Raw genomic sequence first — 286795 nt, forward strand, 5'->3', positions numbered from 1 at the left:
CAGCTTTGTTTGGATATATATTCTATATATTATCTTTATTAGCGGTCCCCTCAATTCTTTTTTTTTTTTTTTTTTGGTGAGGAACATTAGCCCTGAGCTAACGTCTGTCAACAATCTTCCTCTTTTTGCTGAGGAAGACTGGCCTTGGACTAATATCTGTGCCCATCTTCCTCTACTCTATACATGGGACACTGCCACAGCACGGCTTGATAAGCAGTGCATAGGTCCAAGCCCGGGATCCAAACCTGCGAACCCCGGGCCACTGAAGTGGAGCGTGCAAACTTAACAACTATGCCACCAGGCTGGCACCTCCATTCTTTGGTATGAGCAGTTGACCTTTTCTCAGTCTTACATAAAAGACTATGAAAAATTATAGCAATCCTGTCCCATTTTCTGACCAGATTATTACCCTCAGCCTGTTATGAAAATTCTAGAGGTGCCATCAAGTACACGCAATTTTGTATGTTGCTTTTTGTTGCTTAACATTATAATAGCTATTGCTTAGTTGATGTGTTTTATTCCATTGTTTGTACCATATTTGCCAGATCACTACTCTATGGCTGTATAAATATTGCAATTGTTTCTCTTTTTTTCTTCTAGTAATTCTCAAATTAGTCGGTTATTTCTGAAGTTAGGGTTGGAGAGGGGGGAGTTTGAAAGAAAGGCTATTAATGCATATTGATTAGTACAAGAAATAGTGTTCTCTCTGATTTACCATATATCCTTTTCTTCCAAAATCTTATTTCTGCTAACTTCTGGAAGGATGTTAACTGATAAAAAAAAATGTGGAAACATGAACTACCATGTATTGAGAGTATATGGAAAATATGTTCATTTATGGTTCTTACCTATAAACACATACATATGCTCTTTACGTTTTTTCATTTAAATCAGTCTATGCAACTAAATAACATAATGTAAATACCGATTTCAGTAGATACAATTTTTAAAGCACTGTTATTTATTACCAGACCCTTGATTTTTCAAAGTGGCAAATAAATTTGGATTTGGAATTTGTATTTTCACTCTTTTCAAAATCCAATCTACATTGTCTTCACACCTTTGGATGATGCTCACAGAACTATCTCATTATCCTCACAGGTATTGTTTCGGAAACTGTCAAGGAAGTGCTCATGCCTTCATCACCAACAGACCTCTCTGAGATCTCCTTGAGATCGCCAGTTCCTTGTCATCTTCGTTTCTCCGAGACCATCTGCTTCTCATTAACAGAGCTCTTTCCCCCACCAATGGGTCACATGGTGGACTTAGAAGTGGAATTGATAGGTCAATAATTGATAGGTATTAATAAAATTTTCTTCCATCGATCAAAGTGCACTCTAGCAATTTTAAGTAGAAAGGCTTTAATAAAGGGAATTATGTGCTTAAAAATCATTAAAAGGATTGGAGAAGCAGACAAGAGTTGCCAGACTTCCTCTCAGATCAACTCAGATCAATTCGGCCACAACCGGAAACTAGGGAATAAGAAAGCCCGAGTCTCAGCTGCAGGCTGTGGCATTGTCCCACCTCAACTGCAATCCAAGTATCGGAAAGCTGTTGGCTTGCCTCCAGAACACACTGCAGCTGCTGGATTCACACCAGCACCATGAATGCCTCACACTGCCGTGTCTCTCCCGACTCAACCAGGTTCCACCCTCAAACATAGCATGCACACATCAGATTAGCAGAACCTAAATCACATCTCAGTCTCTGGCTACAGATTAGTTAGAAAAATGTAGTTTTTCACCTTCCAGCCTCTGCCACCCAGGAAGGTGCATCAGAAAAAAAAAATGTTGGAATAGATGTTGAGCAAACCAATCAGAATCTTATCACATATATCTAACACCCCTTGACCATTTTTCCCGATATCCTCCTCTAACTCCTACCTTAATACTACAGTCCTATTCCTGGAAAGAGCTGTCTGTTCCCACTGCCTCCACTTCCTAACCTCCCACTCGTTGCTTACTCACCAAGTACTGACTGCATCCCTCTCATATCCTCTCTTATCCCGTGACCTTTCCAATCTCCTTGCTTTGCTTTCTCCCCTCTCTTCCCCTTCCACCTCTGTCTAGTGTTCTCCAAGGTCTGCACTTGGCACCTCACCCCTCAGCCTGTACACTCTGCCTGGGTGATCCTGTCCACCATGTGCCATATCTACCATGTGCAGAAAATCCCCCAAAACATAACTCCGGCCATAAAATCTCTCCCAAGGAACAGACCCAGGTTTCCACCTGCATCCTGAAAGTGCCACCTGAATATCCCAAGCACCTCAAATTCAACATGTCCAATACGTATTCATCATCTTACTTCCGAAATCTGTTCTCCCCCACATTCCATGTGTGTGTAAATTGCACAACTATTCACCCACTTGCCGAAGCTAGAACCCTGGAAATCGATTGATTCTTCTCTTTCTCTTTCTGTTCCTACATCCAAACTGTCTCTAAGGCCCATCAATTCAGTGGAATCCTTTTACCTGAGTTCTTGAGCTTAACAGGTGCTCTTTAAAGAAAGACCTCAGACACGATCATTCTAGCACTTTATTGGAAATTGGTTGTGTACATCAATGAAATCAGATCAAAGTAAAAGCATCATTTTTACACAATAAGATCTTGATATGTGTGCTATCTTCTTACATAATTTAATAAATCCCAGGATGCTCCTGATTTTGGTCAAAGAGCTTGGGTGGTCCAGAAATCTCTCTATATAAATATAAATCATAGCATCTAAAATAACCCATCATTGTTTTGAGTTAGTTCCAAAAGTCCTGGGAGCATGTCTCAAAATATAAGTCTGTACCTTGGATTGGTTGCAGTGCTGGTGGGAGGGAGTGAAGAGAGGACATTTTACCACGGAGCTAATTATAGCAGGAGCTGGGGCAGACTGCAGAGCTCCTCTACGTGGGGCACACAGGGGGATGGGGGCTGGAGATCCTGAAAACTGCCCAGGGAACTCAGCCACCTGCATTTTCCAACATTGCTTGAATGTCAAAGCTATGAGACTCCAGTGCAGAAAGAAGCCCATTGCCCCATCTTCCTTGGCATTGCCAAAAAACGGCAGAGCCCTCCTCCAGATTGCATAGGAGCAGAGATTCTAGCACAGAGAAGGTCCCAGGAAGTTCCATTCATCTCCCTTCCCCTGCCATGTTCAATTCCTTCCCATTTTAGAAAACTTGAGGGAGTGACACCTCAAAGAAAACCACTTTTGAGCCAATGTGCTGCTGGACCCTTGGAACGAGGACGGGGTGGCTTTGCTTGCTTTGACCTGAGGGGCACTGGCAAAGGCTGCTCTGCCCCCGGGGCCTCCCTCACTACCTTCAAGGCCTTCATCAGCAATTAGGTTCTTCGGTTCTTCAGAGCTTCTCAGCATTCAGCAATAACACCTGCATATCGGTGGTGATTACTGCTCACAAATAGCTTTAACCTCCACTAAGTCAACGGTTCTCACAACCCTATGAGGTAGGAAGGGGAGGGATCATAATCCCCATGTGAAAGATAAGGAACCTGGAACTCACAGAACTAGGTCCCTTGACCAAACTCACACAGCTGGCCAGTGGCAGAATCAAAACCAGAACTCAGGTCTCCTCTCACGTTTCAAGCTCCAGAGTCCACACACCAAAGTCCCTCCTGCTGCCTTTCTGAGACAGGGGAAGAGGCCAGGGGAGGGGACGCTGTCCTCATCCCTCACCTGTTCCTCTTGGGAGGTTCTCAGACAGCCCCATTGAGCACAGGATGAGTCCGCATGCGATAGATGATGACCACAGTGGCCGGGCACAGCAACAAGGAGGTCATGACGACAATGGTGGCCAGGATGATGAGGACAATGACCCAGATATCCAGGATGTGCTTGGGGACCTGGCTGACGGAATCCATGCTGCTTCACTCTGCAACAGACAGCAAAGAGGAAATCACTGTTTTTGTACCCTCTCCCTGCCTCCTAGCTGGATGGAAACCCGCTCCAGGAGTCAGAAGCTTGGGTCACTTACCAGCTGTGTGCTTGTTAAGGTTGCTTGATCAATAATAATAATGGCCTCATTTACTGAGGACTGCACTAGGCAATTAATATGTATTGACTCACTTCATCCTCCCTTCAACCACCAACCCTATGAGTTAGGGACGATTACTGTCATCCTTTTTTATTTCTTGGCCTTTATTTTCAGTTATTCCCATTTTACAGATGAGGACTCTAACGCCCTGAAAGATGTAGATGTAGTTAATTTGCCCAAAGAAGTAAAGTCAGATCGGTGGGACTCCAGAGCCTCCATGTTTAACTATTAAACTATCATCTTATCTGTCTGTCCCGTCATCTGTCTAATGGGAAATTCATAGTTTTTGGTCCTTACCGCTTCTCCCATTCTCCTGGTAACAGAACCTCCTCTTTTCTGTGGAGAACCTACCTGTCCCATGTAGTTTGGTTGGGCCACTTGCCTGAGCATAGGGATGGATAGATGACCCAGGCTTGGCCATTACCAATCTCCATAGCCTCAATTCAGGGACAGGCAAGTGACCCAGGCAAGGTCAACCAAAGTCCTCCCAGGATTTTTATGCACAAGCTATTGGGAGAGATGATTCTTTCTGCTGAGACTGCTAAACTGAAAGGAAGTGAGTCTGAAAAGGATGGGCGTGGGGCTATCTCGCCCACATGTGGAAAGCCTGTCCTCCAGGTAGAAAGAGAAATGGAGCCTTGATGACCTCACTCGAGCCCCTGAACCCAGCCCAATCTGACACCATCCGCCACCCCGGACATTCCAGATATATGAGGCAATAATTCCCTGTTTTTGCTTAAGACAGTGTCAGTTTGATTTCTCTCACTTGCAGCTAAAAGAATTCCAATGGATAAAGATGTAAATCAGTTGTTCCCAAACTCTTTCAATTCATGGTGCCCTTAGTGTCTTAATAATTTTCTCACAGCACCCCAGGCCAAAAGAAATACCCGGCAGTTCTGCTGATTAAGTAGTTAGGTTCAAACAACTTAATAAGCATTTATGTCCCAACAAATTAGTAGCTGTTTGAAAAAAATAATACACACAAATTGAAAGAAAAAGATATTTTTATTTCATTCTTAATCAGTTACTAATGGGATATTTGCAACGGTTGGGCACTGCACAACTTCTGAAACTTTGGAATCAGGTTGGACAATGCCATCCTCACTCTCTATTTGACATTCATTTGTGCAGTATTTGCTGTATCACGGTGACTGCCAAAAACTCAGCTTCACCAAATATAACATGACCAAAAGGAATGTAGTAAGATTAATGTTAAACTTGTAAGCTGTCCTGAGCTAGTAGTTTGCACAATGTCTGACAGAAGTCAAATATCAATATTCCTGTCAAAAATTTTAAAGATCCTGCAGCACCCACCCACCCCGCCCCCACCTTTCCAGTGAGTTCACTGTGGTTCCCCAGGGCTAAGTGCACAACCTGGGAACCACAGATGTAACACGTTCCCTGCCCAGACAGCACAAGGCTGGAACAGACAGTTTCCTATGTTTCCTATGGTTCCTTCTAGATCTAAGATTTGTAATTCTGTGATTCTAGGTCCCAGGCAAAATTCCCAATTCCACTACTATTTCCTGCTTTATCTAATCAGAAACTTCTCCTTTCTAATGCCTTTGGTTTCATGCCTACTGTTGCCACTCTAAGCAAAACAGCGATTACCACACCCAAAGTAGAGTCCCCAAGATGTACATACAAGGATGTTCCTTTCTACATTGTTTGTTACAGCAGCTGCCACAACAAAAGTGTCCATAAATAGTAAAATAAAGTAGGGTATATCCATATAATGGCATACCATGCAGCAATTTTCATTCATTTGTTTAACAAATATACAGTCTTGCTACACACCAAGCATTGTTTCAAGTGTGTTCCAAATATTAACTTATTTAATAGTTATTAAAAAAATGATGACCTCTGGCGAGCTCCAAAATATTTTAACTGGAACAAAATAAACAAAGTGCAGGATAATGTGTATAAGATGATTCCTTTGGTTCAGATTTAGTAAAATTAAGTAGACACATAGGTGAGGGTATATGAATGAAAAATCTTTTATGAGCACAATCTCAGGAAAGTGTTAGTAGTGATTACCTTTGGGGAGTTGGACTAGGAGCCAGAGAAGTTTTCGCTTTTCATTCTTCATGTTTTCATGCTGTTTGAATTTTCTAAACATTAGCATGTATTGCTTTTAATTTTTTTACATTGACTGGGTTGAGGGAAAAATGGGATTGAGGGTTTTTTTCCTTTATAATTCTCTGTATTGAAAAGAGTAAATACATACATATACTATTTTCAAGTCAAATAAAATTAAGATATGAGACTAGATCAGAGGTCAGCAAATGCCATAAATAGTGCTACGTGAGAACCACCTTAGGACTGTATAAAAAACACTGACTTCTAGGTCCCATCCAGACTTTCTGAATTAGACTCAAGAGGAGATGGGAGGGGGACTTTTTTCCCATTTCCCAGGTGATTTGAATGTGTAGCCAGGTTTGGGAACCCCTGGATGCAACAATTTCTAAAGCCTCTCCAACTTTTTCCAGCACTATGATTTGGGAATTGATTCCTGGGTGCTCTGTAGCCAGTCTGGTCAGATCTGGGCAAGTTCCGGGATGAAAGAGAAGACTCCAGCAAGGCTCCTGAGGGCCGCAGGATGATCAGGCTGGGGCCTGCAGAGGAGGGAGAGGCACAGGCTGGCCCTGCCTCAGCTTTGGAAACGTGGTCACTTTCTCCAAGGTCTAAGGCAGAGACATATGAGTCACAGGAGACACAAACTGTTAAGGAGGGATGGGGGCGGGAGAAATCATTCTCTGTGGTCTCCAGATTACATCAACAGCTAGCTTGCCTTATGCCAAAGGAACTCCACAAAAGCCCTTCCCGGTAAACCCATTAACATCAAACAGTCTCTGTGACTCCAAATGCCAGGAATACATAATCCCCCTGGCTGACTTTCATAAGCAAAACCTGTCATTTCCAGGAACTCAGACTCCAGGGCTCATCCACAACCAAGAGTCATGGAACACTGAAGCTTAGAACCAGCCTTATTTCAAAGATGGCAAAACTGAGGCCCGGAGGTCTTCCCCCACCTTCAACTCCACCTCCTTCCAGAAGAATCATTCAAAAACATAAATCTGATCAAGTCACTGCCCCTAACTAAAACAAAACAGAACAGACAAGTATACAAATACATGAAATTTTTTCTGTAACCTGTCTAGATTGTACCAATATTACTCTTTTGCACAGGAAATTATTTAAAACCCCCATCAGACCTGCTCTGATAAATAAAATAAAATAAAATAAAATAAAATAAATAATAAATAAAATAAAATAAAAGCAGACCTGCTCGGAATGCCCAGGAGGGGCCCAGGGAGGGGGGTTTGGAGTCCTACTCAGTCAGTGGGCTGGGTAGATACCCTTAGAGGCACAAGCACTAGAGATTAGGGGGCCCACTCCTTTCACATACACAAATCAAACTGAAAGCAATACTAAACCAGAACACAAAAACGTACATGTTATGATGAAATTAAAGTTGTTTTTTCTTCTAACTGAAAAAATCTGAGAAAATAACTTTTCCCGGTAATTTTTTTGGTGTCCCTGCTTAGCACAGCCTGCTCACTCGGTACAGCACAGCTGTCTGGCTTCTCCTTGACCTCTTGGGCTCCTCAGAACAGTTTGAAAACCACAGGTTGTGATGTTCTCCAAGGGCCCCGCCAGAGCTACTGTTCCAGGGCTCTAAGGCCGGCCATACATGTGGCCCGGCGTCGGCGGGCACAGGGAGCTCTGTCTCCCTGTTTCAACCTTCTCAATCTTCAAACATGTGTCCTCCAGTTGGCTGTTCCTTCCCATGTGATGGGGGTTCCAGTCACTTCCACCTCTCCCCACTGTGAAAGAAAAATTTTGTCCCCAAAACAAGCACTATGCAAACCACATGTTCAGCATCTTCAATAGCAGGCTGGAAAAATTTGCTTGAGAAAAAGCAGGACTCTAAGTTACTGCTAGCTGACTCCTGTCTGACCTCTGTTTGGCATCCGGGTGCACTGGCTCCTTGCGAGTGCATAAAACCCTGTTTCTCGTTACATCCAATTAATAACCATAGATCAATCTGCTTATCATTTGCTTTGCAGATATATTACTTGTTATTTCTGATTAATGGGTCATGTGAGAATACGGCCCAAACCATTCATGTCTCAAATTTAACCTTATCACTGGTAAAAATATGATGTTTTTATGACCACGGAAGGTAAAACCGCAGTTAAGCCTAAACTCCTGTCTTTTTAAACTGGCATACTTTATCTGCTATTTACTTCACTAATGAATAATAAATTTTGACATATGTTCAATATAAGTTTGTCTAAGAAGCTGTGTTAACACCACCCTAAGCTGACAAAAAGGCCAGTGGTATCAGTAGCCACTGATGCCATCCGTGCCTCTGAGCTGGCACATCACAGCTCCTCTTTAGACCAGACAGTTTAAGCAATTTAGGCAATTCAACAGAAAAGTTAATAATCCCAAAAAGACTATTTGTATCCATTAACAAGACTAAGTGTAAGGGTCAAAAACTGTAGTTCCTCCAAAGGAGGAAAACATTGTACCTTCTCCAAAGGTGGAAAATTCATCCCATCTATCAAGTACTCCACTTGGTCCAAACTAGGAAGGAAAGGGGGGTGCCCTGCTGCCTGCTTGGAAAACATCAACTTTTACTGCTGGGACCATTTTTCTTAAGCAATTGAAAGTCCTTTTGTGAAAAAAAAAAAAAAAAAAAGAATCATTGTTCCAGCCAATCCCATCATATGGCAAATTTTCTAGTTCCAACAAAAAACATACAGATTTCATAAATTAAAATTTCCTAAAAGTCAGTAGTGTTAGAATAACTGAATTCAGGTAACTATTCTGTGCTATTTATCTACCTTTCCATCATGAGACTCACTCCCCAGCAAGCAACTTTTACCTCTGACAGAGCAATATTGTTTTTGGTTCAGCACTATCAGGACAAGTAACCCTGTCCAAGATATTCATTCATTCATTCATTCATCAAGTACTCACTACATACAAAGTACTCTCTTAGGAATTACTATTATTTACTCGGAAGATATAACTCTTTTACTTCCAAGAAGCACAGAGAAGTTAAGTACCCCTCCCCTTATTTCCTCAAACACAGAATCACACAAGCCGGCCTTTGTTTAACAAATACCAAGTACTGTGCTAGGCCTTGTCCCATACATTAACTTATCTAGCCTTCACAATAAGTCTATGCAGGATACATTATTTTATAGATGTGGAAACCAAAACTGAGAGAGGTTAACTGGTTAGTGATCATAAAGCTAAGTAAATGGGACTCAAACTCAGGCCTCCTGACCCTGTACTCACCACCCCACACAGCCCCCCCAAAGCATCCACACAGACCCAGGAGTGTGAGCATGGAGTGTGCCGACCCACAGCTCTCTTCTAAGCTCAGGTCAGACTCTTACTGCTTTTCGCCAAAGGCCATTCTAGATTTAGAGAAGTAAGAAGAGATATGCAAACTACAAAGATCAGGACTTTCACTTCTGGTAATGGCAAACTAGACAATTTTGAACAATCCTCTCACTGAGGACAATTAGAAAAATTGGACCCCCCCAAAAAAGCTGCTTGAAGGCACTAAGAACAACAAGATAATGAAGAGTTACCAGGCTAAGATCTGGAAGAAGACAGAAATCCAGGGAGGTGAGCCTGGCATTTGAAGCAGCATTTCCCCAGGTGAAGGATGGAGACTAAGCAGTGTTTCTGACACACTCAGGAGGCCAAGACTGCAAAGATAGGGAGAATAAAATCCCTGCATTTTGAGGCTGGACTTCAAAGAGTGCTCTTAGTACTAAGAGTGAACTAGAAGTATACCAATCCCAGAGACTGCAACAAACTTTGAATCATCACAGGCCCTGAAATTGAAATAAGGTTGTTTCAGATCACTAGTACCTCCAGATGCCTGGCAGAAGAAAACCTACATCCTCTCCAGAGGAGATAACATCACAATAGACTTCAAATTTTTTTATTCAACTATAATGTCCAATACATAACCAAAAATAAGCAGGAATGAGAAAAGGCAAGACGGGCCGGCACTGTGGCTTAGCAGTTAAGTGCTCACGCTCTGCTGCTGGCGGCCGGGGTTCAGATCCCAGGCCTGCACCGACGCACCGCTTCTCTGGCCATGCTGAGGCTGCATCCCACATACAACAACTAGAAGGATGTGCAGCTATGACATACAACTATCTACTGGGGCTTTGGGGAAAAAAGATAAATAAATAAATACAAATTAAAAAAAAAAAAAGAAAAGGCAAGATGACAAGAACAGAATCATCAGAAACAACATACAACAGAAAAAGATTTACCGGGGCTCCAGATACTGGAGTTGTCAGACAGACACACATGTTAAATGACCTTCTCACTCTGGTCAAGGAGAAAAAAGAATCCAATTGAGAATTGTGACAGAAAACTGGAAACTATAAGAAAGTTACAGTTTTTTAAAAGAACTAAATAGAATTTTTTAAAGATTTTTTTAAAGAACTAAATAGAAATTCTAGAACTGAAAAATACAATAATAGAAATTAAAAATTCAATGGATTGGCTTAACAGATGAGACATAGTTGAAAAACGAATTAGTGAACTGGAGGATATATCAGAAAGAAAAAACTTAGAATGAAGCAGAGAGAAATAAAAGAATGGAAAATACGAAAAACCAGGTAAGAGGCCTAGAGGAAACAGTGACATGGTACAACATGCATGTAACTGGAGTCCTAGAAAGAGAGAAGAGAGAAAGAGGCAGAAACAATATGAGAATAAGTAACAACTGGGAATTTTCCAAAGCTGATGAAAGACATCAATTCACAAACTAAAGAGCCCTATGAAATCCTAGCAGGATAAATCAAACGAAATTCATCATTAGGCACCTTATAGTAAATCTGCTGAAAACTAAAAGAGAAAAAAATACAGATTACCTTCAAATGAAAACCAATTAGACTGACAGCTTAACTTCTCAACAGAAACAATGGAATCTAGAAAACAGCAGAAGGATATCTTTGAAGTGTTGAACAAAAATAACTGCCAAGAATTAAGATGAAATAAGACATTTTCAGACAAAAATACGGAATTAAAAATTTCAATAATAATAGCAAATAAATAGTATAAGAAATAGAATTCAAGTGTTCTGATTTTCTTGCATTGTCTGGAAAAGGACAAAAGCACCAAATAACATTAGACTGTGTTAAATCAAGGATGTATATTGTAATTTCTAGGGCAGCCATTTAAAAGTAGTAAAAGAGACTTTTTTTCATAACTTCCAGAGAAAATAAGGAAAGGAGGGGAAAAAATAGAACAGGTGGGACAAATAGGAAGCACGTGGAAAGATAGTAGATTTAAACCTAAACTAACAAAAACTATCAAAGTATATAGAAACATAAAAACAAAATATAAATATATATATATTTTACAAGCAACACATGGGGATTCAGAACGGTCGAAAGTAAAAGTATACAAAGGAATTACCATCTAATCATGAACTGTATAAGCTAATAGAGCTATCTTACTATCAGATAAAGTAGACTTTTAGGCAAAAAGTATAACCAGAGATACTAGAAGATAAAATGGTTTTTCATTTTTATGACCTAATTTCAGAACAATAAAGAGAAATAGAAAAATCCACAATTATAGTGGGGGAGTTCAACACATCTCCCTCAAATACTCATAGAACAAAAGATTTTTAAAGTCAGCTAGGGACACAGAAGATTTCTTACATTAATAGTTTTCTATAATATATGATTTTGAATAGAAAAGTACCAAAACTAATTAAATATAAAAATTTAACATTTAAATTATTTCCTCTGAGAATAACTATATACTCATTTAATGGTACTGGAAGAAAATAACTTTGAGGATAATTACGTTAGAATAAAGGGAAGCAGAATATATTGCACTTAAAATTAAAACACATTCAAAGCAGAATAGTTTTAGTGTAGGAACAGGTGACTTTTAGAACTGATTTGACATACTAAGTCATTTGACCTGACTCAGATAATAGAGAGCTGGCTCCAGTGTGCTCCAGCTATAACTGTAAATAGGATATTATCATAAAGCAATTGCAGTAAGCAGAATTCTAAGATTGCCCCATAACCTCTGTTCCCTGGTGTTATTCCTGTGACTAGGTTAGGTCACATAACAAGGGTGAAGGGATTTTGCAGATGTAATTAAGGTTCCAGATCCACAGACTTTAAAGTAACCAACAAGAAGATCATCCTGGGTGGGCCTGACTTAATCAGGTGGAAGTCCTTTAAAAGAAGGCTGAAGCTTTCCCTGAGGTCAAAGACACTCTTCTGCTAGCCCTGAGTTGCAAGAAACAAATCTGCCAACAACCTGAATGAGCTTGCAGACAGATTCTTCCCTAATGGATCCTCCAGGTAAGAATGTGGCCTGGCTGACACCTTGATTGCAGCTTTGTAAGGACCCAGCTAAGTTGTGCTTGAACTCCAGACCCACGGAAACTACATCCTATGGCGTTTGTTCTATGGAGGTGAAACTTCTACAAATTAATGGTATTCTAGATATCTACACAGAATGTAGACACTATCTAGACACTATCTAGTTTAAGCCATGTAACCAACCTTCCATTTTACAGATTGAAGGAAATGACTTGCCCAAGGTCACACAGCAAGTTACTGGCAGGACTGACGGGAGCACTCAGGCCTCCTGATCTGGAGTGCTCTTTTCAATTCCATCATTATCCTGTTTGAGATGGGAGCTGGGAGGAGAAAATGGGGAGGCAGGCTGGAGAAAGCAGTGGCAGAGAATAAACTGATATAAAGAATGAGAGCCAGCCAGGCTTCTCGAATATACCTTCCTACTGTGTAAAAGCCTACGGGGGTCCTTGAGGCCCAGAGCCCTGAGCAACTTCACAATAGGTGAGGCAGGTGAGATGGTTTTCCAGGACCAAACACACACACACACACACACACACACACACACACACAAAAGCAAAGCAAAGCAAAGCAATGTCCTATAAGAACCACTGATGTGTGCAGTTCCATCCTTTGTATTTCATCCCTTTGATTTAAGGTCCAAATGCAAATAAATCTGGTGAAGAAGGTAATGGCTAAGGCTTGTAACTTATTTATTCTTCGCCATGGGTAAGAACATCAGAGAAGAGAGGGAGAAACACCGGAATCCTACTTGTAGTAGGAGATTCCACCAAATTGGGACAAAACCCAGAAGCATATGGGATGAAGGACAGGGAGAGGACTGGATGACTCTGTCTAGGTTACAGCTCTGCCCCAGCACTGATTTTACCCAACGCAGCTCACTTCTCACAGAATGCCTTCCCTCTCTACTCAGTGGTATAGACACCAAATAAACATTTCTTAAATCAACAAATCCCCAAGCTCCTGTATTCTGGTAGGGCGATGGAAGCTCTTCTGAGTGGAGGGAATACCAGAAAACAGCAAGGAATTCTTTCCTTTACACGCACACCACAGAGTAGTGTTCAAAGCCCAGGCTCGGAGGCCACTTGGCTTGGATATAAACGTGGCTCCGCCACTTGCTAGCTGACCTATCTTGAATACGTTACTTAAACTTCCTAACGCTTCCACCTACTCAGCTGAAAACAAAAACAAAAATGGGGAAATAACGGCATCTGCCTTATAGGATTAGCAGAATTCCGTGAGACAACCACACACAGTACTCAGCAGTGTTCTGACACACAGTATGCACTCTACAAATGTTCGTTCTGGCACGCACCGATGCACTGCTTGTCAGGCCATGCTGTGGTGGCATCCCATATAAAGTGGAGTAAGATGGGCACGGATGTTAGCCCACGGGCGGTCTTCCTCAGCAAAAAGAGGAGGATCAGCATGGATGTTAGCTCAGGGCTGATCTTCCTCACCAAAAAAAAAAAAAAAAAAAAGACAAATGTTCGTTCTGTGATTAATAATTCCTCACTGACCTAGGCAAATATCCTGCCTTCCTTAGTTAGAGTTAGCATCTCTAACTTGGATCATGTCTTCACTTTATCAATGATAGACACTTAATCCATTTCTTTTAAATCAACCAGCTGCATGGTTGATTAACTAGACCTATTCTTCTAGTCCAAGTATGAGACTAGTAGAGTAACAATTCAATCTAATTCAATAAACACTTATGGCACTGTAATTAACCCTGGGGATCGAAGAGTGGGCGTAGAGAGAGAGATAAATAAATACTATGTTTGCCCTTAAGAAGTTCACTCTCTTCTGGAGGAAAAAGACGTGAATTACAAGCGCTAATTGCAATACAAGGCAGAGAAGCGCTCCACTGAAGGTACAAACAGCATGCTGCTGGAGAAGAGGACACAAGCAGAAAGAGTGTGGACTCTGCAGTTAAGAGGATCTTGATTTGAATCCCACTTTCCACCTTTATTAGAAGCGTGACTTTGGGCAAGTTATTTAAAATCTCTAAACCTCAGTCTTCTCATCTTTAAAGCAGGGACACTAAAAGCACTATACTGCAACATCCTATTGGGAGGATAAAGTGAGACAATATGTATAAAGTCCCGGAACATAACAGATGCTCAAAAAAATATTAATCCTCATTCCCTTGTTTTTGTTTAAGTAAAACAGAAAACTTTACCAAGAAGGGGGCCTTTGATATGGGCTTTGAAGATAAGGACGTATTCAAAAGGAAGAAATGAGGGGAAAGGCAGGATGAGCAGAACAGACTCCATAACAAAGCCCAGAGGTGATGAGATACGTGGTGTGTTGGGAACATATGCAGTCCTTGTGGCTTTGGCAAGAGGCTTAACCTCTTTAAGCTTCAGTTTCACTTGTAAAATGGGAATAATAATAACTAATAATAGTAACTACTTCATTGGGATACAGTGGAAGTTACATGAGCTAATGCACATACAGCACTTACTTAGGACAATGCCTGGTACACAGTAAGGACTTCACAAACATTAAACTGAACTAGTGAACACAATATAGCTCCTCAACTCAAAAAGATTCATTTTACAGACTGAAGGAAACCTCCATTAGTTTGGGCACCTGATCTAGGAAACCGCAGTAATAGTTTCACAATCAAATAGCCTTTGATAGTCTGTCCCAGCTTTGACCTTCCACCGGAAATGTACACCCTCCACATCTGAACTGCAGCTCACAGTTAACTTTTGAGAGACTGCCAATGGTTATCCAACCGGTTTTATGGCCAAGGAGTTTACTGAGGAAGAAGGCAATAAAAGAAATGACTTCCTGCTGGCACCAAGCTTAATTATCCCAAAGTGGGAGAAAAGGCAGAGAGAGGCAGGTGGCTTCCTGCAGGTGTGGCCTTAGTCTAGCCCTGCAGAGCCCTAAGCACACAGTGCTGCTGATGTTTCCGTTCCACCAGACCCGGAGGCCAGAGAGGAGGCAGCTAGAACCAGCTCTGAGTCACTGATGCTGGGGGCATCTCTGCAGGCATCTTCCAGAATGTGAACAGTGAGGCTGATGGTTTCCAGAGCAGTAGACTTGAGGGTTTACCAGCATTGCCCAGATTATAGGACCCCTTCCTAAGGCTCTACCATCATAAGAGCTGGCGAGATTGTCAGAGAAGAATGGAGCATTGAGCCCAGACAGAGAGGGCAACTCAAGTACTGAGAAGGGGGCCTACTGGCCACCTAGTAGCGTGAGGCATCTAATGACCTATATCTCAAGTGCTGATACCATTTCAAGACCTTTGTACTTGCCGTTCCCTCCTCTTAGGATGCTCTTCCCCCCAGATCTTCCTTTCCAACATCCAGTGTCTCAATGTCCATGATCTCAACTAAAATGTCACCTCTTTGGAAAAGCCTTTTCAGACCCACCCTGTTAAGTTACCACCATCATCCACTAACCATCCTCTGTCTCATACCTTGTTTTATTTTCTTCATATACTTTCACAATTTAAAATTAGCTTGCTTGTTTGTTTCTAATTGGCCATCTTTGACCACCCGAATGCAAGTACAAGGAGAGCAGAAGTCTTGTCTCTTGTTCACTGTGGTACCCTCAGCATCTATCACAGGCCCCGGCACATAGTAAGTGCCCAATAAATGTAAGGCCAATGAAGAAATGAATATGGACAGCCCCGGCACATAGTAAGTGCCCAATAAATGTAAGACCAATGAAGAAATGAATATGGACAGACTGAGGAACTTCAGACTTGAGCTTGCCTCCTAGAACTTAACTGGCAGAGGTTCAGAAAGGATCCTTATCCCTGCAGAAGTCCCAATGACCCTAAAAGTCAGAACCTTATCTCTAAAATAAAATGACACCCTCTGGCTTGCTCATTTTTGGGGCTCTCTGTACATTCTGGAAGGATCGAGGGATACATAATCTTTCTTTCCCAGCCCACCCTATATGTACCCAGCAGAGGAGGACTGGCTTTTCAGAATAAACGACTCTAGGACTCCCTCTTGCTGACTTGCTTGGGCTGGTGAGCTCAAATTCAAAGTTTTGATACCCTGTGCTCAGGAGCTGGGCACTGAGGTGGGTGTAGGGGTGGGGCAGTTGCTGCCTGAGTATGAACCTTTCTTTCTCTGTTCTCAGAAGAGAACAGGGAAGCTGATAAAAGGGGAGGGGATTTCCCATGCCACGTCCAGTGTGAAAAGGCCATCTCAGCCTCACATTTACTCTTGGAAATAGTTCTCCTCCCATTATGTAACGGTTAGCCTCAAGCATTTACCAACCCAGCAAAGAGTCCATTCCAGCAGGGACATTTGTCCCAAAGAAAGGGGCCAGAGGAAGGAATGGGCAGGACACACAACTATCAAAAATGCAAAATGAATCAAATCGGAGGCCTTTCTCAGATGACCCAAAGTCCCTAAGGAGTGCTCTGTTCTCATTTTACCCCAATTGGCTTCTGTCTCCTCCAAAATTCTTAACAGTGTAAAGAGTTGTTCCCTGCCTGAGTTTCTATCTGCTCCTCTGTGGCTGGAAAAATGGAAAAACACTAGGATATTTCAAAGAGATCAGAAAGCAGCCAGAGCTGTTCAAGACTGCACATACCATCTGACCCAGCCAATCACAGAGTCTTCAAAATGAATAGGGAGCCAGCAGAGGAGAAACCCAGGCCAAATCCACAGCATCCTGTTTAAGCCTCTCCCATCCATCACTGTTATTTGCTGGTGACTAAGTGCCTGCTGTGTGCTGGGCTGTCCATAAGGTGGGCTGTCACGGGGGCTCAATGACCAAGCTGCAAGGCACGGGAGTGGTGTGAATCCCCACCTCACTGTGTGATCTGGAACAAATCACTCTCCCAAAGTGGGCCTGACTGTGTGTGGTGGGCAGAATAACAGCCCCTCAATGATGTCCATGTCCTGGGCCCTGGAACCTTGCTTATGAAAAAGGAAGCATGACTCAGAGGGCGGAGCCATGAGAACAGAGGCAAAAGGGACTTTGCAGATATGATTAAAGTTAAGGACTTTAAGATGGGGAGAGTAGCCTGGATCATCCAGGTGAGCCCAATCTAATCACATGAGTCCTTAAAAGCGAAGAGGACGGCAGAAGACTGGGTCAGAGAGATGTGACATGATGAGAACCCGACTCATCACTGCTTACTTTGATGATAGAGGAAGGGGGCTATGAGCCAAGGAATGCAGTGGTCTGTAGAAGCAGGGAATGGCTCTCAGCTTACAGCCAGCAAGAAAACTGTGATCCTGGACTACAACCACAGGAACTGAATTCTGCCAACAACTCAGATAAGAAGGGAACCAATTCTCCCCTAAAGATCCAGAAAGAAACACAGACTAATGATGCCTTGATTCTATGCTAGGAAGACCATACCAGACTTCTGACCTACAGAACTGTAATATAATAAATTTAAGTTCTTTAAGCCACTAAATTTGTAGTAATTTGTTATAGCATTAGAAAATGAAAACACTGTGTGATCCTGAGCATGCCCCTCTTTCAAAGTGGGCCTCAGTTTACTGTCAGTCAATTGTTAAGGATGGTCTCTACGAGTCTCCAAGGGTCCGGCCAGCTCTCAAAGATTGACTCTGCTCTCCTGACATTCTACCTCCCCTAGAGCCCTGCCCCAGGTCCAGGACGGTCTTGGGTTGAAGACCATTAAAGAAAAAATAGAAAGGAGTGAGGAGAAGAGAAGATAATCTTTCAAAAAACTCCAAGGGTGTTTCTAAGAGGCCACCCAGGGCACTCCTGGATGTACACCATTCTCTCTTGACGTTCATCTTCTATTTCTCTAGTGAGTTAGAAAGGTACTAGGGTCCCTAGTGACTCACTAGTCCAGTGGCTGTCAAATTCTCACTTAACTTCCCCTAGGTCACCCAGCAAGTAAGTGACAGAGGCAAGATCTGAACCCAGATCTCCCCACTTCCAATGGGCCCTGGAGCCACACTGCCTGGGTTCAAATGGCAGCTCTGCCACTTACCTCCTGTGTGATCATGGATGAGTTACTCTCTCTGGACCTCAGTGTCCTCATCTATAAAATGGATGTAATGATGGTCCCTACCTCATAGGATTGTGGTAAAAACTAAATGTGTTAATACACGTAAGATGCTTAGAATAATGCCTGGCTCATAGTAAGCACTCAGTAAATGTCAAGTATGATTATTGCATCATTCAGCTCACCTGGCAGTCAGGCGGGCATCTGCAGTGTGTGATGATACATTTACTCCTATAAACTATGAGTGTGAGTACATGTGTCTATTTTTGATACCACTGCCAATGGTGGTAGCGTAAGAGTAGCCAAGACCAAGATCCTCTTTTCTTGGAGACATTTTTTTTGTTTGTATATTTTAATTCATGGAGAAGAAACAGAAGTATGTTTTTTAAAGAAAGATAAGAATAGTGCTGGGAAAGCATCTGAGGCTGTGACCGCTTCTTTACCCCTTGGTCTGTCACCCCTGGGCCCAGTATGTGACCCAACCACATCAGGCCACCGAGTACCGAACTGGTTTTTTCCTTGATCATCTGACCACAGCTCAGTGAGTCTCGTGCTGGGGGAATCCCCAGACCTTTTCCGCAATGGAGCCCACTGTTCTGACGCCCTGAGAGGTCAGTGTTTGGAAGGTCTGATGGAGCACGATTTGTAACCTCCAAGGGATGATTCATACAGGACAGCTGGAAACAGGAGGTCCCTGCTGGAGTGGAGAAGCGCTTCTTCTCGACTTTTTGGTTGTTAGTACCGAAGTACGAGATGTCCTGAAGCTCAGCTGGGCTCTCCCGTATGTGCTCAGAGGATTGCCCATTGGCCTGCATAACCCAAAGGGCATATCAACTCAACCACAGACACCCATCTGGTCTTCCCTCACTTCCTTGTTTTACAGATGGTGAAGGTGACGTCCAGACAGGGGAAAAGCCTCATCAAAGTAACTCCGAGTGTCTCCTGACTCCGAGAACCGTTCTTCCCACCCGCTCCGCCACCCTCCTCCGGCATTCACAGCCCTTCCTATTTCCCCACTGCAGCGGTAGCACAGATCACGGCAGACGCTCAAGGAATCTCTGGTCCCTGAATGACTGAGCAGCTTTCCCCACTACAGCCGAGAGCTTCGAGGAGCCTACAGACAAACGGGAGACTCGTGAGTCCCCAGGTGCCAACAGGCCTAGTGCCAGTCAGGAGGGAACAAGCGGCGCTGCACAATAACAGCCCAGCCCCCACTCAATCTGCTGTGCAGGTTTTCACGGTTTACATCTCTCATTCTCTCGGTAAACAGCATTGAGCGCCTATTTGCCAGGCCCTGCGCCAAGTGCTGAGGATGCCTCAGAGATGAGCACAGAGAGAGAGTCCCTTCCCTCAAGGAATTTGTGGAGGGGGGACAGGGGTGCAAAATAACCGGCGACTGGAACAGCCAAGTCCTAAGAGGCAGAAGGAGGAGAAGGAGGAAGTTCGGAAGGAAGGCTTCACTCCAGGATACTCTTCACACCCCCTTTCTCATTTGATTTCTCTATGCAAAGGATGTTTTCTCCATTTCACAGATGGAGAAAGAAGCTCGGAGATAGGATAGTGAAACTGCTAGGGACAGACCAGGGCTGGAAACAACCACCCCTGCCTCCAAACTGGCGCCTTCTACGCGGAGCTTTGAGGAAAGCAGGGCAGACAAGCCGCTGCTCTGAGTGGTTGCAAAGACCCAAACCGCCAGCGCAGCGCCCAGGGCGGGTGCTCAGGCCCCGGAGCTGAACTCTGGCGCCGCGCCTGGAGAGCGAAGGGGCGGCAGAGCCTCCTCGAGGAAGGGGCGCTTCCCGAGAAGGCAGCAGCAGGGGAAGCGGAGACGAGCCCGTCTCCTGTGAGGCCGGGGCTCACTCATCCAAGCTCCGGCCTCCCCGGAGACCCAAGATCGTGTGCAGAAGGTGGCTGGAACTTAGGGGCTGAGAGAAGGAGAAAGGAGAAACGCAAAAGTGATCTAGGGAGAGAAATGAAGGAGAAGAGTGTATAAAAGAAGAGAGTTGGGAGGGCACTGGGGTAGAGGGCAGCACGAGAGCCGGAGCCCCACGCACGACACCCGATGGCTCCACTCACCTCGGAGTCGCAGAACTGCTTTTGAAACCTGCGGCCCCCACCGCAGACGGATCGCGCCGAGTCTGCGGCAAGTTCCTGGGGCGGAGACGGCTCGAGCGCTTCTCCAGGTCGCCAGGGATCGCACGGGCTCCGGCAGCGGGCAGCAGCCCTCAGCCCTAGAATCTCCGTCCGTAACGTGCCCCGGCTCCTCGGAGCCCGGGGGAGGCGGGAGCGCGCAGGAGAGGCCGGGACGCGCGGCTCGGCACCCGGCGCGCTCCCCTCCGAGGGCTCTGGAATGAGCGGCCGCCAGGGACCGCCCCCGAAAGCCCCGGCCCCCGGCCGCCGCGGCAATTCTGCTCAGCTCCTCCTCCAGCCTCCCACGCGGAGTGCGGGTGAGGAAAAAGTCAGCCAGGGAAAGGAAAAACCGAGGAGTCTCGGTTCCCTTCGCAGCCTTGTCACGCACTCGCCGCGTGCCCCTTGGCAAATCACTTCGCCTGCCGGGGGTCTTCGCTCTCTGTATTGTAAACCGAGAGGGTGGATCTAAAATGTGTCCTCCAAGAGCCTTTCCAGCTGTAGTCTACACGTGGGAAAGTCCCGCCACTGGGTTTGGATGGAGGAGCCGGGAGGTCCTGCTTTGCAATGTACTGAGTGTGGGATCCTTAACAAGAGGCTTCACCACACTGATCCTGTTTCATTCTCTGTAAAGTGAGGGTAATAACAGCTCTCTCCCGGCCCTGTTATGAGGGTTGACTTAGAGGACCACTGTGAAGCTGGTTGGTTGTCTGCTGTAACATGCCTCTGAGCATCCTGTTTATTTTGTGATAACAGTGAAATGGCCCAGTCCAAGGTGATCAACAGCACAGCATGTGAGAGGCTTCCCATGCCATGTCTGTTCCAGCTTCCACACAGGACAACGCCAACTCTGCAACCTCCTGCCCGCTTCTGTGATCCACGGAGTGAGGACTACAGGTCCCATCTTGGCACCCACAATTTTTAATTCAGTAGTAGAGCTTTCTTCACTTTTACTCTTCTTAAAAAAGAGTGCAGGTCTTGAGCATCAGTGAGACCTTGAGGAGTCTTGGAGCCCGGTTGTGTTTCAGTTTCTTCTTTTGCCCAATAAATATGGTAAGAACCATACTGCCTTACCCAGGCCTAACTGTGATATGGTGTAGGCTCTGAACTTACCCGCTAATGTTTTCTCTGAATCAAGGATGAGGTCAGCAGAAATGACATCTAAATCACTACCAGGGGCCAGCCCGCTGGCGCAAGCGGTTAAGTGTGTGCGCTCCGCTGCAGCGGCCAGGGTTCGCTGGTTCCCGCCAGTTCGGATCCCTGTCGCACACCACCGCACCGCTTGGCAAGCCATGCTGTGGCGGCCTCCCATATAAAGTGGAGGAAGATGGGGACAGAAGTTAGCCCAGGGCCAGTCTTCCTCAGCAAAAAGAGGAGGATTAGCAGATGTTAGCTCAGGGCTGATCTCACTCACAAAAAATCAATCAATCAATCAATCAATCATCACTACCAGATGCTGGTTTTTCAGAGGGAAGACAATGAGGATGAAAGGGATTGCCATGAGAAGTGATCTGACAAAAATTCTAGGAATTGTCATCCAAGAACATGTTTTAATCAGAAGAGAAGTGTGCGATCCTAAAAATAAGTACCAGGCAATTCTGACTAGTTGACTACAAAACCCTTAACAGGGGAAAAAAGTTAAAGGAGGACAAGCTCAATTTAATACAAAATGTTCCCTGGTTGGTGGAAGAGGATGGGGGTTCCTTTGGGTGGGCAACTGGTCATTCCATGTGCCATGTGTGATTGCTGGCTTCCCTCTGAGAGAATGCAGAAGCCCAGGACTGGAGCCAGCACCAGCCGAGGTTTAGTCTGCCTTTCCCAGTTAGCATCTCTCTAATAGTGATTTGTCTTGGCACTCAAAAAGCAAGCCAAAAGAGAACGTTTGAATACCCTATGGGAAGCATACTATGTCTGATGTCTCAAGAGGGCTTTGGAAGGGAAGAATAAGAAGGAGAGGGGGCGAATAGCCAATTTCAGGAACAAGCTTTTGTTCCAGCAAAAACCAGGGAACAATTCACATTTCGTTTCCTTGGTCCTCAATGACACGTAATCCAAAGGGAAAACGATTAGAAGCTCAAAGAAATAAGTAATACTGACTGAGAGTAAGTGGTAGCAGGGGGAATTTGGCTAAAAGAAGTAGACTAAAGACATTGGCTTCTATCAAAACACTGCCTATCGGGGGTCCCACTAGGTGCAATCCATCTCAGGTACCCTCTCTGTGAATCACATCTGTGCAAGAATTTTCTTCTTTCAGATATTTTTCACTTGCACATGTATATATCAAGTTGTAGGAAATAATGTGGTGTATTGGATTGGAAATCAGGAAACCAAAATTCTGAGTCTGTCACTCAGTAGCTAAACGATCATTGATACCTCAGGTTCCTCCCTTGTAAAATGGTAAAATGAGAACTATTCCTCCTGTCTGAAATGATTATTATGAGTAAGGATTTCATTCATGTATCCCTTTATTCAAAACTATTCATTGGAAGTCTCCTATATGTTCTAGGCACCAAGGAAGACAAATTCTCTTTCTTTATTGTGTTTACATCTAGTGGGAAAATGTTCACAATAAATAAGTAAACAAATAAATAAGCAAGATGATATCAGTTTTCAAAACCATGAAGAATATAAAACAAGATGAAATGCTAGAGTGATGGAGCGTGTTTTATCATGGAGATTGTAGTTAATCTGAATTTCCTAAATCGTTTATATCATCAATGATTATGTTACTCTGTAATATATCAGCTTAGATATAATTTCCAAGGTCTTTAATTAGCTTTAAGAATTTAGACTGATATTAAATCAAGTAAATTGGTGAATAATCTTTAGATGCCTGGATAATTTCTAAGGAAGATAAACTACAAAAACATTGGTCACCGTAGTATGTACACGCACACACATACACACACCCCTTTGCTTCTTATTTTTATGTTTGAGAGTGGATAAACCTTTGGGTTATATTAATGTATATGTTCAATTTTGCAGACTTTAAGAAATGTAAAAGGGATGTGTGGGGCCATAAGAAGTTTTATAATGCTTGCTTAGCTGGTCTGCTAAATATTTGTATATTTCAAACCATACTCAGTTACTTGCCGCCAGTTATTTCTGTGAGGAAATAGAAGGTAGTTACATTGGTTAAAAGCTGTAATTTATATGCTAAAAGAGTAGTAGATCTTAAATGTTCTCACCACAGAAAAGAAATGGTAACTATGTGATAAAGACGGAGGTGGTAGCTAATACTATGGTGGTATCATTTTTGCAATTTATAAATGGATCAAATCAATACATCGTACACCTTAAACTTACACTATATTATATGTCAATTATATCTCAATGAAGCTGGGGGGAAAAAGAAATGGGTAGGATTTCATTTTATTCAATATGATGAAAACTAGAAAAATATTTTTGAGATACACAAAATAAGATATGGACAAATGTATGAACATATTTTTCTAGAAGAAAAATCTAAAGTTTGTGATAATGTCAATTCTCTTCAAATAAATGTATAAACTTAAGAAAAAAGTAGTAATTTATGTGGGCCGTTGAGGCTATATTAAGAATTGAAGTAACAAAGAAATATGAATGTGTATGTAAGATTATGAGTGTGGTTTTGTTTATCAAGAGAAAAAGAGAGCAACTTGTCTTGAAGTAAAATAAATGACTAATTGTGCTAGAATGTGCAAGATTAGTAAAAGACAAAATTTGAATGTGTAAGTTGTAGAAGTTTGAGGAAAACAAAACTACTTTTTCCTTGCTTTATAATACCTGCAAATAATGAGTCTAGAAAAAACCAATGATATATGTTAAAATTTTGACAAAATTGGCTCTGCTCTAATGGGCTTACTCCTAAGATTTTTAAAAAGATCTTTGCTGCCAATTGTTATATTAATCCAAGAGTAGAATTTGGCTTTGTTTTTCTCCATATTAAAATGAGAAATTAGTCTTGGAATATTCAACTGGTTCTTGACAGGAGACAGTAAAAGTTATTTATTTATTTTTTTTTGGCGAGGAAGATCAGCCCTTAGCTAACATCCGATGTCAATCCTCCTCTTTTTTTTGCTGAGGAAGATTGGCCCTGAGCTAACATCTGTGCCCATCTTCCTCTACTTTATATGGGACACCGCCACAGCATAGCTTGACAAGCGGTGCATCGTCCAGGATCCGAATCTGCAAACCCCGGGCCACCAAAGGAGAGCACACACACTTAACCGCTGCACCACCCGGCTGGCCCCAGTAAAAGTTATTTTTAACTTTTGTGTAATCTGCCCAAATAGCAGATATTATATATCTGACTAGAATAATTTTCTGTGCTTTGTGCTGACTTTGTCATGCCCTTGATTATTTAAAAACAAAACAACAGCAAAAGTTCCTCCTTTCTTAAATAGCTGAAGCTCCTTATTATTACACCTACAGTTATGTTTATCTAGTACTAGTGTATTGTCACGGTTCGTGGTTCCCAGGCATCTATGCTTCTGTCTTAAGCTAGTGATGATTCCTCTTTGAAAATTCTTTTTAATATTACCTTCCAAGATCAAGCCTAGGGTTTATAAAAATGTAACTGTTAATATGTTTTTACATGTCAACTATCTTGGGTGCTTCCTAAATGGCTAAAATACCAAAGGTTTGGTCTCTCACCTTATAACCCTTGATGGGTCATTCATAAGCAGGAGAGATAGTAGAATTAATTAGGTATGTTTAATAAGCTATATATTTATTAATTGGCTTAATACTATTGTATTAAGTATAATACAATATATACAATAATTATTGTGTATATAATAATGTACAATAATTATTGTATATATTGTACATATATTACAGTATAATACAATAATACTATTGTATTATATATTAGGCCTACAAAATGGGATAAGCTGTCCAATCAAAAAAAGTTTTATCTTCCCTATGTTCATTTTTTAAAGTAGATTTGTCAGTGTCCCCATGTCCACAATATATTCTAACTCTAGAGGAAACACTGACAAAATCCATAACCCAATAGGATTTTACTCTCTTCTATTCTAATATAGTTGTCTACTGTAGTAAATTAATAGAGCCTTCAGTCTAATCAAGTGGTTTTGCTTTCTTTACATGCTTACCTGAAGACCTCTGCTATACACTAAAGATTCTTCAACAAAGGACAGTCCCAGCAACTTGGTGGAAAAGATTGTATGAGGTACTCTTAACTGGAATAGACTTACAGGGCCAGGTTTCTCAGCATAAGCTGACATTGCGACCACAAGTAGATAGCTGTAGACTGCACCACAGCTCTGAATCGGGATTGCTAGGACTCTTTTTAGTCCAGAAGCAAACAACTTCATGGAAGTACACTGTTGACCCAAGACTTGTGAGTCTAGAATAAGTCACAGGAGCCTAATAAGTTGATGAGGGGAATATAATTGTGCTTATTTGTTTTAGAATATTGTTGGATTGTTTTTAATGTTTTGTATTTGATGTGCCTATAAGGAAGTCCTTGTTTTGTTTGTTTTGTTTTTTTATTTTTTGCTTTCTTCTTGATCTATCACTAACCCTCAATTTAGCAAGCTATGCTTATACAAACTAAAAGAAAATATTTCTTAATGGTATCTTGTTCCCAGTGACCCCTCAGTATTCAAGAGTGAATACTTTTACTGAGTTCCTAGCAATATAATTATTTCCAAAGATTCCAAGAATCTGCTCTCCTCTTTACCAGGATGTAATTGATTAAATCTATTACACAAACAAAGCCATCCAAAGAGTTTTATATTTGAGAGAAAAATTTCATTTAATCTACTATGATCATGTAACCATTAACGAACAAGAGTTATACTTCTTGTGTGGAAGCAAGGCTACAAAGCCCTTCCAGGAGATTGGTCTGGTAAACTGATTCTCTGGCTTACCGGGTTCCAGCATTATGCTAGTAAGATAGTAAGGAAGTTCACTTGCTGGCAGGTTAGCAAACTTAGCAAATGTTGGGGATCTTGAGAAAAGACAATGTCACTTACTTTTAGGGACTGCAAGTGAAGCCTGATAAGAGATTAATTTCTTGGCTTTGGTTTTCTGGTACTGGAATAGGTGAGCAAAGAAGAGCAATTTTAAAATATCAGTCATTAAATAATTAAAATGCTAACACTAGAAAATATTCACTTGATGCAGAAGAAAGCAGTAAAGGAAGAATAAAAGGATGAAAATATATATGAGATATAAAAAACAAAAAATGAAATGGCAGATGTAAATCAACTATATTAGTAACAAATTAAGTGTGAATGGATGAATCACTCCAATCAAAAGGCAGAAATTTTCATATTGGATAAAATAAAAATAGGATCCAACTATATGCTATCACCAAGAGGCACACTTTAGATTCAGAGACACAAATAGATTGAAAGCAAAAAGATGGAAAAAGACATATGATGCAAACAGCAAATATAAGAAAGCTGGAGTGGCTACATGAATAACAGAAAAAAGTAGTCTTTTAGACAAAATGTTTCTAGAAATAAAGAGGTACATTTTACAATGATTATAGGGTCAATTCAGCAGGAAATTATAAACTATATGCACCTAATAACAGGGCCACAAAAATACAAAAAGCAAAGGTTGATAGAATTGAGGGGAGAAATACACAATATAACAATAATTGTCAGACTCTAATACCTTACTTTCAATATTGGATGGAACAACTAGGCAGAAGATCAACAAGGAAACAGAAGAATTGAGCAGTACTACATACAAGCTAAATCTAACAGATATCTATATAACATGCTACCCAATAAGAGAAGAATATACTTCTCATGCGCACATGGAATGTCATCCAAGATAGACCATATGTCAGGCCATAAAATAAGTCTCAATAAATTTAAATCGACTGGAATTTTATGTTCTCCAATCATGATGGTGTGAGATTGAAAATTAATAACAGAACAAAAATTTGTGATATTAACAAATATGTGGAAATTAAACAATACACTACTAAATAACTAGTGTATCAAAGAAGAAATCACACCCAAAAAATCAGAAAATACTTAAGATAAATGAAAATGAAGACATAACATACAAAAGCCTATGAGATGCAACTAAAGCAGAGCATAGAGGAAAATTAATAGGTATAAATGCCTACATTAAAAATGGAGAAAGATCTCACATCAACAATCTAACCTACCACCTAATCACTGGAAAAAGAAGAGCAAACTAAACCAAAAGCAAGAAAAAGGAAGGAAATGATAAAGATTAGAATGGATATTAATGAAGAGAATAGAAAAACAATTAAGAAAATCAATGAAACCAAAAGTTGGTTCTTTGAAAAGATTAACAAAATTGACAAACTTTTAGCTAACCTGAAAAACAACAACAAAAAAACCCAAGACTCAAGTGACTAAAGTCAAAAATAGCAGAGGGGACATTACTACTGGTCTTTCAGAAATAAAAAGAATTACAAGGAAATACTATGAACAACTCTTTGCCAACAAGTTAGACAACTTAGAAGAAATGACAAATTCCCAGAAAGACACAAACTACCAAAACTGACTCAAGAAGAAATAGAAAATCTGAATAGACCCATAATAAGTAAAGAGATTGAATGGGTAAAAACAAAACAAAACAAAACAAAAACTCCACAAAGAAAAGCCCAGGACCAGATGACTTCACCAGTGAATTCTACTAAATATTTAAAGAAGAATTAACACCAATTCTTCACAAACTCTTCCAAAGAACAGAAGAGGAGTGAACACTTCCCAACTCATTCTATGAGGCCAATATTACCCTGACACCAAAACAAGACAAAGACATTACAAGAAAACTACAGACCAATGTCTCTTATGAATATAGCCACAAAAATCCTCAATAAAATACTAACAAATCAAATCCAGAAATATATAAAAAAAAGATTACACACCATGACCAAGTGGGATTTATCCCAGGAATACAAGGTTGGTTTAACATCCAAAAATCAAGTAATGTAATACATCACATCAATAGAATAAAGGACAAAAATAACATGATCATCTCACTAGACACAGATTTGATACAATTTTTATCAAAACCCCAACTATCTTTTTTGCAGAAATAGACAAGCTTATAAATTAAATTCATATGAAAATGCAAGACACTCCAAGTAGCCAAAACAATCTTAAAAAAGAAGAACAAAGTTGGAAGATTCCCACTTTCCAATTTCAAAACTTACTACAAAGCTAGAGTCATCAAAACAGTGTAGTACTGGAATAATGATAGGTATATAGATCAATGGAATAGAATTGAGAGTCCAGAAATAAACCATCACATTTCTGGTCAATTGATTTTCAACAAGGGTGCCAAAACAATTAAGTGGGGGAAAGAACAGTCTCTTCAACAAACGGTACTGGGAAAACTGGATATCTAAATGCAAAAGAATACAGTTGGACCCTTACCTCACACTATATACAAAAATTAACTCCAAATGGATCAAAGACCTAAATGAAAGAGTTAAACTATAAAACTCTTAGAAGAAAACATAGGAGTAAATCTTCATCACCATACAATGGAATATTACTCAGCTATTAAAAAAAAATGAAGTACTGGTGCAGGCTTCAACATGAACCTTGAAAACATTATGCTAAGTGGAAGAAGGCAGCCATAAAGGACCACATATTATGATTCCATTTATATGAAATATCTAAAACAGGCAAATCAATAGAGATAGAAATAAGATTAGTGGTTTCCTAGGGCTGGGGGTAGTGAGGGGAATGGTGAGTGGTGACATCTAAAATGTGTGGGATTTATTTCTAGGGTAATGAAAATCTTCTAAAATTGATTGTGATGATAGTTGTGCAACTCTGTGAACACATTAAAAGCCCATGAATTATTAACAACACAGGAAATAACAAGTGTTGGAGAGGATGTGGAGAGAAGGGAACTCGCATACACTGCTGGTGGGAGTGCAACCTGGTGCAGCCACTATGGAGAACAGTATACATATTCCTCAAAAAATTAAGAATAGAACTACCATACAATCTAGCTATTCCCCTGCTGGGTGTTTATCCAAAGAACATGAATACACGAATGCATAAAGATACATGCACCCCTGTGTTCACTGCAGCATTATTCACAATAGCCAAGACTTGGAAGTAACCTAAGTGCCCATCAAGGGACAAATGGATGAAGAAGATGTAGTATATATACACAATGGAATACTACTCAGCCATAAGAAATGATGAAATCCAGCCACTTGTGACAACATGGATGGACACTGTCTGGGTATTATGCTAAGCGAAATAAGTCAGAGGGAGGTGGTCAAATACTGTATGATCTCACTCTTAAGTAGAAGATAAAAACAACAAAAGACAAACACATAGACACAGATTGAATTGGTGGTTACCAGAGAGGAAAGGGGGAGGGAGGAGGGCAAAAGAGATGATTAGGCACACGTGTGTGGTGATGGATTGTAATTAGTCTTTGGATGGTGAACATGAGGTAATCTATGCAGAAATAGAAGTATCGTGATGTGAAACTGAAATTTATACAATGCTATAAACCAATGTTACCATAATAAAAAAAAGGGAAAAAAAACCCAGTGAATTGTATACTTCAAATCAATGAATTGTACGATATGTGAATTATATCTCAATCAAGTTGAGATCTTTGGAATTCTTTGGAATGATAGTGGGTACTGAAAATTCAATCCTACTTCCTTGTGAAATCTCCAAATGGAAGTTAATTCTCTGGCTGTAGTAGTTGGTCAGTACCATATGCTCTAGATTTGCTGACCATACAACACCTCAAAGAGGTGGACTGATTAAAAAAATTATCCAGAACTTGGAAATAATCCCAAAGGATGACTAGATGTCTTGTCAATGTGATACAAGAGCATGGCCTAAGAAGCCTGTCTAAAGATCATCTGACTCTCTAGGATACGTACCTTCGTTTGATTTACTAGGGTCCAGACATTTTACAACTCTGTAAAGTAGATGCTAACTTGTAAAAAGCTTGATAAGGTACAAAAAAATTTTTTTGGTTTGGTTTGTTTTGCTAGTAGAGATGCAAATGATTGCTATCTGATAGAAAAGATAATCCCCAAAGTTGTATTTTTATTGCCCTATGGGGCATTAACCAATTTTGCATCTAACTTACCTATCTTATTTCAGCGTTCTTTGTCTTCCTACTGGTTCCTTCATTAAAAATCTAAATAAAACTTTGATACATGCTCACTATATGTACATATACAAATTATATTTTTAATATTTGCAAAATTATACTTTGATAAACTGTTTGGAGAGAACGCAGTGTTGGAAACAGATCCCGGATTTCTTGAACTCATGCCATTCTTCCCAAATGCCAAAAATCTTCAGGCAAAAGGAGGTGCATGAATTTGTAAAAACTGAATTTGAATCCTGGTTCTGGAACTTACTAACTGTGCGACCTTGGGCAAAGTATTTAATGTCTATGAGCCTCAGTTTTCCCTTCTACAAAATGTGAATGCTAATGCCTACCTCAAGGGGTTTTAGTGAAGACGAAATAGGATCAAGTGAAATCACAAACATGAGAGAGAGCTTGTGACTGGTCAACACTGCTTATTTGTATATATAGTATATATGAATTATAGATTCATCTACAGCTTTTTTTCTGGGCCTGAAGTAGGTATTTTTATTGCCCTATAGAGCATTAACCGCTTTCCCATCTAATTTATCAGTCTTATTTTAGCATTCTTTGTCATCCTACTGGTTGACTGATACTATTTACAATTCTTCCCTGAATTTTCACTAAATTGAAACACTGCATGTCCAAAATTAAAGGGAAAATTAAAGACCATCTAATCTAAACCCCTCCTTTTACGGATGGGGAAAGTCAATTGAGGCTCAGGGAGGTTGAGTAACTTCCCAAGGTCACTAGCTGGTAGATGTCAAAGCCAAATATGAACTCAAGACTGTCTGACTACAGAGCCTAAATTCTATGCCACACTAAATTCTATGCACTAATGATTTTGGGCAGGGTCAGATTTTATCAAGGCCCTAAGTTCAGAACTCTGGTTACAATATTTTCCTTTCTATCACCAGCACTAGGTGCAGAACATATGCTCCATGTGTTGAATGGTAGGATGCCGAGAGGAAGATGAGAGGTCAACCAAGACTTCTCTTTCCAGTGCTGAGGTTGTGCTTAAAGGCAAAGTTGTATGCTTGAAAACATTGTATTAGTCAGGGTTCTCCAAAGAAACGGAACCGACTGTGTGTGTGTGTGTGTGTGTGTGAAGAGAGATTGAGAGAGAGAGAAAGAAAAACTGATTTTAAGGAATTGGCTGACATGATTGTGGAAGGTGACAACTTCAAAATCTGTAGGGTAGGCCAGCAGGCTGGAGACCCAGGGAAGAGTTGATGTTGCAGCTCAAGGCCAAAGGCCCATCTACTGGCAGAATTCCTCTTCCCCTGAGGTGGATAGTCTTTATCTTAAGGCCTTCAACTGATTGGAGGAGCTCCACTCACACTACGGAGGATAATCTGCTTTACTCAAAGTCTACTTATTAAAAAGTTAATCTTGGGGCCGGCCTGGTGGCATAGTGGTTAAGTTTGCATGCTCTGCTTCAGTGGCCTGGGGTTCACAGGTTTGGATCCCAGGCACAGACCTATGCACTGTTTATGAAGCCATGAGTGGTGGCGTCCCACATATAAAGTAGAGGAAGATAGGCACGGATGTTAGCCCAGGGCCAATCTTCCTCAGCAAAACGAGGAGGATTAGCAATGGATGTTAGCTCAGGGCTTCACCAAAAAAAAAAAAAAAAGTCAATCTTACCTAAAAAATACCTTCACAGCAACACCAAGACGTGTTTGACCAAGTGTCAGGGTACTGTGGCCCAGCCAAGTTGACATATAAAATTGTGTGACACATAGGTTGACACATAAAAATCACATTTGTGTTCCCTTCTGGCCACCACAGTCTGAAGGAAACATTAACTAGGTAATTGTGTGTATAAAATTCCTCTCAGCTTCTAAAATAGGCCCCAAAAAGACCAAATTGCAAGAAACCAGGATGTTTGGTCCAGAGATGGGAGGACTCGTGCAGGCTGTGGGGACTCTGAGCAAACCTCTGAGGTCTGGTAGGGTAGGGAGAGCCAACTTGAGGGCTGACCCAGAACCAAACAGTGTCAGTTGAGAAGAGGCAGATCTTAGTTCACTCTAAGAAAAATTTTTCAAGAGAACCGCCTGAAAATGGAACAGTGTGAGCTTTCGTGGGATGTCACAAGCTCCCTCACAGTGGAGGTATGCAAGCAGAGAGACACTGCAGAAGGATTCCATTGGAATGGCGGAGTTTGGGGAGACAGAGGGAAGTGGGTGCACCATGGGCACAAATCGAAGGGCACTAAACTGGCACTAAGCAGTACTAAACCTTGGCTTCTTGTGCTGGCTCTATTGCTAGTTTGCCACATGACCTTCAATCAGTCCCCTGCCCTCTCTAGGTCTTTTAACTCCAAAAGTGGAAAGAAGGGACCTGAATTAGATAGTCTTTGAAGTCACTTGCGCATCCAAAATCCTTTCAAAGCTAAGGCTCAAAGATCTTAAGATTACCACAGTTTTGAGTTAAAAGCATATCCATGCAGGGTGATCAGTCTTGTTCCACTGATGGACATGTCTGGCTCAGACACCAGCTCCCTCCTTACAGGCCCCTAAACAGCTCAGTTCTTCTCGAGAAGTCAGGCACTGGACACCAGGACTCCTGAGATTCTCATTTCTCTCTCCGGCTCTTCCCCTCTCCCCCTGGGAAACTTCCCAAGGTTCTTTTTACTCTACAGCTCCTCAGGTACAATGCCTTTTTTTGCTCTTTGGGGAAGCCCCACTTGCTTGCTAATTTTCAAAAGAAATATGCTTTTAGTCTGAAAACTAGATTCAGGAATTCCTATTTTAATTTTTTAATTACAGTGGAAAGACCTCCCTGAACTAATGATTAGGCAAAAAGGGAAAATGATGGAATTTTCCAAACCTGTGGAATTTGAGATAAAACAAGTTGCTGGGCAGACAGGAAGAAAGAAAAGGAAATGGAAGGCTTCCATTATATAGCTTTGAAGTGGAGTGATGGTCACACAGTCTCATTAGTGTGGTTATAACCATTTGAATCAATTCTCGTGGCTATTCCAAAGTGCTCAATTATCATCCAGTCACGTAGCTGAGAGAGAAAAGAATGCCTATTACTGGCAGATATTTCAATCCAGTCCATTAGTAAAAGTTATTAATTTTTTAAGTAAATGTAGTCTCAAGAAAAAATATATAATAAAATCCTTTGCCTTTATTTTTTTCAAAAAAGATTATTTACTTAAAAAACACTTCTTTAGCACTTATTTAGCATGTATCAAGGGTTTTATGTGCATCATATCACTTAGTCCTTACAACAATTCTGTGGTAAAAATGTTATTAACCCCATTTTGCACATGAGAAAACAGAGGTTCAAAGAGGATAAGTTAACTTATCTAAGATTACCCAGCCAGTAAGTGGCAGAACTGATTCTAAGGTCCTACACCTAACTGACTCTTACTGAATTACATCCTCTCTATGCTTCCGTTTTCTGCTCCAGGAAATGGAGTAATTCCTGCCTTAGCTAACGCACAAGCACAATCAGACCATTAGAGGACAGTAATTGTGAGAATCAAAAGGAAAAATTGTTTTGAAACCTAAACAGTGCTATTACATTTTAGAGAATACTGGTTAATATTACTTACTTACTTTAAATATACATGCAAATTTGATTTGTTTCTCCAGATTCACCCTCCACACACTTCTCCATCCTGTGTTGAGCATTGGGAGGTGCGTCTGTACCACAGCTAGCCCACATCAACGGGCTCTGGAGCAGGCACTGTCAGTGCCCTGCCCAAATCCCCCGGGCCTCACCCAATTCAGTTCTCCACAGACTTCCAACTGCCGGCATCTGCTTCTTTGCGTCTGAGGGCTTTTCCCAGAACCACACAAGGCCAGTCTGCCAGCCTGGCAATCCAAAACTACCCAGGAATTAACACCCATCCCCAGAAGCAGCTCTCAACCACTTTAGAGGCATAAATACCCCAACTTCCTCATCTTTTGGAGAAATCATTTTGAGGCATGTGTTTACACTGTTTCCCAGAATTTCTCTGTGGGACTAAGCTCCAGTCACCCACTCTGATAGCTGGTTTAAAAACACAATCTCATTGGCCACCTTCTCTTCCTTGTATCACTTCCTCACTCCTCTACTAGTGTACCCCGAATCTCTCAAATAAATTTCACTTACACCCTTATCACCTAGTCTGCTCCTGAGGGAACCCAAACTGAGATAGTTTGATGTCTGGCTTTCTGTTGGGTTCAGCTAAGAGGGAAGCACCAGCAGGAGCTGAGGTGTTTTGCATTCTCCCCTCCACCCAGGGGATGCCAATGTCTGGCTCTGTCCTGGACCCAAAGCTCCCAACTCCTGTCAGAGGGCCCTCTTCACACAGCTCTCTCTGTCTCCAGGTTCAGTAAGTGCTCCCATCCCTTACCCCTTCAGGCCTCTGGCCATAAACAGCACCCCACCTTTACTAGTTCTGGGGTACTGCAGTATTCCTTGCGACTACCCTCCACCCCACTCACACTTTTGCAAATAGTCCCTTTATTAAACTTTTCTCAAATTCCATTTTAGCTCACCATCTGCTTCCTCTTGGTACCACGAATGATTCAGCAGGTGATGACTCCTGGGTTTGGCCTCAGAGAAGATAGTTGGTGTTGAGGATACATGGGGAGTGCACAAGGTAATGACAAGGATGCAGGAGGGGGCAGAGATGAAAAGAGAAGTGTACCGGGCAACAAAGGCTAATTGTTATGGTGCTGGGAAAGGAAGGTGGTTGTATTAGTTATCTATTGCTGTATAACAAATATCTCAAAATTTAGCAGCTTAAAACAAACATTAATTATCTCACCGTTTCTAAGGGTCAGGAGTCCAGGAGCTGCTTAGCTAGGGGGTTCTAGCTCAGAGTGTCTCATGAGATTGCAGTCAGGCTGCCAGCTGGGTCTGCAGTCATCTCAGTACTTGTCTGTAGCTGGAGAATCCACTTCCAAGCTCACATACTAGTTGTTGGCGGGCCTCAGTCTTCACCAACTGTTAGCCAAGCCTTCAGTTCCCCACCACATGGGCCTCTCCATAGGGCTGCTCACAAAATGGCAAATGGCTTCTCCCAAACAAGTGATCCAAGAATAAGTGTGTGTGTGCGTGTGCACACATGCCAGCAAGAGAGCACCGAACACAGAAACCACAGACTTTGATAACCTAATCTCAGAAGTGTCATACCACCACTTCTGTTGTATGCTATTGGTCACACAGGCCAACCCTGGTACAACACGGAAGGGGAGTACACAGGTTATGAATACCATTGAGGGGCAATTTGGAGGCTGGCTTCCACAGGTGCTCCAGACTAACAAAACATCCAAACCACAGGTGCTCAAGAGTAACAGAACGTCCCATCCACAGGTGCTCAAGAGTAACAGAGCATCCCATCCACAGGTGCTCAAGAGTAATGGAACATCCCATCCACAGGTGCTCAAGAGTAACGGAACATCCCATCCACAGGTGCTCAAGAGTTAAAAAAACATCCCAACCACAGGTGCTCAAGACTAACAGAGCATCCCATCCACAGGTACTCAAGAGTAACAAAACATCCCATCCACAGGTGCTCAAGAGTAACAGAACATCCGAACCACAGGTACTCAACAGTAATAGAACATCCCATCCACAGTGTACTCAAGAGTAACAGAACGTTTCTGTGAGGGCAGATTCTCAGATGAGTAAGAAGGCAGCCAAGAGGCACAGATGGGAATGTGGGCAAGAATGGAAATCCCAATCCTCCCCACATAATAAAAGAAATCAATTTAGTGCTCATTACGTAAGCTGGAGATCCACGGTAACTTCAGACAAACCACTTCCTCTCTCTGAACCTGTTTTCCCACTTGTAAATGAGGGGATGGACTAAACTCTGTGGCTGAATAACAAATACTTACATAGCAACTTATGTTCTAAGCTCTACCCAATTGAACTGTTATTAACTCATTTTACCTTGAAAGCAACAGGCAAAGCTTGTTTGGAATAGCCCTTGGCACCATTCCAAATGGGCTGGGCTCTCCCACACCACCTTATTCTTCTCAGCCAGAGCTGGAGTGCTGAAAATCTGATTAATGTGTTTAGCAACGACTGGATCTTTCTCTGGGCCTCTTGTGAAATATGCTTTCCGGTGTGGTAATCATCCTGCTTTGTGATTTGGAACAAAGTAAACTAGAGACTCAACAAGTTAGCTTCCTCTCCTTCTTTGAAACATAAAAGTGTTTGATCCTTTCTGTGATGTTTTTATTTTGATCTCAGAGAGAAGAAAAAGATAGCCTTGATAATTTCTGAGAAAATAAACTCAGTGGCTGAATTCGGCCAAACCATGAAATGGATTATCCCCTGGCCCAACAAGGGCCTCCCTGATGTGTGACTCCAAGCTATCCTTCACACAGCAATCTATATACATGACTTCCCAGCACTGGGCATCAGGAAATCCCATAGGCTCTTCCTTCAAAACATAGTTAGAATCCCTGCTCCATGGCACTGTCACTCTTGCCAGGATCACTGTAGCAATCTCCAAACTGACCCTTTTCTATTCCTGTCTTTCTACAGTCCATTCCCAGAGTGACCCTTGTTAAATGTACTTTAGATCATGTCACTGCTCTGTGTGAAATCCTGCAATGGCTCTCCACTTCCTTCAGAGCAAAATGTAACATCATTAAGATGCCTTTCAAGATCCTACATGAGCTGCACGCCCCCTCCCTGTTACCGTTGGGACTTCATCTCCTATACCTCTCCCCCTTGCTCATTCCTTAACAGCCGCACTGCCTCCTTGCTCTTCCTCAATTAAGCCTTAGAGACTTTGCTCAGCCTCTCCTTGGAAGGCTCTTCTCCCAGATATCCACTCGGCCCACTCCCCACATCCTTCAAATCTGACCTTCTCACAAGGCCTACCCTGACCACCCTATTTAAAATTGTGATCTGCCTCCCTTCCCTTGTTTCTTCCTTGACCTTCTAAAAGAAGGACCTGTTTGAAGATCAAAAAGAAAAAAAAATTTTGTTACCACCTTTCATCTGCCAGCAAGTTCCAGATATTTGAAGATAGTATTCATCCATCCAGCAAATACTTATTGAGTGCCTGCTCTGGGTCAGGCACTGAGTTAGGCAGGAATTCAATCTTCAATTCTATTTTATTCAATTCAACAAGCAATACACTAGTGTCTCCTAGAAACAAGTCTTGAGATTGGGTGGTGAATTGTGTAGAGATCGAGGTCCAGCCAAGTGTAGTGAAGGCAATAAACTCCGAACCAAGACTTGTGTTCAAACCCTAGCTTCACTTCTAACTTCCTCTGCGGCCTTGGGCAAGTCCCTTTCCTTTTCTGGACTTCAGTTCTCCAACTTTAAAATAAGTGGAGTGGGGCCAGCCCCGTGGCTTAGCGGTTAAGTGCGTGCGCTCTGCTGCTGGCGGCCCCGGGTTCGGATCCCGGGCGCGCATGGATGCACTGCTTCTCCGGCCATGCTGAGGCCGCGTCCCACATACAGCAACTAGAAGGATGTGCAACTATGACATACAACTATCTACTGGGGCTTTGGGGGAAAAAAAAAGGAGGAGGATTGGCAATAGATATTAGCTCAGCACTGGTCTTCCTCAGCAAAAAAAAAAAAAAAAAAAGAGGAGGATTAGCATGGATGTTAGCTCAGGGCTGATCTTCCTCACAAAAAAATAAAATAAAATAAAATGTTAAAAAAAATTTGTCGGGGCCGGCCCCGTGGCTTAGTGGTTAAGTGAGCGCGCTCCACTGCTGGCGACGCGGGTTCGGATCCCGGGCGCGCACCGACGCGCTGCTTCTCCGGCCATGCTGAGGCCGCGTCCCACATACAGCAACTAGAAGGATGTGCAGCTATGACACACAACTATCTACTGGGGCTTTGGGGGGAAAAAATAAATAAATAAAATCTTTAAAAAAAAAAAATTTGTTGATGCCTTTTACATCTGTGAATATTTATGACATCACAGATTGCTAAATTTGCTAACATTACCTGATAGGTATTATTCACAAGTTATGTTACATACATACAACAATACTATGAGGCAGGTCCTATAACTATTAACCCAATTTTATAGACGAGGAAACAGGTTCAGAGAGATTAAGTATTTGCCCAAGGTCACACCAATAGGAAGTGGATGAACCCAGGTCATCTAACTCCATACCCTACTGTCTTACAGATTATGCTATAGCCCATGGGTTGGCAAACTTTTTCTGTAAAGGGCCAGATAGCAAATAAGGCTTTGCAGGCCAAGAGGCAAAATCAAGGATATTATGTAGCTATATAACAAGAGAGAAAATTTTGGTTCCATCCCTCTGGATTGCTCGTTGCTGGATGGTGGGCCCACTTTGCCCCAGTTGGAAACCTTCTCCCAGCCAAGAGGGAGAAAGGCCAGTGGCAAGGGGGTGAGGAAAAGTGGGAAAGGAGAGAGAGGCTGCCACTATGGTCAGTTTAACTTTCTTCCTCAATGACTCAGATCCAGGTGCCCTCCTCTCCTCCAGAAGAGCCTGGCCATCTCAGCTGGTGCAGACTGAAATTCCACTGCTCGGTGACCAGCAGTCACCAGTAGCACAGTCCTTGGTGTGTAGGAAGTGACCAGCATGGGCCCTGGGCAGCAGCAAGGTGCAGGCACTGGCATGGGAGACAGGCACTGGGAGCAGAGAGAAAAAGGCACAGGAGGACACCCTGGCTTGGTTTCTGAGGCTCACAGCACCAACCTGCTTCAGTGGTGCATGGCGGTTTCACAAAAACAGGCAGCAGCCATGGGTTGGAATTTGCTGACACCTGCTATAGCCTCCTGGTGTAGACGGATGCCTTAGAATCATTATGTACTAGAAAGATCTTAGTTCAATTTCTGTATTTTTCAGATGGAGAAAATGAGGTCCACAGAGTCAAAGGAACATGCCCCTAGTTTTTCTCACTCCTGGTACAGTATTCTGTTTTCTATTTCCATAAATGCAGTTGCCTGCTGCACTGCACGTCAGTTAATTCATATCCACAGCTGAGTAAGAAACCAGTTGCTCTTCCAACAACACTTAAAAAGAAAAGAAAGCAAATGCAAGGGAAAACAGGATAGCCTATTCTATTTTGCCCTGGAAGTTTGCCAGAATTGCATCATTCCCATTTTGGGCACATGAGTTTCACATCTCTAGAATGCTCTCCCCATGGATTCAACGGGAATTTCCCAAGTGCACCTCAAGCCTGACTAAAGCTCATCCCCCTCACTCTCCCTTTTCTGTGCTTAGTAGACTAACTGGAAGCTTATACCAATTCTGTGGCACATGGAACACTTCCTCTGTGCTCTGCTGACTACGCAGAGATGTGAGCTGTGCATCTTTTTTCTGCTGGAGGAGGCACAGGGTGACCTCGGGTTAACCACTGCAGCTGTTACCCAATTACTGCTAGTGCTTCAGGCAGACCTCTGGCCCCTGAAGTGCTAGCTCGTAAGAGACAGCTCATAGCCATGCACTCTCTATTCCACTCATTTCTTCCTCCCACATGTTTGCCCACTCACCCCTGGGAACACAGCTGACTCAAGAGACCAGACCTTTCAGTGAAATCAGGGTAAAATCATGGAACAGTAGAGCCGGAAGTGACTTTAGAGATTAACTTGTCCACTCCACTTATTTTATTTATTTATTAATTTTTTTTAACTTTTATTTTACTTCTTTTTTTATTTATTTTATTTTTTCCCCCCAAAGCCCCAGTAGATAGTTATATGTCATAGTTGCACATCCTTCTAGTTGCTGTATGTGGGACGCGGCCTCAGCATGGCCGGAGAAGCGGTGCGTCGATGCACGCCCAGATCCAAACTCGGGCCACCAGTAGCGGAGCGCGCGCACTTAACTGCTAAGCCACGGGGCCGGCCCCGCATCAACAAAATTTATTGAGTAGATATTTTGGGCCAGGCCCTTTGCCAGACCATGGTCTGGAAGGGAAGACAGATTGGTTAAAAACTGAAGACAATGCAGTGTGCAAGTTGCTCTAATAGGACACACTTGTGGGACAAAGGGGAGCATGGTCAATTTCCTCTTTGTAGGGACAGACAAGGTTTCACAGAGGAAGTTAACCTTCAGCTGGCAAGCAGATAAAGGTTATTTCTGTCTAAGGGAACTGCATGTACAGGGGCAAGAAGACATAAAAAGACATTGCATATTCTTGTTGGTTGATCAGCAAGAGTTAGATAGGCCTTGAACACAAGCGAGAGGGGTTTGGAAGATGGGGCTGAAGAGGTAGACAGGTGCCAGATCCTGGAGGGCCTTATACACTGTCCCAAGAGTTTGTAGCTGAATGAGGCTGAACAACAACAAAAATGGATCAAGATTAAAACATGGTTTTTAGAAATATCACTGTGGCTCAACATGGAGAGCAAATTGAGTAGCAGTCAGGAGGCTGTAGTAAGGCCAAGAGAAAAACTGTAAAACTCTGAATTAAGGCAGTGGTTGTAAGAATGAAGACAGGCAGATGTTAGAGCTATTCAGGAAGCATAATTGAAAGGAAAGAGCCACTCAGGAAGTCCCCAGGTTTTTGGCTGGGGCAGCTGGGTGAGGGTTAGGGTATAGCTACAATAGGAGAGGCAGTTATATGGGAAAAGATAAGAAGCTCTGTAAAAAACAATTCAAAGTTGAGTCCATGGACAGGTTTCCCAGAATGCCATGTTTATACTTGGGAAATAAGCTGTAGGCAGCACTTCCACCACATTTCCTGGGCAGGGCTCCTCAGAGAGGTCAGGGTGAGTGTTGATGAAACACTGGCTTTTTTTCTTTCTCCTCTGTTCACTTACTACAGTTTTCGGTGAGTCTGCAGATTCAATGCAGGAAAATCTGTGATTAATGCAGTTTTCAAGCAAAAAACCAAAATGAGGAGGGCAGCCCTGGCCAGCACTAGTCAAAGTAGTGCTCCAAGATTCCTAGGCTATAGAGGACTCTGAGCCTTTGACGTGGGAGCCCAAATTCAGGCCCTCTCCACAAGACCTCATTTGACCAAAGTCTGGCTAACTCCAATTTTTTTAGTTGTTATTGTAAACTTACTCTGAAAGATTCTTCAGAGAAATGAAACCCCTTTGGGTTTTTCATCCCTGGGATAATTAGGGACCATTTCTTACATGTACCTAGTACTTCATAGCTTACAAAGTGCTTTCACAGCCATGATGATTTTTTATTTTCACCAAGACAGGGATTATTCTTCCCATTCTATGTGTTACAAAACAAGACTTGGAGGTAAAAATGGCTTTTTCAAGATCACACAGCTAGAAAGTGCAAAACTATTAATCCAGATTCGATAACATTCCATGTTGGCAAAACAATGGGGAAATGGAAGTCTCATACACTTATAGTGAGAGTATAAATTGGTCTGGCTTTTCACAAGGGCTCATTGCCAATTAAATGCCCTTATTAGATGTGGTTACCAGTTGATGTGGGAGTTCAACTTTTGGGTCTCTATCTTAGCCTCTCCTCCCCCTAGAAAGCAGAGTCCAAAATGAGAGCTTGCAGGCAGGGACCTGGAAGAGTCAAAGAGTTGGAAGGAAAGTCAACAAAAGGATACATTAATAACTTGGTCACCATTGTATGCAACTAGGGCTTGATCCTGCTGTAACCCTCTAAAGACCCATGGAGAACGTCCGGGAGAAGGAAGAGGGGGACATTTATTTAGAGGTTTCTATCCCACATTGGTCAAAGATCGTCCCATAGAATGTTAACTCTTTGACACTTTCAGGTTTGCCAAATGGATTTCTAAAGGTAGCCCAAGAATGTATTCAGGTATTAATCATAATTAAAAGTAAAAAGATTTGGGGAGATCCTGGGCCTGGGGACTGCGGTTGGCACTAGAACAGATCTCCAAAGTCAAGTCTAATTTTCAGAGTCTGACAGGTCAGGCTCCATTGAACTGGAATTATGGAAAACAGAATCAAGCCCCCTGAAGGTGGGAAGAAGGGGCTGGCTAGAGATGGGCAGGGTGTTTTAGTTTTCTGCCACAGGAGACTTTCCATATTCCACAGCTCGATGGGCAGAGAACATCTGATATCCTGGTAGGCAGTGCTACCAGTGGTCAGACGGCAGCAGAGACAAGGCCCATCACCAATCTCAGTCCTGGGGTTGAAGACAGAAAGTTAAACAAGTGATGTCAAAAAACAGTGGTTCTCCAATTTTGTGGACATGAGATTTACCTGGGAGTTTGCTACAGATTTAGATTTCTGGGCCCCACCCCCAAAATTTCAATTCAGGTCTTGATAAGGACCTAGAATCTACATTTATAATAAGCCCTTCAGGTAATTCTAATATAGGGGCCACATCTGGGAATCACTACCCCAGGGCCTAGCCTCTGAGCCCTTTGAGGGAAGGAACTATCTCATTTATCTCTGGTTCCCTCCCCAACACCTGGCACATAGCAGGGACCAAATAATTGTCTATTGAATTGAATTGTTCAAAACCAGTCCTCCAAAGAGTGTCTGCTTCATATGGGGTCAGCTCAAGTCTGCAGCCTCTCTGCACCTGCAGGCTCTGGGACTTGATTCTACCAGGGCAGATTAGTCCAGTAAAAGTGATTAAAACTCAGAAGAGACTAGGTTATAGGTCATAAGGCCAAGGAATTCATCAACATGAAGAAATAACTACAAACCAGTTGGCTGTTAATACATTTTCTTCTAAGAGTAGAGCCCACCTATGAAACTAAATTAGTTTTAGTTTAACTAAAACTGTTCCTTGGTGAATAAGAAGTCAAAGTAAATGGAATTTAGTGACTTTTAGGTTTAAATTGTTAAAGGGTGACATAACTTGTGAGATAATATATATTAAAGCACTGTATAAATAAAAAAGTACTATATTAAATGTGTGATATTACTAATATCTTCATATTAGAAAATATGCTGGGCAGAGCACCTAAATATATAAAGCAAACACTGACAGATCTGAAGGCAGACATTGACAGCAGTACAATAATATTATGGGACTTCAATACCCCACTTACAATAATGGACAGAATATACAGACAGAAAATCAATAAAGAAACAGTTGACTTGAACAACACTATAGGCCAAATGGAGATAACAGGTATTAACAGAACATTCCACCCAACAGCAGCAGAATGAACATTCTCCTCAAGCACACATGAATCTTCCTCCAGAACACATCACGTGTTAGGCCACGAAATATGTCTTAACAAATTTAAAAACATCAAACTCATTCCAAGTATCTTCTCCAACCACAATGGAATGAAACTACAAATCAGTAGTAACAGCAAGAAAACGGGAAAAATCAGAAATACATGGAAACTAAACAATATACTCTTGAACAACCATTGCATCAAAGAGGAGATCAAAAGAAAATTTAAAAAGTATCTTGAGACAAATGAAAATGAAAACACAACATATCGAAATTTATGAGATGCAGAAAGAGCAGTACTAAGAGGAAAGTTCATAGCAATAAATGCCTAAATTAAAAAAGAAGAAGGATCTCAAACAATCTAACTTTACACCTCAAGGAACTAAAAAAAGAAGAAGAAACTAAGCCCAAAGTTAGCAGAAGGAAGGAAACAATAAAAATTAAAGTGGAAATAAATCAAATAGAGAATAAAATAATAGAAAAAAATCAACAAAACTAAGGCTTGGGTTTTTGTGGGTTTTTTTTTTTTTTTTGGTGAGGAAGATTGTTGTTGAGCTAACAAATGTGCCAATCTTCCTCTATATTGTATGTGGGATGCTGCCACAGCATGGCTTGATGAGGGGTGTGTAGGCTCGTGCCCAGGATCTGAACAGGTAAACCCCGGGCCGCCGAAGCAGAGAATGCAAACTTAACCACTACGCCACCGGGCTGGCTCCGAGAGTTGATTTTTTGAAAAAATAAATAACATTGACAAACCCTTGGCTAGACTAAGAAAAAAAGAGAGAAGACTCAAACAAGTAAACTCAGAAATGAAAGAGGAGACATTACAACAGATGCCTTAGGAATAAAAAGGATCATATAGAATTACAGTCATGTGCTGCATAACAATGTTTCGGTCAATGATGGACCACATATATGACAGCGGTCCCATAAGATTGGTACCATATAGCCTAGGTGTGTAGTAGGTCTAGGTTTGTGTAAGTACACTCTATGATCGCACAACAACAAAATCACCTAACAACGCATTTCTCAGAACATATTTCTGTCATTGACACATGACTGTATTATGAACAATTATATGCCAACAAACTAAATAACCTAGAAGAAATGGATAAATTCCTAGAAACATACAACCCACCAAAACTGAATCAAGAAGAAATAGAAAGCCTGAACAGACCAATAACAAATAAGGAGGTTGAATCAGTAATCAAAGCTTCCCAAAAAAGAAAAGCCCAGGACAAGATGGCTTCACAGGTGAATTCTACCAAACATTCAATGAAAAATTAATACCAATCCTTCTCAAATTCTTTTATTTTTTTTATTTTTATTTTTTAAAGAGATGGAATCTCATTATATTCTTTTTTTTTCCCCCCAAAGCCCCAGTAGATAGTTGTATGTCATAGCTGCACATCCTTCTAGTTGCTGTATGTGGGACACGGCCTCAGTGTGGCCGGAGAAGCGGTGCGTCGGTGCGCGCCCGGGATCCGAACCCGGGCCGCCAGCAGCAGAGCGCGCGCACTTAACTACTAAGCCATGGGGCCGGCCCCTCAAATTCTTTTAAAAATAGAAGAGGGACCACTTCTAAACTCATTTTATGAGGCCAGGATCACTCACACAAAGACATCATAAGCATAGAAAACTATAGGCCAATATCCCTGATGAACATAGATATAAAAATCCTCAATAACAACTATGACATACAACTATCTACTGGGGCTTTGAGGATAAAAAAGGAAAAAAGGAGGACAATTAGCAACAGATGTTAGCTCAGGGCCAATCTTCCTCAAAAAAAAAAAAATCCTCAATAAATTACTGACAAACTGAATTCAACAGCACATTAAAAGGATCACACACCATGCCCAACTGGGATTTATCGCCAGGACGCAAGGATGGTTGAACATATGCAAATCAATCAATATGATACAATACATTAACAAAATGAAAGAAAAAAATCACATGATCATCTCAATAGACACAGAAAAGTATCTGACAAAGCTAAACATCCATTCTTGATTAAAACTCTCAACAAAATGGGTATAGAAGAAACTTACCTCAACACAATAAAGGCCATATTTGAAAAGCCCACAGCTAATATGATAATTAGTGGGGAAAAACTAAAAGCCTTCCTTCTAAGATCTGGTACAAGGCAAGGACGCCCACTCTCATAACTTCTAGTCACCATAGTACTGGGAGTCCTAGCCAGAGTAATTTGACAGGAAAAATAAATAAAAGTTATCCAAATCAGAAGAGAAGATGTAAAATTATCTCTGTTTGCAGATGACATTATCATATAAGTAGAAAATTCTGAAAACTCAACAAAAAACCTGTTGGAACTAAGAAACAAATTCAGTAAAGTTGCTGGATACAAAATTAACATAAAAAAATCCGTGGTGTTTCTATGTGTACACTAACAATGAGCTATCTGAAAAGAAAATTAAGAAAACAATCCCATTTACAATAGCAAAAAAAAATAAAATAAAATACTTGGGAATAAACTTAAAGAGGTGAAAGAATTGTACACTGAAAATTATAAAACATTGATGAAGGAAATTAAAGAAGACAGATAAATGGAAAGACATCCTGTGCTCGTGGATTGGAAGAATTAATATTGTTAAAATGTGCATACTACCCAAAGTGATCTACAGATTCAACGCAATCTCTTATCAAAATCCCAATGGCATTCTTTACAGAAATAGAAAAAACAATCCTAAAATTCATATGGAACCACAAAAGACTCCTGAATAGCCAAAGCAATCTTGAGCAAAAAGAACAAAGCTGGAGGCATCACACTTCCTGACTTCAAAATATATTACAAGCTACAGTAATCAAACCAGGCATAAAAACAGTTATAGACCAATGGAACAGAATAGAGATCCCCAAAATAAATCCATATATCAACAGTTAACTTATCTTCAACAAGGGTGCCAAGAACACACAACGGGGAAAGGATAGTCTTTTCAATAAATGGTGTTGGCAAAATTGGATATCCACATGCAAAAGAATGAAACTGGACCCTTATCTCACATCATATTTAAAAAAAGAAAAACTCAAAGTGGATTAAAGACTTAAAAGTAAGACCTGAAACCATAAAACTATCAGAAGTACACATATGAAAAATCTTTTTGATATTGGTCTGGGCAATGATTTCTTGGATATGACCCCAAAACACAGGCAACAAAAGCAAAAATAGACAAGTGGATTCCATCAAACTGAAAGCCTTCTGCACAGCAAAGGGAACAATCAACAGAATGAAAAGGCAACCCATAGAATTGGAGAAAATATTTTTAAATGACATATTTGATAAGGGGTTAATATCCAAAACACATAAGGAAGTCTTATCTCAATAGCAAAATAAATAAATAAATAACCCAATTAAAAAATGGGCAAAGGACCTGAAGAGATATTTCTCAAAAAAAAAAACATACAAATGGCCACCAGATATATGAAAAGGTGCTCAACTTCACTAATCATCAGGGAAATGCAAATCAAAACTACAATGAGATATCACTTCACACTGTTAGAATGGCTATTATCAGAAAGACAAATGATAACAAGTGTTGGCAAGGATGTGGAGAAAAGGAGTCCTTGTAGACTATTGGTGGGAATGTAAGCTGGTACAGCTACTATGGAAAACAGTATGGAGGTTCCTCAAAAAATTAAAAATAGAACTACCATATGATCCAGCAATCCCACTTCTGGGTATATATCCAAAGGAAATGGAATCAGGATCTTGAAGAAATACCTGCACTTCCACGGGTCATTTCAGCATTATTCACAATCACCAAGATATGGAAATAACCTAAATGTACACAGATGAATAGATAAAGATGAAAACCTAAATGTAGACAGATGAATAGACAAATTTTCATATGTATACCCACACAATGAAATATTATACAGCCTTAAAAAAGAAGGAAATCCTTCCATTTGCAGCAATATGGATGAACCTGGAGGACACTATACTAAGTGAAATAAGCCAGACCTAGAAAGACAAATACTGCATGATATTGTTACCAAACCAGCTTCCTTTTTGCCTGTGCCCAGAAATCCAAATGCCAAGACGATGAGATTGCAGCAGAGAGAAGGTTTAATCACAAGGCAGCCAAGTGAGGAAACGGGAGAATGAGTCCCAAATCTGCTTCCCCAAAAATGGGGACTCAGGAATATTTAAGGGATGGGGGGCAAGGTGGTCTGAAATGTGAGATACATGATTGGAGGTGAGGAAAGGTGAGGTAATTGATGATCTGCACAAGCGTAGTCAGACTTTGTGGCTCTTCATAGGACGCATGTTCACAAAATGGTGGCATTAGCATGATCTGAGGGTGGAGTTTTTAGTCTCTTGACATCAAAATGCCACTTATCAGATATCCGTGCAGGCCCAGTTGGTGGGTTGGTCTCAACCAGCCTAAAGTGGACAAGGGGTTCTAATTCCTGAAAAACAACTCAAACACCCATTACCATTGATAAGTAAATGGTAAGCAATAGGATATATTAGAGCATATGAGGAAGCCATTTAGTGTAAAACTAAGTTGGCCTGAGCTTGTTTTTCCAAAAGGGCCTGTGGCCTTTGAACTTGCATTGTATATCTGCTTTAAGCAATTAACGTGTCCCAAAGACAAGAACAAATGCCCTTAAGATAAGAATGCAACTTCCCCCACATTGGCATTTCCTTAAGGATAAGCATTTCTCCCTAGGCTAAGATTTGATTGCTGCGCTCATCCTGTGACCACCCAACTTGAGACAACAGGCCTGCTACCTGCCACGCCCATCGAGACAGCAGACCTGCTACCTGCTTCGTCCATCAATTGCTGTGCCAACAGGGCAATCTGACAGGGCAATCTCGTGACTACTGTAAAAGGGACATTGCAATCATATGTGATACATGCTCTTTGATGGTATATAACCACGCTGTACACCCCACTTCCTTCCTTGGGGAAGGAAGCCCCCAGGCTATATGGTCTTCAAATTTGGCTCATAATAAACTCACCCCAATTTTGATTTATAGATTGATTATGGATTATTTGCGTCAACAGCATGGTGATCCAGGCTCCAGGGAGATGTTATCTATAGGAACCTAGTGGGAGTCAGATAGCATATTGCCCAAACAGCACAGTTAACAATGGGTAGGTAAACAGCTAAAAGCTATAATCAGTAATTGCAAACAGGAAAAAAAAACTTTAGTTGCTAGCTAGTTAATCATCAATGGCTAACTGTTTGCCGGTTTCAATCTCACTTATATATGGAATCTAAAATAGTCAAACTCATAGAAGCAGACAGAATGGTGGTAGCCAAAGGCTGGGGGAGGAGGAAATAGGTGTTAGTCAAGAGGTCCAAAGTTTCAGTTATGCAAGATGAATAAGTTCTGGAAATCTAAAGTACAACAATGTGACTATAGTTAACAATGCTGTATTATATATTTGAAATTTGCTAAGAGGGTATCTCTTAAGTGTTCTCACCATAAAAAAAAAAAGAAAGAAAATGGTAACTATGTGAGGCGATGGATATGTTAATCAGCTTGATTATGTTCATTATTTCACAATGTATATCAAATCATCAAGGTGTACAGCTTAAATATATACAATTTTTAATTGTCAATTATACCTCAACAAAGCTGGAAAAAAGAAAATAAGAAAATATGCTGGAGGCAGTATGCACTGGGGTAAAGCATGCAAGCTGTGGAGTCAGAACAGGGTTCTACGGCTACTTAGGAAACCTTAGACAAACCAATGCAATGCTCTAATCCTCAGTTCCCTGCGCTGTAAAAGAGAGATAATGATAGAACCCGCCCTTTGGAGTTTTTGTGAAAATTAAATGAGACAATGTAAAGTTTTGACCCAGTGTCCTGCACTCAAAAAGTGCTCAGTAAATGTTAGCTCACATTATTCAGTTCCATTTCTCTTCAATCACCAACTCCAATGTCAGACAGGTAATAATACAACACTAGTCCAATGAGAAAAGCACAGAGCTGGCGGCAGGTAACATGGGCTCCAGTCTTTGCTAGGCCAGTTCTAAGTGATCATCTTACATACCTAAGCCTTAGTTTATGCATTAGAAAAATGTAAACACACCTAACAACATCGCTCATTCATTGATTTCATTCCCTCACTAATCGATACTTATTGAACGCCCACAATATAGACTTAGTCCTACTGCTAAGTACTCGAAACCTGGAAATGAATGAGATACGGCCTCCTCGGTGGAGGGGCTCACAGTCTAAGAAATCTGAAACGACATAATGTCAGCAGAGAGTGCTGGTGTGACTCTCAGCTTTCCACTGAGACCCTCCATCTACCCCCTGGAGGTTTGCCTGGAAGGCTAGGGCGGGAGAGGCAGCTGTAAATAAAACAAAAGAGCAGCCTTCGTTTCTGGAAGAAACAAAGAAAAAGAGAGCACTGAGCCTGTCTGGATTGATCCGCGACGCGGTACTTAACGATAGAAAGCTCTGAGCTCCGCCCAGGCGGCTGAAGCTCACTAAAATACTAGGGGGCGGGCCCAGGGGGCTGCCGAAACCCGGGAAGCCAGCTACGCACGCGCACTTTGACCCCCCTACATCGGAAACCTTACGTCAAAGTTTACGTTGAAATACGTGAGGTAGGCGGCGAGGAAAACGCTGGCTCGGGTCACGTGATGCGGTGGGAGCGTCGTTGGCTCCTCCCCCCCCCAAGATGGCGTCTTTGCTGCAATCGGAGCGGGTTCTCTACCTAGTCCAGGGAGAAAAGAAGGTTCGGGCCCCGCTGTCGCAGCTTTACTTCTGCCGCTATTGTAGCGAGCTGCGGTCGCTGGAATGTGTGTCTCACGAGGTAACGCCGTCGTCCCATGAAGAGTGTGTGTGTTGGGGGAGGGGGGGCGTTCACCCTAGTCACCGCGACCGGCGGGGAAGTTCCGCCGGTTGGAGGCGGGGAGTCATTTTCCTAGCTTGCTGATTGGCTATGTCTTCCGTCACTCAGATTTGCCTGCGATTTAATTTGCTTATAATTTGTCTCTTGGAAAGGAGGAGCGGCCTTGGGTGGGGCTGAGCAGATCTCCTGGTTGTAGAGCGCCCTCTGATTGGACAGACTTGACTTTGGGGACCCTGGCCTGGGGGGGTTGGGTGGGTTGGGGAGAAAAAGGTGTGGGGGTGCTTAGTTCAGGACGCTTGAGGGGCGAGATACTGTCTTTCCAGTATTGATTGGGGCGGGGGTGCAGGCATTGTCATTCATGCCCCTCCCATCCTGGAAGTTCTGCCTCTACTTTAACCGGAAACGGGGCCCTCATCAGACTGCCTTGCTGTGTTTCCTGGCTCAGGCGAAGGCCTGCAGCAGGGAAGAGGTTAGGATGGGGTGAGCTGAGTGAAAAGCGCTTAGAATACGGTCTGTCATGTAAGAAGTTCGAAGTGTTACCTTCCTGGCGCTTCTCCTGAGGGTACGGTGCTGTCTTCACAGTCACAAGTGGGCGTTCGAAGTGGGATCGCTCAGAACGTGAAAGACGACATCCCGTAAAAAATCACCAAATAACAAAACCCCAGAACTTCTGCGGCGCTTGGCACATCTTGTTTCTTCAGTAACCTTTGGGGATTAAAAGATGAGTAAGACATAAATGCTGCTGTTGAGTAACTCAGTCTAGTGAAGGAAAAGCTGATTGTAATAATAGTTAGGCTTATTCAGTATTCCATATGCCATGCGCTTTACGTTATCCCTTTTATCATCCTACAAAACAATAGAATGGATACCTTTTTTAAAAAACCATTTTACAGTTAAAGAAACAAACACACAATGCCTGCTCTAGGTCATACAGCCAAAAATTGGGGGTTGGGAGGGAGGACCAGTAATTGAAACCTAGCAGCCTGACTCAAGAGAACTTCACTGAAGATCCTTGTTAAAAACACATATGAAAACATGTGCTATGCTGTAAGCCATTTTACACATTATTAATAATTATTATTGGGGATATTTTTCATAATATTAAAAATAGAGAAAGCAGTTAATAGAAGAGAAAAATCAATACCATATTATATACATGATATTTCTTGTACTTTTTCCTCTGTTAGAGCTGTGTGTGTATCTCTTTGGCAGGTCCTTTCTCTTTTAAATGCTGCCTTGTTCCAGCTCCACCTCCAGAATTTATTGGATTAGATTCTCATTTGGTGGTCATTATGGAGCTCAGTCTGCTTGATCTCTAAGGGTCTCTTCAACTAAGACATTCAGTCTGTGACTGCATCTTTTACAGACTGATGTGTCCCTGTGAAGTGGAAGCCATTAGGGTTTGGAGAAGGATGAGGCTAGTGAGGGCTGGAGCAGTCCAGAAAGTTCTAATGGAGAACCTGGGATTGGAGCTACACGTGAAGGGACAAGCATAATTTGGAAAGGGGACAAGAAGGAATAAATTATTTTTTGCCTTTTTTAATGAGTAAGTGCAAATATTAGTTAGCAGTACTATATTTTATTTTCCTGAAGATTATTTGAGCAGCAACTTTATTTTTTCAAAGATGCTCCTGTTTATAGCAGATGATGAAAGAAGCCGGTTTCCATCATAGTGTTTATGTTCAAGTGACTGTCTTTCCATCTGCGCTTGACTAGAGTTCTAGAATTGTCAAATAGGATCCAGCTGCATTAAAGAAAATAATTATTCATTAAAAAATACAATGAATTTAATTTTTATACTGTGGTTTTGGGTTAAATACAGTAAGACTATCTTATTAGCTTAGTAGTTTAATTTGCCATTTAAAATCTCTAATTGGTTGGCTGTAGCTGACTTTGTAAATGTTAATTGATGCTTTTCTTCAGTGAACATGTATTACCTCAATAAGGAGAAAACTTTTTTAATCTCCCTTAACAGTTTAAGTGTGGTCAAGTTATTGTAGTCCAATGACGCCAAACTGTATAGAAGAATATTTGATCACAGCTTCACGAATAGGGTTTTTTATTTATTAATCTATTCTTTAGATTATCATAGAATTCTTCTTTTACATAGACAACTCTTAACACATCTAATACATAAAACCCTGATGAAAGGGAAGAAGAAAGATCAGAAGGGAAAAATAGAAGAGTTTTGGGAAATCCAGAGGGTAAGAAAAAACGTGATTGAAGAATAAACCCTGAGCTGAAAACGGTCTGGGTTCTTTGCCAGGTCAGTGATTTCTCACCTTCTGCTGCTGCAAATTCACTATTTGGGGGGCCGACCCTGTGGCTTAGTGGTTAAGTTCAGCACATTCCTCTTCAGCGGCCCCGGTTCGCCAGTTTGGATCCCAAGCGTGGACCTACCCACTCGTCAGCCACGCTGTGGCAGCGACCTACATGTGAAGTAGGGGAAGATTGGCACAGATGGTAGCTCAAGGCTGATCTTCCTCAGCAAAAAAAAAAAAACAACAAACACTATTTGGTATAGATGTATACATGAGCCAAACTGAGTTTCTTTTCCTCTGATTTTTTAATTTCTTATTTCTTTCTAGGTGGACTCCCATTATTGTCCCAGTTGCTTAGAAAATATGCCATCGGCTGAAGCCAAACTAAAAAAGAATAGGTAAGATCAAGATCCGTTTTTTCTCTTTTCCTCAGCTTTTTTTTTTTAATAGTGTGCACGTGCACACACACAGGTGCAGCCATGTCAGTGCACCTGGTGCTCTCTCCTTCCTTTGTGTGCCCTTGCAGAGCCATTTTTTAATTTTTTTTTTTTTAATTTTTTGGTGAGGAAGATCGGCTCTGAGCTAACATCGCTTCTCAATCTTCCTCTTTTTGCTGAGACAGATTAGCCCTGAGCTAACATCCATACCCATCTTCTTCCATTTTGTATACGGGATGCTGCCACAGCATGGCTTGATGAGCGATGCGTGTGTCTGCGCCCGGGATTCGAACCTGCAAACCCTGGGCCGCTGAAGCGGAGCGAGAGAACTTAACCACTACGCCACTCTGCGGCCCCTCAACTGTTTTTTTAATAGCTGGTTAGAAAGAGATTCACTTTCTTTTTTCTTTTTCTAACTTTCTTTTTCATGAGATTAACTCTCTTTTTTAATTAGCTGTTTTTCATTTTTTAGCATTAACTTTGCCAAAAATGAAAGGTCCTTTGATTTTTTAAAATAAACTTTCTATTTTAGAACAGTTTTAGACTTAAGAATTATTGTGAAGATGGTACAGAGAATTCCATTTGCCCCATACCCAGTCTCCTCTATTGTTAAGATCTTACATTATTACAGTATATTTGTCTCAATTAATGAACAATATTGCTATATTATTATTAATGAACTCCACAATTTATTTAGATTTCCTTAGTTTTTCCCTAATCTCCTTTGTCTAGGTTCCAAGATCCTATTCAGGATACCCACATTATATGTAATAGTCTTGTCTCCTTAGGCTCCTCTTGCTGTGACATTTTTTTAGACTTTCCTTGGTTTTGATGACCTTAAAAGTTTTGAGGAGTACTGGTAAGGTATTTTGTAGAGTGCCCCTCAATTGGAATTTGTCTAATGTTTTTCTTGTCAGCTGGGGGAATGTGTTTTGGGGAGGAGGACCACAGAAGTAAAGTGCATCTCTCATCACATTATATCAAGGGTACATACTATCAATATGACTTATCACTGTTGATGTTAACCTTGATTACCTGGCTTGAGCTAGTGTTTGTCAGGTTTCTCTAATGTAAAGTTACTCTTTGTTTTTTCTCCTTCTCCATAATGTTCTCTTTGGAAGGAAAAGTACTGTTACAGCCCACACTTAAATAGTGGGGAGTTATGCTCCCCCTTCGTGAGGGCTGTCTACATACATTATTTGCAATTCTTTTGCATGGAAGATTTTTCTCTTCTTTCCTATTTATTTATGTTCTTAAAGCAGTATGGGCTCATGAATATTTATTTAGGTAATAATCCAGTACTAGTTTATTTTTTTTTTGCTCAAATTGTTCCAGCTTTGGCCACTGGGAGATCTTTCGGTAGGTTCCTGTATCCCTTTGACATACCCCCATCATTGTATGGGGGAAGGAAGGGAGTTGTTCTTTCACTGGAGCACTTTCTTACTTTCTGTTACTGCAAGATACTCCAGGCTTATCCTGTATGTTTTCTGCCTCAGTCCTAGAATTAGCCATTTCTCCAGGGAGCCCTGGTTCCTTTTGTTGGAGAATGGTAGTAGGTGTGCTCATTACTGGGTGCCATTTGGTTTTTAGCTTGTTGTGAAAGGCCTTTGCTACTAGTCACACCCCTATACCTCCATGGAGGTGAACCACTGTTATTTGTCTTTCCTGTCCCCGAGAAATAGTTCCTGATAAGCTAGACACCGTTTGGTATGCTGTCCACACATTAATTTTATCATTTAATCCTCAAAATATTGCTGTGAGGTGGGTACTATTACTATTCTCATTTGAGGATATTATCCAGATGGCAAAATGTCGCAGATAATTGGAGTTATGGGACGGAGCTTCAGGGCAAGTCCAGGACTGGAGGGGAAATCTTGATAATCTCGGGTGCTGGGAAAGTTAAAAGCATTAAGGCCCAGGGACCCCTAGCGGGGAGATGTTGGCTGAGCGCTGGGAAGAGTGGTGCCTAAGGAGAGAACTGAAAGCCCCAAAAATGCTCTACTCCTGAACCGGTCCAGTGTGACAGCATTGCGTGGTGTCTGTTTCAGCTCTCTGGCACAGAAAACAAGCAGTTATTTTCCAAACCCAGTTTCACGGCTTATTGTATTGTTGCCTCTCAGTTTTCCATTGTGCAATTGGTCTGTCCTCTCTAAAGGCATAAGCTGTGACATTTCTCTTTTCCTCAGAAATCTTTGTGATCTGTACAATAAAGAGTCTGGAATAGTTAGCTCCAGACTGTTAACAGTGATTCCCTCTGTGGAGTAGGATTGGGTCAGGCTCTAATTCTTCAGGAACTTTGGTGATGATTGCCCTTTTTTAAAAAAAAAATAATAATAATGAATGTTTAATACTTTTGAAATTTTAAAACAAAATTCATAAGAGTCTCAGGAATACTTGATTTCTTTTTGCTTGAGAGACACCCTCCCCTTATAGTTCTCTCTTGAATTCCTAACACCTAGAACGATGTCTGGCACATAGTAGGTTCTCGATACTATTTGTTGAATAAAGGAATTGTTGTATTTTTTGTGTCATAGATGTGCCAACTGCTTTGACTGTCCCGGCTGCATGCACACCCTCTCCACCCGGGCAACAAGCATCTCCACACAGCTTCCAGATGACCCAGCCAAGACCGCCATGAAGAAAGCCTATTACCTGGCCTGTGGATTTTGTCGCTGGACATCTAGAGATGTGGGCATGGCAGACAAGTCTGTGGGTGAGTGAGATAGACTTCAACATGAGATTTTGTGAAATTGGCAGTGCTATAATTTCCCACAGATTATTATTTCTGTTACTTGTTGGGTGGTAGGAGCTAAATGCAGAGTATTTTGTCATTAAATCTTCTGTGTTTCCATATTCTCACATTTATGGACCATAATGTTTCATCTGAGACTGGGTAAACTATTTAGGTTTCTTAGAGTTGGTAAAGTAGTGCTTCTAAATCTGACACTGTTAGAATCAAAATATTGCTCTTCATAAAAAATAAACTCTCCTGATGACAAAGCACACCATGAACAAAACTAAAAGATTAAAGTGACAAGCTAAGAAAAATATTTGGATCATATATAACAGACTAAAGATAAATAACCAAAAATGAGGAACTGTTATAAATCAATAGGAAAGAGACCCAATAGAAAAATAGGCAATGGATATGAACATTTCTCAGAAATGGAAATAAATATTGTGAGTAACCAAAATGTGCACACTGAAGGGGCCACAGTAGGGTTAAAACAATCTCTATCTTTACCCCAAACTCCTCAGTAACTTTGCAGATTCCATGGAAAGACCCTAATCTTTCATGAAGTCACAACTCAAGTCACAGCCCTTCAGGTTTCTCTCCTCTGAAAGTTTATAGACCTTTGTTTTTATTTTTACTCTTTCTTTGGGTATCATAAACTGCCTTAGATTAATACTCTTTACATGTGAATTTTTCAAGTGTTTTAAACTCGAATATGAATTCCTTGGGAACAAAGACCTCATTTTGGATGTCTGAATTCATTTAGGTTTTGTTGTCCAGTGGATTGGATTTTTTGTGTTCACACACAACTTGGTCTGGTAATATATTTTTTTAAAGTCAATAAATATGCAAAAAGATGTGTTCAACTTTACTGGTAATCAGGGAAATGCAAATTAAAACTTCATCCATTGATTTGGCAAAAAATTTTTAAATCTGTTAATATGAAGTATTGGCAAGAATATAGGAAAACAGGTCTTTCATATAATACCACCTTGGAAAGCAGTTAGACAACATCTGTTAACTTTCTTTTTGGTGAGGAAGATCGGCCCTGAGCTAACATCTGCCAATCCTCCTCTTTTTCCTGAGGAAGACTGGCCCTGGGCTAACATCCATGCCTATCTTCCTCTGCTTTATATGGGACACCACCACAGCATGGCTTGACAAGCGGTGCGTCGGTGTACGTACGCCCGGGATCCGAACCTGCGAATCCCGGGTCTCCACAGCGCGCACTTAACCGCTTGCGCCACCGGGCGGGCCCCATCTATTAGCATTTTTAATTGCTTTTGTCCTTCTGCCCAGCAGTTCTATGTCCAGCTATCTCCTGGAGCATTCAAATGCATGCTCAAATTTACATGTATATATATAAAATGTTCATCAGTGAAACAGGAAACTTCTGTGTGTTTGGACATAAAGACCACCTAAGGCATTTACCTCTCCATCATTTGAGTGTTTCAGAGTGGAGATTGTGCTTATGTTTATCAGGAAAATTGCTGTATTTTTACATTTCCTGTAATCCATGGTTAACCTCAGAGAGTGGAAACACTCTTTACACAGTCAGTTCAAAACCTTCAGTTGCTATTTATTTTTTATATAAACAGTAGCATTGATAACTCCTTATAGTCTTTTTTTTTCTTACTTTCTGAAATTTCATTTGTTTAATTTTCTGAAAACTTTTTAGACTTGTTAAAAATTCCCATTTTTTGGATTTTCATTAAAAATTTCAACTTACTGACTAATATGTGAGGAAGCCCATAACATATATATTATGTCATTTGACATAAGTAAAATGAAGATAGACTTTAGCTAAAAACCTTCCATAGATTCTTACACAATTTGGAAGTAAATATGGGTGAAGTTTCTTTAGAGTCAGCTCTGCTCTTAAAGTTTTCATTGTTCATTCTGTTCTTTGCCATTTGATTTAATTTTATTTATTTATTTTTTTTCCCCCAAAGTCCCAGTAGATAGTTGTACATCATAGTTGCACATCCTTCTAGTTGCTGTATGTGGGACGCGGCCTCAGCATGGCTGGAGAAACGGTGCGTTGGTGCGTGCCCGGGGTCCGAACCAGGGCCGCTAGCAGCGGAGCACGCACACTTAACCGCTAAGCCACAGGGCCGGCCCTGCCATTTGATTTAGACTGCTTTGAGCTCTTGATTGTTTTTCTGACTTTGTACATTAAGTTGCTAAAATACTTTTCAAAGACAAGACGTTAACCAAACAAATGTATCTTTAGTTCCTTAAAAATGCTTGTTGGGGGCTGGCCCCGTGGCGTAGCGGTTAAGTGCGCGAGCCCTGCTGCTGGCGGCCCGGGTTCAGAACCCCGGACTCGCACCGATGCACTGCTTGTCCAGCTGTGCTGTGGCAGCGTCCCATATAAAGTGGAGGAAGATGGGCACAGATGTTAGCCCAGGGCAGTCTTCCTCAGCAAAAAGAGGAGGATTGGCATGGATGTTAGCTCAGGGCTGATCTTCCTCACAAAAAAAAAAAAAAAATGCTTGTTGGTGTGTATATAGGTACCTGAAATGTGATTTATGTTATAAAGATTCTATGGCATCTTTTTAGATTGTCAGTAAATACTTGTGTGTTTATGTTTTAATGTCAATGTGGCAAATAAGTTGTTTCAATTTGTTTAAGAATTTAAGTTAAATGTTACAAACAACCTCAAAGTGTCACAGTGTATGCCTCGGTAAGTTAAAGTGTAGTTTTCTGTGTTTTTATTTTGTCTTTATCAAGTTAAAGAAACAAAGCCCAGAAATCCAAATAGATGTCTCAGTTTGTTACTTTGTAAGTGAATGTTTTATGCTTTTTGAATTATAAGCCATTAGGATTGGAGAATTTAGACTTCAGAACTTAAAATCTGTGCCTACTTCTAGAAACCTATCTTCTCTAGGGTATCTTGACAGTGATAATTGACTACTAGGAGCTCTTAAAGAGTACAGGTAATTTGATTTCTTCCGTGATGTCGTCGGTGTCTGAGAAGCCCTGAAACCACTTTAGTGAGAACTAGTTGTTTATATAGTAAGCCATTGTGTCAGTAATGTGCGGAGAAAAACTTATAGTGAGATTGTTATGTCTCCCAAATTTCTACTTAGAGTAAATTACCATTTCAAGCAATTGGGTAAAACATTTAGATTTTTAAAAATACTACAGCTAAAACATTTCTTTCACATAATTATTTTACATGATTGCCGTTAAGTAAGGCATCCTTTAAAATATAGAATATTGTACTAAAGGATGTTATTGCTGCCATTTCTTGCACGGGGATATAGTGTCACCTTGAACAAGAAGGTGTTTAATTTAATTATTAATTATAAATGTAATACATTTTTTATAATTATATATTATATATTTTTATAATTACTATATATATAAATAATTTTTAATTATACAAATAATATAGATTCATGTACTTATTACCCAGCTCAAGGAATTAAACAATCAAAGCAGTTTAGGCCCCTTGTGTAGCCTTTCCCCTCTGCATTCCCCTTCCTCTGCCTCCTAGAGAGAGGTAATCATCACAGTCCTAAATGCAGAGTTTATCAAGGTCGGTGCACGTCTTCAGACTTCTCTACATATGTATGTAGCCACTAACAAAATAATGTTTTTCAATTTGAAACAAATGGAAACATATACTTTCGTCTGTCAGCATATGTTTGTAATACTTGGTTGATTCATGCATGATTTACCACAGTTTACTCCTCTTGCTGGACATTTAGGTTGCTTTCAATTTTTTGCTTTTGACAGCACTGCTGTTAGAAACATGTGTTTCCTAACTTGCAAGAGTAAGGACTTTTCTGCATAACTGAAAATAAAATCACTGGTTTTAGGTTGTGTACATCTTTAGCTCTCCAAAATGGTTCACCAGTTTTTGCCCCCACAGTAACGTAGTAGTAGACTACTGATTGCTCCAGGTCCTTGGCAGCTCTCGGTATTGTTGGACTTCTTTCAAGTTTTTCCAAACTGATGGTTGTGAACTGGTATACCATTGTAGTTTATTTTTTCCCTTTTTTGGTTAGCTTTATTGAGATATAATTTATGTATAATGAAACTCACTGGTTTTAAGTGTAGAATTCTATGATTTTTGACAAATGTGTATAGTCATGTAGCCATCACCACAATCAAGATATAGAACATTTCCATCACCCCAAAAAGTTTCCTCATGCCCCTTTGCAATCAGTTTCTTCCCACTACCTCCTGGCCCCTCAGAACCACTAATATACTTTCTATCACTGTAATTTTGCCTTTTCTAGAAGTTTATGTAATTGGAGTCTTGTAACACATCTTTTGTATCTGTCTTCTTTCACTTAATGTAATGCTTTTGAGGTTCATCCATGTTTTTGCTTTTTATTGTTGAATAGTATTGTATCATATGGATATACCATAATTTGTTTATTCATTCTCCAGTTGATGGACATTTGGGTTTTTTCCCATTTGGGGCTCATATGAATAAAGCTGCTGTGAACATTTGCCTACAAGTATTAGTGTGGATATATGTTTTCATTTTTCTTGAGTAAATACCTAGGAGTGGAATTGCTGGGTCGTAGAGTAAGTGTATGTTTAACTTGACTAGAAACTGCCAAACTATTTTCCAGAGTGGCCATACCATTTTAGATCCTCACCAGCAATGTAGGAGAGTTCTAGTTCCTCAACAACCTTTAATGTTGTCAGTCTTCTTCATTTTAGCCATTCTAGTGAGTGTGTAGTGATACCTCGTTATAGTTTTTATTTACATATTCTTAATATGCTTATTTACTATCCATATATTTTCTTTAATTAAGTGTTTGTATAAATCTTTTGCCCATTTTTTAACTGAGTTTTTTGTCTTTTTATTGAGTTTATGTAAGAGTTCTGTATTCTGGATAGAGTCATGTGCCACATAACAACATAGTCAACAATGGACCGCATATACGACAGTGGTCCTGTAAGATTAGTACCATATAGCCTAAGTGTGTAATAGGGTATACTTTCTAGGTTTGTGTAAGTACAATCTATGGTGTTTGCACAACAATGAAATTGCCTAACGACACATTTCTTAGACTGTATCCCTGTTATTAAGCAGCACATGACTATATATGTTTTGCAAATATTTTCTCCCAGTTTGTGGCTTGCCTTTTCATTTTCTCAACAGTGTCTTTTGTAGAACACGAGTTTCTAATTTTGATGAACTCCAGTGTATCAATTTTTTATTTTATAGTTTGTGCCTTTTGTGTCCTAGTGAAGAAACTTTAGCCTAACCCAAGGTCACTACGATTTTCACTTATATTTTCTTCTAGAAATATTATAGTTTTAGCTCTTACATATAAGTCTGTTGTCCATTTCGGGGTAAGTTTTGTGTATGTCGTGAAGTAAGGGTCGAAGTTCATTTTTTTTGTATGTGGGTATCCAATTGTTACAGCACCATTTGTTGAAAGTATTCATTATGGTTTTACTTTCAGCTTTCTGGAGTAATCTTTTACTTTATGATTTGTGCTGTTTCTTTTGTAAGAAATTCTCTAAACCAAGGTCTTAGAACATAGAGTTGCAGTGTTGCAGATAAGAGCAGAGTCTCTGGAGTCAGACTGCTTAAGTTTGAATCTTGGCTTTACCACTCACTTTCTGTGTGACTTTGGGCAAGTTATTTAACATCTCTGAGCCTCAATTTCCTCATTTGTAAAATGAGACTAATAATAAGAGTCCCTACCTCAGAGAGTTATTAGGAGAATCAAGTGAAATGTAATATATTTCAAATGCCTGGCGCAGAAGCTATACGTGTCAGTTGTGGTGGTTATCATTGTCATCTTTTTTTTGGCGGGGGGTGGGTGGTGAGGAAGATTGGCCCTGAGCTAAAATCTGTGCCAGTCTTCCTCTATTTTGTATGTGGGACACTGCCACAGCATGGGTTGATAAGCGGTGCATAGATCCATGCCCGGGATCTGAACCAATGAACCCTGGGCTGCTGAAGCGGAGCATGCAATCTTAACCACTACGCCACTAGGCCAGCCCCATCATTATTATATTTAAAGAAAATTTTTCAATCTGAAAATTCTGGTCTATATAATTTCTAGGACTCTTTCTTGTAAGTTCTGTGATTTTATGTTTTTAAATTTCATTTTGTAGCCTGCAGATGGCCTGTTTTTATGAAAATAAAGTTTATCAAATTATGAAAGTCTTGTTTAATGTTCCTTTATTTTGCAGCTAGTGGTGGTTGGCAGGAACCTGAAAACCCTCACACACAACGGGTAAGTATAAAGGGTCATCAGAGAGAGGATGAAATAAGATGGAGAAAAAGACTGAAGATCTTCCAGTTTATCAATGGACGTGGCCTGTGCTTAGAAATCCATGATGTGTATTTTGGTATCTCTTACACAAAGAAAGAGCTTCTTATTGTCAGATATTAAATCACAGTGACAAGTTGTTTCCAGTCTGATAATAGAGAAACCTAGGTATGGTTTTAGTTCTGTGTTCAAGTTATGAATCAGAAAAAGGAAATGATATGTTTTTGTTTTTCATATACCCACCAACTGAGTTAAAGTTCCATTTGTTCTCAAATTCTCTTAGGAATATCATCAATATATAGATATCTTAAGTCCTGAAAACACTACTAATTTAGAAGATGCTCTGGGACTCAGTAGTGGTGCTTATAGAATCATGACTTGAGTATCCTTTAGGAGTTTGTAGGGAATTGGTCTCTGTGGTATGTATTAGAGCTGATTTTTTTTGCCTCTGGAACTAGAATAGTGGGAAGATGATGAAATGCTATTGAAATGAAGTATCTATGATCAAACTGCAGATTAAACTGTAATTTATAATTATTCACTGTTGAGATCAGCAAAAATTACAAATACTGAAGGTATCCTAGAGTGTAGGGAATTGGACTTTCTCACATATACTGTTGTTAGTGTAAATTAGTACAGATTTCTTGAGCTCTCAGCAGTATCTACTTCCTAGACTCTGACCTACAGGAATACTTGTACTTATGCATATATATATATATTTTCATTCATCAAACATTTATTGAGCATTTACTATTTACCAGGGACTGTGCTGAACGATAGGGATACATGGTTCCTATCCTCATAGAGCTTAAGTCTAATGGGAAAACAAAAATCAAATAATCCCCAGATAAAGGAAAAACTGTGATAAGTAATGTGAAAGAGGTAAATTGCGCCATGTGAACATTTATTAGGGGGAATTTCAACTAGTTAGGTCCACATCTGAGGATTATGCTAAGATCTAAGGACAGCACACAGAAGGAAAAGAATTCAAGGCAGAGGAACAGCATATGCAAAGAGCTTGTAAGTGGAAGAAAAAAGCAAGTTGTAGACAAGAAGGTGAGTGTGACTAGAGTGGAACATAGTATTACAGATGGAGAGAAGTCCTTGGGGTCAGACTGTGCAGGGCCATGTAGGCCGCGTTAAGGAATTTGAAAAGCCTTTAAATGTTTTTAAGCAAAGAGATGACAGGATCAGATTGGCGTTTCCAAAAATAATTGCTGAATTGAGAGGACAGGACTGGGTACCAGGGGACCATTTAAGTCATATCATAGGAAATGCTTAAATACCTTATAGGACATCTGTGCTATGCAGTAAGGTTCAGCCTTTAAAAACAGTGAGGTAGGTCTGATTTTACTGGATGGAAAGATGTACTTGATGTATTTGTACTGGATCGCAAGTTCATGATATTTTCAGTAAAAAAGAAAGTTATAAAATAGGTTTTTTCCCTTATATGAAAAATAAAAAGGCCTATATTTATTTTTATACGTATCAAAGTTATATGTCTACATGCAGGATTTTAAAAATGTATGCAAAATATAATATTATCATACCTGTGTCTGTAAGTGTGTAAGAAAGATATCTGAACTGGGGGAAGCGTGGGCTTGGGCACAAGAGTTAAAAAAGAAATTTCACTTTTATTCTTTATGTTTGTGTATTGTTTGAACTTTTCACAATTAACATATGACTTTTATGATTAAAATATATTTTAAAAATGAAAATGTGCATGGAATGGGGGAGAAAATAGAATATGAAATGTCACATTCTTAGAAGTAGATGGTCATGTGGCCATGCTGAAAAAGTAGGAGCGGTTGTGAGGGAAAATAAGTAATGAAGTAAAAGCAGTGAAAAGAGAGCATGAAATTTCCATGCCTTTTCATTGCCTGTTCCTTCCTGTTGTTTAACTTAAAGGCTCCATTTCAATTCCAAAAGAAGATCATGTAGTGAAGAGAAATTCTCTTTGAAGAAAAGGGCAAACTTGCCCACCTTAAGAATTCATCTTCTCTATTGTTTATGTATTTAGTCAGTATAGTTGATTAATTTTGTATTTTTCCTATTAGCTTTTTTGTGAAACAGATACTGAGTCTCTGATTTCTTGCAGATGAACAAGCTGATTGAATATTACCAGCAGCTTGCTCAGAAAGAGAAGGTTGAACGAGATCGCAAGAAACTGGCACGGCGTAGAAACTATATGCCTTTGGCTTTTTCGGTGAGGACTTGGTACAAGAAGGATTTTGCAGCTCACTGAACAAGACCTGTGTGGCATAAGAACAGTGACCATTTCAGAAAGTGGCCATTGTCCCTAGACTCCTGAATGATGAGTAGCAAAGAAAAGTTCCTCTGATGATAGGTGTTTAAGTCCAGCAGTCATGCTTTTGCCATATCGTTAGTTCTGAGTTCTTTGAGTTTTAAGAACATTAGTGTTTCTTTCTCCCTCACTCCCCTTTCTCTTCTGATTATTCCCCAAAGAGGCTACTATTTAATTTTGTAGGCACCACAGAACTCTTAGAGCTTTTGGGTATCAGAGAAGGTCAGAAGAAGGTGGGCAAGTGGTAGATTTTGTTCATATTACCCATGCAGCCCCGCTTTGACATCCTGGTGGTAGTGGTTTCCCAGCTCTAGTTGTCATAATTTTTGGCACCCTCCCACATTTCTCCAGTTTGAAAAACACTGACTTTAGCATGGCGCATTTGCATGGCTAAATAAGTAGTAATAAATGCAAGTGAAGTTTTTAATAGGAATTATTTATGGAAGTCATCCTCTCCTGGTTTATATGCTGCCAATCAGAAGCAAGAGATTAGGATTTGGTGCTTTTGTTATTGTCCCCTCAAGTTTTATTTGCTTTCACAGAACAATTTGTTTTCTGTATGTTTGCTTGGAGCTAAGCAGGTTGGCATTTAATGAATAACATTTATTGAATGGCAGTGATGTGTCAAGCACTGTGCTAAGTACTTTACACATATTATTTTATTTAATCCTCACAGCAATCCTGTGTAGTAGACAGTGTATCCTCATTGTACAGTTGAGGAAATGAGACCTTCAAGAGTTAAATAACTTGTCATACTGCTTCCACATGAGAATTAGTTGTCATTAAAACCATAAAGATTGCTAAGGTCCATGTAAAAATATCTAGTTTAGAATTTAATAAAACATTGAAACTTGCAAAGCATCTGCATTTGCCAAAGACTTCAGTGAAGTCTTAATGAATTTTTTTGAATTGTTCATTGGTATAATCAGCATATGCACTAGTGTATTTAGGAGAGGAATTTGAATTAAATGCATTATTCTTCTTACTTTGCCGTATAACCTGCCTGCTTTGCTTCTATCTTATGCTGCATTTTTTTGTCTCTGTTGCAACCTGCTGCTATTTTGGGGCCAACAGCAACACACTATTCATGTAGTGGTAAGTTCTCTTTTATGATTCTTGCTAACCCTGAAGAAGTTAGCAGATGATCTCTGGTGTTCCAAGAAGACAGTCGTCGTGTGTCTTAGACACTCCACATAGTTCTGGTCTAAGCCATAGCTTAGATATTTTTAGATTAATAGTAAAAAAGAAAAAAAAAAGTCACATTTCGTTCAGTTTTACTGTATTAATGTAGTTTCGATCTCCATGTTTGGTGCTTTTATTATTATTTTAAGAATAAGGTGATGTGGGGCTACAAATTACCTCTTTAAAGGAAGCTTTCAAATTAGCTTTTTTTTTTTTTTTTTTTTGCTTGTTTCCCTGAGCTTCTCATGCTGTCCCACCCAAATTCTTTCTTTTGATAGATAGGATATATAAAGGTAGAATTTCTAATAGGAATTTCTGAACTCTCTTTAGGACAAATATGGTCTTGGAACCAGGCTTCAGCGACCACGAGCTGGTGCAACCATCAGTACCCTTGCCGGACTTTCGTAAGTTTGGACATTAAATGGCTTTGAGGAGAAAAGCAGGTATCAAAATGAATATTGAAGGAATATGATTTAAAAATAAATAACAGTTGCCAATGAGGTGGAAGATTCTCATACTTAGAAAAGACCTAAACAGAAAGAATATCTACAATAGAATACTTCAGTTATTGATATCGTAGACTTTGAAGAGAACCAGGTGGACCCTTGAGAAAGTACCACTTTTTATCTTTTAGCCTTAAAGAAGGAGAGGACCAGAAAGAGATCAAGATTGAGCCAGCTCAGGCTGTGGATGAAGTGGAACCTCTACCTGAAGACTATTATACAAGACCAGTAAATTTAACAGAGGGTAATGTTATACATGATTCTACTTTGTTTCTATTTCACATTTAATTCTGCTTTTGATACTTATAGGCCTTGTGATCTGAGATTTTTAATGGCATAGTTGTTAGTAGTAAAATGAATCATAGAAAATAAAATAGCTGTAATTGAAGAACTTTAAAATGTCTATCAAATTTCTATATTACTGGTTTTTGAAGAACACTATTCACAAAGGTGGTGGTGTTTCCTGTGTTTATTTCATATAAGTCTGATTTTGAGCAAGTCGCTGTAAACTAAGCCTGGTTTCTGCCTTGCATGCTAGTGACCACCCTTCAGCAGCGCCTCTTACAGCCTGACTTCCAGCCAATCTGTGCTTCACAGCTGTATCCTCGTCACAAACATCTTCTGATCAAACGGTCCCTGCGCTGCCGGGTAAGTATTCCGCTGTGTAGAGTTGCCATTTGTACAAGAGAAAAGCAAAAATAAAGTAAACATGATTGGTATCTGGCCAATATCAAAAACTCTGGAATATAGTAAATATAGAAGGTGCTTATAGAGAATGTACTAGGTGTCCAGGCACTATTTTAAATGTTTTCAAGATAAACTTAATCCTCACAACTCTGTGAGGTAGGTACGGTTGTTACCCATGTATTATAGATGTGGAAATTGAGGTATCTGAAGGTTAAGTTATAGTGCTACCCCTAAAAGAATAGTGAGAGAATATATAGCTTTTAGGCTAGTAGAGAGGAAACAAAATGAGTAATAAAAAATAATCAACTTAAGAGAAAGAAGAAAAATCAGAATCTAGGCTCTGGGAATCTATAGAACAAACAACAGTTCCTTCAATAAATAAATTGTAAAACAAAACAAGAAAAGGAGGAGAAAGGAGGAAACCTTTTAGATGGGTACTCTCCAGCAGAACTTTCTGTGATGATGGAAATGTTCTGTATCTGCACAGTCCAGCATAGTAACCACTAGTCACATGTGGCTATTGAGCACTTGAAATGTGATAAATGTGACTGAGGTACTGAATCTTTCATCTTAAATCATTTATTTATTTATTTATTTATTTATTTATTTAGTGAGGAAGATCAGCCCTGAGCTAACATCTGCCAATCCTCCTCTTTTTGCTGAGGAAGACTGGCCCTGGGCTAATATCCACGCCCATCTTCCTCCAATTTATATGGGACACAGCCACAGCATGGCTTGACAAGCTGTGCATCGGTGCGCGCCTGGGATCCAAACCGGCGAACCCTGGGCTGCTGCAGCGGAGCGTGCGCACTTAACCGCTTACACCACCTGGCCGGCCCCCTCACCTTAAATCATTTAAATGACCACATGTGACTGGTGGCTGCTATTGTCACATAATGCAGCCCTAGATTAGAAGAAACTTAAGAGGCATATCAACCAAACACAGTGTGTAGGCTTTATTTAATTCCTGATTCAAACAAAACATAGAAGGAAAGAAGAGGGCCAGGGGAAGAGGGAGGAATGGAAGAAGGGTAAGGGAAAGAGTGAGGAAAGAAATAAAAATTCATGAAACTTTCAGGGAAATTTAAACACGGGCTGAATTTTTTATGCTATTAAAAGAATTGTTCATTTTTTTAGGGATAATAGTAATATTGTTATCTTTTTTTAAATATCTTTATCTTTTAGAGATACATACCAAAGTATTTATGGATGAAGTGATATGATGTCTAATATTTGTTTCAAAATACTCATGGGGGTGGGTGAGAGTGTAGATGAAACAAGATTGGCCGTTCCTGCTAACAAGTTGGTAATTGTTGAAGCTGAGTGATGGGCACCTAGGGATTTATAATACTATTCTGTATTTTTGCATGTGTTAGAAAATTTCTATAATGAAAAATCTTTTGAAAAAGAAAAGAAAAGCCCACTTTAAATCTAGTGAGACATATAGATTAAAAAGTAAATGGATGGCTGGGGGTGGGCACAAGGGGTGAAGGGGCACATTTATATGGTGACTGACAAATAATAATGTACAACTGGAAACTCACAACGTTATAAACTATTATGACATCAATAAAAAAAAAAGTAAATGGATGGAGAAAAATTGACCAATCAAAAGAAAACGAGTAGCCGTATTAATTTCAGACACAGCAGACATCAGAGTAAGGATACTTATCAGTGATAAAGAAAGGCATTACATTATGGTGAAGGGGTCAGTTCTCCAAGAAGATAAAACAATTCTTAACATGTATGCACCTAACAACAGTGTGTCAAACTACGTGAGGCAAAAACTGATAGAACTGTAAGGAGAAATGGATGAATCCACTATCATAGTTGGAGACTTCAACACCCATCTCTCAGAAATGGACAGATCCAGCAGGCAGAAAATCAGTAAAAACATAGTTGAACTCAATTATGTCCATCAATCACTGGATATAATTGACATTTATAGACTACTTCGTCCAACAATAGCAGAATACACTTTTTTCTCAAGCCCACATGGAACATTCACTGAGATAGACTACATTCTGGGCCATAAAAAACACCTTAACAAATTTAAAGGAATAGAAGCCATAAAATATCTGCTGTCAGATCACAGTGAAATTAAACTAGAAATCAATAATAGACAACTGGAAAAATCTCCAAATATGTGGAGATTAAACATCACAGTTCTAAGTAACGTGGATCAAAAAAGAAATCTCAAGAGAAATTTAGAAATATTTGGAACTAAATGAAAATGAAAACACAACTTATTAAAATTTGGGAATGCAGCAAAAGCAGCGCTTAAAGGGAAATTTATAGCATTGAATGCATATATTAGAAAAGAAGAAAGATCTAAAATCAATAATCTAAGTTTCCATGTTAGGAAATGAGAAAAAGAAGAGCAAATTAAATCCAAAGTAAACAGAAGAAAAGAAATAAGAATTAGAACAGAAATCAATGACATCAGTAGAGAAAAACAATGAAATCAAAAGCTGGTTCTTTGAAAATATCAATAAAATCAGTAAGCATCTAGACAGGCTAACTAAGAAAAACAGAGAGGACATGAATCACTAATATCAGAAATGAAAGAGGGGACATCACTACAGATCCATGGAAATAAAAAGGATAATAAAAGAATACTATGAACGACTCTATGCCCCAAAATTTGATAAGCTAGAAAAATGGACCAATTCCTTAAAAGACACAATCTGCCAAAATTCACACAAGAAGAAATAGACTATCTGAATAGTCCTATATCTACTTAAGAAATTGAATCAATAACCTTCCAAAACAGAAAGCACCAGGCCAAGGTATATTAACTGTTGAATTCTCCCAAACATTTAAGGAAGAAATTATACCAATTCTCTATAATGTCTTTCAGAAGATAGAAGTAGAGGGAATACTTCCTGACTTGTTGTTTGAGGCCAGCATTATGGTAATATTAAAACTAGACAAAGACATTAAAAGAAAATTACAGACCAATATCTCTCATGAACATAGATGCAGAAATCCTCAACAAAATATTAGCAACTCAAATCCAAAAATGTATTTAAAAAATTATACACCACAACCAAGTGGCATTTATCCTAGGGATGCAAGACTGGTTCAACATTCAAAAATCAATTAGTGCAATCCATCTCATCAACAGACTGAAAAAGGAAAATCACATGATCATATCAATAGATGCAGGAAAAGCATTTAACAAAATCCGGTACACATTCATGATAAAAAAAAAATTTTTTCTCAGTAAACTAGGAATAGAGGGGAACTTTCTCAACTTGATAAAGTCTATCTACAGAAAGAAAGAAAGTGAGAGGAAAGGAACATAGAACCAGTGATTCAAATAGAAAACATGCAGTAAGTTAGTAGATTTAAAGCCAGATATATCAGTATTTACATTAACTACCAATGAACTAAATGCTTCCATTAAAAGACAGATTATCAGACTAAATTTGAAAATGAACAAAATGCAACTCGCCATCTATATGCTGATTACAAGAAACACAAACATGAGAATTCAGAAAGATTGAAAGTAAAGATAGATGGGAAAAGATACATTGTGCAAACACTAATTTTTTAAAGAAGAGAGAATTCAAAAAGGAAAAAAGATTTAATTCACAGAGGATATAATGGTTCTAAAATTGTATACACTAAATAACATAGACTCAAAATATATAAAGCAGCATTTGAGAAAATGACATTAATATATGGAAAATTTAACATACTTCTCTCAGTAACTGAGAAAACAAACAGATGAAAATCAATAAGGATGTAGAACATTTGAACAGTGCAACTAGCAAACTTGACCTAATGGCATACGTGGAACACTGTACACCATATCTGCAGAATAGACATTCTTTGCAAGTATACACAGACACTTATAAAAATTATATACTGTGTTATAAAGTATAACTCAACATTTTTCAAAAGATGACATTATTAAAATATTTTATCACAATGCAATTAAGTTAGAAATCAGTGATTTCTCTATAGCAAAACTTGTAGGATGAAACTAAGCCATTCTTAGATATATATATTATAAAAGAAGAAATGTTAGGGCTGGCCCCGTGGCTTAGTGGTTGGGTGCGTGCGCTCCGCTGCTGGCGGCCCGGGTTCGGATCCCGGGCACGCACCCACATGCTGCTGCTCCGGCCATGCTGGGGCCGCGTCCCACATGCAGCAACTGGAAGGATGTGCAACTATGACATACAACTATCTACTGGGGCTTTGGGGGAAAAAATAAATAAATAAAATTATAAAAAATTAAAAAAAAAAAGAAGAAATGTTAAAAGATCGGTGATCTCAGCACCCATTTCAAGAAGTTAGAGGGGCCGGCCCCGTGGCTTAGTGGTTAAGTGCACACACTCTGCTAGCGGCAGCCCGGGTTCAGATCCCGGGCGCGCATCGACACACCGTTTCTCCGGCCATGCTGAGGCCGTGTCCCACATACAGCAACTAGAAGGATGTACAACTATGACATACAACTATCTACTGGGGCTGTGGGTTAAAAAAGGAGGAGGATTGGCAATAGATGTTAGCTCAGAGCCGGTCTTCCTCAGCAGAAAGGAGGATTAGCATGGATGTTAGCTCAGGGCTAATCTTCCTCACACACAAAAAAAAAAAAGAAGTTAGAAAAAGAACAACAAAGTCCAAAGAAACTAGAAGGAAGAGTAAGTATTAACAAACTAAGAAACCAATATAAACTACAAAAGAATAACAAAACCAAAAATTGATTCCTTTAAAAAGATTAATGATAGTAAATAAATATTAATATATAAATTAAATTAATAAAAATTTGTAGTGCTATCTACCAAGAGTAAATAAACAGTGTCCTATTGACCCATCGACCTCACTTCTAGGAGTGTACCCTAAATATAGAGGTATACCTCTACAAATACAAACCAAAATATGCAGAGATTAGGGTACATCCACACAATGAGTTTTATAAATCTATGAAAAATAATGTACTGATATGGGATATGTTTTTAAATACAAAAAGCAGGGTGCCTGGCAAGTACACAACTTTTTGTGTAAGAAAGGAGGGAAAATCATGTATATATAACCATAAACAATATATGCATATGTTAGATTAATAGACTATTGGAACAGAATAGAGAAAGCAAAATAGGCTCATGCGTGTGAAGAAACTTGATTTTACTAAATATGGCATTGCAGATCATTGGGGAAAGAAGGTCATATTAAATTTTGCTAGGTCAAGTGATTATATGAAAAAAAAAATAAAATTGAGTCTCTACCTCACACCGTACGCAAAAGTCAATTTCAGGAACATTGGAAACTTTAAAGAGTAAATATGAAGAGCAAAACTTCTAGAAAGAAATATAGGAGAATATCTTTGTGACTTCTGGGTAGAGGAGTATTCCATAAGGCAAATAAGCACAAACTATAAAGGAAAAGTTATGTATTTGATAAGTACATTGAAAGTAAAACTTGTACCCCCACTTCAAAGAAAACTCATAAAGAAATGAAAAGATAGGCCATAGACTGAGAAAAGTAATTTGTAAGGTATATAATTAACAAAGGATTAGTATCCAGGATATTTAAAGAACTTTAGCAAATTAGTAAGGAAAAGATATCCTAGTTAAAAATAACCAGTAGATACTAGGGTACAAGTCATGGCAGAGGAAATCTCAATACCCAATAGATAGCAAAGATACTCAAAATTGTACAGTTATCAGGGAAATGTACTTTAAAACTACAGTGAGATACCATTTCATAATCATCAGATTGGCAAAGGTTAATAGTATCTGTCAAAATAACAAATGCATGCACCCCGTGATCTACTTTTAGGAAATTATCTTACAGATACATTTACACATGTGCAAAATGATTCATATACAGGAATACTCATCGCTGCGTTATTTGTAGTAGCAAAATCATGGAAACATCCATCAATTTAGGTCTAGTTAGATAAGTTAAAGAAATTGTTGCAGTAGGATACAGAGGTACCTCTGTGTGTGCTGGTATGGAATTCCAAGATAGATTAAGTGAAAAAAGCAAAGGGCAGAAGATCATATAAATTTTTCCTTTTGTGTTGTGAAAAAGCAAGGTGATGTATGCATATGCTTGTATGTGCATAGGCTATCTATGGGAAAACACGTGAGAAGCTGGTTGGCTCTGGGGAGGAACGAGGGGACAAGTTACGGGGGGTATATTTATGCTGTCTGTTCTTGGTACTCTTTAAAAAATTTTTTTAACTGGGTGCATGTAGTACCCATTCAAGAAATAAGTAAATAATTATTACTGTATTTTAGAGCATGAGATCTGGAATCACACTTCTTGGATTTAAATCCCAGCTCCAATTATTGGCTCTGTGAAGTTGCACAGAATACTTACCCTTCTTGTGCCCTATTTTCATCATCTGTGAAATGGGGACAGTAATAGTTATAGTACCCACACCTACTTCATAAAGTCTCTGATGTTTAAACCCACTTAAACCAAGAATGTATACCTTTTAGGCTAGTAGAGAGGAAAGAAAAAGATCAATTTTAAAAGAAAACAAAGAAGAAAAATCAGCAAAATCCACATTGTTCAGCACACATAGTAAGTACACTCAGTATGTGTTAGTTTTATTATTTCGGTAGTTTTAAAGCACTGCAAAGGTATAATATTTGATAGTGTGGTTGCTTATGTCCAGAAGTCCAAAACATCTTCTTTTATATATTTTGGTTATCAGTAGCATACATTCTATTTCAAAACATATGTGGTCTAGCAGCAAAATAAAACTCTAGTAAATGCCATCCGTCTGAATTTCACAGCTCTATGGATCAGCAGAGTACTTGTTTTCCTCTGATATGTATTTTTTTCTTTTTAGAAATGTGAACATAATTTGAGCAAGCCAGAATTTAATCCAACATCTATCAAATTCAAAATCCAGCTGGTTGCTGTGTAAGTATTTTGGGATTGGTGTGTTTGGTTACTGTTTTATTGGTTTTGTTTTTTTTTTGGTTTTGTTTGTTTTTGTGTTTTGTTTTTCTGTTTTTTTTTTGCGATGAAGATCAGCCCTGAGCTAACATCCATGCCAATCCTCCTCTTTTTGCCGAGGAAGACTGGCCCTGAGCTAACATCCGTGCCCATCTTCCTCTACTTTATGTGGGACACCGCCACAGCCTGGCCTGACAAGCAGTGCGTCAGTGTGCGCCCGGGATCCAAACCCGGGCTGCCAGCAGCGGAGCGCACACACCTAACCACTACTCCACGGGGCCGGCCCCTTGGTTTTGTTTTTTCCGATGTGAAATGTGCTTACTCTTGGCTTAAAAAAGAAAAAAACTACATCAGAATAATCTTGCTATTCTCTTCCTGTTAAGGTTTTGAATTACATACCATGAATTTTAAGGCAAATCTATAGACAATCTGGGGTGCGTGTTTGTATCAGGGACACATGATAGTATGGTATGTGGCAATGTGGTATTGGATGGAGAGTCACTAGTCATTCATGACAAATTATAAAATTCATTACAAATTATAAATTACAAATTCATTACAAATTATAAAATATACCCAAGTTTGGAATGATCTTTTAAAAAATTAAAGTAAAAAATAATAAACACAGTATAGCAGATTGAAGAGTATTCCTGTAACAAGGCTCATTTTATTTGACTGTTTCTAATAACACTTCATTGAGTGGGATAGAAGTGATTTAGTGTTAACTCATTGGGACTCGTCAGTAGAAGAAAATTTTGTGTATGAAAATTACCTATCAAACAAGAAAAATATTTTGAAAAATTAGGAAAATATTCTCTTGACTTGAGAGTGAGAGCCCTTCACAAGCAAGGCAGGAAGCCCAGAAGCCACTAACGAAAATAGACAGCTTTGACCTTAGCAAAAAAAAACGTGAGTTGTAGAAAAAAAACATTGACAACAAAGTCCTGAGACAGACGGTTGAGCAGGAAAGAATGTTTGCCACTGCATGACAAATAAAAGTTTAATATCCCTGGAATGCAAAATTCCCACAAATCAGAAAGATAAAAACGGAGGGGAGATGAGGTGAGGCAAAGGATTTGAACAGGCAGCTCACAGAAGAGGAATTCCAAATGGCTGGGAAATATATGGAAAGATGCTGAGACCTGATAGGAAAAGTTGTAAAAAATAAATAGCATCTAGTGCTCGTGAGAGTGTGGGTAAACATATTTGCATATATTGTTGGTAGGCTTGTGAATTGCTAGAGTCTTTTTGGAGAGTGGTCTGGAATACCAAGACAAAATTACATAGACCTTTTAACCCAGCAGTACTGTTTCAAGAATCTGTTCTGTAGAAACAAAAGCACCGGTATGTAAAGATACATTTATAAGGATGCATATTGCAACATTTTAATGGCAAAAAGCTGGAAACAATTTCAATGTCAAGCTGGTTAACCATTAATAAAGAAATAGTTCTTTAAATTGAGATACACTAGTGCTGTAGAATATTATGCAGCAATTAAAAAAAGAAATTACTGGTAGGCAAAAGGTTGAGAAGCTCTGGTCTGGTGAGTTAGGAGGAAGGAACTAGAAGGGCCAGGTATGAGGTCTGTCACTCTGTTTGTCTAAACTTATTTCCCTTATATCTGAAATGGGAATAATATCAGTCCTGCCTCCCTCTCAGTTGTTGAGAAAAATCAAATGAGCTATTATGTTTGCAAATGCTTTATAACTGTAAATCGCCATAAAATATGTTCTGTTTACCCAACTACTCTTATTTAATATGTAGCTGGTTAGGAAGGAACAGAACTACAAAAATGATACATGTGAAGTGTGGTATGAATGCCTTTCTTACTTAAGAATTATACTCATTACAGAAACCCTGAATGACAGGATGTGCTTAGCATTAATTTCTGAAGCTTGCTTTGAGAAAAAGTACTTTTTTCTGACATGATGGCAGAATTGCCTGGGAATCTTGATACAGATGGTCTGGCCACACATCACACCTGCTAAATCCAAATCCTTGATAGTAGGGCCCTTGAATTGGTGTTAAGTTACTCAGGTATTGCTGATGACGAGCATGAAAATTACCTAGTCTGAAGTTAAAGTACCTTATTGCCTCAGTTCTGAGGTGCACTCCCCGCCCTGCCCTTTCAGTGTTTCTGCAATAGACTTTGTCTTATGTTAATATATGCTTAGTAACTAACATTTATGCCTGCTTTGTTCTGAGCACTTTTTTGCATGTATTATTTAAGTATTCTTCACAATAACTTAAAGATATAGATACTCTTACTGTCCTTGTTTTATAATTGAGAAAACCAAGGCACAAAGAGGTAAATATCTTGTGCTGGTCTTTACAAAGAAATATGTTGGTATATAAACATTAAAACCTGGGATTTCAACCTGGGAAGTTTTGAGTCCAGAACAAGCACACATAAGTACAACACTCAGTTTTGTTTAGAGAGGCAGCATAACGTAATGGTTAAGAGCAGGGACCCTGGAGCCACGCTGCCTGAGTTTGAATCCTGGCCACTTAGCAGTAAGTTACTTCTCCTCCCGAGCCTAGTTCCTTCATCTTTATGATGGGGATGATAATAATATCTGTTTCATGCAGTTGCAGTGAAAATTAAATGAGGTAATATTTGTAAAGTGCTTAAAACATTGCCTGGCGTATAGTAAGTGCTGTATAGAAGTGTTTGGTAAATATGTGGTAGTGTTTTTACACCCCTACAATGTATTATTAAATCAGTCTTGGATCTTATAACCAGTTGCCTTTTAGATTTACAGAAATTAATAAAATCTCAAAAATATATCTAATAAGTATATAAGGAAGATATCTGCCATGATACACACACATATATAGGCTCTAAACTAAAAGTATATGTAAGATTTCAGAAAGAACTCATTACCAGTTTGGTTTCATGTCTTGTCTTAAGTTCTTATTGTGGTGATAATATGATTCTTTAAAATTCATTTTCTCTGACATGTTCTAATTAACATGAAGAAATCTTTGCTGCACTAGCTAAAAAAAAAAAAAAAGTAATAATTTTTAAGAGACTCCAGTGAACGTTAATGCATTTTTTTATTCTTGCATAGCAATTATATCCCAGAAGTGAGAATCATGTCAATTCCCAACCTTCGCTACATGAAGGTTAGTACTTTGCTTATCAGCAGGAAGAGAAAGAATTCATTGATCCAGAGATGTATGCATACGTGTATGTGGGTGGCTTTGTGTGTTTGGCATGGGATGCAATGAGCGAGGGATAGAAAAGAAGAAAGTTCGGAATAATAAAGGGATTGAGATTTTAAATTTCTTTAAACTGGGATTCTTGACAACAGCATCTTTGTAATATATACAGAAGGAGCAGTATGCACGTTATATAGAGATGGAATCATGGGTGGGGAAAAGGAAGGAGAAGATGTTGGACCCCACAGGCATCTTTAGCTCTTCTCCTGCCAGGAGATTCTCCACCATCTCGTGTGTATATGTATCAGATATCAGGAATCAGCTAGATTTCTTCTTTACCATAGCCCCTCTCTTTTGAGGTTCTTGTCTGTGCCCCTTCCTCCCATACACACCCCCTAATGAATTGTAGAATATTCTACAGCAGCCTCTTTAGTTCTATCCTTTCATGCTGCTCATGAAGACATTTATACAGTCCCTGTTCATTTAAAGGTTTTTTTGCTAATCTCAAGAGAGTACCAAACAAGGGCAAATTATGATTCAAGAAATCTTAAAAAGTCTTTTACAGTCTTATGTACCGTTTTTCCTATGTTACTACATCTGGCTAGCCTGTGGCTCCCATATTTTATTTATGAGGGCTTCCTGCTTTTCAGTTCTTAAGTGGAGGACTGGGTGGAGCAAGAGTGGTAAACTTTAAGTAATTGCTTAGATAATGTACATTCCTCAGAATTTCTGGATCTCGTAACTGGCCCTTTCTGTGGGATCCGTCCCATTTCCTCAATGAAATAGCAACTCCAGAGAATATGTGGCCTAACATATAAATAACAGGCTAGGAATCAGTGAGCACTTTGAGAATGGATGTGGAGGTATGGGTGGGTGTTATTGCTCAGGAGTAACTGGGCGTTGGGTGGGTGATGATCTTGTGAAATATTTGATACAGCAACTAAGAAAGTGGACCTCGGTGGCAGTAGTGGAACATGTCTGAGAGGTGCTTTTCCTGTTCAACAGGAGAGCCAGGTCCTCCTGACTCTTACGAATCCAGTGGAGAACCTCACCCACGTGACACTGTTGGAGTGCGAGGAGGGGGACCCTGATAACATCAACAGCACTGCAAAGGTAGGAGCATTTTGCCTCATCCTGACTGACCCTGACTTTTCCTGGAGTGACCTCATTTGAGGCTTAAAGGACTCCACACTGTCTCTCATTTCCACATCCAAGCAGTCATCAAGTTCTTTTGATTCCACCTCCTAAGTTTTTTACTTTATCCACAAACACACTGCCACTGCCCTGTTTGAAGGTTCATTTTTCACCTGGACTGTCACAGTAACTTCCTGACTGACTTCACTGTTTTTAGTCCACCGCTGCTTCCATTCCAGTCTTGCCACCAGGGTGACCTTTCTAATCTAACTTTGATCATGGCATGCGGATCATTTGCCGTCTCTCTGACTTTGGGATGAAATCCAAATTCCTTGGCCTAGCATAAGAGCCCCTTAATGCTCTCACCTCTATTTGTTCTTCCGGGATGATCTTCCCCCAGACCCCCAAATCTAGCATTCTCTGAATCGTACATATTAATGGTTGTATCCAAGGAGATCCAATGGGTTGTGAACTTTCATGCTGGAGAATTGCATATGCTATTTGTTTTACCTAGAATGCTCCTTCCTATCCCACTCCCCTGACATACATGTCCACAGCTCTCTTTCAGTCTAATGCCTTCTCATTTTTCAAGACTCATAGGAAATAACCTCTCCTTTTAAAAGCGGTATGCCTCCTCTACATGCCCTCTGCTTACATAGAGTATACATAGCACTAACTAAATATTAAAAAAGGAGATTTTGATTCTCAGTTTTAGTTGAATGAAATGTGGCCTTTCTACATTTGGCTACTTGGTGATTCATCTAGTCCTTGAAATTTCAGATCAAGAACTTTTCTCTATAGACCATCTATTACTAACTCATAATTCAGCATGATACAGCAGAAATTGGTAGAAAGGATGCCTATATCTTTAATTAGCCATTATTCAAATACATAGTAGTAGAGAATTGCTTTATCCCTTTTTTCTTTTTTCCTTCTGCTGTTCAATGATTTCATTTACTAACATCACTTCCAAAGAGAGATGACACTCATCTGTCTGTGCTCCTTTTTTAATAACACTAATAAGCTGTTCCAGTGAGGATAGAGAAATAAGTGTGTAATGTATATAATGTATATACCCAGCTTGTGGATTTGCTGTCTTTCTCTCTCTTGATAGCTCCCCAGCCACATTTGTATCCATAATGAGAAATGTGGTTTACATTGTTATCTGTTAAACTCTAACATGGCAAAGTTGAGGCCTAGTTGCAACATAAGGATAAGTCTGAAGAATGTTTGTTTTCCATGACCATAAACATACTCAGCATCCCCATTTCAGAAAAGATTATGTTGGAACCAGTGTTTTTCCTTTCTGTTTTTCTTTTTTGAAAAAATGATGAACTGTTTCAGATATACCACAGAGTATGAAAGAATAATATAGCAAACACCCATGTACCCAATCCCCTTAAGAAATAAAACATTAAAGACACAATTGAAGCCCCCATGTCCTCCCCACTTGAATTCCCCAGTGCAGCCCCAATGAAGTAAGCACTCACTTCACTTTATCATTACCTTAAATTTCATTGTTCTTATATTTTTGCTAGAAATGTCTGTATTCCTGCACAATGTGTTTTTAAACCTAATGTAAGTGATATAATACTGCATCTTGAAACTTGCTGCTTACTTCTGTGTCTAGATCAATGTAATACTTTACTGTATTCTGTTGAATGAGTGTCCTACAACACACCGATCCCTTCTGAGGCAGGCATCTCTGTGTTGCTCTCCAGGTGGTGGTGCCTCCCAAAGAGCTCGTTTTAGCTGGCAAGGATGCAGCAGCTGAGTATGACGAGTTGGCAGAACCCCAGGACTTTCAGGACGACCCTGAGTGAGTGATTTTTTTGTGACCCTCTCATACCACAGTTGGCTGATACAGGAGGCCCATTTATAGATTCCAATTTTCTTATCTGGGTTTTTAAAAACTTTTTTTTGCCTTTTTATAAAAACAATTACTAATTGGCCGGCCCCGTGGCTTAGCGGTAAGGTGCGCACACTCCGCTGCTGGTGGCCCGGGTTTGGATCCCGGGCGTGCGCCGACGCACCGCTTTTCCGGCCATGCTGGGGCCGCGTCCCACGTACAGTGGCTGGAGGGATGTGAAACTATGATGTACAACTGTCTACTGGGGCTTTGGGGGAAATAAATAAATAAAATAAAATAAAATAAAAAATAATTACTATATGGGCCAGCCCAGTGGTGTAGTGGTTAAGTTCAGTGTGCTCCACTTCGGTGGCCTGGGTTCTCACATTTGGATCCCAGGCATGGAGCTACACCACTCATCAGCCATGCTGTGGTGGCAACCCACATACAAAAACTAGAGGAAGATTGGCACAGATGTTAGTTCAGGGCTAATCTTCCTCAAGCGAGAAAAGAGGAAGACTGGCAACAGATGGTAGCTCAGGGCAAATCTTCCTCAGCAAAAAAAAAAAAAAAAAAAAATACTATAGAAATTTGGGAAATATAATATAAAACCATGAAGAAGAAAATAAAATAAAATCCCACCACCAGACATGAGCACCAGTAACATTTTAGTGTTTATCCTTCCATGTATTTCTTTCATCCTTGGTGTCATTCTGTAAGCAGTTTTTAACCTTTGTTCTTCATGTAAATATATTTTCCCATGTTAATAAAAAATTTTTCATGTGCATGATTTTTTTTTTTTTGTGAGGAAGATCAGCCCTGAGCTAACATCCATGCTAATCATCCTCTTTTTGCTGAGGAAGACCGGCTCTGAGCTAACATCTATTTCCAATCCTCCTCCTTTTTTTTCCCCAAAGCCCCAGTAGATAGTTGTATGTCATAGTTGCACATCCTTATGTCATAGTTGCACATCCTTCTAGTTGCTATATGTGGGACGCGGCCTCAGCATGGCCGGAGAAGCGGTGCCTCAGTGCGTGCCCAGGATCTGAACCCGGGCTGCCAAGAGCGGAGCACGCGCTAAGCCACAGGGCCGGCCCACATGCATGATTTTTAATGGTTGTGGGCAGGATACAATATTCTATCCCCATAGATTTATCTTTGAATCTGTCCACCCCTTCCCTCATCCTCTTAGAGTAATTAATAGATTTTACTCTCTTAAACCTATAACTGAAAAGGAAAAAACCAGACCTTTCCCTGGATGGGGAATGCATCAGTCAGGATCCAGTCTAAAGATAGAAATCACTTCAGTTATCTGAACAGAGAGAATTTAATATGAAGAATTAGTAACTGGGTAACTTCAGAAATGAAAAAGAACTCTGAAGGATCCCAGAGATGGCAGTTTCATGAAGCAGCGACCACTCCTAGGGGGAGGGACAGAGGGAGATGGTTAGAATTGTCAGGGTTTAGAAGCTTGCTGGAGGAGCCCCGTGGAGCTGAAACTCAGACCTCTTGGGAGGTGAGAGAGGGGACACTGCTTGACTGGTGCTGGCTTCTCAGGGTGGCATTGGAGGGGGGCATGATGAAGCTGGTTTGCAAGAGTTAGAAAACTGAACTGGATCCGGTCACTTTCTGAGCGAAGAAGCATTGCTGGAGTGGTGCCCACAGGAACCACCCAGAAACAGGAAGTTCAGAGGGAGGAGCAAGCCCTTCCTCCTGCCGGCTTCTAGTCTCCCTTAGAGCCCCCTACAGGGACCTGACAGGGAGCCAGCCTACAAAGCAGAAACGTGGTTAGCAGAATCCTGTCACGGGCAAGCTATAGACGGTGGGCTTGGAGCTGAAAAGCATAGCTTAATATACTGGCACAGGGAACATTTAAGGTTTTTTAACAGAATGATCAAGAGCTCCCTCAGGAAGACAATGGAAAGAAGAGAGAATGTGGGATGAGTGGGAAAAACAGAGTGAGGGCACCGGTGAGCTGAGTGTAGTGGTGAGCTGAGCGTAGCGTCGGGTTCACGTCAGATGCCCCGGGGCGGGGGTTGTATTGTGTTTATTCTGTAGAGTCCAGGCCCCACCCCAGAGAGTCTCATTAGCAGGTTTAGGTGGGTACCAGAAATCTGAAATTTTTTTTAAAAGCTTCCCAGATGGCAGTGGTTGTCTAGGAAATTCAGGCTAAGAAGACAGACAGACTTTTTTGTTTTTACTATTTTTAACTGAATTTTTTTTTAAATGAATCTGATACAGATCAAGGGTTTAGTTAGTTAACAATACAAAATGGGTTCTCTGTAATCTCTGCTTTATGTGGGTCCTTAAATTACATTAATTAGGTATAGAAATTTGTTAAGCCAAGGTAAACTTCTGGAAAGATCAGAGATATTAAATTCCAATCAGATTGCATGACAGATTAATAAAAAATTGGATTAATTATATTTCATATTATCCTTTATAAGACTTTTAGATATCTGGAAATTAATATTATATAATACTGTATAAATATGTGAATGTTTAATTCCAGTAACTTTTCTTAGAGTAACAGAGTATCATTTGGATAGTAGATAAAATTCTTTTCATCTCATGGCTCTTTTACTTGTTAAAGCTAAGCTATTGAAGCACAAACTTCAAGCGCATGTCAGAGAAAACTGAAATAGAAATCTCAACTAAAGAAATTTTTTTTCTATTCTAAAAATTCCTAATTTACAGAGGTTACTTACAAAAACACACTGATTTATGGTGTTCCAGAAATTCCTTTAAAGCTCTGAGTTAGTATCCATCTGTATGCTATAGAAATGTTCCCACATGTGCACAAAGGTAAACATGGAGGGACGTTCGCAGCACCATTGTTTATAACAGAGGAAAACTGGCAACAACCTCAGTGTATAGCAATTATGGTAAATATAGAATACCGTGCAACCAGCAAGTAGAAGGGAGAAGATCTAGAAATACCAACATGGAAAGATGTTTGTGATAAACAGGGAAAAAAGCAACTTACACAATAATGTGTCTCTTTTCAGTTGGTTACAAAAGCAGAAAAGTGTAAACTCACAGAAAAATATGTTAGTTTAAGAACCAAAGTGTTTCCAGTTTTTCTCTGTGTGCTGAAGAGGAAAATAAGGGAAAAGACTTGTACTTTTTCCCATTTGAAATTTTTATGACTATATTTTACTTTTGTAGTGTTAAAAATATAAGGAGATCAACATTTTGCTGAAGAAACCCTTCATTGCTGATAAACGGAATGGTGGTTGTATCTTATCAGAGATATCCTGTTGGGCCATAATATGACTGTGTGTCTTAGTGGCTTGGCGGACTTGTGACCTGCCTAATACTGTGCTTATTTCCTTCCATAGCATTATAGCCTTCAGAAAGGCCAACAAAGTGGGTATTTTCATCAAAGTGACTCCACAACGTGAGGAGGGCGAAGTGACCGTGTGCTTTAAGATGAAGCATGATTTTAAAAACCTGGCAGCCCCCATTCGTCCCATTGAAGAAAGTGACCAGGGCACAGAAGTCATCTGGCTCACCCAGCATGTGGAACTCAGCTTGGGCCCGCTTCTTCCTTAAAAGGAAGAATCTTCCACTGGCGGGCAGATCCCAAAGGACACTGTCACCCCAAACCCGCGTTAAAATGTGGAAGCTGCTGCTTCGTTAGGCCTTGTTTATAACGATGTACCCATGCACTACTGAATCCTGTTCCTAGGAGGGTGGGGCACAAGCAAGGCGTTAGGAACACAGGATAACCGCTGTTCCCCTTGTTATTTCTTTCAACACCAGTAAATCCGTGTATCCCTCACCGAACCCTGCATGTTGAATAACAACAGCATAGTTCCATCCCAAGAAAGGGGGTGGCTGTTCCTTGGAGTGGCATTAGATTGACCACCTGAGAAACTCTGACCACGCTTTCTCCTGATCTGATTTCACAGAGGATCACAATCTCACAGATGAAACTTAATGGAAAGGTAGACGTGCTATTAATGACCCAGCAGTAGTCTCAGTGTACCAACTGCTTTCTGCATTCCACTGGATAGATATAGCAGTCTAAACATCCCTTCACTTGCCATCTTGGCTCCTATCTTGCCATAGATTTCCATTTGACAGAAAAATAGAATTGTCATATTGTCTTTAGTTTTGTGATGATTGGAAAAACCTGTGAAACTCTTAAGGCACCCTCATTTGCCCTCCTCTAAGTGAATATAGGATACTTATTTATTAGTTGCTCTTAAAATTTGTTCCCAGTAGAATTTGGAACTTTTAAGAAGAATTTGAGAAGCAAGCAATTACATGTCAAGAGGGTGGCAAATTCCATTCATTTTAAATGTTGCCACAATATCCAGGGATTAATGCTGCCACAGGGAGGCAATCTGTCTCCCGACCCCTTCTCCCCTGCTCCCCCTCTTTAACTCAGTCAATTGTTCTGAATATTTGGGACCTGGAAAAAGCCCAAAGAAAACTTGGTGGACAAGTTCACTTCTGGAATACAGAAAATATTTTAAAGGTTAGATTTTTAGCATGATACGAACTACTGTTCTTTCCATTGATTTGAAGGGGAAATTAACATTTATAATGTCTTGAATCCAAAACTGGATATTAAGAAAAAGAACCTTTCCTTTTCCTGAGTTTAAGACTTTTATCATCTGTTATGTCAAATAAGACCATTTTGATTGTAAACCATAAAATAGTTCAGCAAGTAGCCCAGAATACTTGCCTAACAGCACACATGCTGTTTTCACTTGGTATCCTGGAGTTGGGTTGCTAACCTTAATTTCTGTGATGTTTTCTAAAATGAAAAACTTTGCTTGACAAAGTAGACCACCAGCTGCACCACATGTTTGTAAATGTATTGTTAGCAAGTGGCCAACAGACTTTTGGGGAAAAGAGACATTTCCTGTTTATCCTGGTTTTGTGTTTAAGTTCAAGCCTTTAGTTTAGAAAAAAGATATATAGTAATATAGAATACAGACAGAACATGGTAATTTGACAGCTCCCCTTAGAAGATAAAAATACTTAGGAAGCCTTTGAAAGACACTAAATTGTACTCTTAAGGTCAAGCCAGTTTTATGAAACAATATTCCACAGAGTAATATATATGCTACAATGTAAGAAAAAAACACTCTTACCTCTAATATTATGACAATAATAAGTAAGGTTTACTCTTAGGAGTTGAGGTGGGGGTTGTATAATGACAAACTTGCAGACTACAGAAATAGTTTAATTTTTTGTGACCCCAAAGAGTGTCAAATTAATTTTTATTTCACTACCTGCTTCACAGAGCCTGCTGTGAAGCTGCCGCTCCCTATTTGCCAGTGGAGGAAATGGGCATCAGAGTGGAGAACAGCTTCCTGTTTACACACTGGCATAGACTACACACGGTTGTATGTCGTGCGTTGATGGCATACAGCTGGTATTTGTTCCCAGCAGTAATAATGCTGAAGTAATGGGTCTCGTCACCCCCTTGTGACACAGAAACACAAAACACTTTTGATCATAGAATTTTTTTTTCTCGGAAGCCAAATTAACTTGCAGAATAATACAGCCATTAGTTTAACATTTCCTCAAGATAGTTTTCAGTGCAAGCCTGTATTCTGTGTGTTAGTAGAAATGGTTCAACAACTGCAGCTGGTGAATTAGGAATTTTACTGTTTTTTTATATTAGATCAAGTGCAAGATTTTTAATGCATAGTCAGTGTGCATCGTTGCAGGCAAATTAGATGTCATTAGCACTAGAAAGTACAATTTTGAAAACTTAAGGCTAAGTTAATTTGGATTTGTGATTTGAGAAACCCACCAAACTTTTCTTCAAAGTACTTATAGGCGTAATGAGCTAAATGTCACGCATATTTATGAAGAAACATCCTTGTGGGAATGAGAGGCACTCCTTGATCTTTATGAATGACAAGTTACTGTTTTGCCTTATTGCTTAAGTTAATGTAGTGAAATAAAGCAATCAAAGCTTGAGTGTGTCTTTTGTTTGGTTTCTTGAAGACTGATTGGAATAGCATGGCTCAGTGTCCGAAGACAGGTGCAGTCAGGAGAGTTGGTATGAGAGTCCGTGGGGCATGCTCCCTTCCATTTCTTTAAATGAACTAAGCTAAAACCTCATATCAAGTTAGTTCACTATAACATTATATAGGTAGATGTTGCTTGAGCTCCTTATAAACCAGTTCTCAGAACTATTATGTGGTAACAACATTATGTTATGTTGTTAGGCCTCTACCAGCTTTTATCCTGGGTCATTGCTCCCAAAGATATCCTTTCACATATACAAAATGGCCCAACCTGGACAAGTAGCCCCTCATCCACCTTCATCTGTACTCGGCTCTTCCCTCGTTACTGTAGATGAATTGTTCGTGCTCCTCCTGTCTAGTGACAGCCCCACCACTTCATGCACTCAATCTCATCCTCTCACCTATGCAGGGACATCTCTTCAGCAATTTCTCCCCCTCCCTCTTCTGCATCGATTCCATCAGCATGCTATGATTTCTCTTAAAAGAGAAATTGACCCTACACCCCTTTTTAAAAGGCTGCCACCCCATTTCTCTACTTCCTTTACAGCAAAACTCGTAACTCTACCTTCCAGTTCCCCCTCCTCTCCATTCTCACCTGAACCTATTCTATTTAGGCTGCCATCCCCACCACATCACCAAAACTGTTCTTGTCAAGGTCCCCAACAATCCACATCACTAACTGGTCAATTCTCAGTCCTTACTTCCTTAATCTTTCAGGAGCATCTGACAGTTGATCTCTCCCTCCTTGAAAGACTTTCTTCACTTGGTTTCCAGAACACAGTGCTCCTGATTTTCCTTCTACCTTACTGGCAACTTTTCTTCTGTATCATTTGCTAGTTCCTTCCCATCTCCCCAACCTTGGAGTTCCAGGTCTCATTTCTTAGACTTCTTTTCTCTCGACACTCATTCTTAGTGATCTCACCCAGTTTATGGCCATCTCCCAAATTTACATACCAACTCTAGAAGAGTCTCTGAAAGTCCAAAACCACAGTCTGGATTTTCTCTCACCACATCTGCCTCTCCTACATTTGTCCCTAACTAAAAAGCAACTGTATCCTTTCAGTTGCTCACAACAAAAACCTGAGCATCACCCTTGACTCGTCTTACATGCCACATCCAGTAAGTCAGCAAATGCTGTCAGCTGTCTTCAAACTGACCACTTCACACCCTCTCCAACATGACTCTCCCGGGCCCAATCACCATCATCTATATAGACCCCGAGATTATTATTACAGTAGCATCCAAACTAGTCGAAACCACCCTGGTCCCTACCCCACCCTTTAGTAATTTTCAACACAGCAGCCAGAGTGATTTAAGTCATAGTTCTCTGCTTAAAACCGTAGGCTTCTTACCTTTCTCAAGAGCAAAACAAAGTCCTTAAAACAGCTTAGGAGGTCCCACATGACCTGAAACCCACCCCCACCTCTACCTCCCGGAATTCATCTACTACTTCCCCACAGTCACTCCACTCTAGCTGTTCCTGAGTCACCCAGGCAAGTGCCCTCTTGGGGCCTTTGCACTGGCTGTGCACTCTGCCTGGAAAGCTCTTCTCCTGGCTATCTGTATACCTGCCAGAGTCAGGCCTTTGCTCAAATGTTTCTTTCTTAGTGCAGCTTTCCCTGACATTTAAGTAATGTCAACTGCTCTCCCTTAAACACGTTCCCTATCCCCCTTCGTTGCTGCTTTTTTTTTTTTCCATAGCACTAACACCGTCCAGCATGCCACTATATACTTTACCATTTCTTTTCTGACTCGTCATACTAGAATATCAGCTCCATAGTGCAGGGATTTTTGTCTTTTTTTTTTAAAGTGATGTATCTGCAGAGCCTAGAACGATGCCTGGCAAATAGCAGGCATCCAAGATTTGTTGAATTAATACTACCTTTTCCTTATTTTTATAGCTGTTATCTTTTATCTTTATTTCTTTTTAATATACATATGCCTCTTTTTGTCATAAGCCAATATCTTACTTGCCTTGAGCTTTCTTGTTCTGGTGTTTTCTCTATCTGGAATACTCTTCCCTCTCTGCACCTTCTCCAGAATTACTTTCCTGCTCCCACCTCTCCCTTACTCCCATCTAGATGTGATCTTAATCCATAGCACGGTACCTCTCCAGGGCCTTTACCTCCTCCTTGTATCATGGGGTTTTGCATATGTGTAGCTCCTTTACTGGATTGCAAACTCCTTCAGAGCCAAATCCAAGCCCCTCTGTCATCTGTTTCTCCTATATGCTATTCAAAGGGCAGCCTGGAGCAAACTCAAAAACTCAGAGCTAAGTCGCTCAATTGCAATACTTAACTATTTATCGTCATTTTCTGGTGGTCAGCGACATCGACAGGGAAATAGATTTCACAGTGTGAGACACCTACACGAGATAATGACTTTGTTAAGTGAAAGTAACATTAAATAATATGGAATCAATCAGTGAGAAAGGTGTATCCTTCTCATTTCCCCCCTTCCCCCATCCTTCTGGTTAAATCAAGGAAAAAGTATCAATACTCTTACGTTGTAACATCTAACACTTCCTCATTTTTTTTTAAACATAGGCTTCTGGCTCAGAGCCTTTGGCAGACAACAGTAGCTACTTACTAAAAAATATTGTTTCATTTTCATTGTATTTGCTTTTAAGGCTACATCTAAACACGACAATTTTCCATTTACAGGATAAAAATTTTCCTCTTAAAACATATTTAAGTAAAATGAGGTGACTCAGGAGCTCCACTCCTGCCTATGAGGTAGACATCTGGAAAGAGTGTCACCCCACTCAAAAATATAAGGCAGATAGAGGACAAAATCATAAACTTTATTGGACCTATCAGAGAGCTGATGTGGCAGGGCAGTCAAATAGCCTGACTTTCAAGGAGGGACAGACCCCTGCAAGGAGAGATCAGACATGCAGACTGGCTCACCTGCAGAAGAGCAGGGGAGGAAGAAGTGTTGACCACCATGAGAGCAGGTAAGAGGAAACCAACTAGAATATGCAAGAAGTGCTCAAGGCCAAATTTGGGCTGACGTGACAGCATAAAACCCCTGGGAGCCTAAGACACCGCATGCATACACAAGCTCTTTCCAAAACCCCCACCAGGTGGGGGTTCTCATGAACACCAGGTGTTCATGAGAAAGACCTGCGGGGAGGACTGGGGGTGCTGGAGCGCTACAGAGCCTCCCTTGGTTTGAATGCATGCAGGAGGGATCTGCGGCCACTGGAGGAAAGGCAGGAAAGCTTGCCTCCCCCTGCCCAGGCCCTTCTCTCATAAGGAGCAAAAAGGCTAAGCCACTGAGGGTGGAACAGAAAATCCTGTCTCCCCAGGGCACAGGTAAAGACCCACTGCTGCTGGGAGGGACAAGAGTCAGTGCTGAGCCCCAGAATTTTATACCAATACCACTAAAGCTCTCCTAGAACTGCAGGAAGGGCAGGAAACTCCCCCACAAGGCCAGCCACAGATACAAGTCAGGATTTGGCTGCCACAGAGAAGACGGGCGAGAATGCTGAGAAAAGACCCATTCCCAAGGCCTGGCCACAAAGGACCTACTAAAGACTGAGGCTGAAGTAGAACAAAGAAACCCTGGCCCCTCCCCTACTACTGACCTAGCAAGCAGCTAGTAACCAATCTTAGCGGCTGGGGGATGGGCAAGGGCATAGAGACTTACCACATGGTGCCAGGTATGCAGGACAGCTGAAAGCTAAGGGTGAAAGATGAACACTTGAGAAAAGTTCTTCAGCCCCAACCTAAAGCACAAAATAATGCTAGAGGATGTGAAATCTGCTGAAGGCAGCCATAGCAACAACAAAACCCAAACCCAGCTCAGTTCCTAACTAGATTCACCAAACCCCACAGGAATGGCCTGACAGAAGAAGCTTGCCCATTTCCAAGCATTACTACTACTTACCTCAGTCTCTACTGTTGTATAAGCAATGACTGGCATTCAATAAAAAATTCGAGATACACAAAGAAGCTAGAAAACCAACCCATTTTTCACAGACAAAACAATCAAGACCATATATAGATATGACTCAGATGTTGGTATTATTGGACAGGGACTCAAAATCTGACTACCATGTTGAAGAATCTGTTGAAAATACGGATAATATGTATGAACAGATTTCAGCAGAGAGGTAGAAACTATAACAAAGAGACAAACTGAAATAAAAAACCCAGGATCAGAGATGAAGAATATCTTCTCTGGACTCCTCAGTAGACTTGTCATAGCTGAGGAAATAAACAGGGAACTTGGAGATAGGTCAACAGAGATTATCCAAACTGAAAACCCAAAAAGACTGAAACGACAACAGAGTACTCAAGATCTATGGGACAATATCAAATGGCCTAACGTGTGTAAGTGGAGTCCCAGAAGAATTTTCAAAATATAACGAAAGACAACAAACCACAGATCCAAGAAGCTCAGATAAACTCAAGCACTTTCTCATACAGGAAGATATGTACTTACTATATGATCAAGTAATCCCACTACCAGGTATTTACAAATGAAAACCCATGTCCATACGACAACCCATATGTGAATCTTTATAATGCCTTTGTTTATCTTCACCAAAATCTGGAACAACTCAAATGTCCATCAATTGGCAAATGGATTTTTTTTTTCTGGTGACGAAGATTAGCCCTGAGCTAACATCCATTGCCAATCCTCCTCTTTTTGCTGAGGAAGATTGGCCCTGGGCTAACATCCATGCCCATCTTTACATGTGGGACGCCTGCCACAGTATGGCTTGAGAAGCAGTGCGTAAGTCCGTGCCCGGTGTTCTGAATCTGCGAACCCTGGGACGCCAAAGCAGAGCACATGAACTCAACCACTACGCCACCAGGCTGGCCCCGCAAATAGATTTTTTTTAACCTCCTGGTATATCCATACAGCGGATTATTTTAACCTTCTGGTATATCCATACAATGGAATTCTCAGCAATAAAAAGGAACAAATTACTGATATGTATAACAATATGGATGAATCTCAAATACAATATGTTAAGAAAAAGAAGTCAGACCCAAAAGGCTATATAGGATTCCATTTATGACATTCTGGAAAAGGCAAAACTATAGGGTCAGAACACATCAGTGGTTGCCATGGAATATGTGTGGGGGGAAGTGGATTGACTCAGGCACAAGGGGACTTTTTGGGATGATGGAACTATTCTGTATTTGTGGTGAATATATGTAAAAACTCATAACTGTACAACTAAAAGAGGTAAATTTTTACCAGACATAAATTATACTTTAAATAAACCTGATTTTTAAAAAATAAGGTGACAAACGTATTAGGTAGTTTGATGATACGATATGAAAGTGGTACCAGAATGCTTGAAATTTCATAAAATATTGCCAGAGTGGTTATTCCAAAAATGACATAACAATACGTATGTTGATCCATAAGACCCTTTTCACTGCAGAAGTTGTAAAAACAATACTGCTTTTGGATTTGCAGCTTCACCATTTATTAGCTACACGACCAGAAGCCAGTTACTTAATCTCTCTAAACGTCAGTTTCCTTTTCTATAAAGGGGGACAATCATACTTGTCTAGAGGGTAGTGGTTGCCACATAAAATACAGGACATCCAGCTAAATTTGACTTTCAGATAAATGAGTCATTTTTTGTATATGTTTGGGACATATTTATACTAATATACGGTTCACTGTTTATCTGAAAGTCAAACTTAACTAGCCGTTCTGTGTTTTTGCTTGCTAAATCTGGCAACCCTACAGAGGAGTTTTTGTGAGAGTTAAATAAGACACTGGCACCGCAAGGCGTTCGCCCAGCGTTTGGCATAATAGGCGCTCAGTGGGAGCTAAGGCCGTCTTAATCCCAGCCCCTCATTCATTACTTGTTCCTTTATTCTTTCACTCAACTTTTAAATAAATCAATTGTACTTGTGGCTCTTCATCCCAAGTAGACACTAACTCGAAAGAAGCACCAGAGTGTAATATACCAGGATCCAATTGTGAAGAAAAGAAATTCCGAGCGGGCGACGTCATGACGCACGAGACCCCGCCCCCGAGGGCGCGCAAGACGCGTAAATAAGACGTCGAGGGCCGGCAGCCAGCCTCGGGGTCTGACGGGATTGTGGCGGTCCTCCCTCCCAACTCGGAAGCGGCTGCTGCCTCCAGACGCTCACAAGATGGCGACCTCTCTGGGCTCCAACACTTACAACAGGCAGAACTGGGAGGATGCGGTGAGTGCGCCGGGCGAAGGAGGACGGGAAGAGGCGGCGAAGCCGGGCCTCCTGCGGGCGGGCAGGGCCGGGGGTGCGGCGCGACCGAGGGAATTCCGGGGAGAAGCCAGCGCCGCGGCCTTGCTCAGCCGGAGCAGGAGGCTGGAGGGCGGCCCTCCCGCTGGTTTGGAGGGAGAGGGATTAGCCAGGGTCCGGGACCCTTTCCATCGCTGCCCCCTGCACTCGTTTGGAGCTGGTCTTTCCTCCTGCCGCCTGCCGGAAGTGCAGTCAGCGCCTCCTCCCGCGCCCCGGCCGGTGCTGGACCTCGGATCCCTGCCCTGTTCCCCACCCTCGCTCCTCCCCGCATCTACCCCGGTCCCCACGAGTGTGGCTGAGGTGGCAGGGTCTTCGGAGCCTGGCCCTCAAGCAGATTTCCGATTTTCACCAGGACTTCCCCATTCTGTGCCAGACTTGTCTTGGAGAAAACCCATATATCCGAATGGTGAGTGATTGCGTGTGAAACGGGGGTTATCCATGTTCTGTCCATGTCGTGGTACTTGCACACTGTCCGTGAAGTGCTTCTCTTAGCCAAGCAAAAGTAATGATTCTCCTTTACTAACCCAAAGCATAGGACGATTTGCAAAGGACTGTCATGCTTATCCTCTCACTTTGGAACTCAGCGACAGTCCTATGATATAGGAGTCATAATACTAGCTAATATTGTTGAGCATTTACTTAGGGGGTAGATGTATTAACCAGAGGCTGAGAGAGTTTATGTCCTTTCATATATCGAGTAAGAAGTGGAGCTGGGATTTAAATTCAGATATTCTGTCTCTGGGACCTCAGCAAGTTAGGCGCAGAACCAGGACTAGAAACTAGGTTTCCTGACTCCTAATCAAATGCCTTTTAGCCACTACACCTTGTAATCTCTTTAGTGTAAGGTACCCCCTAGCCTTATATATAAGCATAAAATTAGAGGCAGTTAACATTTAATGATTAGGTTAGGGCTGTGTTATTGTGATCAGTCTCAGAGGTGTTGATACCTTCGGGATGTTTGAATAGCTTATGGGAACAGAACATTTGCTGTATGCAGGATATCAGCACAGGATGAGTCTATGGTAGTTACCTTATGACTAAACTTGGTAAAATGGGCTGGCCATGGCTTCATCCTCCCTGATTTGGGGACTGTGGAAACTGTTAGGAATTTTAGTTCTTGGGAGAGATCTTGGGAGCCAGAAGTGAACCTAAGAGTTGTGGCTGTGGAAAGACACGTGCTTACCTGGTGTTAGATCTATAAGATTCTTAAGAGATTATAACTCATAGGTGGTAGGTGGTTAGAATATATACCCTCCTCCTCTTCCCCCCGAAAAGGTGTCATCCCTTCCCCCCATTTAGGATGCCAGAGATCTCCAGACACATTTCTTGTTTTTTCTATTTCAGACCAAAGAAAAGTATGGGAAGGAGTGCAAAGTAAGTGTGCTTGTTAAAAAATGTTGATTTCCTTTCATTTGCTTTTTCTCTACCAAAGTAGCCTTCAACTGGCTGAACTTGAGGTTCTCCAGTAAGTCAGTGCTACGCAACTTTCATATATCATTTATATACTCATTGGCTGTTAACTGTTTAGTGTGGGGGGTAAGAAAATGAGCCCTTTACGGTTGGGGTTCTTAACCTGGTGTCTGTGGACGGGCTTTGAACTCACTGAGATATTACACCAAGTGTTGTGTGACTATGCACATGAGCATTTTAGCTGAGGAGGAAGGTCATAGCTGTCATAAGATTCTCATAGGAGTATATGACATTCCCCACTCTCCCTAAAAAAGATAAAGGGTCAGATTATTAATGGTGGGGAGTCCTCACCCTCTAGGGTAGGGAGGACTTTGACTTTTGAGTATTTCATTTCTGTATTATGTGACTTTTTTAACTACTGGGGAAGGGTGTTGTAAATGGGATTGAAACATCAAGTGGCATTTAGACTAGATGATTGCTAGGGTCCCCTCTAAACCCTAGATTTGGAGATCCTTTCTTTGAATCCTCCTTGTTATTAAGTCTCCTGGATTGATTGTCCAGGTCAGGACCATTAACACACTGTGGCTCTTATTTTCTGTTAAAGATCTGTGCCAGGCCGTTCACAGTGTTTCGCTGGTGCCCTGGGGTCCGCATGCGTTTCAAGAAGACTGAAGTGTGCCAGACCTGCAGTAAATTGAAGAATGTCTGTCAGACTTGCCTCTTGGACCTAGAGTATGGTATGTTTGCCCCATCCAGTAGATCTGAAAGTGTGCAGGTGCCCTAGACAAACACACCAGTCTTTTTGTCTCCCATTTCTCACCCTGTCTCTGGTTCTCCCCCACTTTGGAATGTCTGCTGTGGTCTGCTTTTCCTAGAAAGAGGAGAACTTTGCTAGGCCATTCTAGAGTCCTCCTGAACAACAGTAGGAACTGTTTAAGGAAAAGTTGGGAATTAATCAGAACTGGCCTTAACCCCCCTCATGTACATCCCTGTAGCCAAGGTGAGGTAAAGGCATTGTTCCTATGATAGGTAATTTCTTTGCCTTGGGCTTGCTTCTAGATCCAAGGCTTTTTTCTACAATCCATCCCAGAGTTCATAGGCTGATTTTGCTTTAGGTTTTTGTCTCAACTGTGTTGTTAGGACTGATATATTGCTGCTGCCTCAGAGTATCTGCTTTTGGGAATGATTTTTTTTTTTAACTGCAGATGACTTTTTGTTTATGAGAAAAATACTTTTTCGACAAGACTTTCTATTATGCAATAAAATGAAAACATGAGTTTATGTATGTTAAGTTCAGAAAGTTACTCTACTAATCAGAGTTCTGGTCCTGTGTTATTTAATATTATTTATATGTTTGTTAAGGAGGTGTTCTGGAATACAGTGACCCTTATATGACTGTGACTATCCAAAGGATCTGTAGGACCAGCCTAAAAATAAACTACTTGTTGCATTTATTTTAAATAAATTGTGTTATAAGAAAAGCTAGATACATTATTTTATTTTATTTTTTTTTGTGGGGAAGATCAGCCCTGAGCTAACATCCGTGCTAATCCTCTTTTTTTGCTGAGGAGGACTGGCTCTGGGCTAACAGCTAGATACATTATTAATTTATAGGTCAAATCTGACTGTAACCAAAGTTTGTTTATCTGAAAGATTTTCTAAAATATTCATTTCATCAAATTTCCTGACAGCTCAGGAATTTGAACAATTTCTTAGAATACTCTGTAGCAGTATTTGCCTGATGGTGCTAAAGATTTTGAATAAAAATATAGTAAAGCCTCTGGTAGCAAATAAGTGGAGAAGGGAAGGATGATATTATATTCCCTGTGCATATTCAGCATGGGTATGTTTAAAATATATCTGAATTTTTTTCCTCCTTTTCCTTGTACCAGGCCTGCCCATCCAGGTTCGTGATGCAGGGTTGTCTTTTAAGGATGACATGCCAAAGTCAGATGTCAACAAAGAGTACTACACACAGAATATGGAGAGGGAGGTATGCTGCCACTTTCTTGATGTGGTTTTATATTTGATAAAAGAATCCTAGTGAATCGACACAATCTATATAATTTATTTTTTAAATTTGTCATCCTGTGTAGATTTCTAACTCTGATGGAACACGGCCAGTTGGCATGCTGGGGAAAGCCACATCCACCAGTGACATGCTGCTCAAACTGGCCCGGACGACACCCTACTACAAAAGGAATCGACCCCACATTTGCTCCTTCTGGGTGAAAGGAGAATGTAAGAGAGGAGAGGAGTGTCCATACAGGCAAGAGCTGAGCTGCATTTTCAGGATTTGCTTCAGATGATTAGTTATCTAAGAAATAGGAGATGCTAGCTTAAACTATTTGTGCTTTAAAATCTAAAAGTTTATACAGCTAGTGTGGGATATCTCATGTCTTAAGACTATTAAATTTAGAAGAGCTTGATTAAATTGTTGTTTTTACTTGTAATCAAGCCTTGGGAAACTAAATTGTTGTGCCATATAATACGGATAGTGACTCTAAAAGTTTCTACCTGAGATGTAAGTCTTCATCGTCATGGTATAACTGGCTTGAATCTCAGTGTGTAGTTGAAGTCAACTTAAGGCCAGGCTTTTGAGGGGGTGTGAGTATGTTTCAGTCAAGACTGCCAAGCATCTGGATTAGGGGCTCTTAACTTGGGGTTGGTTGATGCCACTCCCACCAAAAAAAGTTATCTATGCCTTTCTCTAGGGCTGGGTGCATAGCTTTCATCAGACTCTCAGTGGAATGCAAGACCTCAGATATGTTAAGAACCACTGACCTAGAGAGGGATAACCATGTTTTGGTTACCTTTTGTTTTGGGGTGGATCTGCCAAAAGCATTTCTTTATAAGGAAACTCTGCCACCCTACATGACCATTTAAATGGCTTTTAGGAGGTTGGCAAGTCCTCATGTGATACAGTAAATCACTTAATATTAGCTCTATTTTGATAATTATGTTTTGGTATGGCCAAGGTTTCTGGTTCAAAAGGCATTTCATGGTGTGTATTTGTAGTTACTATTGGGTGATACCTATAAATTTTTTTTCCTTTGTTTCACCTTTCTGCATTGTTTTTTCTTGAACCATAGACATGAGAAGCCTACAGATCCAGATGACCCCCTTGCTGATCAGAACATTAAAGACCGATATTATGGAATCAATGACCCTGTGGCAGATAAGCTTCTAAAGCGGGCTTCAACAATGCCTCGTCTGGACCCGCCAGAGGACAAGACTATCACCACACTGTATGTTGGTGGTCTGGGCGATACCATTACTGAGACAGATCTAAGGTTTGTGGATATAATTTTATGAGCTTTTTTTGCTTTTAGCTGCCCTGGAATAATTTTTTGGCAAAAACACAGGCAAGAATGATAATTCCCTACAAAGCACATTTTTCTTTAGCCACTCTACAGTTAATAAGTATCATGCTGACTATAATCTTTAGAAAATTGTCTTTTATGATGTCAAAGTAATAATGTTCATCTCTAGTGCTTATTCCATCCTTGCATATGGTAATAAATTACATGAGATTCTATTTGATCTAATAGCCAATTAGAATTTTTTAAAGATGGCACGTATCCAGATATGATTAATTATGTAGGGCACGGAGAGCTTTGCAATTATAAAACTCTTGGTGTAAGTGGTTGGCTTTTTCAAGAGATTGGTATTTGGTAAATTTGTGTTATTCTTGGCTTGTATTTTGCTTGGCTTGGTGAGATATCTGGGCAGATAGTGATGGAAATTATCCCTTCCAAAGAGAAAAGGTGGAGAAGAAACTCCTATAAGTTTATCACCTGCCCTTGGTAGTCTGTCTCCATTAAACCCTGTCTAAGTGAGCTGGACAATCCTCAGGGGTTGACAGACGTTTTTTGCTCCTCCTCCTCCTCTTCTTTTTTACGACCTTAAAAGTTTTTTTAACATTCTTGGTTCATGGGCCAGGGAGGGCTGTAGTTTGCCAACTCCTTATCCAGGGTTTAGGGCCCTTAAGGAACCTGCTGGAGCCCCCTTTCCTCCATGAGAAGAACTCTAAGATGTTCGATAACCTTTATTTACTCACTGTTTTTCTTGCCCTCTCAATATGCAGCACCCACATAGGATGAGCTACTGGGGAACTACCTGCAGGTAGTTAGGCAGATGACCGTGGGACCACCTGCCTTGTAGCAAGTCAGTGAAAGAGTTAATCATTTTCAATCTGCTGGAATGCCTGTGTGTTGTTAACTCTTGTTTTCCTCTGCCCGTATCCCTTCAGAAATCATTTCTACCAGTTTGGAGAGATCCGGACAATCACCGTTGTGCAGAGACAGCAATGTGCTTTCATCCAGTTTGCCACAAGGCAGGCTGCAGAAGTGGCTGCTGAGAAGTCCTTTAATAAGTTGATTGTCAATGGCCGAAGACTCAACGTGAAATGGGGAAGGTGAAAATTAGACTATTTTAAAATGTCTTTATTGAGATTTTCGAGAAACTGTGTCATTATCTGGGAACTAGTAAGCTTTTGGTGAATAGGCTTAAATCAATAGGACCTTTAAAAAGAATTTTTCCTTCTCTATCTGATACTTCATTCCTGTGGCTGTTGGGAGGATCCTGCTTTGGCAATTTATTCAGGGTACTGTTGTAGTAGTCTACGTCTTTGAAGGTTCATGTTTTTTGTGATCAGCTATTACAGGCCAAGTATAAATGCCTGGGTATGAGAGGTAGATTTGAGAGTTTACTAATGAATTAGCCCTAGCTTCTGTTCTCTACAGGCTGATTGTCTAGTAGAGGAAAATAGCTAATTTAAGTTTGAAAGTGATGATTGCACAAGAGAGACACAGGTAAAATGCCCTGAAAGTGCAGAGGCAGAATGTGTTTCCAGCTTAGGATGAGGGAGGAGATGGCTGATAGCAGCAGCAACCCTCATGGAGTGCTTCCTGTGTGCTAGGTAAGCACTGTGCTAAACACATGTATGTGCCTCTTCTAGTGCTTACAACAGTGCTAGCAGATTTTGAACCCAGGTCTTTCTGGCTTCAAAACCTTTGCTCTTATCCACTCTGTGCTGTGACATTTATGGGAAAAGAGTGTGTGCTGAAGAGGAGGCAAGGAGGGAAGGAACTCGACGTCACTAGGAAACATGAGAAGCAGAAGTCTGAGGGAAGGTGGGACAAAGTGGTGATGTCGTGTATGTCTGTGTCTGCCAGGTCCCAAGCAGCCAGAGGAAAGGAAAAAGAGAAGGATGGAACCACAGACTCTGGAATCAAGCTAGAGCCCGTTCCAGGACTGCCAGGAGGTGAGTGCAGACTTTTTGTCTACCAAGTAGCTTGGTATCTTCAGATGCTCAAACTGCCCTGATGTTCTTCAGATGTTAGAGACCTAGGTCTCTGGCTCCTGCAGGAGCTCTGCTCTGGCAGCAGGACCTCCCAGGATTTAAAGGCGGTGGAAACAATGTTGCACAGTTGTCTTCCCCTCTAACTATTGGCTATTGTCTCTTCTCCAGCTCTTCCTCCTCCTCCTGCAGCAGAGGAAGAAGCCTCTGCCAACTACTTCAACCTGCCCCCAAGTGGTCCTCCAGCAGTGGTGAACATTGCCCTGCCACCACCGCCTGGTATCGCCCCACCCCCACCCCCAGGTAACTTTCATCTTCCTTCTAGTAAGTAGGTCTGACTTAGCCCAGAAAAATCTTTGTGAAAGTCCTTTCTTCACACCTCACCATCATGTCTAACACATCTAAATCCTTTGAGTTTGCCCGTAGAAATCTACAAGTAAACCTGATTTGTTAGCCTTCCTGATATTTCTTTTTTTCCCTGGCCTGCCAAGGAGGGGAAAGTCTACAGTTTTCTAAAGGTCTGAGTATATGTATGATCAGAAGTGGAGTTATTGGATTATGGTGATCTGTCACCAGTTTGTTCCCTGTTCTTTTTTTTTTTTTTTTAAAGATTTTATTTTATTTATTTTTTTCCCCCCCAAAGCCCCAGCAGATTGTTGTATGTCATAGCTGCACCTCATTCTAGTTGCTTGTATGTGGGACGTGGCCCCAGCATGGCTGGAGAAGCGGTGCATCGGCGTGCGCCCGGGATCCGAACCCGGGCCGCCAGCAGCGGAGCATGTGCACTTAACCACTAAGCCACGGGGCCGGCCCTGTTCCCTGTTCTAAACTAAATCCTAACTGACCGAGCACCGGGGCTTAGTGTAAGCTGTGCACGTGAGTCACTTCACAAAGCGTTTATTACCTGTCTGCAACAAAATGAGGAGCTGGTGCAGAATGTAAATTCAGTAAGGTAGTCTTGTTACAAAAAAACTGTCAGAAGAACAGTATGCCTGGTCATATCATTGTTACATTTTGGCTCAGGCTCTTTGTCTTGTCGGTGGCCCATGATAAACAGTTCGAGGACCGGCACTGTGTATAGCATCTAGAAAATGTCAGTGCCGGTGTGAACAGTGTAGGTAGGTCACAAGTAGCCAGTTCTCCTGTGGCAGGGTCCCCATGCTCTTTGAGGAAAGTCCTGGTTTCTGAACACCCTCCCTTCTAGTATCAAGTGTTGAGGTTAACGTTCACCAAGTCTTGCCATCAGCCTGCTTTCTTCCTCACCTTTCAAATCCTGATGGAATCTCCTCTGGTAGGAGTGGCATGTTTGATAGATGGCAGAGGCTCCAATGACATCCTAGCAGATACCTTGAGTCTGTGGAGTTTTCTTTTTAACCTGGACTGAGAGGAAAGCTTTCTAAAACCAAGGAAGTAGTAAGGTAGACATTTCTAAGCAAGTCTCGTGAACTGACATTTTCTGAAGCCCCTCATCAGTTTGATTTAGGTGTAGCTGGTTTCGACCTGAAAAAGATTCAGAGGCTTCAGAGGTTGTCAAGGGAACTACAGGCCTAACAAATCTGTCCTCTCCCATCTGCAGGTTTTGGGCCACACATGTTCCACCCAATGGGACCACCCCCTCCTTTCATGAGGGCTCCAGGACCAATCCACTATCCTTCTCAGGACCCTCAGAGGATGGGAGCTCATGCCGGGAAACACAGCAGTCCCTAGCACATCATCACCGCTCTAGGGCTCTACAGAAGAAAGGGCGCTTAAAAATCCCAGTAAATGAATCTTGGAATAAATCTATTTTTCCTTCCTTTGTAGTTTCCATGGTAGCTGAATGTGTTCAGATGTGGGCAGTCAGAGAACGACAGCCATGCCTTCCTACACATATTCAAAGGATTGATGGACCTCAAATAAGCTGCCATTAACACATCTGGTTACTACTATAACATTACTAATAAAACTTAGTGCCTGTTCCCTTTACTTCTGTGGGGAACAAGCAGCTGGCTGAATTGGAATGTCTAGCGGAATTACCATCCCCATTCTTTGTTCATTTTGTATCTTTTTTTGGGAAAAAAAATTGACCTGCAGTGAAAAAACTTTTGACCATTTTTATGTCCATTGGGTATTTTCCTTTTTATCATCTAAAAAAAGATTATTAGTACTAATCATCGTAGTGGCATGAGTGTGATATAACGCTTCTGAAGTCACACCCTCAGAAAGACAAGTCGAAACCAGCACCCAGCACAGCCCGGAATCTTTTCTTACCTCGCCTTTCCTCATTTATTACTAAAGGCATCTGGCGATAGTTGTACTTCTCTGTGCTACCAAAAAAGACAAAAATTACAATTACTTCTTATTCCTTTCGGATGGAAACAAATGTCATGGAGCTGTGTATGGTTGAAGAAACCTGGTGTCTGGGATGAAAGTATCTTAAAGAACTTCCTGTAAAACACTTAAACTGTGAAACAAAAAGCATCGGAGTGTGTTTGAAAGGAAGACTTGTGACCTGCTGCTGGAACTTGGATCTTCAGCGTTCACCTTCATGTGTCTTCAGCGTCTCGTTCAATTCCCTGCTTCTGGGCAGGGGGCTGTGTTTGGTCTTAGAATGTTTGGATATAACTGAATTGTAGATGGTAAAAATAATTTGATGTTGTGTTGTTTTTTGTTTTTAAAAAATTAAAACGGGTCAATTTTCAAAATGTTGTTATAGGCTTATTCCTAGATTTCTGTTTTCTGTATCCTTTGGTAGCTGAACTTGAGGTCAGTGGAAGTCAGAAACAAGTTGTGTATAGATGTAAATTTTTGCTTTAGACTGTTTTGATTTTTCTCTGTGTATCCATTCTATGGTGGTAAAAAGGCCCAGGCCTTTTTTTTTTTTTTAATTAAGATTTTTTTTTTTTATTTATTCATTTTTTTCCCCCCAAAGCCCCAGTAGATAGCCGTATGTCATAGGTTCACATCCTTCTAGTTGCTGTACGCGGGACTCGGCCTCGGGTTGGACGGAGAAGTGGTGCCTTGGGGCGTGCCCGGGATCCGAACCCGGGCCGCCAGCATCAGAGCGCGCGCACTTAACTGCTAAGCCACGGAGCCAGCCCAGGCCCAGGCCTTTTTAGTACTTCGTGTCAAGGGTTAGTAGTGCATAGAAGGCACTCAGCACAGAGCCTGCCATGTGCTGGTTGATAAATGGTAGCTTTAAAGTCATGTTCATATTATGTAAGTCATTTTAAAAGGAAACAGGCAAAGTTTATCTACAAATCCATTTTTCCTGAAGCTAATTCCATGTCACTTTTATCTAAAATATATGCTTATAGGATGGACATACCCCATATAACACCCATTTTTTTTTTTTTGATGTTTTAATGGTTTTTAACATTGTGAAATTTTGGGTTGTACATTTTTGTCCATCACCATATATGACTCCCTTCACCCCTTGTGCCCACCCCCTACCCCCCTTGCCCCTGGTAACCACAGTACAGTTTTCTCTTGTCCATGTGTTGGTTTATATTCCACATATGAGTGTAGATCATACAGTGTTTGTCTTTCTCTTTCTGGCTTATTTCACTTAACATAATACGCTCCAGGCCCATCCATGTTGTTGCAAATGGGACGATTTTGTCTTTTTTTTTGGCTGAGTAGTATTCCACTGTGTGTATGTATATATATATATATATACGTATATATATATATATATATACATACACACCACATTTTCTTAATCCAGTCGTCAGTCGAGGGACACTTAGATTGCTTCCACGTCTTGGCTATGGTGAATAATGCTGCAATGAACATAGGGGTGCATAAGCCTCTTTGGATTGTTGATTTCAGGTTCGTTGGATAGATTCCCAGTAGTGGGATGGCTGGATCATAGGGCATCTCTATTTTTAATTCTTTGAGGATTCTCCATACCGTTTTCCATAGAGGCTGCACCAGTTTGCATTCCCACCAGCTGTGTATGAGGGTTCCTGTTTCTCCACATCCTCTCCAACACTTGTTGTTTTTTGTCTTGGTGATTATAGCCATTCTAATGGGCGTGAGGTGATATCTTAGTGTTGTTTTGATTTGCTGTTCCCTGATGATTATATAACACTCTTTTTTAACTTCTCTGGAGAATTTTTGTTTTTCTCTAGAGGGTTTCATCTTGCCTTTTTTATTTTAAGATTTAAAAATTAATCTAGAAGCACTTAGAAAATTTGGTTTTATTTCTAGAAATAGCAAATGTGAAGCAATGTAGGGTACTTCTGGTATTTTGATACCATTTTGGGTGGGATTTTTTTTCTTCTTGTTTTTTTTCTTTTGGCCTACTTTTGAGCATGTAAAATATTTTTAGCCAATTTGTGAATAAGATGTGAATCATGTAGTGTTTTAATAATTGCCACATTTGATTATTTACATCTATACATATGTATACATATGTAAATATATGACTATCTAATTGTATATTCTTGCGTTTTTGAGAAGGAGGAGATTCTAAATTTTGTGCACTGTCTGAGTATGGATATATTTTTTTCAAAAGCATAAGCCAAAAGCATAAGCATAAGGAAACTTCATTTCCTTTTCCTCTAGGGCACACAGCTGGCGGTACACTTGGTGAAAAGTAACCTTTGTCATTCCCAGACCTGGTCTGTAAAATCATCTCACCCAATCCTATGGGCTCTTTCCCCACCTGCTGGCTGAGTGCACAAGAGGATGATCCTGGGAAGATGGAGAGTCACACAGTACAAGGAGGCTGGGTTCCTCTATCACTGCTTTAGGGAGAGCATTGTGATATGAGGAATTTTTGTTACAGTAAGCCATTGAGACCTGGGAATGAATCTGTTGCAGCATCCAGTGTTACTCTAATAATATAGATGTAGTCAAATCTGATCATAAAAAAAAATTAAAAAACCATTTTTGTTTATACTGAGTAATGGTGGTTTAAACAGACTCGAGCCAGATGACCTGAGTTCAAATCCTTATTTCAGCACCTCCCAGCTGTGTGAGCTTGGGCACCTTACCTAACCCCTGTCTGGGTGTTGTAATGCCTCACCTCCTAACCCTTCTCGCTGCCTGTAGTATTTTGAGCTCCTCCCCTCATTGAGAAGACTCAGAAGGTATAGCATCACGACGACTGGAGAAAGGCAGTGACTGCCCATGGGGCACAGTGAGACCAAACCAGTGAGACATTGTAACCCAAAATAAATGGAGGTGAAAGAGGAGGAGTCCAGGGTGACCTTCTGCTAGGTCTCAGGCTCGGTCAGTGGGGTGGAAGGACGCCTTTTCCTGAAATAGAGAATGCTGGGGGACGAGAGTGAGATTGGGAAGTAGGGGTAGGAAAATATGCGTCCAATATGGGATCTGGTGAGTTTAAGTGACCTGTGAGACAGACCCACGGAAATTCCCAGCCCAAAGGGGATCAGGGCTTAAGCGAGATCAAGATGTGGGAGTTGGCAGTGGAGTGGTGGCATTTGAAGCCCTGAGTATGGAATGAAATCCCCCAGGATAGGGATATACAACATGAGTTCTTAAACTTCAGTGGGTTTAAGTTCCTAGGTATTTTATAAATTGGTGAGGCAAAGACTACCCTTGGAAAAACACTAGTATTAAAAATGAGATCACTTCCAAAGTTGGAAAATGCTATCGTCCCCAGAAATCCTGTGGTCTTTGTGTTTCTCCCTAACATTTATTATAGAAATTTTCTAACATACAGAAAAGTTAAGAATTTTACCGTGAACAATCATATACCCACTAACTAGATCTACAATTAACATTTTCCCCTATTTGCTTCGTCACATATCTATCCATTCCTTGATGCATCCATCAATCTATTTTTTATGCATTTCAGAGTAAATTGAAGACATCAGTACACTTCACCTTTAAACAATTATTTATATAATTAATTAGAGGTTAAAATATTTGTTTATAAGTTTTCTAGCTAAAATTTACATAGATTGAGATGCACAGATCTTGAATATGCCACTCGTGAGTTTTGACAGTGTACACATCTATGCGACCCAAACCCCTGTCAAGAGGTAGAACATTGCCATCGCTCCAGAAAATTTCCCCCGATCTTCCCGGCTCATACCCACCCGCACCAATCTCCAGAGGCAACTACTATTCTGATTTTTTTCAGATTAGTTTTTCTTACTTTAGTACATCATATAAATGGAATCATGCAGTATGAACTCTGTGTGTTTGGCTTCTTTTGAACAGCACATTTTTGAGAATCATCTGTGACGTGTTCAATTCCTTCCTTTTTATTGTTGAGTAGCAGTCCACTGTATACTACACCATCGCTTATCTATCAATTTTCAACTATTATGAATTAAAACTGCTATGAATATCCTTGTACAAATTTTTTGGTGAATATATGTCTTTATTTCTCTTGAATAAATATTTTGGAGTGGAATTACTGGATCATAGGGCAGGTACATGTTTAGTTTTAAAAGAAACTGTTGGACCTTTTTCCAAAGTGGCTGTACCATTTTACATTCCCACCAACAATGTATGAGAATTCCATTTGCTCTGCAACATCACCAAAATTTGATTTAAACGGTCTTTTGAATTTTAGCCATTCTGGTGGGTGTATAGCAGTATTTCATTGTGGTTTGCATTTCCATTATGACAAGTAAATTGAGCACCTTTTCAAGTACTTATTGGTCACTTATACATCTTTTGTGAAGTATCTGTTCAGATATTTTGGCCGTTCTTATTGGGCGTCAGTCTTTTTATTAACTAGTTATAGGAGTTTTTAAAAAACATATCCTAGATATTAGTCCCTTGTCAGGTATATGTTTGCGGGTATTTTCTCCCAGTCTGTGGCTTGCCTATTAACTTTCCCAGTGATGTCTCTTGATGAGCAGAGGTTTTTCGTTTTAATGAAGTTTAATTTATTGTCTAGTATACCAAAATCTGTATTAGTTTGCCAGGGCTGCCATAACAAAGTGTCATAAACTGGGTGGCTTAAACAACAGAAATTTATTGTCTCACTTTTCTGGAGGTTAGATGTCCAAGATTAAGGTGTTGGCAGGGTCGATTCTTTCTGAGGCTGTGAGAAGCTTTTCCAGGCCTCTCTCCTAGCTTCTGGTGTTTGCTGGCAATCTTTTTGTTTCTTGGCTTGTAGAACTATCACCTCAATCTCTGCCCTCATCTTCACGCGGCCTTCTCCCTGTGTGCATGTCTCTGTGTCCAAATTTCCCCTTTCTATAAGGACACCAGTCACATTGGATTAGGACCCACCCTAATGAGTTCATTTATTGTTCATTGAAAAGATTTTCCTTTTCAGCTCTTTTGCATTTCCATATAAATTTTAAAATAAATTTGTCAATTTCTACAAAACCGTAGGACTATGATTGGGATTGTGCTGAATCTATAGATCAATTTGGGAAGAATTCTCATCTTGACAATATTGAGCCTTCCAATCTGTGAGCGTGGTGTATGTCTCCATTTAATTTAATCTTCTTTAATTTCTCTCAGCAGTATCTGTACTTCCAGTGTACAGATCTGTACTTCCAGTGTACAGGTCTTGCACGTCCTTTGTTACTACGAATTTTGTGATTTATTGCCATTGTAAATGGAATTTTTTCAAATTTGTTTTCCAGTTTCTGCAGCTAATATATAAAAATACAATTGATTTTTGGATATCAACCCTGTGTCCTGTGAACTTGGTGACCTCACTCAGTACTTCTAGTAGTTGTTTTGTAGATTCCTGTGATGATCTACATAGACAATAACATCATCTGCGAATAGAGAGCATTTTACTATTTATTTCTAATCTTGATGCCTTTCCTTTCTTTTTCTTGCCTTACTGGACTGACTAGGACCTTGACTAATATATTAAACAGAACTAGTGAGAGTAGAGATCTTTGTCTTTTTCCCCATCTTAGGGGGCTAGCATTCAGTATTTCACCATTAAGTATGATATTAGTCATAGATTTTTTTGTAGCTGCCTTTTATCAGAATGAAGAAGTTACCTTCCAAATTTTCTGAGAATTTTCACCACAAATTGGTGTTGAATTTTTTCAGTGCTTTTTCTGCATCATACGGTTTTCTCTTTTACTATGTTAATGTGGTAAATTACATTGATTTTTAAATGTTAAACTGAGCTTGTATTCCTGGTATAAACCTTAGTCATAATGTATTTTATTTTTATTTATTTTTAAATTTTTATTTTTTTCCCAATTTGATTGAGATATAGTTGACATATAACATTGTATTAAAGTGTACAACATGAGCAAATATACATTTGATATATGTATATATTGAGAAGTGATTACCAAAATAAGCTTAGTTAACATCCATCACTTCACACAGCTACAAATTTTTTTCTTGTGATGAGAACTTTTAAGATCTACTCTCCTAGCAACTTTCAAATATGCAACACAGTATTGTTAACTATAGTCACCCTGCTGTACGTTACATCCCATGACTTGTTTATCTTATAGCTAGAAGTTTGTGCCTTTTGACCCCTTCACCCATTTCAAGCCATATGACCCAATAAGTCATACTGTATTTCATATATTTATACATCATATGTTGATGTATTTATAAATCTATATATATAACCTGTTTTTTGTGTCTATGTTCACGAGAGATATTGGTCTTAAATTTTCTCTTCTGTAACATCTTTGTCAGGCTTCTTCTGGCCTTAGAAAATATGTTGGAAATGTTACCTCTTCCTCTATATTTTGAAAGAGTTTGTGTAACATTGCTATTATTTTTTCCTTAAATGTTTGATACAATTCACCCGTGAAGCCATCTGGGCCTGGAGTTTTCTTTGTGGGATTTTTTTTTTCTTTACTTTTGAAACTTTAAAAAATAATAACTAGATTTATAGAAAAGTTGCAAAGATAATACAAAGGGTTCTTTACTCTTTCTCCAGCTTCCCATAATGTTGACATTTTACACGGCCATGGCGGAGTTGTGAAAATTAAGAAATTAACATTGGTACAATACTATTAACTAAACTAAGTCTTTATTTGGATTTCACCATTTTTTCCCTGTTCCAGAATCCAATCCAGACTACCACACTACATTTAATCGTAACGTCTTCTTAGTCTCCTCCAATCTGTGACAGTTCCTCAGTCTTTTCCTTGTTTTTCATGACCTAGATAGGTTTAAAGGGTACTGGTCAGATATTTTCTAGAATATCTCTCAATTTGGGTTTGTCTGATGCTTTCTCGTGATTAGACTGTGGTTATGGATTTGGGGGAAAATATCACAAGAGGGATTGTCCTTCTCATCACCTCATATCAGGAATTTGAATATCACTGATGATGTTAACCTTCATCACTTGGTTAAGGTGGTACCCTCCAGATTTCTTCTTTGTAAAGTTACTATATCCCTTTCGTATGCTCTATTCTTTGGAAGCAAGTCAGTAAGTCCAATTTATAATCAATAGGAGGGGAATTAAGCTCCACCTCCTGAAGGGGGTTATCCACATATATTATTTGGAAGTCTTCTGTAAGGAAGGAAGGAAGGTTTGTCTCTTTTCCCTTATTTATTTATGTATTCAATCATTTATTTATATTATTACGGATTCAGGGATATTTGCTTTATTCTTTGAGTTATAATCTCCTATTCCATGGGTTGTCTTTTCACTCTCTTCATAGTGTCCTTTGATGCACAAAAGTTTTTAATCTCATGTGTTCATTTTTTAATGTGTCATAGATAGTTGAAAATAGTGAGTATTCTCTGATTTGGTGGTGCAGGATTCTACATTTTCATTTTATTGTTCACATTTTCTATATACTTGTTCATCATTTGTCTGTCAACTGTTGAAAGACTTGTGTTAAATCTTCCACTATGATTATGGGTTTATCACTACGTAAGGATCTTTATCACAATAATGCTTTTTGCCAGATGTTAATATAGCTAGAACCCATTTCTTTGAGATAGTCTTCAACTGGTTTATCTTTTTCCACTTCTTTATTTTACTTCTGTATCATACTTTTAGGAGTGCTGCTTGTGAACAGCATAGAGCTGGAATTACTTTTTATCCAATCTGTGAGTCTCTATCTTTAAACTGGTGAATCTTATTCATTTACATTTATTGTGATAACTGACACACATATATATATATATATTTTTTTAATGATTTCTCACTTTTTTTTTTTTTGAGGAAGACTGGCCCTGCACTAACATCTGCTGCCAATCTTCCTCTTTTTTTTCCTCCTCAAAGCCCCAGTACATAGTTATATAACATAGCTGTAGAGTTGTAGCTCTTCTATGTGGGACATTGCCTCAGCATGGCTTGATGAGCAGTGAGTAGGTCCACGCCCAGGATCCAAACCGGCGAACACTGGGCCACTGAAGCAGAACACATGAACTTAACCACTATGCCACTGGGCCAGCCCCAGGTAACTGATATATTTAAATGTACTTATACCACTTTATTTTATGTGCCTTTTCTTTGCTTCTTTTTCATCCTTCCTGCCATGTATTGAATTATTTCTCTGCTCACCATTGCTTCTTAGAGTCTACACTTTCTTTCTGGATCCTTCCCAAAACATGTTATTATGTAATTCTTTCAGGGGTTAGTAGAAAACTCTCTTAATATTTGATTGTGTGAAAATTAATTTTCCTCTAACTTCTTGAAGATTTTTTTTTATTATTGCTGTCATTCTAAGTATTGTTCTTTTATAGATAATCTAACTTTTTTGTCTGGGTGCCTTTGAAATTTCTCTGTGACTTTGGAGTTCTGCAATTTCACTACAATGGTTTTTAAGTGTGGATTTAATTTATCCTTCTCATGATAGGGTGAAGATTATAGGAAATTATGTCTTTTATCAAATCTGGAAAATCCCTAGTCATTTTTAAACTCCTTCTGGAACTCCTATTAGTACTGTTGGACGTTTTCATTTTATTCTCCATCTCTTTTCATTTCTCTCTCATATTTTCCATCTCTTTACCTCTTTGTGATACCTTATGGGCATTTTAGTTCACTAATTCTTTCTTCAGGTACATCTGACCTACTATTAATCTGTCCTTTAACTTTTTTAAAAGGAGGGATTGTTTTGGTAAAATATAACACACATAGATAAAAAGTTCATAAAACACAGATGTACAACTAAATTAAATATTTGTAACAATCACTCAGATCTAGAAATAGAACATTTCCAGCTTTCCTCAGAAGCATTTTATGTGTCCCTTCACAATCACAAACTTTTCTTTCCTCCCAAAGTTACCACTATCTCGACTTTTATATTAAACACTCCCTTGCAGTAAACATATGTTTGTATCTGCCTTCCTTTGCTTACCATTTTGTTTCTGAGATGCGTCTGTATTGTTGCCTGTAACTGTAGTTCATTTATATTCACTGCTGCTATATCTAATGTCAACTTTCCCAATGTCTTAGCTATTCTCAGTCTTCTTCATTTCCATGTCACTGTATTTGATTTATATAAAGAACGAAAACAGGCAAAAGTATAGAGTTTTACATGAAGGGCTTGTTAGGCCCCCAAATTACATGAAAGGTTAATGCCCTGCTTTTTCAGGACCCAAATTTTACTTGTTGAATAAAGAAGCAAAATACAGAATAATACATATAGTATGATCCCATTAAAACAAAGACATATCTTTATACCCATGCATCTATACACATGTACATATTTATATATTCAAATAATTCTAGAATTCTAGAAGGACCAAACTGTTACCAGTGGTTACCTCAGGTATGTGGGAATGGGGCAGAATGCAGGAGGGTGGGAAGGTCTATGTATGTGCATGGGAGGAGCTATGTAGGCAGATACTTTCACATTTTGTCTTCCTTTATTTATTTAATTTTTTGTTTATTTATGTATTTTTACAATAAGCAATCTTTTTTTTTTTTTTTTTTTTACAACATCAGCAAAAGTCACATTATCAGAAGAAAGGAAGAGGATTTGCTTTGGGGTGCAGCAGGCTCCCCAGCAGGCTCTCTTCATCTGTACCTGGCAGCTGCCATGACCCTCCAGAGCACAGCAGAGCCAACCCAAGGCAGACCGAGTCCTCTCTTCTATGTTTCAGACAGTTTCATGGTTGGTTTTCAGCTCATGAAAGCATGGCTTTAAACAGCAGCTCCCAAATTCAAGACAATACATTGATCGCAAGCAATTCTAAGCTGCTGGCCCCTTGAGGCTGTGTGGGGCACAGTGAAACCCCAGAGCAAAAGGAAAATGCAACTACTATCCATGCACCCTGGGAACCAGCTGGATTCCTCACCTTCTCATCTTCCCAAGAGAAGGAGTCAGGCAGGAGGCAGAGGGAGGCAGGGGAAGGAGGTAATTCGTATCCAAAGGGAGCCCTCCAGTGATCAGAGGCTTTTCTTCGTGTTTCAGCTTGACTGACCCCCAGTGACATCCTGGCGGCCTGATTCTCAGGCTGCATCCACTGCAAGAACATCTTTTCCAGTCAAGAGCAGCAGTTGCATGAACTCTAACAGTGACTGAGCGCTTACTATGCATGTGTCCGTCCCTGTGCTCACAACTCTATACAGGGCTTCCACTCTTGTTCTCATCTCACAGGTGGAGAAACAGGCCCACCGACAAGAAACAACTTGCTCAAGTTCACACGGCTAGCAGTTAGAACCCATCCCATCCAGTCTGACTCCCCAGCCTGCACTCTTAACATCTAAACTCTAAGGCAGGGCACCATGGCAAGGAGATTCCAGAGTGAGTGGGCACCGGTGTGGCCAGTCAGTAAAGTGAAAAGAGACATCCACTGGAATCGGGCAGATTCCCATTTGGCTCTGTCCCTGGACAAGTCACTTTCCCCTTTTGAGCCTGGATATCCACATCTGTAAAATGGGACAACACTTTTCTCTCAGGTTTGCACTGAAAATTAGAAATAGGATATGTAGAGAACCTACTACCAGCCCTAGCACTGAGGCACCCAATAAAAAGCAGCCATCATCACCATCATCGTGATCGTCATCACCATCATCATCACCACCACCATCACCATCATCATCATCACCATCACCATCACCATCACCATCACCATCACCATCAACATCATCACCATCACCATCACCATCACCACCATCACCATCACCATCACCATCACTTGAACTAAGAGGCATTCCTTTCTCTCCTCTTCCTAGTGAGCCGGAGTAGAGCCCCGAGCTACTCCTGCAGGGACCAGGACAAGATCTACCCTGGGGCCTGCTCAGAATGGTGAGCGGAAGGAGGTGGAAAGAAGGAGTCCTTAGAAGCGCCCCACTTTGCACCTGTCCTGTAAGGTGCCCACAGGGGTGCCCCTTCTTCCCGTCCCCATGGCCACCTCCCTAGTCCAGGCCTTGTTCCTTGAAGGCTTCCTGGCTCCTGGCCTTATTCCTTTCCAATCTGTGCCTCACATGGCAACCTCCCTCCCCAGCTGAAGAACCTCCCCCATTTCCTTAGTACAGCCCCGCCCCACTTGTGCCCTCTGAGGAGTCGCTGGCTCCTCTAACATTGCCCTCTCCCTTCTCCAGAACACCCTGCACCTATGACAGTTCTGCACCTTTGCATGGGCTGGTCCGCTCGCCAGCAATGCCCTCCCCATCACACCCTCTTCCCTTGATGGACTCACTCCTCCCCTGAGGTCCCACTCAAGTCCTCTGGGAAGCTTCCCAGAATCCCACCCCACACCCAGGGTGAGAGGCCCCCTCCTCTGCCTCGTGGGGCTTTGTTCCTCAATTGTCAGTTAGCATGCTTTAGGGAAAAATTAAGATCTCCTGCTTTACAAATCTGTCTTCTCCTCCTCTAGGCCAGGGCCTGGGCTTATTCACCACACACTCTTCCTGGGGCTGGCACAGCATCTAGCACACAGTAGGTGCTTTGTAAATGTTTACAGCATGAGTAGATAAAGACCAACTGCAGCTCAGAAAAACGAAAACCTTTCTCATGATCAGAGTTATTCACAGGCAGATGGGCAGCCAGTGAGCTCGCAGTCACTGGGGATTGTAAGCTGGAGCGCAGGAGCAGGGCGGAGTGGAGGCAGGATGTGATTCAGCGGTGCTTGGGCTTCCTAAAGACACAGACCAGGACACTGGAATCACCTGGGAGTACTGGTGCTCCTCAGAGCCTCCCCAGCTCAGGGCTTTCTGACACTGCATGTCTGGGGCGGGACAGAGATTTGTGTTAAAAATAACATCCCCAGGTAATTTTGAAGCACACCACGTTTGGGGACTACTGAACTTTGCGGCCTTTGAGGCCATTTGCAGTGGGTTTTGTATGTGAAGTGCCGTCCGTAAGTCTTGCCTCCAGATGTTACCCGAACTCTGAGACTGGGGAATTGAAGATTCAGGCTGGGGCTACAGCTCCTCGGACTCCGGGAGGTTGCGGACCCAGCCCCGGGCCACTCTGTTGAAGCTGGGTCTCAGGCTGAGGAGTTCCAGGCCACTGGCGAGCTCCGGGATGAAGGGAGTGCCCGCCCTGGGAACGGCCTCCCCCACCAGGGGCCCTCCGAAGGGCACCGGGGTCCTGGGGAAAGAAGAGCAGCAGGAGAGGTGGGCTGTGTGGGAAAGGGGTGACAGAACACTGACATGCGGGTCACCAAGCAGGGCCCCCTCCCTGCCTCTCTCTGGGCCTCAGTTTCCCCTTCTATACAGCAAGGTTTTGTACTATCTTGGGCAGTTTTATGCAGTCTGCCCATTCCCAAGTCTGCCCCTAGTTGGGGTGGCGTGTTGCTGGGGAATAGGAGTGAAGTTTTCAGAGTTAGACGTGGCTTGTCATAGGCGAAACTCTAGGCTCCCCTTAAGTAAGCTCCAGAAGGGAGTAGAGCTGGGATAGGGTTTTCATCCCCCTTTTTATCTCCCCTTAGAACAATATACCCACAAACTGGGGAGAGAAAGGAGGATTAGAAAGAGCACTGAGAATCAGGGAAATGCAGATTACAACAGAGACACACCATTTCTCACCCATAAGACTGGCAAGAAGAAATAATTTGATAATGGGGCAAAGTTGGTGAGGTGGTAGGGGCAAATTTCACTCATATACTGCTGTTTGGAGGGTAAGTTGGTGCTGCTACCTGGGAGGACAATTTGGCAAGATCTTTTCAACTTAAAAATGTGCAAACTCTGTCAACCAGCAACTCCACCTTAAGCATATGGCTTAGGGAAACAAGTGCATGGGTGACGAGGGAGTAGAGAGAAGCAGTGACTAGTGACAAACCAGAAGCAACCCATCTGCCCATCGGCAGAGGATTGGACAAGACAAACGTAGTGTCTTCACATGATGGAATAGTATACAGCAACTTAAAAGGAATGACAGGGTCTATACGTATAAAGTAGGGTAGATTTCAAAAGCATAATGTTGAGTGAAAAGAGAAAACAAGTTACATAATGAAATACAAAGTACTAAAGTGCGCACACACACACACTAAACAATGCCACATGCGCTCTAGGTATGTAGCTGCCTGTCGACAATGTTCTGAGAACATACACAACAGCCGGACAACCGTGTCACCTTTGGAAAGGGAACCAGGATTGGAGGATGGTGAATGAAGGAGCCCTACTTTATTTGCAGTTGCCTAGTTTTTTTAAAAAAAGAGACTATAGGGATGTGATTTTTTTTCTTTTTGGTGAGGAAGATTAGCCCCGAGCTAACATTTGTGCCCATCTTCCTCTACTTTATATGTGGGACGCCTGCCACAGCATGGCTTGATAAGTGGTGCATAGGTCTGCACCCAGGATCCAAACCCACAAACCCCGGGCCACCGAAACGGAGCATGTGAACTTAACCACTATGCCACTGGACTGGCCCAGGGATGTGATTTGTAAAGTATTTTTTAATTTTAAGAAAAATAAAAAGGGGCCAGCCCCATGGCATAGCGGTTAAGTGCGTGTGCTCCGCTGCTGGCAGCCCAGGTTCAGATCCCCATCCCGCACCGAGGCACCGCTTGGCAGGCCATGCTGTGGCAGCGTCCCATATACAGTAGAGGAAGATGGGCACAGATTTTAGCCCAGGGCCAGTCTTCTTCAGCAAAAAGAGGAGGATTGGCATGGATGTTAGCTCAGGGCTGATCTTCCTCACAAAAAAAAAAAAAAAGAAAGAAAGAAAAATAAAAAGCATTGCTCCTGTTGTGTTTTCCCCGCAGCCAGGGATCAATGGGAGGAGGGGAGTGCTTGCCCCCAGGGGTGGAAAGGCAGACCTTGGGCCAGGGCCTGGGTTCCAGCCAGAACAGTGTTTCTGCCTGGACCACCCTAGCTGTGGCGGCAACAGCCAGGCCTCACGGGAAGAGGCTGGGCGGTTTCCAAGCCGAGCAGGCCTCACAGTCGGGCCTGACTGAGAGCCCGGAGCCCTGGATTCTGAGCACAGTTTGGCCACCTCACTGCTGCTCCTCCTCGCTATGCCTCATTTGGCCCTTCTGTCCCGGAAGGGGTCTGGGCTCAGGGCTCCCCAGGACCCTCCTTCTGCTGGTGGGAATGCGCCTCGGCCTGTCCTACCTGCTGCATGACATGGATGGGGCTGCGACCTGAGCTGCCCAGCCTGGAAGCTGGCTGCCAGGACTGAATGTCTGCTGAGGGTTTTAAATAGCTGGGCAGGCAGGGGCTGAGGGCCCCAGGAGGAGAGCGAGGACAGTCCTGCCTGGCGGGAAACCCCAAAACGGCTGCCAACGGCTCGTGGCTCACACAGTGCCTGCTGGGCCCAACCTTCCTGTCCTGGCCCTCCCTGACTGTTCAGCTGTTCGAGGGCAGACACATCCCTCCTGAGCGGTCTCTTCTCAAGGCCGATCACCCCCAGTTCCCTCAGCCCTTCCTCACAGGCCTGGTCTCCAGGCCCTGGTGACCATTCATCTGTCTCTGTCAGACACAGTCTCCACGTGTGGTCTGAGCAGGTGCCAGACGAGCTGGACTGTGGCCTCCTCTCTGCGGACCCTCCTCTCTCTCAGTTAATGAAGCCCAGGCCAGAGGAGCATTCTTCAGAAATAGCATCAGACTGAGGAAGCCAACTGCAGCTGAAATGCATCCCTCAGCCCAAGACTTCCTCCAGTGCCAAGCTCCTGTCTTGACTCCTGTGATTTGTTTTCAGGTTGTGTTTCAGGCCCCCAGGGCAGAATGTTCAATTTATCCCTTTCAACTTCTCCCCTGTTAGCTTTTCCAACCACCATGTCAGCCTGTAAATAATAATAATAACAATCATAATAATAATGTTTATTGAGAGCTTATTACTTGCCAGAAACTTTGCCTACGGCTTCTCAGGCCATCCTCACAATAATCTTATGAAGTAGGCACTGTAATAATCTCATTTGACAGATGGAGACATGGAGGCTCAGCGAGGTTAATTCACCTGCCCAAGGTCACAGAGCCAGGTGTCTGTATTTAAGCCCACATTGAGGCTCTAAACAGTACAAGCCACTCCTCTGTGGCTCTCATCTCCACATCTAACGTTTCACCGCCACTCCCCACTGTGGGAAAGCCTCAAAGCCACTTTCTAGGCCTCTTCCAGACCATCGCTGAAAGCGAGGAAAAGGCTGAGCTGGTCTAGGACTGGTGAGATCTGGGGCCCTCTCCCAGGGAAGAACACGCACCTGGATGTCCATCAAAGAGGTGGCACACAGCAGTGATGGAGAACAAGAAACTGGGCTCCAGAGACAAACCCAGACCTGGACCCCAGACCTGCCGCTGCTTCCTTGCTTTGTGCCTTTGGGCAGGTTGTTGATAGTCCTGAGCCAGTCTCTTCACTGGCAGAATAGGAAACATTGTAGCACCTGCCCGACCCAGTTGTGGGGAGGATCCAACAAGATGTGCGACAGGTTCACCCACTCATGCCCTGTACATTTAGTGAGCGCCTACCCCGTGCTGAGGCAGAAGGTCTACTGAGTTCTAGCAGGAGCTCCGTCAATGTATGTGAGGTGTTAGACAGCCCGCGTGCAGAAAGTGCTCAGGAAATCAGTTCCCGCTGTGGTTGTGATTGGCTCCCGCTCACCCTCCAGGTCCCTCCCCAAGCTGCCCGCCGCCTTACTTGTTGAAATTCCGATACTCGGCCGGGCTGGGGGTGTGACGTGGGCCGTCGCTCTGGTAGTCCCGGTAGCTGATGAACTCTTGCCACGGGCAGCGGTAGCCCTTGGGGATGGCCGTGCGGTTGAACTTCTCCGGCGGGACGCCCTTCAGTGGCTCCGCGTAGCCTGGGGGTGGAGCAGGGCGCGGGGGAGGCGGGCGGGAGTGGACCTTGGGTTCCTTCCTCCCTCGGCCCCCACTCCCACTCTGCGGATACAGTTAGGGGAGGGAAGACCCGAGCTGGGGAAGGGTTGTGGGGGGATGTGACGCTAAAGTTGCCCCAGCAAAGGGGACCCTTCCCCATCCCTGGAAACAGGACTGGAGCAGGGGAATCTCGAGTTGGGGCGCAGATTCTAGTCTTGGCTCTGACTCTGGCTCGCTGTGTGAACTTGGGCTCTTTGCTGCGCTTCTCTGGGCTTGTGTTGGGTCTGTGGAGGGTGTGTGTGTGTCGGGAAGCAGATGGACTAGACGCTCTTCCTACCCTACGGCGGAGCACGCTCCTGTCTCGCAGCCCTGGTCCCGGGACCCGGGAGCCACTCACCTGGCGCCAGGGCGCTGGGGCTGCGGGCGGTCTCCGCCCGGGAGGCTGCGGGCTGGGCGTCCTTGGGACCCCCGGACGAGGCCGGGAGGATGTGGAGCTCCGAGCGGTAGTTCTGCCCTTCGGGGCCGTTGGCAACCTGGGCACAGGGACGGGCGCTCAGAGGCGGCGAGCCGCGGCGTCCCAGCTGGGCCCCTGCCCGCGAGCCTCCCGTCCTGTGGGGTCCCCTCCACGCTCACCGTCCCGGGCTCTGCCGCTCCAGTCACCTTCCCCTTGGCGCTTCCAGCCACGATCTGTGGGGGCAAATAAAGCCAGGGAGGCTCAGCGGGGCAAGGGGGCCGGGGATCTCTCTCCACCTACAAAAGGGAGGGGGAGGAGGGGCACAATCCAAGCGCCCACCTCCCGGGGACGGTGGGGGGATGGGTTAACAGCGCAGAGCGCTAAACCCAGGGCCTGCGACAGAGAAATGCTCTACATGTTAGTTGCTGTCGTAATACTGACCCTGGACCTCAGTTTCCTTCTCTGTAAAATGGAGATGGTGACGATAGTGTCACTCTGTGAGCATTAAATGAGATGACACTGTAAAGGCTGTAGCAAGCACTGTCTTGCTCGCATAGAGAAGGTAGGTGTTTTGTCATCTTTATTATTCAGCCACATCACTCCCTCTCACTGGCTTCCTGTCTAGCCCAGAAACTGAGCGGCTGTTGGGGGAATGCCCCTGAGTTTATGAGAAGTACCTGAAACTGCCTGCGGCCTTTTTGAAGGCTGAGGATAAACTGCTCTTGCCTCCTTTCTCTACCAGCAGACTGTTCTGTGGTCTTTTCCTTCTCCCAGCAGGAAGCAGAGAAAAAGGCATTCTGTGTTTTCCATCTTAGATCAAGCTCAAGTCTAATCTAAATTCCGCTCGCTGCAAATTCAGCCCGGAGCATGTGACTATTCTTCAGCACTTTTTGTGGAGCCAGAGTGCCTTCACTCCACAGCTCCTCCTGCTGGATCCACTTCATGCTTTATATCTGGGGAGAGATGCCTAAAGGGGTAACCCTTCTACGATCACGCAGCAAGGCGGGGCTCGGTGTGATGGGAACGTCACAGCCTCCCCCAGCTGGAGCGTGAGGGACTCCCCAGAGGCCAGAGGTCCTCACCTGGCCCACTGTTGGGCTTTAGGCTAACCACTGGCCATCTCTGGGCCTCAGGTTCTGTGTAAACACAAGGGGGGCTTACTCACCGCCCGCTGGCCGGCTGCAAACTCAAAGGTGAATTTCTGCACACGGCGCTGCCTCTTCTGGAAGAGGAGGGACCCTCGGTTGTTGCGGAGCGAGAGCTCCTCCATCATCAGGTCCTGGGGCACGCTCAGCTTCTTGCCCAGGTCCAGCAGAGGGACTGCCGGGAGAGGCCAAAGGGAGCTTACTGCCAAACCCTCAGGGCACCTAGGCTGCCACCTTTAGGGGGCCTCCTCACCGCACTGTCCATTGTGTATGAGAATGCTGGTTTCTCCCCACACTTGCCGACACTGGGTATCATCATTCTGTGGAATCTTTGCCCATCTGATGGGCAGAAATAACACCTCAGAGTTTAATTTGCATGTGTTTGACACTCAGTGAAATTGAGCACCATTTCAGATGTTCTTTAGCCGTTTGTATTTATTCCATGAATTTCCTGTGCAGCTCTTCGCCCGTAGTGGTGGAAGTTGTGAGAAATGATCAGATCCTAGATATCTTTTAAAGGGCAGCCATGGGTATGGGCTAGGAGAGAGAGAGGCATGGAGGACAACTGAAGGTTTCTGGCCTGAGCCACTGGAAGGATGGAACAGCCACTCCCTGAGATGAGGAAGGCTGGAGAAGGAGGTGTGGGAAAGATCAGGAGTTCAGTTTTAGACTTGTGTTCCTTTCATTTCAAAATAGCCTTTTATTATTATAAAAATAGAACATGTGCATTGAAGAAAGTTAGAAAATGCAGATATCAGAGAAAAAGAAAAGAATTGTCTACCACCCAGAGATTGCCACTATTAACACCTTAGTGTATATCCTTTCATATCTTTTTCAATGACCATATATTCATATATGAGTTTTTTTTTTAATTTTATTTATTTATTTATTTTCCCCCCAAAGCCCCAGTAGATAGTTGTATGTCATAGCTGCACATCTTTCTAGTTGCTGTATGTGGGATGCGGCCTCAGCATGGCTGGAGAAGCGGTGCGTAGGTGCGCGCCCAGGATCCGAACCCAGGTCGCCAGCAGCAGAGCGCGAGCACCTAACCGCTAAGCCACGGGGCCAGCCCCATATATGAGTTTTTAACCAAAATGAAATCATGGTATACATGCTTTGTAACTTGCTTTTATCCATGAAAGATCTCCACTCTTCCAAATGAACAAATTTTTGTTTTATATAATGCCTAGTCCATATTCAACTCCCCTGATTGTTTCCAAAATTGGGCATATAAGCTTTGAAGAGCCTTCAAAAGAGCCTTGTAGACATCCAGGTAGAGAGGCGAGGAGGGAGCTGGACGTGCGAGTCTAGTGTTTGTGGGAGAAAACTGACCTGGGGATAAAAATTGGGGCAGTGTGAGTTTACAAATGGTATTTGTTGTTACTGTTTTTCAGTAAAGACCATTACGTTTATTTCTTTTCTCATAGTTAGGACTAGTCATCACAGCCATATAGAGGGTTTCCAGGGCTGATGGCTGACCTTCGTAGGTTCGAGGCCCATCCATATCCTTTTTGCTTTCCCCGCTGGCAAAATGCACACATTTACATCTGCCCAAAAAGGGAAGCCTTTTGGAGGAAAGGAGTGACAGAATGGTGAGGAGGTTGGTAGGAAAGGGATATGTAGGGACAGCACAACCAGAGTGGTTCATCTCTAAAGTCAGATATATGTAAGTTCATGTTCCAGCTCTAAAAATGGTGTTTTGAGCGGGAGGCTGGATGAGATCACCAAGGATACAAGAATGGATAAGGAGATCCGAAGACTGAGTCCTGGGGCCTCTAACATTTAGATGAGGAGCCAGCCCTGGAGCCTGGGGAGGGGCATACAGTGAGGCAGGAGGAAATCTAGAGGCTGCTGTCCTAGAAACCAAATGCTGAAAGCGGTTCAGGGAGGATGGAGTGATGAGCGAGTCAACTGCGCTGATACGTCAAGTAAGATGAGGGCTGAAAATTGGCCATGATATTTAGTAACATGGGGTTACTATCGGTAATCTCACAAAGGCAGTTTCTGTGGAGCACTTGGGTGTGAAAGCCTTGCTGGAAAGGGCTCAAGAGAAATGGACAGAGGAACAGTTTAACCACACCATGAGGAAGCAATGAGCCAAATCCAGGATATGGGACATTCTGCAGGCCAACTGACCTGGGTCCCTCAAAGGAGTGAATGACATGGAGAAAAAAGGGGGAAGGGGCATGTTTAGATTAGAGGAGATTTAAGAGACATAGCCACCAAAAAAAGACCAATGGCCCTTTTTTGGATCCTCATTAAAACAAACTAGAAAATTGAAGAAGGTTGACTATGGGACTAGTTATTAGACAGTAATAAATCAATATTGCTAATTTCATTCAGCATGCTAATATCTTTGTGGCATGTAGGACATGTCCTTTTTATTATTTTTGATGCATTCTGAAATATTTGGGGGATGAAATGACATGCTCTTTGGGGTTTGCTTTGGACTCCAAGAATAAAAGGGGGGGCCATGGGGATTTGCACTCTCTACTTTTGTGTGGGTTTGGGAATTGGTTTAATAAAATGTTAAAAAGACAGAGAGAGAGAGGAAGAAAGTATAGACAACTGCTTTGAGGAGTTATGCTCTAAAGGACCATGGCTGGAGGCAGCTGTGGAATCAAGAGGGGTTTGTTTGTTTTTAAAGAGGGAGAAATAACATGCATGTTTGTTAGCTGATGGGAAAATTTGACAATGCAATAGAGAGCGGGGAGAATTACTGAAGGAATGCCCTTGAGCAGGAAAGAGGGGAGGAGAGGGTGTCCGGCGCCCAGCTAGAAGGGTTGGCTTCAGACAGGCACAAGGGAGTTCATCTACCACGTCAGGAAGGAGACCTGAGGACAAGGACACAGAAGCAAGCAGGTGGACAGAGGAGGGAGCTGCTGAAGGTCTCTTTTGGTTATTTCACTTCTCTCGGTGAAATAAGAAGCGAGGTCATTAGCTGAGAACGACAGTGGGGGAGGAGGTAGTGGAGGTGTGAGGAGACATGTTGCCAAAGTTGTGTAAAGAGCGGGATGGGGGAGTGAATGGGTCAGGGAGGCAGACCTGGCTTCCAGGCAGCACTGAGGGCCATTCAGGGGCTGTGATTCACTCCGTTCAATGGAATCCTAAACAACCTTTTCAAAAAGGAGGTTGATATTTTTTTTCATTCTTTTCATTCTTTCAGCAAATGTAGATCTCGTACCTTTTACATGTTAGGAACACAAAGAAACCCACTGTAGGTTAAGAGGGGGAAAAAGTAAGTTTCAGAAGAGTCTGTATTCTAAGATCCAACTCACATATTAAAAAAGATAAGTATGTGTTTATGCATGCACTGAAAAATCTGCAAGGAGACATGCCAAGTGTTAGAAGTGACTACTTATGGGACATAGGAAGGAAGAGGGCTGGAAATTGTTTACAGTGTTGTTCTTTTTTAACAAGAAAATGTACTGCATACTTAAAAATATGAAAGACTATACTTAAATACATAATAAAAAGTCCCCTGGCATCATATTCTCGAATACTATCCAGATGAACTGATCTCAATATTAAAAAAAAAAAAAGCTATAGATAAAACCTGTTTAACAAGGCAATTCTATTTCTAGGCATTCGTTCTCGGGGAGAAAAGTTGAATAAGCATGCCCGAAGATACATGTACAAGGATGTTTCTTGCAGTGAGGTTTCAAACTGTGAAACTGGGGATCGGTCTTGTGGTGGATGCTGCCCTGATGCCCTTTATCAGTAGCTAACTGTTCTCAACTGCCACCTTCTGCAGAGAACTGCCCAGGCCAATGGAAGCCACCACGGTCCCCTTGCTGAAGATGGGATGAATTCTGTGGAGCAATTCACGCTCTGCAACCCCACACAGGGTCAGACTGAACCTGGGCTATGCAGCTGAGCCCACATCCTTGCTTAGCAATTCTGCCCTATCCTGCTCCATCTCTTCCCTTCTGCTGAGAGCGCGACCTCAGTAAGTCACTTGCTTGGGAATCCTCAGGCTCTACTCCTAAGGGTCCCAGCCCGAGATGAGCCTTCATGACCACCATTAGGGGGTGTGTGCGTGTATATAAATATATATAGTATATTATATGCTGGGGGAGCTGGGGGAGGGGAGGCGGTGAGATAAATCATTCTAGGGTGGAAAGAAGTCTGTGGTATGCTGCGAACAGAAAAAAAACTTAAGCTGAATAACACAGTGTATAGTATTTAGCCCATATGTGTATGTGTTTATATAAATATGTCTATACATGAACAGAAGAAGGATTTACACAAATACGTTAACAGCGGTTATTTTCAGATGGTTCCATTGTGAGGAACTTTCACTTTCAAAGTCATTCATGTCTGTTTTGTCTGAATGTTTTATAAAATGGCTGTATTATTTGTACAGCCGTATAGTAAAGAAGTGGCTCTGGAGTCAAATCTCAGCTCTGCCACCTACTGGATGTGTGACTGCCTAACGCCTCTGAGCCTCAGTTTTCTCATCTGCAAAGTGTGGATAATAATCTCTAATGTACGGAGTTGTCGTGAGGGTTATATAACATAAAGCATAAAAGCTCTTAGCGCAGTATCTGACGCATAGTAAGCACACGATAATGGCAGGTGTTTTTATTATTATTACTTTACAATGGCTGTCTTTTGGTGGTGAGACCACGAGATTTTTTTTCTACTTTTCTTTAGTTTCAAAATTGTCTTTAATTAATACTCTAGCAATAGTCCACTATAAATTTCCAGTCTGGCATAAATGATGTGTGTCAATATTTGGGGGTCTGTAATTAATTAATTACTCAGACAAGAGAAAAGAGAATGCATTGCCTGAGTCTTCTAGTTAGAGCATCAATGCCTCACAAAGCTTGCATATTTCAGCACGGAACATCATGGAATAAGAAAAGAAACCTGACACCAACAAAAGGAGCCAAGAACACACAAAATGCATTAAAAGGACCAGTCACATCTAAAGTCATACAATGTGATTAAACACTTCTAGAACTCTGAAGGAGGTAAAACTGCAGCAGATCCCTTCGACGAGGGTTTATCAGAGCTGGTTCACCGTCCACCTGCATTGGAATCATCTCTCACACGTCTAAAAGGCTGGGAATATGGATTTTTAACCAACACCATCAGTCACATGATCAACCCTAAAGTTTGAGAGCCCTGAGTTGGTTGAATTCGTCTTTAAAATACTTGAAATGCTCTAATGTAGGCCAAATAAACAGACTCCAAAATTATGCCAAGAGTTCCGGAAGAGGTCTTACAAAGTTGATAAACATGTTTTTTTAGATGATTTATTCATTGGATGAGTCAGCTTTTAAGTGAAATGGTTGGAGACAGATTGGGTAGCCTCCTTTTGCCACCCTGCCCACCCCCCCCACCCCTGTTTCTAGCCATGGGGCTGGGCTGCCCTGGGCGTCCTGAGGCCTGGGGGAGACCCACAGCTGCAATAAGCGAGGGCAAGTGCATGGGGAGCTGGGGGCCACAATTAGGGCTGGATCCAGGACCAGAGCCCTGAGAGCTCAATCTGGGGCCCAGGCCCTAATCTAGGGCACTCAACCTCAGCTCCTGGGTGTGCAGACATCAGGGCAAGGCCCCTCCCATTGCTTTAGGAAGCTTCCCAGCCCAGGCAGCAGATTCCACCGGCACTCTCTCAGGGCTGGCCTGAAACTCACACCTGTTTGCCCAGGCCTGGGGCCAGCACGCCTGAGTGGCTGCAGTCTAGGACAGAGAAAGGATGGGGTCTGAGGAACGGACAAGAGCTGGGTCCACCTTACCTGGTCCAGCGAGGTCCCCCGTGGCAGCCATCACGGGCCCCTTCTGCTCCTTGGGGATCATCCTGTGGAGGAGAGACTCCTGCAAATGGGCCAGGCTGCCTCCATCCCTCCCCAGACCTCCTTCCAGGCCCTGGTCCACCCAGCCCAGCCCTGAACAGCCTTGGCCCACCCCAAAGTCTCAAGCAAGGGCAGTCTGAGCTGGAAAGGCTGTTGGGGTCTCTTTGTACAGAGGAGGAGACTGAGGTCCAGGGAGGGCGAGGGAGATGCTCAAGGTCGCACAGATCTGCTTCCATGTTGATGGGGAAGCACTCTCTCATGAGGGGGTGGTCTCTGGGACATTAGGGGTGGGGGAGGTGGGGGTCTCAAACTACTGTCATTCGCTGACTCAGGTGAGCTCTGATCAGAGGCTAAAAGAAGTTGGAGGTTTAAGTCAGGAGGAGAGGGGTATGGGTGGTTAGGCTGGGGCTACACTGGCATCTGCAAGGCTGATCCTCCCCTCTGTCTCCAGTACTTGGCCCTGAGGCTTGAGGGCACAGGCTGGTCCAAGGAAGCTGAGAGAACATCACCCCTCTTCTCTCATCCCTATCCCTTGGCTAACTTGCATGGTGCTCTCTTCTCTCTCACCCCTTCTCTCCCTCCTGCTCCATCCCTGCATTTGCCTCTCACGGCACTCTCCAGGAATCTTGGAGGAGATTTATAAATAAAATGAGGTCCAGAGCCCCGGAGAACCCCAGTAGGTCCCAGGTCCAGATCCCCTAACTTGCCCTCAGGAGAGAAGGCAGAGCCCTTGAGCCCCTGACAGGCTACCCACCCCTGTGCCCCTCTGCTTTGCTTCCAGGCTTCTCTATACACCTTCCTTTAGAAACACAATCAGTCTCCCTCTGTACCCCCCACACCCACACCCGGCCTAGGTCAGTGGGCACTGCGCTGGGTGACGTGGAGTCCAGTGAGTGTCCCTGACTTCCTCTGTAACCGCGGGCAATAGGTCCCCAGCTCTGTGCCTCAATCCCCTCTGTAACATAAGGAGGTTGCGCTGGATTGTGGGGATCCATGGGTGGGCTTCAAGGAAGCCACGAGTCCCCTAAAACTGTACATAAACATGAGCATGCTCGCGTGCATTTGGGGTGAGGAGCAGAGATGACTGAGAGTGCTCCAACCGTGACCACTTAGGATTCCACAGTCCACGGGTCTTTTCTTGATTAAACACTCCCCTTACAGAAATTCACAGGCATTGGGAAGGTCCCCTCATTTTACAAACAGGGACCCTGCTTCCCCCTACTGCCTAAAGATCTGGGAGTCCTGAGCAGGGCCATTCCCTAGCCCCCACCTTGAATCCTAGCCACCCCCTCCCCATTTAACCTAGAGTAACCTGGAGCTTAGAATCCCTCCCTTCTCAGCTCAGGGCCCAGGCTTCCATGAAGCCCCACGCTCCCCACACCCTCTGCAGGGCCTTTCCTCTGCTTGAGGGGGAAGGAGCTTTGGGAATTAGCTCATCTCCTCTGCCCACTCCCCACAGCTCCTTGAGCTCTCCTAGGATCCCGGTACCTGAAAGATAGGACCGCAGTGGGCAGGAGGCGGTATCAGACCCTCAGGATTAACACCTCTGTCAGGAAGCTTAGGGTTGCGTTGTCGGTGTCCCCGCCGGTGGTCGGCGGTCAGTGAGCAGGGTGTGCCCTGCAGCCAGCTCTGGCCTCAGCTGACGAAAATCATTTCTGCCTTGTCGTGGCTCACAGCCTTATTTCAGGCTGCAACAGGATCCAGGGACAGATGCTAAAAGCACCAGGCCCCAGGAAAGACAGGTGCCCCGGCAGCAGGCCCTTTCAGACAGAAGGTCTTGCACACACATGCACACACATGTACACATGCACACACCAAAGTCACCTGGAAATGCTGAGAGTCAGTCACCAGTCACTTGAGCTTGCTAATTGTGTCCTTAATGCCTGGAATGGGACCTGACGGGAACTCGAGAGTTGTTTGTTGAATTAATGAATGGATGGATAGATAAATGAATTGACCTCCAATATCTTTGCTTGACTTATTCATTCCTTCTTTCCTGCCTTCCTTTCTTCCTTCTGCCTCATTCCTTCCTCCTTCTCTCCCTCCCTCCCTCCACCTTCTCGCATTCTCTGAGCCTCTCTCTATGGACTGAAAATAAATAAGACAGGGCTCTGCCCTCAAGGAGCTCAGCCAGGCCGAGTCAGACCTGTAAACAAGCCTTTGCAACGCATCATGGGAAATGTTCTGGGAGCACCCACGGGAGGGTGCCACCAGCTTGGCCTGGGGGGTGTGGGGAAGGCTTCCCAGAGGAGGAGATGTTTGGGCTGGGCCTCGAAGGCTGAGTGAGAGTTCACTGGACATTGCAGGCAGAGGCCGCGTCATGTATAAGGATGTTAGGGGGTTGAAATTAGAGCCAGAACTGGGAGAGTGGGGTGGTGCTGAGAGATGAGGACAGACAGATGGGCAGGGGCCAGATCATAGCAGGCTTTTCAAAAGGAAAGTGTGCTTTATAAAGGACTGTTGAAGAGTTTAAAGCAGGGGAACGGAGTGGTCAGATTGGCATTGTCCAGAGATATCTCTGGCTGCCGCGGGGAAAATGGGCTGAGGGAGCCAGATTGGAGCGGAAGATTTCACTGTGATCAGGTAAGACATGGGGTGGCTGTACTGGGGCAGTGACAGAGGGCATGGAGAGGAGGGAAGGGCCTCGAGAGGTATTGGGCTGTCACCAGGTCCTGGTGAGAGACTGGATGCGGGAAGTGAGGAAAGGGCCGCTCCTGTTTCTGCTTGGGGTAGGTAACAGGGGAGGAGCAGATTGGGGAGAGGGGGCAAATATTGAGTTCAGTTTGGGGTGAACTTGGTTTGAGGTGTCCAGGGACTGGGATCACAGTGGGCCGGGGGACACTGCGCTCAGGAGAGGTTCTGGCTGAAGATAAAGATTGGGTCAGAGGCGCACCAACCGCTCCCAGGGAAAGGTGGGACCTGCAAGGATGTGCTGGGTCCAGGGTGGGGAGCACCTGTACCTGCGTGCCGAGACACACTGTCCAAGGGTGTATTTCTGACACCCTCTTAGGAAGAAGCCTGGACCCTGCTGTGGCCCATCTGAGCTCGGCTTCCTGCCCCTCAGCTTCCTCTGTCCAGCCTCTGCTGGGCCTGAGCTTCTAGAGAGGAAGGTGAGGGATGTTCCCAGGGCAGGCTTGGCCTCACCTGGGAGTGGGGCCACAATCCCCTTCTCTGGGCAAAGGATGCCCCCATCAAGAGAGGAGCATTCCTGATGGTCTGGGTCCTGAGCTCACCAGAGTTGCCTAGACTCAGATGCAACCTCTTGTAGGGGCTCTTCCTCCTGCCTGGAGCCCGGATCTGCCATGAGGAAGCAGCCCCAGAGCACTAGGCCCTGCCCCAGCTTGGCCCTGCCCACTGCCGTGACAATGGGCACTACCACCCTGAGACATCACCTCGCCCAGCTCACTCATTACACAGATGAGAGGAAAGCTGAGGCCTGGAGGAGTAGGCTTACCCAGGGTCACCCAGCTAGTAGACGACCAGGACTTCAACCCAGGAACTTCTTCTATGGCCCAGAGTTTTCCCTTTGTTCCCAAGCTTCCATTCCACATGTATCAAACATTCTCATCCACCCAGAATGGCATGGACTGTTCCACCGTTGGGGAGAAGGAAGGGGCTTTAGACACAGCTGAAAATAACACAGGAGGCAGAAGGATGCAGGAAGCATTTATTGAGGGCCAGAGCTGAATTCTACAGGAGGCAAGAGGCAGGACACAGCGTTAGAGAAGAGGATGGGGGGAGAAGGCAGTGACAGGGAGAGAACAGCCAGACAGAACTGCAGATTCCCAAGGCTGCCTCCTGCTGGCTCTTTGGGGAAATGCAGGTATAAATGGATTTTTCTATGCCACTACATCAGCCAATGGCCTGATAGTGTCTCTTCTCTGAAAGAGGCCCTCAGCCCCAGCCTCCCGTGCTACAAAGGATACTGACTCAGATGGGGACTTAGGTAAAGGTGGTCACTCATCATTGACCAAGCAGGAGCACCCTCTCATCTTTTCAACAGTGTTCCCAATTCTTAGGCCCCAGGAACCCTCTGGGATCACTCCTTTATTCCAAAGCACCCCATCCCCACCCTGACTCTCTCCCATCCTGACCCTGGCTTTCCCTAGCCTCACTTAGGGGTTCCAGGTCTAACATCACCCTGATGGGTGGGTAAGTCTATCCCTAACCCCAAATTACACTCCTCACCTTTAGCAACATCCTGGTATCCTTCCCCCTACATACCTTTGATCCTCAGCCAATTCCTTCCCCTCCCCACCCCCTCCCTCATTCCCCTGTAGTGATTATTCTGAAGCTGATATTCTGAACCTCTAGAGGGCACCACCAACCAACTCTGGAAATTATAGAACTCAGCCCCATTCCTCCGGGTGTCCCACCTGGGGATTAGAATCAGAGCCAATGAGGTTTAAGGGACAGGCTAGGGCCTGCAGCCAGGCTCCCCAATGTCACTGGGCACCAGGCACTAGCTAGGCCAGAGCACGATGGGGAAGCACAGTGCCCACTCATCTGGGCATGATATAGATGCTAGGGCCTGAAACGGAAGAGTGGGGTACTTCCTCAAGAACCAGAGACACAGGCAGACTCTGGTCTAACCCCTCACTCACCCACCCAAGCTCATCTGCCCCTGAATTCTGCCCAGCCATTCCTCCACCACTACTCTCCCTCTCTTTCTAATACCGTGGAATGTATTTCAGGACTGGAAGAGCCCTCAGAGGTCATCTGAGCCAATCCATTCCCTACTAGAATCTCCTCTATGCATCCTGGCCACTGCTGCATACCTCCCATAACAAGGAACTCTGCCTCTCTCTTTCCAAACAGGCGACCTCAAGCTCAGGGCCTCAGGTAAAGCCACAGGATGGCAGATAGCTCCTTATCAACTCTTCTCTCCCCTTCAGCTTTGAGCCCGGAACCTGCCATGAAAGGGCCCAGAAGGGATAGATGGGTTGGAGGCACCTATAGCATTCCTGGAGGTCCAAGTCCTGGGCATGGGAGAAATATCGCTTTACAGCTCTCTTCTCTGGCCGCAGATAAGACACCCCAGGCAGTCCGAGCTGGGGTGCACAAAAGCATGAGAGGGATCTGGGAGGAGGAATCTTCCTGCCTCTCCTCTCCAGAGGGCCCAGTGGGGCACCTTGAGCTGGCCTGGGAGACCTCTCTAAAGGTCACTGTGGTAAAAATAGAGCTTGTCTGGGAAGGGATGGAAAACAGCTGCTCCTGCTTGGGACTTGGTGCCAGGGAGGCAAATGGTCAAGCCGGGGCCTGGACAGGGAACTTAGACCTAGGATCTTCTGAACACATGGCTCATTTGCCAGACTCCTCAGAGAGCAGAGCCAGGAAGGGAGGGAGGAGCATGGTGCCCCGGAAGGCAGCAAGTCTAGGGGTCCATATACACAACACCCTCTTCCAAGCCACCTAGTATATTGATGGGAAGGGGAGCTTAGGTATTTGAAGATTGCCTTGGCCACAGCCCCATTAAACAGACGGGAAAGCTGAGGGTTAGACAGAGGAAGGGTCTTGCCCAGGGTCACAAAACGACTGAAGGATAGAGGCTAGAACCCAAGCCTGAATCACCACCCCACCTCCAAGCCCAGAGCTCTCCTCCCCTGACCCCCTGTCTCTGGGGCTGTCCAAAGAGGCCAGACCCCCTGGGGACGTGGCGCTGGGATCTACCAAGCCTGATGACTCTTCTTCGGGCCCGGCCCTCCCGGGGTGGAGAGGGGGTAGGGACGGGGGAGGCTTTAGGTGGTGCAGGAGGCCTCGGCGGGGAGGCTGCCACGCTTGAGCCTTAGGCTGCCGTTCCACCCGCGGGGACAGATGTTGTAGCCAAGGATGCCGGGCGACTTAGCCCCGGAGTCCTCGGAGTCTAGGGACACGTCGGAGTCCGTGGGCGAGCGGCGGTAGGGGAAGGGCCTGGGCGGCGCGGGCAGCGGGCTCCGGGGGCTGGCGCAGGGCGAGGGCCCCGCGGGCAGCGGGCTCCGCGGGATCGGGGCGAACGTGGTCCCCGGTGCCGCGGCTGGGCCGGGGCGGGCGGGCTGCGGCGAGCGCATGCGCGGCGGCGGCGGCGGCGCCCTCGGCGGAGAGAAGGGCCGCAGGCTCTCGGTGCCCGCCGGCCGCGGGGAGGCGCTTTTGCGCCGGGCCGCGTTGATGATGTTTCGCGCCAGGAGCGCCTGCAGCTGGCGGCTGGGGGGCCGCACCTCGATCTCGGGTCGCAGCGGGGATACCGAGCGCTCGCTCCACGAGGGGGACATGGGCGGCGGCGGCGGCAGCGGCGGGGGGCTGCTTATGCTGCTCCCGCGGCTGGGCTCCCACGGCCCCGGGCTCACCCAGCCGTCCAGGCTGCTGGGGGGCCGGGACGCGCCAGGCGTCCAGGGCGGGGAGGTGGGCAGGCTCTCCTGGCGGTCCTGGGGAGAGAGCAGAAAGGGTGGGGGCAGGCGTTAGTGCTGGGGTCCTCTACACCGGGTTTCGGAAGGGAGCGAGCCTGATTTGTCCATTGTACAGAGTCGGGAAGCCAGCGACCCAAGTCAGATCGTGCCTGTGCCCCAACTCTCAGCCCGGATGCTCAGAAAACCCCGCGCCGCCTGCCCCTGCGCTTAACAGGGAGGCAGATAGGACACCAGTGGTTAAGAACGCTCGCTTTGGACACAGACCCCTTTACTTACTGAACTTGGGCAAGTTGCTTCAGCAACGGAAGCAACTAGAAGTCTCTGGGCTTCAGTTTCCTCTGTAAAATGGGCGGATAATATCAGCACGTGCCCTAGAGGGTTGTTGTGAGGATTAAATGAGATAACTCATGTAAAGGATTGTTACATGTATTAGAAGATTCCCTGGAAGAGAGTAAGTATTCAATAGATGTTAGTTACCATAAAGAAATACTGGAAGGATACACATAAAACTAACCAAAGTTGTTCCCTGTTAGGAAATGGGGTGAACAGGGCAGGGTACACGGCCAGAGAGGTGGGAATAAGGCTTTTAATTTATTTTTATATAAAGTTTTTGAACTGTATGGATGTATTATCTATTCAAAAATTTAAAACTAAAATATTGATCACTATTATTAAGGTTGGACTTAGGGAAAGGCCCTCTCAGCCCCAACCCCCTTGCCATGTTGCCATGGTCACTTCCTAATTTTTCCTTGGATGCCTTGGGCAGGGAGGAAGTTCCCACTGAGAGATGGAAACACAAAAGGAAGTGGGGTCATACTTCCCTAGGCAGCACACTCGGCTCGCTGGACTTCTTGCCAGCATGGGGTGGGGAGTGTGGATTCGGTGAGGCCAAATTGGTGAACCTCTTGGAGGTTATAGAGCACTGTTCTGCTGTATACCATCATACCTGTTTCCTACCTATTTAGGGACTTTCCAGTCTCTCAATCCTTTATCTCTCAAGGGTAGCTGACATTATCACCCCCATTTTACAATGATGAAAATGAAGTTCAGAGGTGTAAATAACTATCTGGCCTGTGCTGCCCCACCAGGAAATGTGTGTGTGTGACTATGGTGTGACTAAGGCTACACCAGGCTTAAGCAGTTAGACCTGGTTGGAGGGTGCAAGGCTGGCGAACCCCTGCCCAGCATGTATCTGCTAAACCATCCAATCAGATTCCAGCAACAAACCAGTCCACTCAGCCTTCCATCCAATCCAAATTCACCAGCAGTCATCCCTCAGAGTCCACATAGGCAATCCGTTCAGTGTCTCCTACCCAATCAAGATCTAGAACCATTCATAAGATCCATTCTCTCATCCAATCAGTAATCAGCCACAGCCAAGCCAGGCAGCCTCTCACCCAATCAGAATCTAATTTCTCCCAATCAAAAGAAAGCAATAAAGTATATATTTCCTCCAAACAATGCAGCAGCTACTAGATGAGCCTGGACTCTGAAATGGATCCCTTTAACCTAACGAGGACTGTTGTTCAGCAGTCTGAACAGGAGAATTTCCATAGGATGGCAATGCTGGAGTGACCCTTAGGGACCTCCTGGGGACATCCAAGGCCCCTGTTAGGAAATAGGGTGAACCATTTCAAGTAGGAAAGTTAAAGCTCAGCATAGGATCCACCCTTTTACTCCTAGCGTCCGAGTTGTGTGTACAGGAGCCAGAGACACTGGGAGCTGCTCTGTGAGACATCCCAGGAAGCTGTCAGTCAGCCCGGCTACTGGAAGTGGGGCCAAGAGTTCATGATCCAAGCCCATCAACAAGCACTGGGGCAGAGGAACCGGGGCTCTGCAGCCCGGAGAAGAGCGGGCTGGGGCAGGAGGAGCTGATAACCATCTGAAATCTCTAACGGTCACCTCCATCTTTGATGGCCACAGGGGAAGGCTAGGGTCTGCACGTGGAAGGAGTAACAGAATTGACTTCTCAGCCCGGGTAGGAATGCTGAGGTCAGTGGTGAGCAGCTCCTCATCATTTGGAGGAGGGCCAGAGCCTGACCTCACCGGAACTGCCATGTCTGGGTCCTGACTCCGGGTATGCAGGGTGGGAGGGGGTGTGCACGATACAGAAAGGCTGTGGGAAATTAGATCTGTTCCCTTTCTGACAAAGATCTCAAAGCACCATATACACAAGAACTCCTTGGAAATGCACTTGGGTGAAAATTCAGAAAGCGGCACCCACTGAACCCAGCACCAGCCCCAAAGCAGGGCACGTGTGTGGGGTGAAGGCATGCATAGAGTAGAGTCAGAAAGGAACCATCAGTGACCAAACAGGGCTAGCTCCCGGACGGCCTTCTGCAATCCTTTCATTGCACAGAAGGGGAAACTGAGGCCCAGAGGTGGGAAGGGGTTGTCTAAGGTCGCACAAGGAGTCACGTGCAGATCTGGGACTAGAACCTAGTTCTTCTGACTCTCCATGGCAGTTGGTTCCTCTCCACCAGGGGCAGAAACTCAGTGTTTTCAGGAGTCAGGCGGTAACTGACGAATGTGGGAAACGGCTAGATTTAGATAACAGGGAAGGGAGGAGGGGACCTGAGGGAACTGGAAAGTGTATGCTCTGGCTCAAGGCATTTTGGTTCCACTTTTAAAGAAATCAAACAAACCTGGACCGTGAGGGGCTGTGGGTTTTCCCCATGCTCTACAGCCTTTTTGGCCAAACTCCGAAGGAAGGAGAAAACAGAAGAATGTGGTTTCCACAGGATTCTGGTTCCGCAAGTGCTGACCCGAGGAAGAGAGAGGGCCACCCTCACTTCCAAGCCAGCACATGTCTGTCGCCACGGCAGACACACAGCAGATGCAGGCGGCACTGGAGACACACCACACATTCTCACACAGTAACGGGGCAGTCCCATCCGACCTCCCAGGCCAGAATCAGGGAGGAGGGAGAGAGCCCTGACCACCAGCCAGTGAGCGCGGAAGAAAGAAAGAAGCAAGACAGATTTGAGGCAGAGTATATTGAGAACAGGAGAGGAAACAAAGTTGGGGAAGAGCTTGGCCAGCCTGGCCGCAGGAGCCGCAGGATGGAGCGGGGGGCTCTTCCATTGCTGGCCCTCAGGGGTGGAAGGGAGCAGGGGTCTGGGCAGGGGCTTCCCTCTGTCCTGGGAGGGGCCTGGCATGAAGGAGCTGAGCTCCCTCGCGGCTCCCCCACGCATGCCCCCGCGTTCTGGGCAGGATGAACTCACTGGGAAGGCACCCCCTGTTCCCATGGAGACGAGCCCAGAGCTCACGAAAACAGCAGGCTCGGCCCAGCGCGGGCACCGCCTCCACCACCCCTAGCCCCGCTGGGGAGCCCAGAAATAGGGCTGGGAAAGAAAAGGTGGGTGGTACTCGGCCCCCAGCCTTGGGAAGCTTCCATTGGAATTCTGCCTCTTGCGTCTGTATTCTCTCACCCCCCAACAAAGCCTGGTTTTGGGGGCTGCATCCCATCAAAGGTGTCAGAGGTGGTAAGGATCTCAGACTCTGACTCAATGCCCTCCCTGTACAAATGGGGAACTGACCCAAGGATACACATGGAGTCAGTCTGTTAGAAGCCAGATCTCTAAGTCTCAACCTTTTCCTCAAAACCCTAATGTCTCTTCCACCCCGTCCCACTGAGCTGCTGTGCTCCTGCCCCAGCCCTTGCGACACTCCCCGATCCCCGGGCAATCCTGAGCCTGGGCCATCCCAGCCTAGGCTTCTGATCCCCGAGCCTCCTGTAGCAGCTCATTCCAGCCACACCCTCCCCAGGACACCCTTGCAGACATCTAACTCCATCTGTCTTATGGCAACTGCCCATGTCCTTCCCCTCTCTTCCCAGGGGACTGTCTTATCACTTACAAGGCCTTTCTCCCAAAGCACTAGCCTATCCTCTCGATCCTCACAGACTGTCACAGCTACAAGGGCCCTCCTTGTATAAATGAGAAAACTGAGGCCCAGAAAGGGAAAGTGACTTGGCCAAACTCACACAGCAAATGGGAGGCTGAGATGGGACCAGAACTCTCCTCTCCTGCCTCTCTCCCTGTGGCCCCTTCCACTGCACATAGATGGCTGCTTTTAGTCGGAAAGATCTTGGTTGAGGTTGAAGCCAAAAGAGCCAATGGATACATGGCTAGGGGCCTCTCTCCCAGCTGCACACCCCCATCTGCACGTCCTTCTACAGGGCTCTCCTTCTCTCAGGGATAACCTAGGACCTCCACACCCCAGAACAGTGAGGGCAAGCCAGGTGGAACTAGGACTGAGGTCTGGGACGAACTGCTTTAGCTGTCCCTAAAGCGGAGCCAGATGTCTGGAGAGGGCATGGAGGCAGCTGAGCAGGCGGCAGGAAGAAAAGCATCAGGCAGCAGTGGCGGGCGAAGTCCTCATCCAGCAGAGGAACCCAGGAGAGGAGAGAATGTGGAGGCCGAGGCAAAGCTCTCTGAAGCAGCGGAGAGGAAACGGTGTCCAGAAGGCAGAGGTGGAAGAGACAGACCCGTGGAGGTGAGAATCCAGCAACAGGCAGAAATATGCCAGGAGCTGGGGCCACAGTGAGGGAGGCCCCACCGGAGCAGCTGAGGAGGCAGACCCTTGGCTGGCTGGTTCCACAGGCAGGCTGTTTGCTCCAGAAGTCCCTGTTAGGGTCTCCTTCTAGGCCATTCCCCAGCAAGACGCTGGCATCCGTACAGCTCACAGAGGCCAGAGGAAGCCGCCCAGCCTCATTAGGGCCTGCCAAGGGAGTTCTCTCTCCATGACCCTCCTCCCCACCCACAGCCGACTTCAGATCCCTCAGACATGCAGTCCGTCCACCCTTGTGGTAAGAAAGGGGCAGCTGCAGCTCAAAGAGGGGAGGTGACTTGCCCAATGTCACAAAGCTAGCTGGTGGCAGCGTCAGCCCTTGAGCCCCGAGTCCCCATACTCCTGACTCGCAGCCCTGTGCCACTTCCTGCTACCTCTGCTCTCCATCAGGCCCTCGGAGAGGGTGCCCTGACAGGCAGTGGGATCCCTGTGGGGTCTGTTACTTGAAGCAGAAGGAAGGCTTCCACACCTGAGCCTCGATCCCGGCATTCCGGGTGGAGAAGGAGGGCCTGGGGGCCTGCTTGGCTCGGGGAGACCACGCCCTGGAGGGGGACACCGGGGAGACATCACTGCTGTAGGTAGGACTCACGGCCGCGGGCTGGAGGCCATCCTGGCCGGGGCAGGCGTACTGGCCCGGTGAGGGGCGGGAGGGCCGAGGCAGGGCGGGAGATGGCGGGAGGGCCCCCTTGGGCAGGCTGGGCGCCAGGTCCAGGGAGCTCGGCTTGGCGGGTGAGGCGGCTCTCGGCGGGGTGGCTCTAGGCGAGGCCTTGACAGGTTCCTTGATGGGCGAGAGGACGAAGAGCGAGGGCCGCAGTTGGTACGGCGGCTGCTTGCTGGGCTCCGGGCGCAGGACCCCATTCTCAGGCAGGTAGCCGTGGTAGAGGGAGGCGGGCGGGGTCCGAGCTGGGCTCCGGGATGCCACTCGGAAGCTGCCGGGGGCATTCGTGGAGTATTTCCAGGATGAAGGCAGGGACATAGTGGGTGAAGGGCAGCGGGCCAGCTCGGCGTGGCCTGGAGACGACGACTCGATGACGTACTTCTCCATGCGGGACTGGCGGCGGGCGTAGAGCTCGGCCCCCTTCCCCGAGGCCTCGGAGAGGTTCTGGTTGGGTTTGGGCTTTGGCTTGGCCTGGATGCGCGGCGACTTGAGGCACGAGGCCCACTCTGGGAGAATCTCCTCGGCCCCCCCAGGGCTGGCCCTGTCCCGGGGTGCTGGCTCCTGCTGGAAGTTGGAGGCCTCGGCCCCCAGCGCGAAGGGCTCCTCCTCCACGCCCACCTCCCCCTGGTCCCTCTGCCGCCGCTTCTCATCAGCTGTCTGCACCAGATCCAGCAGGTCTGGATTCGGGGTCACCTTGGGCTTCTCCACGAAGGTGAACATGGATTTCCGGCTGCCCCTGCGGGCCATCGACTCCTCCAAAATGCCCGTCTTGCTGGCGGGAGCTGCTTGGCCCTTCAGATAAGAGGGCTTGGTGTCGGAGCTGGGGTACAGGGCAGAGTAAGAGGGGGGAGACCTAATCCGGGAAGCCAGAGGGGCCGTGGACAAGGTCTCGGCATAGGTGGGGGGCGGGGCAAAGTTCCCCAAGGGGCGTCTCTCCAAGGCGGGGCTTCGCTGTGCCACGGGCCTCCTCTCCACCATGGGGCTGTGGGACATTATATGTCTCTGTGGCCGAGGGCTCCTGTCTGCCATGCTCGGGGGCTGGGGAGCCGGGGCTTTCTCCCCGAGATGTCGTCGCTCTACCATGGGGCTCCGCTCCATCTGGCTGGTGCTCCCTGGCGCCTGGATCCCAAAGGGCCTGGCCGTCCTGTTGACCACTGATGGAGGCTTGGCCAGTGTGAGGTGGACCTCGCTGTACAGCTTGGTGGGTGTGATGGCGGCTGCCCGCCCAGTCACCTCTTGTTCTGCTGACACCACTGGGACAGTGGGCTGGACATCGATGAGCAAGGAGCTGGACATGAAATCTGGGGCTGGGGGCCCCGAGGTGGAGATGGGAGTAGCTTCTCTGGAGAAGATGCTGGTGGTGGCAGGTGGAGCTGATACCTTATCAATGAGGAGGGTGCTGGATTTCACCTCCACAGTCGGCTCCTGGGGCTGCCCGCCAGCACATGGGGTGCTGGGTTTGGAGTCTGGCACTGTGCCATTCGGTGGGAGCTGTGCCTCCGAAGAATTCTGTTGGACGCTAGAAAGCAGCAGGCTCTGCGGGGTGACAGTTGCTGGTGGGTTCTGATTGACATCTGTGGCTGGCAGGTTGTGGTTGCTGTCAGAAGCTGGTGTGGTGAGTGTGGCACTAGGTGAGGAAAGGTTTTGGTTGACATCTGCGTCTGGGCTGTGGCCCTCATCTGGAGGTGGGGTTGGTGGGGTCTCCTGGGCGTCTCGGTTCTGGGACAGGTGGAGCCCATTGGCCGTCAGCAGGGCTGCATTCTCCTTTAAATAAACCACCAGTGGCACCTCTTCCTCCTCACTGGCCATCCTCTCCAGGTGCCGCAGCAAGCCGGCATCCTCTGAGCACCCCTCCATGCTGTGACAAGGCACCCCTAGGTCAGGGCTCCGGCAGGCAGGGTTCCTGGGAGGGCTTGGCTCAGGGTGTGAGGGGGGACTCAGGCTGGACCCCGGGACATGGCCTGTGGGGCTGGCAGGGGGCACTCTGAGGCACTCCTGGCTGGTCTTCTGTCCCCTCCGGCCGTGGCTCTCCAAGGTGAACTCGTTCACCCTCTGCCGGCGCCTGTTGAAGAGCTGGACGCCGCGGGAGTTGGAGCTGGGAGGCGTGGTCAGCTGGGCTGCAATCTGCTGGCTCCGTGCCTTGGCCTCTTTCAGATCCTTCTCGGTGAAGCTCGTGCTCCGGCCCAATGCTGCAAGGAGGGACAGAGGCCCCGTTAGCAGATGGGAATGCAGAGCCACAGGAGTACACACTCAGAGAGTCACCCATGTCCCTCCTACAGATGCTCTTGTCCTCTGGAATTTGATCTTTATTCACTGTTTCCTAGAATCCCCCTCCTCAAAAAGACCCCTGACCCAGCCATCATGGCCAACTCAAATGCCACCACCTGTGTAAAACCTTCCCTGATTACCCTTTCAGGATTAACCGGGCCTTCACTTGGACCCCTGAGGGTTGTTGATGCAGCACTTCACCAAACACAGCAAGAACACCTCACCCTAGAGGTCCAGGCCCCAGTACCTCCGCGACTCATCTCCTACTACCCTTCCCCTCTCTCACTGGGCTCTGCCCTGCTGGCTTTCTTTCTGTTTCTTGAAAATGCCAAGTCTGTTCCTGACCCAGGGCCTTTGCACTTGCTGTTCCCGCTGCTTGGAATGATCTTTTCCCAGATGGCATTCTGTGTTGGTTCTTTCTTGCCACTCAGGACCCACTTGAATGTCACCTCTCTGGATGGGCCTTCCTCCATAATCAGTCTGCCCGTCTCCCATCCCATCTCTTTGTTTTCTTTCTTTCACGGCATTCACCACAATTCAGAATTATCCTCTTTACACGTTTCCTTGTTTATTATTATGTGTCTCCCCACCTAGAACATAAGCTCTAAGGGGGCGAGGACCTTGCTTGACTTGTTCATCACTCTAACCCTGGCCCCCAGATAGTGCCTGGCACAAAGTGGGCACTCTGTCAGCATTACTGAATGCATGAATGAACCCCAGGACATTTTCTATATGCCTCTCTTAGGGCCCTTTACACTTTCAAACTCAGAGTATAGTCATTTGCTAACACTAACACTAATGCTTCTTTTTAGAATGGGTAATAGGGCCGGCCCCGTGGCTTAAGTGGTTAAGTGCGCGCTCCGCTGCTGGCGGCCCAGGTTCGGATCCCGGGCGTGCACTGATGCACCACTTCTCCGGCCATGCTGAGGCCGCGTCCCACATACAGCAACTAGAAGGATGTGCAACTATGACATACAACTATCTACTGGGGCTGTGGGGGAAAAAAAAAAAAAAAAAAAGACTGGGTAATACATTCACATGGTCTAAAGATACAAAAATTAAAAAAACATAAAAAGGTATACAATGAAAAATGCTCCCCCCTTCCCTGAGCAGCCCACACCACAAAGCAGGTAAAACTGTTATCCATTTCTTCTATGTCCTTGCAGGTTTCTTCCCATTGTTATTTAAATAATCATTTAAAAATTCTCATATTTTGGGGCCGGTCTGGTGGCTCAAGCAGTTAAGTGCGTTCGCTCCACTGCAGCAGCCCGGGGTTCGCCGGTTCGGATCCCAGGTGTGCACCGACACACCGCTTGTCAAGCCATGCTGTGGCGGCGTCCCATATAAAGTGGAGGAAGATGGGCATGGATGTTAGCCCAGGGCCAGTCTTCCTCAGCAAAAAACAAAGAGGAGGATTGGCAGATGTCAGCTCAGGGCTGATCTTCCTCACAAAAAAAAAAAAATCTCATATTTTACTATTATATAAGTAATAAACTGGGCTAGTTTCAGCAGCAACTATACTAGAACATGGCATTATTTCATTTTATCCTCACAAGAACACAAGGAGACAGGCATTAGTTGCCCCCGTTTTACAGAAGTGGAAAAGGAGGTCCAGAGACCTGTAAGTAACTCACACAAGGTCACACAGCAAAGGGTGGCAAAGCCGGAATCAGAACCAATTCCCTCTGGGTCCACAGCCCATGCTCGAGCTGCCTGCTTGTCCCAAGAGGTCCCTTTGGGACGTACAGGGGACAGTCAGCGGGGGTTGGGGTTCATTCTAGGGCTGGAATCTGGGCCTGAGGTCCGGTATCGGGCTGGGGTCAGGCCCCTATTAATCTGTAAGTTCACTGTAGGCAACCATCTCTCTTTATATCCCCAGTGCCCAGCTGGCACACAGTCGGTACTCAATTTATGCTTATTGAACAACAAATGAACAAATGGACGCATGGACTGATGGACAGATGGATGGGACAGCCTGCGCCCAGGGTTAGCAGCTCAGTCAGTGGCTGGGAAAATTCCTCCCTCCATCACCCTCCTCCCCACTGCGGGAAGCTAATTAGTTCTTGAGGAATCTGACCCTGCCCTCCCTCCTACTTTGCCCTCATTAGCACCGGCCATGACATGCTCAGTGGATCTCTAGGGACAGTCTTTCTAGGCATCCTGCCAGCAAGGCTCAGAATTCACGGACTCTCAGAGCTGGGAGGGCCCTTACAGAGGAGCTATTTCACCACCACCCCTCTTTTCTAGATGAGGAAACTGAGGTCCAGAGTGGCACAGGGTAGAGCTCACACCAGGGTCAGCAGGGCAGCGCACCCAGAGCAGAGTAGCTGCAGACAGCAGCTTCACTGGGACCAGGCCCAGCAGCCACAGGGGCCTGGCCCCAACTTCCTTCCTCCCTCCTCCCATCAGGACCTGGCTCCGCCTCACACACACCTGTGCCCACCCGTCCAGAAGAGTGAGCGCACACAGCCTGCTCCACGTGCCTCAGACACCTGCTCCCTCCTGGGAGGGACCCTCTCCTGCCTGGATCCCCCCATCTATAAAAGATGAAGGGCTTGGGGGTTTGGCCAGGCTGCTCCCCCCGGGGTGAGCTTAGGTGGAGGAAGCCAGCCACACAGGAAGGACCTGAGAGGTGGCTCAGCTCCTGCAACGTCCATCTCCTCCGCTCTGCTTAGAAACCAGGCATCCTGGCCCAAATCCGGGCTCTGCCATGAACCAGCTGTGTGACCTTGGCAAGTGGCTGCACCTCTCAGAGCCAGCCTTCTTGACTGAGAAGAAGGTGCTAAAAGCACTGATGTTAGGGTTGGGAGGCTACAGTGAGGTCATGAATGCCAGGACAGCTTATTGTCATCAAGCCCTGGCGGAGGGGGCGGAAGGCTCATGCCACCTGGGATGAGCTGGTAGCTGGTGACCCCACCTACTTCCTCTGGAAGAGGTCAGAGCTTCTTCTAGCAAAGGAGATTCACTCCACAGATCGGGGTCCCCAGAGAGATGTGACTCTCTTAAAGTCACACAGCTGGGGATTCCAGAGTTATGGGGAGGCAGGGATTAATGCCCCAAATCACAAAACCTCGGAATTTCAGAGCTAGCTATCACTGGGTCCAAGTCCTCACACAATTCCTACATCCCTAAAACCATGCCCCTGAGTGTACAAGCCTCTGTTTACACACTCAACAGATAGGGAGCTCACTACCCTGAAGAGGTGCCTTCCACTAATGAACGTTCCTCCTCTATCAAGTTGCTCCTTACGTTAACTTCCACCTCTTGTCATGGTTCTGCCTCCTCCTGCCACACAGATAAAAAGCTTTCTCTTCCATACCTGCCAGCCCTGCAGAGACTCACAGACACAAATCACATCCCCCCAGGGCATGGTCAGGATACACATCCCGAGTCCCACCAATGTTGCTCATGACACAACTGCAGCATCATAGCTAACATTGATTGGATTCTTACTGTGGGCCTAGATGCGCACTTTACATATATTATCTTATTAAATTCCCACAACAACCCTATGAAGCACAAACTATTATTATCCACTTTTTAGTGATGAGAAAACCAAGGCTCAGAGAGGTCAAGTGAGCTGCCCAAGGTCACAGAGCCAGAAAGCAGTGGAGCTGGCTCACCCCTGGCTCTACGTGACTCTAGAGGGCACCGAGCTTTCTGGCTAGCAGGTTCCCACAGGGCGAGGCTCATAGAAAATGCTTCAGTGTTTGAATAATCTAGACCTCCCAATGTCACTGTGTCACCAGCTAACTGGCCCGAGTTGCTTAAACAGTTGCTTGTTGCTTAAAAAGAAAAGTCCCATCAGCAGTTAAGAGTTCCTCAAAGTAGTTGCAAAGTGCTCAAAATACTTTTTGTTGTGCTTGCTTGAGACAGAACATTGTCCAATAGCCAAATCGCAGAACCGGCCCAAACTAGAAAGATCCAAGATGGTGGTGGGGTGCTGCACACAGAAGGAGACTGCACAGAAGGTGCCACGAGCTGGAAGGGAGATCTGCGCATGCCCCAAGATAAAGCTTCCTCTATGCATATTCATCCCCTACCCCAAATAAAAGCTGCCCACTCCCCACACTCGGGGAGCCACAGCTTTGTGAAATTACTCCCTATGGTCTCCATTTTCTTCGCTGCATGGCACAAATAAAATTTTTGCTTTGTGTGTCACAACTACTTCTGGTGTAGTTTGATTTAACTCTCCAGGAAGGGGACTCACATTTGCTCCAGGGACACCTGTACTCTTTTCTCCTCACTTCTCTGCTTCAGTCGTATCGCCAGGCTGGTTCTAAAGGCCATGGGCTAGAAAATGCTCAAATGTCAGAGCGTGAAGGGCCTTCAGGGATAAGCTGGCCTGGGAGGCATAGAGAGGGAAAGGGTTGCAGAGGAGGCTGTGGGCCAGGACCTGGTCTGCTGACCCCAGCCAGCCTTGGCACCTCCCCCACAGTGCTGTTCTGGGACCAGAGGAACTCGGCAGAAAAGGGCAGGGGGTGAGAAAGCCTCGCCTCTGAGGAAGCTCCCGCGCCCCCGGCCCCAGCCCGCAGTGACTCCACGGAAAAGGAATTCAGCAGGAGGCTTGGACCAGGCCCAGCCAGCAATCCAGACGATTTTTGCCACCCTGCACAAACAAAGCTGAGAGAATAGGGGCTGGGCCATCTGCGGGCACCCCAGAGTCCTCCACTGCGGGGCACTGGGGGAGGCAGCTCCATCCAAAATTCCCCAGACTGAAGAACTGCCACCCCGGGCAATACCCCAGCCAGCCGAGTCCAAGGTTGTGCTCCTTAGTGTCGGAGAGGCAGGGGTGGCCAAGGGCCCTAGGGGACAGGCACCTTGCTGAGCCCCGATCTGTCTGGCTGCAGCCTGACCTGTGTAAGTCACAACACCTCCTCTTCTCTAAGCCTGTGCAGGGCCAGGTGGGGGGCTGGCCCTTGAAAGACCCACTCTGGACGATGGATCAGGAGCTCTGTAGACAGGCCTTCAGGAGAGGAAGGGGTGGGGGCAGACACAAGGAAGGGCTGCCCGAGGTCAGGAGACCTGGGTCCAATGGGGTTAAATCCCCGAGTGAGGCAGGGGACAAGGAGCCCTGAGTACAGGTTAGAATGAGGATTGCAATGCTGCTGCAATTACTGAGCCCTTGCTACAGCCGGGTGCTGTGCTGTGCACTTTATACTCATCATCTTGTTCAATCCTCCCAACAACCCGGAGAGACAAGCACTATTATTCCTCCCAGTCTGCAGATGAAGCCGGAGCTCAGAGAGACCTGCCCAGGGGTCATACAACTTGTAAGTAGCAGAGCTGGGATTCAAAACTCAAAGTCTGGTTGCTCACATTTCTTAACCACTCTGCCTTCCAGACCCTGACTCTAGGGGAGGGACACCAGTAGAGGCTCCAGTGTTCCTGGGCGATGGTCTGCAGAACCCTCTGTTTCCTCATCTCCTGATCAATGCCCCAGCAGTGCCCTCTCCCCTGCACATTCAGCTGCCTAGAACAACTCATGCTTTCTCTCCTTTCTTCCTCTCAGGAGAAGAGCTGATAAACTCGTTCTTACTAAAGTAGAAATGACCGCTAGGACATGAAAGACTAGTGGTGTGGAAAGAGCACAGCGTTGGGAGTCAGGAGACCTGAGTTCTAGTTATGCTCAGGCAGGGATAAGCCCTTTCTCCCACCCCCATCACTTTTGCAGGCAGCTGCCTGTTCTTCCCACCATCAGGCCTGTCTGGACTGAGGATCTGAAGGATGGAGGTGGGGCAGGGGAAGGGAGGCCAGAGCAGAAGGTCAGGACAGTGAGAGAATTCAAGGAAATGCTTCTTCACACGGCTGCCGTCAGTGGGAGTGTCCAGGCCCCGGGCAGGGTGGAGTGGGACAGGGAGCCAGAGGTAGGAATAGAGACTGTCTGGAGGCAGCCCATTGTGGCTGCCTGGGAGTCTTGGCAACAGGACAGGTAAAGAGGCTGGGTAAACTGCCCCCCTGGTGGGGTCAGGAAGGAACCAATGGCTGGCCGCTGCACAACCTCTGGCTCAGCTGGGGGCAGGAAGATGAACCGGGCCTGAGTAATGGCCTGGCTACCTTGCCAGCCCCTGCCCCATATCCTCTCCGCTGAAAGGAGGAAATGACACAGCCTCCATTCCCTGGGGAATTCTCCATCCATGCCAAAGTCCTGGTGAGTGCAACTTGACTGAGTCCCGGCAGACTGCCAGACCTCATCTCAGGAGGAGAATAATTCATACTAAGGTGGGAAGGACTGCCAGGATATGGGAGACACATAGGAATGGGAGTGGGGAGCCCCAGGCCTAGCTCGAGGCTTGCCACTAACAGGCTAGCAGAAATCACCATATGCCTCTCCCTTGATGCCCAGAGGGGAACAGAGACCAGAGAGGGATACCGTATGCCCTAAGTCACACACCCCAAACCACAAAGGCACCTCTGAGTGCTCATCTTACTCACTCTGGCTGGGTCCTCCCTGCAGCCCAGTCTCTCCCTGGATGCTGAGCCGGCCTTGGTTCTCAAAGCCTCTCGGAAAGGCAGCCAATCACCTCGCTGACAAAGAGGAAAATCCCACATAGACGGCAACGCAGAGGAGCTGGCTGTGACTTCTCTCCTCCACAGATGACTCAGCTCAGCTCTTTATCAGGAAAACCGATTTTGCAACAGCCTTTTAAATGGCCTCTCCACCCCCAGTCTCTCCCCCGCCAATCTACCCGCCCCACACTGCCAGATTCATCTTCCTCCCGCCTGGCTCCACTCGTGTCTCTCTCTGCCTCCCCAGGATGTGGGAGATGGAGCAGCGAGTCCTCGTCCTGGCATTCAGGGCCCCTGACGTCAGGGCCCGCCCGAGAGCTTGCTAACCCACTCTCTGTGCCCTCAGCAATGGCCAGAGAAGTCCAAAGCCTCGCGGTTCCCACACCTGCCCTGTGAGTTCCTGTCTCTGCTGTGGGGTGTGCACAGACCCCTCCATCCGGAACTCTTCTCTGTCTCACATCCTTTCCACGCGCCCAATCTCCCAACCCTTCCACCTAACTTGAAGGCCACCCCCTTACAAAAAGCCTCCCCCAATCCACCAATGTTTCATCTGCACCACTTAATAACCTCGTCACTTTGCATATTATTCATTTCAGTGAGAGCTACCCTTCCGGGCATGCTCACCACATGCCAGGCCCTGGCTTCATTGACAGCAACCCGTGAGGTCAGTACTACCCTCATCTCCACGTTAGAGAAGAAGCGGGCTCAGAGGGGTAAAGCTAGTCAGCACAGCTAGTCAGAGGCAGAGTTGGGATTTGAACCCAGGGTGGCCCAGCGCCCAGTCCAGGGCCCATCAGGTGGGCCACGCTGCCTCCTCCCTGTGTCTCGCTTTGCAGCAGTCAGGGTCTGGGTCTTATTTTCCCCCGCAGACTGCAAGAGCCTTGGGGACAGGGCCTCACCCGCTGCTATCTGTATCCCCGTTGTCCCCCACACTTCCAGGGGCGCTTGAGGATAATGAGGAAGTCTATGAGAACGACAACAGCCAACGTGTGAGGAGCACCCGACGCTGCCAAGCTCAGGGTTTAGCATGTATTTTCTCACTGAATCCTCACAGCAACGCGTAAGGGAGCTGCCTTACCCCCGTTTTACAGATGAGAAGAACGAGGCCTGGAGAACTAGCGACCTCACCCCAGGTCTCCCAGCCAGCAAGGGGCAGGCAGAGCGGAGCTGGAGCCGGGATGCTGACTGATCCTCAGCCTGGGCCCCTCCTTCTGAAGAGCTCCGCCTACCAAGCACACTTACTTTTCCCATCCACTATCCCAGGCCCAGCCCCACTGCCACTTCCTCCAGGAAGTCCTCATCGATCCATCCAGACTCCTAGATCAGTGCTCCTCCTCTGCTCAACCTGACCCAGGGGCCTCAGAGCAGGAGGAGGGCTCGGAGAAAACAGGTTGAGAAAGCTCTAGAACCAAGGCCCAAGGGGAAGGATGCCGGGTTGGCCAACTCCTGGTATCTCCCTGCTGGCAGTGGGCTGGGACTAGGCAGGGCAGGATGGGTGGGCTGGAGGGAACGTAAGATGAGGGTTCCTGACATGGGCCTTGGCTGGCAGCTATCCCTACAGGCCACAAGCACTGCTCATTGTACCTGCGCAGGGCCCTGCTGTGGAGTCCTCCTCTCCTGCCTTCTCTGCCGGCCTAAACACTACTCTACAATTAGATTTTCAGGGACTGGGAAATGGTGACCCAGAGAGAGGCAGGCTCAGCCCCAGCTGCACAGCAAACTGGAAAGGGCTGGTTCACAGAGAGCCAGGCTCAGACCCAGGCTCCCACCTCCCAGTCCAGCCCTGGTAAGGCAGGCCTGCCCCCTGCCCTCTCCTGCTGCATCAGCCTCCCTCATCCCAGCCCTGGGGGCTTCTGGAGTGCAGAGAGGACTGCCACAGCCCGCCTTTCCAGGGAAACACTTAATCCAGGAAACAAACAGGTGGTGAGCCAGGGCGGGAAGAGACGGTTACCCCCAAACTGTGCCTGTGCCAGGGGCAGGGCTGGGCCTCGTCCTTCTCTGGGTCCCCAGGCCCAGCCCAGCTGGCACATTCTGGGCCCTCTATAAAGATGCAGCCCTTCCTGCAGGCCCTGCAGCCTGGGGCCAGAGCCGGTCTCCATCCTCTCTAAGTGCCCCAGACTCAGCACAGGCCATCACCCAGCAGGGGCTCAGTAAGTGTTGACTAAACAAATGACTAAATAAATAAGTGAAGGATGAGCACTCCCACAATCCAAACCCACCTTCTCATTTTCCTCCACCATTCCTCCCCGGAGACGAATTCTAGATTCGTCTAGATCCCAGATTCATCTAGATTCCAGATCAAGATCTAGAGGGTGGTTCCTGGGGACAGGGGGGAGAAGGCAGGAGGAGGGAGCAACAAATCGCTGGGTGAAGAGGGAGATGAAACCTTAAATTGCAGTGTTAGACCTAAGAGGCAGAATATTCCATTAAGTTCCAGGAAAATATAGAGGCTAGGAGAGAGATGAATTAGGATGAAGCAATCCAGGAAGGCTTCCCAATGGGGGTGGCATACGCCCTAGGTCTTGACAGATGGAGATGTGGAGGCATTCTAAGCAATGGGGCAGACCAGCAGAGGCTAGAAGCCTCAAGGCAATTCCTGCCCCACTCTCCTGCCCCTGCTGCACCCATACCCCAAATCAAGCGCAGCTGGAGAGGAAGTCACCTTTGACAGAGGAACACACGTGGTGGGCTTGCCCAGAGGCTGAAGGTGAATGGGGTGGTCCAGGGAAAGTTCCACGGGAGCTACAGACATTACAAGGCTCAGGCCCAGAGACCAGAAGCACGGTGGTATCTGCCCCGGGCCTCTGGGTGGGTTACATAACCGCCCAGCGGCCCAGGCCACAAAGCCAGCCGGGACCCTCCTCCGCCTCCGCCCGCTCAGCCATCTGTCTGGCTGCTTCCCTCTTATAGAAGAGGCCGCCGCACAGCGAAGGCGAAGGCCAGCGCCCTGTGGTAAATTCCCCACATTCCTTCCTTACAGAAAAATAAATAACCGGGGAGGAAAAACACAGGAGGAATGATAATGACGGCCGAGCAGGCTGGAGGCACAGCGCGGGGTCAGCAGCGGAGGGAGCTGGAGCGCCCCGCAGAACCGTCCTGGGCAGGGGCTGCAATGCACTGCTGCTCTCCAGGAGGAGTCGTCCTCACTGGCGGGGGCTCTGGGACGGACGAGCCCACCAGCAGCCCCTCATGGCTCCCCCGGGCTGTGCCAACCCTCTTGGGGTCTCAGGCTCTCTCACATCTGCCAAAGAAGGCAGCTGGGCATCCCTCGGTCATGGCAGGTGGTCACTGTGGGCAAACCTGTCAGGGGCAGGGTGCACTTCACTTTTATTACTCAGGTTGCTGTTTACTGAGTGCTTCAGATGTTCCAGGCATTCGGTTTAAGTATTATCATTATTTTATTATGTTGTTTCATTTTATCTTCACAAGCTGTGAACTGGGAGTACCATTATACCCATTTTACAGATGAGGAAACTGAGGCTCACAAAGGTTTTTATGATTCACGAATGTTATTTGGCCAGTGAGCAGTCTGCAGCCTCCACTCCGGCCTCTCACTCCCACATCCATTCAGCCTGCCCTCCCCCAGAGAGCCCTCCTTGACCAAATCCAACCAGAGGTGCAGCCTGTTCCCCTCCCGCGTGCTACTCAACAAGGCATCCTGGGCACTTTTAGTAAATCACTTCACCTCTCTGAGTCTCAGCTTCCTTGTCAGTAAAGCACAGATGACAATCTCTGCTTTGCAGAGTCGCTGCTGAGCAAGTGAGATGCAGGAATGATTTCTACAGGATAAACCGCTGTGCACGCCTGAGGGGGATTTCACTCCAGCCTTTTGTACAAACCCACCTCCACATCATTCTACCAAGCTAGGGCTTTGTCCCTCTCCATCCCTCCCGTCTGCAGTCCTCTCTGGGTCTGGTCTCGCTCTTCTGCTCACAATCAGGCACAGCCCAACTTCCCCCTCACCCTCGCATCCCCTCACCCTCGCATCCCCTCACCAGCAGCATCCCCTCTGCAAGGAGATCCTGGCATCAGCCTCTAGCCAATGTGCTGTAGCAGGGGGTTCGAATCCCAGGTCTTCCTCTTGCCCCCTTGGAGCGGCCCCGGGGTCCAAGACTCTTGGGAGGGAAGGTGCAGTGGAGGCTGGCTCCCACCGCTCTGTACACAGCCCTGAGCCAGGAGGGCACTGTGGCCCTGAGTGTGCTGGAGACGCTGACCCTGCCTCGCCGTGCCATTCACCAATTACCAGGCCTGTCTGGTTCCCCTCCAGTGGGAGGAGTCTCCTGCCAGAGGAGAGGCATCCAGCCCCGCCCTCCCCTTGTCCCTCAAACTGCAAAGGAAAAGAAGACTGGAGGTCAGGAGATTTGCTTCCAGGGTCTGTCCTGTCACCATTTGTGTGAGACATTGGACTAGTTCCTGACCCTCCTCAGGCTTCAGTTTGTGCATGTGTTCAAAGGGACTGGACCAGACCAGTGACTCCTAGAGTATGGTGTCCCCACACCTCTGGTGGAAGCAAAAGGATTTAGGTGGTACCCTGATGGTTAAAATCTTAATAGTTATGTAAATTTCACATGCACACTGGAAAAGGAGTATAATAAACACACCAAACCTGTGAAACGTATGTTACTGCTTAGGGAGAGGTCAAAGTGGATATTTCAGTAACAAAAGTTAGCCAATTTAAAGAAAATAAGTACAGGTGGTGCGTGGACTCATTCATTCAGCTGATATTTATTGCAGACCAACTGAGGCCGAGGCACGCAGCCGTGAAGAGAAACAGACAGAAATCCCTGCCTGCGTTCTAGTAGGGGAGCAAGTTGATAAATGTCTGAGTAACGATACAAGTCAGGTGGTCAATGCTGTGGAGAACAATACAGCAGGGACTGGAGATGTGCGGGCTGCATGGGGTGGGGAGTGGTTTGCAAAGGTAACTATGGGAATCAAAGTAGGTGTCGCTGAGAAGTGACATCTGAGTAAAAACTGAAGAAGGCGAGGGAGTGAGGCATGTGCATGTCTAGGGAAAGAGATGAGGCAGAGGGAGCAGCTGGTGCTAAGGTCCTGAGGCAGGCTTGCACTTGGTAGGTTTGAGGACGGACGGTGCATAATGTGGAGGTGGGACACGAATGAGGAAAACAGGATCTTTAATGGCCCTTCTACCTCTGCCCTTTGGGATCTCAGGGATCTCCCGGCACTGCAACCATTTGTGTGCACATACATGCAGACGTACACTCAGCCCAAAACACACACGCATTCTCAGTAGCTTCTGAGTGCTGGTGAGAGCCTAGCCAGCAGCAGCACATCCTCTTGGCACACAGGCCCACGCACAGAGGTGCTGCTTGCTGCACACCTGCACTCACGAGGTAGAGTGTCCATGGGCACCCACAGAGGGGGCAGAACCTACACATGACTGTCGCACACTGAGCACCCACAGGTATGCACGTGGAGACACACGGGTACTCGGGGGGCAGGCTGACACAGACGCACATGCAGCAGGTGCACACCTTGTGGGAGGGCACGTGTGTCTCCCTCCTGCCACCCTGCCCTGTCTCCAGGTAACCTGTTACCAGACAGCCCTTGCCTGGAGGGCACATGCTTCTGAAGAACGGTAAGTGCACTGATGGTGTGGTTTCAAATTCACTTCTCCCGCATCTCTGCAGCTCAGTCATGGTTTCCCTTTTCCAGGGGCACATTAAAACATGCCACCTGATGCTCAAATGTCCTAGGGATTGTATCGCTGTGGAGAATGTCCCCTTTTCTACCCCTACTGCAATTAAACGGATAAGCCATGTACAATGCCCAGCCCAGCACAGTAAAGGTTACCAGCATCGTTGCATGTCACTCATCCTCACCCCTGGCTTTATCCCTTTAGGTTGCTTGAGGGGGGTGGGGGGGGCAGCTGAAGAGTAGGAGGAAAGGGCCAGACTGGGAGCTGGAGGCCTGGGTTTTAGTCTCAATCTGGTCTCCAACTCCTGGTGAGGCCTCCAGCAAGCCCCACCCCCGCTCTGGCCCAGATCAGAAACCTGCAGGGATGTACACATCCCTTGGGAATGTGTCCAAAATGCAGCTTGTGCCCAGACCCGGGACCACAGACTACGCACATTAACAGTCTCCCTGAGGGGCTCTGAAGCACAGCCAGGTTGGGGACCCACTGGGCTTTAGAGCCCACGATTTTATAAATGTGTTTATAAGTAAATTAACATACAGAAAATTGCTTGGAATAAAGTCTAGCACATAGTAAGACCCCATAAGGTTAACAGAAAATACATTTAAGAAAATATACTTGTATACACAATGATATATAGTAATTATATACTATCCCTTGAGTATGCACAGCACTCTTATAGTTTTCCTAGCACCTTCACTTCTGTCAGAGACAGAAGCAGAGCAGGGATTGTTACACTATTTTACAGACTAGAAAACTGAGGCAGAGACAGGCCAGGATCTCACAGAATGCAGGTCTATGGCTCCCAGCCAGAGCCCTCGGCTCAGCCTCACGAAAGGTGCCCCTTGGGGCCTTATCACCTCATCCCATACAGTTCTGACTCCCAGCCCACAGTGTACCCATCCTTCCACTCCAGGTTTACAAAACTCCAGACACACACGACCTCTCCAGTAACTCGGGGTTCACTGAGAACGGGACAACCTCAACCCGTTAATCTCCTTCCAGCCATAACGTCCCTCTCACTGGGCAGTGCGCGGGGTTCCCAGAGCCGTCATGCGACATGATACCATTTGATCTGGAATGGTCCTTCTCTTCTAGCCAACCTGAGTTCAAGTCCCAGCTGAGCAGATCACTACTCTTAGCAAGCCTTGTCTATGCTAAGCCTCAGTTTCCTCCTCTGTAAGGGGTCTCCTGATTCCTGCCCTTCGGGGTGATTGTCTCATGTGTGCAAAGTCTCCAGCATCACGCCGGGTGCAGATGCTCTTGTGATGACGGAGCACCATTAACTTGCAGGCTAAAGCGCGAGTTTCAGGAAGGCAGGAGTCCTATCTCATTCATCAGTGTACCCCCACCTCCCGCATGTAATATGTACTCAATAAATATGCGCTGAATGAATGTAGGAATGAAATGACATCGCCAAAGCAACTCTCCCTTAGTCCTAGCTCACCGTTGTATTTCATGACCCATTTCTCAGTGTGGGGGCTGCAGGCACGGAGCAGGGATGGTCACGGCCAGAAGGGGTGGGTTATGGGCCCTGGGAAGTCCTCCCAGCTGCCATGGCAGTGATGAAGGCCGTCCCAGGAGGGCCGTGTTCCGGGAGCCCTGGATGTAATCCTGTTGACTCAGAGGCATAAATAATGCACTAGCATGTTCTCTCCTCATCACCCTGTCACGCTAAGAATAGCACCGGCTACTCTTTCAGGGATTCCACAGGGAAAAGAGCAGGACACTAAGATGGGGACAAGCAGGGAAAGACATCACTAGGCTGTGGACTGCCAAGCACCCTCCCTCCGAGGCCACTTCTCCGAACCCATAAGACAGAGGACCTTGGGGGTCAGAGCTGAAAGGGCTCTTAGAGGAACCGGGTCAGGAGCCCTCAGGGATATGGGAGAGGCCTGAGAAGATGCACCCCCACCCTCTTCCACCAGACTGTTTCATCTCTCCCTCCTCCCTTCTGATGCCCATCCTTATAAAGCCCGTGCCTCGAGCGTACCCCTCCACACTCCTCCCCATCCCTATTCGTGTGATGAATACATATAGGGTGGGTGGTCCCCTCTAATGTGTTTCATATGCAAAACTTTGGAGAGAGAGGAAGATTCTACAGCTTTTAATTAAAAACTTTTCTAAGTTTAAAAATGAGTGACCTAGAACAGTACTTCTCATACTTTCATGCACATTTAATGTGATTACTCAGGGGATGTTGCTAAAATGCAGATTCTGACTCAGGAGGTCTGGGGTGGGGCCTGAGAGTCTGCATTTCTAAGAAGCTTCTGGGTGATGCTGATACTGCATCCATGGGCCATACACTGAGTATAGAAAAACTAGAGTATTTCCCTATAACACAGACGAAGAAACTGAGGCCCAGAGAGGAGAAGGGATGTGCCCAAGAGCATACAGCAGAGCTGGGCTCAGAACCCAGGCCTCCCGCCTCCCCCTAGGGCTTGGCCCGGGGCTTTGGAGTTTAATGGAGGTGGCTGGAGTGGAGTAGGGGACAGGCAGCAATTACAGGCAGTGGGAGACGCAGTGGGGCAGGGGGGTCCAGGGGCAGGCCTTCATTCAGCCAAAAGCTGAACCTCCTGGGTTCCACAGGCTCCCACAAGGAATACAAGGAAATAGAATTCACCTGCACGGAGGCACTCAGCTTGAGAGACTGCAGCCTCCCGGTGAGCACACGCCCTTACTAGCTTGCAGCTGAGGCCTGATGGACCCCTAGAACCCTCCTGGAGGGCAGGACGCATCAAGCGACCATTAAACTGCAAACGAGATCCAGGGAGAGGAAGAGATAGCCTGACACCGTGCATTCAGTCATTGGGCACAGTGCCTGGGGGAGTGCGAAGGACGCTTATCAGGGTGGGCATCTGAGGAAGGGAAAGAAGAAAAGACAGGAGGCGAGACCAGCCTCCCAGATCAGCACTAGGAACCGCTCCCCCTTCCTAGGATCAGTCTTAAACCCCTTCGCAGACTCCAGGCCCTGCATGATTAACCCCACTGCCCCTCCACCCCACATTGCAGCTCCCTCATGGTGCTTGGCCCTCCCTACACTCCAGCCCCACTGGCCCTCCTTCAAGTGCTCACACAGGGCCCAAGCACTTCCTCACCTCAGGGCCTTTGCACTGGCTGCTGCTTTTGCCTCTCTCCTCTTCGGTTGTCCCTTTCTGACCACACTTCTCATCCTTCAGGTCTGTTGACAGGTCTAAGGGAGGGCTTGTTGACAGGTCTAAGGAAGGGGCTTGCCTGTCCTCAGAGGCCACATTCCTCTGCCTCTCCTCCAAACTCTCATCAGATTTGTAATTCCATCATATTTGTCTTAGCATCAGTGTGCCCTGCTCGATGGTAAGCAGCCCCCGTAGGGCAGGGACCTTGGCTGTCGTTTCTCCTCTGTGTCCCTGCCTCCATGCCTATGTCAATAAACACTGGAGGTCAATAAACCTTTGCTGACTGAATGAATAAAAACACTGCTCACAGCACTACTGCAAGGCCTTCCACCTCTGTGGTCCCAAGCAGCCTCACTCGCCCTGGAGAAGTCGTACAGGACTGGGATTTGCAAGATTATCTGGGTATAGTCCTCTGCTCTGCTACTCTCCAGCTGAGTGGCCTTCACAGGTCACATCCCCTCTCTGAGGGGGGTCTCCAGCACTGGTTGTTGCATCTAAATGAGAGACGGAATCTAGGAAAGGCTTTGAAAGCTGTAAAGAGCTTTAATTGGTAGCACCACTCTGTCCATGTTTGAGGCCCAGAGAGGGAAAGGGCCCCATTCAAGGCCACACAGCCAGTGTGTGGTGACGCCAGACCCCCCCGGCACAGCTTAAAGCCAGCAGCTGAGCTTCAGGCCTACCCAGGCTCAGTGAGGGCACCATCTGCCTGGAGGCTGGGCAGGGGTGGAGGAGGGAAAGGAGAGGGTGGCGGAGCATTCAGCCTCAGGCCCAGAGCCAGAGTGGGGTGGGCGGGGCCCCCAGCAGGAGCCCTGAGTGGGGCCTGGCAGCTGGGCATGGGGGAGCCAACTGGCGCGGGCTGGGTGGTGGCATGCTTGTTCCCCATGCGCGTGACAGTCTATTTTTTAATCAGCACCCTCCACATCCCCCAACTCCGTGTGCCCTCCCAAAGGGCCCATAACAGGAATCGTGTCCTGGCTGAGACCAGGGCCACCTTGGGGATCGGTGGGAGGGTCCCCAAGTCCCATCACCTCGTGGAGCCCACAGTACTAAGTAGCCCACAAGGCAGGACAGGAGACCCAGGAGGAAGGGTGCTTCCTGCCTGTGTGAACTTGGGCCTGCTCTGGGCTCTCTGAACTCCGTTTCCCCCATCTGCACAGTGACGGGAGGCATGCCAGACTCCAAGGGAGTTCAACACAACCCAGGCTCTTGGGATCCACTCAAACTCCATGACACTAATGACGCCCACTTGTCAGGCCCTGGCAGAGCCTCCACACCCACAGCACTCCCAGGGTACACTTGATCCTCCCTGACCTACTCCCAGGGGTGGGGGTGGGGGGGCAGAAAAGAGGCTGAGCTGGCTCAAGGGCCAACTTCAGAACCCCAGACACAGTGAGGCTCCTCCGTCCAGGACCTGAGGGACAGAGATGATGAGAATCAAAGAGGAATGCTGTGTGCTCTTAAGCAGGTGGCTTGGCGCCTCTGAGCCTCCGGCACTCTATCTAAAGCAGAAGAGACCGTGTTGTGCAGTAGTTAAGCACACGGGCTTTGGGGCCAGACTGCCTGGGTTTGAGTCTGGCCACTTACAGCTGTATGACCTTGGAAAGCTCACTTAATCTCTGTCTCAGTTCCCATCTGTAAAATGTTGGTAATAACAGTACTTACTTCGTGGAGTTGCTGACACGTAAAGAACTTAGAACACCCCTGGCACATAGTAAGTAACCATAAACCTTAACTATTTTTCAAGAACCTTGGCTTTTATCTACCGAACGCTCTTAGTCTCCAAGAGATTTTATTCCAGAGGATTAGATACAGGAGTCTCAGGCCAGCTCACTCTCCTGTCTGGGGGGCTCACCCAGCCTGCCCCTTTCCCGCCCATCATGGCGATAGCTCCTCCTGCTGGCCCCACGTTTTTAGTGTCTTTTGAGCTCTGTCACATCCAGGATCCCCTCATGTCCCTCCCAGCCCATTTCATAACAGCCCAGAACTGAAGCCTGAGCCCCAGAGGAAGCGAATGATTTGTCCGAGACCACCAGCCAGTTAGCTAAGACTAAGAGGTTCCAGTATCCGTTCCTGAAGCTCGGTCCAGGCCCTTTTCCACGGTGCTGTGCCCATCCTCCCACCACAAAACCTGTTCCTGGCCAAACACCCAAAAGTAATTCATACTGAGATATGAGTCTTGAGTGAGAGTCCATCTCCTCAAGGGCTTGCTATTTTAACAGATCAAAACATGATAATACTATTTCATAAGCAATAGTTATTTTTTTAGCATTTATCATCTCATTTAATTTCAGAACAACAGCACAAGATAGGGTTTATTATTGTTTCTATTTTGTAGATGAGGAAACAAAAGTCTAGAAAGGTTGTATAACATGCTCAAGGTCTCCCAGCTGGCCAGGAGGAGAGCCAGGGGTCCAACCCCAGCGTCTGTGTGTTAGCCACCCAGGAAGCAGCAGGCAGCACAGGAGGAGACTGAATTCTGCTTCACCTGCAGCAGGCCGGGAGGCCAGGCAGGGGAGGGTAAGGTCAACACAGTGCTATACTATACTGCCTCACCAAGTGGAAAAGGTGAAGCTAGGGTGGTGGAATTTCAGGCAGTGGCCAGTGGGTAAAGATTTCATTCTGGAGAGAGAGGGCTTTTGTAAGCCTCTGGAATTACAGGGCCTGGAGGCTGTCCCCACACTGACTCCTCCTCTGGCCACAATGGGTAGCGATTGAGCCCCAGTGTCCAGGGACAGTTCACAAAGGACTCTGAGCTCATACAGACACAGGCCTAACTCAGCAGAGCCCAGCCACCTCTCTGGCCAGATCATAGGCCCTGGGTTCCTGTGGGTCTGCAGCCTGAAGCCCCAAGGGATGAAGGCGTTTTCATAACCTATAGCCAACGGCCACCCCACCTGCCACCCCCAGCTCCCAGTGTAGACCATTTACCAACCTTTAAAACACCCTTCCTCCCAACCAAATCCCTCCCATTCTTCTAGGTCCAAGTTCTGAACATGCCTCTCCCATGAAGCCAGCCGTGACCACTCCTTCAAATAACACTCAGGTGTCCACTCCAATGTCACCTCCAGAGAGAGGCCTTCCCTAACCACCTATACCAAGTAGCCCCTCCAATGGTTCTCCACCTTAGCAGCGTGGCTTTTTTTTGTCTTATATATACCACTTTTATCTATCTGAAAATATCTTGTGGATTTCTTTGCTTCCCTTTTTCTTGTCTATCTCCCCAATTAAAATGCAAGCTCCTTGAGGTACTGTAACCCTAGTGTCTAAGGACCCACCCCATCCTGTTGCTAGCCAGAGACAGTGAAGTCCATAGAGAGCAAGGGATTCACCCAAGGTCACACAGCAAGCAAGTGACCTTGGGTGAATCCCTTAGCAGAGGTCGGCTTAGCCCCTAGGTTTCTGCCCTGCAGCCCAGGGCACCTGGCCTGTCCCCACCCCTACTCCAGTCGACCCTCTGCTGACTTCTCTCGTCCCTGCCTCCACACTACCATGGGGGCCAGAGCCTGCAAATCCTCAACAACAGCGCCCTTCCACTTCCCCAGGGGCTCGCAGTGCCCCGATCTGGGCAGCCCTGCCTGCTTCCCCCTCAGTCCCTCCCTTCCTGGCATCAGCAGCTCTGATGAGCTCATGTCTGGAAGCCTGGGAGCTGCCCTGAAGGAAGAGGTGCCTCTCAGGCCAGGCCCCTAAGGCCTGGAGGTGTGTTCAGCCTTGTGGGAGGGCAGCCCTGGCAGGTGGAGGGAATGTGCTGAGCCCTCCCCAGGCCACCTCCCAGAGTTGAGAAGTGGGCTCAGGGAAGACACCGTCCACCATGGAAACGGGGCATGACCAGGGTGGAGAGGAGATGGAGAGACGTTCTTCCTGGGCTCCTCCCATCTCTCCAGATGCTCCTCTGCCACTCAGCCCCTTACTCCTTATCAAGGAGCTGCTCTGTCCCAAGGAAGGGGGCTCTGCTGCCTTCTACTCACAGACTCACCCTGGGCACACCTCTTTCCTTCTCAGCCTCCGTCTCCCCAGCTCTGAAATGGAGAGATTAGATAAAATGCTGCCTGAAGAGGCCAGGGATCAGCTGGGAACCAGGGCCCTGAATGCCACAGGGTTTTTTCTCTCTTTCCACCTTAGGGGAAGAGCAACAGCTAACCAGAGAGGGAAGGAGTTGAAGGCCTTATTTTAACCATGTAAATGCTGATTCCCACGGCAGCTTAATTTAGTGCTAGTTTGGAAGGTGGGGAGGAGTCAGCCTGCAAAGTGGGGACCGGCCTGAAAAGTGGCTGCTGGGAACCAGGGTGGCACAGCGGCAAACAATCTGCCTTTGGGAAGTTCTCTGAATATCAAACTAGAGTGATCCCAGTCCATTCCCCTTGTTGTACAGATGGGGAAACTGAGGACCAGAGAGGAGGAAGAACCAAACCAAGATCTCATACGGAGACAGAGGAGGGGACCCCCTCCTCCAAACAGGGCATTTTCAACTCCCTTGAGGGGCCCCATCCCACTGCCTGGGGTAATACGGTAAGTAGTGGGGGGAGGAGGTCTTCCGTTTGTGGCTCTGCCCCCAACATGGGAGGGGGGCCAGGCCTGGGGTTGGTGACAGGCAGGCTGACACCCATGAGGTTTCCAGTCCCTTACCCCCATGTGCCCTAGTCCCTCTGAGCAGCATTCTGTCTCATCACTACCCCTACAGCCACCACCAGCACTGCTATCTCCAATGCAGTTGTACCCTCATGCCAGAGAGGGCAGGGGCTTGCCCCAATGTCACACAGCAAGTTGGTTTATTCCAGTGCCACCTGCCACTCGGGATAGGGTGGGGAGTGGGGCCAGGTCTTCCCTGCTCACTGTGGTCCCTTGTAGACAACCCAGACTTGGAACACAGGGGGGTCCCTGTCCTGATCCAGAATAAGCCCATAACTTGGGGTGGGGGTGGGGAGGAAAGGAGACCTTTTCCCCAGAGTCTTCAGAGGTCTTGTCAGGGCCCTGGATGTAGCCCCGTGATTCCACAGCGTAGCGGTCAGAAAGGAGCCCCACCCTCCACTCCACCTCCAGGGCCTCTGTGCTCACCTTGGCAAATGGGGCAGTAAGGTGGTGTTGTGACAATATGATGTGGAGCCCTTAGGACAGTTCCCCACCGCCCCCGCCTCCCGCAGGCGCTCAGGAAAGGCCTCGATTTCCCCAGGTGGGGCTTGGGCCGGTGGTCCCGCGCTCCGCAGGTTCAGCGTCCTGCCTGCCTCGCCCGCACAGCCAGGCTCCAGCGCCGGCCGCCGCGCCAGCGGGGAGCGGGGGCGCGGGCCCAGCACACGCCGTTCCCGCTGCCCCACAGGCGCCCATGTTGGCCAGCCCCGGGCAGAGCCCAACCCGCCGCTTTCCTGAGCCAAGCGGTTCCCACCTTTCCCAGAGCGGGCTAGGGGCGCAGACCTCCTCCGGCCGTTGCCCACCCGGGAGCCCGGGGCCACCTCGGTCCCGATCTGCTTGCGGGTTGGGTCTCGAGGGCTGGAGCCTCCGCAGCCCCGGGGAGTAGCTTCCCCGCATCGGGGCGTCATCCCGCTCCTGAGCTGCTCCAGAGCCTTGAGATTTCTCCAGCGTCCCCGGCCCCCACCCTACAGATGGGGAAACTGAGGCCCAGAGTGTGGCAGCGACTTGGCCAAGGTCACCCTGCGTGCCGGGACTGGAACCCAGGTGTTGCCACCTCCACCTGGGCGGCGCCAGGAACAGCACAGGTGGGAAGGGGCGAGGCTCGCTCGGCGCCCGCACCCCCGCCTGGCCAGCGCCCCTCACTCACCTCCAGCCGCCGCGCGCGGTCCCCGAGCTCTCGGGCTCCGCCACCTCCGCGCACCTGGCCGCGTCCGTCAGTGCGCCCCGCCCCGAGACCCCCGCCACCCCCGCCCCGCGCCGGACGCCCCCTCCGCGCCGCCGCCACCGCCACCGCCACCTCCCCTGCCTAGCGGGCTGCTCGGGGACCCGGAGCCGCGAGGGCTGAGCGGGCGGGCGAGCGCGCTCCTGCCGCCCGCTCCCCGGGGCCCTAGCGCCGCCCCGCCCGCCCCGCCCAGTCCCGGAGGTGCGACTCCCTCCCCCACGGGCTCGGGCTCGGCCTCTGTCTCCCGGCCGCCCCCCTCTCTCCCCCTTTCCTCTCCCTGTGCCTCACTCTCTGCTGCCCAGTTGTCTATCTCTGCTTCCCCCTCATTCTTTGTATCTCTAGGTCGGTCCCTAAAGCCTCTGCTTTCTATTTCACTCAATTTCTTCGTGTCTCCCCATCTAGCTCATCTCCCTCTCTTTTCTCCATCCCTCCCACTACCCCCCTTTTAAATCTGTCTTTGTGATTCTGTGCCCATAACTGACACCACCTCCCACCCCTCATCCCGTTTCCTTTCAGACCCAGATCCAGGACCCTCTGAGGCCCATCTACCCCCGGTCTTCTGGGCCCCAGTGACTAGAATAACTGTTATGTGGTAGGACTTAGGGGAATGGGGACGGAGGAAGGTTGCCACCTCCCCGGCAGCCTGAGGCCACCCCCTGACTTAACTGCTGGGCTAGCAACAAGGGCAGAGGTGCCGGGGGTCTCTGGGGCTTCAGTTCCCCGTCTTTTCATGGAACTAAATGCCATTCAGATTGCGCTCAGCAGAGCCCCAAGGCAGCAGTCAGCGTGCATAAGAATCACGTGGGGACACTGTTAAAAGTCGAGAGTCCCACATTCCAGCACACCCTCCCAGTGTGCGGGGGGCGGTGGGTTTGGGAACAGGACTGATAAAAAGCACCCTTCACACCCCCAACAATTTTGAAACAAAACCACACTGGCCTGGGTTTTCACCGAAGTTTCCCTGGGTTTCAAGTACCTCACCCCTTCAACCAGGGTGTTTCCACTTGCATCTGCCTTTTACATCAAGGTTCTGTGTTTAGATTTCTGCTAAAGGAAGTTAGAAATGTGCTGATGTAAGCCCACCCCACTCGAGGTTCTGTGAAACGCAGAGCTGCAGGTATCCTGGGTTTAGGATATCCCCTGTCCCCAGTGGGCAGGCTCCGAGTGCAGGAGGACAGGTGACAAGACAGAAGGGACAAGCCCTCCTGGCCACTCTCATCCCTCTGCTTGGCCTCATGGGCTGCAGACAAATCTTGTGGCCTTGTGGCTGCTCTTGTGCTGGGGCTATCACCGGTGGAGGTGGGGGGCACGAAGAGGGTCCTGGGGAACTGCATCGGGCACGGAACTGCCTGCCCTGCGAGTGCATGTGCTAGGAAAGTGGCTACAGCCCAGGAAACATGCTGTGTGGGTGAGAGAGCGGGAGAGAGAGAAAGGCTAAGATTACTGTGTGGGTGGGTATGAAACAGCAAGAGATGGGAAAAGGAAGGAAGACAGAAAGTGGTTTGGTCCGTACGTAGGCGTGTGCCAGTGGGTGTGCAAGGGTGGATATACCTGTAGGAGAGAATGTGTGCATGCAAGAGAGATTTTAAAGTGTAGGTGTGCGAGCAAAAGAAAATGAAGAAAAGAACATGCTTTTAACCTGTATCTAAGAGAGGGAATATGTGTGCTTGTATGTTTCCAGGTGGGACTGTATCTCCGTATACAAATCTGATATGCGTGTCCATATGTGAAAGTTAGGTGTGCATGGGTGAGAGGGGTCTGTGGGAGAGCATGTGCCCGTGTATACCCCATGCATGGATGTGTGGGTATCTGAGGGCATGCACATGTGTGCACGTGTGCAGATGTGTGAGTATATACACATGAGTATTTGCATAACAACACGGTGTATACATGTGTGTGGGGGGTGTGAGTGCATCTGTAGGGAGTGTGAGCGTGTGCGTGAGTGCACATGTGAGGTATACGTGAACCTGTGAGCCCTGCTTCTACACCATTGCCCTCCTATTACAGTCACTATGGCGTGGGCAAGTGAGTGGACGGCACCCTGCCCAGCCTCCTTCTCTGTCTGCCCTCCCTCCCACAGCCTGAAGAGCAGGGGCCTTGTGCTTGGTCCAGTGACCACTGTCAGCTCTTATCATGGACGTGGGTTCCTCTGCCTCAACAAGATAGACATGGCCAGGGACAAGGCTCATCTGACAACCCAGATCCACACCCCTATCCCCACCCCAGAGGCTCCAAATCCTCTAGATACTCTGGACCCCCAATTATAAGTGGCCAGAGAGGAGGGAAGGTAGCTTTCCCAAAGCCCGGGGAGAAGGAGGGGTGGATCAGCACTGGATCCCAGGTCTCCTGAGTGGATCCAAGGGGGAGGGATTATGGCTGGGTAGAATCCTCCACCATCCCCCAGAGCCTGAACAACCTTTTTCCAGCCCTGGGTGGGAGGAAGCACACAGCCTGCTGCCTTGTCTCCATGGAGACCAGTCAGCACAGGGGGGCGTTGAAAGCATGGGCCAGACCTCCCGAGGTTCCAGTCTCTGCTCCTCCACTCACAGGCCTGAGCCTTTGACAAGTCCCCTAAACTCATTGTGCCTCAGTTTCCTCATCTGTGAAACACAGAGAAGTGTGAACTATATAGGGTTGTTTAGAGGATGAAATGAAGTAACCCATACAAAGCATTTAGCACAGTGCCTGGCAGCTGAACTGGGAGGCAGAAGCCCAGGGTTCCAGCTCTAGCTTTGCCACCAACTTACTGTGTGACCTTGGACACGTCGCTTGCCATCTCTGGGCTTCAGAGTCTCCACAAGATTATCTACACAATAATCTCAATGAGCCCTGCCAGTTATGACCAATTATGACCAGTGAGAGTTTGTGGAAAGGACAGCTGTAGCATGGGGTTCTCTTGGTGAGCTGAGGACTAACTAGTGCTGGCTAAGGCCTGATCGTGAGCCCTACAGGACACTCTCCTTCCACATATATTCTCCCAAATTGGCAGCAGCTGATGGCAGGAAACGAGCTGCAGGCTGCTGCCCACCTCATCTCTCTGCACCCTTGACCCTCCAGCCTGCCAAGGACCGCATTCTGCCCTGCTCAGCTGGTACTCAGGCCTTAGAGAAATGGCATTGGTACCCACCCACTCCAAGTAGTGGGTGCCCAAGGCTGAAGATGCAGTGCCCCATACTTAAAACTGTCAGGGAACCCTCAAGAGAGGCAGGTATAACTGCGAGAGGATGGGTGTAGTTGTCTGAAGATGTTTATAATCCTCTGGAGGTAATGAGAGGAAGCTTTAAAAGAAAGCCCTAATCCATTAATAACCTGACAGCTCCTCAGACCTCTTCCCTCCGGATCTCCCAGCAGCGAGAAGGGACTCTGGCCATTCCCTTTCCCAAAGGAGCGGAAAGGCCAGTGTGGGCTCTGACCCAAGACCATCCGGATTTCTACTCTCCTGCAAGACCCAGCTTCCTTCTGCCTCCACCTCCAAGAGGTCTTCCCTGCCCATTCCATCCTCCTAAGGTCACTCCTGACTTTTCTGTCCCTAGAAATGTTCAGGACAGAACTGGATAACCATCTGGCTGGACGTTATAGGGAGGAATGAACCAGGCTGTGAGGCAAGATGAACACGATCAGTGTCTCAGCTCCAACACTGACTGTGTGACCTCAGGCAAGGGACTTAAGTTTCTGAGCTTCAGTTGCCTCACCTGTACAATGGGGAGAATAATATCTGTCTTGAAAGGCTATGTAAGATCAATGACAATGCGATACTATGAAATGACCTAGCTCCGGGTGAGAAACCAACAGGATTCATTAAACGTAGTCCCTTCTTCTTTTTCTCCATCCTTTGCCTCTTTCACTCCGGGGTGTCAACAGACAACATTCTCCCTTATAAATCCAGAATACAATGGTGGCTAAGAGCAAAGCCCCATATTCACAACACTGTGATTGAATCAAGGCTTAACAGCTTGCTGGCCATGAGTCTTGGACAAGTCACTTATAGTCTCTGAGCCTCAATCTTCCCATCTGTATAATGGAGATAATGACAGTGTGTTCCTAATGGGATTGTGATGAGATGAAATAAAAAGATATGTGTAAAGCTGTAGTACAGTGGGCTTGGCACATAAGGGCTTAAGAAATAATAGCTGTGATATCGTTGAGCTGATGAGGATCATTTTAATTATTATCAGCATCCCTCACATGCTTATCTAGATTACTCTAAAATTTCCAAAATGCTGCCCCATCTAAGATCACTGCAACCTCACAACAGCTCTATGAGGTAGGTAGGGCTCATATGTTTATTTTACTTTCACAGATGAAGAAACTGAAGCTCACCAGGGGGAAGGCATTTGCTGGGGTGTGGCTGGTTGGCATCGTGTCCAGAATCAACACCATGTCTCCCCACCCCCAGCCACAGTCCATGAGAGGGAAGGGAGCAGGTCCTGGGGCTTCAGGCTCTAGGCGACCTGGATTTGGGCTGACTCTGGTATGAGGGCCCACCTCCAAGTTCAAGGCTGCTAGACCCTCTTGGGGTCCTCCTTCTTCCTGCCCCAGACACACTGAAGGCTCCCCCCTTGCTCCTTCCCAGCTCCCTCTGTGTCCCAAGCATGGTGAGGGAATGGTGGTCCCGGCGGGTGGTCAGAGCCTGGAGAGGATTATTTGAGAAAAGAGAGTGGGCGGGATGGCTGGTGAGATGCCAGCCGGGCGTCAGCGACGCCCGCAGAGAAATGAAGTGTTCCTTTAGTTTCCTGACGCATGAGCCCTCCCAGGCCTGTGTCCCCCGCACACCCTGCACCCCCAGGATCTGCTGGCAGCGGCTCCCGCCTGAGCGAGCATGGCCCGGCTCACGTCCTGCCCATCTGGACCCACTTCAGCGTTTCCATGGGCCCCGTGGTGGAGGTGATTCAGTGTGATTTCCCAGTCCCGCCCTGTGCTGCCAACCCCTGCCTCCTGTGGGAACTTCATCATCAGTCTTCCTTCCTTCCTTCCGTGCAGCGCACAGCGAGCTCTCCCCCACACACTGTTGTCGGGTCCTCACTGCAGCCTGGGGGGCCTGGGTCCTGCCTCTCTCATCTCTGACAGGTGGGAAACCAAGGCCCAGGTGAGGAATGTGGGCTCAGCTCGGCCACCAACAGGCTGAGAGACCTGGAGGAGCCTCTTCCTCACTCTGAGCCTCGGTTTTCCCACCTGTAACATTAGGAGGTCGGATCAGATCAAAGTCTTCAGTCTGTACCTCATAAGCTCCACGACGGCAGCAACCACATCTGTGTGCCCAGTGCTGCGTCCCTAGCTCCCAAGGAGCTGACACACAGTGCGTTCAGTGAGGCTGTTCTGCCCCATCAGTTGCTCAGACTCCATGGTCATTTGTTACCGCGGATGATTGAAGGGCAGAGAAGAGTGAGAGATGGATTTTTTTTCACCAAGCTTGATAATATGGCTTTCTCTCACTGCCTCCTCACGTGCCCTCTTTGGCAGAGAAAAGAGTGGGCTCAGAAGTGGTACAGCTAGAACTGCACGTAACTCACAGCCGCCCCCATCTCTCCACAGCTGTTAATTTGGGCATGCCCGTGGGACTCTGACGGACTGTTATGTGTCATGGGAGACTGGGTCAGGAGCCTCTGTGTCAAGGACCTGTGGGGTCCCCTGTGACTCTGGCAGTCCAGGGCAGGAGGGACATGAGCTTACCTGGTTTCTGGGCAATGCTGGGCCCGCGGCTGGAGCTGAGGCTGGCTGTCATCACCTGCCGAGCCTTCGCCATGGCCCAGTCCTGGCCGGCCCTGTTGTCCTGCTGGGAACCCCCTCGTGCCTCCCTGGAGCAGCTGGGGGGCTGGATGCCCAGGGCTCTGGGCAGCTGTGGGGCCCCTTGGGTGGCTCTGCAGGCATTGTCCGCACTCCTGCTGGCCACCCCGTCTTCCTCCAAGTCTGTGAGCCCCGCCTCTCCTTGCAGGCCCTCCTCACCGCCGCTCTCCTCAGCCTCCAAGGCCAGACACCTGTAGCTCCCGTCAGGGATCTCAAAGGCGCAGGGGGTAGACCTGCCTTCGCTGGGTCCGACGGGTGGGGATGGGAGGTGGGGGCCCAGCATGGTGCTGCCTCTCCTCAGGGATGCAGAGAAGCTGGCACCTGGGCTGGGGCCGGAGCCACCTGTGTGAGCTCTGGTCTCTGCTCCTCTGGAGGCCTCCTCTGGTTCTCTGCAGCCCTGCCTTCCTCAGCCGACTCCGAGCTGGGGTGAGGTCCAGTTGCGAGGCTTTCCTGGGCTGGGTGGGGTGGTGGACCTCCAAGCCCTCCTTCTTAACCCGTCTCTGGTCTGCGAGGCCCCCTTCAAGACGATCTATCTGCACAGGGAGAAAAGAAACAGCACATGAGACAGTTGGCTGGGTGTTCCAGGCTGAATTTCTGAGAGCTGTCCACTTTAGGGTGGCCCTGAGAACTGGCTGGGGTTTGGGGTACAAGTCCCACACATCCATGGGACAGACCCACGCTTCGGTCATTTGACATCCCAAATTTTTGCCATACCCTTATGCCACCTGACACTTTATTTGCTTAATATTTTTCCATAAATCAACTTTAAATAACTTCTATTACTTTAGACTTATCTTAAGTAATAATTGCAGGAAAACCACAAGTATGTTGTGCTAAGTCATTTTTCTCCCTTATACACATTAAATAAATATCTAGTTATTTAAAAATACTTATCTGGGCACTGCCTACAAAGAATGCTCTCACGTGCCACCAAAGGTACACATGCCACAGGAACCAGGGGAACGGTGGGGCAGAGGGCGCAAGACTGGGGCCAGGGACCCCCTGAGGAGGCTGTGCACCCAGGGATACAATGCAGTGATGTGCCTGCATTCCCATGCTTTGAGCTAGACCACCACCTGTGTGGTGGGCAGCAAGTCACATGACCTCTCTGAACCTCAGCTTCCTCATCTGTGAAATGGGAACTGTAATATCTCCAACATAGTGTTACAATGAGGATCAAGTGAGAAAATGCATGCAGAGAGCTTAGCATAGTTTCTGAGACATAACTTCACACATGTTGGCTATTCTTTCACTCCACAAAAATTTACTGAGCTCCGATTACATTTTAGATGTCATAAAAGGTACTGGGGATGCAGTGGGGATAAAGAAGATATGGTACTCTGGCTCATGAAGCCTTAAGATCTGGTGGGGGGAGCTGTAAACAATAACTGGAATATGATTATTTAGAAATGTTAACAGTGATGATAATCCAAGAGACAGGGGATGGAGGCTTCCTATAGGGATGCGAGGAGGGGATGGATGGGAGAGAAATGGGCGGAAGACTTGGCTGGGCTGGGAGGCAGATGGAGAGTGGGTGTGGAGGAAGAGGGAGGAGTCTAGGATGCAGCCCCGTTCGTCACTCTGGTGACAGCGTGATTTCGTTAATAGAGACCAGGAATAAATGGGAAGGAGCAGGTGTTCAGGGGAGCAGGGAGATGAGTTCAGTTTGGGATTTCTGGGGGAGATGAGCATGGTCAGCTCCACATGTGGGCCGGGAGAGCAGAGGAGACTTCCAGGCCAGAGACAAGGGTTTGAAAGTCATTTGTGAGGACTTCCACCCAGCTGGGGGCACAGCGCGGAGGTAAACAAGATGGCCCCAGGATGGGCAGGTAGAGCTTAAGACAGGGCTGATGGCCAATTACACTTGGGAGGAAACTCTGGAATTTATAGACCTTGGTTAACAGATGTTGGATTCCACCACTACTTAGCTGTGTGAATCTGGTGAGTGTGAACTCTCTGAATCTCACTTATCCTATTGCACAATGGGAAGAAAGGAACACACACACACACACACACACACACACCCATGGGCAGTGAGAATCCTGAGAGTTGTGAAAGTCTGTGGGCACTGGTGACCTCAGGGCCTGGACTGACTTCAGCTGCTGTGGTACTTGACCTGGAGGCCAGGCCTCCGCCCCCAGCAGTCTAGGTCAAGGCCTTGGCTTCTGGTTGGAGCTGTGCTGGGAGAGTCTGGTAGGCAAGAGGCAACTCAGCGCATTACCAGGCCCTGGGGCAAATCAGTGCCAACTGGGGAAGGCAAACAAGAGCCAGATCACAAAGACGATGGGCACATGTTACAGAGCCTCGGCGGCAGAGAAATCAGCACAATGAAGCCGACCTTCTGCCCGAAGAAGGGGAGCTCACAATATTGAACACCTATTCCCTGCTGGGTTATTCACTTAGGTTATCTAAATAAATGCTCACAGCAACCCATCGAGAGAGGTATTGTTGTTATTATTCCAGTTCAGAGTGAGGAAACTGAGGCTCAGATAGGCCAAGTGACTCCGGGCCTAAGTCACACAGCTAGTGACAGGAAGGGCCGGGATCCGGACCCAGCTCTGACACCCTGACCGTGATGGTGGACACAGAGACACAGAAGGGATGCCTCCAGGGCCTCATTCCTCTCCCAAGTCCTTCTCACTCACCAGCTGCTGCCAGATTTCTGCCATTAGAGTTTCAAAGACTCTAGAATCTCACAAAGGGCCGGTAGAATGGTCCCTTCTGAAGAGATCTAACTGGCTGTGTGACCTTGGGCACGTGCCCTCTACACTCTGGGATCAGTTTGCCCAAAGGCACATGGCGGGTTGAGCCCGATGATGCTAGAGGGTCCCTCCACCATGCCGTTGCAGGATAACGTGATTCCAGGCACTTGGAGGCCCCCATCGCCGCCACCGCACCCATATAGCCAGATGGCAGGAGGCAGGAGTGGGCGTGGGGGGGCAGGGCTCCCTCTGACGCCCGCAGGGGCCTCGCCTCACTCCATCTCTGCTTCTGTTTTGCTGTATTTGACGGTGGCCACGGTTTCCAGGAAAGAAGAGAGAGGCGGAAAAGTTAACTTTCCACCACCCACACAAATATTTTTGGCCGGCGTTGTCTTCACGCTGCCAAGCCAGGAGGGAGGGGTTGGCAGGAGCGCTCCAATTCAAGTCTCCCTCCCAAGGAGAGAGGACTCCCACCCAGATGGGGGGCCTGGGGCCTGGAACACCCACCCTGTTCAGGGGCCTGGGGCAGGGGCTGGGGGGTCAGGACCCATAACAATAATGGCTGCTGCCACTCACTGAGCATCTGCTGGTGCTCGGCCAAGCCTTTCACCTAACACTGCTGTGGGGCAGGTGTGAGTGCCATCTACAGATGAGGAAACTGAGGCACAGAGAAGGAAATTCCGCATCCAGAGTGCACAGTGGTGAGTGGGAGAGCAGGGGGTGAATCAAGCTGCTGGGCCCTGTGCTCCTAGCCACTGCTCTCAGTGCTTGCAGACTCTGACTCTGGGGACCCCCACAGCCCCTGAGGCTGCGAGCTCAGACACAGCACACTCCTCTGTGTGGGTGTATCTCCACTGTGGGCAGGAGAGAGCCCACTCCAGCCTCAGCGGAAATGGGACGGGGGGGTCCTCTAACACCAGCTCCCCCAAATCCACACCCCTCATCCGGCCACAGGCCCTAGGACACGGAGCCTCCACAGGCAGGGCTGAGAGAGTCCAGCAAACCCACTGTCCTCATCTCATGGCGGGGAGCTCTGAGCCCAGAACAGGGTGGGCTCACCCAGGTTGTACAGCAAGTCAGACACAGGCCTGGCACTAGAACCCAGCCGCCCGGACACCAGCTCCTCACATATGCCCTGCTCCCCCCTGAGTGGTCAGCCTTCCCTCCTCCCTTCCCTGACGGCCCATGAGTCCAAGCAGGGCCCCAGGACCGAAGGCGGAGCATCAGAAGCTCTACAGTCTGTGTCCTTGCAGTTCTGAGGGCCTGCTGAGATCTCCTGAGGCGCCTTCTGTTGTCGGCTTCTGTAGTGGGTAGGCCCAGGGAACATGGTCTTGGGAGCCTCATGTTCCTTCTGCTGTTCCCTACGCGGTAGGGGAAAGGCACTGGCTTTACAATCAGATCTGGGTTCGAATTCTGACTCTACCCTTCATCGGCTGCCTGACCCTGGGCAAGTCTCTTCAGCCTTCTGAGCTTCGGTTTCTCTGTCTATAGAATGGGTTAAAACAGAGCCTACTTCACAGGGTTATGGTAGAGATTAATTGAAAAATACAGGCTCACTCCTTCACTCGGCAGGGAATGAGGGAGCACTGCCGTGCGCCGCTCACCTGCTGGCCTCTGGGGGTGCTTGGCACACAGGCCAGGTGAGTGTAAAGCGCAGCCTGGCCTCCCCCTTATTCCCCATCATCTGCAGTGCCCCCAGCCTACTCTGTTGCTACAGAGGAAGGTGAAGGGAGTGAGGGGTGCTGAGGATCAGGGCTTAAGTAGGCTCATTGCAGGGCTCAGGGTATGGGGTCCTAGTTTAGACTCTCCCACTGACTTATTGAGTCATGCCAGGGAAATCACAGGATCTGATTCTATAGGGGAGAGACTAAAGTAGGCAGACAGGAGAGAAGCAGCCCAGGAAGACTAGATCCTCATTCCTCTGAAGGCCTTTTTGCCCCAGAAGTCTCCATACCTGGCCTCCCCAATGCAGTCTCTCCCTATCTCCATCCTCTATGGGATCTAGTCCAGTTTTCTAAAGTGCAGCTCTCAATGTGTTGCTCACCTGCTCAAGAACCCTCCATGGCTCCCCATTACTCACGGAATAAAGAAAAGTTGCAAACAAAAGGAAGTGCAGATTCAAAGGCAGATCTCATCATCCTTGGCTGAAGGGAAGGAAGGAGGGCTTCCTGGGGATGATGATGCTTCAGTTGGATTTGAAGGACTTTGACAGGAAGTTCTCGGCATTCTGATGGACGGAAGGTACTCCATCCTTCAAGGCCCAGTGAAGGCAAGAAGGATCGTTTGGGGATGAATCTGAAGAACAACGCGGGCCTGGATAGGCTGAGGCTAGGGCGCATCTGGCAGGGCACCGGGAGGTGAGGCTGGGAGAGAAGGTGGCCAAATTGTGACGGGCTTCAGCTGCCTTGACTCTCTCCTGCTGGCTCAAGGGATGATGTAGAGGGCAGCCCTACAGGACTGGGGGAGCCCCTGCAACACCCAGCTCTGGGGGTGGGACTGGAGGCAGCGAGGCCAGAGTTGAAGGTGGGAGGCTGAAACAAGGGCTGGCGTGCAGAGATCCCTTCAAGAGGAGCATTTGGGGGCAACTTCCTCAGCACCTGGCACAATGCCAGGCACATCATAACAATCACAGTGATAATAGCTGATGTTTCTGGAGTGTTTACTATGTCAGGTGCTATTCCAGACACAGTGGGCATTAACTCATTTGATCCTCATCGTGACCCTATAAGGAAGGTGCTATTATTATCCCCATTTTACGATAGGAAATGGGGCTTACGTGACTTGCCAAGCTCACCCGGCTGGTAAGTGGCTGAGTCAGGGCTCATATCCTGATAGTCTAGCTCCAAACATCACTCTTACCCATAAAGCTGTACTGCCCCAATAGTTTAAGTAGTTACTGAATGAGTGAATGAATGAATGAATGAAGGAGAAGGAAGGATGGGAGGATGGAAGGGAAAGAGGGAGGAGATTATCTCTAGTGCCTGGTACATAATACTCACTCAATAAATAGTTATCAAGTAGAATAACAAATGTGGGGCTACTGAGGCATTAATTGGATATACAACCTAGGGGCAAAAATGGAGTTGCCCTGGGGGAAGGGGTAACTCAGAACTGGTCCAGATGGCTCAGGTTGCACCTACCTACCCGACCTGTGTCTGGCAGCACCTCGCCTCAGGAGTGGGGTGGGGTTGTATCTGGCCTGTCCAGAGCTGAGTTCTCCCTGCCACTAGGAAGAGAGCTTCCATTGTCCTCAAGGATCTGAGCTGAGAGCATGTTCCTGCCTTAGTGCTTCTCTCTCTATCCCAAGGAGGGAATGGGAGCCAAGGTGGGGGGGTGGGTCTCTTCCCCACAGCTCCACAAGAGAGTCCCAAGCTCCTCCATCGTCCAGGACTGGGGAGCGTGGGGAAGCCTGGCGTTCGTGATTACCTTGCTATGTGTTCTTGGAGGAGTCACTTCCTTTCAATGGGCCTCAGTTTCCCCAGCTGAAAAAGGCTTTGGGCAGAGTGGCTGGTGGGCGGGGTAGCAGCAAGGTTGAAGCTATCCCTGAATGCTCCCTGGACATGCTCTTTCCTGGCATTTTCCAGTGGGCAGAGTCAGTCCCAGAGGGATGTGCAAATGTGACCCCGGTTACCGACCCCTCCCTCCAGTCCTGCAGGACAAACTGAGCAGTCCTGGCCTCCTTCCTTCCTGTCTCGGCCTCAAGCCATCACCGCCCTGCAGCCCAGCCTGCTCTGACCTCTCCTTCTTCCTCCCTACTTCTCTCCTCCCTCCGTTCCCATCCACCTCCTGGGGCGAAGGGGCCGGTGTTGGACGGGCATCATGTGAAGCTGGGGGAGCTCTGGAAGCATCAGGAAATCATCCCTGAGCAAAAGGTAGCTGTGAGGGGCTGGGAAGGACTCCCAAGCTGGGCACGCTGGATGGTCTCAGGAGAAATGAATGTCAGGCAGGCCTCAGCTCAGCCTTACCACAGCTGGGTAACTTTGGACCAGTCACTCCTCTCGCTGAAATTCAGTTGCCTTCTTGGTAGACTGGAGACTCAGTCCTTCACTTGTTCATTCATTAGACACGTATTCACTGAATGCCTGCTATGTGCCATCCGCTATTTTAAGTGCTGGCGGTACAGAGGGAACAAAAGAGAAAGAACCCTGCCCACGTGAAGCTCACATGGTAGTTGGGGTGGGCAGAGAATAAATAAATAAGAAAGTGTGTCAGATGGTGATAAGTGCGATGGAAAAATAATTAAGCAGGAGAGGGAACGGGAGAGCTGTGTGTCATTAGGACAGAGAAAACAGTGGTATTGAAATGAAAAACCTTGACAGATGCCATCCTGTGTTGTGTATGCCTTATGTATTTCAAGTTCACTATTATGTTCAATTCTCATATGTAATTATAAATACATCAAATCAACATTAGGTGGCAAACTTAGAAACTCAAGCCCTGCAAACTCCTGGGAGATCTACTTCTTATGCTCATAGTCTGATAATGCAATTGTTCACCATTTTAGAACCTCGTGTTCCACTATGAACATGTCTGCCATTTACAATTGAGTATTTTTTTATGATCCGGTGTATAAAAATCTGATTTCACATATTAGCATTATTTCTTTGAGAACATTCTTTTTGAAATTCATTGAATTGATAGAGTGTCTCCTCGGTGTACAACACACGCTAGACAATGAGTTTGAGGATAATGATAATGATACGTATAGTTGTGAGGATTAAGTAAGTTAACGTGTATAAGTGCTGGATAAGATGCAGCTGTTGTCATGATAATTGTTAGGAGTGACCGAGGATATAATCAAACAAATCTACCATGTATTGAACTGACCCTGTGCTGGGCACTGCACTGGTACCTTCTATCAAGTATATCTTGTTTATTCCCCACAATAACCTTACGAGGCAGGCACCTACTACTATCCCCATTTAACAGATGGGGAAATGGAGGCTTAGGGAAGATAATCTCCGCCCAAGGTACCAGAGCAGGAGAACAACCAAGGCTCACCTCTGAGGGTCCAGGGAGAGGCCATTTTGCCCAGCACAAAGAACCCTTCCTTCTGGCCCTGGCTCTGCCATGCCCTCTGTGACCTTGCCCACATCCCTCCACTCCTGGGCCTCGGTGACCCCCAACCACACAATTACAGAGCTGGGCTTGGGGTCTCCAAGTGCCCTTCCAGCTCTGGATTGCCCATGAATCCCGGCACCCAGGATGCTGGGGAACTCGAGGCTGATCCAAACGGACACACCGAACCCAGCCTGTTCACAGAATCAGCCAAGTCCCCTGCACGTCACATCTATTTCTGCCCTGCTGGGTTTATAAATATATGGGCCGGAGAGCTAGCTTCAGCAGAACCGGAGGGACTGAAGTCACGGCTATAAATACAGGGCCAAGGCTGGTGCTGGGGTCAGGCAGAAGGTGCAGCAGGGCCAACACCTGCCCGGAAAACCACACCCCAGGGGTCCTGCATGCAGTCTAGTCTCCTCCTGGACACACAAGAAAACAGGGGCCCAGAGGGGCAGGGACTCATCCAAGGCCACACGGGCAGTGAGGGTCAGAGGTGAGGCTGGCTCTGAGTCAGGCTGCTCTTCACGCCATCTACTGCTCATGCTCGGTATGGGCCCCCCAAACCCCGCCCTGAGGGGTCACACTGAGTGAGCCAGTTGGAACAAGAGCAAGGTATTGTGATTTAAGTTTATAAAATAAACCTATACTGATAACATACTGCTTTTTTTTTCTTTATTTTTAATTTTTTTTGTGAGGAAGATCAGCCCTGAGCTAACATCCGTGCTAATCCTCTTTCTGCTGAGGAAGACTGGCCCTGAGCTAACATCTATTGCCAATCCTCCTCCTTTTTTCCCCCAAAGCCCCAGTAGATAGTTGTATGTCATAGCTGCACATCCTTCTAGTTGCTGTATGTGGGACGCGGCCTCAGCATGGCCAGAGAAGCGGTGCGTCGGTGCGCGCCTGGGATCCGGGCCCGGGCCGCCAGTAGCGGAGCGCGCACACTTAACCGCTAAGCCACGGGGCCGGCCCAACATACCGCTTTTTATCTGTTGGATATATTGGAGTTCTCAAAATTTTGGTTTGTGAAAGGGTTCTATAACTAAAAATTCAGAAAATTACTAAGCATATCTATCTCCCGCTCAGCAGGACCCCACCTCACCGTGCAGAGTGGCCCAGCCATGCTGGAGCCCCCCATACCGACCCAACAGCCAACTGTGTGGATCACTTCCCAACTCTGCACTCAGTGACATCACTTTGGCAGTTTGAAATTGGCTGTGGTGGGAGTCATTACACCATGGACATGGGCAAATGCTACAAACCAGGGCTCCCCGCCTCTACCCCACCCACCCAGAGAGCCAGTTGTTAAACATTTACCAGCACACCACTGATTAAGACCACGTCTAGTGAAGCCCGACCATGCCTATGTCCTGGCTGTCTGAACTTGGGCCAGTTATTTTACCTCTAGGAGCCTCCATTTTTCCATCTGTAAAGTGGGAACAATAACCACACCTGCGCCATAGCTACTGTGAGGGCTAAATGAGCTTTGCCCCTAAGGGTTAGCCCAGCAGCTCCCAAACTTGCCTGCAGATTCGATCACCCGAGGATCTTTACACTTTCCAAAGCCCCAGCCTCACCCCAGACCAATTCAATCGCATCCTCTGGGGGCACCAGTATATTTTGAAATTTCCCAGGTGATTCCAATGTGCAGGCAGGTTTGGGAACCCCTGGCTCACACTGCCTGCCTCTTTGCAAGCATTCAGCAGCCGTCCAGGAACCAGAGGGATGGGGGCAGTGTGGATCCCTCATCCTTGCTCCATTTAACTCGTGGGTCTCGTGAACAAAGTTTGCATTAAAAGAGTGGTGGGGATTTGTGTGTGTATTCGTTCTGTTTAAAGGCCTGATCTGCCCAAAGCGTGCGGGAGGGGCTGCTTCCAAGGACCGCAGGAGGAGGGCCTTCGCCTTCTCCCCTCCTGATGTGTGCCCGGGCGCCCACACACTCTGGAGCAGGTGGGCCACAGGCTCATAAACCCCACGGAGGCCTCACTTCGTGTGGTACTCAGCTGAGGAGATGGAGAGACCTCAGCCTGGTGTCTCCCTCCCCTCCTAGAGAGAGTTAGGCTCTTCTCAACCCACAGGCCAGGGGCTCACAAAGCTTGGCTCAGCCTGGGAGACATCGAGCTGCTGGCTTGGAGGACTCAGATTAAGAATAGAACTATCAGTGCTTATGCCAAGGGCTTGGGGCCTCAGCCTAGCTTCTCCCTGGAACACCACCAACAACAACCAGTGATAAAAACAATCATAATAGTGGCTGACGTTTATCGGATTCTTCCTATGCGCTAGGACACAGCGCAGTAAGCACCTTGAAAGGCAGTCTGGGATACGACTGCGCTGGCCAATATGGTAACCACTAGCCACACGTGCTACTGAGCACTTGAAATGTGGCGAGTTCAAATCGAGAGGTGCTATAAATAAAGAATATGCACCAGATTTTGAAAACTTAATACGCAAAGAAGAATGTAAAATGTCTCATTAATAACTTTTTTTAGACATTAAAGTCACGTTAAAATGATGCTATTTTGGATTTAAATAAATGTTATTAAAATAAATTTCACAGGTTCCCTATTTTCACCTGTTTCTTCTTACTTTTTTAGTGTGGCTGCTAGAAAATTTAAAATTATGTATGTGCTTGCATTTATTTCGATGGACAGCACTGGCGTAGAGGTCAGGAGGTCATGCTTTCTAGAAGCGCACTCCTGGGCTTTGAATTGTATCTGTATTCTGCCACTCACCAGCTGTGAGATCTCAGGTGAGCCTCGGTTTCCTCATCTGTCAAACTAGGACAATAATGGCACGTCCCTCTGTGGCTTTTGTGTGGATTTAACGTGCCTGGCACAGAGAAAGCACTCAGTGAAGATCAGCTATCAGGAGACCATTGGGCACTGGGCTAAGTGATTTCCCTGGATTATCTCATGCCTCAGTAGGTACTGAGCTCCCCGTCACTGACAGTGAACAAGCAGAGCCTGGGAAACTCCTTGGCAGGCTGCTCTAGAGGGAATCCAAAAATTGAATGCAGGGCGGTGGAGAGGCGTTGGACGAAATGGTCTCTGAAGAGGGCTCCCAGCGCTGACACTGCATCATGCTGCTGTCTGCCCCGGCTTGGTTTGTCCACTAATTCTCTCTTCCTCACCACGTCCTCCTCTCCTTTCCCAAATTTTCATTCAACCCAACTGAATGTGATAGACACAGGTGCCACTGGGGGCGGGCGTCGTGCAGGACACTGTGAGGAGACCAGAAGGAAAGCAGATGTGATTCCCATGTTCAAGGAGTCTAGCATGAGCAGAAGGCATGAGACAGGGGTTTGAATAGCTATAATACAAGGTGTGAGGTGACAAGGGCCACAGGAAGCTACTTAACCTCTCCAAGCCTCAGTTTCCCCATCTGTAAAATGGGCCAGTGATAGCACTGCCTTCTAGGAATTGTCGTGAGGATTAAATGAGATGATGCAGGAGAAGTGCTCAGCCCCGTGCCATGCACATGGACCGGCTCAGGAACCGTTGGTCTTTAAGCCAGTTCCACGAGGGCTGGCTTCACGTCAGTTTTGCTCACCATTCGTTCATTCAGCAAGCAGTTTTTGAACATATGCTGTGAGCCAGGACCGCTGTGGGAGCTGGAAGTACAGCAGGGATAAGATGCTCTCCTGGATGTGGAAATGTTGAGAGCAGGGCAGGGTGGGACAGGGAAGGTAGACAATAAGCCATTAGATGAAGAAATAAGCCAGGTAATTTCAGAAAATGAAAAGTGCTCTGAAGATGACAGATGGAGGATGCTCACCCCCTACTCTGTGGCAGCTATCCCATCCCTAAGACCTAGCGTAATGTCTGGCACCCAGTAGGTGCTCAATAAATGTAGGTTGAGCAGATCTCAAATGAGAGACACTATGGGGTGTGGAAGAGTGGGACTGGTTCTGCCTGGAAGCTTCCCTGATTAGGGGAGTCAGATGTCTGTCCCTCAGTGACCTGGCAGGTTAGGGAGGCAGGAGCTCAGAGTTGGAGACCTGGGTTCAAGCTAGAGTTATGACCTGCCACATCCCACGAGCCAGTGACTTCAGGCAAACTCTTTCTCCTCACTTGCCTCAGTTTACCCTCCATAAAGTGAGGGGGCTGGACAAGATGTTCGCCAAGGGTTCCTCTGACTATGGTAAATCTGCCAGTTACACTGTCTAAGACTCTGTCCTGGTCCTGGTGGGCAGTGGGGTAGGGGTGGGAGATGAGGCCGTACAGCCTGGAGAGAGCAGGGCCAGGGGAGCATGCTCAGGCCTCCCTGGGGACCCCTCACCTTCAGTACCACCTGTGGGAAGAGCCAGAGTCAGGAGACACTGACTCAGAGTGGCCAAATGCTGGGACTGGAAGAGAACTAAAGCCCCCACGTCATTCTTGAATCCCCTTTCACTCAGGGCCCCCAACCTCAGCTGGTACATCTCTGGTACCGGGGGCCACACTTTCCCCAGAGGCAGCTCATACATTCCATCATTAGCATCACTTTTCTACAGAGGTGAAATCTTCCCCCAGGCCCCCCACAGTGATCTTAATCCCATCCTCTGAATATCTACAGAACAAGTTCAGCCCTCTTTTTTGTTCCTTCCCTCAAGCTAAACCTCAGTCCCTTCAACTATTCCATACAGGAAAGAATTTTCTGACCCCCTCCCATCCTCTTCGCCTTCCTCTACTGTCAGCCCAGTCTGCCAGATTCTCAAAAGGGAACTGACCACACTATCCCAGCAAAACCAAACCAGCACAGACCATGGCAAGACCATCACCTACCTCATTCTGGACACTCTATCTTTATTAATGCAGCTTAATACCAGATTAGCTCTTTTTCTTCCCTTTCAACAGCTACATTTCTGCTGGATTGTATTTTCCTCAGGATTCACAAAGACATCACTGCACAACTGCTACTTTAATGCCACACCTTCCACATCCTGTTACCTGTGCAGTTGACATTTTGAGCCCAATGGAGGACTCTGATATCTTTTTAGTTAGTTTGGCCCTCTGCTGGAAAGGATTCTTGGTGAGTGGTAGAACCAAGATGAAACAAAATAATAACTACCACCACCCCCTACACACACACACAGGATGAAATAAAATAATGGAAGGGAAACATGTTTTGTCAACAGTTATCCAAAGCTGTTATTAAGGAAGCTCAGGACACACTTGTTGAGGCAACGGCTGGCTGTGAACAGGCGTGAGGGAGTGAGAGCCTGGACGGTAAGGTCCAGGGGCCAGAGGTACAGTCTCAGGGGTAGGAGCAGGTGAGGAAAGGGGGCTAGGGCAGTCGATGCTGAAAAGGGTGCTGGAGAGCACTGAGCCAATGGCAGACGTGACAGCTTGTACCCCGACCCCCGCCTCTCCTTGACGCTGAAGCCTTGGCTCAGCTCACAGGAGGACATCCAGCCCGCCCCTCCCACTCTCCGTGACCATGGCAGGTCACTTCCCCACCCTAGGCCTGAGAAAAAGGCAGAATCATGCTGCTTCAAATGGCACGACAGTGGAGGGAAAGTGCTGACCCCAGGGCCTGGCACAGAGCCAGAGCCCAGCCCTCAGAGACGGCATGGGGCAGCGGTCAGCCAACAGGCTCTGCGCTCCGGGACCTGCTTTGGAGTGGCCGCTGAACCAACTGCGTGACCTTGGGCAAGTTACTTTGCCTCTCTGAGCCTGTTTTTCCATCTGCAAACCAGGGCTAATTACAGAGCCGGCCTCATAGGGTTGTTGTCAGAATTAAACAAGTTCCTGTAAGAAAAGAGCTTAGAGCTCAACAGTAAGTGCCTGGAAGGTGCTGAGGTGCTGCAGGGAGGGGTTGAGCTGGTGTACGTTGTGCGGGGCAGGGCAGCGAGGAGGCCGAGCTAGCAGGAGCTCCAGAAACCCTCCATCCGAGTTTCCACGTGTCTGTGCATGTGTGTGTGTGTGTTTACGTGTGTGTGTCTTGTGTGTATATGTGCATGTCTGTGTGTGACTGTGTCTGTGTGTATATCTGTGTCTGTGTGTGTCTGTATGCCTGTGTGTAGCTGTGCGTGTGTCTGCACACACGTGTGCACACATGCACGTGGCGGGGTTTGGGAGTCTGCAGAGCTGCTGGGAGTGGCCCAGGAGGTGGCTCGGCCAGACCAAACAACCCAGCACTCCGAGCTCCAGGCTTTTCTGACTGTTTGCTTTCTTTCTCTCCTTTCCGGTTCCCCATTAACTGGTTCCTGCCTCCAGTGAGCGAGCTAGCGAACGGGGAGGGAGGCCCTGGCAGGGTAGGCACAGGTCCTGCCTCCCCCTCTCCTTCTCGCCTCCACCCCCCAGTCCCTGCCTCATTGCCATGACCTCACACAGGCCCCTTCCCTCTCTGAGCCTCCGTGTTCCCGGGTCCTCCACTAGGAAACCATCCCATTCCTGCTGGCAGTGGTCACAAAGAACACTGTTGCTGCCCACCCTCCCTGGGGCCTGGGGCTCAGCGCTCCTCCAGGAGGTGTTTTTGGTCATGTTTGTGGTAATACCCAGTTCCTGGGGAGACACCCACTTGGGCTCCCTGAGCCTCTGGCCCTCTGGCCTTACTACCTGCAAAGGCTGTGGCCTCGACTGGGGACTAGAGGGACTATTTAAGGGGAGCATTTTGAGCGGCAAGGGTCCCTGAGGTCAGCCCAGGGCCAGGCCTCAGGCCTCCAGGCTCCCATTCAGCTAGACGGTGTTCACTGAGCCACTGCTAAGCCGCCCCAGGAGGTAGGTGCTGCCCCTGCCCCAATTTTACAGGTAAGCAGACTGGGACTCAGAGGGTTAAGTAACCTGCTTGAAGTCACACAGCCAGTGGGGGCAGGGCTGGCAGTGGAACCGAGGCCTGGGAAAGAAGAGGTGCTCTTCCCTCATCTCAGGGCGCAGCCCTCGGTGTCTCCTTCCCCCCCTACGTAAAGTGGCAATGACGCTCTCCTGACGTCAGCAGCGTTATTGACAGGCCGGATACCTTTGAGCTGCTGTTTGCCGAGTGCCAGCTGCAGGGTGTGCCAGGCCTTCTGTGCCATCAACTCACGAATCTTTATGACAGCCCTTTTTACCAGATCAGGAAAGCAGAGCCGAGAGAGACGCAGTGACCCGGCAAAGTCCACAGCAGCAGCAGGAGCAGAGTGCAGGTCGACCTGATCTCTTTTCTTCTTTTTCTTTTTTCCTAACCCAGCAACAAACTTCAGCTTCCCCTGGCCTGAAGTCAGTGTTGTCACCAGTGGACCTGGGTGTCACTCTAGAGGTAAACTGCGTTGTCACCACTCCACACTCCACCTCTAGCAAACCCGGGAAAAAGAAATCCAGGTGAAATGTAAGACAGTGGAGCCCCAGGGCCTCACTGTGGGTGGGTAAGCTAAGTTTAACTAGCATCACCTGCCTCCATCTGAACCCATGGCTTAGCCCACCAAAGGTGACATATTTAAGTGGACCACGGTCATACGGACAGTTTCATTTTCCAGATGAGAATTATTTCTTTAGGAAGAGGTTGCTCTTTAAGCCCACATCGTCCCCACTCAGCAGTGCCGCCTCCCACTCCCTGGTCAGGCAGTTGTCTCTAATGATGCCAGAAAGCTGCCCAGTGCATCATAAAGCAATTCTGTTTGCCCTTGGCCTTGGGTGGAGCTGCTAGGAGTTCCCCAGTACCCACAAGGCCACTGAAGGCCAGTTAGAACGTGATAAGTTCTGCAAGCAGGCACTGTGCCCCTGACCCTGGCCAGCTGCCTCGCCAGGGTTTGAAACAGCTGGCCCAAGGGAACCTGGGCCCAAGGAGTGTGGATGACACCAGGTGGCCCATCTCTGCTCCATGGAGCCCAACCCCAAAACTCACAGGGTTCGTCTCCTCCCTCCCCCCGGAAGGCACTCTTCTAGAGGAACAAGAACCCTCCAGAAGTAGACGGATGTTGCTCCATCCTAGGGCAGAGCTCGGGAATTACTTCAGCCTCACTGAGGACAATGTCTCCTGGGACAGGTGGGGACACCAAGGCCCCGAGAGGACAAGGAGCTTGCCTTGGGCTCCTTCCTCTGCACCTGCTGCCTTCCCCAAGAAGGGGCTGCAACTTCATCCCCACCCAAGGACACATCCACATCCTTGATGTATTGCAGGACGAGACAAGGACAGTCTGGGAAGATGCGCTTCCTGCAGCAGGGCAGGGTCGAGCTTGCCTAGAGAGTGGGTGATGAGACAAATCACCAGTGAAGATCCACAGATGAGCAATCATAATCATCAGTAACAATGACAGCAACAGCAAGCCTTTCAGTAAGGGGGAAGCATGAGGGAGCACAATCTCCGTGACACCAGCTCCAACCAGCCCAGTCTGAAGAAGCGACAGGAGACCCTGCCGAGGGGCTCCCCACATCCCCTGCACCCTCCCAGTGCACCCCTCCTGGGCCAGTCCTGGGTTGGCACATAAAATGCAGCCAAGTGACCAGGGAGCAGGGACTGAATGGCAGGAAAGGCTGAAGCCAGGGCGGACCCCCGCCTACCCACCCATCCCGGCGATTCAAAGCAAGGCTGAGGCCCGACAAAGCACTTGAAAATGTCAGTCAGGGAACAATCTCTTTCCCGTACTCCCTGCCTTTGACCTTGGGCACCCAGCCCCAACCTGGGATGGGCTGATCTTTTTCCCAGCTCTGCCCATCCCATCCCCGGTCCCTTCTCACACAGTGCACACAGCTCACACAGCACACACAGTGAGCACACACACAAACACACACACTCCAAGGGGACAACGAGGCTTTTCACTGTAATCACACGATTACAAGGCAGCTAATTGGTGAGGTCCAAATGATGGCCTACACAGCAGATCACATCTTTGGGTCCTAGAGAGCCAGAACCAACACTCTTATGAGCATTTAAAACGGTAGAGGCATAAAGAAAGCCTGTTGCCCAAATGGACAGGACCCCAGAGATCTTCTGGCTGTCCCCAGTCTTTATTCATTCAGGTTGTTTATATTTTTATTTGACTCCACTCCCTGGGTTGATGTGCTTTTCTATATTTTTTCCCTAATGTAGGTGAAAATAACACACAATCCTTGTTCAAATGAAAACTGGCAGTCCATGTGGCACCAGCTCACGAGCTGCCAGAGTGGTACACACCACACTGGGGGAAATACTATCTTGGCCCAACCTTGCCATTGTAGGGATGGGGAAACTGAGGCCCAGACATGGGAAGAGACCCGTCCAACATGCACAGCAAGGCAGAGGCAGGGCCACCACCAGAACCCAGAGCCCAGCTCCCAGCAAGCTTGCTCGTTAGGGAGAGAAGACCCAGGACTCAGGTCACCCAGGCCACCAGGGGTGTCTCAATTTGCCACAGAATCTGAGTACAGCCTTTTCCCCCAGGAATCCTTGACCCCTCGGGTTTGGACGGCCCCCACACCCTCTCCCTGAAGCCGTGGGCAAGCTGTCTCCTTGCTCGGGCTTCCAGGGCTACAGTGAAGATGCCAAGCTCTCTGAAAAAGATGCAAACACGTGGGATAAGAGATCGTTATCAGCCCCTTGCTCGACGCCTCAGCTTTTCTCTCTGGAAAATGGGTAGAGGTTATATAGGTGCAAGAAGCCTGAAGTGGGCTGGAGGAAAAGGAGAAGGAAGGAGGATAGTGGCCACAGGGGAGTCCCAGCAACGAAGGACCGCCACCAACGCAGCAGGGTGTCTCCTCACCCCAGAGGACCCTCACAGGAGGCCACCAGCAGGCTCCCAGGCTCTGGGTGACAGGTAGGAGTCTGCCCAGGACTTGGGCCACAGGAGGCCAAGGGGGAGGCCAGCTCGGCCGTGTGAGCAGGGATACCCCAGTGACCTGCAGACACGCTTACACACACACACCACTCATCCATGCAACATGCACACACACACAGGGAACTCAGACATTTACTCACACTTTGACACGCTTTCACTGTACAGATGCAAACCACCACAACTCTTCCTACCCCCAACCACCTGGGGGGCACGCAGCAGGGCCAGCCTGCATCTTTCTCCCCTGGTCCCCAGCCCCAGGCCTGGCGGCGTCTCTGTCCCGCTGCCTGGGAAACACATGTGGTTTGAGTTAGCAGCAGAGCGGGCATTTCCGTCCCAGACAGCCGGGCCCTGCCAGGGCCCCGGCCCCACAGGCGCCCGCAAGAAGGGCCACCTCGGCCCCCACTCCTCCACTGGCCATCCCAGGAACCCCAGAGGCCCCTCTCCCCTGGAAGACCCTGCCCGCCTCTTCTGAGATCTCCCCCTCACCTGGAGCCGGAATCCGCACCCATCCGCACGGGGACTGGCTGTGCCCCGGCCTCTGGCCTGGCTGCCCGCCTGCCTCCTCACTCTCGCTCGTCTGGGAGCAGGCTGAGCGGGATGGGAGGAGGGCAGGGTGTCAGGGGGGCGGGCGGGAGGGAGGGGAGGGGGCGTGTGGAAATGAAACTTTAATAACAGAGCCCCTTTTGTTTCCGAGCATATGGGATATTTCATACATACTGAAGACATTAGCCGTCTATATTTTTAAGGGCTCGGGCTCGAGGATGAATAAATACAGCCCGTATCCCGCTCAGCAAACACGCACACGCAGAGCGCTGACTTCTGGAGCATTTCAAAACCCAAAGAAAAAGCCCCCAGTGACACCGGACGCTTAAAGATAAATATGTTTCCAAAACCTCAGGCTCGCCTCGCCCCCTTTCACAGCCACCTGGAGGCCTTGGGGCTCCTTTTCTCCCACCGCCCTCCCTCCACCCCCTCCACCGCCTGCTCTATGGCGGGAAAAGCGAGCCCCTGGAAACCAGCCCCCCATCCCAGTTCTCTTTCCCAGGACCCCCAACCCTAGCAGGGTCCCAGGGTGTCAGAGTTCCTAAAGAGCTCGGAAATCTTTGCCTTCCTCATTTCAGTGGACCAAGGCCCAGAAAGGGGCAGGGACTTGCCTGAGGTCACATAGCAAATCAGGATCTTGAGTCAAGGGGCAGTGCCTTCTTCTTTGAACGGGAGGGATCCCCCACTTCCCCACCTCGGGCTTGGGGGTGGGGAGACGTCAGGCCCCAGAGGGAGGGCTGAGGTGCGGGCTGGGAGACTGCCCGCCTGCTTCTCCCACTAGAGTGCTGCTCTCGGCAGCCCCCCCATCTCTGGGCACCCATCCAGAGGAGACGTCAGCAGGGCTGGGAACTGGGCCGGCCCCAGGAAATCCCCTTCAGGCCGGCAGATCCCAACAGGCCTGGAGGCCTCAGGTGCAGGAGCCTCCCTCCCTGATAGCTCGGCTCCCAGACCCTTGTGCCCTCCATCTGTCCTCCGGGAGGAAAAACAGAGGCCCAGAGAGGGCCAGGCCTTGGCCATAGTCACACAGCAAGATGAAGGCAGAGCAGAAAATTGAACCCAAGTCTTCAGACCCTGTGCTTGCTAGTATACTTGGCTGGTGAGCTGTTCCCCAGCTCCCTCCAGTCAGGGCCCCTTCCTACTGGTCTGTAGTTTCCCCCACTGATGTTTATTCACCCCCTGAAGGTGGCCTCAGCATCCCACTCCACTCCTTTAAGAGTTCAGTCTCCTCTCACCAGCTGTCTAACCATCCATTTAGTTGAATAATTAACACAGTGCTTGACACACAGTCAGTGCCCACAATAAATGTGAACAACTTGTCATGAGGCTATTGACTGAGTTTCTGCCATGCACTAAGCCCCGTGCCAGGCACAGGGACAGTTATAGTGACTGTGAGACAAGTCCTCCCAGAGCTCACAGAAGAGAAAGAGCCTCCCTCTTGGCAGACATCTTCTCCCCGTTTGGGGGAAACTGAAGCTCAGAGAGGTTCAGATGTTTGTCCAGGCCACAGTGGGGCTAAGTAATGGGACTGCACCTCCAACCAGGATTTCCTCACTCCGGAGTCAGTGCCTGTAACCCTCTGGGTGCTCACTCATCGCTTGGCCCCGCCCGGGCCCCAGGACTGCCCAGTGCCATGTTACCGTTGAGCATCTCTGCGTTTAGTCATAGTGGGCAGGCAGAGCACCCTAAACCCTCCATGAAAAACAGGCATTGACACAGGAGCTGGAGACCCGGGTTCTCGGCCTCGCCCTGCCGCCAACAGCCGTACATCCTTCTGGAAGGACAGTTCTTCTCCTCTGTGAAGTGGAGATAGCCGTTTCACTGAATTACGAAGATCATGTGATATAAAAGGTGTGAGGGGGGTTTCGCCTGTACCTGGTGATTTCCCTGTCTGGAATTTCATGCTGTGGAGGGATCCTGGCATTAAATCCTGTCTGGGTTCCAACAGGCCCTGACTGGCCTCCTTGCCAGCCAGTGCCCCTCGCTGTAACCTGCATCAGCCCCCAGAGTCAGCTTCCTGAAAATGCCTTTGCAGCTCGTCACCCCCCACAGTGACCCCACAGAGCTCCCCATTGCCCCAGGGCAGCCAATGAGTTAGAGGGGCATTCAAGACCCCTGGGAACCTGATCCCCACCTGCAACTCCCCCCTCCTTCCCAGCCCAGACCCTCTACCCACGTTGGCCTGGCATCTTCAAGCCTCCGGGAGGGCTTCCTGCCCCCAAGTGAGCTGAGCCAGCGCCACCACCACCCGCCCATCGCTCCACTTCTATCCTCAGCTTCCTCATGAGGAAGGTCCAGGAGCTTTGGTGCATAGACTTGCTATTCTCTATTAGTGAGTGACAGCTTAGGGGTCTTTTGGGAAGAGGGCCTTCATATGAGTTCTTGGCTGAGTTCTGCAAGGTAGGAAAGTTTCCAGGTAAGTGAGAGGTTATTGTCTCAATGCTAATTATTTCCTAAGATAATAATAAGATAAAGTGGAGCACTTACTCTGTGCCAGGCACTGTGCTAGTGTTTCACACGCATCTCCTGCTCATTCCTGACGACCATACTAGGCTGGTAGGGGGCTAAACTGTCTGCCTGAGCCCCAGCCTGATGTGGCAGAGCCGGTGTTCACGTGTGGCCTGTCCAGCTCCAGCCCACGCTCTGAATTGGCTTTTAGGTCAGTGTCTTCTATCCCCAGTGACAGTGTGAGCCCCTGGAGGAGTGAGATTCGGCCTCAGACTCTTCCTTCTCCCCACAGCAGAGCTGCGCACGGTGTTTTGCTCTCAATTGGCATTAGTGAGTATTTGCGGAATTCAACACTAGAGTGGTCCTGGTGAGATTCTCCGAGGGAAGGAGGTGGTATGTGTGTGTAAGCCCTGCCCAGCTCACACAGAGCCCGTGACTGTGTTGTGTCACCTGGAGGGCAGTGGGCACTCACAGGCGTGACCCCGCTACTGGTGGGCATGAGGGTTATGACTCTCTGTGTTACCAGTCTAGGCTGGTTCACCCCTCCTTAGGAAACCTGATGGTCCCTCACTCCCAGGAGGTCACTATATTGATGGGCACAGTGCACTACAGCCCAGAACTCCTGGGCTCAGTCACCCTCCTGTGTATGTAGATGGTGAGGGGTGGGGAGGCTCAATGTCCAGGAAACCAGTTCTTGAGCCATGGGCTCAGAATAAGAGGTGTTAAATGCAGATGAAGAAACAGGAACCCACTAAGCCCACTGCCCGCAATTCACCAACTTAGCAGAAGCCGTAGGAAGACAGTGAGGATTATCTTGATTTCCCAAGGAGGGCATACTAAGATACAGCACTTGGTTCCCCAAGCCTCACTATCACAGCCTTACAAGTAAGCACCAGCCTTTACGTCCTGGCTCCCCTGCTAGGGATAAGAGTGTAAGGAGAAGTCATGAGGGCCACCACCCTCACCTATGGGCTGGGCACACAGATGTAAAATTCATACACCATCTTCCTTCGCCCTCCAGCCTCTGTGCACTGATTCAGGTCTTGAATGAACGAGGGACCTGAGACAGAGCGGAAGGTGGCAGCCACTCTGGGTCCCTACCCACTGCTCAGCAGCTCACCGCTCACCAGGCCCCATCTCCCCAGGGACCTCAGGAAGGTACCCCGGGCTGTGAGAGAGGTGGACCACAGGCCTAGGAGCCCTCATTTCTGGCAGAGCAACCTTCAATAGGGCCCCCTCTGACACATGAGCTGTCCTGATCAGATCACCGGTAATTGAGTTGCTTTGGGGGGTAAATTCCATCCAGATGTGGAGGGCGGGGTGGACTTCCTGAGCAGAGCAGGGGCGGGGTACGGAGACATGGGGGCCATGCAGCCAACTTGCCAAGCATCCAGGAGGCCTAGGACAGAACATCGTCTTCTGAAAAAGCTAGAGGTAGGATTTCAGAGCCAGGACATCTGAGTCCAACCCTCCTTAGTGGGCATATGGGTAAACTGAGGTCAAGAGAGCCTAGAGAGCAGAAGAGACACGCCCAACAATGACGGGTGGATCCCAGATCTCCTGTCTGGCCAGATCTCTTAAGTCTGGCGGTTTTAGATGGAAGTAGGCAGGATAGCTCCTTCCCCCCAAATCCCCGTCAGGCCTTGGATAGGGGCAAGGGAGTAGGGGCAAGGGAGTGGAAATCCATGGGTAGGGAAAGCTCTAATCACCTCAAGCTTAAACGCCCAAACCAGAGAGAGCTCTGCTTTCTGTTTGCAGGGATTGTGGGGGCTGGGGGATACTCCAGGGGAAGCCGGTAAACAGCATGCCCTCCACCCTGCCACCCACTCTTACACGTTGTGGGAGAGCCTGTGGCCCGGGCCCCTTTTCCCAGGGGAGGCCCCTCCACGCTTCTCTCCTTTGACCTCCCCTGGGCCACATACCTTCCTGGCTCCTTTGGGCTGACTTACTGGAAGGCAGGAAGAGGCCAGCCAGCCCTGGTGGGGGGGCATGAGAACTTGGAGAGAATGAGAGGAAATGAGGGGGGAGTGGGCGAGGGTGGGGGGAGATTAAGACGGGAATTTTTTTCCTCCTGCCTCATGTTTTGGCTGCCTTAGTGTGAACATGTCTAGGCGACTTATCGCGAAGGCCAGCACAGTCTGCACGAGAAAGAAAATAGTGTCTGCAGCGGGAAAAATTACATCTTGATAAAATATCCCTTTGGAATGGCATTGTGGGTCTCTTATCAGCAGGCGGCTGGGCCCCACATACCTCTCGTCTGACTGTCCCCAGGCCCCAGCCCCATCCATTTCTTCCCCCTCCCCAGGCTCTCTACACTGTTGCCCCCCTCAGAAAGTAGCCTGTGCCAAAACTGTCTGGGAAGTCAGGAGATCCCAGTGCTAGTCTTGTCGCTGATGCTATGTGACCTGGGCCAAATCCCTGCCCCTCTCTGGACCTCAGTTTCCCCTCAGTGAAGGGCAGGGAGAGATGTGTGGGCCAGATGGTTTTTAAAGATCTTTCCAGCATTAACACTTTGTGATACCAACATCTTCGTACTTTGTGGTTCCATGTGTTGTGAAAATTTCCAACCTCCACCCAAACGCCATCACATGCTAAGTGTCTCTGATCAAAAATGTGCAAATCTTCTTCGTTTCCATTAGACACATGAAGCTCTTGCCTAAACCCCAGGTAAAGCTACCCAACCCAGAGCTTGTGCAGCTGAGAAGGCAGCCCTACTCAGCTCCCACCTGAGCAGTCCTGGGAGAGCACAAGGCTTTCAATTTTTTTTCAGACACAAATATTATTTCCTCAAAATATTTCCTACATAGAAATCCATATGGAAAGCAGGCAAGTGACGCGATCGTGCGTCCTCCGACCCCTGCCCCTCGCCCCCCACACACTGGGAGTGTGCAGCCTGCTGGTGCTGTGGAGGGAGGTCTGGATGTGGGAGGCCAGCTCAGCCACTACCTTGCTGTGTGAGCTTGGAAGCCTTTTTCCCTCTCTGAGCCTCAATTTTGTCATCTGAAAAAAATTGGAGCGATGTGGTACCTCACCAACCACCAGGTTGTTAAGAGAGAAACTAGGTGGGAAATAGAAAAGTGCTCTGCAAACTGTAAGGGCTTATTGTTATTATTGCAGAGAACTTGGAGTCCACAGATGTGAGACCTGGGGGGCTCTTAGAGACCATATATCCAAGTCCTTCCTCAGACGGTTGTGGAAACTGAGGCCTAGAGAGATGGGAAGGGACTTGGCCCAGGTTCCACAGTGAGAGAGCGGCAGAACCAGGGGTAAAAGGAGAGAGCCGGGAGGTGGCACAACCCCCTTCTTTTACCATCTTCCAAAGAAGAGATGCCATCTGTCAGGAAGGCCTGTCCGTAGGGCGGGGGAGGACTTGCTGATTTTTAGAGATTCTGCCCAGCTTGGAGATGCAGTACGAGCCCTCCGAGGTACTCAGAGTGTGGGGCCAGGGGCTGGCTTCCCCCTCTGCCAGCCTCCCGGCCCCGCAGGGCAGGGATGGGGAGAAAGCTCCTTTGTGTAGCAGCCAAGCCCCAACTCTGACCGTGTTTTTGTTTCCTAAAGACCTTCCCTTGGCAGAGAAGTCCCATCTGCACTCCCCTCAGCCCCGCCCAGCCAGCCGCCCCTGTGCCTTCCACACCACCCTCAAGCCGTGAGTCTTGGCCCGCTCACAGGATTCCACAGAGCACCTCTGTCCTCTCGCCGTCTGGGTAGCAGGGCGTGGGCTACCACACGGGTGATAGTCTGCAGGCTGGAGAAAGACAGGACCAGGGCCAGCATAACCATGCAGTGTACCTCCCCTCTCCCAGCAGGGACAGCCCCAACCCCCTATCTAACTTCGCAGATCACCTCGTTTAGTCCTGCTTTGTCATTCCAGAGCCAGGCACTGCCAGAGCGGGCAGCCCCTGCAAGGCCACGATTGGCACATCTGCAGCTTCCGGACTGCTGCCCCACTGCCCACACGCTGCCTGTTTTCCCATTGAACTCAGACACTGCCTCAGAATCCTGCTCATCACAGAGCTCCAGCCAGCACAGCACCAATCAGTCAGAACAGGCACAAACGTTTTCACCTAGAAGGACAGGCCAAGTCGCTCACAGTGCATAAAGCAGAGCTAAGGTCCAGAAAGGAGAGGGGACTTGCCTGAAGCCACACAGCAAGTTAGGAGCTGAGCAGGGAACAGAGCCCAGGGCTCTTCCTGCAACTCCTGCAGGCTGAGTAGCTGCAAGAAAGGAGCCGTCCTCCCCATCCTGGTTCTGTCCTCCCCTCAGCTCCCAGCACGCCCCACAGGCAACCTCTTCCCTGCTCCCTGCCTGAAGATAGGACACAGGTCAGGGCCACCCAGGCCGTGTCCCCAGTCTCAGGCCCTAAGCCTGTTTCCCTGCAAATAAGGAAGCCAGAAATCAAGCCGTAAGAGGTATAGTTCAAAGAAATGGGTCTATTCCGACTCCAGTGGGCTATCATGATGGCTGACAAATCCCTGAAGGACTATCCTGGGGCAGAGGGGAGCCCTTTGCTCAGGGGGCCAAAGTGACTCTATGGAGACATCTCAGGAAGACAGATTTCTGTTCAGTCTCAGGAAGGGCTTTCTAACAGTCAGCGCTGCCCAACAATGGAAAGAGGTACCTTGGGAGGTAGTGAGCCCCCCGTCACTGGAGATGTGCAAGCAAGTTTCAGATTCCCACATGGGGTGGGCAGGGGATGGGGGAGCTGTGAGAGGCGATGCCCTCAATAGCCCTTTTCTGTCCTGAGAAGGTATGATTTGGGCAAAGGCACACAATCACTCATGCTCACAAACCGTAGGTACTGAAACACAAGCCCCTCTGTCCTGAAGAGCAGAGTCTAGTCTTTATCCCTGAGGAGCGTCCTTTGTCCCTCAAGCCCTGGGGTCAATGGGAGGTAAGGTGCTCAGAACTCCAAGATTGCTGCTCTGCACTTGCTGGCCCACAGGGTCCAGCCCCCATGCCTCCTCCTCCAGGGAGCCTTCCAGAGTTTCCCCAGCCTCAGTTCTCTTCCCAGCTCCAAATTCCCATGCTAGTGTGTTTTATTGCTCTAATTTCACCTTGAATGAGACAGCCTTTCTCAAGATTATTTTTGGTGGCATAGGGACACTGCATGGAAATACCTCTCTCTCAGCAATGAGAAAGATATTCCTTAAAAACTGTCTTTCATTCATCAAGGAGAGGGTTCCCACATTTAGCAAATAAAAATACAGGATGCCCAGTTAAATTTGAATGTCAGATAAACAACAAGTAATTTTTTTCAATGTAAGTATAGCCTATGCAATATTTAGGACATACTTATACTAAAATATTATTCATTGTTTTTCTGAAACTTAAATTTAACTGGGCATATTGTATTTTATCTGGCAGCTCTGATCAAGGAGAAGGTCTTAGTTGGGTGCTAGCTTGTCTTTCTCTCATAGTTACTAATCTCTCTTTTTTTTTTAAATCAAAGAGAGAGCAAGTCTCAGGCAATAGCTAGAATGTAACAACATTGTTTTATTTTTATTGTATTTTATTTATATGGTTACTCTTCATGGTAAGTGATACAAGTCTTCCATTTACAGTAGCAATATAAAGTTCCTTTTTAAAGATGTATTCAAGGGGCTGGCCCTGTGGCCTAGTGGTTAAGTTTGGTGTTCTCTGCTTTGGCGGCCTGGGTTCAGTTCCCAGGTGCGGACCTACACCACTTGTCAGCAGCCGTGCTGTGGCGGCAACCCACATACGAAATAGAGGAAGATTGGCACAGATGTTAGCTCAGGGTTAATCTTCCTCAGCAGAAAAAAAAAAAAAGAAGAAGAAGAAATGTATTTGAGTTTTAAAAAGGAGTCAATTTAAAGAAAAATGTTATATAAGTAAAATCACAGGCTAAACACAGACATGGCAAAAAACCAGGCAGGTGCAGCCCAAAGGATAAGTCTTGGGGCTACCTGAGAAGGTGGTCGACCTGTGAGCTCCCAGGGCAAGGACCTTCCCTCCCCTGTCTTAGTCCTGGAGTCCAGCATGGGCGGGGCGGCTGGAATTCTCCAGCCCCCAGGGCAGGCCCTCGGGAAGCAGGAGGCTCGGCTGCATGTGTTGCAATTCTGGGGGAGACGTTTTGGCCAGTCCTCCACCACTGAGGTCCCCTGAGCCCCTTTATACAAAACAGCCTCCCCTGCCTGGGCTCGGCTTCAGAGAGGCTATTTCTGAGGAGGCAGACGCCAGGGACTTCTCAGTGTGTTTCCAAGTCAAATTCAAACCTTTTCGGCTTTGCCAGGAAACCACCCCCTCTTCCCCACTCCGGCGGCCTCTGGAGTCAGGGCTGCAGGGCCACGTCCTCCCAGACACCCCTGCCCCCAACCCGGACCTCCCGGTCCAGACCCCAGCAGTGCGCCCACCCCATACCTGGCACCCTCTCCCCCTCGCCAGACCCCCACACTCTCCCGCTGAGGCTCAGAAGGAGCCTTGGAACCAGAGGTGGGGAGGTGGGAGAGGAGCAAGGAAGGATCTAGTTCCCTGATTGCAGTGACAGCCCTGGCCCCTCCTTAGGACACGACTGGACGGGATGGGCCCTGTATTAGCAAGTCTACTCCACACTAGCCCCTCAGAAACCCCTTCCCCACTCCTGTATCAGCAACAACAACAGTGATAAGAGCTATTCTTTTTGAGCTTCTGTGTCAGGCACTGTGCTAAATACTTTTGTGAATCTTCTCATGTCACCCTCACAAGAACCCTCTGAGGTGGGATCATTATCCTATTTTACAGAGGAGAAAACTGAGGCTCAGAGATGTTAAGTAATCTGACCAAGGTCACACAGCTAAAAGGGACAGAGCCCAGGATTTGAACCCAGGCAGGGTCACTGCCGACACCCACACAGAACCACCCACCTTAGCTGCAGATGTTGACACTAGAAAGGCTCTAGGAATCCAGGTGGGGAAACCAAGAGATCAACCATCAAAGGCTGCCAGACTCCATTACGATCCCAGCAGAAATCCCCTCCACTGTCTCCCTCACTTCTGCTCACCGCCTGAGAGAGAGGCCACTTCACTAATTTGCTGTGTGGCCTGGGGTAGCCCCTTGCCCTCTCTGGGCCTCTGGGTCCCCTTATGAGCTCTATCACAGAGTCTTGGCCAGGCTGTGATGGTCCCTCCGCCCCCTCCAGGAGCCTGCAGTCCCAGCCAGAGTGGAGCCAGGGGAGCCCATCGGGTGGGAAGGCCTGGGGACCATCTCAGTTTGACTCCTCTCTTGATCCTCAGCAAAGATGCTTCACCCCAAGGCGGAGGCAGACTCGGCCCAGACATCAAAGGGCCTGCGCGGCTGGCGCTTTGATGGGAGCCTTGTAAAGTAATAGGAAACATGAGGATGACACTGTGCCCCAGCCCAAAGCATAAGACTTGGAAAAATGAAAAGAAGAAACTCTTGGCAGCCCTCTGCGCCGGCTTTGGCTGAACTCGCGCCCCTCACAGCTGCCGGCAGCCTGTCCTCCCCCGCTAGGCTGTTTGCAGCCCCCACCCCCACGGGGGGCGGGGGAATGCGCATCCATGCATGGCCTCGGGGCTGGGGCCTCTCCCCACAGCGAAGGAACATGTCCACTGGGGCTCCTTTTCCCAGGCTCTACAGAGAGCACCAGAGCTGGGAGCTCGCAGCGGCTCCAAGTGAACCCTCATTTGAAGATCCTTTAGCCTGTCTCAGACCTCAAGACTGGCTCATAATCAAATACCTTGCTCTTTCCACCTCTGCCAAATGCATCAGGAGCAAATGACCGGATCTTCGAGGCCCGTCATTCCCCCGCTCAAAACCTTCCAAGGCGGCAGTCTGGTGACATCTGCTGAATGTTGCGTGCACGTATCCTCTGACCCAGCAATACCACTTCTAGGAATTTATCTGACAGGTACCAGCCCATGTGCTCAAAGGTGGGTGCACAAGGATATACTCACTGCAGGATTGTGCGTGGAAGCAAAAGGCTAGAAAAAATGTCCCTGTCCGTCAGTAGGGACTGGGTAATGAAGTGCAGAGTGTCCACACATCAGGATGGCACGTGGCAGTAAAATCCGTGCTAAGAAATGATCTGCAAAGCATACATCGTGACAGAATGGTGTGTAGGATATGCTTCCATTGTATAAAAAGGAGGCCTGGATACACTGAATAAATAGAGCCTAGAAAATCTCTTCAGGGATATAAAAGACCTGGCAATAGGGGTGCCTTCCAGGGAGGGAACTTGGGGGAGGCCGAAGGGAAATTATTATTTATTTCTTACTGTGCATTCAGTTGTACTATTTGCTTCTTCTTTTTTTTTTTTTTTTACAGTGAGCATGCAATATGAATTATTTTCACATCAAAAATAAAAGTGCAAGCCTTTAAAAAAAAATGGTTCCTTACTCTAGAGCATAAAGTCCAAAGGCCTCAGCCTGACTTTGTGGCCCCAGGAGCCCCTGTGACTGCTGCCCAACCTCCTCTTCTCTCCTCTGCCCCCTGCCTGCCCGGCCCCACACCTCTGCCAGGGGTTGTGGGGCTGTCTCCTGTCTCTCTCTCTGTCTCTCTCACACACACACACAGAATGAGATCCCATCTCTGATTCCCACAGTCCTGAGTCTGGGGCCTCTGAGCACATTTAAGACCTACACTCTTCCGGGGCTGCCGCAAAGGCCCCTTCCTTGCCAACACGTGGAGCCCTTTTCCTCAGAGCTGGGATAGGCAGCCCAAGGCTGACTCTAGGGGAGTGCCCCCCCACACCCCGGTAAATACACTTCTCCCCAGTTTCCAGAGGCTGGGGTTGCAGTCGTAGGTTAGGAAGCTCCAGGAAGGGAGCGTGGAGCCACAAAGTCACTGAGGGGCCCTCCACAACCTGCAGCCCCACTGAGAGTGGACAATCATGCACTGAGATATGGCTGATGGCCAGGCTGGCTCAAGAGAGAGACGGAGGCTGGTCCTCTCACTGGGGGCTCACCTGCTCCCCACCCCAGGGGCCCAGCGTCCACCCTAACAGCTCCATTGAGCTTTGAGAAAGTTGTGGGGAGGGTCTCTGCACCAGCCTTGACAAAGCCCAGTGATGCTGGCCTCCCCACGAATGCAAGGGAAACCCTAGATTTTGCATCTTCTTCTTTTAAAGAGAAAATGAAGACTCAGTGACTTGTCCCAAGTCACACAGTAGCCACAGAAGAGACAGGACTGGAACAAGAGACTTTGACCCCTTTCCTAGAGGCTGTTCTGCACAATGGTTAGAAACTGGAGATTTGGGGTCACCTAATTCGCTGTGTGATCTTGGACAAATTTATTTCACCTTTCTGAGTCTGTCTGCTCATCTCTTATAAGGGGGAGCTCTGTAATTGCCCCTTCTAATTATGATGCTGAGCTGTTTTATTCTAAAAATATAACCAATTTTTTTAAAGTATCTGACTTTAGTAATCTAGAGTTTCGTGATTACTAATATTCTTACAGTCTAACATTCCAAAGTTCCACCCATCTATCCTTTCACTCATGCATTTGTCCATCCACCCACCCATTCATCTACCTACCCAGCCAGCACGCATTCATCCACACCTCTTTCCATTCTACCATCCTCCCATCCCCCCCACATTCATCCTTCTGCCCATCCATCCACCCCTCCATCCATCCATCCATCCATCCATCCATTCACCCATCCACCCATCCACCCATCCATCCATCCATCCATCCATCCATACCTCCATACATCCATATACAGACATCTACCTGTCCACCTACCCATTTATTCAACAAATATCTGTTGGGTCTTTACTATACGCCGGGGCCTGCGGATACTCTGGTGAACATGATAGACCCATTTCCTGCCCTCTCAGAGCTTGCAGCTACAAAGGGCACCGTATCAATCCAATAATCCCACAAATGAGAGTATAATTACAAACTATGCTAGGAAAAGCCTTGCTTCTATATGTGCTATTCTGGAGGAGTTTGGCTGTACTTTCAGTGGGTGGTGGGGGCTGGAGGGCAGGTATCAGGGCGGGCTTCCCTGAGGAGGGGTCACTGGAGCTGAGACCAGAAGAAGGAGGAGGCAGTTAACTAGGAGACAGGAAATCAGGGTGGAAAGTGAACCCAGGGGTTGTGGTTTGGGAGAGTCCTGACTTAATCATTCACGGGTTCTCCTACAGTGTAATTGATTCCACCTTCTGTGATTCGGGGATTTGACTGAGCACCTCACAGCACTGGTCTCAGCTGCCCTACGCTAGACAGAGACAACTGGTGGGGTGGGCTTCCCTTCTCCCTTCCCCATTTTCCAGCCCCTGCCTGGCACTCACCTCTGCTGGCCTGGCATACTGCCTGCAGTCACCCCATACGCCAGGGAGCTTGATGCTGATGTGTCCCGAGGACCTTCAGAGCCTGCTACCTGCACCTGCCCCGGCAGTGTCCCTCTTGGGGGTGGCACAGCCACTAGGGGCCTCTCGGCTCCTCCTTCCACAGGGCCTGGTTAGTGACGCCAGGGAGACCTTTGCCCGGTGCAGGGCCTCCTATGGCTCCTCTGGGGCCAACTCTGGCAGAGTTCACAGGAGCACCCCAGACCAGGATACCAGGGCCAGGCTCACCTGTGGCCCCTCCTTCAAGAAAGAATCTGAGGGATGCCAAGAGTGTGCACTGCTCCCGTAGCCACGAGCCTCCCCTCGGATTGGTCTGCCCCTCGTTGGTGCTGGGGTTATCAGGTACACTCCAGCCTCTGCAGATTGGCTCAAGCCCTGTCCACTTCCTAGAGTGCTCCCCTCTCTCCTCCTGTCCTTCTCGCCCACCCTTTTAAAATCCCGCTCAAATCCCAGCTTGTCAAAGCCATCACCTGTGGGTGCCCCAGTCCCTTCCTGGTCCAGGGCAGTGCAGCCTGGTGAGAGAGCGTGGGTTTTGGAGAAACAGACCTGGGGTTGGGTCCTGACTACTGTGACCCTTGGTTTCCTTATCTGTAAAATGGGGGGAAAGATGGTAATAATAGTATCCACCTTACTGGGTTATCAAGAGGAGTCAACAAGAGAAGGCATATAAAGTGCCCGGGACGCACAAGCGCCCAACACATGTGAGCTAAATTAGCGTGAGTGCTGCTCTGAACTCACGCAGTTTCCACGTCTGAGCCCTGTATACGGAATGCGGCACAACCGTTAGTGCTCCTGGGGGGCCTGTGCTCGTCTCCCCAAAGAAAAGCCCTGGCCTGGGCATAGGGAGTCTTGGCTCTGAGGCCTGGCTCTGCCACCCACTCCTTGTGTGACCTTGAGCAAGCCTGTCCTCTGGGCCTCATATCGCTGGCTGAGCTGTTAGTCCCTCAAGGATGGGAACCTGGGCTACCGTCCCCACTACAGCCCAGCATTGACCTCAGTGCCAGGCACACAGTAAGTGGGTCCTGAAGGTTGGCTGGAGAGGGCAAAGGAGGAGGGGGGGGGGGGGATGGAAAGTTAAAGGGCTCAGCGACATGGAGGGGGTGCCCCCTTTCAGTTCAGAAGCACAGGTCTGGGGACAACGTTGGGTCTACACGGGAAGCCAAGAAGGCGGTTTACAGCCTGGATTTATTACGTCTCCAGCTGCCCGAGCCTGGACAAGCCTGGTCTGTTCCACTGTGTACCAAGGGCTGGGTGAGGTGTGGAGGGATTTATGTGGCGAGCACTCCGCCACCGGCAGCCCGGGCAGGGAGGCAGCACGCAGAGAGCGGGAGTGGACTAGGGTGTGCCCAAGTGTGTGCCAAGGGCGGGGCTCCCCTGCTCGCCATCTCTTCGACCTTAGGCAAGTGACTTCACCTCATCTGTGCGATGGAGCTAATGACAGTGCCTGCTACTGGGAGGACTGAGCAATGCCTCGGAAGTGCCTGGCTCATAGTAAATGCTCAATAAATGTGTTATGAAAATTACTATTATTCTATTATTATTATTGGGCATCTGAGCGTGATCAAGTGTGTGCAAGGCAATGAAAGGCTAGGCCTCAGTTTGCATGTGTGTATGCACGTGTGTGAAGGGAAGAGACTGCTCTTGGAAGTAGGAGATGTGTGGGTTTTCATGCAAAGTTGAATGAGAGTATGTGCCTGCAAATGTCACAAAAAGTGCCGGTTCCACGCAGCTCACAGGATTCTTGGGTTCCAGAAACACTTGCGAGGTCACCTCCAAGTCCATCCCCCTCCTCCAACGCTTCTCTGAGAGCCACAGCTCATGCTGCATTGTCACACATCCCTCTCCCAAGGACCCAGGGAGGCGGGTCCTCTGAGGCTCTAAGGCTGTGCTGCTCACCCCAGCCAGGCCTTCCGTGTCTGTCCCATGGTGAGAGGCCTTCACTGCACAGACCTGCATCTGGGGGAAGTGCTCAGGAAATGACGTCCTGCCCTCGACCCACCACAGTCCCCACACAGGTCACAGAAGTCTCTGCCAGCTGGGCAGGATTATAGAGGAGGAGCTGTCACTCACAGACCGTGGGAAACAACTGGGATACGGGCTCCCCCAGTTTGCAGATGGGCGAAGTGAGGACCAGACAAGATTCTCCCAAGGTCTCCTCAGTTCCAGCCCAGGACTTCCCCACCGCTGGTGTCCTCTAGAGAACAGTGGGGAAGGATTTGTTTCTGGGCCTGCAGGCAGACCCCAGCGGCCACTGCAGGCACCACCAACCAAAGGTGGGGCCAGGGCTCGGTGCACACAGAGGGCAGGCTCCAGGGCAGAGCACGTGAGCTGAGTTGAGGGAATGAGGGCCCACGTGTGCAAGTTAAATCTGTCCAGGCTTTCAGGAAGTCAGTGTGATCATGTGTCCCCTAGAGTCCCCATGTGACATACTCTTCAACCAACTGATTTTACTTCTTGGAATTTATCCTAAGGAAATAGTCCACATGTGTACAAAGGTGTCGGTACAAAGAGATTCAGTGCTGCATTGTCCATATTAGGAAATTTTGAAAATCCCCCAAAAGCCAGCAACACGGGGCAGTGCGCAATGGAAAGACCCCAACAAGGTCGATGTGGATCCACATTTCCGAACACAGGGCAGTGTTCACGATGTGCTGTTGGCGGAGGAAGGCGGGTTACAAAGCTATACAGATACTATGAGCCCACCTTTTTGAAAAATATGCACACAAATATTCATATACATAGACTCACGATATAAATAATGGAAGAATTTACAGGAACATGTTAGCAGTTAATCATTCTACATGGTGAATCTTGGGGTGATGTCTAGTTCTCTTTTTTTCTTATTCTTTGTATATATACATACATTTTCCTGTTCTCTTCTAATTATTATGTGTTTAATACTAAAAATCACTAGAAAGCCCAGAGATGATGCTGTGTATCTCTTTGCTACAATCTTAGCACCTGCTGGTGGGACACCACCTTCTCGCCCAGGATCTGCCTTCAGACCCACTCCCCAAATCACAAACCCAGAGGCCTCCCCTGGATCCCCACCCCATGGAGGGCTCAGGCCGCAGTCACACCTCTCCCTGTGGCTCCAGTCAGAATAACACAAGAGCCCTGGGCAGCTGGGACCTTTTCCTCTTTGGAGCTTTAAGCCCTTTCCTGGGCAGCTATGTGCCCCTCTCAGCAGGACAGGCTGGGTGAGGACCACCATCCCCTATTCTGAACAGAGTCAAGGCCCAGGAAGACATGGCCACTGACTGAAGGTCAACAGCAGGACCAACGCCACCTAAGCCCAGCTGCCAAGGAGAAGGAGGTAGAGGCTCGACATCTGGGCAGCTGCCCTCTGGCCCACTGCTGGCCTTCCCTACCCCCATCCCAGCTCCCCAAAGACCAGGAACATCTGGCTGCTGGCCCCATTCCAGGAGGGTGAGCGGTGGAGGGGCCTCCTTCCGCCAGGCCCCGACGCTGCGGTGGTGCAAGGCACATCAATCAGGGCTGCAGGGCCGCTGGTGCTGCGAGGGGAGCTGGCTCCAGCCCCACCCCCTCCCCAGACATTCCTGCGTAATGGAATCTCCCTTCCTGTCCATTTATTACCAACCCACAGAGCTTCGCCAAGCCTAGTCTGCAGATTCAAACCCCAGCAGCCTTGCCTTTTCCTGGGGAAGGGGTTTCCCAGGGGGCACCTGGGAGGAGCGCCAGCCCCCAACCCTCAATATCATGTCCCATCCTGCTCCTCCAGCCTGTCCGTGAGTCTGCTCAAGGGGCCATATCTAAGCTAAGCTCATCACATCGGGGATCTCGTGTGTCCATCCCTGTGAGATGAGCAAGCTCTCATTATCCTCACGTTAACAGATGAGAAAACTCAGGCTCAGAGAGCTTAAGTCACTTGCTCAGTCCCACAGCAAGACGATGGCAGAGTCTACCTGATCCCCAAACCCAAGCTCTTTCCTTGCTCTTCTCTTCTTGTTGAAAATACTATTCTTTCCTCATGGAATGGTCTTGGCATCCTTGTGGAAATCAGTTGAGCACAGATGTATGGATTTATTTCTGGACTCTCAGTTCTGTTCCATTGATCTCCATGTCTAGACTTGTGCTGGTACTGCACTGTCTTGATTATCATTGCTCTGTAGTTCAGTTTTGAAATTGGGAAATGTGACTCCTCCTACTTTATTCTTCTTTTTCAGAGTTTTTTGGGCTATTCCAGATCCCTTGAAATTCCACATGAACTTCAGAGTCAGCTTGTCAATTTGTACAAAGAAGTCAGCTGGGATTTTGACAGCGACTACATTGAATCAGTAGATCGGTTTGGGGAGTATTGCCGTCTTAATGCTGATGGAGTCTTCCAATCTATGAATATCTGATCTTTTTCCTTTTATTTAGATCTTCTTTAATTTATTTCAACAATGTTTTGTAGTTTTCCGAGATAAGTTTTGCATTTCTTTTGTTAATTTTTTTGGTATGTATTTTATTCTTTTGTATGCTATCATGAATGGAATTGTTTTCTTAATTTCATTTTTGGATTGTTTATAGCAAATGTATAGAAATATATTTGATTTTTGTATATTGATCTTGTATCCTGCAAACTTGCTGAACTCATCGATTAGTTCTAATAGTTTTTTAGTAGATTCCTTGAGATTTTCTATATACAAGATCACATCACCTGCAAATAGAGATTAGTTTTACTTCTTTCTTTCCAATCGGATGCCTTTTATTTCTTTCTCTTGCCTAATTGTCCTGACTAGAATCCCCAGCACGATGTTGAGGAAGAGGCAAGAGAAGACATCTCTGTTTTGGCCCTTCTCTTCTTTACGTCCTACATCTCTCCCCTTCCCTTCTTAGGCTTCTTTTCCTCTCCTTCCACCCTAAACAGGGGGTGAGGGAAGGGGGTATCAGGAGAGAAGAATATATATATAAAGTAGGTGCAAGAGTAAAATGAGAAAGAAGGAAATCAATTGGACACCTAAAAGCTGAAGGAATATATTAGGCTCTCCACTGTGTAACTGAGACAACTGGGACCCAGAAAAAAGATGTCACAATTAATATTTATTGAAAACCTACTGTGTGCCAAAGACTCAGGGTACAAAGATGAATCAGACACTGAAAGGTTGGAGCTGGAATTTAACCGAGATCAGAGCTCAAGGAGACCCACACCACCATCTTGTAAAGGGGGAAACATAAAAGGAACCTACCATTGTCACTCCAAAACCTCCTTCAGTTTCAGAAGTGGCAGATCCAGAAGTGTCAGGAAGGCAGCAGGGTGAAGAGTCTAATTCAGATGGGCCCCTGCTCCTTCACTTCCCGGCTATAGGATCTTGGGCACACAATGAGCTTCCCTGTGACTTAGTTTCCCTTTCTGTAAAATGGAGATAATTACAGTAGCCACTTCAGAGAGCTGTTCTGAGGATTAAATTAGTTATATGTGAGGTGTTCAGTAGAGGGCCTGGCGTGCAATGGAACTATGTGAGTGGTTCCTCTCCGCATGTTTGGCATCCATCGATGCCAGCCTGGTCATGGTGTGGGGCCGTGAGGCTGCCTGTGCTGGGGGCTTGGGAAAGCACTTGTCCTTGTTACTTGGACCCTTTTAGAGTCACAGAAGAAACTGACATGACTTCTGCTCCCTTATAGACAGGGCTCCATGGCATTTGCCAAGGGCCTGCTATGTGCAGGCCCACTGCTGGGGACTTCTCAGAGGAGATGGTGATAATAATGATATTATTCTTATTTTAGCTTACTGTGTGTATCAGCCAGGGTTCAGCCAGAGAAACAGAACCAGTAGGGGATACATATTAAGAGATTTATTGCAAAAAATTGGCTTACACAACTGTAGGGCCTGGCTAGGCAAGTCTGAAATCCACAAGTGAGGTTAATTTTACATGTCAACTTCACTGGACCACGGGGTGCCCAGATATTTGGTCAAACATTATTCTGGGTATTTCTATGAGGATGTTTTTGGATGAGATTAACATTGAATCAGCAGACTGAATAAAGCAGATTGCCCTCCCTAATGTGGGTGGGCCTCATCCAACCAGGTGAAGGCCTAATAGAACAAAAAGGCTGTCCCTCCCTGGAGTAAGGGGAAATTTTCTGCCTGACTGCCTGACTGCCAACTGAGACATTGGCTTTTTCCTGCCTTTGGACTCAAACTGAAACATCAGCTCTCCTGGTTCTCAGGCTTTTGGACTCAAACTAGAACTACACCATCAGGTCTCCTGGGTTTCCAGCTTGCCAGCTCACCCGGTGTACACGCATTCTGTTGGTTCTGTTGCTCTAATACAGTAGGGCAGGCTGTCAGGAAGGGCAGGCGGGATCTTGCCGGCACAGGGGGAATATCTTCTTCAGGGAAACCTCAGCTCTGCTCTTCTAGCCTTTCAATTGACTCAGCCAGAGCCACCCAGATGATCTACCACAATCTCCTTTATTCCAAGTCAACTGATCATGGACTTCAGTCACATCTACAAGACACCTTCCCAGCAACACCTAGATTAGTGCTTGACTGAATGACTGGGGACTGAAGCCTAGCCAGGTTGGCACATAAAACTGACCATCACAGCACAGGCCCAATGGGATTCCAAGCCCCTGACTACAGATCAGCTCATTTGTTTCTCTGACAATTCCATGAGGAAGATTTTTTTTTACCTTTTCTTTTCTGGAAGAAAGTGACCTGCCCAAGGTCATGCAGCTGAGAGAGGGGGAGCTGGGGTTTGAACCCAGGCTGCCTCCAGTGCGTGCTCTTTACCACTCTCAGGCTCTGCGTCACTACCTAACCCTTCTCAGCCTTCAGACAGCCCTCTGAGGTGGATTCTCGTCTCTGCTTTAGAAGCAGGTGGAGGCTCAGAGAGGGCAAGCAGGCGCTTGAGTCACTCAGCCAGGAAGAGAAAGGCTGTTCTACATCAGTTCAGTTTCCCCTCCGCACAACAGCCATCTGCTCAGTCCCGCTTCCCTCAGCTGCCCACCCCAAAGGAAAACGCTGAGCTTCTGCACCTGAATGCTCTGTGTGACACAGGCACCCCTTCCTGCTGGCCTCAGTGTTGTCCTGTGTCAGGAGGGACACGGCTCTTCCGAGTTTGACACTGGAGGGCCTGGCCTTGGAGCCCAGGGTGGAGTCCAGGGACCCCTACCTCCAGGGACTAGTCCCACCCTTGGGGATGTCCCCAAGGTATCCTGTGGGCGATGCTAGCCAGGACCAAATGCCCTCAAAGTGTCTCCCTCACCAGCCTCAGGACAAGGCCTGAGTTGCCCAGTAGAACGTGCATTCCTTGGGCAACCAGGGCACCTTCTGAGACACCAGGCCCCTGAAGGGTCCTGGCTCAGCCAAGACTGCGGTCGGTGCTGGTCGTGGCCTGGCCCGCCCACCCCTTCCTGTGGGGGCCTCAGTGCCAGGGAAGCGGCCCTGTGAACAATGCCCCACTCTGTTCTTGGCCAGGGAGGGGGTGGCTAATTCAGCCACACCTCACACCAATGCTCCCCTGCTCACCCCCACTAACTGGTACCTTCGGAGTGCAGAGGAAACCCAGACACCCACACTTAGCACCCTCCCAACTCCCAGACAGGCCACGAGTCAGAGGTCAGGAGTCAGGGCCAAAATGACTTCAGGGACCCTGGGACTGGGGGCTAGGAATGGAGCGAGCAGGGCCAGCCATGAGCACCCAAAACTCCACCCCAGCCACTGTGGTATTTCCTTTCCATCCTTGCTCAGGCCCTTTGACCAGGCCTCAGCCCTTATTTGGTGAATGAGGAGAGGGGCTCAGAGAGGCTGGGCAGCTTGCCTCTGGTCACACAGCCGGGAAACAGCAGAGGTAGAACTCAATCCCAGGTCTGTGAGCCTCCAGAGCCCATGGTCTTAACCACTGCACCAAACGCCCTTTGGAAACCCTGAAGCGATCATGAGTCCAGGGGCTTAAGGTGTGCTGCGTAGATCAGCACACACACACACAGGCACACAGATGCACACACGCACGCACACACACATGCAGACACAGGCACGCACACTCATGCAGACACATGCACACACATATGCACACACGCACACACATGCAGACACACACATGCACACACATATGCACACACACAGACAGGCACACACACGCACACACACACTGGTGCATGCGCACACACACGCACAACTTCCTCAGTAGCAGCACCCTGCCAAGGACAGCCTTGGGAAGGGCCCTGAGGTGTTCCAGGCCCAGGTCCCCACCCTCACCTGGAGGGGGCCTCTCTGCCTCCCACATCCGCAGCCTGGGCACAGGAGTCAGGGTCCCAGCTCAGTGGCCCCTTAGTCTGTGCGTGTGGTGGGGGCAGTCAGTCCTGCCTTGGATCTCTCCCAGCCTGGCAGGCCTGTGGGTCAGCTGGACCTCCTCCCCCAATCCTCCCAGGCCCACAGGCCCTGGGCCAGGCTTGGCTTCCGGAGCTGCCGCCACCTTGGCCGGCCACACCACACATGGTTTCAATCAGCAGCCCGCCTGGATGAATGGCGCCTTGTGAGAGCGCCGCAGGGCTCACCTCGCACAGGACGCACAGGACGGGCCAGGTGGACACCTCGGGAGGGGAGGAGTGCGAGGGGACCTTGGGTGGGGGATGGGCTAGGGGGACGGGACAGCACAACAGTGCCAGGGCCTGTGGTCAAACAGAAAAGGGTGGGGTCCTGACCCTGCCACCGACGGTCTCAGTCTGGGTGACTCATAAAACCTCTCTGGGCCTTGGCTCCACCCTCCATGGAAAGGGGAGAATAGAGGCCCTTCCAGGGGCTGTGAGGGGTCAGAGAGACGATGCTCAGCATGTAATAAGTGCCTGGCACATAGGATGCCAGGACCAGGGGCTCACAAATTCGATTTAATGGGAAGGGAGAGGACCCCAGCTTGGAGCAAGGGGCTGGCCTCCATTGTGGTTTCATCTGTGAAGGAGGGAAGGCTGCAACCAACCCTGTGGTTCCATCAGCCCCCTCCACCTTCCAAGGGGCATCACAACGGGGGCTTCAGAAGCAGACCTCAGCTCCATGAATGGGGTAGACTGGGAGCGGCTGGCCTGCCACCCCACCTCTGTTGCAGCAGGGGAGCTTCAGGGTAGACAGGACAGTAATAACTAACGCTTATCGAGCACTGACTGGTACTGCACTCTGTGTGTTACAGGCATCATTTCAGTTAATCTTCCTCCTCCTCCTGTTAACGTTTCATTTTACATATAACAAAACCACGACTCAGAAAGGGTGAGCAAGCAGGCTGCAGCCACACAGCCAGGGAGAGGCAGAGCGGGCTGTGCAGCCACACCCGCAGCTCCAGAGCCCAGGCACTTGCCTCCACCACCTGCCGCGTGGGTGGCCGGCACCGTGCGGCCTGCCCAAGGGAGTCGAGAGCTCCTTCTCTGAGGGTCTCCAGTGGACGGGGCTAGTGGGGGGCAGTGGTCCCCGGCACCCCTGCTTGGCCTGCTTTCCCATCCACCGAGCTTCCAAAGGCCCAGTCCCGATGGCCTGAGGCCCCGGGTCCTCCTCCCCGCCTCCCTCCCAGCACCCAGCACAGCCCGGCACAGAGAAGAGGCTCCTGGGCGTTGGAGAACAGAGGAGAGGGAGGGAGGAGGTGGCAGGGGGGCCACAAACCTCGTTATTTCTCTTTGTACCGAACCTGTATGGCAGTCCTTCACCGTAGGGATAAAATGCAGACTCCTTCTCCCTTGGACAAGGCCCCAAGGACCCGGCAAAAGTCTCCGGCTTCATCATCCCTCCTCCCTCACCCCCACCCCAGCCTCCACTCTCCAGGCTAAGGCCTTTGGGTTTTCAGCAGCACTTGGCCTTCTGTCCCTCACCTCCGGGCTTTGCTCATTTCACCTGCCCGGAACCCTCTTCTTTTCCACCCGAGCCTACTAGTCCTCCAAGACTCATCAGCCAAGCACCCCGTGCACCAGGCCACCCGATCTGCCCCACTGGGCTCTAGAACACCCCACCCCCCACCCCGAGTGCTTCTGGGAGCAGAGCCCTTGGGCCTCATGGCCCTTTCTCTGGGACTGGCCCCAAACTCAGAGTCTATCTCTGTGGAGACGAAGATGCTTCCTCTCGCCTCTGTTGGAGACAGGACGCCACTTTTTCAGACTGGTTTTCTCTTGTTCCTCTTCTGACTCAACCATCTGTGGAGCCAAGGGGGCTGCACTCACATGGCTACATGCGTTCATTTGCTGAGGGGGTCTTTTCTAGCTCCTAGCCTTTCAGTGATTCTCTGAGCTCCACTAGAGACCATTTCTGGAAGACAGTTTCAAGAACAAGTCGTCCTTGCTGTCTTCTACAGAGACTAGGATGTCTCCCTCAAGTTGAGCTGGCTCAGCCAGAGCTGGGTGCACACATCTCATTGGGTGCCCCCCCCGTCACCCTGACCCCCTTGCCCTTTGGTGTGATGGGTCAGTGAGGGTCATTAGAGAAAGCAGCCCAGTGGAAATAACTACGGTTGTGCTCAAGCGTTAATCTGCAAAAATGTTCAGTGCGACTTTATGATACTAAAAATCTAAAGTAACCCACACATTCAACAGTTAAATAAGTGTGGTACATTCACAAAACTGAGTCCCAAGAAGAATATTTAATCACACCAGGAGATGGTCACAATTTATCTCTAAGAGAAAAAAGCAGATTATAAAACATGATGGTGGAAGAGGAAACCTCCAGGCAGATGTGTCAGGAAGTGGGAGGTGGCGTGTAAGAGCGCAGACTCGGAAGCTAGAGGGCCTGGGTCCAAAGGCAGACTTTGCCCCTTCTAGCCAGGAGACCCAGCCACCATGGGGGACAGGTTTCAGCAGAGATTCCAGACTAAGACAGACCAGGAAAAAGACCTGGTCACCCACTTCCGGAAAAACTGGCCACGAAGACTCTGTGAACAGCAGTGGAGCGTTGTCTGACACAGCGCTGGAAGGGGAGAGGATGGCGCAAAAGGACCAGGCAGGGTTCCACTCTGCTGTACACAGGATCGCTAGGAGTCGGAATCGACTGACGGCACTAACCACCACAAAGCCAGGAGACAGTGGACAAGTCACCAAACCTAAAAGCCAGAGTTGCATCACCTGTAAAATGCCCCTATGTTGTGTACCAGGCACTTAGCACAGAATGAGTGGCCCAGACCAAGCCCTCAATCAACATTGGCTTTCATGACTATACATACCAAAGTGTGGGCAGTGCTTACCGCTGTTACGAATGGTTTTAATTTTCTTGGGTTTGCTTATTTGTATTTTAAAAATTTTCTGCAATAAATGTGCATTACTTGTATTAATTTTAAAAATAAAAACAAGGGGCTGGCCCCGTGGCGTAGCGGTTAAGTGCACGCGCTCCGCTGCTGGCGGCCCAGGTTCGGATCCCGGGCGTGCACGGATGCACCGCTCCTCAGGCCATACTGTGGCGGCATCCCACATAAAGTGGAGGAAGATGGGCATGGATGTTAGCCCAGGGCGAGTCTTCCTCAGCAAAAAGAGGAGGATTGGCATGGATGTTAGCTCAGGGATGATCTTCCTCACAAAAAAAAATAAAAAATAAAAATAAAAACAAATATAACTTCACAACGAAGCAGCCTGATGGAGCTCATTCCTGCATTTCCTGCCAGCAGGTTGTTGAGGACATCACTTGTTACGACGCACAGATGAGATTTTCTGGGAGAATCTGATTGCTCTTGGTACCAGGAGGTTTCCCTGATCATACAGGCTGCCTGTGGGCTTCAAGCCACAGCTGTGTACCTAACCTCAATGTCCAATGTGAGGGGATCATTTAAATAAACTACAACTCAGCTATGCAATATGCATATGTTTGTAATGTGCATAGGAGAACGTGTGAAGGAGTCCCTCCAAAGAGTTAGAAGTGTTACCCCAGGGACTGGGGAAAGAGGGACACTTATGCTTTAGATTTTGTGCACTTCACCAATGATTGCAATTCTCTCACAATTATCTTGTTTCACAATAAAAACGGAAATGACATAGTTTGATGTAGAAAAATATTTAATAACATGTAAAGATGTTGACGATTAGATTAAAAAGAGGTTTGCAAAATAAAATGTCAGTATATTCCCATTTCTACAAAAACGACTTTATACATCAGACAGAAAGGAAAAGTCCTAAAACACAACCAGTGGTTATCCCGGAGTGGTGGGATACAGACATTTTCATTTTCTTCTCCTTTGTCTGTACGTTCTCAATTCCCGACGGACATCCATAACTTTTGTGATAAAAAAAAATGTATTTTTTGAAAAGGAGAGATTTAGCCCAAGATTTTGCCTCCATTAGGTGGCTAAGTCACGGCAGACTGTTTTTAGCCTTTTTCTTACCTCCACTTTCTCCCCACCCCGCGTGCCTGTTTTTAATTGGCTTTTAATTGGCGCCATCTTGCTGTCCTTCCTATGTCCTTGTAAAAGGCCTGAAATCCTTGTTGGACCAGGCAAGGCAGAGCCAGGGCACAGGTCCAGCCCACTGCTCCCCGTCCAGTGGTCTCCCCACCCCATGCCGCCTCCTGGAGTATTGTTCTAATTAGTGGGGATGCAAAGCAGACCCAGAGGCGGAACTATAAACACCAGAGGCAAAGACCCATAAACAGCTGAGCAACCAACTCCAGCTGTGCAGACGGCCCAGCACTCATTCACGCCAGGGGCTGGAGGGGAGCTGGGCCGGCCACTGACGACTTGCCCTCTGTCTCTTCTCCTTAAACCAAAGCTACCATGAGACAGGCAGTTAGAGAATTGGGTGGTCGATCCTGGGTGAGCTTACCTCCACATGAGTGGGAGGTATGGGGGCCAAGGATCCTCAAAGTCCCCTGAGCCCCATTACCTATGCCCCTGGGCCTCAATTCACCTGTCTGTAAAACGAGGAAGAGAGGAACCAAGAGACTAGACGGGCCTTCTCAGCTTACCACATCATGCTTAACTCACAAATCTATGCACTTTGGACTAAATGCCTATAATATACCTATTTGTAATATCATACAAATGTATACCATGTGATAATATAAACATATGCTATAATAAAATTATATATAACCCATGTATCATATTATATATTATTTTATCATACTCTTCCATATTATATTTCTATATGTTTAAAGACTATCTATGGATATCTGTGATCAGAGAATATGTAGAGGCAAGCCAGGAACACTTCCTGTAGGAAGAGAGATTTAAGGGCTATGAATTTGACAGGCAGAGGAAATGAGCTTCCAAAAATGTCATAATGGAGGGGAAGGGAGAAACTTGAAGGAGCATGGATTCATGGGGCTTTTGAGGGGGTCATCCAGGGCAGGGATCCATGCCCATCTCATACCCCAGAAACACACAGCCTGGTGCAATAGAGGGCAGGAAGAAGGCATACCGGATTAAAATAACTAAGACTTGCCAGTTTCAGTAGCTTTTAAACCTGGCTACACAACAAAACCCCTGGGGAACTTGGTAAAACACAGATTCCTGGGCCCTTCCCAGAGTTCCTGAATCCGAATCGGGAGCAGCAGGGCCAGGTATTTGAATTTTGGAAATCGCCCAGTTGATGCTGAGGCCAGAAGTGTCCGTGTCTGGCACAGGTGGGTGTTTGCGAACCTCTGGCCCAGAGTTCCCAGTGTCTGTGGATAGAATGTGGGGTAGGGGAGTCCCTCAGGATTCTCACATCCTGGCCCATGCCTGATCACCCAGCACAGGGCACAGTCACTGCCAGGCAGCCAGTGCCACCCTAGGCTTGTGGCCTGACTGGGGCAGAGGCCCTTAGGGAGCTCATCACCTAGAGAGGGGTCCAGACCCCCACATCAGCTGTCTGAGCTCAGTGCTGGAGGTTTGAGTCTTCTTGCTCAGAGGAGGAAGGACATCCCCCTGAAAGCAGGAGCAGGAGTGGGGATCTCAGAAGGCTTTCTGGAGTGCAGGGTTTTGCTGAAGGGTGGAGAGGACTCTTGTGGTTGAACGACAAAGGATCAAACAGACCAGGTGGAGGGAAAGACTGGAGCAAAAGCAGGGAGTGGAGACACTGTAGAGCCCTGGATCAGGGGGAAAATGTGGGGGCCATTTTCTGGCCACGTGGTTCATCAGGGACTCTCCCTGCCTGAGCACTGAGAAAAGGCAATGCGCTGGGTAGCCCGGGGCCAGGCGAACAGGCATCACACCTCCCATGTCATAGGCAGCTGGTCCCAGGGGAAGAGCCCAGGCCAGAGGCTCCCCCCATCTACCCGTGGATTCGCCCCCTCCTCCAGGCCCGGCCATGTGACTCGCCCAGTTCCCCCATCTGGGATCTCATGGGGCTGGGGTTGCGTGGGGGGGCCAGAGTAGCAAATTCCAACCTTGCCCCTCCTTTCCCAGAGAGACTGCTGAGGCGAAGCCATCCCTGACCCAGGTCACAGCTCCCCAAGCCAGCTCCATTCCAGTCACCACTTCTACCCCCACCTCTTTGTCACACTTTAAACATTTCCTATGTGGCTATAAAAATAGCAGAGCCAGACTTGCACACTGAAAACTACAAAGCATCATTGAAAAAATTAAAGAAGATGTAAATAAACGGAAATACATCCTATGTTCATGGATTAGAAGACTTAATATTGTTAAGATGGCAATTTCCCAAAATATTCTACAGATTCAACACATTCCCAATCAAAATCCCAGCTACCTTTGTTGCAGAAATTGACAAGCTGATTCTAAAATCCACATGGAAATGCAAGGAACCCAAAATAGCCAAAAACAATCTTGAAAGGGAAGAACAAAGCTAGAGGAATCATTCCTGATTTCAATAACTACTACAAAGTTATAGTAATTGAGACTGTGTGAAACTGACTTGAGAACAGACATACAGATCAATGGAATAGAATTGAGAGTATATGTACATACCTACAATTATGGTCAATTGACTTTTGACAAAGGTGTCATGACAATTCAGTGGGGGAAAGAATAGTCTTCTCAACAAATGGTGCTGGGACAGCTGGCTATCTACATGCAAAACAATGAAATTGGACCCCAACTCCACACGATGTGTAAAATTAACTCAAAATAGATCAAAGACCTAAATGACCTATCTGATAAAGGTCTAGCATCCAGAATATAGAAAGAATTCTAACAACCCAACAACAAAAAGACAAACAACCCAATTCAAAAATAGGTAAAGGTCTTTAATAGACATTGCTCTAAAGAAGATATACGGGGCCGGCCCCGTGGCTTAGCGGTTAAGTGCGCGCACTCCGCTGCTGGCGGCCCGGGTTCGGATCCGGGCGCGCACCTATGCACCGCTTCTCGGGCCATGCTGAGGCTGCGTCCCACATACAACAACTAGAAGGATGTGCAGCTATGACATACAACTATCTACTGGGGCTTTGGGGGGAAAAAATAAATAAATAAAATCTTTAAAAAAAAAAAGAAGATATACGAATGGCCAACAAACACTCGAAAAGATGCTCAACAACATTAGTTATTAGGGAAATGCAAATAAACAACCACAACAAGATAGCACTTCACACTCACTAGGATAGATACAGTTTTTAAAAATGGAAAATAAGTTTTGGCGAGGATGTGAAGAAATTGGAACCCTCATACATTGCTGGTGGGAATGCAATATGGTTTGGCCACTGTGGAAAACAGTTTGAAGTCCTGATAGTTGCTACAACATGGATGAACCCTGCAAACATTATGTAAAGTGAAAGAAACCAGACACGAAAGGCCACAAGTTGTAGGATTCCATTTATGTGAAATGTCCAGAATAAGCAATCCACAGAAACAGAAAGTAGTTTAGTGTTTTGCAGCGGCTGGGAAGAAGGAAGAATGGGGAATGATTGCTAATGGATATGAGCTTTGTTTTTGAGGTGATTAAATGTTCTGGAATGAGATAGTGGTGATGGTTACAGAACTTTGTGAACATACTAAAAACCACTGAATTGTACACTTTAAAGTGTTATCTTATGGTATGTGAATTATATCTCAATTTTTTTAAATGAGAGCTGCCTTTAATGTGTATGTGTATTTTCGTGGTTTTTTTTTTTTTTTTTGTGAGGAAGATCAGCCCTGGGCTAACATCTGTCGCCAATCCTCCTCTTTTGCTGAGGAAGATTGGCCCTGGGCTAACATCCGTGCCCATCTTCCTCTCCTTTATATGGGATGCTGCCACAGCATGGCTTGACAAGTGGTGTGTCGGTTCTCACCAGGGATCCAAACCTGCGAACCCAGGGCCGCCGCAGCAGAGTGCGCAAACTTAACAGCTACGCGACCAGGCCAGCCCCATATTTTCATTGCTATAAAATATATGTAACATAAAATTTGCCATTTTAGCCATTTTTAAGTGTAAAATTCAGTGGCATTAATTACATTCACAATGTTGTGCAACCATCACTACTTTATATTTCCAACATTTTCCATCACCGCAAGCAGAAACCCTGGACCCATTAAGCAATAACTCCCTATTCCCTCTCCCCTCAGCTCCTGGTAACCTCTAATCTACTTTCTGTTTCTATGAATTTGCTTATTCTAGGTATTTCATATAAGTCAAGTCATACAATATCTGTCCTTTTGTGCCTGGCTTATTTCACTTAGTAAAATGTTTTCAAGGTTAATTCATGCTGTACCATGTACCAGAACTTCATCCCTTTTTTTGACTGAATAATATTCCCCTGTACATATATACCACAGTTTGTTTATCCATTCATCTGTTGATGGACACTTACGTTGTTCCCAGCTTTTGTTATTGTGTATAATATTTAACTTTTGAAGAACAGTTTTCCACAGCAGCTGCACCATTTTACAGTCCCGCCAACAATGTATGGGGGTTCCAATTTCTACACATCCTCACCAAAACTTTTCTTTTTTAAAAAAATTATAGGCATCCTAGTAGGTGTGAAGTGGTTTTGATTTGCATTTCCTGATGATTAATAATGTTGGGCATCTTTTCATGTGCTTGTTGGCCATTTGTATATCTTCTTTAGAGAAATGTCTATTCAAGTTCTTTGCCTACTTTTGAATTGAGTTGTTGGCGTTCTTTATATATTCTGGATATTAAATCTTTATCAGACATAGGGTTTGCAATTATATTCTCCCATTCTGTGGATTGTCTCTCCACTCTCTTCATAGTGTCCTTTGATGCACAAAAGTTTTTAATTTTAATGACGACCAAGTTATCTTTTTTTCCTTTGTTGCTTGTACTTTTGGTGCCATATTTAAGAAATCATTACCAAATCCAAGGTCATGAAGACGTGCACCCATGTTTTCTTCTAATAGTTTTAGAGTTTAGCTCTTATATTTAGGTCTTTGATACATTTTGAGTTAATTTTTGTATATGGTGTAAAGTAAGGATCCAACTTCAAACTTCTGCGTGTGACATCCAGATCTTGCAGAACCATTTGTGGAAGAGTCAGTTCTCTCCCCAGTGAATGATTTTAGCACTCTCGTCAAAAATCCATTGACAATCCATGTGAGGGTTTGTTTCTGGGCTCTCAATTCTATTCCATGGTCTATATGTCTATCCTAAGGCAGTTCCAAACTCTTTCGATTATTGTAGCTTTGTAGTAAGTTTTGAAATTAGGAAGTATGTGTACTCCAACTTTGTTCTTTTTGAAGAATGTTTTGGCTATTCTGGGTCCCTTGGAACTCCATATGAATATTAAGATTTTTTTCCATTTCTGAAAAAAGAATAAAACCCTGTTGGGATTCTGATAGGGATTGAATTGAATCTGTATATTGCTTTGGGTAGTATTGTCATCTTAACAATATTAAGTATTCTAATCAATGAATATGGGATGTTTTTCCATTTATTTAGGTCTTCTTTTAATTTATTTAAGCAAAGTTTTGTAGTTTTCAGTGTACAAGTCTTTTACCTCCTTGATTGAATTTATTCCTAAATATTTTTTTCTTTTGATGGTATTATAAATGGGATTGTTTTCTTAATTTCCCTTTTTGGATTATTCACTGCTAGTGTGTAGAAATAAAATTGATTTGAGTGTGTTGATTTTGTATCCTGCAACTTTGCTCAATTTATTAGCTCTAGTGGTGTGTGTGTGAGCCTGTGTGTGTGGAATCTTTAGGGTGTTCTAGATATAGGAGCATGTCTTCTGCAAGTAGAGATGGTTTTACCCCTTCCTTTCCAATTTAGATGTCTTTTATTTCTTTTTCTTGCCTAGTTGCTCTGGCTAGAAATTCCAGTACTATGTTAAATAGAAGTTTCTGATCTTGAATAGAAGTGATGAAAGTGTGCATCTTTGTCTTGTTCCTGGTCCAAGGAGGAAAGTTTTCAGCTTTTTACCATTGAGAATGATGACTAGCTGTGTTTTTCATATATGGCCTTTACCATGTTGAGAAAGTTCCCTTCCATTCCTAGTTTGAGTGTTTTTCTCCTGAAAGGGTGTTGGATTTTGTCAAATGCTTTTTATGCATCAATTGAGATGGTCATGTGGTTTTTTCCCTTTGTTCTATTAATGTGGTGTATTACCTTGATGTTCATATGTTGAACCATCCTTGCATTCCCGGAATAAATCCCACTTGATCATGGCATATAACCCTTTTAGTATGCTGCTGAATTTCATTTACTAGTATTTTGTTGAGGATTTTTGCATCTATATTCATAAGAGATATTGGTTTGTAGTTTTCTTGTAGAGTCTTTGTCTAACTTCAATATCAGGGTAATGCTGGAATGAGTTAGGAAGTGTTCTCACTGCTTCAATTCTTTTGGAAGAGCTTGAGAAGGATTGGTGTTAGTTCTCTTTTAAATGTTTGGTTGAATTCACCAGCAAAGCCATCTGATCCTAGGCTTTTCTTTGCTGGGAGTTTTTTGATTACTGATTCAATCTCCTGACTTGTTACATGTCTATTCAGATTTTCTATTTCTTCTTGAGTCAGTTTTGGTAGTTTGTGTATTTCTAGGAATTTGTCCATTTCATCTTTGTAGGTGTGCAGTTGTTCACAGTAGTCTCTGATGATCCTTTTTATTTCTGTGAAGTTGGTGGTTGTATGTGTATTTTGAGGGTCATTCTCAGTGTCCCAGATCACCTAACCACTTCATTTCAAGGGTCCCAGAAAGAACGATCAAATGTGATGAGTTTCCACTTTGGGTGAGCCTCTTGTTCCTTCAGCCCCATCCTCGTCACTCAGGACAAAGGTGGCAGTGCCACCCCCAGGCTCAGGCTCAGGCAGGGGAGCTGCTGAGTCTGATACAAAGAATCGGATCAGGCTTTACTGAGCACTCACTGTGCAGCAAGCTCCTGCTGAGGGCTTTCCAGGCACTGTCTCCTCACAACAGCCCTGTCACCTGTCACCTGTTTCCATTGCCTTTTCACAAATGAGGAGACTGAGGCTCAAAGCCATGAGGTACTTGCTGAGGGTCACACAGCCAATATGAGCCTGTTTGAAACCAGGTCTTCCTATCTGTGTATATTTCAACAATTATGCTACATAGCCTCATCCCTTCCCAAGGGAGAGCACCCCAGCATGGGGCAAAAGCTGGAGAATTCAAACTCCAGCTCCTCCCTCCCTCCCTGAAAAGTGTGAGAGAGTGGAACCTCCCCAGGTACCTCTGGCAGAGAATAACCTCCATCCACCACCACGCAAAGCAGCCAATAACCCTCCACCCAGAGCCCAGACGTACTGGTGAAAGAGCGAAGCGCAGAAGAGCATGAGGGGTGCAAGCCAGCAGAGTATGTATATATACTAAGCTACTCATATACATAAAACAAGTTCTGGAAAGATCCACAGAAACCAGTAGTGGTGGTTTCCTCTGAGGAGGCGAGCTGGGGGACAAGGGTCAGGGGTTGGAGGGAGAATTACATCTCACTGTATGCTGCTATGTTGTTTTGTTTTAGATTCGTGGATATACATTCTTTTAAGTGCCTTTAGAGACTCCCCAGGACTGCCCGTCCCCAGCCCGGGGAGGGGCAGGGGCAGGCTCAGCGAGTTCTCCCCACTTGGCCTGTGGGCACGGCACTTCTCAGCTCCCAAACCCAGGGCACGTTCCCAGCATCAGGCCCTGGAGGCAGGACTGCCCCGTGGGCTTCAGGCTGTGAGCCTCACAGACCAAGGACTCCCAGCTATGTGATCCTGGCCGAGTTACTTAACCTCTCTGAACCTCAGATTCTCCTCTATATAATGGGAATGAAGATAATGTCTACCTCAGAGGGTTGTTGCGAGGATTAAAAGAGATAGTACTTGATAAGCAGAGGGCCTGCCTGACACAGAGAAATACTTTTTATTATTCATATTTCATTTATTGATATTATTATTTATAATATTATTACCCCACCACCATTAACCACCAGCCCAGTCTTTTGTGGAGAGGTTCACACTCACTCTAGCAGGTAAGAGGCTAGAATGGTAGTACCCCCTAGTGGACACGTTCTGAACCGCACCAGATAAGTCTGACCCACTAGAAAGTGTTCAGTCACAATTCAGCTCCATTTCTTCCCTTTTACCCATAAATATTTCAGCATGTACTTCTTAAGAACAATGATATACACCTACATAACAGCACAACAATCAAAAGCAGGAAATTGAACATTGATACAATGCTATTATCCAATCCACACCGTCCATATTCACATTTTGCCAGTTGTCCCTATGGTGTCCTTTTCAGCTCGTTGTTTCCCGGTCCAGGACCCCTCCAGAGTCACACACGAGATTTGATTGCCAGGTCTCTTTAGTATCCTTTATTTTTTTTTTTTTTTAAAGATTTTATTTATTCAGTTTTTTCCCCCCAAAGCCCCAGTAGATAGTTGTATGTCATAGGTTCACATCCTTCTAGTTGCTGTACGTGGGACTCGGCCTCGCGTTGGATGGAAAAGTGGTGCCTCGGGGCGCTCCCGGGATCCGAACCCGGGCCGCCAGCATCAGAGCGCGTGCACTTAACCGCCAAGCCACGGAGCCGGCCCTCTTTAGTATCCTTTAATTCTGAACCACGTCTCAGCCTTCCTTCATCTTTCATGACCTCGACGTTTTGAGAGTTCAGGCCAGTTATTTTGCAAAATGTCCCTCAACATGGACGTGTCTGCCGTTTCCTCTTGGCAAGATTCACAAGACGTCCTTTTGTCAGTAATTTCACAGGTGTTAGGCTGTGTCCTTCTCACACGATGTCAGTTTGTCCCAATACTGCTGATGTTAACTCTAACCCTTCCTATGTGAGCACGTGGGAGTACGCTCCGAGGGCCAGAAAGGAGCTGAGACTTGCCTAGAATCACACAGCAAGTCAGGATCCTCAGCTCGGGGTCTGGACAAGTGCTCAGGATAACTCCAGCCAGGCGAGAACTTCCCCCACCACCCTGGGCCTCCTCAGGCCTGAACTCCAATGGCAGCCTAAGGGCTGGGTGAAGGACGCCATGCTGCCTTCGTGGCATCATCCCCTGTCTGGAGCAGCTGCAGCTGTCTGGAGCCCTCCTTTCTGCTTCTTCCATTTCTAGCTATGTTTTATAAAGACTTTTTTCATTCCACAAATGATACACGAATATATCATCTTTGTTTTTTAAAAAATGTTTCAGCCAAGCTAAAATCCCCTTTGAAAATCCTTTCCCAGTCTCCTCCCCCTCCTCCAGAAGTAACTACTGTTAGTGGTTTGGTGTGAGAGCTGTGCATCTATACTCCCAGAAAAAAAATACATACTATGTAGCATTCTTTCCACAAATGGTCACTGTATAGGTCAATCTTGAGGAACTCTCTCGCCAAACTTGAAGACTGAGTTAGTTGTTTTCAACTGCATCATCATGTTCCAGCATGTGGCTACACTAGAGGCCATACAGCTGATCCCCTATGGATGGACACCAAGGTTGTTTCCGGTGCTTTGCTATTATGAAACACACCACTCTGTGCACACGATCCAGGACTTCTCTGAGGGAAAGCCCACCTCTGGGAGCCTGGAGTGCTCCTGGGGGTACCAGATTCCCTGAGCAGACTCCCCACGATGGGGGATGAGGAGGGTTTAATGTGTCTTTATTCACTCAACCGGTTAGAACTGCAGGACTCTTGCGACCTTTGAGAGCAGCTAGGCCGGGTTTTCACAATGTTTCAAGGAATCTCAGGGTTCCGAGATAGGATGGGGGACTGGGAGGGGGAGTTGAGCAGGTGAGAGTCCAGATCCTCACCCCCTACTCCAACCAGAGCACCCCTGCCTTTACTTGGTTTTCAGTTAAGCTTCTCTTTTAAAAAAGAATCTCGGCTGTTTTAAAATCAGAAATCTCTGACGTGGCCCGACCCCTTACCTGGCACAGGAATCCCTTCGTATCATGCCTTCTGGAACTGTTCCTACTGATGCAGCATCCAGCCAGCTCTTGGTGATGCCACATGACCTGTACCGAGCTCCCAGCTGACAAACCACAAAGACATTGTGCCGTTGGGGTTGACATTTTGTGTGCTCCCCGCTGTGTCCCAGCATGCCCCTCGGCAGCTGTCCACATTTCTGTGGACCTTCTCTGGCTCACACTTGCTGTCCCCAAAACTTCCTGTGTATCAGGGAGTTTGTAAAAACTCACGTTGTTGGGTCCCACTCCCAGAGGTTCTGATTGAGTGGATTTGTGGGATCCTGGGAATGTGCATTTTCTTAAAGCTTCACAGGGGATTCTAAGGGAGCAGGTCCAGACACCTGCATTGCAGAGAGCTGGCCAGAGCCTCGCTGCTCCCGGCTCTGCCCCTCCCTGGCAAATCACAAGCTCGGCCCTCAATCAGTCTGGGAGGGCTAGAAAGTCATTTGTTTTACCCAAAGTTTTAGTTCCTCAGACAGTGGGACTCTGAATTAATTGGAACCGTAGGAACCATCAATCTGAGCCAGGGTTTCCCAAAGTGGGGTACCCCAGCGTGCTGGAGAGGTTGTTAAAATGCAGATGCTTGGACCCTACCCCACATCTGCTGGAGATGGCTCCCCAGAAGAGTGGCCTGGGGATCTGCATTTTAAGCAAATTCTCCAGGAACAGCCACTGAGTCCAACTTCCTCCATACCCCTAAAAGACGAGGGAAACCGAGGATCAGAAAGTAAAAGTGACTTGTCCCCAGTCACAACACATTTGTGGCAGACTGGTTCTAGACTGAGTCTTCTCTCAGTGCCGAGCTCAGTCCCCAGCACTTCTCAATGACCTAGTGTGTCTGAAGGCTCCATGTCATCTGAGACACCCCACCTGGCCGCCCTGGGACAGGCCTCTGCTGTCTGGAAAAGCTCCAGTTTACAACCCTGTGGAAATGATCTTTGATTTACGTGTGTGTGTGTGTGTGTGTGTGTGTGTAGCGGGGGGCTGTGCATGCAAACATCTCTAATTCCACCCACCCCTGCAGACCTGGCAAAAAGGCCAGACAGACAGACATGACCAACGCGTACAAACAGAACCCCACTTTATTAGCAGTTAGTTCGAGATCGTACATTAATGGAGGAAGGTTCCCGCTTTTAACACAACCCAAAACGGCTGGTTCGAGAGCCCTGATCAGGTGAGCTGGGTAGCGCCCCCTCTCCACCCCTCTCCCCACCCCCACAGGGAAGGAAACCTCCGCCTGCTCCGCTAACATGCCCCCCACCCTCTGCAGTCAGCCCTCTCTTCTCCCCAGGAAATGACATGAATTTCATGCACGAATTACAAAAGGAGCCCTCTTGCTGATAATAAAAGCGAGCACAGTCATAGAAAACCCTCTCCTCCCTCACCATCCTCAAGAGCCAGAGAGAGGGAAGGATGAACTTATTAGGATAAAACACAGTCAGAGTCTCCCCCAGGGCCTTGACCTTGACCTCACACCAAGCCCACGCCTGTTCCTCCTTCCTGGGAGCTAACAAAATTTCTGGCTATCTGAGCTGGCGAGGGTAAGCCGGGGAGCAGCCAGCCCACCGTTGGCAGACCAGGAACCCAGCATGGCCTCGAGGGCTGGGTGGGGGGTGCCTGGGCCCTGCTTCCTTCCTTGACCAATGAGGAGCCCTGCTGTGGCCCCACCTGCTCATTCTACTAACGAGGAAATGGAGGCCCTGGGAGGAAAACCATCACACAGCTACTAAATGCGCCCAGTTGGGATGACTTTTCACATCTCCTCCCTCCAGCCCAGCGCTCTTCTCCTCACACCATAGCTAGAGGGAGGCAGTTCCCCAGCTGGGCCCTTCCCTGGTGTATCCCAGCTGCCTGGCTCTGCTCCAGTGCACACAGACCATGGGCCCCCAGGAGGTAAAATCCCGGAAACCACAAAACAGAGAGAGAGAAAAGGAGAGAGATGCTGTTTGGTGCCCTGTGGTCCATCACCAGGATCAAAGGGGGCAGCACAGGCTCTTCTGAGCCAGACGTCTCATTCCCAACAGCCCCAACACTGCCTGGTCCAGCCTCAGGCGTGCAGCCTCCTCCTTCTAGAGCGCCCCTGGCCCTTCCTCCCAGGCCCAGCTGGGATGCTCCTCCCTCGCCCTCCCTTGAGCTCCTGGAGCTCCAGCTGGCCCCTCTGCAGGTGTGGCACCTGGTACAGGTGACAGTAGAGGGACATCTTAGGCTGGAGTGAAGTCGTCAAGTCAGCACAAAAGGCAAAAATCCGTATCGCCTAAATGACCCTTGACACTACAGGAGCTAGAAGAACTTGTTCTACGACACCATGAAGAAACCACCAGACACTCCAGAATGTGGGACTTCTGCAAGACAGCAGGCCTGCTGGCCTCAGAAATAATGTCACTTGAAAAATCAAAGTGAGCAGAGGGAGGACTTTACAGCATTCAAAGAAATTTTAAAAACACAGTTACAAGAGCAGTGTGTGCACCTTGACCAGATCCTGATTCCAAAACCAGGTATAAGTCATCTGGGGGAAATCTGAATACGGATTGAGTAGCAGATGTTACGAAACCACTGTTGCCTTGGGTGTGATATGGGCCAACATTTAGGAGAATGCCCTAAGTTTTAGGAGGTGCAGGCTGAAGTAAATTGCCTTCATTTTGGGGTGAAGTCTCATGATATTTGCAACTTACTTTTAAACTAGTTCAGAAAAAATATATATGTAAAGAGAAAGAGAAATCAAACAAATGTTGCAAAATGTTAATTTTAAATCTAGATGGTGGGTAGTGGGCATTTATAATCAAGTACTTGGTAAAACTTTTTTTACCTGCTCTTTCCACTAACAAACCATGGGGACAGCTCCACACTGGCACCCCCAGTGTCTGTGGGTCAGCCCAGTGGCTCTCCTCGTCTGGAAACAGACCACTGCTCCCTTGGCCGGGTCTCAGTGGCACTGGCTGCTCTCCCTTAGGGGCTCAGAAGAGGCATCTTCAAACTTCAGACTCGTCCTCCAAGCACAAGACACCCACACCGTGGGCTGCTCTAAAATCCCAAGTGACCAAGGCAGCTGCGGTGACACACACCTGCGCTCACCCAGGGGCAAACACCCGTGGAGGGGATGGTAGAATGGAGGGTGGCGTCATCTACGTGATTTAAGCTATTTCTCTCCTCTTCTTTTCAGCCAAACGCTTACAGGGCATTAGTGAACACTGCAGATGCTGCTGCTGCACCCGCTGACCTCAGGTTCTCTCCCCTCGTGAGAGGATCTGTGTGCTCAGCAGCTGAGAGCCCCTGGAGGGACCTCTCTCTCCCCCTCCCCAATACCTGCAGGCCTGGCAGTGCGTCCTCAAGAAAGATTCCTTAGTGGGAAGGGAAGAAGTGGCGGTGACCAGACTCAGGACACGCGGCAGGTCAAGTCCCCAGCCTCCCAGAAGGGCCTGGACAAAAATCCCCAAGCTCTCCTCTGCTCCCACCGGGTCTCAAACCTGCCCGCTCCTTCCTCAGGCCAGAGGCAGCGAGAAGTGGAGCCACCTGCCCCCCAGGCATTCTGAGCTCGGAGAGACGGGGGCAGGCACCCAGGCCCAGTGGGTTGATTTCAGAATGTGGGAGCTCTACGTCCTCACAGGGCACAGAGCCTGAGCCCCTCGCTGACAGAATGGAAGTGAGGCCCGGGATTCGCACTAGGGAAGTTGCTGGCCCACTCTGGGAGTTCCACGGCGTGGGCAAGTCTTCATGAGCGTACAAGCAGTCGTGCCACCCTGTCCTCAGACACTCCGCTCCTCAGCCCCTGCGGGGTAGACATGACCCAGGGTTCCCAGGCTCAAAGGCCCCAGTGAGAAGCATGACAGGAACACTTCTCTTGGTAGACAATGAAACCACACGCAGCTGGTCCCGCTGAGCATCCAACTCTTCTCCATCCCAGCGGAGAACTTAGAAAAGGGAACTGGTTCAGAGCTAAAACAGACCCAGGCCCCACAGGCTGGGAAAGGACCTTTCCAGGCGAGAGGAGCAAGACAGGGATGCAAATGCAGATCTGGAACTGAGAAGGCTCCAAGGCACCCTGGCTGGGAATGAGTGGTTTGTTCCCATATCCTGATATGAGCAAAGGTGTGACTGAGGGAGGGACAGGAACCTGGCACAGAGTAGGGTTCCAAGGATGGGCTCAGAGGCAGTGTGGCGTTGGAAGAAGAGCACTGGACTCAGAATCGGAGCCTCAAGTTCAGTTCTCGGTCCTGCTCCCAACCAGCTCTGTGACATGGCCCAAGGAGGCCCCCTCCCCTTTCTGGACCTATTTCCATACCCGTTTAAAGACCCTTCCAGTCCCAAGATGCTACAGTCTTCTGAATAAGACAAGGCTCTCTAGAAAGGATTTCCGGGATGTCAGTTCGAAGCTGAACTGGCAGTGGGAGGGGCTGGGGAGAGGCACCCCAGTCTTAGTCACTTCACATTGTTAAAAGAAGGGGGTAGGAGCAGACCCCAACCAGAAAATAGCCCAGAGAGCCTGCTGTCTGCAGGGGGCCTGGAGACAGTTCTGTGGGTCCCAGTGCGCATCCCAGCTCCCAGGGCAGCTCCCAACCTAGCACCATGTGAGGGGGAGGGGAACAGGCCAGCCTTCGGCCCCAGGTCTCCTACCCCAGCCCGGCTGCTTCCTTTGGCCAAAATCCCCCCAGGGTCACTCCACTTCATAAAGCTAGATTTCCTGGAGAGAGTAGATGTTCCCTGTGCATCTCACCCCCTCTGTTCACCTGGGGCAGCCCCAGGACAGCCATGGCACTTGGGAGAGGGAACAGAGACCTCTCCAAGGGCACCTCCATACTGTCTCCTTGAGGCCCTGACGCACGAAGACACGCCCTCTCCTCCCCAGCCCCATCTCGTTATCTCCCACTGAGATATGACCCCTTCGGGACTGGGGTTTGCCACCATTTTGTACAACTGAATTAAAAACAAACCCAACCAAAAAAAATATAATATATATATACACATTATATATATATATATATAACACAGTGTGACCCCAGCACCCAGGGTACAAACTCTGGCACCAAGAAAAAAAAACCAAAATATTAAAATACTTTAGCTTCTTAGTATTTGGGAGGTTAAGGGGGTCTCGAGGAACCCTCGGCCACAGGTAGCTGGGGCAAAGCCGTGGATGGCAGTCTCACCGACTCTGCCCAGTGTCTGCCAGGGGCCAAGGCTGGGTGGGCATGGGGACAACGTATGTACACTGGAACATGTATACTGGCAGACTCTTGAATCGCCTCAGTCTTTTACCACAGGAAACACCACACATGTCACAGCCCAGGGTGAAGAAAGGGCATAGGGTCGAGGCCTCGGTCTCTGGGTCCAAATGGCATGGCAGTGCCCCAGGGCCCTGAAGAAGGCCTTGAGGGCTGGGTGGATACTGTAAGGACCAGCAATTCTTTCCCCAAAAAGGGAAGGTGAGATGTGAAGGTATTCAACAGAACGTGTGGCGGTTCAGCGCTCTCTGGAGGTGGCCACTCTCACACCCAGCCTAGTGACCGACTCTGGGTACCCGGCTGACCTCTTGGAAGGGCCTGGCTCCAAACAGTCAGGGAAACGTCCAGTCTCTCTCCCTGGTTTGGCAAAAGGCCCAGCTGGGCTCTTCTCCCTTTTGTCTGGTGGACAGGGAAGATACGGCAGCTAATACTGAGGGGATTTCCTGCTGGGGCAGGGAGTGATGGGATGAAGGAGAGGGTATGGTAGGTAGAACACAGTGAGAAACAGAAAAGAGAGTCTCATGGACTCCCCCCATCAGGAAGTGGCCTTCCACCAACAGGAAGTGGCCTCCCCATGAAAGGCTGTGAACGGAATGGACCTCTGGTGGCTAGAGGGGTCCTACAGGTCACAGACCCAGCACTGGATGCTCTGAGGTGCTGTGGACCTGCCAGGGCTCTTCTCTTGGCCCTGTCTGGGCCTCAGCAGAGTATTGCTCAGAAGTGCTTGGCCAGCCCGGGCCCAGCTCCGCACTCTGCAGGTCAGTCTGGCTCAGCACGCGGCAGGGTGTCCCCGCCGTCACAAACGTTCAGTCTGGCTGTGGCGGCCACGGCTACCTGGTGTTCTGGAGGTCCTCCCGCAGCCAGGTGGGCAGGGTCTGGCCCATCTTGTACAGCAGCTTGGAAAGCTCGATGTTGTGGTCCCGGTAATAGTCCTTCAGGAAGGCGCGGGACTGTAACAGGAAGGCAAGCTCAGATCTGGACGTGCTGACTCAAGAGCGACCCCTCCTCTTTAAAACCCCATTCCGGGCCGGCCCCGTGGCTTAGCGGTTAAGTGCGCGCGCTCCGCTGCTGGCGGCCCGGGTTCGGATCCTGGGCGCGCACCGACGCACCGCTTCTCCGGCCATGCTGAGGCCGCATCCCACATACAGCAACTAGAAGGATGTGCAACTATGACATACAACTATCTACCGGGGCTTTGGGGGAAAAATAAATAAATTAAAAAAAAAAAAAAACCATTCTGCTGGCAGCATCCCATACACCTATTATTTATTCAAAATCTTCTTCAAAATGGTAGCCTCCAAAACTCCTATACGGTAGGAGCACCAAACTATAGCACACAAGGTCAAAATCCTTGTGATAGGGAGAAAAGAGAGAGACTTAATCAAAACCAGGAGCAAATGGGAAAAGGGAAACAGGACAAGAGTCACAGTGTGCGACCTTTCCCCTAATCCTGTGTACAGGCTGTTCTCTCCTACAAGAATGCCTTATCCTTCCATGCCATGGTCCAGTGCTACCCCATCCCTCCAGGCCCAACTCCAGAGCCCCCTCCTCACCTTTGAGAAGCCTTCTTTACCACTCCCAGCTTCCCACGGCATCTCCTTGTTCTGCACTCCCATAGCACTTGTGCGCACCTCTCTTACTGCACAAAGCACTTCCTGCCTTGTATTCTACTTATTGGTGTGTGTGTGTTATTTCCCTCCCAGACTAGGAGTTCCTTGAAGGCAAAGAACACGTCTGATTCACCCTCAAAGCCCCACAGCACTCAGCCCTTAGTAGAAAGTAATAAGTCCTCACTTGACTAAATCAATTTTAACCCACCATATCCTGGCCCCTATTTCCTCCTCTTAAGAACACCATCCAAGAAATGCCAAGGCCATTAACGTCCTAAGTGTGGGGTAAAGGGGAGAGAATACTCCCTCCAGTACAAGGACCCCCTCCATCTATCCAGCTGCCGTGGGCAGCGTGTCCACCACTTACATCCGAGTCCATCTCTGGGTATTTCCGGCCCTTGCTTTTGCCCAGACACTTGGTTTTTCCTCCTTCAAGCAGCTGGCACCAAAATCCTTTCTTTGGATCAAACCTGTGGGAGTGGGGAAAGCCTGTGGATGGGAGCTGGCCCAGGCCACCCCCTTTCCACCTTAAGGCAATGTTCACAAACCCCAGGAATGGCAGAGCCTAGGAGACCATGGAACCCACTCCCCTACCCACACTCTGGAACCCACAGATGGTGTGGGGCTGATGTTTGCATCTGTTGGCCCAAGTTCGGCCCCTGGGCTACATTAACCACACCATTCTTCAACTTGAGGGTGAGCAACATTTTTTACCCAACAACCCAATAGGGGGAAAACATTTAGTGGGGGTTGTTTTGCTTTTTAATAAATTGTATTTTTATCAAGAAATGCAATATCTGCAGTTGCACTTAAGCATGTCCATCACTGGAAAGTTTCATTTTTTGGGGTCAATTTCAGAAATGACAGAGAAAGATAGCCTTCAGAATTCCAACTTATGCTGGACCTTCAAAGGCATTTTTGGGAGATGAGATCGGAAGCTGTCACATAGAGGGGAGGCATACTGGCATCAGAATTCAGCCTCAGATCAGGAACCATTAGGAGATTCCTGGGCATCAGGACAGAAGGAAAACAGAATTCACTTTCACAGGTGAGGGAGATAGGGAGTTCTGGATGGGTCACAGAGTAGGCATGGATGATGATGATGATGATGATGGTGATGATGGTGATGATGGTGATGATGGTGATGATGGTGATGTGATGATGTGATGATGGTGGTGGTGATGGTGATGATGGTGATGTGATGATGATGATGGTGATGATGGTGGTGGTGATAGTGATGGTGATGATGGTGATGTGATGATGTGATGATGATGATGATGATGATGGTGGTGGTGGTGATGGTGATGATGGTGATGTGATGGTGGTGGTGGTGGTGGTGGTGATGGTGATAATGGTGATGATGGTGATGTGATGATGATGATGGTGATGGTGGTGGTGATAGTGATGGTGGTGATGGTGATGATGGTGATGTGATGATGTGCTGCTGCTGCTGCTGATGGTGGTGGTGGTGATGGTGGTGGTGGTGATGGTGATGGTGGTGATGTGGTGATGATGGTGGTGGTGATGGTGATGATGGTGATGTGATGATGTGATGATGGTGATGGTGATGGTGGTGGTGATAGTGATGGTGATGTGATGATGATGATTATGATGATGATGGTGGTGGTCGTGATGGTGATGATGGTGATGTGATGATGATGACGATAGTGGTGGTGATGGTGATGATGGTGATGTGATGATAATGATGATGGTGGTGGTGGTGGTGATGGTGATGTGATGATGTGATGATGATGGTGATGGTGATGGTGATGATGATGGTAGTGGTGATAGTGATGGTGATGACGGTGATGTGATGATGTGATGATGATGGTGATGGTGGTGATGGTGGTGATGATGCTGATGTGATGGTGATGATGATGATGGTGGTGGTGATGGTGATGATGGTGGTAATGGTGATGATGATGGTGATGATGATGATAGCAGCCACCGTTTACTGGGCATTAGTACACGCCAGGCACTGAACTAAGAGCTCCACGTGCATGCTTTCATTCAATACAGGTGACCCTCGGGAGGTGGGAATTACTACCTTTATCTCAAACTTACAGATGAGAAAAGTGAGGCCTGAAGGAGCTGAGACACTTGTCCAAGGTCACACAGCTAAAGAAGCAGTGGGTCTGGGATCCTAACCCACAGCCCACACCCTTAGCTGCTGCTCTTCCCGCCTCAAGGTGAAGGACTAACTTCCCTTCTCCACCTTCAACTTCCAGGATAGAGAGAAGGGAACATTTTGCTGCAAGACTGTCCCAGAAGGTAACCAGGGAAGGTGACTTTATTACTCCTTCTCTTGAGACCCCCTCATCCAGCTGTGTCACTTGTCTGTGACCCAGCACTGAGAGATGGCCTCTCCCCAGCCCTGAGCCCCCGCAACACAGGCTGGCACTTACTCATCCTGGGAGGCATTCTCAGTGCACCTGCACTGGGTTCTGAGTGAGCGGGATTATTAGCCATCAACAATATTTATAGTTTCCTTTTCTTGAAATTACATTTAAGTGATAATCTAATGCTAAGAAACCCTTGTGGGAATTGGCGATGCTCATTGTTGGTCTAACTTATTTAGATAAAACACCCTGAAAATGTTCAGCCCAGACTGAAAAGAACACCCCAGGGGTAGAACTTACCTAAGTAGAATAGATTCAACACCTCTTTTTGTCTTGAGTTGATACCTGTATTAATATGACTCAAGTCATATTAATATTAGCTTTTCTGCTAAACTGCCAGCAGGGACATGCATACTTTCTCACACTTGCTGACACTAATTAATCTGTGTCTCTTCCATAATCATTCAAGCCTTTGGCTTTTTGGCCCGGGTGCCTGCTCTGGAAATCCCCCTGTTGAAAGGCCAAGGCAATACTCACGCCAAGGTTTTGTGGTAGTCAATGGTGTTGGTCACCCCAAGGAACTTCTGCACTGTGTCCATCACTTTGGCAGGTTCTGTTCGCAGCAGTTTGCCATCCAAGACCAGAATCTGGAAAAAAAGAAAAGAGAGAAGGATGATCTGAACTTGTTTTCACTCTAGTAGCAAACAGGCCCCAAGTCTTCTCCGTCGGCAGCCACGGTTACAAACTGGGGACCCTGCACTCTGTAGATGCTGCTTCCTCCTCCACCTTTGAACAGTAGGTGTCCGCACGCCTCAGTCCTCTGCAGTCTACCTCCCTGCCCTCTGCCAGCTTCCCCTGACCGAAGTCACTCTCTCCTAGAGTTGACGCTCTCACCCAAACCCTGCCTGCCCCTCACATCCCTGCAGCATCCCTCTCTGCCTCTCTCCAAGCTTCCGGCCCACACATCACTCTCCTGCCTAAATCCTCCGAGAGTTTCCCTGAAACGCCTCGTGTGGTCCGGCCCTGCCCACCTCTCCCTCCATCACCACACCCCATCTGCCCACCCCTAGGGGCCTACCTCAGGGCTTTCTGGGTCCCCTTAGGGACACAGAGCCTGTTGTGATGGACAAGGGCTTGGGGAATTCTTACACATCAACCTTGGGATAAACAAGACTATAACTTTTGAAGAACCCAAAGGTCTAACTCGCTAGTGACGGCGTTTCTGGCCCCGTGACTGGTGAAAGAGATTTTGAGGTTCTCTGCTAACTGCGACAAGCCAGCACTGTGACTGCCCTCCCAAGGGTCAAGGATAGGCAGCTACCTGGTTGGCGTGAAAGGCGCTGAGCCAGCGCTCGATGTGGGTGGCGTACCAGCCGGGGACCAGGCAGCGGTTCTGGAGGGCGCGCAGCTTCAAGGACGCATCCGGCCCAGCCGTGATCACCTCGTGGAAGGTATACTTCAGGGCCACTGGATCATCGTGGGCTCGCTGGTGCTGTGGGCAAGGGGAGAGGGTCAGCACGTCACGTGGAGGGCACAAAGGGAGAGGCTTTTGTGGGACAGCAGCCATGAGATCCTGGGCTGGAACCAGGAGCCCTGGGCTCCAGTCCTGGCTCTGCTCTCACTGCCCTTTGACCTTAAGGAAGTCACTGGCCCCTCTGAGCCCTAGTTTCCCCATCTTTGCAAGATGGGAATTGGACTAGATCAGAGTTTCCAAATGTTGGTCATTTGCACAGCATCTCTGCAATTTCTACCATATCCACCAACCACCCGTAGGTGCCAATGTCAGCATACTTTTCTTTACATTGACTCGTTTTTCTTATTCACATAAATTTATTTCGAAATAAAACTATCGACTCCATAAATGGAAAACTAAGATCAGTTATCATATATGTCATATATAGAAGGTAATCATTCATAAATACAATAAAAATAAAGCAATGTTCTCAAACACCAGCCAGACACAAATGTCTGCTACAGGCCCTGAAGCCAAAGCTTGCACTCTCTTTGTTAAAACAGAGCTTAGCAGTGTTAGCAAGGACGTAAGAGCCATTTGCAGAAATTGAGAATTTCTCCTTTATAGAAATTAGAGGTGTTATGGGCTGAATGTTTGTGTCCTCCCCAAAATTCATATGTTGAAGCCCTAACCCCCCAGTGTGATGTTACTTGAGATGGAGCCTTTGGGAAGTAATTAGGTTTAGAAGAGGTCATGAAGATGGGGCCCTCGTGATGGGATCAGTGACCTTTTAAGAAGAGACAGCAGAAAGCTCACTTGCTCGCTCTCTGCCTGTGAGGACACAGTGAGAAGGTGGCTGTCTAAAAGCCAGGAAGGGAGCTCTCACCAGAACCCAATCAGCCGGCACCGTGATCTCGGACTTCTAGCCTCCAGTACTGTGAGAAATAAATTTGTGTTGTTTAAGCCACCCAATCTATGATATTTTGCTATGGCAGTCTGAGCAGACTAAGACAGAAGGATTGGGAAAGAAGTGGAAACAGAAAAATGCCAGGCTTGAACCCCCTAAAATAATGCCATGGGCCATCGGCATCCACAGAATTCCCAAAGTCCAGAGATCAGGGACCTGCCCACCAGGGGGTAACCCTCACCAGCGCCCTCACTCCCACTGAGGACCATACACAGCTCAGGGTAAGGAGTGGGGGTGGGGAGGTCTGTGGTACCAGAGAGCAAAGAGGCTCTGCAGCCAGCTCCCTGCCAGCCCTGTGGCCACAGTGAGGCCCCAGAGAGGAGACGGCCATCTGAAGCACCCAGATGAACATGCTCAGGGGTGGCAGGAAGCTGCTGCAAGTGGCCAGGCCTGAGATTGCCTTCCTGACCGGCTGGTAGACCAACCCGGTCTCTCCCACCACCCTGGCCCTGTGGCATAATCCCAGGAAGACCGGCAGGCAGGGGAGGAAACCCCCAAAAGGCCCAAACCTAAGCTTTCCCGTAAGCCCAGGGGAATGCTGCTCAGAAGAAATTAAGTCAGGTCATCAAAATTAAAGAAAGTTCTAGTCCTTACGTAGCCAGGTAGGGACTAGGAGTCATACCCTCTCTAGGACAGACTGCAGTCCAGGTAACGTCCTTACCTGATCAAGCATCTCCATCCTCCACTAAGAGTGGCAGGTCTGTGTCTTGTCCTTCTCTGAATTCCCACCCCTACCCCGTGCCCAGCGAGGAGGCCACAGTTAGCCTGAGCCCAGATCACTACTGGCCAAATCTAGGCTTTGTCAAGGTGGAACGAGCCTCCACCTCCTGCCGGTGCCAGAATCAGAGGCAGGACGCCAGACAAAGCTAGGGTGGGCAGGTAACTGATGACTGGAAGTCAACATCGATTTCCGCCTGTCTCCTCCACCAGGCTGGAAGCACTGTGGAGGCAAGACTCTATTCTTACCCACCACCACATTCCAGGAGGGTAGCTTAGGGCTGGCACAGTAAACATTTGCTGAATGAATGGGTGAGTAGCAGAGTGGCAGGCAGAGCCCCAACCCCCACCGAGGGCCCCGCCCCAGCCCCGGCTCACCTGGTACCAGGAATAGGCCCGGTCTGCTGGGTTGATGAGGATGGTCAGGACCTTGGCCTTGGGCAACAGGGCAGCTGCCCGCCGGGGGGCCACTTCTGAATCAAAATAGTTGGCGCTTTTCTCAAAGTAGAAGTCAGAGGTGGTGTTGGAGGGGATAGGGAAGAACTCCATGTACCTGCAGAAGGCCCAGAGAGGGGGGCTCACAGGCCAGACTCATGAGGAAGAGGCTTGAGGAACACAGCACGAGAGGGTGAAGGTCACTGAGGGTAGAGCTTCCGGAAGCAAGCAGGGCACATGGCTCCCTGGCAGGGATTCTAGACAGAATGGACACTTGGCAGTCTCCCTTTTCCAAACTCATGCCTTTTCTGGGGAGACTTTAGGGTCAGGAGGATCTGAAGATTTATGGGTATGATATGGGTTGCGGGGTATGGGAAGGGGGTTGTGTCTTTCCATCCTAACAGGATGCTCCCCTAGTTAAACTGACAGGGCCCTAACTCTCCCTGCCTCTAGGGGGCGAGCTGGGACTCCAAGCAGTTCTACCTCTGACCCAGGGAAAGGGAGGGACACCCTCTGCTGCCTCCAGAGTGCAGGGTTTCCTTCCTGACCTGGGATGGCACTTTCTAAGCACACTGTGGACCAGGAGACAAGGAGGGGAGATATCACCTCCTGATACCCATACCCGCCTCCCCAGCCTCATATGGGTGAGCCTGACAGCTCTCCAGATGAACCTCCCTTATTTCAGAGCAACCGTCCACATCAGTCCTTTGCGACCACCTCTAGGTTGAGGGCCCCTCAGAAAACTAACGAACACTCCAGACCCCCCCAGGGACACCTACTTACGCAAAAGAGAGGTACAACTTGAGGGGTTTGTGGGAACCAAAGCCCACAAGACCCACCCTAGTTAAATGTGTAAGATCCCTACTCCATCCTGTAGGACAGGGTTTCTCCAGGGTGATCCCGGGACCCCATTTATCAAAACCACCTGCAGGCTTGTGAGATTCCTGCATCCCCCCATACACCTACCTACAAAATCAAGAGTGGTAATAGGGCTGAGGAATTGCTATCTTTATAAAACAACTTTTGCATGTCCACGATCCATTGTTTGTAAAACCTAAATTGAGAAAGCTCCGAGAACAGCTTTTTTCCATAAATTTGTAGCAAAGCCATTTAGCAACAAAACCTGACTTATTAATCTTATTTAGCATAAATATTCACATACTTTGCTACAGACATTAAGGTATTTGCTAATGGGGTGCTACCCCAGGCCCTGCTGCAAGTCTTGCTAAATATATGGTGTCACACCATATTATCTCTCTAAAATCTGAAGAACGTTGACTTCCAATAATACATCTGGCTACAGCGGTTTTTAGATAAGAGATTGTGGGCATATTAGAGATATAGACAGACAGACAGGTAAGTAGGTAGAGAGACAGAGACATGACAGACAGACAAAGGAGAGAGAGAGAGAATACACACAGAAAAATACCAAAAACCAAACAGAAGAATGCCCATAACTCTCCACTCAAGTAAACTACTGACATAAAAATAATAACCAAGAGTAATACATGTATAAGGCTAGAAAAGAAAAACAGTACAGAAAGATGCAAACTGAAAAATCATAGAGTAAAACCAGGCCCATGTGGCCCCCACACTGCGAGGTAACCTCTGGTGACAGGTTCTGGTGGGAAGCTGCAATTTTAACCACCTTCCCAGGCAACTCCCTGAAGCCAGTGACCACCTCTGAAGGGCTCACAAGAGCACCTCCTGGGGCTGGCCCCGTGGTGCAGTGGTTAAGTTTGGTGCGCTCTGCTAGGGCGGCTGGGGGTTCACAGGTTCAGAGCCCGGGCATGGACCTACTCCACTCATCAGCCATGAGTGTGGCTACGTCCCACATATAAAATAGAGGAAGACCGGCACAGATGTTAGCTCAGGGTTAATCTTCCTCAGGAAAAAAAAAAAAAAAAAAAAAAAGAACACTTCCTGCTCACGATCAGCCAAACACAGTGGAAGGGCCAGCACTCGGGTCAGAACACTTGGATGTTAGCCCCTGCTCTGTCCCCAGCTCTTGGGACCTCAGGCGAGTCCCTCTCCTCCTCTGGGACTCAAGATGTTGTTTCTGTGCAAGCAAGGGAGGGGCTAGCTTTGACTTTAGCAGTCTCTTACCCCAGGCAGTAATGCAAAGGGGCAAAGGGCTCCCTCATCAAGTGTCCCATTTGTGACAAGGCTCCAAAATCAGGGCTCAAGGGTCACTGCATTTTGTCCCTGATTACAGGAACTTTAGCTGTGTGTGAGCAAGAGCCAGCTGCTTTCTGCTGTGGCCACAGCAGACCTCCTCCTGGGCAGGCTCCACAACGGCCTTCCCCTCCCGCTGTGGACAGAAGGGCCCACTCACCAGTCGATCCCTTTGTGATAGTTGTGGCCGTTAAAAAACTGGATCTCCTCAAAGGTCTCTGAGCTGGGGTAGTTGCTGCTGAGGTCTGGGTGCATGCCCAGGAACAGGTAGAGGGCCGTGGTGCCTGCAGGATCGGAAGACAGCTGAGACAAGTGCCCAGCCCCAACAAAAAGATGGAGTCTGAAATCCTGGGTTCTGGTCCTACCTCTCCATTACTCACTGGGAGATCCTGGAAAAGTCTCTTCCCTTCTCTGGGTTTAGTTTCCTTATCTCTACAGTGAAAGAATTATACTAAACCCAGGATGGCAAATACATGGCATGCATGTGGCCACCCCAACTCCTGCATCCATTGTAGACACTGCTAATCCATCACAGCACTTTTCATCACCAAACAGGGACTTGGCAGCAGAATCCTTCTCACCACTGTACTCCAGCAGCCACATCCAATTGATTACTGTCTCCTCATAATCCCAGAACTAGATGGTTTCTGCTGGTCCCTTCCAGCTCTGGGCCTCTGTCCTCTCTGGCACTTGGGAGGAATTCAGAAAAAAGGGAGCCCCAGACCCTCCAGTCTGTTGATGTGAAACTCTTGAAGGGCTAAGAAATGTGGCTCCGACGCCTCCTCGTTGGGTGCCCTTCTGTCACTCATACCCTCTCCCCTATTTGACAGCATGGGACCTGCTCCCTCCTTTAGAGAGTTCATTACTTTCCTGTGTGTGGGTCTATGCTTTATATGCCACAACGAGAGGTCCCAGGAGAGAAGGAGATGGTAGAGTTTGCTGATTAAAAGTTTTGGGGTTACAGAGACCAGGTTTCAAAACCTGGGTCTGCCATTTCCTAACTGAATGTGTTAGGAGAAGTCACTTAACTTCCCTGAGCCTCAAGCTTTTTGTCTATAAAATGGGAGTATCCATTTGCCTTACAGACTTCGTGCATGGCAAATACTCAGCAACCATGTCACCACTCCTCCCTCCTGCACCTCTGGCAGACATGACTAATTGATCGCAGTCCTCTTCGCACTGAACCAGTTTTGCCTTGCACTGCTCAGACTTGCAGAGCAGCTGATCCAGGCTTCTCCGCCTAGACTCAGAGACTCCCAGGAGGACACAGGGAAAGCTCCCTGAGGCTGCGGTTCAGGACAGAGAGGAGAATCCCATCCCACCCTCCACCCCCTTCCCACTTCCACACTGATAGGCAATTCATGGTCACCCCAACTTTACTCCCCCTTCCTGGGAAAGAGGGTCAGATGACAGGGGATTGTGACCAGGGCAAGGTGGTCCCCAGAACTCTGTGGCTGAGCCAGCAGGCAGTGGGGGGCTGGTCAAGAGTAGAGACCTGCCTGTTTTCTGGGGGCCGATGATGAGGAGCTTTGGGAAGCGGTCACATGTCTTCTCCTTGGACCAGATGTCTTTGTGGCGTTTGTCCTCACAGGGGTCCTAAAACAACAGTGGAGGGGATGTTAGGGGACCCCAGAACCCAGCAAACGGACTCTGGACTCCCACTGCACATGGATCGTGGTACAGCCCTGACTGACAGACATAACTACATGCACCCCTGCAGCATCCCCACCGTGGGACACTGAGCTGCTGGCAGGCAGGGATCACTTCTGGTCAGTCTCATGCCCGACAGAGCCTAGCAGAATGCTCGGCCTAGTGCTTGGCACTTAATAGGAGCTCACGAGCACTTGCTGAATTGAACTGGATGAGCTGTGTCTCAACCAGAGGTCAGCAAACTTCGTCTATAAAGGTTAGTAAATCTTTTGAAATGTTTAGTAAATATTTTAGGCTGTGGGTACCATCCAGTCTCTGTCACAACTACTCAACTTTGCTGTTGTAGCTTGAAAGCAGCCACAGACAATAAACACAAGAACCAGCGTGGCTGTGTTCCAATAAAACTTTATTTACAAACACAGACTGCAGGCCAGATTTGGCCCACAAGCCACGGATTGTGGACTCCTGGTCTGAACTGTGAGACTGCTATCAGGTCCAACTTCTGCTTCCAGTTTTTGACAACCCCTTGGGGCAGACTTCCCCAAGAACTGCCCCCCAAAACTCTCCCACGGTCCCCTTTCCCATGGCTCAGAGCCTGCTGGAGTGGGAAGGAGCATAAGAGACATAAGCAGGCCAGGCAGTCACTCTCTACACTTCATCCACACCATGTTCCCTCACAGTTTTGCAATGCTGGCTTTTCAGAGGCTGTGTGTGAGTATGCAGACATGTAGGTCTGTGTGGGAGGTGTGTACACACAAGCACATGTGTACATATGAGGGCACGAGAACAAGTGAGTGTGCCCATGCTGCAGAGCAAGTGTGCACGTGTCTACTTGAGAGTGTGTGCAGGTGTGAGGGCTAAGCCCTTGCGCCCACGCCTGGAGCGTGTTCCCATGAGTGGTGGGCATTCCATCCCTGAACAAGGCGCCCAGGGCCCCCATCCCCACCCACCTGCCAGAGCGGGTCCTTCTCCTCTGAGAAGATCTGGAAGTACTTCTGGGCCAGCTGCACAGGAGGCAGCGTCTGCAGCCGGAGGTTGGTCCAGGAGTGCAGGAAGCGCACCAGGTGCTTGAAGGTGTACAGGCCCAGGCGGTCGTTCCCGTAGTTGGACAGGTGCGTCATGAAGATGCTGATCTGCTCCAGGGGCGGGGAGGTGGGAGGCCGGGGCTAGTCAGTGTCTGAGCTGCCTTCACCCCCACTGCTCACCCTCTGGTCTTGTTTCAGCTTGGAGGGCTACTCGATGACTAGTCCAAGGTTCACTGGGGCCGTCAACAAACTTGCTGTGTGACCTTGGGCTAGGCAGAGCCAGGTAACCAGGTCTGACTGACCTCCAACAACTACAACCCTGGGACGCTGACCTACTGCACAGTTATTTGAGTGTTCTTTTGTATTTTTTTGGTGAGGGGTGCATGGAAGATAAGGAGTACTCAGTTACCCCCAAAAGCTGAATAACACCACCACTTGACATCTATCTAATATTATTAGAGTGTGGACGATTATTTCCATTTTACAGAGAAGGAAAGAGAGGCCCAGAAAGCTCAGGTGAATAAAGTAAAATAGATATATATAAAGTTTAATGTATTCATAGCCTACTATGTATATTAATATATAATATTTACATATTTATACACACACACCCACACGAAGACTAGAAAGAGAACATGGACAAAAATGCAAACGCTATTGTGTTGAAGTGCAAGATTATGAAAGAAAAAAGAGACAGTTCAGCTTCTCTACCCAAGGCCCTGCAGCAGAGCAGGGATAGAGCCAGGGCTGGAGAGTGGGTTTCCCCACTCCCGGCCCCCACACCTGCTCCTGCCCCTCCTCCCCAGCCCACAAGGCCTGCTGTGGCTGCAGACAGGCTGTCCGGCAGCCCCTCCTCCCCACCAGCCGAGGGCTGTGGAGCACTCACAGGATTGAGAAGCACGGTGAGGAAGAGCTCGCCCCCGTTGATGATCTTGTCCAGCTCGCTGGAGCCACCAGGGTACTCGTTGTAGAAGATGGTGTGTGTGAAGAGGCCGCAGGTCTGCCGTGGGAGGACCTGGGGGCCAGGGAGACAGGGGCAATGGCATCTCCAGCATGGATGGTGGTGGGAGGACCCTTCCTCAGGAGAACGGCCAGGGTGTCTCCTCCTGCATAACCTCACGACCCCAGCCTTGGGGGTCTTCTCCCCCAAAGACCTTCTGCGGCCTGCGCCATCCCCCAGGGAGCCCAGGGGCTCTTATTTTACATACTTCACTGCTATTCTGACCCAGAATGAGCAGACCCAAAGTAACAGAGACAGGTAGGTGAGCACATTTCTGGGAACTTGGCCTGTTGGCCCAGCGAGCAGCTGGGCCACTCTAAAACAGCTCTCCCACTCAGGCTCTGCAACTCCTCTCGCAGCACTAGAACCTGGCCTGCGAGCACCCCTGGTCACGCACTAGTTTAACTCAAGTACCTGTCTCCCCTCACGAAACTGTGGGCTCCACGAGAGCAGGGTACTCGCCTGTCTCGTCATCACTTCATCCCCAGAGTTAATATGAATGCCTGGTATTGAGGAGGTCAGTGGAGGGACAGATGAATGGATGGGTGGATGGATGGACAGACGGACAAACAAATGTACAAATCTGGCCTTCCTACAGCTGCCCCATCCAGACTGATGACAGCTCATCCTTCCAATGGCTCAGGCCAAAAACCTTTGAGTCATCCTTGACTCATCTCTCTCTCCCACACCACCGGACATCCAGCTCATCAGCAGGTGCTACTGGCTCTAACTTCTAAATAAGTCCAGAATCTGATCACGTCCCAGCATTGCACCTTGGTTCAAGCCACCACCATCTCTTGTCTCGAAGACTGCAGTGGCCTCCTAACTGGTGTCCCTGCTTCCCAATTTGTCCCCTACAGTCTCTGCTCCACAGAGCAGCCAGAATCATGGAAACCCTTTTAAAATATGAGTCAGATCGTAACAGCACTCCATTCAAAATCTTCCCATATCAAACGAAAAGCTAAAGTCCATCCAACGGCCTTAGCTGGCCCTACACAACCTGGTCCATCAGCCCCCTGACCTTATCTCCTACCACCTCCTACTCACTCGCTCCCCCCCATCCCTACTGGCCTCCTAGGTGACCCTCCAACACTCCCGGCACAAGCCGGCCTCAGGGCCTTTGCACTTGTTTTCTCTGTCTTGAATGCTCTTCCTCACGCAGCAGCACGGCTCACTCCCGGGAGGCCCTCCCTAACCACCTTATTTAAAACAGCTTCTCCTCTCCCCTGGCACTCCCTGTCTCCCTTCTGCTTGAGTTTTCCCCACAGCACTTATCACCGTCTGACCATTACACACTTTACACATTTATGAGGAGGGACTTGTTGGTTTTGTGCACTTCTGTATCCCCAGTGCCTAGAAAAGGGACAGACACAAAGTAGAAGCTCATGAAAAACGTTCCCATGAGCACATAACTGAACGACACAGAGGCCTGTCCCAAGTCCTCACCAGAGGCCCCTTTAAAGCATGTTCTTCCCTGATGCCCTGTCACAGAAGCAGCCCGCCTCCCCTGGAGAGAGCGCCTCAGATGCCACAGGGGGCAGCAGAAACGGGCCCGAAACTCCTCACCAGCTCACCAAAGTCCTGTGTCCCACGACACGCGTGCACACCGCCTCCCAGCCCCCAAGGCCCACTCACCATGATGCCGTTGTGGACGAAGCCGCGGCGGTAGCGGGCCGGCTTCAGGTGGGGGTACTCCTCTGTGCTGGTCACGCGGATGCTCCACACCTGCTTCCAGGCCTCGTACAGCTGCAGGTGCACGGGGTACACGCCCGAGTGGTGGGGCGCCACCGCGTACCCCATGTCTGTGGGAATGCCATGCTCCTGGGGAGAGGAGGGCCAAGGCAGGGTGAGCCTGGGGTTGCTTCCCCCCCGGCCAAACGTCCCCTCTGTAGAACGGGAGGGAGAAATCAGAGGCCAGAGCAGCAAGGCAGTTGGTCCAAGCCCTCTGGTACAGATGGGGACGCTAAGGCCCAGGGAGGGAAAGGGATGTGCCCAGGGTCTCGGAGTGAGGGACTGACCGAGCTGGGACTCTAACCTTTGGGCCAGTGTCATGCCTGCCAGCACCCGGGAGTGAGGAGCCAGGACGGGGCTCCTCCTGCCTCTCGCGCCTCTAACTGTGTGGACACAGGCTGAGCCAGCACCCGGGAGTGAGGAACCAGGACGGGGCTCCTCCTGCCTCTCGCGCCTCTAACTGTGTGGACGCAGGCTGAGCCAGCACCCAGGCGTGAGGAACCAGGACAGGGCTCCTCCTGCCTCTCTGTGCCTCTAACGATCTGTGGACGTAGGCTGAGCCAGTACCCAGGAATGAGGAACCAGGACAGGGCTCCTCCTGCCTCTCGTGCCTCTAACTGTGTGGACGCAGGCTGAGCCAGCACCCGGGCCTCAGTCCCTCCTCGCTGAGCACCTCCTCCAGCTTTCCGGAGCCTCCCACTCCAGCCTGAAGATAAGAGCTTGGGCTCAGGAAACAAACGGGCCTGGGTTTACGTCTGGCTGGACCTCTTTTTAGCTGGTGTGGCCTCCCTGAGCTTTGGTTTCTTCTCTAAAAGTGAGGCTATCACTACCCGCCTCTTGGGGTCTCAGTGAGGCTTCAGTTGAGACAGGGACTATGAAGATGTTCATCAAAAGCTGTCAGACTGAGCTGCGAAAGCAGCAAGAGGCCAGCAGCCCGGCCCCCCAGCCCAGCCCCAGGCCCACCCAGCTGTGTGCTGCAGGGCATCTTACTCACGACAGCGAACTTCTTGTTCAGGGCCATCTGCTCAGCCAGCACGGACTGGTTGTGGAAAAGGTGGGGCTGCATGTGGCTCCACATGTGGGGGAACCACCAGAACTCCTTCACATATGACAGCAGCAGGTCGTCCCCAGCATCCTCGGCATCAGTACCTGCAGCCCCGGCACAGGGAGCTCAGCCCAGCCCCCCGCCATGAGGCCCTCCAACCTGGGTGGCTGCCTGGACGGGAGCGCCCGGCCAGGGCCCACCCAACAGCTTGGAACAGTTAGCTGAGCTACAGCCCAGGAGCAGACAGAGCCCCAGTCCAGGACCCTGGATCCCAGTCTAGAGTGTGGGCTTGATTCAGTGGGTGACTTTGGCCAAGTCCTTCTCCTCTCTGGACCCTCAGGCCCCATCTGTGCAACGTGGGGTTCAGAGGCAATGATCCCAAGGGTTTCTTCTAGCTCTGACATGCCCGTTTCATCCTATTCCTCTTTTTCTATTGCGTCATTTGTTTTTTACTTATTGATTTGTAGAAGCTCTTTGTATACACAGAGGATATTTAATTCTCAGTCACACATGTATTACTACAACTACCTCTGATACGCTAAGGGTTGAGAATAAAAAAAGTGCAGAGACAACCCAGTATTGCTCTTATTTGGCACTGAGGCTATGTTGCGTGCTTCCCCCCCAGAACTGCAGACTAATGGGGCTTTGCCTAGAATTCAAGAGAGGCTTCCTCACTGCGGCCCGAGCAGAAGGCAGCTAGAGGGACCGCTCACCGCAGATGACCGTCAGGAGTTGTCCCCTCCTGCCCAGTCCCAAGGAGAGCCTATGAGGAACTGGAGAGAGCCCAAGAGAGGAGGGAGGGCCTGAACCGGGCAACCCACAGCCCTCAACCTCAACCCTCAAACCCTGAAAATAAACTCATGACCGTGGGCGTCTCCTGGGTGGGTACAATCATGGCATTTTCACTTTCTATGCTACAGATTTCCGTAATGTTCTTAAAATTCAACTAATTACTTTTTTAAGCAAAAATAGTACAAATAATTTTAAAAGGTGGGTGTGAGGGGGGAACAGGAAGGAGAAGCTGTCCCCCAGGACAGCAGAGCCTAAGGCCAGGGAGAGATGAGTGGGAGTTGTCATGGTGGTGTCCCCAAATGCCTTCTGCCGGGGGCAGTGACTGCTCCGTGGGCTGTGGGCTCAGGGGAGGCCGCGGGGGTCGAATCTGCCCCCAATGTGGTCCTGTCAGCCCACCTGCTGCCCCTGTGGCACAGTGCCTCGAGGGTCTAGAGGTTGAGGGTCCCTGAAGTTGCTAACGGGAGCAGAGCCAGGCCCACTTACCTGTGTGGAAGAATTTCCCTGAGTAGCCCAGGTTGAAGGTGAAGTTCGGGATGTGTGCGCGTAGTTCGTTCTGCGTGTCAAACAGGGCCTAGGATGGGCGGAGGAGGAAGCAAGAGGTGAGGGGGAAGCCGGAGCTCCCTGCTCCTCCCACTGAGGGCCCAGAGGGTCCTGGCTGCTTCAGGACCTGCTTTAGTTTGTGGGGCCCGGCAAAAAATGAAAATGGGGGACCTTTGCTCAAAAATTATTAAAAATGTTAGGAAGGCAATAGCAGAGCATTAACCTTACATGGGCCCCTTCTGAGTGTGGACCCTGTGTGACTTCTACCATGTCACGTAGACGCCAGCCCTGGGCTGCCACTTCCACCAGGCCTCTGGCAAGAGCAGACCTAGCTCCGCCGTGCGTCCTTGGGAAAGCTTTGTAACTTCTCTAGGCCTCAGCCTCCCTAAGTGTGAAATGAGGATAATACTATCTCCCTCACGGAGCTCTTGAGAGGATTAAACGAGATATTGCATGTAAAATGGCCTGATATTTTGGTAAGCGATGAAAAATGGTGGTGTTACTATGTCTGCAGTCACTGCCACTGTGAGCCTCACGTCTCCATCCGTCAAACGTGGAGGATTTCTCCTCGTTGGTGAACGCAAGGCTCACGTCAAAGGACCATGACTTTTCCAAAGACGTACTGTGTACCCAGCACTGCAATGTGTCCGTGCCTGGCACACCCAGTGCTTTGCAAGTCAATGAAGGGATGCTGACACTTGTGAAACAAATGTATCGTTGTACCCTGGAGTCAGGACTCAAAAAATCCCCACCCTCCGTGAGCCTGCTATCAGAACATTCTGCAAATTAGAAGTCCTGGCCCACCGGGGCCACCGCTGGCATCTGACCAAAGTCACGCACTACCTGATGGACACGCAAGCTCTACCTGTGTGGCTGTGGGCAAGTTACTTCACCTCTCTGAGCCTCAGCGCCCTCCCCTGTAAAATGAGACCTACAACAACCCCCACCTCACAGGGCTGCTGTGACGATCAGCTGAGGCAACACACAGAAAGGGCTGAGCACAGAGCCTGGCACTCGCCAAGCCCTGAATAAGCAGCTGCCATCGGTATTGTTTAAAGTGCACTGGACAGGGCTGGCCCCGTGGCTTAGCGGTTAAGTGCGCGCGCGCTCCACTGCTGGCGGCCCGGGTTCGGGTCCCGGGCGCGCACTGACGCACCGCTTCTCTGGCCATGCTGAGGCCGTGTCCCCCATGCAGCAACTAGGAGGATGTGCAACTATGACATACAACTATCTACTGGGGCTTTGGGGGGAAAAAATAAATAAATAAATAAAATTATTAAAAATAATAATAATAAAAAAAAGTGCACTGGACAGCCAGTACTGCACGAGTTCATGGGGCGACATTCATGTCTCTGAAACAAAGGCTCCGTTGTAGCCTGGCTTGGGATTCAAAAAACAAAACACCTCTGCCCTTTCTGACTCACAAGGATGTTGAGGGTGAATGGGACCCTGGCTGGCGAAGCGCCCTGCAGCCTGCACTGAGCTGAGTGCACGGCAGAGGGCGTCTCTGTTAGTTCTTCCACAGAAATGGCTCCAAACTACCATCATCCCTCTCACTCTAAAAATGGGGAAAATAAGAACCAAGAAGGGCAACCCCACGGTTCACGGGGGACGCAGTGAGCCTGGTAGCCTGGTTTCCTTGTGTGGTCAATCCTGGACAGGCAGCAAAGACCTAAGGTTACAGCAGGAGAGAGCAAGTTTGGGCCACCGGAAGAACATTCTAAGTAGAAAACAGAGCAATCTACAGTCATGCATCACTTAACAATGGGGACACTTTCTGAGAAACGCATTGTTAGGTGATTTCGTCATTGTGCAAACATCATAGCATGTACTTACACAAACCTAGATGGTAGGGCTTACTACACACCTAGGCAGTATGGAACTAATCTTATGGGACCACCATCGTATACGTCAGCCATCACTGACTGAAATGTAGTTATACGGTGCACGACTGTACTTTGCTAGAGGTGGGTCGTGGCATCGCATGAAGCCTTAGAGCTGAAGGGCTCAACAAGAGTCATCTTGAAACTTTGTTTCGGGCCGACCCCATGGCCTAGTGATTAAGTTTGGTGCACTCCACTTTGGCAGCCCGGGTTTGGTTCCCGGGCACAGACCCACACCACTGGTTGGTGGCCATGCTGTGACGGCGACCCCCATACAAAGTAGTGGAAGGCTGGCACAGATGTTAGCTCAGGGTGCATCTTCCTCAGCAAAAAACAAAAACAAAAACAACTTTGTTTCAACAGGAGAGCCCTTGATGAAGTGAAGTCTCAGGAGGAAGCACATGTGTAAAGCGGGTCAAAGCAACACTACCCTGTCCCACGAGGAAGCAAAGCTGGGAGGCTCAGAGCCTGGCCCCTGGGCACATATCCCCTCAGCCAGCTATCCAGGCCCCTCTGTGAAACCCCTGGGGTACCAGGAAACAGCCTGAAAGCCTCCCATCCACCCCATCTTGTCATTTCCCTGCCGAAGCTCAGACAGGGGAAGGGACTTTGACCCAGTCAGTCAGGGTCAAATGGGGACTTGAACCCAGGTCTTGACTCCCCAGACGGTGCCTGCGCCCCGACACCATCTGCTCCGCTCCCCTCCTCCGGAGATGTGAGGTAGAGTGGACAGGAGGACGAGCCCCCAGGGCCTCCCTTTCAGGCCCAGGGCCAATCCCGACCGTGACTTCAGGGGACAGAAAGCAGAGCACCCCAGCCTGGCTCCCCCAGGGACAAAGCACTCCTCTCAGAGTCTCCTTCTCAATCCTCCTCCTAACATCAAAAAGAATCTTGGTTTGGTGCTAATAGGTTTCTAACGCTTGCTAATCTCGTATAAGAGAGGACAGATGGTCAGCAGGCGGCAGCATCTCCAGACTTTAATCCCCGGCTTGTCTTTGGCTCTATTGCTATGGCTGCCCTCTATTTATGGCAACCAACACCAATGTCCCCACTGACACTAGTGATGGCGTTCCCTTTCAAATAACTTTGAGTAAAACAGTGAGCAGGGGAGAAGTGTATTTTAAAGATTGCTTAATGGTCTTAATTTGCAGGCTTCTCTTTAGTAGTGATACATCTGTGTAGAATTTCCTGGTTTGCAAAATGCTTTTACATACAGTTTAGCTTGGTAAACACATTTTGAATTAAGCACATGCATTGCACTATCTATACATATAAAATATGCCTTGTGTAAGATTCAAGCTCTAGCTCTTAAGGAGTCTTGTAGAAGCTCTGGTACTGACATAAACATTTTTGAGAGTTAAAAATCATGTCTGGATTAAAGGCAGATAAACAACCCTGCACAGCTCCATCTCTGTGTTTTGGTGACTGGGTCTCTTCCTCTGTAGACGTATTCTTGAGCGTCACGCTCCAGAGGCAAACTTTCTCTGTATTCAATACAGTCGGCCCCCCGTATCCACGGGTTCTGCGTCTACAGATTCATCCAACAGAGGATCGAAAGGCCTAGGATGGCTGCATCTGTACTGAACCTCTACAGACATTTTCTCTTGTCATTATTCCCTAAACAATACGGTATAACAACTATTGACATTGTACTAGGTATTATAAGCAATCTAGAGATGATTTAAAGTACACGGGAGGGGCCGGCCCCATGGCTTAGCAGTTAAGTGCACGTGCTCCGCTACTGGCGGCCTGGGTTCGGATCCCGGGCGCGCACCGACGCACTGCTTCTCCGGCCACGCTGAGGTCGCGTCCCACATACAGCAACTAGAAGGATGTACAACTACGACATACAACTATCTACTGGGGTTTTGGGGGAAAATAAATAAATAAATAAAGTACACGGGAGGGGGCTGGCCCAGTGGCATAGTGGTCAAGTTCACACGCTCTGTTTCAGTGGCCTGGGGTTCACGGGTTCAGATCCCAGGTGTGGACCTACACACTGCTCTTCAAGCCATGCTGTGGCAGCATCCCACATACAAAATAGAGGAAGATTGGAAGAGATGTTAGCTCAGTGACAATCCACCTCAAGCAAAAAGAGGAAGACTGACAAGAGATGTTAGCTCAGGGCCAATCTTCCTCACCGAAAAAATAAATAAATAAAGTGCACGGGAGGATGTGCGTAGGTTATATGCAAATACACGGATTTTGGTATCCACAGGTCGGGGCGGTCCTGGAACCAATCCCCTGCGGATATCTAGGGATGACTGTACTTCAATATAATTTTAAATGACACTGGCTTCTAATTGGACAATTAATAAAATCAACTGGCAGAAGGAAGGGGACCAACAGCTCAGAGGAGATACACACAGCAAACTCATGATAGAGAATATCAAGGTTTGAAGGTGGTGAGACTCCGCCCTACCTGGCCTGGCACCCCCAGCCATACCTTCACGTCCTCCACCTTCATGCGCGTGCCCTCCTTGCCCACAAAGATGTCATCGATGTCCACCAGGATGTAGCGGTCCAAGGGCAGCGAGAGGCGCTTGCCCGTGAGGAAGGCCACAGCGTCCACAAAGACGAGCTTGTGCAGCCAGAAGTTGAGGTTGTTGCCGAACAGCACGCGCTGGATGCCGTCGTGGAGGCCCAGGTCCTGGACCACGGTGGCGTGCAGTGCGGCGTGCAGGCCGGCATCTGCACCCAGGTGCGGGATGGACTCGGACGAGCGCGTCTTGGCCAGCAGCACCGGCTCGTAGGTGGAGTGGTTGGACTGGAACACGGTCCAGTCCTCGCCGGGCAGCACGCCCTTCTCCACTTCGCTGGGTCGCGTCACGTAGAGCAGCGGGGACTTGGGGTTGATGCTGCAGTCCTTCAGGCCCAGGTTCGAGTGCAGGAACAGCGGGAAGCCTTTGAGCTGCGCACTCAGCAGGCTGTTCTCATTGGCCTGCGGGTGGGGCGGGGGAACAGAGCCGTCAGATCCAGAACCCCAAAGGACCATGGAATCTCAGGTATGGACCCATAACAGTAATGGCAACAACATTCACTAACATTCATGGAGGGCTCACCATATCACTGGCCCTGTGCTAACCCTGCTCCACACGTCATAATAATGTACTGGCTAACACCTATGACACACTTCCCAAGCTAGGCATCAGGTTCCACGCACTTTGCATACAGGGATGCTGTGTACCCTTACAATGACCCAGTGATGGAGGCGTTGCTTCACTCATTTTACAGATTAGGAGACTGAGACCTAGAGAAGCTAGGTAACTTACCCAAAATCACACAGAGAAAAGTCTAGCAGCTGAGAGCAGGGACTCTGCCACCAGACTGCCTGTCCTTGAGCAAGTTACGTAACCTCTCTGTGCCTCAGTTCCGTCTGCTGTAAAAGGTGGCTAAGAATGGTAAGGGGTGGTGGAGGAAGATGAGTGTTAATGCTGGCAAAGTGCTCAGAACAGGGCCAGCAGCATCATCACAGCTGCTCCTTCAGTCCTCAGGAGGCAGGCTCCTCTGTTATCCCACTTTCCAGGTGAGGAAACTGAGGCTGTGAGGCGAGTACTGCCCTCAGTCACACAGCGGTCGGGAGAAGCCACAATTCGCAGCCAGGCATTCAGGCCCTGGAGCCGCCCACCTGACCCCCAGGCTCTCCTGTCTAGGGTTTCCAGACTGACTTGTGCCACACAACCATCTCTTCAGGAGACATCTTAGGTGGATGCCAATGTAGAGGTGTCTGCTGGAGATGCAGGAACAAAGACACTCCACCCCACAGTATTCCCAACCCCTCTTACGCCCCTAGCACCCCCGAGGCCACCCCCTCACAGGAGTCCAGCTTCCTGTGCCTCCTTCTCCTCCCAGGGTCTGCTGCTGCCCAGCTCCCTGGGATCTGCAGAAAGTACCCACAGTGGCCCCCCTCCTCCTCCCTAGGCTCACAGCTCCTTCATGCCATCCCTCACCCTCCCAGCCACCTGCCTTTAGATATGTTACAATTTGTCCTTGTCTCCATGCCAATTCCATTCCATCTTCATGGTCTGGCAAACTCCTGCTCATCCTTCAAAACCCAATGCATATACCCTCTTCTCTTCCCTGGCCTCCCTGGGACCACATTAAAGCCTCAGCTGCAGCACTTTTTACCCTGGCTGCTGCATTTCTGTTCAGGATCTCTGTCCCACCAGTCTGCACCCCCTCGACGGCAGGGGCTATGCCATTTCCACTTTGGATCCCCGGTGCTCAGCATAGGCTTGACACCCAGTGGGAGCAAACATATATTTGATGAGTAACTGGATTTTTAAAAGAATGAAAGAGGAACAGACAGCTCTCCAGCACCTGGCATATGATAGCTGTTCAATACAGGTTTTATCTGTTCATTCCACAACTACTCACTGTGCCAGGCACTGCATTAAGTTCCAGGGATACAGTGAGAAAAAACAGACAGGGCCTCTGCCCTCATGAACCTTAAAGTTGAGCAGGGTAAGAGAGATAGCAATCAAAACTGCAGAAATAAACATGAAACTTCAACGTGGCACATGCTACACAGAGGAGGTTCATAGTTCCCGAAGAATAGATAACTGGGCATAGTCAGCTAGGTCAGGAAAGGCTTCCTGGAGAAATGGACTTTTGAACCAAGACTTAAAGAATGAGTAAGCATCAGGGGCCAGCCCCATGGTGTAGCAGTTAAGTGTGCGTGCTCCGCTGCTGGCGGCCAGGGTTCGGATCCCGGGTGCGCACCGAGGCACCACTTATCAGGCCACGCTGTGGCGGCGTCCCATATAAACTAGAGGAAGATAGGCACAGATGTTAGCCCAGAGCCAGTCTTCCTCAGCAAAAAGAGAAGGATTGGCATGGATGTTAGCTCAGGGCTAATCTTCCTCACAAAAAAAAAAAAAAAAGAATGAGTAAGCATCAATCAGTGGAGAAGCAGGGTCCAAGTTCCAAGAACAGCAAGTGCAAAGGCCCTGAGGTAGGAGAGGGCTCAGCACAGTCAACGAATAGCAAGAAGCCAGCAGAGTGATCAAGAGGGAGATGAGGCACAGAGGTCAGCTGGGGCCAGACCTGCAGGACCCTGGAGGCTCGAAGTGGCGTGGAAGCCATCAAAGACTCCATCAAAGGGTTCTGAACAGAGGGATGACACGTTTCAATTCGCATTTTAACAAGACCCATGTGGCTGCTGTGTGGAGAATGATTAGGGTGGGGCAAAGCAAGAGTAGAGAAAGGGCACCAAATGAGGCCAGAGAGGGAGGCAAAGTGGTGCCCAGGGCTACCTGGAGAGCTCGCCAGGTGAGCACTGTACAGGGACACTCAGCTGAGGGCGGAGCCCTGTGCCTGTGTGGAGCTGCACCTGCCCAGGAGGTGCCTGGGACCCATCTCCTCCACGCAGAAGGTCTTCTCCCTCATTCCCACAAAGGCTCTGCAGGGCCCCGGCCTCATAAACTGTGCTAAGGAGCCCGCATTCCATTCTCCACACACAGGAGCACCTGCCGACTCCCCACCCCGTCCCAAGCCAGCCTCGAGTGTTGAGGCCCAATGCAGAGCCCCATCCTGAGAGGCCACCTCCCCCAGCCTCAGGCTCCCCACGACCCCTAAGCCAGCACTGGCCAAGGGTGAGAACGGCTTGGGCCACATGGGGGCAAAGGCGGTGGGGGCCAGTGACATTTCAGGCCCTGTCCATCACCTGCCTGGGAGGCCACACTGGACCACAGGCCCTGGGGGATCCCATTTCAAAGCCCCGACCCTGAGCTGACTGCCAGGCCCTGGAGTCGGCCAGCTGCCCAGCTGGGAGACGCTGAAGAAGGCAGAAAGCCAGGTTGCCGATCGTCCACCCCGGTCAGCAACGAAAGGAAGCAGCTGGGGAAGGTGATGGAGAGTGAGCCTCAGCATGGCAGAGACTGACCCCCACGGGAGGGGAATCCCTCTGCTCCTCCGCCCGGAGGCCCCACTCAGGATTCACTGAGTCTTCCAATGGGGTCATCCAGGCAGAGGAAGGAAGCTCTGATCTGGGAATCGGGAGACCTAGTGGATTTAGAGAGTAACCAGCTGGATGGCGTCTCCTCTCCGGGCCTCAGGGCCCCCACCCATCGGTCAGTTTGCTCTGACATGTTCGCCTGTGGTTGGTTAGAAGGCATGAGTGTGGTTGTCAAATCTTGGCTCTGACTTACTTGCTGTGTCACTCTAGACAGCCACTTAAATTTTTGAGCCCTACTTCCTTACCTGAAAAGAAAGTGCCTACTCCACAGGGCAGCTGTGAGAATTACACATGGCACGGCCTGCTCAGAGGTCAGGTAGCCCCTGTCAGTCCTCCACCCCAGGGCACCTGGGCACCTGGAGTTGCAAGGTTGAGGCATGACGGTGCCAGGAACCAGGGCTACCGATCAAGACCCACTGCCACCCTCAAGGACCTCACAGAGGCAGACGCTGGTCAGAGCCACAAGACAAAGTGCCACCGCCAGCTGTGTTTGCTGGGTGTAGAGAGATGACTAAGCGTGACCGCTGCCATTTATTGCGTACTAGGTACTGTGCTGGTGCTTCCCACCCACTGTCTTGTTTCATCTTCAGCACGCTCCAGTGAGGCAGGAGCTGTGATTGGTCCCACTTTACAGATGGGTTGAGAATCCTGCCCAAGGCCACTCTGCTTCTAAGTGACAGAAAGATTTGAACTGCGGTCTGGACTTTTCAGTCCCTGCTCTCACACTGACCTGGGAATCCAGCGCCAGTGGGAACTGAAAAATGAGAGTCTCCAGATCCCAGGAGTCCACAGCCCTCTGGGTTTGGCAAGCCCAATGCACAGCACTGAGGCAGACCTTGCAGAGAGAGCCTAAAGATGCAGCTTGACCACCAGAGGGCGCCCATTCCAGCAGAAAGTCTCAGGCCTCCTCTGCTCAAAACCAAGGAGGGGGCTTGTCTTATGCAACAGATTAGGGAGAGCACGAAGACCTGGAATTGCCACTGACCCTACAGGGAAACTCTGAGCACGTTCCTGCCCCTCCCTGGGCCTTGTGTTCACCTGGTGTAGAACAAGGAATAGGGGCTAAATAGGATCCAAGCTCTGTTGTTCCCAGTGTGCCCAATGACCCAGAGACTGCAGGAATTTGTGTGCTGGACGTGGCCTCTGATGCAAGTTCTACTAAACAAACGGTATTTGAGGCTCCTGGACTCATTGGTTACGTAACAATGGTTAACGACGCAGGCCACTAGAGCCAGACGGCCTGGGCTCAAATCCACTAAGTTCAGATCTGCACTTACTCGAGGTGTGAGCGTGCACACGTTTCTCCACCACTCTGCCTCAGACTCCTTCTCTCTTAAATGAGGCTGACACCCGCCTGCCTTGGAGGACGGTCTCTCAGGGTGAAATGAGTTAATTCACAGAAAGCATATAGGACGTGAACAGCGCTGGACAGGCACTCAATAAACGTCAGCCGCTCTGACGTTCTCAGGCCTGGGGCTCTGACTCAAGCTTCATGGAGTTCACAGCAGGAAAGGGAACGGAGTCCAGGAGAAAAGAATCAATAGACAACGAGGACAGTCTGACTTCATGCCAGTATAAAGCCATAAAGCAGGCCAGCGTTTCCCAGAGAGTGCTCTGTGAAATGAAGGGTTTTGTGATTTGTGGGGAACAAATCTCACTAGGTGCTCTACTGCTCTACTGTTGTTCTAAGGGCCTTCAACTTCTCGGCCCACAAAACCTCTTTTAGTGGCAGAGCATCTTGCTGCATTAGTGCACGGAATAACACGCCGTGGGAAACCCTCAACCAGACCAGGCTCCACCCAGCCCTAGCACAGGACCCAGTGCACAGCGATGCCCACGAACGCCTGGGGACGAGTGGTCACCCGTCAGTGGACATGGGCCACTTCTGACCCACCTCCTACTCCTCTCCCCATTCATGCCAAGCAAGAACCTGCTTCGGGACCTGTGCATTTGCTGTCCCCTCTGCCTAGAAGACCCGTCACACATAGAGCCATGCAGTTCCTTCCAGTCACTTTATCAAGGATGACTTCCCCGGCTATTCTATCAAAAACAGCTTCAACCGCCCATACCCATCACCCCGTAAGCCCTTTCCCTGCTTTATTTCTTTTTGCACTTAGCACCACCTGCCACATGGGTATGTTTATTTGTTCACTGTCTGTCACCCACCCCACCCACTGCACTGAAATGTCAGCTCCGTGACAGCAGGGACTCTGCACACTTCGATCACCACTGTGTCCCCAGTGCCTAGCACAGGACTTGGAACACTAAGCTCTCAGTAAATATTTGCTGAATGAAGGAACAAACGCCGCCCCTCCCCAACGCCCTCCTGCCCTGCACCCAACCGGAGTCCCAACCAGTGTTCGCTTTCATCCTGCAGGTCAGAGTTCTCTGGCAGAGCCTCTGGATCCTCCATCCAGCCGTCCCCCACCTCCTCGCTCCAAGGACAGCTTCTCCATGACACTTTCAGCAAGGACTCTGATTGCAGTAGTCATTCTGGGTGCCTCACAGAGCCCAGAGTGTCTCACCTGCCCACTGGGATTTCTTTCTCTTCTTTTTTCCCAATGTAAAATGGCTTTGTTCTAGAGGTACATGAACTCCACACCCCACCATAGCCAAGAGGAAAGAGCACAGGATCCAGAGCCCAAACTGTCTAACTCTAGGTTCAAATCCTGGCTCTCCCACTTACGGGCTGCATAGCCTCGCACACATAACTTAACCCTCCTGAGCCTTGGTTTGCCATCTGCAAAATGGGACACATACCATCCCTGGGAAGGACCACATGACAGGTTCCCAGAGACCTAGCAGAGCATCTGCTCTCCTGCCTTACACCCATCCCCAGGGTCTCCTTTAGGCAAGTGCCTGCTGTGTGCAAGGTCCCATGTATGGCAGGCAATCCCCCTACCATGTGCTCCTAATAGGAGCTGATACTTAAAAAGCACCTACTAGGCACCAGGCACTATGTGCTCCAAGCGCTTTACATACACTCACCCGTTTAACCTTCATGACAACCCTGGGAGGTGGGCGCCACCATTATACCCATTTTACAGACGAGAAAAGCCAGGCCCTCAGCGAGCGAGTGTGGAGGTGGAACTCAAGCTCAGCGGGAGCTCTTAACTGCTCAGGGACCCTGCTCCCCGCGTACCTTGAAGAAGCCGATGATGCCCACGCCATAGGCCACACAGTACTTGTCCAGCAGCTCCCGGTTCCAGGCGTCCAGGTTGACATACTTGAGGATGTTCTCGTAGATGATGAGGGCGAAGCGGCCACGGCCCTTGTCGGTGAGCGTGGGCATATCCCCCTTGCCCGGTGCGATCTCTGTGCGGTACCTGAAGCGGCTGGACTCCAGGATGGCCACCACCTCCTGGCCCAGCTGCGAGTAGAGGCTCTCCACGAACACCAGTACCAATGGGTCTGTCCGGGAAGGGGCTGCCGCCTGCACGGGCTTGAGCGGCAGCAAGCGGCTGGGGGCCACAGGCGGGGGGTCCCCACAGTCAGGCTCGGGGGCGTCCGCCGAGGGCTCCAGGCCCCGCTTCCAGCCATACAGGTAGTAGGCCGAAACAAAAACACTGAACAGGCAGAAGATGAACAGCAGGAAAAGGACAGCCTGTGGGGACACGTGCCGACACAGCCTGCGGAGGCACGCCAGGGCGGGCATCCTGGTCCCAGATACCTCGGCCACCGGAGGCCTGGCCTGCCCTGGCCACCCCAGCAGGAGGGCCCACCGCGGCAGCAGACACCAGAGTTGTCTACTGACCAACAAATTCACAGAGACTTAGCAAGCGAGGCCCTCAGTGGGCACCAGGAGTGGAGGATCAGGCCCCGGCCCTTCCTCCCAGCCAGGGGCGCAGTCCGCAGGCTGGGTGCGCTCCTTCCTTCCTCTGCACCCCGTTATGTCACCATGGCAAACCCCCACGTGGTCCTGTGCACAGGAGAAGTGCCCCAGGGTGTCAGAGCCTCCTGGGGGTGCTGGGCAGCGGGCTGGAGGACACTAGGTAGGCCTGGGGGTGCCACATGCCACTTGCTTGGTGGGGCCCCCAGGGCCAAGGCTGTGGAGAGAAGAGGAGAGTCAGAAGGTGAGGAGTCAGGGCCGGCCCGGTGGTGTAGAGGTTAAGTTCGCGCGCTCCACTTTAGCGGCCCAGGGTTCACGGGTTCGGATCCCAGGCGTGGACCTACACCACTCATCAAGCCATGCTGTGGCAGTGTCCCACATACAAAATAAATTGGCAACAGACGTTAGCTCAGAGCCAATGTTCCTCACCAAAACTGAATGAATGAATGAATGAATGAATGAATGAAATAAGTAAATAAAGAAAAGAAGGTGAGGAGTCAGACTGTGGTTCTGGGGGTCCACTGACTGTGGGCGCACTGGACCTAACCCAGGTGGGCCCAAGTTCAAGTACTGCTGCCCAACCTGGCTGCATTATTTGGGGCAAGCTCTTTAACCTCTCTGAGCCTCAGTTTCCCCATTTGTGAAATGGGGCTGACAACAGTACCCCCCTCACAGGAGGCTGGGGGAGTAAGTCCAATCATGTGCACAAACCACTTAGAGCAGCACCTAGCATATGGCGTTGACAATGGCAGCTGCTACTTATTATAATTATCAGAGTCTAAGACTAGACCAAGACAACTCCAGAGGCAGGCAGGACAAAGTGAGACAATAAACATTTGCAAGGCCTGGGAGCTAGAGGTGGAATTCTAAATCACGACCCAACACCACGTCCTCGCCATCTTCCTCCACTTACCTGCAGTGCCTCCCTCTCTATTTCTCCCCGAATGGGCCCAGCAGCCCCATCCCACAGATGAAAAGCCTGCGGCTCAGGCAGAGCAGCCAAGCCAGGATTCACGCCCAGGGCTGTGAGGCATCAGAGCCTGGGCTGTGCTGGAAGGCCCCTCTGGAGCATCAGTGAAACCACCGCCCCTGCAGCACAGGGTTGGGGCCAAGGGGCAACTGAGTAAACCTGTCCAAGGAGCTGGGCACAGGCAACACTCAAGAAACAGCAGCTGCCACTATCTGCCCCTGATGCAACAGGCATCCCTCATCCTCGGGGCACGTGCCCACAGATACACACACCAGCCCAGGACTACAGGCAACCAAACCCCTGCCTGCAGGATCCTGAGGTTGCCACGGGACCAGTGGGGAGGCACCTTTCTCACTGGGCCTCCGCCCACCCAAGCAGCCAGAACTCGGGGTGCCTGCCTCCCCCTCAGCCCGACCCACCGCCCAGGACATGCCAGCCGTATTGGTCTCACTGGAGAGTTAATGGAGACCAGACACCCACACCCACTACACAAAGGCCCCAATTTCCTCACTCCAAACAGCACCCCCAACCCCAGCCCTCCAGTCTCTCTTAAACTGGACTGGAAGCAGCTGCTGGAAGCTAGCAGGAAAGCTCCCCACAGCCGGACAGGGACGGAAGGTGTGAAGGCCTGGGCTGGCGCAGCCAGGGAGGGAATGTAAGCCTCAGACCCGGACCCGGGGGTGAAGATCAAAATCCCTCCCAGCCTCAAGACTCTCCAGTGTGCTCAGCGTGGGCGCAGCGTAGCAGAGACCCAGCAGCTGCACTTCTAGGAACTTCCCTAGAGGCAGTAATTGCAGAAGTGTGTAAAGAGCTCCCCACAAGAACACGAATCCCAGTGCTGTTTGTAATAGCAAAGGATGTTGTTTATAATAGCAAATGCCCAACAATAGGGGATTGTCTTTAGCAATTATAATGCAAGCATGTGATGGAATCCTAAGCAGCCATTCACAATATGTCGAAGAAGGACATTTACTGACATAGAAATATAATTACCATATATATCATTAAAGTGGAAAACATTTATAAAACAGTACGCATGGTCATATATTTGTTAAAAGTTTTTATGCATAGGCCAGAAACTGGTACTAAATTTTAAAAAAGTTAATAAGGAGTATCTCTGAGCATTTTTTATTTTCCTCTTTTTGTTTGTTTCCTAAATTTTCTACAATAATTATTTATTATTTTTGTGAAAATAAGAGAACAAATTTTTTAAAAGATGTGCTCAGAAGCAAGAGGCAGGGGTGTGAAATGAGGAGACGCTGAGACACCAGGTCTGCTCCCAGCTCTGCCATGATGTGCTGTGTGACCCCGAGCACACCCTGCCCCTCTCTGTGCTTCCACCTGCTAGAGGGGCGCTTGGGCCAGACGATCTCTGGGGGCTCTTCCACCTCAGGTATTCTACAATTCAGTCCCTACTATGTGCCAGCACCAGGGGGAACCCGAGGCAGCCAAGAAAACATGCTCCTACAATGCAGAGGGACCAGTGTGACAGTTGGGAAGGGAGAGTGTTTGAGAGAACTGAGGGGCATTTAACCCCCCTGGAGGGGGGAAGAGGAAGACCACGGAAGGCTTCGTGGAGGAAGTGGTACCTGAACTGACCAGAAGAACAAGTAACGGATGACCAGGGGTAGAAAGACGGAGGCGCACACACCACAGCTTGGAGACAAGGGAGTGTGCAGAGCTTTCCAGAGCTCCCTGCAATTCCAGCTGACAGCAGGCAAGAAGGGGCAGGCTTCCCGGGTGGAGACAGGAGGGCTGGGGTGACAGGCCCTGTTTATGCCCAGGGTGCACCCATGTCCCATTTCCCACTGATAAGGGCAGCCCTCTGCCCTGCTATAGTGGGCCCCACCCCTTGGCCGGGGGCCAGGACAAGAGCACAGTGGGTGGGGAGGTAGAGCTGCCCTGATGGTGCCCTGCCAAGGCCAGGGGGCACCTGCCCACTCCAGCCTTCCAACCCCACTTCCCCCACAGGTCTGGGCACTACGGTCACAGGCCCTCGGTCTGTTGCATTAATGGCGTGTACGTTAATGATGCAACCAGCAGAGTCTCAGGCATCTGGGGGTCATAGATCCCTGCGGGACTCTGACATTTTCCCATAAAAAATATGCACATATGCTGGAAAATGCTGTAACAATTTCAAGGAGTCCAGAGCCTGCACCCCAAGTACACCCATGGACCTAAGCCCTGGGTTAATAGAGCCTCATGGTTACCCATGCAGACTGGAGCCAGGCGGCTTCATCCAAACCCAAGCCCTCCCACTCAGTAGCTGTGTAATCTTGGGCAAGTTCTTTAACTTGTCGGTGTCCTCAGTTTCCTAATCTGTAAAATACGAAAACTTGATACACTTCCCAAAGTTGTGAAAATTGAATGAGTTGCTACATATAAAGTGCTCCATTCAGGCACCAGGGCTGAGTAAGGGTCAGCCACTGTCTTCATGCACCCCGTTGGCTTACATAACTATTCACAATGTAGGTAACAACTCAGCCTACAGAGCACTGTAAAACTCCGTGCTCTCTCTCAAGCTCCAACAGCCCTCAGAATCCCTAATCCCCATTTTCAGAGGCAGGGGCCTTTCCCATAGCTGGGTGGGCGGCCAGGAGGCTAGGCAGAAGGCCATGGCAGAGCCCAAGCCTGAGATGGGGTGAAGGGAGAAACAGAGTGGGCCCTCCAGCCCCCGTCCCCAGAGAAGGCCACAAACCCTGGGGTGGGGTGGGGGAGAGCCGGTCACTTCGTAAACAAGGTGCTGGCCACCAGTGTGCTGACAGGGGGCCTCCAGCACTGCCCCCACTGCACCCCCTCAAAGGCCTGGCGCCGGCCATTCAAGGCCCTCCACGCCCGCCTGCATTCCAGAGGCCCTGTGGCTCAAGGGATGGAGAACTGGGGGGCTTCTAATCTCCCTGGAGCCACCAAGGCCCCAAGGACAGCTGGGGGCTGAGGGCTCAATGCCTCCCTGCCGCCCTGGGCCTGCCGGGGCCTCGCCGACAGCACCAGTTTCCCTAAACTCCAGCCTCGCCCAACCAGGCACCAGTCTCGGTCGTGCATCGAGGCCTGTGCTAACAAAGTTCCCACTGCCTGGAATGCCTCCCTCCCTCGGGACACTTACTCATCCTTCAAGACCCCAGCTCCAATGTCATCACCTCTCGAAAGTCATCCCATCCACCACCCATTCCTCAGGCTCCTGCCTCATCCCCACTCCACAGTGGGAGGCTGAAAACCAGGACCCTCAGGCCAAAACAGGACACGGATGTGTGTTTCTTGGCTTGCACAGCATTTTTCTTTAATTTGAGATTAGTTATCAACATTTTAAAATCAGGAGATTTCACATAAAAGTCAGGAACTTCTAACTTCTCTTTAAAAAGAGCACATTCTGGGGACACTGGGCATGCATCCCCACTGGCCACCATCAACGAGGCACTTACAGCGCCAGCCTCAGAGGGGCTGGCCATGTATTCTGCAGTTAACACAGTCCCATAACCAACCTCCTTCCCTCATCTGGCTTCCTGCCCAGCCCTGGGGGCACCTGAGCGTGTGGTCCATGCATAGGGGACTCAGGGCGTTTCTACACACAGCTCTGCACCCCGCAGCCTGCAGATCCCAGGGCAGGACCAAGACCCACTGACTGCTGCACAGGCAGGTCTTGCCTGGTGCCTGGCACACAGAGGCTCCCCACAAATCCCAACTGCCCTTCTTCCTCTTCCCCACATGCCTGGGTACCCTAATGGCAGGGACATGTCTGAGTCATCATGGAAGCTCCCACCACTCCCCCAGGCACAGGTCCCTATTGAGACTCGGGATATGAATGAACGAGCAGCTGTTATTATTCCCAGTTTACAGATAAGGAGACTGAGGACCCAAGGTGAAGTGACTTGCCACAGTCACATAGGAAACTGCTAAATATTGACTCAAACAGGTTTCCTTCCTGATTTCAAATTTGGTCTTTCATTTGGACATGAAACCCAGGGGTTTCTACAATGAAATAAACAATAGTACCATTGTAATGATCATTGCTGTTTTTACTGCTACCATGCAGTGGGCATTTACCATGAGCCTGGCACTGTGTTAAGCACTTTTACATACCTTATCTCATTGAATCCTTACAACTAATACTGTCACTAATCACATTTACAGTTGAGGAAAATGAGGCTCAGAGAGGTTAAGTCGCTTGCCCAAAATCACACAGCTAGTCAGCAATTTGAACCTAGACCCCATGAGAGGGAGATGGCTGCAGAGCCTGCAGAGGAACCTTCGCTGGAATGGGGAAGAGCATGAGGGGGCCTCAGCCACCAGCCCTCAGCCAGGCTCCCACTGTGCTCTCCCAGCCCTAGGCCCTGCTTTTCCTGCCAAGGTGCTGGGGATAATGAATGAGATGCTCTGGTCGTCATGGAGACGCCATGGCAACGCTGCACTTTCGGGAAATGCCATGGTAACTGTGGCCACTGCTCTGGAGTTGAAAGTCACTTCCTACCCCACCACCCCCATTCCAAAATGCTCTGGTCCCCCACAATCCTCTCTAGGACCCAGAGAGAAAGGAAGCAGAGGTACAAAGGCTATCTAGAGGTGAGAACTGGGGAAGGGGTCCAGCTCTGCCCTGGACTGACAGGTGGGCCCCAGGAATGAGACCAAGAGCTCGCTGAGACTGAGCTTCCCGTGCCTTTCGTGGTGAAATGCACCTAATAACCCAGCTCAGATGCACTTGGTGCCTACTACGCCCAGCAGGCCTCCTGGGAAGGGCTGTACGCATCATGCTGTTTCACCCCAACAACCTGAGAGGCAGCAGGACAGTGGCGGCTGGCATCGCACTTAAAGGCTTAGACTGGAGCCAGCCTGCCCGGGCTTGAATCTTGCCTCCAACATTTACTAGCCTTGTGACCTTACTAGCAAATCTCTCAACCTCTCTGAGCCTCAGTTTCCCCAAGTATAAAGCAGGGTTTATACTACTTATCTATCTGGCGGGGCTGCTGTTAAGACTAAGAGAGATGATGTGTGTAAAACAGCTCAGTGCCTGGCACATAGTGATACACGCTAATAAAATGATTACCCATTCAATAGATTTGGAAACTGAGGCTCAGGAAGGCTTGGCCCAAGGTGACATATCAAATTAATACTGGATCCAGAAAGAGAGGAAGGGAGGTCAGGTTTGGGAGTGCACTGGGAGTCAGGAACCCGCAGAGACCCGTCCCCTGTTCCTGCATCCTGTGCTTAGTGAGCACTACCAGGCCCCAAGCATGGCACTGGGCACTGAAGACAGGCCTTTGGGCGCCAAGCGTTTATGTTTCTGGTGTAATGTTGCTGCAGGGTGAATAGAGGAAGGTCCCCACAGCCCCGCATGCTCACCCAGCCCTGCCCGGGTCATTCCTGACAGTGCCCCCGACATCCCCCACACCCACATGCACACAAACGCACAGGCAAACTCACAAGGTGCTGACATGTTCAAATGGTGTGATCACAGGCCCCAGGGCCCCAGGCACAAGTACGGGGTGGTTGCTGAGAGGAGGTGCAGGAAGAGCCCTGCAAGCAGGCTCAAAAGTATGTGCGTGGGCACCCGGGCCTGGAGAGGAGGGGTGGCTGCTGGCCCAGGCACTGGCAGCCCCACATGCAATCCCGGGGCCACTCCCCACAGCCGACCCAGCCCCTCCCAGCCCATCACACCCCCAGCACAGTCACGCCACTACCCACGACCCAGCCACACCCCACAGCCGCCCAGCTCCACTAGCCACCCTGCCCCAGCCTGCCCCACCCACTATGTACAGCACAGCACAGAAAATCCTCCACATTTGCTTCCCAGCTGTGCGGGAATTTCTCCAGCGCAATTACACCCCAGGGAGGCTGAGACCAGAAGCAAATCCCTTCCTCTGCTGGAATCTGCTGCACACCCCATCCCCCACAGCCCCACAGCGCTGCCTGGCTGGGGGCCAAGCTGCTGTCCATCAGTCACCCCAGAGTCCAGGGCTGCCACCAAGGGACTGTCGGCAGTCTGGCTCAATGCCTTAGGTTGCAGAGTGTGCGGTCCACCCTGCAGTGAGCACATGGGGACACTGAGGCCCAGAGAGAGAAAACGACCCGCTGGGGTTGCGCCAACCAGGGCTGCCCCACCACCCCCACCTTGGCCCATTTTCTCAACCATTAAAACCCTGCTATCCTCCTCCAAGGCCAGCCTCAGCCCCGAGTTGACTCTGCCGGCTGTGAATTTCAAAAGTCCTGGATGAGCTCTCCTGCTCTGCATCCCCCCCACACAACACCAGATTTACACTGCCAGATGTTGGCTACTCTTGCAGTTATAACACTGGTCCCCCAACCTCACCAAAAGCTTTCCAAGGCGGAAGCGGTCTCCTGCCCGCGGTAGGTGTCCAAGAGTGATGTGCCCTTGCCAATTACCTTCCCCTTTTTGAATCTGCTATGAGAAATCTCCAACCTAAATGCATTATGATATGAATTTCCATTTATTAGACAGGATACGCCTGTACTACATGCTATTATTTAACCCTTACAATAGCACCATGACCTACAATCCCCCTCCTTTTACAGATGAGGAAACTAAGGCCCAGAGGGGCCAGGACTTGCCCCAGCCCACAGAGCTAACAAGCGGGTGACTGGGAATCTGAGCACGGAGGCGCCCAGCTCCGGAGCTGGGTTCACCCTTCAGCACCACGGCCCTCCCTCCGCGGTCATCTAGGACAGCAGACACAAGCCAGCACCCCGCACATCCCATTCTCTGCTCCCTTTGAATGGTGCTTTCTGTTTTGTTTTCATCCATTTGATGTGTGTTTTAACATCAAAAGCAGTCTCTAATGATCCTTCTTGGATGCAGACCCACAAATCTTCCATCAATCAACAAGCAAACAAAGCATGAAGCCCTGGTTCACTCCCAGGTTCTCAACCCAGGATTTGTTCTGGGTTCCCCAGCAGAAAACCTCAGGAACTCAGACCCCACTTGTTGAGAATCTATTTTCTTCCGACAGGACCCGAGATGAGTTTACCTTTGTACTAGCTCTGAAGAAAGGGTTTACCGAGCAAACAAACAAGACAGCTGCAGGGAGGGGTGGAGTGGGGAACAAGACAGGTCAGGACCAGCTGCCCTCCCGTCCCACTGAAGCTCCTAACGCAGACCAAGGTGGGCAGGCCCATCACAGGGCATGCTATTCATTAGCCCATGAAGCTCCAAAACAGGGCTCTCTCTCCACTCAGCTCCCAAATCCATCTACAACATAGTCAAATCCATCCCTAACTGTTTCTCTTAGGTTCAGATCATAGGCACTCGAAAGGAATAGAATGATATTTCCTTGCAAATATCATAACCTCCCTCGCTGACAGCAGCCAGCATTGACTGAGCTCCTGGTGACTCACCAGCCCCACATTGGGGCTGTGCTGACAGTTTTCCCTGTTTAATCACACCCAATCCTCACACCCTAAGACGTAGTGTCACTGATACATGCACTTTACACACGAGGAAACCTAGGCTCAGAAAGGGTAAGCGACTGACTGAAGGTCACATAGCTGGGCAGAGGTAGAGCTAGGATGGTCCCATGCCAGCGCACCTCACAGCCCCTGCTTGTAGCCCCTATACAGCCCTGCTGCCCAGCATTCCACATCATTCTTGAATTAGGTCTGAGGCCCAGAGGGCACCAAAAGAGAGGCTTCCTGCAGATGATCAGCCCCAGCTGCCTAAATGGAGGCTGACCCACCTTCTCTAGCAACAGGAAAGCCTTCACTGGCAGAGAAGGGCACCAAGGGTCCCCAGAGACACAGGGCCTCAGCTGGAGGGTTCTCACCTTCCCCTGAGCCAGAAGCCTCTGTCATCCACACAGGCAGGGACCCCACATGAGAAAGGGGGGGCTGTCTCCATGCCCTAGGCAAAGGCCTCACGCCAAGGAAGAGGAGAGAGAGGGAGGAGGGTCAGAAGCAGGAGTTCTCAGCTAACAAGGCCAAAGAAGGACAACGGTGACTCACGTGCTTCACAGCTCTGATCTGTGCCAGGTACCATACCAAGCACTTCCCAATCGTGACCTCATTTATTCGTCATTTATTCCCAATGCAGTAGAAACAAGTTTATCATGCCCTCAACTTCTCCCCTGTCTGCCATTCCTGCAGGGGAGCTGAGAAAAGCCATCGGCCCCAGCCCCTGCCCTCCTGCTTGCCTACCCCAGGTCGCCAGACGACCCTTGAGAGACTCAAAGAAGCAGGGGTCGTTGCGTAGCCTCCATCTCGTGGACGCAGAAGCCAAAATCTATGTGGGCCTAGAGTCCATGTCAGCATCCCAGCGCCTCCACTCTCTCTGCGAGCCTCTGGGCAAGACCCTTCCCTTCTCAGAGCCTGTTTCCTCAATTGCACAATGAAGGGTGTGGACTAAATCAGAAGTCTGTGACCTCCTGGGGTTACAGAACCCTTTGAGAAGCTAATGAAGGCTGTCAGTGGGCTCTCCCAAGACAGGCTCCAGATTCCATACAAATTCAGGGTGGTTGTGACCGGTCCACCAAAAGCCAAGTTAAGAACATGGAAACTCTCTAGGGGCCCCTCTGGCTTTGATGAGCCATGGCTCTCACAGTCTAGACAGGACTGAAGCCACGAATATAACATCTGAGTGCCCTGGGACCTCACCATTCCAGCTCCCTCCCTGGCCCTGGGGTAAATCTTTAACTCTCAGACCTGTGGGTTTCAGGTGGATCTGTGGACTTGCAGAGCTGTCAGGAGAAGCCACAGGAGAAACTGAGCCCTTCCCTCCCACCCCTCAGCTGCCGCCTCCTTCTCCTCCCTCCACCAGGAATCTGCCAGGTCAGCCCTGGGCCATCTCCCTCGGGCCCCAGGGACTGGGACACTTGAGGAACCTGCTTCTGGTCCTAAACAGAAACAGAACCCAGCACCAGGATGGGGGACCAGCCTGCCCCAACCCCTGCACCCCTGGGCCCCTCCTGTGTGGGCATGAACATGCACACACTGCGTGTACACACACATCCAGACAGACCTGGGAGGACTGGGAGGAGGGAGGGGACGAGGGGCCATGGTCAGAGGGTACAGGGAGGCTGGGGAGAGAACTACACGACCCACCAGAGCTCCAGGCAACGGCCACTCAGCTCCGCTTCCCTTCGCTGCGTCCTCTCAATGGCTCCGCACTCCTCACTTCACAAGGCCGCACCTAATCCCGGAGTCAGGACAAATGGCATTACTGTCAGCTGGTCCCCTCCCTGGGAGGGTGGCCCTAGGGCACTCTGAGCCACCAACCACCTTCCTGGAAGCCTCTAGCTCCCCCATCATGTCCCTGTCAAAGGCCACCAGCCTGGACCTCAGGAAGAGGGTGGCCTGCCTGATTCTGCCCCATACCCAGAGACCCCACAGCCGGCAGGGACCCTCGCCTGGAGGTGCCTTTCACAGAAGAGGAGAAAGTATGTCCCCGACCCTCATGCCGATGGGGCCTCTGGTCTCTCTCAAGAAGAGTGGCAGCCAGGAGTGGAAAGAGCCTTCACCGGCAGCGAGGATAACCGGGCTCTGGCTGCAACTCTGTCTGACTTCCTATGTGATCTCAGTCAAGGCCCCTCCCCACTCCAGGCCTCAGTTTCCCCACCTGCCTGGAGAAGAAGAGGAAGAAGGACTGATATCCCCTATCGGAGCCAGCTGGTGGTCAAAGCATCTGTGACGCTGGCTGTTGGCCCCTGCCCCCACCCTAGCTCACCTGCCAGGCCCTCCCCAGTGCCCCACCTGAGGAGAAGGAAAGGTGACTGCCATTGTGGAGAGTGTGGAAACTGTGCCAGAGTGTTGAGGCGCTAGGGCTGAAAAGGACCTTACAAAGCCCGGAGAGGAGAAGCAACTCGGCCACGGTCACACAGGCAGCTGGGAAAGGGCCAGGCTAGCCTGGGCTTGCTCTTCAGTAGCAAACACATAAAAGCATTCACCTGCAAGGGTATCTGCCTTTTTAGAGGATGCCGAGCAGAGCACAAGGCAACTTGCCAATATCAGAATTTCAGGTCCCAACAGCAGCAGCAGGGGAAAAAAGACGGTGTGTTTGTACACATGTTGCTTAGGGATGGAGACCACCGGGCTGACAGTCCAAGGCCTCTCATGCCACACCACGAGGGTGGCCTAGGATCCCACTGGCCCTGGGTAAATCCTAGGAACCCCGCAGTGATTAGCAGCCTTGGCCACCTGAGGCCCAGCCAGCAGGCCTGGCAGTGGTGATGGGGAGACTGACCCGGAAAGACGCCCCAAGACCAGGCTGCCCAGAAGACATGAAAGCCCTGGGGATGCAGAAAAGGCTCCCAGCCCTGTGGCCAGAGCAGAGGGAAACCAGGTGCTCTGGGGGCAACAAAGAGGAAGGGAAAAGCTTTGAGACACTTGGAGCCACAGAAGCCCCTAATCTCCCAGGGGCCTGGTGGGTACAACACGGAGCCTGCTGAGACCAGGGAGGCTTCATCTGGGGCCCACATGAAAGCAGCCTTGTCCCTCCAGACTCGCGGGGGCTTGTCACCACAACAGGAGCCCACTGCCAATACACCTCGGGTGTGAGGGGCCCAACACGCTTCCATGGAGGCGCAGCTGGTAGGGGGAGTAGGCCTCGCTTTCTCTGGAACACAGACAGAGAGCAGAGACACAGAAAAAAGCTCCAGAGGACCTTAACACAGGCTGCTTTTAAAGGGGCCCAGGGGCCTCGGTGAGATTCCAGAACATGTCTTGCAGGTGTCCCTGCACCCTCAAGGCTCAGGAACAGTTCACGGGATCAGGAACCAGAGTTCTAGCCCTAGACCAGGCTAGGGCGAGGCAAGTGAGGCAGCAGACATAAAGGTTAAGGAGGCACTCACTCTCAGGTGTCCCTGTGCACCTGCAGGACGCTGAGAGTGAGCGCCACCTCACAGCAGCACCTGAGCGCTCCTTAGAATTTGCCCCTAGCTGCCTCAGGCGCCTCACCCTGGCCCCAGCCTGCACTAACCTGCCAGTGACCTCAGGCAAGCCCCCACTCCTTTCTGGGCCTTGCTTTGCTCACCTGTAAAATGGAATAGCGCCGGGGCCAGCCCCGCGGCTTAGTGGTTAAGTGCGCATGCTCCGCTACTGGCGGCCGGGGTTCGGATCCCGGGCGCGCACCGTCACACCGCTTCTCCGGCCATGCTGAGGCCGCGTCCCACATACAGCAACTAGAAGGATGTGCAGCTATGACGTACAACTATCTACTGGGGCTTTGGGGGAAAAAATAAAGAAATAAAGAAATAAATAAAGTTATTAAAAAAAAAAATGGAATAGCGCCAGGTAACTCCTCCTAACTCTGTGCTGGGCGATTCTGTAGGGAGCACAACCGACCTCCACAGCTCATCCCCAGCAACGAGCACAACAGCCCCACTCCCCGCTATCAGTTAACCCATCAGTCACCATGCTCCAGGTAGAAAACACTTTATACAACCACCTACAGACCATGTGCTGGTCCCTTTGCTAAACGCTTGGCTCCACTTCAGCAGGGCCTCGTCTTACAAATGTGGAAACTGAGGCTCATGGAAGTTAAGCAACTTGCTCACGCTCCCAGCTGGGAAGTGCTTAGCTGAGATTCAAACCAGTGTCTGACATTAATCCCTACATTCCATGGCATCAGCCCCAGATAACCCAAAACCCGCTAGGGCCCGGAAGATGCCATTGGGTCTTTGCACCTCCCACATCTTCGAGTGTGCGATGCTGAGGCTAACGTGAAAGGCAGGCTGAGGGAGGCCGGGAGCAGGCAGGGATGGGAAGCTTGTGTGGGTGCTGAGCATTCACAGGCTGAGCAGCCTCCAGCCAAGCCAGTTGTCCACCACTGTGGCTACAACGTCCTCATCACCATCTGTACAACACAGCCACCGCCATGCCATTTTTAAATCATTACACAGATGCAAAGCTTTTTCACAGTCAGTGCTTTGGTGTCATATGACACCCTTATGAGAACATAACAGGGATTTCTTCCCCCTTTCTCAAATGAGGAGAGTGGGGTTCCCAGCAGAGTGACTTACCAAAGAGCCCACAGTGAGGCAGTGTTTGAGAGTAACTTGGAGCCCACATCTTCTGCCTCCCAGTCCAAGGCTTCGTCTACCCCTCCATGCTCTTGGCCTTCCACTTCAACCAGCACTGATGGGCCTTTACAACAGACCATTTTTGAGTAACCACACAACACTCTGTGCAGGTATTATACCCAGCCCTTCACACGTTATCTCATTCAACCACCATGACATCCTCGCAAATTAAGTACTGCTACTGCTTTCTTTTCACAGACAGAGACATTGAGGCTCAGAAATGTGAAGTATCTTGCCCCAGGTTGCCGTGCTAGGAAGGGGCAGAGCAGGATTCAAACTGAGTTCAGTCTGGCTCTGGGGCCTGAGCCCAGAACCTCCATGCTGCACTGCTCCGTCTGGGACTGGAGGGGACAGGAGACCAGATTTACTCAAACAGCACGTGTGCCTGGCAGGTTATGGCAAGATTATGATAATAGGAGGACAAACAAAACTCTTGGAGGGCCCACAAGATGGAGGCTGTTACAAACGTCCGGGCAGGAGGCCAGGAGTCTGAGCAAGGGACATGGGAACAGAGGGAGGTGACAGATAGGAGGGAGGTGGCCTTGTGAGACCTTGGTCAAGTGCCTTACTCTCTCTGGATCTCAATTTACCCAGCTGTTAAAAAAGGCCCTGGAATATCTCCAGAGCCCCCTCCAGCCCTAAAAACCCTTGGAGCCTGGGAAAACAAGCAATGCCTGGTGACAGCCTGGCTGCAAGCCCTGAGGGACTCTGAAATGTCCTTGGCCATCCTGGCATGGCTCAACTGCTGGGAAACAGGCTTGCAAAAGCACAGGGTCGGCCGGCATGCCTGGGCACCACTGAAGTGTGGGTCCTGAGGGGGCCACATTCTGCCCACTGTCGACCTCTCCATAGCTCCACTGGCGCAAGCACCCCCAGCCTGGATCCGGACCAGGAACTGAGGCCACATCCAAGTGCCCAGTGGAATGCCACTTCAGGCCTGCCCTGCCCCTGCCAGCCCTGTCCAAAGCCCTACATGCAACTCAAGTCCCCTCAAAGCCCCTCACTCACATTCCCTAAGGTCAGCCACGGGGATGTAGAAACAAGGGATCCTATAGGAGACCTTAGGGAAAAGGACCACTCCATCCCCGAGGGGCCTATACAAGGCAGAGGCTGCCCATGCCAAGTCAGTGAAGACCCTCAGGTGGAGAAGGAAAGGACAGTCCATCAGAGCCAGCTGTCGGTTCTCACTCTGGCAGGTCGAAGAGGCTCAGGGGCTTGCCAAGAGGACTCAGCCCCAGTCTCCACACTCACAGCTGCCCCCTCAAACTACAGGTGTCACATGCTCCTGCTCAACAATCTCCCATGGCTCCCACCGCCCACCAGGCGAAACCCCTTAACCTGACCAACTACACAGGTCACTATTACTAACAGCCTCTGTTAACTGGGTGTGGTATGTGCAGGGCCTTTGCTAAGTGCTTTATGTGTGTTTCTTCCTTTAACCCTCACAGTAACCCTGTGATGCAGGTACTATGGTTGGCCCATTTTCACAGATGAGAAAAGTGAGGCTCAGAGAGGTTATGTCATTGACCCAGACTCTCACAGTCAAGCGGCAGAGCAAGGATTCGCACCCACGCCTGGACTCCGAGGCTGGGTTCTGAACCACTGTGCTATGTGGCCTCCTCAAGTGTTCCCTGCCCCCCTGGGGGCAGCTCAACACTTCCCCATACAGGAGGGAAACCAAGGCACAGAGAGAACACTCTCTGCTGGTAGCAAAGCCAGGGCAAGCCTGAGGCCTCCAGTCTCCCCTTCCAGGGCTCCCCCCGGCCCCTCCCCAAGAGGAACTCACACCCAAGAGGCATGCTGGCAGACAGGCCAGGATAACCACCATGACAACGAGTCCTCAGAACCTGCCTTTTTCCTCCGTGCAGAAGGAAGGGAAAAGCAGAAAGAGGTTTGCAAAGAGAGAAACGAACATGAAGGGCCCAGGCAACATTTGTTCTCACAGAACAGATTCTCAGGGCTCAGGAGGGTCCTACAGGGACCCCTCACACCTCCTGCAGAAATCACCCCTTCAACAAGAGGAACATGCAAGGCCCAGGACCAATCTCTACCCACGTGTCCCACCCCTCCCTGCCCCCAGGGTAGTGTCTAACCTGAAATCTCCATTTCTCTCCCCAAACCTGTTTGTCCTGCAGCCTTCCCAGTCTCAGTAAATGGCAACGCTATCCTTCCAGTCCCTCAGGCCAGAAACCCTGCCGTCAATACCCTCTTCCTCTCACATCCCACATCTAATCCATCAGCTCATCCTGCAAAACCAATCCAGAACCCGACCCCTGGTTGCCTCCCCGACCCTCTCCACCCTGAGCCGGCCTCCCTCATCTGCGTGACTGTAGCAGCCTCATGGCCGGGAGTCCTGCGTCCACCCTCCTGGCTCTTCTCCGCGTGGTAGCCCACAAGATCCCTCTCAAATGTATGTCGAAACAAGTCAGCCCTCAGCAGCTTCTCCTCTACTCAGACTAAGCAGCAAAGTCGTCTCCGTGGGCCAGGAGGCCCTCCACACCCCTCTGGCTCCAGCTCTCGAGCTACCAGGGTTGCTCGTATTCTTCCTGCCCAGCCACGCCAGCCTCCCTGCTCTCCCTCAGCACAACCGCACCCTCTGGCCTCAAGGCCTTGCACTGCTCTCCCCTCTGCCTGGAATGCTCTTCCCCAGATACCCCACTGTTCCCCACTCAGAGTCTGCTGTCCCCTCACCAGAGAGACTTTCCACAACCACCCAATCACCTGACAGAGCAGAGCCCTCCCTCAAGTCACACTGTCTACCCCCAATCCAGCTTCATTTTTGCTCCAGGCACTTCTCCCCACCTGACAAATAGCTGTATTTGTTGGTTTGTTGATCCTACCCCACCACTCAACTGTCAGCCCCTGGTCCAAAACAGGGACTTGGTCAGTTTCATTCACTGTGTCCCAGTGCCTAGAAAAGTGCCTGGAACAGAGCAGATGCTTAACAAAAACCTGCTGAATGAGAGACTACTGCCTCCCTCATCTGAACACCTTTTGGTTTCTGCACCCTCTAGGACACCAGGATCACCTGGAAGCTGAAATGACACTCTACCTGTGCCAGCTGAAACCCTGAGGGTTGTCACACGAACAGTTGCCAGCCAAATCCCCATCGTGCCCCGGGACCATTGACTGTTGGACCAGGACAGGACTTAATATTTGTCCCTGTCCAGTGTCTCTGCCCACCCTCTTGGCCACTGACAGAGAACTTCTGGGTCTGATAGTTGGGCCCATGGGGCGGCTCTAGCTGCCAGCAGCAACACAGACTGGGCTCTGCTGCCCTCCCTCTCAGCCCACCAGTGCTGCCAGGGTCTGGCATCTCACAAAGGTTGCCCCACGCTCCCAGCAAGAGGAGGCGGAGGAGGGAGGCGAGTGCCACGCCTGCCCTTTTCCTGTTGTCAGCAGGAGGACCATCAGAAGGAAGCTCTGTTCTCAGAATAAAGAGCATGAAGCCCAGTGCCAGGCGGAAACGGGCACAGAGGCAGCTGGCCCATCAGAGACAGTCTTAGGAAAAACAAAAAAATGGGATGTCTGAGGCGTAATTTGCACACCCAACCGGTTTCATGCCTCCGGGGTGGCTGTGACGATGGTGGCTTCACTTTTCCAGGCCCTAGCCTCGAAGTCATCACAGACAATCAGATGATTGTCCCAGCTGGGTGATCTGGCACTGACCCTGCAGAGGGAGGTGAGGACAGAGGAGAGTGGCCTTGCCTGGGAGTCAGAAGACCTGGGGTCCAGGTCCAGCTTTCCACGCACTCATGTGTGACATTGGGAGAGTCCCTCCCTCTCTGTACCTCAGTTTACCCATCTGTAAATGGCTTGTCCACGCCTGCACTTGAAACCTCAGCCTGCCTGCCACAGGACCACACGACAGGGCACGCCTCAGCCTGTGGCCAGGTTGCTGGGCTGCCCAGGCCAGTCCTCCAACCTCCCTGGCCTCAGGCCCTCCCTGTGGGGCATGACACCAGGGGCACAGCCTCTGCCCACTCTGACCCGGGCTTCCAGCTATGTCCTCTGACATCAGGGCACTCCTCCCTGAGCTGTTACCTGAAGAATGTGAAACCCCTTCACTTATCAGTGAGACACTGATCCCTTCTGTCATCCTCTCTAAGAACAACTCTGAAGGCACTTTCGGCCACAACCACCAGGAAGAGCTCAGCGTGTTAGTGCAGAGGGCAAAAGAGAAGCCCAGAGAGGGAAAGAGGCATGTTGATGTCACACAGCATGTGTGACACCAGGGGTCCTCCCTACCAGCCCTGAGCTAAGACAGGATCCTCAAAGCATGTATATAGACCCCCATGTCTGAACCTTCTAGGAAGGGGGAGGCTGTACCCTAAACTGAAGGAATTAAAGATGGGAGACAGAAATCTGCATGCATTTTTTTACAAGCTTCCTAGGTTTTTCTTGTACACAGAACAATTGTGAGCTCTCAGCTAAGACCTCTTCCAGGAGCTGGCCTCGAGGGATGGTTAGGATTTCAATTAAAAGAGTGAAGTAAACCTTGGACAGACAGACAGCTGGATAAAGGAGCTGATGGATAAAGCACATACGCTAAGAGGAGAATAAAGCAGAGAAAGGACTGTAGGAGCAGAAACCCAGCCCAGTAAACATCTGAACTGATCCCCGCCCCGTCCCGTCCCTCTGTACCTACAGGACACAGAAGTCTGGACCTGATGCCCTCTGAGGGCTGCTGATCCCAGCCTCCCTCTCCCCCCAACTCCTCCAAGCCCCGGGGGAGGGTGAAACGTAGGGACAGCTGCAGGTGAAGGGTTTCTCTCCTTGGTTACATAGCGGCGTGGGGACAACACTTTCAGTGACTGTTTATCTGCAGCTTAAGTAGCTGCCTGGGTCAGCGGCTAACCAGCCACAGCTTATCTGGGAGGAGGATTCGAGGGCCACAGGGCAGGCCAATCCACAGGTCTCCATTAAATGGAAACTTCACAGCTGGCGAAGAGCACCACTGCCACGCCTTCGTTCTTAAAGGAAGCACTTATTATGCTCCTGCTGCGTACACAGCTCTGAGACTGAGCACAGTGCTTTGAGGGAGGCAGAGAGGAGTCAGCCCCCCAGCTTCCACCACCCTCAAGGAGCCCACGCAGCAGACAGCAGAGGCACCACACCACAACGCAGGAGAGAAAGCAGGCCGTGCCTTCAGGACACAGTTGTAAACTCAGATGCCTGGGGGCCTAGAAAGGTGGTAAGCGTACAAAGGGGCTGGGTCGGGATAGGGCAAAGTGGAGCGTACGTGCCTCATCTCCAGTAGCTGCCACTGGAGAATGTAGGCTCAAGGTTTTCTGATCTTCCCATTTTTGAAGTAAAGCCAGAAGTTGGGATTTTTATGTGAAATCTCCTGTTGGCAAATCTCCTGTTAGCTCAATGTTTGGCATGGGCCAAGCAAAATCTGCCCGTGGGGCGGATGTGGCCTGCCAGTTTGTGGCCTCTGTTTTCTTAAAAGGGACAGAGAACACAATATGGAGCTCAGTGGAGGAGACTTCCCTGCAGCTGAGGTCCCGGGGAAGGCTTCCCGGGAGAGGAGGCATTGGCGCTGGGTTGCAAGGATGGGGAGGGCACTCCTGGGGAGGGAGTGATGGGGAGGACGTGGGCACACCCGCTGGAACCACAGGGGCCATGGGTCAAGGGCTCCCCAGCCTAGAGCCTGCCTTTCCCCCGAAAAACGAGTCCCTGTCTCCACCCCCAGGCACAGAGGTATCAGCTCTGTCTGTCCCCAGGTGGTGGGAGGAGGGGCGGCCTGCCCAGCAAACCTCCGGACTAAATCAATTGATGGCAGAATAGCAGGGGTTCGATTTCATTCCTGGAGCTTGAGGAACAGGTCGGCTAATGCAACAGCTCCATGGGGGAAGGGAGAGAAAGAGACAACGGAGGACAAAACGAGGTTGAGAATTGTGTCCCGCCTGGCGGGTTACATAACCCTGCCTCAGGACAAAGCCACGATTAGGCACCAGGGAGGGCCTGGGCTGGGGAGTCCCGGGGTACAGAGGGTTCCCCCTCCCTCGCATGCACACCCCTGCTCTCCGGCCCTGGCCTGTAGCTCCTGGAAAGCCCAACACAGAGTGCACAGCTGGAGATGGAGACTAAGACCCCAAGATAAGGCACTTAATGGGACCACACAGCAACTTAGTAGCAGAGCTGGAACTAATAATAATAGCAAACTCGCGCCAAGTGATTACTTTGTACCAGGCACTGGGATAAGTCCTTTACAGGCATCATCTTATTTAAAAATCTATAACACCATGAGATAACTATTCTTATTACTCCCATTTTACAGAGAGGGGAACTGAAGCACAGACACAGTAACTACCCAAGATCACACAGCTCCTAAGTGGGGGAGCTAGCTTAGAATCCAACACTCTGAACCATGATACTGCACTGCCACCAGGCTACTTTCTACTAGAACCACACTGCCTCTTCAGCAACCTTCTCCCAAGCCTGCAGTGCATGCATGCGGCCCCCTGCCCTCCTGTCAGCACTTCGGAGGACACCGAATCCTCTGACAACCCAATGAAATCTACAGACTCTCTCTGCAGAAAAAGAATGCACAGAAACGCCTACAAAACATTGCACATGATTTCAAGAGCTCACGGACTCCTGAACTGGTGAGAATGGATGGGTCGAGATCACAGGATACTCAAGAGACAGGGGCTGGCGGAGGGAGGGGCCTCCCCTAAGCCCTCTGCGCCCCTTTGTATCTGTACACTCGGAGCCCAAATGCACAGCCACTTAAGTCCACAGGCGTGGGCACGAATGAGGGCTCAGGGCCTAGTCATCCATTCAGGGCCGGGAGAACAGAATGAATCACAACACAACACCCTGCACCCACTGGGTGTGACTCACAACTCCCAGCTGTTGGGCAGACGGTGCACAGCTGGGCCCCAGCATCTGGATGGGGGTGGCACCAACAAGCACACCATTCTAGCCTCCTCCCCACCACGCAGTCACCATCCAGTGTGCCCTCCTCGCTGCAGACCAGACCTGCCTTGCCCCGACCCCAGCAGCTCTGAGTGTTTACAAGAGAGACCCCACCACAGCCCCTGCCCAGAGTCCACGCCAGCCGTGCCCTAGGAGAGCTAAGTCAAGACAACGGCCCCTTGTAAGGCACCGGAAAACCAAGGCTCTAGTCCCAAGGCTCCTGCTGCCACGCTGTGCGACCTCAAACAGCCCCTCTCCCCACTTCTCAGAGCCTCAGTTTCACCAACTGTAAAATGGGGAGACAACCTGATCCAGTCCTTCCCAGCTCCAAAGCCCCGAGTCTATCAACAATAGCGTCTGACAAACTTCACGGGGCTCTGGGATCCTGCTTCAGGAAGTTACATAAACATCCTTCAGAGAAACAAAAGTCAAACCTAAAGACTCTAGTTTTTTTTAAGGATATCAAGAAGCCCTTTTTATAGACCAACTTCCCCCATCCTACTCCCATTGTTCCAAATATCCTCTCAGGACCAAGAAAATACATTTGGTTTCCGTCTGGAGTTTGGGCTTCTTGGTGTTCTTCCTCTTGGAAGCTGCCTCACCCCTCCTTGGCAGCTTTCTCCCCAGGACACACCTATCTCTGCCCCCAGCATTGCTCTGGGCCACCTGGAGGGCTACGGCTACCCAGCCTGCCAAAGATGGGGTGGGGGCAGGGACAGTTTTCGGGAAACAAACCCTTCCCTGATCAGAACAGAGACAGCTCTGGGTTCTGGTCCCAATCGTGACACCATGTGTGGCCCTGTGTGGGCAAGTCCTTGCCTCTCCCTGGGCCTCAGCTCCCCATTGAGAAATGGAGGGGTCCCTAAACTGCGTCAGGAAAGCCCTGAGATACCTAAGGGGCACTGAGGCAGAAAAGAACAGCAGGGTAGACAGTGGATTCTGATCTTGACTTCCCCATCGCCTCTTGCTAGAACCAGAGGAGATCCACTTTTCTCCCTCTGATTTTATCTCTTATCCTAGCTCTGGGACCTTGAACTCAGCATTGAGTCTCTTTGTGCCCCAAACGGCCCATAAGACAGGGAGAATGACAGTGTCTGCAGTGGGGGCCCCAACTTGGAGGCTTGAGCCCTAACCATCCTAACACAGTCCCATCAACCCCTCAAAGCCTGATTCACTCACTTGATAGAATATATATTTTTGCATCTTTAGAAAACCAATCTAAGTTGTGCCTTCTGTGCAAACACTCCAAGACAATCCTCCACTGCCCTTCTCCCCATGAGATCATGCTTCTAAGCACCCCTATAGAATTCTACAGGGTCGGCCCTGTGGCTTAGCAGTTAAGTGCGCGCACTCCGCTACTGGTGGCCCGCGTTCGGATCCCGGGCGCGCACCGATGCACCGCTTGTCCGGCCATGCTGAGGTCGAGTCCCACATACAGCAACTAGAAGAATGTGCAACTATGACATACAACTATCTACTGGGGCTTTGGGGAGAAAAAGGAGAACAACTGGCAACAGATGTTATTAGCTCAGAGCCGGTCTTCCTCAGCAAAAAGAGGAGGATTAGCATGGATGTTAGCTCAGGGCTGATCTTCCTCAGGAAAAAAAAAAACATTCTACAGAATTCCTAGATCTACCACCTTACGGCATATGGCCTCAGTATTTTCATCTATAAAATGGGGACAATAATAGTGCCTACCTTCCAGGATGATTCTGGGGATTACTCCAGATATGATTACACGGAAGTGCCCAGCAAGCATTGATAAACTCTCAATAAACGTGAGCAGCAATTATATGATCATCATCATTAAAATTATTGAGATGCTTAAAACCACTGGACTGGTGACAGCTAAGGCCCCTTAGTCCTCTCGGATCACATCCAGCCACTGTAATCACACACACATGCACACATCCTCGGCCCCAGCACACATCCTTCTCTGAAGCAGGACCCCACTCTCTACCCAACCCCAGCCCTGGCCCCAGCCCTAGAACACAGCTGGCTGGTTCCTGGCCCCCATCCTTGCCACCCATAAAGCCCCCCATGCTTCAAGTCCCCTAATCCCGCCTTCCTCAAGTGGCCCCAGCACTATCTCCTGTAATTGTGTTGGGGTTCTGTTGAACCCCACCACTGTGTCACAAGATTGCTTCCTGAGGGTGGGAAGCTGTTCAAAGATGGCAGCTCCTTGTAAACAGGGTAGAGAGAAACAGGGCTTTCCTCTGGATCACCCACATTTGCTGAGTGTCTGAATATGCTGAGAACAGGAGAGCCCAAGGCGAGAGGCAACCATTTTTTTTATTACCTAACCAAGTGTTTCTCAAACTTTAGCATGCATTGAAATCACCTGGAGGGTTTCTTAAACCACATTGCTGGATCCCACCCCCAGTTTCTGATCTGGGGTGGGACTAGATAATTTGCATTTCTAGCAAGTTCCCAGGTAATGCTGATGCTACTGGTCCAGGGCCCAACTGTGAGGAGCACTGACTTAACCTGCAGGTGAAATCAGGGAGAGCTGCTATGAAGAGGTGATGCTCACACTCCTGTAAAAGCAGAGCAGGGGCTGCCCAGGTGTGAGGAGTGGAGGGAGGGAATCCAGGCAGAGGGAGCAGCACCAGTGAAGGCCCTGTGATGACGACACTCTGCTCCTCACCTGGCCTCTGCCTGGGCAGGTTGTGTGAACCAGAGGTGGCTGCAACTGTGCAATGACTACAGCAGACCTCCACCGACTGCCACCCGGACCTGCCCCGACAGGCCAATCCCTGGCCGGCCTGCGGGTGACGAGAATCCAAGCCCTGCCTCATGGAGCCAGTCCTCACCACATCTCAACCACGTGAGCGCCGGCCGGGATTCTGCTCCGCACCTCCAGACACAACCGCTTCCATCTTGGCTAGCTCTGATCATTTGAGTTTCCGCGTTTCTGGTGCCTCCCAGACCCAAGTCTGCTCCGTCTGGCCAGAGTAGCCCCTCAGCAACCAGGAGACCCTCATGGCAATCCCCAGGGTCTGAACCTCTCCAAGCTGAGCGTCCTCCTCACTAAGCCTTAGGTGCCACATCTGCTAAAAGGGGATAATAATGGTGCCTAATTCCTACCGCTGTTGGGAGGATTAAATGAGCTCCTTAGTCCGTAATAACAACATCAACCACAACCATAACCATAACAGGGACTGAGCTCATAGTTAAGCACCTTCCATGCATTATCTTTCTAAATGCTGTGAGATGGGGACAATTATCTCCTTTGTACAGATGACAAACTAAACAGCTTGCCCAAGGTCCCACAAGTAGGAAGTGGCCCAGCAGGGATGTGAATCCAGACCGTTTGGCTCCAGAGCCCAGCTCCCAGCCTCTGCTCTGTCTGTGTCCTAGTCACCTGCCCCACGACCTCTCCTAGGTCCCCTCTCCCTGGCACCATCCACTCCTCTTCCCAGGGCACAGGGAGGCTGGGTGGGAGGCCTCTCGAGGCTCCAGCTCACAGCGCACACGGTCTGGGGTAAGGGTCCCTGGTCTTGAGGGCAGCCACGGGGCCTGTCAACCAGACCAACTTATCTGGTGCAAGTTTTAGATACCTCTCAACATGCCCATCAGGGAGGAGGCTGTGCCTACAGAACTCGAGCACCTTAGCCTTGATGAAAGGAGAGAAGAGGCAAAACAGGTGCAACGAAGAAGGGAAACTCTGTCAGGCTTCCTGGATAGGACCAGCAGCTCCCACACCCCATGCAAATTGCCCTATCTCTCAGGGCCTCGGTTTCCTCATCCAAACAAGCCTTCTTGAGCCATTAGACAGAAAGTTTAGAAATTCAACCTCCAAGGATTCTTCCCTCCATCTTTAAAAGGCCAGATCACCTCCCAGGTATAAATAATAATAATAATAATTATTGTTATCTTTGAAGAGCTCCTACTCACTGGGCTCTTACTGTAGGTCAGGCACTGATCTGCTCAACCTCCCTAGCCGAAAAGGACTATTACTATCCTTATTTTGCAGATGAGGAAATCAATACCCAGAGAGATTTGGGTAATTTGCTCTAGATCCCACAGTTAACAGTGGCAGAGCTGGGATTTGAACCCAGGACTTTTGACTCCATTCTGCAGTGCTGCCCACCCCAGTGGTACAGAAACAGGCCACACACAGCCCTGCATCCGGAGCACGGAGCCTAGAGGAAATGAGACACGTCTTTAAGGAACCAAAATTCAAAGCCCGGCGTGTGAAGGGCCCCATGAGAGGTCCAGATAACAGACTCTGCACATGGAAAGCAGGGAGCGGGCAATGCCAGCTCTGTGGAATTAGGAAGAGGTGACACCAGAGCTGGGCACTGGCAGGGGAGGATTTTTGGGTGGGTGAGGGGAAGTGACTGGGGTGCAGCATCCTCGCCACGAGCAGAGATGTGGAAGCAGGAAGGGATGGGCCACACGCAAGGAGGGGAAAGAGGCAGGTTCTGCTGGAGGGCTGAGGGGGAATGGGAGAGGGGAGATGGCACATAGCGGCCACCTCCCATACCTTGCCCTCCAACAAATAAATGCTCGTTCACAATGCACCTTTTAAAATTAAATCCAATCTGTGTCAAGAAATAAAACAAGCAGGTATAAAAAGGGTCAGGAGGCAACTTAACACAACTCTCCTCCACCTAGATAAGAGCTTCAGTCCCCTCTGTGACTCTGGGACAGACTGGCTCTAGCCCTGAAGCCACATGGTCCAAGACATCCACGTCCACCCCTTCCACCAAGCTCCAACCCTCCAAGCTGGAGCCGACGGGCAGAGCTTTGTAATAGCCCCACAGGCAGCAGAAAGCACCTTTGCTGGTGACCTCCGAGACCAGGGGACCCTGCTTTAACCTCTACTGTGGAGAAGGAAGGGGATAACCCTGTCCCCCTACCCCCACTCAACCCACGCCTCCCACTCCTCACTTTCAAACCTACCAGCCCTTTCCTCCAACTCCTACTGATTCGGCATGATTCAGCCTTATTTCCTCACATTTGAGGAAAGGGAGACTGAACCCATTTCACAGACTGGGAAATGGAAGCAGAAGCTTCCAGCCCTCTGAAACCACAGTCCCCAGCAGCCCAGGCTCCCGCAGCTGATCCAGACATCCCGAGGGGCCCCTCGAAGGCCAGCTGGGCTGAGTGCATTCCCCGGGGAAGACTCTCCTAGGCGGAGCACTGCAGGCTGGGCACGTATGGGGAACTTCCCGACATGCACGGGAAGAGGCAGCTCCAAAAAGCTATGAGAAAAACTGCGGGCGGAAGTAAGCCAAGTGCCACCCCAAGTACTGAGATTCTCGGATGAAAGGGGAACTGAAAGAGGTCACCCAGGCCTGACCCCCTGGTACACGCCTTCTACACCCTCTCCAACTCTCCAGCCTCTTCGCACACCTTCAATGATGGGGACCTTGCCTCCTCCCCAGGCAGCTTATTCCCTTTAGCTTCCCTGTCACTCTTGGTGCTGTCTCTGCCCTCAGGAGCGGCACAGGACAAGAGTATGCCCTCTGCCTGTAGAGAGCCCTGCAGGGATTTGAAAGCAGTGACACTCCTCAAGGGTCCTTCCCCAAACCTTAGACCACCTGTGATGACCCCAATCACCAAGAAGCTACCAAGCCCTGCAGCCTCCCCCTCCTTCCCTCTCAGTCCCACAGCCAGAGTCAGACTTCGGTCAGCTCTCTGCTGGACCACGACCAGCATCATCTCTGAGCTAGTCTCAACCCTGCCAATCTTGCCACCATTTTTGGCCAAATGACCCCTGAGAGGAGCAGCACAACAGGGCAGAAACAGTTCAGGCCTGGGTTCAAACACAGCTCTGTAAGTGACTCGACCCCTCTGAGCTTTCATTTCCCGGTCTGAAAAGGGGGTGGGGGTGTGGGTTACCAGCAGCAGTAGCTACTTTGCAGGGATATTGTGAGGTTTCAATGAGGCGTCTGTAAGGAGCCTGGCACAAGGCACAGTAACAGGCATAGACTCAATGAGCTGCTTACAACCCTCTGTCCTCTCCACCGGCTACAGAGTAAAATCCAAACTCCTGAGCAGGATCCTGTGGGCTCCCCAGGACCCGATCTTGTCTCGCACTGCCCCCCTTCCTGCAGCCTGCATCCTCACAAACACTTCCTCCCCCAGGAAGCCCTGCCGACAATAACAACCAGAAGAGCTTTTCCCCTCCACTGGCCTTCCAAAGCCCATCTATCACTGATCACGTCCTGCCTCTTCCCCATCACTCGATCCGCGTCTCCCTCCCCCATCAGATCAGCAGCCTCTCCAGTCAGAAACCAGCAGCACCTCACCCCACTTCGTTTCCCCATCACCCCCCGTCCACAGACATTTTCCATACATATTTAACAAATTACCCTAACGTTCCATTTCAAGTAAAGAATGTCCAAGTCCTCCAAACAGTCCAGATATTTCCAGCCATACCCAAAACCAAATGCCAAGCCAGCAGAAGTCTGCCCTGTCTCTAGGGACTTGCAGGCCTGGCTTTGGCCTCAAAGTACGAAAGACAGGTCAAGCAGGTCCAAAGCCCAGGATAGAGAGAGTTCCAGGCTGCTGAGACCAGAGCCCATTTCTAAGTTTCTCAGTTGGCCCCTCAGCCAACCACTACCTTACGATTTCATACTCTCAACCACATCCTCAACCTGTGATTATAAAACTGTTCCTTCCATACCCCTTGTGATAAGAGGCTCATTATCCATCTTTTCCTCCTTGCTGGCTCCCGCCTTCACCTGTTGATTCTCCCAGAGTCCTCGCCTCCTAGCCTGATCACAATGACAAGGAGAGTCTGACCACATGCCAAGGGTCATCCTATCCCTCAGGACGCCTTTCAGACTTCCAGCCCCTCCACTCAGTCCCCCACTTTTCTGAGTCCCCTCAAAGTTCAGTTAAGTAGTGGAATTTTTCACTCTTGTTCCTACAAGCTGACAGTGAACTGTCAGCCCAGGAGGGCTCCCTGTTCCCACAGCCCAGGAAAAGCCCATGACCCTGGAAACCCCAGACACAGCGCTGGAACAGCCCTTGGAGCAGTCAGCACAGTAACGCATAAACTTTCCTCTCCCAAGAACTTCTTTCATCATCTACTCCCACTCCATTGTTTTAAGATGTCATTTATTAACCAGCAATTTGTTTTCCATTTTTCAAGATATTACTCAAGGTCCCCAATCACAGCCTGATCAGTAATCATGAGATAGTATCCCCACCAAAAGATTAGGCCAGCACAGGGCACTATCTGGGCCACCCCTCACATTCACTCATGGGGTATTTACTGAGGGCTACAGAATATGACTCAGAAACCCACAGACACATGTATTTTCCATTAGGATTCTGCAATCCTGACACTGGCTCAAAGTCTACCCTCCATTACTATCCTCAAGGACTTTAGGGTTGGGGCACCTAGAGCAGCCCATTAGTTTAGCAAGGAGAACTCGGCCAACGAGTCCCACAAGAGGACACCTGGGATATAAATCCCATGGCCTTAGGCCTCTCATTGCCCCAAGTGCTCCACTTCTCAGCCCTACCTCTGCCCACTGCTGATCTGAAAGTGACCTGTGTGAATGCAGATGAAAGGTTCTGCTGTCCCCTGGGTGCTGGGGAGAGGCCTGCTGACAAAGCCACCAGCTGTCCCCAGCCAGAGCCAGGGAGACGGGCTCCTCCCTGCACTACCCGCACTGGGAGAGCGTTCCTGCCAAGGACCCAGCCAGCAACAGAACTTGGACCATCACGGAGCTCCAGGCCCAGGCTCCAACTGACTGCCCCTCTGGTCCAGCTGCCCACAATAACAAGAGCCAGGGCACCAGACCTCACCCCGCACCAGCACCAGACAGACGGAGCATCGCTGGGGGTAAGGGTAATGGGAAGAGGTATCCTCATAATTCCAACTGAAAATGACACCGTGAGCTCAGTCACACCTGGACCTTATAGAGCCCTGGAGTTGGGACTCAGCTCCATCACTTCCCTCCTGTGTGACCTTTAACCATTCTGTGCCTCAGTTTCTCCCTCTGTAAAATGTGGTTAATAGTAGTGTGGGAGAATTAAATGAGATAATGTATGTAAAGCAATTAGCCCAGTGCCTGACACATCATAAACATGCAATAAATACTTGTTGAATATAAACATGCCACCGTTTACTGAGGTACCACAGGTTCTCATTTCATCCCTATTCCGGCAGACACTGTATTCTGCCCATTTTACGGGTGAGGAAACTGAGGCTACGGGAAGAGAAGGAACCAGACCAAGGTCACAGAATGGGAAGTGACAGACACTCAGGTCAGTGTGAACTTCAGACCAGGGGGCAATACTGCCCCAGGCCACTCCGAATGCTTTGGGGGAAGGGTATAGCACTGGGCGTGGGGTTCTGCATCCCCCGGGCCTGCCATGGCTCCTGGCTGACCTGGCGCTCGAATCTGGGAAAGAGCCAAGAGGCCAGTCACCAGATTCCCGGCCTGTCCCAGAGCCACGCGTTCACGGCGCCCCCTCCTCAACCGTCCCAGAGAGTTAAAGGGCCGCGTTCGAAGCCGGGCTCGTCACCCCGAGAACCGGAGGGAGGAGGGGAGTTAGAGACCAGGCCGCTCACGGGCCCGGGGAAAACCGGTCCGGCTACCTTACCCTTCCCGAAGCGGGGACCCGGCCTCTAACCCCCTCCCTCGCCAGACAAAAGTTTCCCCTGTTCGGGAGCAGGGGAGGGGGAGGGGGCATTCCTCGTGAGTGACATTATCCGTGACCTACAGCTGCCGCGCTGCGCTCGCCCGCACCCCGGCCTGCCCCCGGGCCCCGCGCGGCCCCCACCTCTTTGTCCTGCCACCCCCGTGCGCGGGGCCCGGCAGACTCGACTCGCCCGCCCGGCGCCCGCCCGCACCAAACTTGCGCCGGCGGCCGCTTGGGCCCCGCGCGGCCTGCACGCCCGGCTCGGGCCCCGCCGGCTCGGCGACAGGGGACTGGCCGGCCCCGGCCCTCCCGGCCTCTTACCTGCCACGGCTGGGGCGCCACCCGGGAGAGGAGGCGCTCCCAGTGAGCCGCTGCCGGACGCCTGGGTCCCCCGGGCCGTGCGAGCGCCGCCGGGCTCCGGCCCGGGCCGGGTTAACCCCTTCGCGGCCGCCTGCCGCCGCTCCCACCCCCGCTCCACGCCGCAGCCGCCGCCCCGCCTCCCGCTCCTCTCCTCCCTCCCCCTCCCGGTGCCCAGCCCCCAGTCCCGGCCCCCGGCACTGCGCGGGGGCAGCTCGCAGCTCCCCCTCCCGCGGCGTGGAGGTGGGGTCTCCCTGAGCCTGAAGTTGGGGAGCGCCGCCTCACCCCCGCGGGCCCGCGGAGCACAGAGGGGCGAAGCCGCGCGCCGAGGGGCCCCAGCCCGTCTCCCCTCACCCGCTCCGCCCCCGGCGCCTACCTCCCCGGATCGCGGCCGTGGGAGCGGGGTTCGATCCCGTGATGGAGCGTGGGTGCCGGCCGGAGATCGGCTCCGGAGGCCCGGGCGGCGAGCGCCCAGGGGCGGGGGCCGGGGCGGGACCGGGCGCTGCTATCGGGGCTGGATTTCTCAGCTTCCACCCGGATTCTCCCTCGGCTCTCCCGGCCGATTCGGTGCTGCTCGGCGACCACGTGACGCGGGCTGCCTTTGACCCCTGTCTCCGAGCGGGTAGGGGGCGGGGGCCGGAGGGGGTGTCAGATGCGGGACCCACGAGGGCCTGGGGCGGCTGCCGGGCGTCCCAGAGGCGGTGACCCCGGGGAAACAAAGCCCGGAAACCAACAAGTTATTCGGGGTCAAAGAGGGAACAGCGCTGGGGGTCGGAGAGGCTGCGGAGAGAACGAGGGAGACAAAGACCTGCGCCCGCCGCGCCTCCGAGGCCCAAGGGGGCCTCCCGGCTCTGCTGCCACTGGGCTTATGACAACCCCCAGGGCATCCTTGGCCGGCTCCCCGACAACCAGGTCTCAGCTGGAGTGACCCCTCCTGGGCAGGCGTTCCCGGCCCCCCACCACCACCTCTGCCCTGACTCTGGAAAAACACTTTATTTCCTTTATCGTGATTATCTGGTTCATTTACTGGTTTCATTGTTTACTAGAATGTCATCTCCCCCAACAAGTTGTTCCCAGCTGAATCCCCAGCGCCTGGCAAGTAACAGGCAGATGAAGAGGTGGATGACCTTGGGCAAATGTCTTCTCCCACTGAGCCTCAGTTTCCCACCCCCAGTGTTATTTCAACCATCTCAACCACCCTGAGAGTTAGGCAGAGTTACAGTGGTCATCCTCATCAAACAGATGGGGACAACAAGGCCCAGAGAGATGAGATGATTTCTGGGAGTCTGGTACCTAGATGGAAGCCGGAACCTAAACTCGGATCTGACTGCTCCAAGCAGGGGCTTTTTGCCATCCATGAGCCAGCCTGTGAATTGAGGGGTGGGAGGGGGGGTGGATTTGATTAGTGAGCCTTCAGAAGCTTGCCAGTGATGCAGATCACCACCAGGCCCCTCCCCTGGAGATCCTGATTCAGTGGGTCCGGGGTGAGACTGGGGCAGATTTGGATAACAGGGGATGGGTGTTTTCCTAAGGACTTTCAGAGGCTCTTGATTATCTAACTGTAGGAGCAAAGCTCAAAAAATATGTGCAACCAGAGCAGAGCAAAGGGAGGTAGAGAAGCCAAGCTTGACAGATGAGAGGAGGATAGGCTCATCTCGGTTCCCCTTGTGCTGAGGGGTAAGGGTTTTCAGCCAGCCCACTCATGTCTCAGAGGGGGAAAGAGGCCGAGGCCTGAACAAGGAGAGATGCTGGGGGATAGGACCAGACTCCTGACTCCCAGCCATGCCCATGTGCCAGCTCTGTATGGAGTGTAATCAGACAGGACTGAGCCTAATGGTGGTAGCCACAAGCCCCAACTACAGGCTGTATTCACAGATAGGCTTGGGGGCCAGCCCTGTGGCGCAAGCAGTTAAGTGCGCACGCTCTGCTGCAGCGGTCCGGGGTTTGCCAGTTCGGATCCCAGGTGCGCACCGACGCACTGCTTGTCAAGCCATGCTGTGGCGGCGTCCCATATAAAGTGGAGGAAGATGCGCATGGATGTTAGCCCAGGGCCAGTCTCCCTCAGCAAAAAAGAGGAGGATTGGCATCAGATGTTAGCTCAGGGCTGGTCTTCCTCATGGAAAAAAAAAAAAAACAAAGATAGGCTTGTGACTTCCTAGTACAACTCCAGCCACCCCACCAGTTTGTCCAGGGAAATCAGCATCCACCAGCAAATTCTCCGTTATAGTTTATATTCCTACGGTCAACAATCTAAAGTCCTTAAAGATGGTCTGGGTCTTGGGCAGGTTAAACAAGCCCCTAGAATCTTACTCATGCTCATCTCTGCTTTAGAAAACCGTTGCCATCCACATGAGGCCGTGTGAGCATCTTCTCTGTGCCAGGCACTGTGCTCCTGGTAAGGGAGATGCAGGCTTGAGAGAGACATGGGTCTGCACTCTCAAGAAGTATCCAGGCATATTTGGAGATGATCTGTATGTCCCTCCCTATGTCCAAAAGCTGGCTGAGCAAAGAGTTTGCTGGGGAGGCCCAGAGCAAGTGGTATGGTCCATAGGAAGAGGGGAGCAGAATGAAGGAGCTTTGGTGTGGGGGGTGGGGGGACACACAGCCTCTGAGCGGGATCAAAAGGAATGGGTGGGATCAGGGTGGGGAGATGGACATTCCCAGAACAAGGAACAACCTGTGCAAAGGCCACATGGAAAGTGCTCAGGAAAAGCTGAATGTTGCATGGGGGAGGTGGGAGAGAGGGAAGGTAGAGGAAGCAGGAAGGAAAGAATGAGCAAGAAAACTGAAGAGGAGGGTTAGGGGCAGATTGTGGGCGACCTTGTGTGAGGGGCTCCGTGGACTGGACGTTATCCTGGGGGTCTGGTGGAGTGAGAAGGCTGTAAGCAGGTGAAGGAGATGATAAGAGCCATGCTGTGGGAGGTGGAGGGGCAGGGAGGCCAGTCAGGTCATGGCGCCATCCTCCCCCCTGAGCTGAGTGAGATATGGTGTCTTACCAGTGAAGCTACAGATCCAGAGCAGGCTCGCCCTCAGCATTTGGGGGGCAGCCTGTGAGCTGGGGTAAGTCCCCATCACTGACAGCTCTTCCTACTCTTCTCAGTCTTCAAAGTTGCTGATAACTGAGCTGGGCCAAGGCCCTGCAGCTCACTGTCACCCAGAAAGCCTGTAGGGAGGCAAGGCCCAGGCCCCACCCAGAGGTGGTCCTCTGTGGGTCTAGGTAAACTGAGGACCTGCATTTCTAACCACACCCTGGGAGGTTCTGAGAAAGACTGTTGGGATGCCCTGCTCCTCCATTCCCTCAGGACCCACCCACCTCTCCCAGAGCTTTGGGGACTTTCTTTGTGCTGACTGTTCCCCCTGCCCAGACCCCCTTCTCAGCGCTGGGTGGCTTCCCCACTGCCCACTTGACAATTCCCTTGGCTGTCCCAAGGTCACCTTTATCCAGCTCCACAAGTCAAAGGCTGAACTCATTATCTTCTACCCAAACCTGCTTTGCCCCCTCCTCCTGTGTGCCCAATTCACATGTCCAGTCCAGAAATCTGACACCAGCCCCTTGTTCCCACATCCCATCAGTGAGCCAATCCCACTGGTTCTGCCTCCAGTTTTTTTCTCTAACCCAACCCCATTTCTTCTTCTTCATCACTACCACCCTTGTCCAAGCCACCATTGTGTCTCTGCCTTGGCCCATATTAATGGCCTCTTAACCGCTCTCCCTCCCTCCCGCTTTGCCCCCTCTCATCGTGTCCATTTCTTACTTAAAACCATGAACAGCTTCCCATTGCTCTCAGGATAAATTCCCTGCCTTATTGTCCAGCCTCCTCTCTTACCCTAAATGGTGTACTCCACCTTCCTCTTTACCTAATTCCTCGTTAAGAGTGTGGACTCGAGCCAGACTGCTCGGGTTTGAATGCTGGCTCTGCCACTTATCAGCTGTGTGGGCCAGTTTCTCAACCTTTCTGTGCTCAGTTTCCTCATCTCTAAAGTGGGGATATCATAGTATGTACTTCACAGGGCTGTTGTGAGAATTAAATGAGTTAAATATGTAAAGCCCTCAGCACGGTGTCTGTCACATGATAAGCACTATATTAGCTGAATGATTAATTCTGATCCTTTGGGTATCAGGTTAAATTTCGTTTCCTCCTGAGGCTTTCCTGATGCCCCTAATCTAGGCCACCCTTCCTGGTCTACATGTCACATCTCCCTCTTGGAGTTACTTGTCCGCTGCCTGTCTCTCTCTAGAATGTAAGCTGTGCGTGGGCAGGACTGTGTTTGTCTCGGACACCACTGAGCCCCAGTGCCCCACACAGCACATGGCACAGGGTAGGCAACCAGCACATATTTGCTGAAAGATGAAATGAAAGTCAATAGATTCATCACCAAACAGAGGGCATTGTCTACCCACACAATGCTCATCAATGTACTTCATTAATGCATTCATTTGACATCTTTTAGTACCTCTCCTATAGTCTCCCTCATCATCCTGGTACAGGAGGGCAAGTAGAGGGACACAGACAGATGAACAAGACAGATGTGGCCCCTGTCCTCAAGGAACATAGAGTCTACTGCAGCGGCAGACATAAATGCAGCAGAAGACACAATGCAATGTAACCATGTTATGATACTGGCCTGTAACAATTTTGTTTCCCAGGAGGTCTTTGGACAAGCACAAGTGAAAAGTAACTGAAGGCAGACACTGTTTCCTACTTAACCAGCACCTCCAGTTCCCGCAGGGTGGGTTAGTGCAGTAAGGGTGGGTCCTGTCCCCAGGACATTCAGCCCACCCTCTCTTTCTCAGCCTAAAGACCTCCTACTCAGCCTTCAGGGCCCCACTTAAGCAGCACCTCCTCTGCGAAGTCTTCCTGCTCCTTTCAGGGATCTGTATGGGCCCCAGTCATGGCTCTAGTGATTTTCTGGGACGACAGTGGGATTTGTCAAGGACAATCCAAATTTCATGTCATTTGCTTCCTTAAAAAAGTAAAAGGTAATTCAATGAATGTGTAACTACATGTGATTTCATGTTTGGACTTTAGTGGAGGCAGAAAATAGCCTCTGTCAAACCACGTGACCTGATTTGTGGTTTGGAGAACACGGTCACCATAATTACTGCATTGACCACATGGTGTAACAGCTTCCTCTCTCTCTCTCTCCCCTCCCCCCTCTCTCTTTCTCTTTCTCTTTCCCTGTCTCTCTCTCTCTCTCTCTCTCTCTCTCTCTCACACACACACACACACACACACACACACAGAGTGAGTTCAAGGACAGGGAATATTTGCTTCCTGGCAGACCCTGATATCTGTTAAACAAATGAAGGAGAAAATCTGTCAAATGGGCAGGTTATCCATGCTTCAGATGGACAATGGATATAAAATGTTCTAGAAGCCAACCAAAGACTGTCTGAGGTGGGGGATAGGAGCAATTAACAGCAATTACATACTTACTCTGGTGATGCC

At 48.2% G+C, this 286795-nt stretch overlaps 6 protein-coding genes across 20 annotated transcripts; 2 read left to right on the forward strand and 4 right to left on the reverse strand.

Moving 5' to 3' along the window:
• Positions 1-2520: 2520 nt before the first annotated feature.
• Positions 2521-50323, reverse strand: SMIM3 (small integral membrane protein 3). 5 transcript variants are annotated; one of them, XM_087429543.1, is made up of 2 exons: positions 50200-50323; positions 2521-3877 (listed from the first exon to the last, which is right to left on the reverse strand). In XM_087429543.1, the coding sequence occupies exon 2, from the start codon at positions 3864-3866 to the stop codon at positions 3702-3704; it is 165 nt and encodes a 54-aa protein (XP_087285669.1). In that variant the 5' UTR covers positions 3867-3877; positions 50200-50323; the 3' UTR covers positions 2521-3701. The 5 variants fall into 5 exon arrangements, with proteins under 5 accessions (XP_087285669.1, XP_087285668.1, XP_087285670.1 ...); XM_087429542.1 differs by lacking the exon at positions 50200-50323 and adding an exon at positions 36500-36714; XM_087429544.1 differs by lacking the exon at positions 50200-50323 and adding an exon at positions 35370-36486.
• On the forward strand, positions 50276-85849 carry DCTN4 (dynactin subunit 4). 2 transcript variants are annotated; one of them, XM_087429540.1, is made up of 14 exons: positions 50276-50435; positions 53063-53133; positions 55707-55885; positions 62081-62124; positions 64259-64366; positions 65540-65560; positions 65978-66051; positions 66282-66394; positions 66689-66798; positions 73649-73722; positions 76830-76884; positions 77926-78033; positions 79776-79873; positions 83245-85849. In XM_087429540.1, exons 1-14 carry the CDS (start codon positions 50301-50303, stop codon positions 83456-83458), a joined length of 1404 nt encoding a protein of 467 aa, XP_087285666.1. In that variant the 5' UTR covers positions 50276-50300; the 3' UTR covers positions 83459-85849. The 2 variants fall into 2 exon arrangements, with proteins under 2 accessions (XP_087285666.1, XP_004428696.1); XM_004428639.3 differs by lacking the exon at positions 65540-65560.
• Positions 85850-91945: 6096 nt separating this feature from the next.
• Positions 91946-101555, forward strand: RBM22 (RNA binding motif protein 22). Of its 2 annotated transcripts, none has more exons than XM_004428640.2 (11): positions 91946-92084; positions 92512-92565; positions 93504-93533; positions 94174-94306; positions 95462-95562; positions 95666-95838; positions 96662-96862; positions 97822-97986; positions 98747-98835; positions 99043-99174; positions 100448-101555. In XM_004428640.2, exons 1-11 carry the CDS (start codon positions 92031-92033, stop codon positions 100576-100578), a joined length of 1263 nt encoding a protein of 420 aa, XP_004428697.1. In that variant the 5' UTR covers positions 91946-92030; the 3' UTR covers positions 100579-101555. The 2 variants fall into 2 exon arrangements, with proteins under 2 accessions (XP_004428697.1, XP_087285672.1); XM_087429546.1 differs by having other exon boundaries at positions 91953-92084; positions 92533-92565.
• A 10649-nt stretch (positions 101556-112204) lies between these two features.
• Positions 112205-117555, reverse strand: MYOZ3 (myozenin 3; the record flags this gene model as incomplete). Its single annotated transcript, XM_014786173.2, has 3 exons — positions 112205-113273; positions 116757-116919; positions 117333-117555. Coding segments are annotated over 3 exons (555 nt in total), but the record flags the coding sequence as incomplete, so codon positions are not given.
• Positions 117556-128612: 11057 nt separating this feature from the next.
• Positions 128613-165666, reverse strand: SYNPO (synaptopodin). 2 transcript variants are annotated; one of them, XM_087429560.1, is made up of 3 exons: positions 165053-165666; positions 135760-138137; positions 128613-130736 (listed from the first exon to the last, which is right to left on the reverse strand). In XM_087429560.1, the coding sequence occupies exons 1-3, from the start codon at positions 165447-165449 to the stop codon at positions 130074-130076; spliced, it is 3438 nt and encodes a 1145-aa protein (XP_087285686.1). In that variant the 5' UTR covers positions 165450-165666; the 3' UTR covers positions 128613-130073. The 2 variants fall into 2 exon arrangements, with proteins under 2 accessions (XP_087285686.1, XP_087285687.1); XM_087429561.1 differs by lacking the exon at positions 165053-165666 and adding an exon at positions 144652-144733.
• A 57603-nt stretch (positions 165667-223269) lies between these two features.
• NDST1 (N-deacetylase and N-sulfotransferase 1) lies at positions 223270-282039 on the reverse strand. 8 transcript variants are annotated; one of them, XM_087429562.1, is made up of 18 exons: positions 281722-282039; positions 265395-265518; positions 264407-264596; positions 262480-262567; positions 251781-252684; positions 245129-245623; positions 240743-240830; positions 239417-239571; positions 238327-238512; positions 236578-236706; positions 235617-235799; positions 234516-234612; positions 233177-233300; positions 230785-230959; positions 228591-228761; positions 227807-227916; positions 225298-225400; positions 223270-224270 (listed from the first exon to the last, which is right to left on the reverse strand). In XM_087429562.1, the coding sequence occupies exons 5-18, from the start codon at positions 252291-252293 to the stop codon at positions 224151-224153; spliced, it is 2649 nt and encodes an 882-aa protein (XP_087285688.1). In that variant the 5' UTR covers positions 252294-252684; positions 262480-262567; positions 264407-264596; positions 265395-265518; positions 281722-282039; the 3' UTR covers positions 223270-224150. The 8 variants fall into 8 exon arrangements, with proteins under 8 accessions (XP_087285688.1, XP_087285690.1, XP_087285691.1 ...); XM_087429564.1 differs by lacking the exon at positions 281722-282039 and adding an exon at positions 281310-281404; XM_087429565.1 differs by lacking the exon at positions 265395-265518.
• Between the last annotated feature and the right edge of the window lie 4756 nt (positions 282040-286795).

This window comes from Ceratotherium simum, chromosome 4, assembly GCF_057802395.1.
Source record: "Ceratotherium simum simum isolate JZ-2026a chromosome 4, ASM5780239v1, whole genome shotgun sequence".
Lineage (NCBI taxonomy): Eukaryota > Metazoa > Chordata > Mammalia > Perissodactyla > Rhinocerotidae > Ceratotherium > Ceratotherium simum.

What these genes read in the sequence shown, in the direction of transcription:
- SMIM3 (XM_087429543.1), bottom strand. Translation starts at nt 3,866, where the DNA reads ATGGATTCCGTCAGCCAGGTCCCCAAGCACATCCTGGATATCTGGGTC.
- DCTN4 (XM_087429540.1), top strand. Translation starts at nt 50,301, where the DNA reads ATGGCGTCTTTGCTGCAATCGGAGCGGGTTCTCTACCTAGTCCAGGGA. An exon ending in TGGAATGTGTGTCTCACGAG is followed by an intron (nt 50,436 to 53,062) that starts GTAACGCCGTCG and finishes ATTTCTTTCTAG; the next exon opens with GTGGACTCCCATTATTGTCC. An exon ending in CATGGCAGACAAGTCTGTGG is followed by an intron (nt 55,886 to 62,080) that starts GTGAGTGAGATA and finishes TTTATTTTGCAG; the next exon opens with CTAGTGGTGGTTGGCAGGAA.
- RBM22 (XM_004428640.2), top strand. Translation starts at nt 92,031, where the DNA reads ATGGCGACCTCTCTGGGCTCCAACACTTACAACAGGCAGAACTGGGAG. An exon ending in CCTCTTGGACCTAGAGTATG is followed by an intron (nt 94,307 to 95,461) that starts GTATGTTTGCCC and finishes TCCTTGTACCAG; the next exon opens with GCCTGCCCATCCAGGTTCGT. An exon ending in ATTACTGAGACAGATCTAAG is followed by an intron (nt 96,863 to 97,821) that starts GTTTGTGGATAT and finishes GTATCCCTTCAG; the next exon opens with AAATCATTTCTACCAGTTTG.
- SYNPO (XM_087429560.1), bottom strand. Translation starts at nt 165,449, where the DNA reads ATGCTGGGCCCCCACCTCCCATCCCCACCCGTCGGACCCAGCGAAGGC. An exon ending in CAGCATTGCCCAGAAACCAG is followed by an intron (nt 138,138 to 165,052) that starts GTAAGCTCATGT and finishes CCCTCCTTGCAG; the next exon opens with CATTGGGCCGGAGCACGAGC. An exon ending in ATGCCGGGATCGAGGCTCAG is followed by an intron (nt 130,737 to 135,759) that starts GTGTGGAAGCCT and finishes CTCTCTCCCCAG; the next exon opens with GACCGCCAGGAGAGCCTGCC.
- NDST1 (XM_087429568.1), bottom strand. Translation starts at nt 252,293, where the DNA reads ATGCCCGCCCTGGCGTGCCTCCGCAGGCTGTGTCGGCACGTGTCCCCA. An exon ending in AGGGAAATTCTTCCACACAG is followed by an intron (nt 239,572 to 240,742) that starts GTAAGTGGGCCT and finishes CCGGGGCTGCAG; the next exon opens with GTACTGATGCCGAGGATGCT. An exon ending in AGAAGGACCCGCTCTGGCAG is followed by an intron (nt 234,613 to 235,616) that starts GTGGGTGGGGAT and finishes CTGTTGTTTTAG; the next exon opens with GACCCCTGTGAGGACAAACG.